The 288,358-nt window shown below is 37.4% G+C and overlaps 1 protein-coding gene across 1 annotated transcript; it reads right to left on the minus strand.

Annotated features, from left to right (window-relative positions):
* Positions 1-44,301: 44,301 nt before the first annotated feature.
* Positions 44,302-174,079, minus strand: QRFPR (pyroglutamylated RFamide peptide receptor). Its single transcript, XM_082461953.1, is given in 8 exon segments — positions 44,302-55,535; positions 56,295-56,379; positions 56,383-56,392; positions 57,871-57,997; positions 58,000-58,105; positions 68,762-68,951; positions 79,111-80,618; positions 172,962-174,079. Coding segments are annotated over 7 exon segments (1,410 nt in total). The 5' UTR covers positions 79,596-80,618; positions 172,962-174,079; the 3' UTR covers positions 44,302-55,128.
* Positions 174,080-288,358: the final 114,279 nt, after the last annotated feature.

A 288,358-nucleotide genomic window follows, 5' to 3' on the forward strand; every position in this document is an offset into this window, starting at 1 on the left:
TTCCAATTAGATTTATAAAATTTATATTAGAGGATTCCAATCCTGTTGAGAGCTATTCAAAGTGACATAGGAATATAGTCAGTAAGGCAGCAAATACCAATATGAATGTGCCATATGCCTTTTGCTAAATATCATTCAAAAAAGATATTTTGATAAATATCATTCAACATAGATATTTCCAGAATTCCCATGTCTGTAGGACACAAACCAATAGTAGCAGTATTAATACAGAAAGCAATTATATCTGTAACAAATATTAAAAAATTTGATAGGGCTTTTCCCAAATTTTACAACCATCTTAAAAAGTTATATTACCAAGATCAATTTTCAGGTTAATAAATAATGGCATTATCAATAATGAGTTATGAAGTTGAAAGAAGCTTTTCTAAGTAAGCAATAGTTTAAAAAAGAAAAACTTTGACAAACCCTGCTAGAGAAAATTTTCTATTCTCTTTGTGTCTGTTATCTATTGACTGGAAAACGCTGTGTGCCAACTGCAAAATCTCAGTGGCATTCATGGATAAGCATTATTGTTCATGAGACTGGAGGAAGATGGGGGTTGACCAGATGGCTCTCTTGATCTTGGCTTCGTTTCTTCATACGTTTGGGGACCAGCTAACTGTAGGCTGATCTAGGCTCGCTTTTGGCTATGACAACCATGGTGACGGGGCTCTGCTTCACGTCTCTCATCCTCCAGCAGGCTGGTCTCATTGCAAAGGTAGAGGTGCAAGACAGAGGAAGCCCAATTATGCAAGTGCTTTTCAAGTCTTTTCCTGCTTCCAATTTGTTAACATCCCACTGACCAAATCAAGTTACATGGTTAAGCCCAAAGTCAAAGTGGTAGGGCACTACAAAGTTATGTGACAAAGGTGTGAATATAGGCAGTAGTGAAAATGGAGGCCATTTTAAAAATTGATTCATTTAAATATCAACATTATAAATATGCTTCAAAGGTACGGTGCAATCACTTCTGACATTCCCAGATTTATTTTGCAAAGTACTAATTACATAGAGTCACAGTAGAAAATGATTATAGATATGAGATTTTAAAATTAGGATTTAGAAATAATATACATTGACTTTTAAACATTAGATATTACACAAATTGTCTGCTTCCTGATAAAAATTTACCATCAAAATTTACCATTCTGTTTTATTTATTGTGTTACTTACAGTCTTACCTTTAAACTGAAGAGATAGTACCTGTGTAGAGGCATTTGAGGGATGTACAGATTTCATCAGTGTTATTAACAGAAGTTTATTATTATTTATTATTAGTTGTTAGCATTATTGTGGTAATTATTTTTCATTCCTTACTATGTAATAGCAGAAAGTAGAATGAGCTAAAAGGTGGAAGGGGGAAGATGAATAGTTGAGCTGATATGTTAGGGCTGGGATGTTGAGAAAGGTGCTTGCCTCAACAAGCAGCCAAAGTGTAGCATGATGTTACTAGACTGATCACAGAAGCCACCATCACCCTTTACTCCAGGACCTGAGGGGGAGCTAGTTGCACTGAGGGAATTACCAGAGGAAGCTCTCTTTCTCGGCGGCATGTAACCAATAGCTCTCCATTTGAATCCAGCCCCTTCTAACCTGATCTCCAAGGTGCAAAAAGAGTGTATTTTTCCTAAGGCACAAATATGATTATATTACTCCCTAGTTTTTATGGTTATTGCAGTGGCCTCCACACTGAAACTCTTTAGTGCTCCCTGATCAGACAGGGACTCACATCTCTAGTCTCAACTCTTAGCACACCTCTTTATTCTATTTTTAAAACAAACAAAAGCCAACAGAACAAACAAGGAGAGAAAAGGGGTTTTCCAACCCCTAATGGTCCTGCAGTGTCTTGCTTGTGATCACTTGGGCATACCATGCCCTCTGCATGAAACAGATTCCCTCCGAACCCCCCTACCCTGCCCTGCACCCAACATAAGCATATATTTTCTTCCCTCTCCTGCCTTTCCTATTCTTCCTTCAGGGCTGAACTCAGATCATACTTTCTCCAGAAAGTCTTCCTGGAAAGCAGCCTTCCTCAAACTGGCTTAGTGTCTGTCCTCTGGGAGCTCATAGACCTGTGCATTTAACCCATCGTAGCCTTTATCACTCTGCACTGAAATTGTCTCTATATGTGCGTGTTTCTCTTCTAGTTGCAAGACTCTTATGGCCAGGGATTGTGCCCTGCTCAGGATGGTAACCCAAACGCCTAACATAGTGCCTGACACAGGAGAGGGACCAAATATTTGTTGTTTTAAACTAAGCATCAGTGGAGAAAACTAGGGATAATTACATTTTTGTATTATTGTAACCAGAGATCTTCTGAATGTAGTCGAAAGAATCAGTGCTACTCTCAACCCTTCTTGCTTAGTCATCTGTTCTTTCAGTTTTGTCACATAAGGACAAAATGCCTCCAATATTCTAAAGATAAGGGAACAGACATTGTGCCTTTTTCATGCCTGAGGACACAGTGACTCATAACAGAATGCTAATGTATGCTGGAAACAGCATCTCTCTGTACTGTTAAACCCACTGTCCTTTACAATCAGCTGTGTTTATCACTCGATGTGTTCTTTTGCTATAAGTCATCAATGTATAGCCTGAACTGGGAAGCACATTTACTCTCTCAGGCTACCTGTTTCTGGAATAGATCATGTTCAGGGAATTCTTCTGTAGCTGATCTCATTATTTGTCTAGATCTAGGCTTTAAGTAATTACAAAAATTAGAACGTGTGTGTGTGTGTGTGTGTGTGTGTGTGTGTAGGAAAAAGAGTGTGTGTGTGTGAGTGAGAAAGAGAGACATGTAAAGAGGAAAAAAATATATATATATGCCTTCTATCATAGCAATAGGAAAAAATCTATTATCTTGGATTTAGGGTTAGGTAGTGTGTTCCCATTTTCCATTGCTGGGTAAGGAATCACCTCAAAACAAGTATCTCCTTGATTGCAAATGGGGTTGTACATTTTTCTATTGTTATGCTAACCAACTGTATTTCTTACAGTACTCAACTTTTGGTTTCAGGACCCATTTACACTTTTAAAAATATTGAGGACCTCAAAGCTTTTGTTTATGTGGATCATATCTTTTGATATTTTTACCATATTACAAATTAAAACTAAGAAGTTTTAAAATATGCACTTATTAATTAATTGAAAAAACCTATTACATGTTTTCATATATAAAATTTTAATGAAAAATAATTGCTTCTAAAACCAAAAATAATTTGAGAGGACTGGCATTGTTTCATATTTTTACATCTCTAACGTGAAACTTGTTAGAAGACAACTGAATTCTCGTATTTGCTTTGGTATGCAATCCATTACAATGTGTTGTTTTGGTTGAATTATAAGAAGAAAATTCAGTATCTCACAGATGTGTAGTTGGAAAAGGAAGAATATTTTAATAGCCTTTTCTGGAAAATGTAGGGTTTTTTTTGATACTGCACAAAACTCACCAAGTGGCTATTTCTTAAAGGTTACTTTCAAAACAGAATCTGAAACCATAGTAATGAAATTTTGGTGTTCTTTTCAGTAAAATCCATTGGCACTAGGACTTTGAATACATTTTTTTACCCATGCATGATTTTAAAATATCATGCCTAAGACACTTAGAAAATATTTACTCATTGAGTTATTGAAAATTCCAAACATTATCACATTTCATTACAAAGTATCGAAAACTCAAATTTGTTAATATTATCACCAACCTCATCAGAAAAGTGTTGAAGAACTGGCAAGTGGTCAAGTTTACCATAGTAGTTACACATTTTCCAATATTCTGATTTTCACTTGAAAACTCAGATTTTTGTCACTGGCAACAAATATGTTTTCCTTAAAGTGAGAGCTTACTCAGTTCAGTTTCAAGAAAATGTCTTCCAAATACCTAAGTTCGAATAACCATAATTTGTCTGCCAATTCCTTCAAGTATAAATGTTGTTCCATGAAAAAAAATGGCGAGTTCTTCTTTCAGTTTAAACAATCACAAAGTGCTTTCTCGAGACACTATTATACTTCAGTATTCAGCAAAAGTGCTTTGTTCATACTTCTCATTTTGTCACACAGAAAACTAACAATATGTGTCCTCAAGGACTGAGATTTAGTAAAATTCATAATATAATGTTACTGCTTCATTGAGGACATTCTTCAGTAAAATTGGCCTTTTTGTTTTGCTTTGTTTTATTTTGTTTTGTTTACCACGAGTGCACAGTGGTGAAAAACACAGTGACCACAAGTTTGGTGCTGCTGTCTTGGTTTACGCTAAGGCACCAATAGCTTGCCCACCATTGCTTTTGTACAATGTCAACACAGAGGGGTTAGTATCCAAAAATATAAATAACTCATACAACTCAATAGCGAAAAAGCAATACAATTAAAAAATGGGCAGAAAATCTGAATAGACATTTTTACAAAGAAGACATACAGATGGCCAATGGGCACATGAAAGATGCTCACCATCACTAATCATCAGAGAAATGCAAATCAAAACCACAAAAAGATATTACCTTATACCTGTCAGAATGGCTATCATTAAGAAGACAGGAACTAACAAGTGTTGGCAAGGACTGGAGGACATTATGCACTGTTGGTGGGAAGGTAAGTTAGTACAGCCACTATGGAAAACAGTATGGAAGTTCCTCAAAAAATTAAAAGTAGAACTATCATATGATCCAGCAATTACACTTCTGGGTATTTCATTCAAAAAAATGGAAACACTAATTGGAAAAGATATATGTACTCCCATGTTTATTGCAGCATTATTTACAATAGCCAATATATGGAAACAACCTAAGTGTCCATTGATGAATGAATGGATAAAGACGTGATAGATACAGACACACACACACACACACACACACACACACATACACACACACAGGAATATTATTCAACCATAAAAAAAGAATGAAGTCTTGCCATTTGTGCCAACTTAGATGGATCTCAAGGGCATTATGCTAAGTGCAATAAGTCAGGCACAGAAAGACAAATACTGTATGATCTCTCTTGTATGTGGAGTCTAAAAAATATATTAAAATTTTTACATAAAACAAGTTTGTAGATACAGAGTAGAGAACAGATTGGTGGTTGCCATCGTCAGGGGATGGGAGGTGGGAGAAATGGGTGAAGAGGGAGAAAAAAGGATTTGATTCTAGAGACATTGCTTTATTAAACTTTGTCTACCTTCTCCATACTTCTAAATAGAAAAAAAATATGAGTTAATGCCTGACCCTAAGATTCCATCACAACTCTCACTGAAAATATCATCTTAGAGTTTGGCACTTGTGTAGTTTTATTTATTACTTCCGATTTGGATTCCTTGCTAAAAATTTATTTTAACAATATGTTATTTTACCAATATGTTTCACCATATAATAATTAAAATACGCTTCCTAATGATGGAGAGTACATTTTTTAAATCCTAAAAAGTGAAAATGAAAACTCACTGCCAGTGTTTATAAAGAACAGAGTAGTTTTCTTTTTTTTTTATAAATTTATTTATTTATTTTTGGCTGTGTTGGGTCTTCGTTTCTGTGCGAGGGCTTTCTCTAGTTGCGGCGAGCGGAGGCCACTCTTCATCACTGTGCGCGGACCTCTCACTGTCGCGGCCTCTCTTGTTGTGGAGCACAGGCTCCAGACGCGCAGGCTCAGTAGTTGTGGCTCACGGGCCTAGTTGCTCCGCGGCATGTGGGATCTTCCCAGACCAGGGCTCGAACCCGTGTCCCCTGCATTAGGCAGATTCTCAACCACTGCGCCACCAGGGAAGCCCCAAGAACAGAATAGTTTTAAGTGCATTATTGCCATACTACACATGAGAGAGGAATATGTCGATGATACAATTGTAAGTAATGAGATCTTCAACTGTCAACCAGTCTGACCTAGCAAGGTACTTCTATTTGTCATAACTAAAAATTCCTGACGGTAGAGCTTGATCTTTGGTCTGCAGTGGTATTCAAGTTCTGTTTATAGTCACCCAGATGCAAAAAGAAAAAGCTCTCTTGGCTGTTATGGCTTGGGATGAAAGTCAAATGACACTTGTAGTTCTCTCTGCTAACCTTACCTGGGACTATACAGTCAGGGAAGAAATATGAGCCTGCAGAATTGAAGCACTTATCCAGGGTAGTGGCACTGTGCTGGTCTGTGGGAATGAGGAAGAAAGAGACGAAGCACAAGACTTTTGATAGGTTACCACCACCCACCTGAGGAACATGGACCAATGGCTGTTAACAATCAACCAGGTAACTTTCTCAGAGGTTTGAGGGCTAAGTGCTTCCTGAATGGCAATGATAATTGCTGCTGTTATTATTAATAGTAGCAATAAAGTATTTAAATAGTAGTAATAAGCTATTTAAATAAACTATTTAGATAAAGTTAGAATTCATATTGGCATATTGTGTAAGGTGAGGATATGACTAGATTTTTCTTCCAAATAGCTAGTCAACTATACCAATTCACAAATTATTCTCCTTTTCCTGACAGATATCTTATCATTCCCATTAAAAAAAAATACAGTCGGTTTTAAGGCTTAGTTATCAATTTTGTGACTCTATCTCCAATTATGTTGTTAATACCGTACTCTTTACCTTTAGTGTTTTAGTAGCTTGTAAAACTAGTTTCTCCCGCTTTGACCTCTTGACCCATCAAATGTATTTGGGACGTGAAAGGGTACTGGTTTTGTTAGAAGGAGGCTGAAGTTCAATCCCACTTGTCTCGTTGTTAAAAGCTGCTTTTAAAACTTTAACATACTTGCATGGGCATTTTCATTTAGAATGGGAACTCATTCACCACTTTCTTACGTTTTAAAGAACCCTCAGTTTTCTCTCCTGCTGCCAAGTTGGAGATCATTCTGCCATACAGAAAATCAAAGCTACTGTGACAATTCAGATACAGCTACCATTTGCAAGTACTACACAGTTGGGACCATGATAAACACAAGCAATACAAACCCTTGCAACAATTGTGTTAGATAAGTATGTTACTGAAGAGGAAACTGACTCTCAGAAAGATTAATTTATTTGTAACGTAAGGATTTCTGGCTAGTATTCCAGTGAAGTGATAATAATATGGACTATTCATTGTGCACCTCAGTTAAACTTGAATTCCTACTATCAGTTTAACTATCAGTGTCAAAATGTCACCGTGATAAGCAGAACTCTAATCTTACCCTCAATAAGCTTTGCCCTTGTACAATTCCGTCCCTTTGAACGTGGGTGGACTCTGAGAATGTGATAAGATATCACTCCTGTGATCCTGTGATTATCATGGTTTTTCTTCCAGGAGTCCCACCAAGTCTTAACAGTGAAAAGTTAGAAAAAAATCCCCTTGTGGCTCTGGCCAGGAGAAGGGAAAGTAACTATTTTGAAATATGCTTAAAGCATTCTCCATAAGACAGAGCTATTCTCCAGGGGAAGATACATTGCCAAAGCCTTATTCAGACTTGGGAGAAGTGCATTTACCCCACTCCAGCTGTGGTTAGCTTTCCTGTCTCACTTAAAAAGGTAAAAAAAAAAAAAAAATTGAAGAAGCCCTTGTGAAGGTCACAGCCTGAAACATTGGCTCACTAAAAAACTGAGATTTAATCATAAGATTATAGAACACTTCCCCTTACCAATATCTTATCATCACATCAACAGGGCTCCAGAATAATAACAACTGGAAGAGCTGCAAAGCTCAGACTTGATTTAAGAAGGAATTTCTAGGAGAGCCCAAAGACGACAGGGGACAAAAACAAATACACTAGAGGAATTTAAACCTTCTGGTACTTACAGTTACAGAAAACATTAAATATAGCCCAAGTCCTAACTGTATTATGAAAGCACACAATAAAGGCCTTTAGCTCAGTTCTTATTGCCCAGTGCATCACTACTCTAAGCATGCCTTTCAACAAAAAATAAAAAGGCAAGTTAAAAGGCACAGTCTAAAGAGACAAAGGAATCATCAGAACCAGACTCAGATATGACACAGATGTTAGAATTATCAGACAGAAAATTTAACTAATTATTAATATGTTAAGCATTCTAATGGAAAATGTAGACAACATTCAAGAAGAGATGGCTAATGTAAGTAAAGAGGCAGAAACTCTAAGAAAGAATCGAAAGGATATGCTAGAAAAAAAACTGTAACAGAAATAAAGAATGGATTTGATGGGTTCATCATTAGACTGGACCTGGCCACGGGAAGAATCAGTGAGTTTCAAGATACATCAATTGAAACTTGCTAAACTGAAATTCAGAGAAAAAAGATTGGGGAAAAAAAACCAAACAAACAAACCCTGGAACATTCAAGAACAGTAGGACAATTTTTAAAGATGTAATACATTTATAATTGGAATACCAAAAAGAAAAGAGGGAACAGAAGAAATATTTGAAATAAAAATGGTCAATAATTTTCCAAGATGAATGACAGACACCAAACCATAGACCCAGGAAGCTCAGAGAATATCAAGCAGGATAAATACCAAAAAGAAACAAAACCCAAAACAAACCTCACATAAGCATATCATATTCAAATAGCAGACAGCCAAAGCCAAAGAGAAAGCCTTGAAAAAACCAGAGAGGTAGAAAACACTTTACATATAAAGCAACAAAGATAAGAATTACAGTGGCTGTCTCATCAGAAACCATGCAAGCAAGAACTACACGAGTGAAATATTTAAAGTGTTGGAAAAAAATTCCTGCCAACCTAGAATTCTGTATCCAGGGAAATTACTCTCCAAAAGTAAAGGAGAAATAAAAACTTCCTCAGGCAAACAATGAGGATTTCACCACCATCAGACCTGCCTTAAATGAAATGTTAAAAAGGAGTTATTTAGGGAAAAGGAAAATTATGTAGGCCAGAAACTCTAACTGCATAAAGGAAGAGTGTTAGATGAGAGTAAATAAAGGTAAATAAAATCTTTAATTTTTTATTCTTAATTGAGCTAGAAGATTACTATTTAAGGTAATAACATTAACAAAGTATTTGGTGATTATAACATATAGATAAGAAAATTAATGACACCAATGTCATAAGCGATGGAAGGTAAGAATTGGGAATAACCTGTTATAAGTTACCTTCCCTACCTGTGAAGTGGTATAGTGTTTTTACACTGAGAATATTTGCAAATGCATATTGCAAACTCCAAGGCAACCACTAAAATTTTTAGAAAGAACTATAATTGATATACCGTGACATTAAATACAATGGAATTATGTAAAATGCTCAGTTAAAACCAGAAAAGGCAGAAAAAGGAGGGAAGGAAAAAAACAAAGAACAAGTACAATGAAATAAAAAATAATTACAAACGTGATAGGTATTTATCCAACTATATCAATACTCACTTTAAATGTGAATGGTCTAAATTTACCAATTAAAAGTCAGAGATTGTCATAATGGATAAAAAAATAAAACCCAATTATATGTTGTCTACAAGAAACTCACTTAATATAAGGACTCAGGTAGGTTAAGAGTAAAAGCATGGAAAAGCTTATTCAGACTAAATCAAGACATTAGTCTTACATTTAATTAATTAATTAATTAATTAATTAATTTTGAAAAGTTTCTCTTCCTCCTTCCCCTCTCCATTTCAGGATCATGAGGGAAAAGGAATACGGTCATGTCTTTTATTTCCTGGTGCTCTGTCTGCTTTTCTCTTCCATCATCTGAGTCTTCCAGAGTTGGTACAGGAGAAGAGAGGCTTAAAGGAAAAAGGCCAAGATGCGGATATTCAAATACTGGCTGTTTCCCAGGCATAGATGTGGATTCCTTGGGAACCTCTGAACTGCAGTTTCTCAACACGGGCAATACACTCCCTGGCTGATCTCTTATGACCCCTACTCAGCTCCTGTCTCTAGTGGTTTACCCCTGTAGTCACCTTGTCCTTGCAGGAGACCCCCACTGGGAGGAGTGGTTTCAAGAAGCTTGAGACTCTCTACCTTCGGAGGTACCTACTTGGCCAACAGGAGCTATGTTCTTGCCATAAAATTTTCTGTAAATGGGGCTGCTCTCACCACTGCCCTGGCTCATTGCCTTGCTATTACAAGCTATTCCCACTAGCCCCCTGCCTTTAGAGTTCTTCAGGTAGAAGAAGGGACCAGTTCTATGCCCACATTTCCTATCCCTGGGGAACACGCATCATGTTCTCCTCAGAGCTGTTCAACTGAGTTCACTCCTCACCTGGTGGTTGAATAGAGATGGTCTGCAAATTTCCAGAGTTTAGGTGATTCTTCTTTAGGAGGTCCCCAAAAGCTTAAGGTGGGAAAGGGAGAAAAATGTTAAGTGTTCTCCACTCCCATGTAAGCTCTTTACTGAATTCTCTCAAAGAATCTCCAGTCTTCTCTTACAAAGGCTGGAGGTATACATTGCAGTAGAGAGGCAAAGGACGGTTTAGCTACTTCTCAGTGGGTCCATAGCAATAAAGTCTTGCAGTTTTCTTTAGAAACTGAGGATAATTGTCACCCATTCTCCATAGCTTTAGAGATGTAGAAGTATTCTAGGACAACAGAATAAATTTCATTTCCACTGAGTTTTCTCTCCCTGAGTAATGCCTACAACTGCTAAATAAGTAACTACATATAATCTATATTGCTAGGCAATATTCTAAGACCTTAACATCTGTGAACCTATTTAATCTTCACTATAACTCTATGAAGTACGGCTGTTTGCCATTTTACAAATGCATACAATAAGATACAAATGGATTAAGCAAGTTGCTCAGCGTTAACCAGGTAGTAGTTGCCAGAGCTGGAACCCAAAGCCCTCTAGTCTGCCTCAAAATTCACGCTCTTAACCCATAAGCCATCCTGCCACATCAGCATATCACTGTAGTTCCCAGGATTTCTTAGTCCATAAATAATTATGGAATTTTTGCACTGCTGACAGGAAGTGTGAATTGATAGAAAAGATCACAAGAGAGCTGAAGAGTTACTTAATAAACAGCAACAATGTATTGAGTGCTACTGTGAACTGCAAAGTTATAGGACTATAGGGGAAGACCAAAATAGACATGGGCTCTACCCTGATGGAAGTTATATTTTGAGGCAGTCTTTCTCAAACTGTTGGTTATAACCATTACTAGGTAGTAAAATCAGTTTTGTGCAACAAGACCTACATTAGTTTTTTGGGGTTTTTTTTATTTATTTATTTATTTATTTATTTATTTATTTATTTAAGGCTGTGTTGGGTCTTTGTTTCTGTGCGAAGGCTTTCTCTAGTTGTGGCGAGCGGGGGCCACTCTTCATCGCGGTGCGCAGGCCTCTCACTATCGCGGCCTCTCTTGTTGCAGGGCACAGGCTCCAGACGCGCAGGCTCAGTAGTTGTGGCTCACGGGCCTAGTTGCTCTGCGGCATGTGGTATCTTCCCAGACCAGGGCCCGAACCTGTGTCCCCTGCATTGGCAGGCAGATTCTCAACCACTGCGCCACCAGGGAAGCCCCTAGTTTTTTTTTTTTAAACTAATATAGAATGGAATAGAAATTATTAGAGGGTATCACATGTAGTAAGGGTGAGTTTTGTTTCAGTCATATATTTGTGTATGTGTACTGGATAATAATATTGGAAAACTATATGTTATTTCTCATTGTAATTGTGTGTCAGAAAAAGGCATTGGACTTCACAGGGCAGTCTTGAAGATTAAATGAGATCATTATATATATATATATATATATATATATATATATACATACATACATATATACTATGTATATATATATATATATACATACAAACACATATATATATACACACACACACATGAAGTTGATGCCTTATTCTTCCAGAATATAAGGATTCAGGTCATTTTATGGAGAGATATAAAAAACAGAAAGATAACATCAATTCAAAAATGATGTAAAGAGACAAGAAAATAGTGACATGTATCAGAGCCAGAAATGTCTTCCTCAAATGCATTCCATGAAGTTCTAAATATTTGTAAACTGGGGAACTCAATTTTGGCTTTAATTTTTGTAGTGAAAATAAAAAAAAGAACAAGAAAGGGAACGATGATCAGCTCCATCATATCAGCTACCTAAAAGATCAATGCTCAGGGTTGCTTGTAGTACCCACAGGAAGGCCAGAGAGAAGTTTTTCTCCAGGGTTCTCATTAGGAAGAGACTACAATGCAATACACAGTTTCAGTACAAGAAGTAAACACTTAGCTCCATGACAAACTACAGGTAATTAATTAAGGCTATTCGTTTCCTTCCTGTCCTATAATACTCTCTAGGCTCAGATACACAAAGGAGAGAACTGGCATATAAGTCTTAAGAAAAGCCAGGGAGAATGCCATTTGAACATAAATTAAAATCGACACAGAACCTACACTCCGGAACTGTCAAGGCTAAATAAACTTTCTTAGGAATATGTTCTTCAGGCAATAACAATTACACAAACTTTGACAGGAATTCATACAATTTTAATATGTAAATACAACTTTGCTTCTTAAACTTAGCAAAATTTATACTCATAAGAAATAAAACTTCCTTAAAACACATTCACCATAAATCACGTAGAAACAAAAACTTACTGCTTAATAAGTATGCAAAAATGTGGCATTCTTCAAGTAGCAGAAAATGAGATATTTTTATCTCTTGTTATGAGTATTTCTTAAACCCAGTTCCACAGATAAAATGTCAAATTACTAACCTAGGTTACTCATAATCATAATTAAATAATGATGAAAACAAATTTCCCTAGAGGAGAAAATGTTTGAAAGTTTTACAGGATGCAGAACCAATCTATTGGAACGGGCTGCTCTGGGGCTGGTTGGTAGGTTGTCATGATCTAGAGAAAGGATTTGGCAGGATTTTCACTTTCAAATCTTTACCCTATTGCCTACAAATATACCAGCTTCCTGAGAAGTAGTACATGGTTAGAATATATGCTAAACAAATGCCCTTGCTTGATTACTAGCTGGCACGGGTCCTTAATCACTATCTTCATGCCAGTCCTAGTGACATGTTCCTGTGTGAGCATGGGGACAACACCAGGTTACTCATTCCGTGGCTGCATTTCCCTGATTCCATCTTAGTCCCCTCTTGGTCTTCCAAAGACCAAGCCAGCAACATAGTGGAGCTATCTGAAGGAGCAGAAGTCCCTGTGCATGGAAGGGATTTCCAAAGGAGTGGGGTTTGTCCTAGTCTAGTTTCATCAAACAAACAAACAAACAAACAAAACAACAAGTTCTGTCTCCTTATGTGGTTATCTAATTGAGAGTCCCTGAAAATTCTACTTTCTTTCACTTGGTTTTAGAGAGCATCCCCCTGCATGATGTGGACGGGTTTGGAAGGCTAAAGTGTGCCTCACACATGCTGCCAGAAGAACCTGGTTACAGCATCTGCCAGCTCATCTGTTTACAGCATGACCCTGATAAGGGTAAGTAACAATAATGTTTAGATTCCTTATGCAGCCGGTGAATTGAATGGGTTTATCTTGGGGAACAGTTGGGAACTGACTGCATTTTCCTCTCATCATGGCCTGTAGGCATCTCCATTTTCAGACATTCCCTCGAAATCATCTTAGGTCCTGTAGCTTTTAGTTATGCCTCTTTCCAGTAATTAGGACCTGCTTTCAGGCTTTAATCCAGCCCAGTCCAAAGCAAAACTTCAATCTTATACTCTTATAGTCAATATAATAATCTTACAATGGCTTGGGAACTTCAGTGGAGAGGAGGGATGGCCTGTTTTTCCTACTGCCTTTCCATCTCTGCTATTTGCTTGTCGTGCTTCCTTCTCTGGTGTGATGCAGTCAGAAGGTAGGAGTAGGGGAAAGACAGAAACCTGAGTTTCTTCTGACTGGTGCAGTCATGGTCTGACGGCAGGTGCCTATGTGAGGCAGGAGAGCTAGATGCCCCTTGAGCACATTGTGAGTTTCTACGGGAGGCTCCCTGTGTAGTTTTCTGAAATGGTGAATGACTCTTGGTTAATTTCCAAACATGGCAAAGCATTGGGTTGGCCAGAAACTTCTTTCAGGTTTTTCCATAAGATGTTACGGAAAAACCCGAGTGAACGTTCTGACCAATCCAATACAATCTGCCCTTTATTTATTCAGTAGCTGCATTCCTGAAATATCAGAGTATGTTAAAAAGGCGCCAAAAATACTGGGTGTTTACCTGTGCAATGGAGTTAATTTCTGGGTTCAGAGAAGTATAAAGAGGCTTTTCCCCAGTGGGACATTTGAAGGTTATGGGGGAAGTGGGACAATTCTCTGCTGTGTGGGACAGTCCGATGCATTGCAGAATGTCAGGCGTCCCTACCTCCGCCCACTAAATATCAGAGGCAGCACCCACCCCCCCCCCCACCCCCAGCATTGTGACAGAAAAAACTACCTCTTCAAATTTCCAGAAACACCCCAACGGGGAATCGCATTGCCCTCATTGAGACCTCTAGCAGCTACTTTTTGAGCATGGGGACACATTACTGCCTGTTCTCAACTCTGAGCCTTTAGCTGAATCTTGAAGACAAAGGTCCTGATCCAGGAAACCAGTACTAGGAGTTTGAGATTAAACTACACTTAACTGTTCTATGCACTAAGAATACTGATTCTCACAAAATTGTGATAGGTTAAACTTTTGCAAGTGAGGAAACTGAGGGGAGTTCAATAATTTATCTGAGGTCGTTCAGCTAACAAATGGCAACATCAGAATTTGAATCACAGTCTTCTTTTTTCTTTTAACAGCTTTATTGGAGTATAATTGCTTTACGATGGTGTGTTAGTTTCTGCTGTATAGCAAAGTGAATCAGCTATTCATATACATCTATGAATCACAGTCTTCTGACTCCAATGTATTAAAATAACTAAATTGGACTTATGTGAGAAAGAGCAAAGAAAAAACAAAAATCACACTATAAAATGGAGCCAGGGATAAAGTTTATATTCACAAAAAGTCTGCCATAAAGTTCAATAGACTGCCTAAGGCTGGACCACAAATTTTGCCCTGAAATAAAAAGAGGGAAACATTTTCAGCTACGTGATTCACAAAATCTAAAAGATAAACTAAAGAGAATCAGTATCCTTCATTTTCCCCTTACCTTTCTTTCTAACTTCTGTGGTCCTAATTATCTACTGCCCTCACTTAGCATTTAGTATGTTGTAGTTTGTACAGTTATTTACCTCTCTATGCATGTTTTCTTTCCCCACCTAATAATTGTAGACTCCTCAGAGCAGAGACTATTCCTTATTGCTTTGTGTATTTTAGTGCACACATCATACAAGGTCTGTAATCCAATGAGTCTTCTTTTTTCATTTTGTTGTTGTTATTATAAGAAACTCTAATATAGAGCATAGAAAATAGAGCTGTCCTAATTGAAGCAGAGGTAGAGGTCCAAGCCCCTTTTTCTTACCTTCCCCCCCACCTACCTGCACACACACACACACGCAGGCACACACACGTCCCTTCCCCAGCCCACCCCTGCTGCAAACGCACCAAGCTCCATGGAGCACACTTTTAGGAGCGGAGCGCTGACAGTTTTAGCAGGATCATGAGCAGCGGCATTCCTTGGGCAGCCTCTCTTCCCGAACACCAGGAATTCCTCCCTCCCCTGTCTTTTCTGGCTACGGTGGAAAAGCATTGTTCTTGCCTCTTGCTGTTTCATCAGACCTTGTTGGTTTGAACTCAGCCAGCTCCTCTCTAAATTGTCCCTTCATTAAATTCCCAACAGTCCCACCCCACGAGTGTGCTATTTGCTTCCTGAGGGGCTCCACCTGACAAACAGCGATTCACCAAAAATCAATGAAAACCCATTTGCCAAAAGCTAATCTGCTGACTTAGAGAGGTTGTTTTCCTCAAGATTTTCTCTTTGCTGTAGCTCCCCTACCTCTCCTCCCCAATCCCCACTCCAGCCCCTGCATCTGCCCAGCCTCTCTCTCTTCTGCATCTTCACACTGTCTTAGACTCACTTTACATTATCATCTGGTAGTTTGGGAGAAAACTAACTTTTAGTCAGCTGGCTTTAAATTTGCCTTTGGCTAATTGATTTTCAGCGAACTGGTAATTCGGAGCCTTGCTCTTTCTGAAAATTAGCTGTCAGTAAATTTGACTTTTTGAGAACTTCGCCTGAGCTCGTTTTGAAAAGTACTGTAGAAGGTTGATTTTGTGAAAAATGACGACGCTGTGGATGACAGTTTCAACTTCCTCACTTCTCTAGAGCCTGCACTCCCCTCTCCATCCTCAGCGTTGCTCGCTGGTACCCTGACCCATCTCTTGCCGGGCTCCAAACCATCTGCCACATGCTGCTAACTTCCTCTTTCTAAATGCAGATCTAACTATATCTCCTATCCGCTTAAACTATTCCGATGGGTTCTTAATACCTAGAGGACAGATGCTAAATGCTCATATTTGGCAATAAACTCTTTTTTGACACTCTGCTTCCTGCTTATTCCAGTCTAATCCCATGCCGCACTCACACCCTGCCTTACCATCTATTGAACAACTTGCAGTGCATAGCAACCTTTCTAGACTTGGAGGAACTTGTTCATGCTGTTCCTTCTGCTTGGAATACCCTTTATACCCCATCCTCCTGTTACGTATGTCTTCCTTGTTTTGATCAGGGAGCATTGTATTAGCGAGGTTTCAGTTGCTATAGGCTAGGTGATAAATAATCCCCAAGTTTTGATTGATAACAACCGTAATCACTTATCTCATGCTCTCAAGTCTGCAGGTCAGCTGGGGCAGCTCTGTTTCAGGCTGTGGCTTAAGTTTACATCCACTCCTCCTGTCTCTCGTTATGGGACCTATGGCTACCCGGGGCCTATTTTTCTCCTGGTGGATCACAGGTCAAGAGAAGCAGTCAATCACTAAAGTACATTTAAAGGTCTTTAACGTTCCATTTTTCAGTGTGAGGCATATTGCCAAGCACAAAGTCAATGGAATGGAAAAGTTTACTTTGCCTGTTTGACAGTCAGAGTCACAGTTATGTCTCATGGAACATGGTGTAGATGCATAATTCTGTTATAGAGAGGTAGTGAAGACCTGGGAACTATAATTCAATTGGTCCTAATCATCTTCTCCATGGAGCTTTCCCTAACTACCCCAGGCCCTCAGCGGAAGAGCTGCTTCTTCTCTGTGGTTCCACTCCACAACAGACATAATTCTATGATAGCATCTTAACAGTAAATATCCGTCTTCTTCTATCGGATGGTAAATTCTTGCTTTATTCATCTTTGTGTTTTTAAGGTTTATCACAAACACTGGCAGACATTAATAAATCGTTGTTGAATCAGTTATTTAATTTTGTCACTAAGTACATTGAGTAAAAGAGCACAAATGAGTGTAAAGACTCTAAATGGATCATGTAAACCTTTGACCACAGAGAGAAAAACAAGCTGTAGGTCATTTAATCAAGTTCATAAAGAGAGGAGGGCCTTTTTTTACCCATCTGTCTTTGAGTACATGCAATGAAGATAGCCAAAGCAAAGAGGAGACTTTTGGGACAATGTGCTTGGTTTCTTGTGAGTACGTGGGGCAAATGCTCAAGACTGGTTTAATCCAGACATGGGTGGACATGGTGGGAGGGAGGGACATGGAAAGTGTGGTGAGGGGCTGTCAGGAGGAGGAAACCTCAGCTGAGAAAATAGTCTTGAGACCGTATTTATGAGAACATTTTGTGGAGCTCTTTAAATGGGGAAGTAGCTACTTTATGAGCAAAAATCAGTCCTCTGAAAAATGAAAAAGGTTCATTGGTTATACGTTTTTTGTAGTTACTGCAACAAACAAAAATATCTCAGAAATATTGTATAGTGTTTATTTGTAAGATGAGATTAAATAAATTTGTGAAACCTCATTTTAATTAATATAATTTATTATGTTTTAGAGAGGCCATAACATATCTTCACATGAATGCAATTTCCAGTGTTTACTCAAGCTCTTTTCTATGACTATTGATTATAATTTCTGGTTTTTTACCAAGTAATCACTTATTATGTTTCATTTAGTTAAAGTGGATTGTGCAAGATGGGGGAAAGATGACTGAATAAAAAAGAAACTAAAAATTTTAAAATTAAAATATCAAACTCTTTTAATTACTTTATTCTCCACAAGATTATTTTTTCACTATCTGCCCCCCAGGTCCAGGAAAGGAGGCATAAGAGTGGGGAGAAATAACTTACTGTAATTCTCTGGATTTGGAGGTTTTTTTTTTCATCACTTTTAAACTTGCAAAGTTTTCTCTGTGGAGTTAGGTTGCCTAGAGGCCAAGAAAGACCTCAAAGTAAGAGTTCAGATTGCCTAACAAAAATCTATTTTCCTTTGGGCATTAGTTTTTAATCTTTTCTATTGGAAGACAAAAGCTATCTTAACTTGCCCTAAATTCCCAAACTTGTAGGAAGAGTTTGCTTGCTTTTAGAATCTTTTCTTCCTGGCCTCAACCCATCTGGATCCAATTTCTACCACCTTCACTTGGCTGAATCTGCTTCCATCAGAATCACCAAACACCTCCTTGTCACTCTCCGGGGTCAGCACTTAAAAATCAGTGTTCCTCATCCACCTGGCTTAGCGTTGTTTTCTCCTCTACAGACTATTTTTTCCATGACTTATCTGGACTCCCAACCCTACCGGCATGGCTTCAGTTTCCATTAAGACACCCTCACCCCTGGCTGCCCAGTCTCCCAGCCCCCCAGCTCCAGGTCAGTGTAGTCCCAGGCAACCAGTCATATTCACGTAGTGGTTTTCAATGAGACTCAAATTCAGTTTGTTCCACACATAGTGATATCACCATCCACACATCTGACCAAGTCTGAAATGTGGAAATCTTTCTTGACTCCTTTTTCTCCTTTGCCCATTACTTCCAATCAGTGATTAATGGATTTTCTTTCCTTAACATCTCTTGAATCAACCTGTATCTTTTTGTCTTAACTGCCTTTGCCTAAGGTCAGGCTCTCATTATGTCTCACCTGACTTACTGCTACAGGCTTGTAACTGATCAGCTCACCCCCAGTCTCAGCAACCCCCAGACCATGGTCTATGCTGCAACTAGGATTTTTTTCTTTAATACAAACATGATTTTATTACATCCCTGCTTTAAGCCTTTCCATAGTTCCCTACGGTCCTCATAATAATTCTTAACTTCATATAAAAGACCCTCATGATAACAACTCAAATATGTCCCTGGTCCCATCAGGTATTATGCCCTCCAAGCCATTTCCTACAAAAAAATTAACTTCTCCAGACATACTGAATGGCTTCCATTTCCTAAAATGCATCATACTTTCTCTTGCCAGGCGTGAAATGCGCTGCTTCCTTTGTCCTCCACACACAGCCCTCCCTGCATCAACCCAAACATCGCCTCCTTAGGCTCGCCTTCCTGACTCCCACCCCCGAGGACAGCCCACCCTGAGCACCCTGCTTGATTATTTGTTATCATTCCTGTTAGTCTGTAATTTCGGACGAGACAAGGAGGGCATCTGATTCATCATTGACTCTCTGGTGCTTGTTAAATATCTGCTGAGTGAACATAAACATGAGGATAGAAGAACAAGTTCGATATGAAGCTAGATGTATGAGGATGAAGTTAAGGTATTTTGATTATCCTCCGAGAAGGAGAACATAGTGTTCCACACCTTGATGGCTTCTATAAAAGCTGTTTACCTTACCACTTCCAGAAGGTCGCTTAAAGAAGTCAATCTACCATTGCTTAAACAACACACATGGTAAGTTGCTCTTTTTTTTTGAATCTTTTAAAAAAAAATTTTTTTTTAATTAACTTATGGCTGTGTTGGGTCTTCGTTTCTGTGCGAGGGCTTTCTCTAGTTATGGCAAGCGGGGGCCACTCTTCATCGCGGTGCGCGGGCCTCTCATTATCGCGGCCTCTCTTGTTGCGGAGCACAGGCTCCAGACGCTCAGGCTCAGTAATTGCCGGCGCAGTTGCTCCGTGGCATGTGGGATCTTCTCAGACCAGGGCTCGAACCCGTGTCCCCTGCATTGGCAGGCAGATTCTCAACCACTGCGCCACCAGGGAAGCCCCGGTAAGCTGCTCTTAATGCATCCCTTTACTTTGTCTGGTTCTCTGTAAAAATTTTGCCTTCATTCCATAAGTTAGATTAATCTTGTGCATTTATCTACAGTACCTAAGTTTTGCTATTGTCCACTCTGAACTCCTGTGGTCCTCATGCATAATGGCTGTACGATGTAGTTAGTTAGGAGCACAGACCCTGGAATGGGGGTCTTGCCTTCTCCACTTATCGCTGTGTGACTTTTAACAAGTTACTGAAATTCCTGTGCTTAGTGTCCTCACCTGTGAAATGGAGAAAATAGGATTGTTTGAGAGCTTTAAGTGAGTTACTAGATGTAAAGTACTAAGAACAGGATCTGGTACCTAGTAACACTATACACGCATTATTATTATTTATGCACAATTAATGCTGTCAATACAGTCTCTTATTCTTTAACTGTATTGCCTCTCTAATATTCAGCAGTAACTCCTTGTGGACAGGTACCATAGTTTAAACTCCTTTATACTCTTAAAAGCACCTAGACTAGGATGAGGTGCATAGTAGTTCACTAAATTTTGATTATGCTTTGACTTGTAATCTGGGTATACTCATTCACTAACTCAGGATACAAGTATATTCACAACTCTTAGTTGCGTGCAGTTAATCCAGGCTCCTTCTGTTTGCCCTCCGGGACTTATGTTATCCAGAAAGAGTCAGTTCCACTTCTGAACACCAGGCAGTGGCTGCATGTGGCTACTCAGATCCTGAACACTCTGGTGGCTGGAATTGCATTAGCACAGGATGTCCTTGCTGGCCCAGATCCCTATCCAAGCCTTGGTGGAGCCCATGCTGTGCCCCAAGGTCAGGCCTACATGCTCAGTTATTGTTCCCAAGGACTACACTCTGGATGAGTCCACAGGGACTTCCTATGTTGAACAAGCCTTGTTCAAGAATCAGGCCCAGGCCATGACCTTTGGTCCTCAGCTTAAATCATTCCTCTTTCCCTTAAGGACTCATAGATTTTTTTTTTTTTTTTTCTGCCCTCAGGTTCTGGTTAGGGCCACCTTGTTCCATCGTGGCCTATTTCCCTAACTTCAGATTTTAAGGGAGTCAGGGTGGTGGGACGGGGGAGGGAAGTTGACGCTGTCCTTTCCTTCCCAAAAGATTTTTGGGCTCATTATGCAAATTCATTCACCCCTTCCCCAAGCTTTGCACACAGAAGGTCAGGGCCACATTAAAAAATCAAATAAACAAAAAATCAAAACCTCCAAAAAACCAAAATTACTCAAAAGTTGAAAGACTCTGAATCTGAATCATACACTCCAGGGGCAAGGCATGTCTCTTGGCCATTCAGAATCTTCTCAACTCTCCCTCCCAGCAACCCTCCATCAGAGAAGTTCTGGTCAAGATGACTTGGTAGATTCTGGAGTCAGTGAATGAATAGGTGGCTGCTAGACCTCCATTCAAGGTTATTTTTAACAGCCACCTTTCGAAAGACATAATGGTTCTGATTCTTTCCTTCTTTTTCCTCACTTAGTCTTTAATGCAACACAAAAGCAAGAGAATTAGAAGACTTTATAAAATGCCAAAAAGCAAAATGTAAAATCCTGTTAGGACAAGTTGGACCTGGCAGGGACCGTTCTAGTTTTAACAGTGAGAAATTAAAATGTAATCTTATTTCATTTCTGGGTTTTGAATTAGTCATGATGTAGACAAATGAGTATTGTGGGGAAAATATGCAAAGCAAGGATGCTTCCTCAAGCAGCTTTTCATCCGGGAGAGTCAGTGCCATCTTTCACCGAGAAAAGGTACTGAACTACATTCCCTCTATTAGGAGAATTGTAATTATTATCAGTATTATTATTATTATTTGTATATCACTCACCTCTGTCAAACTGCACAGAAAACACTGGAATGTCTGAATATCAGTAAGAAGTGAGTTTACAATATCAAGTTCCAGATTTGATGACAGAGGTAAGAAAAGTATGGAAAGGCTCTGTTTCCTGTTTCCACTTGCATGCAAGATAAAGCAGGAAGTTTTCTGCTAGAGAAAGAAGGGCTTATAAGACAGTGCTGTGTGTGTATGCCTTTCTCCCTGTTAGTCACAGTTAGGATGTTTCTGGGGTTGTCTCTGGAAAACCACATCATCATTTATTCTTCCCACTCATGTCCTCACTCCTGGAATTATTTATTCTTCCCACTCATCTCCTCACTCCTGGAATTAACGTTGAGGCCAGGTTTTATGGGGGGCTTGTAAGTCCCCTGAGGAAGCCAGGGAAAGAGGAGGGGGGTTGTCTACGGACTCTGAGAGGGCCTGACTGAGCCTGGAGAGAGTGAAGGAGGGCACAGAGGAGATATCAGCAGTTACTTCCCACTCTTCGAACAGGGATAGTATTTTTAGAAAAAGAGAATGATGTATTTCATTTCCTCCTTTGAATCCTGTTCCCTTGAAGTCCCTAAACTGAGTTCTGAAGCTCTGTAGGAAAGGAGAGGACAGATCCCTCCAAGAGCAGGAGGTCTGCCATCAAACCTTGCCTCTTAAAGGTGGATTCCTTCTGGCTAGAGCAAGACAATAGCGCTGAAGCACAGCCTTTATGAAAATGCAAAAGGATATTTTAACTTACTCTAAGTTATTTATTAAACATTTCAAAATCTTGGCCTGGTAGATCTGATCCTCCAGTTTTGGGGAAGGGAATTCTTCACCTGACAGGAAGAGTGGGAACGTCTGTCCCTTCCAGGGAAAGTCTGGCTTGTGGGAGAAAGATGAACAGAGAAGACTAGAAACGGGTAAAGTGACACCGTTTCCAGGTGTCCTGTCTCTGAGCAAAAGTCCTGGATGTAGAAAGAATGCTGAATAATTTAAAGGCAGTGCAACACACATGCGTGTGCACGCACACACACACACCACCACCACCACCACCAACAACAACAATAAATAGAGACTTTTGCACCTCTCTTCTTTGAGGAGCCACAAACTGGGTGACCATATGGTCGGAGTGGAGGGTCTGAGTCCAACTTGCCAGAGTCCGCATCAAACTCATGGCATGGATGTATTCAAATCACCTTGAGTTCCCTGGGAGGGATGGGAAGGTAGGCAGTGGTCCTGGTCGACAGGAGGGGTGTCACTGCAGGACAGGCAAAATGCTGCTGGATCCAAGGCCACAAACTTCACTCAAGTGGGAGTTACTGCCCGACCTCAGGAATAGAAATGGAACGAGTAAGAATTGAGATAGGACCAAGTGAGCAGGGAGAGGCGCTGAGGAAGCTGAGTTCATTACCTGAAGAATTTAGCTTCATATTCCAGTAGGTTGTACAGTAATCAGGCGGAAGGGACATCATGTGGAAACCAGAAGAGCTGAGGGCCTTGCTAGTGTCTGTGCAGAGACCCCCCATAACCCCCTTATCTGTTGCTGTAATGTTATGCAAGCTTTCCATTGCCCACTGTACGGGGTGGGGAGTCTGTCTGTCTGTCTGGTGGGGTCCGTCTGTCTAGAGCCCTGGAGTGGGGGAGGAGGCCATTCATGAAAGACAGTTATGTAAGAAAATATTGGTATTGTTAGATCAAGTCTGGCTTTCCAAGTGGGGCTCAATGTTTTTCCCTACAGCTCCGATAAGTAGGAGCTCACGAGAAAGATCCGATGAGTTCTAGAAAAGGAAGAGATTATATTTTGCTTGACTATCTGAATTAATCTGCACCTCAGTTACACGTCTCTGAAATACCCAGAAGGCAGTTTCTACGCTCTCTTAAAGTGATTGACTCTCCGCAGGTAACGGAATTTGCCTCCAAAAATGTCAGCTGGTGGATTGGTGTGTGCAGTTTCCCCGAGGGAAGGTAACTTCCTGATTGGCTGCTTTTCACTTCATATGCTCTAAATGTCTCTCCCTCTCAGATGCATCCTGTTTACAAAAGGAGCTAGCTGTACCAGGGAGAAAAGGATTGCTACTAGTTCCACTGTTTCTTCAGTCAAAACAATGCAAATGTCTTTAAAAAATAGTCTTTGGCCACTTCTCTGGCGGGAAGTGATATTACAATTCTCCTTTGTGAGCTGATCGTGCTGGCGGGGAGATAGCCCGGGTGGGGCTGAGGAGCCAGCGGCCCAGGCTCGGGCAGTCCGTGCTGGCTGTGGCCCGCCTGCAGCTCGGCTACTTGGGGAACTTTAGGGCTGTGGCTCGATTCCTCCTTAGTGACACCTGCTTCCTGCTGCTGTGACTTTTAACTTCTGCAGTTTAGTTACATTGCCCGTGTGTGCTTTCCTTTTAGATTTTTATCTAAGATTTTGTTTTGTTAAGATTCAGCTCCTCCAGGCCGTTTTCATTTGACTTTGGTTAGTTGAGGAGTGAAACAAGGTCAAGGGAATAGATTAAATACAGACCTATATGGTCTTCATTTCTGTATTTGGTTTTTACAAAGTGTAGAGGAGGTGGGTCATGAAAAAAGCCCACGTTTGGAAAATTATTTTGGGGTAGGACATGCCCCAATAATTGCCTGCTTATCACACTTTATCGGGGCTTGTTGTATGTGTAAAATTGTGTGTATAAACTTTAACATGTCACTTTCTTTCCCTTCCTCGTCCCAATAATAAATAACAAGTTCTCCTTTGAATAAGATGCTCTAAGCGATTCAGCGTCCTAAGTCATGTATTAGTGATTGCTATTCACTCACCCATCCCTCATGGACTCAAAAAGCATTTACTGATCACCCACTATGTTCCAGGTATGTCATAGGTAACGGACCTGCAGAGGCCAGCAAAATCTAGTTCTAGGCTTCAAAGAGTTCACAGTCTCATTAAGGAGAAAAGTGTTCCAGGAAAGATAATGAACATCGTGACTATCTCATTACAGCCAAATGGTAAGACACATGGAAGCAATACAGCAGCCTACGTTAAGTGCCATCTGCATCTGTGAGCTGGAAATTTTCATTCTGGACAACTTGTACATAAAGTACAGAGGCCAGATCTGGATCCATGTCATAATGTCACTCCCCAACTTACGGATACCAAGACAAACCTTTTTGACTAATCTACAAGACGTTTTTAGATTACACAAAAGAAAAAGTTGTAGGTGCCGGGGAACAAAGACTATCAGGGAAGTTCCTGTAAAATATCATTGTCCAGTAAACAATCCAGGTGACCATGATGCATGGCAAGAATGACCCTAGTTGGTGACAAGTGTCATGTGTTTGTTGCCTTTAGAGCTTCTTCTCAATTTTGTCCCCCTAATCCTCACTGTCGTCTGCCCCTTCCTTCCTATCTGTCTTTACTTTCTAATGACATGCTTTCTTCTTCCACTTCTAAGCTTTCATCTAACTCCATTTTCCAAATGTGAAAGTACATTTTTTTATCTACCTCACTATCTCCCACTTTTTAAATACCAGATTAATTTTCCCCCTAAACACTTCCCCCTCACCCTCCCTCCACTGCCTTGAACAGGGAGTCAGGAGAACTGAGTTTTCCTATCTGTTCTGCTGCTGCCTAGCAATGCGACAGCTTTGGATAACTTCCTAACCTCGTGTGGTCTCATTAGCCCCATCTGTCAAGGGAGGGGACCTACATCACTGGTCTCCAGGCTCTTTTCTGGGTCTATGATCTCATGGTTTCATGAGTTTTCCTACAAAAGTCCCAGAAGCTTTGTTAATGTTTTTTCAGTCATTCTTCGAAGTCCCTAAGCACATTTTCCTCTCTTTCTTTGGGTAAAACTTGCAAACACAGAACCACATGGATCTCTATGACCCTTAATCTTTTGGGGATGTTGGCGCCCCAGAGCTGAAAAAGAGGAATGAGGGGTTTCCTAGATATTTTCAGACACACGGAAATATTCAGTACTGAAGTCTATGCTTTTTTTCGCGGTCATACTTACTGCCATTCTCTCCAGCATTTTCATCTTTTCGGAAATACAGGTCCCAATACATGCCAGGAACCACTTACAGATGCAGCCACGCTCTCTCACAGTACCTTTGAGGGAAGGTCTTAAATGTCTACAACTGCCTGAGATTCCTTTCTTCCCAGATTACTGTCTTGGCTTTATTTCATGCCTCTTGGTCTCATTAAACCAAAGCACCACCTAGGCTGGGGCTCCTCTGAGGCTCAAGCTGTCCCCTTAGATGTACATAGTAATCTGAGTCAGAGTCTTTCAGTTTGAAAACTTTTTCTGCATACTTGCATGTTGAGTCTGTTAACGCAGGGTCTCCTGAGGTTTTTCCTGCCGTCTGATTGCTCTGCTACAACTTCTGCACCCATTTCTGTTTCACTTTCAGGCCACTATTCTCCATTTTTCTCCATGGCCCTGCCAGACCTAGTTCATACTCTGGTGATGGTGAATACTCAGATGGACCTGTAACTGAGGGCAGAACCCCAGACTATCTGGGAAATGTGAGCCAGGCCCTGTCATGGAAACATCTGACAGAAACAGGGCCCCAGGCAGGCTCAGACTTTCCATTATAGAGCCTGAAGAATGTGCTCAGGGATCACTCCCTGTTCCTAGTCCTGCTGGTAAATTCATTCATCTCCTCTGGAAAGTTTATTATCTATAATAGACTGTATTTGTCCAACTAACGTCAAATGTCACCACCTAACTATTAAAGCTATGGTTTGGCCAGGTCTAGTATAGATCTTTGGGATAGTTTACAATGAAACAAAAGACATCCCATATCTTCCAATATTTTTCCAAGCTTTTAGGAGGGTTATAGCTAAAGTGATTATATATCCCAGTTAACTGGGGTTGACACCAAGGATAGTCATCAGTTAGATCCATTCAATTGTAACTTGCTTAATAAATAATGATCCTTGATCAAGCTCATTTCAACTGTTTTTACAGAAACTTGCATATCCTCCAAGTATCAGCTAGCCTAAACAATAAGATGTTTGCCCGAGTTGTTTTCCAGGAACTTGGAGTCACCTGAGTCTAGTTTGAGCTCCAGCCCTTTAAGACCGGTTGGGACCACCAACCCTCCAACTGGGCGTGCGTGGGTGTCCTCAGTGACCTTTTGATGTCAAGGGGCCAAAAACTCCACCTTCAGGACATGCTAAGGCTGCCATTTTCTGAACACGGGTCTGATGAAGAAGCCTGTAGCTTAGTTGCACTTGCCCAGAACAACAATTACTTCCGCTTTTTCTTGTTTCCAATCACCTTTCCCCACATTCCCCACACCTCAGCTTTATCCCATGAATATCCCGAGCCCCTCGCCTTCCTCTGGGGAGGCGGATTTGAGATTTGTTCTCCTGTCTCCTTGCTTGGCTACCTCATGAATAAACCCTTTCTCTGCCGCAAACCTCGGCATCTCAGAGTTTGGCTTGTTGTGCGACTGGCAAGCAAACCTGGTTTGGTAGTAGGGACAGTCCCTGTTTGTGCCTGTTCTCACTTTGTCTTCATGAATAGAGCCCCGTTTCAATCTCTAAAGCGTCCCAATTTAGATAATACATGTTACAATCTACCTAGTTTGGGCACCGAGTGGGTGTTCTGTACAGGAGTGGCTAAAATCTTACCTCCTCACCTCTCCATGCTGCTGTCGAGTGGCCCACTTAATTACATGTCGAAGCTAAAGAATAACATGGTCACTTGTGTTTCTAAAGCACATCTGACCTGTAACAGAAAGAAAATCAACGAAATGAGCCTTGCTAAATTGCTTTGATTCTTTATAGAAAAAAAAAAAGGTAGAACTTCTAACAGTACAGAGTTAGCTAAAGATAATAGACCATTCAGTTGAATCTGCTCATGAGGAAATTAGAAAGAAATCTTTCTAAAGGAAAGCAAATGTGACCTGCTGTGTTCCCCAGCCTCTCCATCACTACCTCATACTCACCCTCACACATGCCTGGGCAGGCTCTCTGTGGATGTGTATGCAGGCTGATAGATAACTCTTCATGGATTCATGTTCCATCAGGGAGCTGCACATCCATCCAAATCTTGGCATATTTCCACCTCATGATGAAATTAGTAGCCAGTTCCACCTTTGTCAACAAAGAAAATCATTCAGTTGAAAAGACCAATTTAAAAATTTTGTTTCAACAAACGATGAATCAAATATTCAGGAGAGGAGAGATTTTGCTTAACTGGTATAATCGAGTTATTGTGTGCAATTTACTTACCCTTTGGAGAAAAATGGCTTTTAATTAATGGCTCATGTTTTATTTGCAAAAGAACACATCGATGTCATGAAAGATGTGGCCATGTATTGTATTGGAAAAAGCACTGCCATCATATTGATAATGATAATAATAAAGCTAAAATTGATTAAGTTTCCTGAATGTAGGGCATCACACTAAGCAGTTTATGTGTGGTACGTCAATTAATCCCACAGCAACCCTGCATCAGATGTGCTAGAGGGACATTGTAGGATCATATTTGTGGGAGGTCTCAATCTATCTACCAATGATACATTCTAATGATTTTTTCATGAATTTTCCAGTGATATACTTGAATGAGTCTCTGTTTCAGTGCTAGAAAATATTCTCATGAGTGTGGATTACTGTATGTGGAGATTATAAATTATTGGTATCAGTCAGAAGGTAGATAGATGGAGTGATAATAGGTAGGATATATTAAAGACTCTCTCTATAAACCCTGAAAGATAAAGAGGAAAGGTTGCTAATTAAAAATTTCGTGAATCTTAATCTGAAGACTGAAATATCAATCAGAGGAAAACTGTGTATAGTGTTAAATGAGAATTGTATGTAAAGGCAGGGAACCAGAGTTTAAGAAGGTGGGTGGGTATTCCTGGAAACCGTTGACAAAATCTCTTACACGGGTCTGAGGCCCTCTTGACATTGCCATGTCCAATTTTTCCTTCTAAAGTAACAGGTTGGTTTCAAAAGGCTATGATTTTATCTATTATTAAACAAGATGTGCCAAAGGTATCCATATTTTTTCAAGAGCAAAGCTAAACCAAACCAACCTTCTTTTATTACATATAATTTTTATATTTATATAATATATACATATATTATATTTTTCCCTGTGTAGTCCAAATATGACAGAAAAAAAATTGCTTGACTATCACTATGGGTTCACAACATGGCAAAGGTAATCAAGAGGGTTGAAAGACTACCATCTCCAACCGTTTGTAAGAACAGATCCCCAGTTATCCCACAGTGGATTGGCCTCAGTCTGTATTAGGGTGAAGGACCCATCTAGGTTCACACCTACTGACAAGTGAGTGATGCCACCTGAGGGCCTAGAAATGTTAGCATCAAAAAAGAATCCTCTCCATTTGTATAACATTACATACAAAGGAATAATGTAGGAATAAAAGGAGAATGAAACCTTTTTTTTTTTTTAAAGATTTTTTTGGATGTAGACTATTTTTAAAATCTTTATTGAATTTGTTACAATATTGCTTCTGTTTTACGTTTTGGTTTCTTGGCTGTGAGGCGTGTGGGATCTTAGCTCCCCGACCAGGGATTGAACCCTCATCCCCTGCATTGGAAGGCGAAGTCTTAACCACTGGACCACCAGGGAAGTCCCAAGAATCAAACCTTTTAACCTTATAAGCTACCACTATTCGACAATCTGACTGCACCCAATTGCGAGGCTAAATGTTTTGTACAACGCTTCACAATGGAAGAGTCCAATTACAACTTTTATCCTGAAATCCCAAGAATTTTCTCTGTCATCTACTTATTCATGGAGCTCAGAGATGGCCATAGACTCATTTCTCATCAAAGCATAAAGGAGTATAGCCCTCTCCCTCCTCTATACCTTTTGTTCTCTGGGTTCAAGTGGACACCGAAGGAAAAGGAGGAGGATATAATCAAGTCACTTAGAAATGAAAAACCCCAGTCCATTTTTCTTTTAGGTTTTCACCTTGAATAAGTTCTAGGTAAAAATCAAAATTAAGGAAGAATTCTAGGGAAATGTAATAAATAGTGGTAGCTTAAAGTATCTACCTTGTATCCCAGGTGTTAAGACTCAGGCTAGGATGGGTCCTACCTTCTGTCAGGGCTGTGGAGCTGCCCCACTGTTTTAGAGACAGCCAAAATTAAGGATGCTTCCACCCTATGGGCTGTATTGGCTGTTGATCTTTAGTTGACTAAAGCTCTATTCAAATTCAATGTAAAAAAAGATTATCACTCCTATTTTAGATATGAGGAATCTGAAGCTTATAATTAAATTAATTTGCTAATCCAGACTTTAACCAAGGGTCTGTATTTATTCTAAAGTGAGTCCTCCAAACCACCCAGATTTTTGGCTCTCTTAGGGTGTATTTATTGCTTCAGCCTTGATGGTGATTTTGGCACAGAGGAAACATGGCAAATCGCTCTTTCATTGTCTCATCTACAGATCCGGGATAACACTCCACGTACAAGCTAAAGACTGGGAATTGGCAAGTCCTTTTCTTGAGCATAAAGGCTAATATCACGAAGGATACCTTTTCCAGTACTTAGCTCCTAGTTGCTAATAATCTAAAAGGCTCATAATCTAAAGCAAATTTATATTAGTACATATAACCTAAAAGGGCTATAAAGAATAAATAAATCTGGGGTTATCATCTCCTGGAAGTTGAAAAGAATACTTATCGAAGAGAGGGTGCCTGTATAGTGAAGGCATATTCCTTTATGAGTCATTCCTAATAGTAAAGGTTTCATAAAATATGATGGAAACAAAGAAAATGAACTGATTTTAAAATGTATGAGGCTGGTTTAAAATGGGTTCAAGTATTGCACTCTCTTGAATACTTTAGATTTACCTCCCTTTCTGCCCTAGAATTAAGATCACCTCAATGTTTGATTGAGGCTCTTCAAGTACAAAGCACATGTAACATATTCATGTTTCCGAAGGAAACTCAGCTCATAGCTAAATAACCGTTCTGGCATCAGTCTATAAATAAATAATATTGGTGTATCTCATATGCCCATGAAGTAGTTAAATAATAAAAAGTTATACTTGCAACAGAAGAAGTGGAGTTGATAAATTTGGGAAGGAAAAGTATTCTATGTGAGCTATAATTTTTGAGAGAAAATGAGAATCTTTTTCATGTTGGAACAAATCTAGAAGCTTTTCTTCCCTTTTTTGAAAGTACACAGTAAAATAAATACTCTTCTTGCCACTAGTAATAATAATGTCACAGAGAGAAATGTAGGCATGGATAAATGAAGCCACTCTTGACTAATAAGCTGCAGACAGCATTTGCAGGATATATTAAGCAAGAACAATCCTTAGATTCCAGCATTTCATCTTCCATGTAGTGGCCAGACACAGAAATATAGTGTCTTAAAACACTATTCTTAAGGTGTGACTTTTCATCAACTTTCTAATACAAAGAACGTAGAATTCTCTGCAATTGGTATTGAAAGCTATGTTACAAAAAAAGTTTTCTTCCAACATAGACCTCATAAGAAACAAATGGTATAGGAAGCAAAAGAGAACCCAAAATACTATAAAAACACAAAATAAAGTGGTAGATCCAAAAGAGACATGAGATAAAGTAGCCAGTAGACACAAGCTTTAAAATAATCCAGAGGTAGTTAGCAGGTAAAACTTTAAGTAAATATGATTAATAAGTTAAGAAACAGAATGTAGAGGAAAATATGAACAAAATGGATGAAAAGATGGAGGGTTACAATAGAGAATTAGAATCCATGAAAAACAATAAAAAAAATTCTAGAAATGCAAAATACAGAGCAGGCTGAACATAGAAGACAGTATTTATACTGTCAAAATGGGTCAACAGAAAATATTAAAGAAGCACAGACAGAAGAAAGAAGGAAGGAACAAAATAAGACATATAGGAGATATGAGACATGACTAAAATGCCTAACCTATATATAACTGGAGTCTCCAAAGGAGAGGAGAGAGATTGGGACAAAAGAACTAATTGAAGAAATTTTGGCTGAAAGCTTTTCAGATCTGATAAAAAATTACCCACAGATTCAAGAAATTCAGTGGACTCCAAGCAAGATAAATACAAAGAAAACTTCAGCTCTTATTATTTTAAAAAATAATAATGAGAAAATCTTTAAAACATAGAAAAAAACACACCACCATCAGAAAAATAACAGTAAGAAATACCACTGATCAAATCTAAATACTAGAAGATTTTATTAAAGAACTGAAAACCTAAACAAAATAATGCCTTCTAACGCAGGATTCTACACAGAGTGAAAACATCCTTCAAAAAAATGAAGAAGAAACTTTTTCAGATAACCAAAACTGAAAGAATTGTTGCTAGTAGATCTGCAATAGAAGAAATACTGAAGAACATTTTTTTTTAAGTTACTTTATAGCCATATTTTGTCTTGTCCTACTTCTCTGTTAACTATTGTACACTGAAATCATAAGTAACTGCATTTTTTTTTTAAAGAAATTCACATTCTTTTATTTATTTATTTATTTATTTATGACTGTGTTGGGTCTTCGTTTCTCTGCGAGGGCTTTCTCTAATTGTGGCAAGTGGGGACCACTCTTCATCGCGGTGCGTGGGCCTCTCACCATCACGGCCTCTCTTGTTGCAGAGCACAGGCTCCAGACGCGCAGGCTCAGTAATTGTGGCTCACGGGCCCAGTTGCTCCGTGGCATGTGGGATCTTCCCAGACCAGGGCTCGAACCTGTGTCCCCTGCATTGGCAGGCAGATTCTCAACCACTGCGCCACCAGGGAAGCCCTGAAGAACATTTTTGATGTCAAAGGATAATGGTCCCAGATAATGGAATAGATGCTCAAGTGTTTATGACTTAGGTAGAAGAAAAAAATGTGACAGCAATAGCAAAAAATGATAGTAAGGGGATAAAAGGAGTTAAACTATTATAATCTCCTTGCAGTATTTAGGAAATAGTAAAAGTAGCCTGCAGTCATGGTTACATTTTGTAATTGCAGGGTAATCTCTAAAATAGTGTTACAAAAATATATAACAAAGAAAGCTAATAAAGAAGATAAAATTCAATAATAAAATGTAATTTATTAGGGCTTCCCTGGTGGCGCAGTGGTTATGAATCTGCCTGCCAATGCAGGGGACACGGGTTCGAGCCCTGGTCTGGGAAGATCCCACATGCCGCAGAGCAACTAGGCCCGTGCACCACAACTACTGAGCCTGCGCATCTGGAGCCTGTGCTCCGCAACGGGAGAGGCCGCGACAGCGAGAGGCCCGCGCACCGCGATGAAGAGTGGCCCCCGCTCGCCGCAACTAGAGAAAGCCCTCGCACAGAAACGAAGACCCAACACAGCCATAAATAAATAAATAAATAAATAAAATTAAAAAAAAAAAAAAAAGATCCTGGAGCATCCAAACACACACACACACACAAATGTAATTTATTAATGCAGAAAGAAGTAGTATCCTTAGTCAGTAAAGAATAAAAGAATCGTATGACTGACTTTTTTTAAAGTACAAGATTGAACTATTTGAACTAAGAGCTTCCGCTTTGGATGTTTTTATGTTATTTTAATACGCTGTTAGAAACAACACTTACTTATTGCAGTGTTTATTTTCTGTCCCACTCCATATCAGCATGCACACAACCTGGGACTATTGTTCTCTTTCAGTCAGTTTAAATTATACACTCATGTGCATTTAGCTTCCACCACCTTCTCAATTCACTTGACACTTTATGTATTACCTAGTTTACAACACCAAGATGCATAAGATAAGTACGCAGCACCTCCAATAGCCAAAGAGACAAGCTTATAAAGAATCTGGCCAGCACATAGTTTACTATTTGTTTTACCAAAATTATATCCTATTCCTCTACTAGATATCATCAGAAGGTGAGTACTATTCCTCTCTTAATATATTAAAAAGAACTTGAGAGAGAAAGCAATGTTGATCAAGGGGCCATCGGAAGGCAGTAAAAGGATTTAAATTCCAGAGTTTTGAAATCCAAATCTCTACTTCTCACCCTCAGCTCTTCCTTTGATTCATTTCCAATTTTGTAAATGCAGAGGTTTTTAAATTGTATCATAAGTACTGGGAGTGTAGCCATGCTCTTTCTGCTTTCCAGCATCAATTTTCTTATTCCTTTCGTACAGGCCAAGACTTACCAAATTCTTGGAGGGATTTATAGAGCATTTATGAATATAGATTTTCAAGTCTTATCTCAGAGCTAACTGCATCATAATCTTTGTGGGTGTGTTCAGTAATTTTTGTTTTGAGATACAGAAATCACTCTTTCAGGCTATGCTGTTTTTAAAAAAAGAACACAAACAAACAAATGTTTCTACCTCCGGAAAATGTACTTGTGCTGTACAAACAATTTTCTTTGAAGCACATAGCAGATCATACTGTTGAAAAGACAATAGACTTCCCTCAAAAGAGCTGGCCCATAGAGTCTTCATTGGGTGAATCTCTACTAAGCGTGTCTGTTTGATAGGCCTAGTTATCTATCTGAGTATGTTATTAATGTGACTGCATACTTTTACAAATATGTGACTCAAACTGATTTCTAAGTTACTGGGGTTTTCTGGGAATTACTATTCTTGCACCTATTTTCAAATTTGCTGGAGGATTTCAAGAGTTGAAAGGAATGCAGTTACATTGTCTGGCTTTCTGAATAGGTCAACGAGTCTCAGAATTTATCTTTATTTGGGCTTTATTGCTCACATTCATAATCTAAGTTTTCTTCCAAAAATAAAGTTTGGAGGGAATAATTTATTCCATGAAGCAAAGGTCAGAAAGAGACACGATGTTTTGTTACTAAGGTAAGAAAGGTCATCTGGAAAAGAGGAGGAAAGACGATGGGTTTTTACGAAAATGAAAAACGTCTCCTTCACTGTCAAGTCTTCCTTTCTCAGGCAGCTGTCCTCGCCCACCTTCCCACAGGTGAAGATAGACTCTTGCGTAGGGGGACATGTTTTTATACCAGCCCAGGTGAGCCCTGAAAGGAGCGAAACAAGACATGAACTGGGCTGTCCAGAGCAACCCACTGAACTGCACCTCCTCTCTTGCTAACAAATCCACTTGTGGATTGTGACCTCCAAGCTTGTTTTAACCTTTACTTCCCAGACAGTAGAGGCAACTTGCCAACATCTAAGCACAGACCAAACTTGAAAATACTTAGCTCTGTCCCAACCATAAGCCAGAGTTCCAGAGAGATCCTCAAAATTAACCTGTTCCCAATCCTCTTAAAGGCCAATTCTTATACAACTGACCTGGCGCTGTGAAGCAATGGCGCCATCTACAGAGAAATGTGTGAAAAAAACCCCACAGAGCTGGAAGTCTGATTTGGGGGGGAGGGAGAGGTATAATATAATTTTTTTTAAGTGTAACACTTTACAGTATATTTTATATGTGCACTTGGTAAGCCAATGTTACCATTACATTTAAAGGGCAGCTGTGTATTTTTCATCATTGGTAGCGTATTTTAAAATGTGAAAAAGAGGTGGACAAAAATAAAAGAGAGAAGATAATGAAGTTGGAATGAACACATCACCATCCGTGTAGCACATGGATCATGATAAATGAAGTGGGGTCCTGAAGCCAACAATGGTGGTGTTGGTCTCCTGATTCCTCATCTTCTAGATTGTAGCAGAGGAAGCAGCTTCTAGTCAGGCCATTTATATCTTATGAGAGTAATCCCTGCAAATTCAGGCTAGAGCCTTTTCCTCCAGCCCTTCCAAAATTGTTGGGAGTTACCCCAGAACTTCTAATTGACCTCTTTTTTACATAAACTGACTAGAGGTGTTTTGTTGCCTTCAACCTTAGCCTAACTCTGTGCGATGACACACAGAGGTGAAATAGGTTACTGATGGAGTGAGGCCCGGGTCAAGGGGGCCTCTGCTGCGGCTGCCACAGAAAACCAAATGCTCCCATGGCCCAGCATCCCTGAAGAGGCAGAAGCACTTTCCTGCAGAGGCAGCACAAGCAGCAGAAGTAGGGCCTCCTCTTAGGTTTCATTTATGCTCTTAGATGATTATAAAGTGACAGGTAGGAAGGTAGATAAATAGGTGTGATAGATGTGTCTCCCACATCCCAGGCTGATGCGAGGTCATGATGGGGCCTGACCTCAAAGGCGTGTGGGAAATGTAGTCTTTAGCTTCCAGACTACAGTGTGCAGTAGGGTCTATTCCCTGCCCGTGGGAATGCAGGTAGTGAGCTAGTCTTCAGTACTGGCCTCATGTGGTTTCAGCCTAAAACTTCTCTTTAGGCTTCACCAAACTCTTCTTTGTTCTCATTTCAGAGGCAATTTTGTTTAGTAAGGGCAGCTGGTGATGTACCATGTTTTCCAAGCTTCACTCATTCTTGCACCACAGTCGAGCCTAATACTTGTTTAATATTTTTTAAAGTCTCTGAATATTTTAACTTAAGCATTTTCCTACGCAAGTATATCTGAGAAATCACGAGCTTGATGTAACCATTATATTTTTTCTAGGACCCATTGAGATAAACCACCCCAAATTCATCTTGTGTGCCATTGCTGAGCACTCTGGTGCATGGAAAGAGTGCGGGCTTTGGAGTTAGGGCTTATCCTGCTCTACCTCTGTTAACCTCTCTAAGCTTTGGCGTCCACCTTCCCAGGAGGATCCAGTCAGAACACTTGTAAATGCTTGCCAGACCAGTCAGCCAGTGGCTCTAAAAATGACACTGTTAGGTATTTTCTAATTTTTCAAAGGCTCTAATATAGTAATTGATCTCTCTGGAAATGCAAAAAATAATCAAGTTTTGAGGTATTTAAATATATGCTATTTGACAGTTCTTTTCTGTACGATATAGTAGGATTTCACTCAGTAAGGAAACATGGGGCGTAGTTTATAATAAAGCCAACATGGCGTCAGGATAAAACATGCTAAGGGCTTCTCTTGTGGTGCAGTGGTTAAGAATCTGCCTGCCAACGTAGGGGAGACAGGTTCAAGCCCTGGTCCGGGAAGATCCCACATGCCGAGGAGCAGCTAAGTCCACGTGCCACAACTACTGAGCCTGTGCTCTAGGGCACACGAGCCACAACTACTGAAGCCCACGCACTGCAACTACTGGAGCCCGTGCTCTGCAACAACAGAAGCCACTGCAATGAGAAGTTCGTGCACCACAATGAAGAGTAACCCCCGCTCGCCGCATCTAGAGAAAGCCCGCGTGCAGCAATGAAGACCCAATGCAGCCAAAAATAAATAAATTAAAAACAAACAAACAAAAAACACACTGAAATCGCTTTCATTCATCTAGCTTCATGCTTACAGCTGTGTACATTTCTCTATGTACCTTGGACACCGAAAAGAGTTTATAATAAAAGGAGAGAACTGACATTTCATACTTGGACATAGGTGGATTAAGCTAGAGAAATGACATTTTTTACTGAAAGAATGCACAACAAATGCAGAGTAGATATCTAGGTAGAATGAAGAGAGCAAGAAAAAGATTTATACAATACTGTGTTCTGTGAATCTCCTTACAGAATATTATCTTTCAAATCCAAGAGTCTTTTATTTTGTACCATAACACAAACAGAAAATTACCCTTCATTCAAGGTTCTCAGTTGGCAATTTTCCCCACTGATTTAAGTAAAGATTATAGTTTTTTATTATAGATTTTTCCCCTTGTCATATGATTTTTTTTTTCCTTTTCTTTTGGCTTCATGTAAATATTTGCTTCTCTAACATTATATCATCATAGACACAGACATTTGAAATGTAGACATTCTTCTTTCAAATACTTGGAAAATATAAGTACTTTTCATCTCAGAAATATGTAATGATGATGTAGAGAGGGAATTGAAGTAAACTTTAAATCAAGGAAGAAAATATGCAAACATTAGCAGTTATGTAAACAAGAGTTATATGAAAAGGAGTACAATAGAAAGTCTCTAAAAATATATAAAAGCTGAAAGAAACAAAGGACACATTTAAAAAGGTACCACTGGAGACAGATCTTTCCATTTAAAGAGAAACTTACTCTTAAAGTTTGTTTACATTTCTAAGTGGCTCAAAGTGGTGACTAAAGAAATTATAATAAAAACAGTAAGAAACCTGAGTGTGTCCCAAGCAGTATCGCCTTGAGAATGAATTAAGGTAGGGTGGGCAAAAACCTGGATCCTGCTGGTAAAGATAGTCACAGAGGCATTTGGCTTTTCTGTGGCAGCTATTACAGGGGTCCCACAGCTGAGTTCCTCATTCTCCAGTGTTAAACACAGGACATCCATTTTCATGGAATGGATCATGGTGGAAGTGGTGTGGTCCTGGAGCCAGCAGTGGGGGTTGGCTTCCCAATTTCCTACCCATCAATGTTAGGTGCCAAATATCTGGCTTTAAAAAAAAAAAAGACTTATTTTGCTTAAACATACTAGGCTAGAGTCTATGTGTTCTGTATCTGGTAACTGAATCCCAACTGATACAGGATGACAGTGCAATAAATCAGATTAATAACAGAAAATGTGAGTAATTGTAAAAAAAATTTCTTGAGGAAGAATTGTGGTTCATTTCCAGAAAATTTAGAATAAAATCAACAACGATGTGCTTTTATGTTTTAGTGGATTCCTGCCTAGCACTGGGAAACTGAAGAAAATATTACTGTATTTAGTTCTAAAGGTCTATGTAGTAGAATAGACGGTGGAATATTACTGTGAATTTGCAGAAATAAAAAGAATCATAAGGGAATACCATAAAAAGGGTATGCCCCAACATTAGCTAACTTGGTCAGAATTTAAAAATTCCTAGAAAGACACAAACTACTGAAACTGATTTAAGAAGAAATAGAAAATCTGAATAGACCTATAATAAGTGAACAGATTGAACTAATAATCAAAGAAAAGTCCAGGCCCAGATGACTTCATTGGTGAGTTCTACTAAACGTTTAAAGAGAAATTAATGTATTTGCAAATGCTCCTCAAAACAAAACAAAACAAAAACATAAGAGGAGGCACAACTTCCCAATGCATTCGTGAGGCCAGTATTACCCTGATACCAAAACCAGACAAAGACATCACAGGAAAACAATGTTCATAGCAGCATCATTCATAATAGAAGAAAACCCAAATGTGCATCAACAGATGAATTGAAAAACAAGATGTGGTATATCCAGTCAATGGAATATTGTTTATCCATAAAAAGGGGTGAACTAACATGTGACAACATGATGATACTTATAAACATTATGCTATGTGAAAGAAGCCAGACACAAAGGCCACATATTGTATGGCTTCATTTTTATGAAATGTCCAGAAAAGGCAAACTTATGGAGACAGAATGTAGATTAGGGGTTTCCAGAGGCTGGAAGAAGGTCACAGTGGAGAATGACTGCTAATAAGTACAGTATTTTTAACTCAGGGCCATGAAAATATTCTGAAATTAGTTTGTGGCAATAATTGCATAACTTTGTGGATATATTGGAGACTACTAAATTTCGTACTTTTAAGTGGTAAATTTTATGGTATGTGAAATACATTGCAATAAAAAAAAAAATCCAGGTCTCCTTTAAAAGCAAAGGCAAAACCTTTTGCTAAGCATTAAGAAAAAATAGTTTTTCCTTACTGTTATAAAAAATGAACAAAATCTAACTCTTTACATGCCCCTTAGAGATTTTCCTCTCTTTCTCAGCCAGAATGGAGTTAAGTATTTCAAATTTTTCAGTTCCCAGAAATAATCTTTTGGAATAACTGAGTTCTCAGAAAAATCCAGAGGTAGAATTCTGAAGGGAAGAAACTACTATCAATGGAATAACTAAGTGCTTTCATGTGAATCATGGCTTTTGTGTATTTACATAAATGTTTTCTTTATCCTCACAACAGCATGATAGAAGTTTTATTACTTGCACTTATTTATTTACATATTATATTACCATAATTATATTATATATTATAATTATTTATATTTATTTATTATATTCACAGAGAATATAAAAAAAGTCTACATAGTAAGATGCAAGCAGGAGAGTTTAACCAAGAGGTCCCAATTGGGAAAGTCTCAGTCTTAATTTGAAGACTGAATAATCATTCTTATGCATAAAACATAAAGAAAAAATATTTCAGAAAAATCATGAGACAGAAAAATAGGAAAATAAGAGAAATTGCTAGAAGACAGAAAAAAACACATCTACAGAAATTTTTAGGGCATAGAAACTCAATATATCATAAATCAGCTTCTGACTAAAAGTATTAAGTACTTCTAAAAAATACATCTAGTCATTTAAGGCCTTTTTCTTTCCATTTATGGTCATTTCTATCACTGCCTTATTCCTGATTGCTTTGCACCACCATCTCCAGCATAGCCTTCTCCTCTGATTCCAAACCAGCTGATTTCTTGTAGCTCTGTAGTGTTATCTTAACTTGCCCATTTTACCTGAGGTTTTTCTCCCTTCCTTATACCAATACAGACTATAAGTTCTCAGGGTGAGTGTGTATTTTGTGTTGCATGCCCTGTGTATTAACCACTGTAGGCACTTAATAAACACATATTAAATTAATGGCCACAGAAAGGACAACTTCACTGTTTTGGTAAACTAATAACAATCCCAATATTAAACACAATCACAACATCAAGTACAATTGTAATTTAAATATACTTGCATTCTAACACCGAATATAAATGGGTTTATCTATTTACTATCCTTTCTATCATATCTTTCCAAATGTGAAGAAATAAAGATTTATAATCTGAGAAAAATAGCACTTCCATTTCAGTGGCCAAAATAAGAATATCTGGGAATTCCAGTGGTTAGGACTTCGCCCTCTCACTGCCGAGGACCCGAGTTCAATCCCTGGTCAGGGAACTAAAATCCCACAAGCCACGCAGCGCGGCCAAAAAAAAAAGAATGTCTGCTTTATTTTTAGGTCTTGACTTTTATATTCTCAATGATCTGTAAAAGTAAGGCAATCATCAGATAAATGACTCCAAACAGCTACTGGCGATTCCTCATATCTCTATTATTTTTACTAAAAGAAAGTTTATAGTCTGCTTCCTTTATCTTTGTTTAATTATGTGTATACTCTGTCCTTTTTTGAGAAAATCATGTTCCTGGAAAAACTTAGTTCAAACTGAGTAGGCATTTAAATTAAACCTATACAGTAAGGTACAACTTTCCATGACAACAAAATATAAATAAATTAATATTTGCAGAACGGGTTACCAGTGACTCAGTGTTTAAATTTCTCACCAACCTAGTAAAATGGAGACTGTAGTGAGATTTAATTTTATTAAATTTTACATTTATTTAATTTTATTTAAAGCAAATAAATTAATGTGGTATACTTTACATTTCTAAGTTTTAGATTTTAAACTTTTAGCCATACAATCTCATTGAATCATTATACTCTAACCTCATTCTATAAATAAGAAATGTGAGGGTCAAAGACATCAGGTGACTGACCCATACCAATTCAGCAAATAAGTGGCAAAAGTGGAATTTAAACCCAAGAATATGACCTTAGCCCCTGTTCTTTCACTGTTCCACAGGTGGACTAACTAGAAAAGGAGTGGGGATGGGACATAGGGAAGGTATTTCAGGCCATCATAAATGTCCCTCTTCTCAGATTCAAAAGTTCTTTCCTCTTCTTGGAATAAGCAGAAGAGCCCAGGTATTATATCCCTGCGTTAAAGTCTTGGTGATGACCAGTGAATTAACCAGGGCTTCTCCATCCTCCAGTTCTTCCCACACACCACCTTGGCTAATAGTATCTACACTCTGACTCAGACCTTTTGTTCATCCTCTACCCCAGCTTCCTACTCTGACTAGCACAAATGTTTCATTAATGGAAGATCTGAGACGTCCCATCAAAATTTTCAAGAATTTCATAATCGAGAGACATAAAATGTTAGATAAGAGAGCTTATTATGAAGTTCTCAAAAGCAGTGATTCAATATCAAAGGTTATGTATTTTCAATTTTGTTCTCCTACGCGGCTTTCCTATCTTTAGTAGGGCTTTAATAAGTATCACATGCATTTTATAATAGAACTGCTGCATTTCCTCTATGTTATATGACTCAAGTTGTTTATAAATATAGAATGAGAATAAACTCATGTGACCCTTGGGGAAAAAAAGGATATATATCAATTCAAATCAACAAATAAATATTTCACCACTATGAAGTACAAAGCACTGTGCTTTGTACATCATATATATGTCTGTGCATGTATGTGTATATATATAATATATACACCTACATACATATATATCTTTTATATATGTATAAAATGTATATACATATATGTGTGTGTGTGTGTGTGTGTGTGTGTGTGTGTGTGTGTGTATATATATATATATATATATATATTCCCTTGAAGGAGCCTACAAGATAAGGCATAAATCCAACTCATACAATATTGAGCATGAAATAATGAAATGCCTAAGCCATTTGGCAAAGAAATTATTTAATAATTTTACCAATATATTCAACTGGCTTTTTAGAATCTCTTGGAGGTTTCAAAAACAAAACAACTCAACATGTCTTAGAGAAGATTTCCATGCTCTTCTCCAGGGTCTTCCATCTCATCAAATGATACCACCATCTACCCTTATATTACATGGGAACCTGGGACCCATCCTTCTATACCCACTCCCCATAGCCAATGCACCAGCAAATCCTGCCCACTCAACCTGCTAAGTCTCTCTTCAATCACTTTAATTCTTCCCATCTTGATTTTGATGTGTGTCTCTCTTTAATAATGTCTAGCCTCCCCAGTAGACATTAAGCTCCTCGGTCAGGAACAATATTTCCTTTTGCTCACCACCTTATTCTCAGAATCTAACAAAATTTCTGATACAGAATATGCCCTCACTAAATGTGTTGAATAAATGAATGAGTAAACACATGGAAAATATCAAGGCATTAGTAAGTCAGGGATTCATTTTCATTTGAACTCCAAGCAGTCAGTATATTCATTCAGTGGTTTTTGAAAACGTGTATCTACACAAAGACCTCCACACAGATGTTTAAAGCAGCTTTATCCATCCAATGGCTTTTATTTTTTCAGTTGCAAGTGACCAAAAAAAATGCAAGTAGCTTAAGTAAAATTGAATTTATTGACACATGTATCTGAGCATTCCAGGAGCTGATTTCCTTTAGTGACTCTTGATCCAGGCCTGGTTTCTCTTTTTCTGTTTTGTGTCTTTACTTCCTCAGTGGAGGCCTTATTCTTAAGTCACCATTTGGCTTATTCACAAGATGGCTGCACCAGCACTTGTCCTGAGTCCCATAAGAAAGTAAGAACTTTTCTATTTCAAAGTCAGCAAAACTTCCTGTCCCGGGCCTGCCTCTTATTGGCCAGAACTGGGCCATATGCCCATCCCTAAACCCATCACTGTGGATTACACTAGTCATGGAACATTCCTGGAATTGTGAGCAGGGACAATTCCAGTCCAAGGCCATAGTCTAAGTTGGGGAAAGAGTGATTTACCAAAGAAAACTTTTACCATAAAAAAGGATGAATGTTTTTAATATGGCAAAAACCACAAATAACAAATGCCCACTACAGGGTTTTTACACCTTTCAATTACTGCTGTCACCAGGAAAGAAAAATACTGATATCTACAGAAAGCTTATAGAAATAGTGTGCTCAGATAAGAGAGAAAGAACTACAGCACACACCACAGCCCTTCAGTGGTACAGGTGGCAAGGTTAAGGCAGGGGTATTAAAATATGGAACTCGATATTTAGAAAAAATGAAATAAAACAAAGCCCCTAACCTACAAATGCGGGCCTCAAAACAAGACTGGGAAGCCTCAGATCACAGATACGACCATGAGAATACAGCAGCATGTCACAGCATAGAATGTGTTTCTTTATGCCCCATGGATAGGGTTACTATTGACTGACTGAAAATTTACTGGCTTGCTGAAAAATATTGCCCTATTTATTTATATATTCAGATTCTGGTATCTAGAGTGGGCAAAACCAGGTAAGCAACCCACTCGCCCCTCACTTTTACAGAAATCTGTCTGTATGTATATGTGTTACATGAAGATGCAAAAACTAACAAGATCTAAGTCAACAACAGAAGGCAGAGCAGGACAAATGACAGAGACATGTGCTATGGGCAAAAATGCTTTAAGAGTTGGGGGAGAAATCAGTTCAGGCTGAGCTCTTCAGGAAGAAATGCAGACAACAATAGTTTGTCCTTCCCATAGGAAGATGACATAAGAAAAATAAAAATATGTGATTTTACTTCCTTCCTCCCCCCAGTAAATAGTTACATCTTGGAAGTGATTCAACCATATATTTTTACTCTGTCTCTCTTGTGACATAGGCATGTATTGATGAAAGGATAAGTATGTTATCTCTAACCATGGAAACAAAAAGCTTTAATCAACTCTTTGACAATCTTAAGAGATAACATTTCTTCTATCCAATTTTGAAAGCCTCAGTGAGATTTCATCTCAGAAGACCTTATTACCAGCAAGGCCAGAGCCCAAAGGGGAGAAACACCCTCCCTCCTCTTCCCTCAAGGGGGTGGTGAGAGAAAGAGGAGGTCTAGAAGCTCAGCCACATCCAACTTTCAACTGGAGCAATGCTATCAGACAACCCACAATCTCACCTATTCACAAAAATCTGCCCTACCAATGTTTTCTGGGCCACATCTAACACCTCCTAACCTCTAACCTCCTCCTGTATCCACTCCTATTATCTGTGCCTAATGACAGAGGGGTAACCTTTCATATCTACTCATTCCTTTACAAATCCATATCAGTTCTCCTCCTCCTTACTATCTATTTTCTTCTGCTTTCTCATCATTCTTTCCATTATTAAAAATTGAACAGCTGTTGCATATTCAGGAAAACCCCTCTTAATTTATTGTTCTTTTTGTGTTCATCTTCTCTGCTGATCTGAATTTCCCAGACAACCCGGTTTACTCTTTGGCATTGTTAGGAAAAGTTACAAGACCGTGCTGCCTCTGTTGACCACTAAAGCTTGTGAGATCTTGCTTTAGTCTGGCCCACTTTGTCACTCAGAAACCCTTTTGATCACCTCTTATTGACACATTTCCCATTGCTGACTATTCTGGACAGTTTCTACACAATCTAACTGTCCAAGCACTATTCCCTACTCATAGTAGAGATCTTTCCATTAAAACCATCTTATTAGAATTTCTACAGAATTCTCCCTCACCACCTCCAGGTCATTCCAACCCCACATCTGGTCTAAATACTTCAAATTTCATCTACTGTTTCTTTACTGTCTCCTTGACTACTCCCGGACTTTCTCTAAATTTCTGTATTGATATTATATCTCTCATTTGACACATCCTTGGCTGTCTCTTGTTAATTGTCTTTTTATATACGTATTCTGCCTTCTCGAGTAATGATAAACATCAAGACAGGAATCATGAGATAACTCCTATTGCAGTGTCTTAGAGTTTGCACTTAATCAGGCTGCATTGTAAAGTATAAATTATTATTTTACAGTAAAAATATTCTAGTTTTTGCACATTTTATAAATTCTTGCTTTATCACGTTCTTGAAAGTTTAGAAAATGGCTATTAGTAAAGTTATGTGCATGTATTGATACTTGTATTCAAGATGATCAGTTAGTTTTGTTCAAAGATATTGCCTATTCTATGAACAGAGTCAACAGTAACGAGAGCTAACTATCTTGCAAATGCAAATTTGGCATATAGAAGTCATTTAACAAATATATATTGGATGGATACATAAATGGTTAGGGTAAAAATGTGCATGGCTTCATCCTCACTGGAAAAAGGAATTCAGCTGACATCATAGAAAGATGACCAGGTTTGCCTGAGGGGGAAAGGAACAAACCAGGATGGCATAGTCTAAACTGGGGCACTGGCAGCTCTGCCCCTTGAGCACATCCTTTCTGTAAACTCACTAAGAGGACAATATTCAGGCGCCCTGCATATTACTAGCCAAGATCTCTAAAACTTTAAGAGGGAAATAAACTCACAGAGTAAATTAAGGAGACATCTGAAAATCACAGCTGCTATTAAAGGAAGATAATAGACTAAACAATCTATGTAGTCATGCGAAATGAATGAAGAGATCAAGAATTTAAAATAAAACATCATAAATATCCTTCAAGAAATGTTAAGGAGGACTCTGGTGACATGAAAAAGAAACTAACAGTTACAATGAAAAATCAAGTGGATACACTGCATACGAAAAATATAAAATTTGAAATAAAAATATTGTAAGGCAGAGTGGATTTAGAACAAGAACAAATTATTGAGCAAGAATATCAGATTAAGAAACTCTCCCAGCAGGACATCAAGGAAGTTTTAAAGGATGAAAAAAATCATTAATTAAAACTTGAATGAAATGGAGAATGAAAGTAGAAGTGTCAAGTCCATAGAATAGAAATCCCAGATGGAAAAATAAAGATAAATAGAGGGAAGGAAATATCTGAAGAAATAATAACTAGAACTTTTCAAAAATAAAAATTTGAAACCTCAGACTGAAAGTACTCAAAGAGTACCAAAGAAAAAAAATACACATCTAAACACATGACAGTAAAATTTTATAGGCTCAAAGGACAAAGAACAAGTCTTAAAAGATACCAAAGAGAAAGAGGGTATCTCAGGCTGACATCAGGATTCTAAACAGCCAGACTGGTATCAAAGAGACAAAACATTATAGATTTAGGTGCATTGAAGGAAATGAACTTAGAGCTTATGACTTTTATATCCAGCTAAACCATCATTTAAATATGAACACATGACTATCATATGTTCAGGGATACATGTACTGGATATTTTGTTTGCCCACTCCAAACCATCTACCCTGCATCACTCTGCTCCATGCCTGGATCAAGGGACTCCCTTGGCATTTCATTTTTTGGGGGAATAGAGACCCCTTGTAGATCAAAGAGAGGAAGGAATCAGGTCAGCGTATTTGTATCCATGGCACCCTCCATGAGGGGCAGCATGGGCTGGCTTCTTGCTTCTACCCAAGGTCATAACTCCTATTCAGTCACTGTCTTCACACAGCTCTCTCCCTCTCTATCTCTCAGTTTCTTCTTTTTCTTCTCCTGCTCCTCCTCTTTTTCCTCCTCTTCCTCCTCTTCTTCTTCCTCTTCCTCCTCCATCTTGTCATCCCTTCAGGCCCAGGGATGGGAGGAATGCCTTGCTTTTAGCAGCTGGTACTGCACTAACCTCTTTGTTTTTCTGTACCCTGTTCACTCCTTTGTAAGTGGCCGTTAATCTCGCCTCAAAGTACTCGGTGTGAATGTGCCATCTGTCTCCAAACAGCACCCTGAATGATAAACATAGCCTCAAGAGGTTTGCCATACAAACATACTTTAGAAAACATTTTTGAAGAAAGTTTTGCGGAGGCTCTTATTAAATATATGGGGAATAAGGATGAGTAAATTATCTATTTTTAGTTTCAGCAATCTATTTTTTAATTTACCAAGGTTTTATTAATTCAATTGTTCTTTTCTGTAGCATGCTTATTTTTGGTTTTATAAAAGCAATATCTTCTTAAATCTCTATGAGAATAGTAATTAAATTTATCTCTAAGTTCTCTTTTGTTACCTTGGGTTTATTTGATTATTCTAGAGTTAGTTTTCTATCTCTTTATCTTAATCTTGTTCCTTCACTTTTCAGGTTTTTCGAAAATGTCTAACAATCCTTTAAGAATGCAGAAATGTGAACTGACTAAGAGCTCTGTGCACATGGGCTGATGGTGGCAAGTGGCTGGCTCTGATGTAAGGAGATTGGGTATGGACCCGGTCATCACACTTGGGCACTCTAACATTCCAGAACACTGCAGCTTCTGTCAGTATTCACACTAAATGCTGTGGTTCTCCTCCAAGTGGTTTTCCCCTTGAGAGGAAACCTGTGTGTGTGTGTTTGGAGGAAGTGTTGAGGACTGAGGGGCAAATACCTTCCTGACGGCCATTCTGTTCATGGTGGGTGATGGAGTGGACTGGGGTGGCTAACTGTTCCGTAGACAAACCGTCAATGAAGTCTGCCATTTTCACACATCTCTTTCTCTCACTCTCAAATGCAGATACTATCTAAAAGAGCCTGAGTCTCTCTAGGATTCTGCTGAAGAGAATAATTCTCTCTTGCTCTTGTGGTCTTCTCCGGGTATATTCTAACCTCTGACTTCCACAGTTTTTTTTTTTTTTTTTTTTCTCATAATTACGTTATTGAACCGGGCTCATTTGCCCGATGTGCAGCAAGCCAAATTCTGAGATACTGAGGTTTGCAGCAGAGAAAGGGTTTGTTCACGAGGCAGCCAAGCAAGGAGACAGGAGAACAAATCTCAAATCCACCTCCCCAAAGGCGAGGGGCCCGGGATATTCGCTGGATAAAGCTGAGGCATGGGGAGTGTGGGGAAACATGATTGGAAACAAGAAAAAGGTGAAGTAATTGTCCTGTGCAGGAACAATTAAGTTACATGCTTCTCCATGGGGCGCATGTTCAGAAAATGTTGGGGTTAGCATGTCCTGAAGGTGGAGTTTTTGGCCCTCTGATGTCACCGAGGACACTTATGCATGCCCAGTCGGAGGGTTGGTGTTCTAACCAGTCTTAACTGGTTGGAGCTCAAACTAGATACAGCTGACTCCAAGTTCTGGGAAAACAACTCAGGCAAACATCTTATTGTTTAGGTTAGGTGACGCTTGGAGGATATGCAAGTTTTTGTAAAAACAATTGAAATGAGCTTGATCAGGGAAGGCGGGCTACAGTTCGTTAATTGAGCAAGTTAGGATCTAACTGATGACTACCCTCGGTTTCAATATGACGTTCATAATCTACAGCCAGTTTTTGTTTTCCAGAAATTTACTGAAAATTCTCATCCACTGTGACTACCCTCTCTTTTGCTTTATTGTTGTGAGTTTATACACTTTGTTTTCTTTCATTGTCATTCTGATAGGATCTCGGGAGAAAAAAATACGTTTAGATAGTCTGCTATCTTAAGCAAGAAATCATTCCTTAATTATTTTTTAAACCATTCAGGTTGGTGGAGTGTAGAGAAATACTGGAATGCCTACTTTCTACAGAGAAGAGATATAATTGTAGGTTTCTTGGATGCTCTTTTTCCTTGCCTTCTCCCTTTTTAAAAAAAATAAATTTATTTATTTTATTTATTTATTATTTTTGGTTGTGTTGGGTCTTCATTGCTGCATGTGGGCTTTCTCTAGTTGCAGCGAGCGGGGGCTACTCTTTGTTGCAGTGCGTGGGCTTCTCATTGCGGTGGCTTCTCTTGTTGCAGAGCATGGGCTGTAGGCACACGGGCTTCAGTAGTTGTGGCGCACGGGCTTCAGTAGTTGTGACACACGGGTTTAGTAGTTGTGGCTCGCAGGCTCTAGAGCACAGGCTCAGTAGTTGTGGTGCACGGGCTTAGTTGCTCCGTGGTATGTGGGATCTTCCCAGACTAGGGCACGAACCTGTGTCCCCTGCATTGGCAGGCAGATTCTTAACCACTGAGCCACCAGGGAAGCCCCTGTCTCCCTTTTTTAAAATGCCTTTGCCAATTCATTAAAAATTAATCTTAAAAATAGTTTCTTTGTATCTATTTTTCTAGGTTTTCCTGAGTTAACACAGTTTTGTAAGCATATCAGCAGCTAAGGAATCTAGCATAGTGACCAGAAACCAAAGCAGTCAGACTGGTAGCATTTACTCATATTGTCTTATAATTCTAATGATTCAAATAGGAGCATTTTAATGTTATTTTATCTCATTTCTTTCTGATTTCTTTCTTTTATAGAGACATCATAATCACAGTTCTGGAAAACAAAAATTTTAGTGAGCAAGAGGAAAAGGAACTTGAGATCTAAGCCAGTAAAGCTCTGTATGTTTTTAAAACTTATAGTTTCACCTGATTTTTATGACTCTTTCCCCTATTCTCTCATTTGCCAGCCAACTCTTTTCAGCTTCATCTGGTTCAGAATAGAAAGGATCTTCCTGGCCATGAAATGGAAGAAAGGTGTCTAGGTCTGGCACACAGTAGGAGCTCCAAAAATATTTGTTGAATCACTTCACTGGCAGTGAATAACACGTTGCCAGTCTACACCTTTTAATAGGTGGGTCTGTTTTTGTTTCAACATTTCAAGGACTCTTGTACTCCCCATAAGACCTATAAATACTACATTTGAAAAGTAGCTGAACTTCTTTTTTACCTCTACTCATAGTAATAACTTCTCAACATTGTATTTAAAGAGCCTGCTAGCCTTACAGATAATGAAATTAAATGGATCCAGGTTGAATTTTAGAGCAATAAAGCAGAAAAACATCTTAAGGCTACTTTGGTGAGCAGAGAATATAAAAAGAACTCTTTATGGAGTGATAAAGAAAGGAGTTTTATTTTTACAGACTATGTGGGGAGTAGAGAGGGTCAGGTTGAGTATTAGGAGGAAATTCCTGAATGTGTAGTTTTCACATTTTATTAGCATTACTTCGCCTGCCACACATGGCAATAGACTTTCTTTGAAAATGTAGGTCATATGGATGTAACAATTTTTTTGGCCATTCCTATATTGGTAGGAACTCAGGTTTTTTTCTATCTCTGAGTTGTTTCTATTGATAAACACCAGTATGCATCATTTTTAACATTTTATTAAATATATTAAAAGAAGGTCTTTTGATAATGCTTTAAAAAAATTTTTTTTTTGCTTTGAAAACTTCCTTGTTGCTACTGGAGATAAAAAGGACTCTTTCATAATGACAAAATAGCCAGTCATAAAGACATAAGAATCCTAAATATGCATGTACCTGATAACATAACCTTAACAGATTAGCAAAAACGCTGGCTGATGTAAAAGAGGAAATAGACAAATATAAAACTGTAGTGGAAGAATTTAACACACCTCTCTCGGTAACTGATAATCCAAACAAGAGCCCATAGATGTGAGCAAAGGAAGAGACATTGGTGCAAGATTGGTGAGTGATATGGAGTGTGCCACCTGTTTGGGTAGCTTATCTGTGCCCCCTGGCCCTGCTCTAACTGATCTTGGATATACTACTTCCATTTTATTAGAACTGTTTATGCGATTGCCCGATCTATGACTTGGTGGATGTGACAGTGCCCAGCTCATGATAGGCAGTTTTGGTCACATGGTGACTGGATGGTATGACACTTGGTCTGGAGCTACATTTTGACAGTGAACAGATGACACGGGCTTGCTCCAGAAATCCAGGGGTATGCACAGCAACTCTAATTGCAATGTGCCAGAGGGCCACATGACATCTTTATCTAACACACATACTTCTAATACTGTGGGATTTTAAGGGGCATATGATCCAGGTGACCGAATTTCTCATACTGCAACCTAGACTATTGGATCTTTTAGGTCATATGGTCCAAGGGACAGGTCTGCTTGTATGTAACCTAGACCAGTTGCAGAGCCCCTTCTTGTTCTGGGACCCACTCAAAACTAGCAGCCTACCATTTTGCCAATAAATGGGTCAAAACAATATTTGCTAGAGGAGAATATACGCCTCTGAAACCCAAAGAGGTCTACCGAGTACTGTACTTCTTTGTTCGTGGTAGGATGTTCAAGGTACAAAAACCCATACATTACTTGGAAAGCTATGGCCCGAAATTTCCCAGAACATAAGAACCCCTAAAAACTTCACCAATGTGGCAGCCTCTAAATCTTTTTAAGTTTTATCGCTATTACTTCCCACCCTCCGGAGCATATGTGATTATGAAAGCAGAGTTCTTGCCAATTTTTTCTGCCTATCAGATCTAATACAATGTGATAAATATAATGGACCAAAATGATCTTCCGTGGAATATCCAGACTGTTCATGTCCCTTTGGACTATACTGTGAAGTAACAGGCAAGTTAACATAACCTTGGTTAAAGCGGTGGAATGTATACTGTCGTCTATCTCGTGTGAATGTAAACTGCTGCTGATTTTCCTTTTAAGTGGGCATTGAAAACAATGCATTTGCTTGATCCATAGTTGCATGAAGTGGACCAGAGGCTGTGGTAATCTGCTCTAGTAAAGCTACTACACCCAGCACAGCAACAGCACTTGGAGTTATGACCTAATTTGTGTTAGTCCACTGTCATTCATTAAGATCTGACCAGTTTTTGCAGGGGTCTGATTGGTAAATTAAATAGGGATATGATGGGTACCTATGCTGCATCATTTAAATCTTTGGCAGTGGGACTAATCTTTGATGTTCACCCTGGGAAGCAATATAGTTTTTGATTTACTCTCTTGGCTGCTGGGGGTATGGAGAGGGGAGGCAGTTTCAAAAGCTTCCACCAGGCTTTTCCTACTCTAGCAGATCTTGTGCTACTAGTCAAGAAACCAATATAAGGATCTGGCATTTTTGCATTGCAAAATGAAATTCCCTTATGTATTTTTAAAAATTGAAGTATAATTTTCATACAATAAATTAATCCTTTTAAAGTATACAATTCAATAAATTTTGACAAATGTATAAAGTCAAGTAACCGACCAGAATCAAGATATGGAATATTTCTATCATCCAAAAAAGTCACTCAGGTCCTTTGCAGTCAATTGCCTAAGTTTAGCTAGCCCCTAGCAACCACTTGCTTGTTTTCTATCCCTATAGTTTGTCTTTTCTGGAATTTCATGTAAATGGAATCGTAGAATATATATTCTTTCCTCCCTGGCTTCTTTCACTTAGCATAATACTTTTGAAATTGATTCTTGTTATTACATATACTAGTAGGTAATTCCTTTTTATTGATGAGTTATATTCATTGGATAGCTTTACCAAATTTTGTTTATTCATTCACTAGTTGATAAACATTTGGGTTGTTTCCAGTATTTGGTTATTTTGAATTAACCTGCTATGAACATTCATGCACAGGTTTCTGTTTTTGATGGAGTTCATTTTATCACTTCTTTCTCTTAGGCTTCTTCCTTTTTAGTGCCCTGTTTATGAAATCTTTACCTCCCCTAATCTTGGGTACAAAGATTTTCTTCTATGTTTCATTCTAGAAGTTTTATAGATTTAGCTTTTATATTTAAGTCTATGATGCATTATGAGGTAATTTTTATGTGTAGTGTAAAGATCAAGGTCCTATTTTGGTACTTGGATATTCAATTGTTTTGGAACCATTTGAAAGTTTTTCCTCTCCCTTTTGAATTACGTTGCCACATTGGCCAATACATAGAGCTCTTTTTGGCATAATGATCCAAAATGAAACAAAGGACTTAAGGGTTTGAACAGTGATACATATCTTTTCACTGATTTCATAGACATTTTGCCAAAATGCTGATAAATGGAAGGATAGTTTTCTGTACCTTTCTTCAACTGTATCTCCTGGATCCAAAGAGACCTTTTCAGTTCTCACTCCAGGTACCAGATAAGGGGAAACCAGATGGAGTAAAATGAGTGACCTCTTAGGGCAGGGGAAAAAAGGGGAAAAGAGCAGGTCCTTGGATGGAGGACAAAGGGGTTTAAGAGACTCAGGGGACAGTGAAGTCAGGGAAATTAGAAAGAAAAGCCATAACCAGGCCTCCTTTTGCAAATCCAAGGCAAACTCTGGATGGAGTATAAATTATGTTACACCATCATCAGGACCCATGTCAGACTGGACTCAGAGCTTCTCTGGCTAACGGTAGGGCATTTCTCAGTGACGGACTGGATCATATTTCTCTTCCAAACTTTTATGACAGAGCAAAAGGATTATAGGTTTAAAAGACCTATAAAAGACCTATAAAAAAAAGTGAGCTATAACTATTTTTGTTTCTGAAGCAACATTAATGCAATGTGAGGGAAAAAAAGAAAGAAAAGAAAAGCTTTCACAGGATGTCTGGAAATTTTACAGTAAATATTTAAATTATTATCTAATATCTAAATACTTTAGATCAAGCTCTGCAACGTTTAAGATTTTTTTAAAAAACTCTAATCTTATTAATTAAACGGTCAGGTATAGTGTTGATTTATCCATTATTCATTGTCATATTTGGAGCATGTGTACATCAAATTTAGGAAGAGTCATATGAATATTTGACAAATAAGGATAACCAAAAATCAGGGAATGTGATTCATTTTTAATGGTTTAATGATTTAATGATAACTGTTCTGCTACAGGTATAACAGGAGGACAGCATACGTAAATAACCCACGATGAGTCCATTTCAACATAAACCAAATAATCAGTTTTCCTCTCTTGACTTTGTTAATTTTCCTGTGTCATATTGACATTTTCCCCTAGTACCACACACTGTTTCATCTTTTTTTTTTTTTTTCTCATCCATGCTCACATTAACACACATATAAAATTAAATGTCTATATCTTGAAAGATCCCAATGGCCTGAGTTCTCTGGTACACAAACCTGAAAGCTGTACAAGTGAAATACCCTGAGAATTCTTGAGCTTCTCTTCCTTTCTAATACCTGGCTGGAAGAATAAGTGTTGGAAAATTGGAAGCAGAAGAAACACTTTGGCCATGAGGCTGTGACGACGGGACTTTGAGAAGCTCAGATATTGAAGGGGAAGCAACAGGGCACAGTGATGGTGGCCACTGGAACCATGACATTTGGGAGTAAGAGGAAAATACTAAAAGGAGAGGGGTTGAGTTTAAGGGGGAGAAGTAGGTAAGGAATACAGGTGAGGAACTCTATTGTTCTTCCTGACCCAGCGCTCTTGGGGGGTCAGTTTTGGGCATGATAAAATTTCACGGGCTTGGAGTTGATTCTCTCTCACTGACTACACCTAAAAGCCCTTTTACATAACAAAAAGTCTTTCATCCTACCAGTGACAATAAAAGGCTTAAAAATATAAATATTTGATATAGTTAGATTGGCCGAAATATATTATAGTCAACTTATAAATGAGGGTCCCAGAAACATTCCTCTTTTGATTAGAGAAAGCAGTTACAAAATAGGCACAAGTGGAAAGTTGAACAGCGTTGAGGACAAGTCTCAGAAAGGAAAAGGGAACAGAAAGAGGGGGGTGCTGAGACATGAAGAACTACAATAATGCTCCAGAACTTGGGGTGCTTTGGAGTACAGAGTGCTTTCCCACTCCTATCTCATTTTGTTCTGGCAGCAACTTCGTGAAGTAGGAGATACCAACCCAGTTTACACAGGAAGGAAAAGAGGCTTAAAGAGGTTAAGTGACTTGTCAATCATCACAACAATGGTGACGGGTAAGAAGCTGAAACCCAGGCATCTGCCTCTAAATCTCAGCCATCTGTCATTTTGCTGCTTCTCCAATGCCTTTGACTTTATTGAATAGACCTCTTTTGCAAGAGACATACCACCAAGCTTCAGTGGTACACTAAAAATTACATTATAGTGTTCAACTATTAAACTGACTCCAGAAAAATGATGTAATTGTTAAGCTATTTTCTCATCCATCTTGGCAATAAATAGAAAGCCACATTACATTGACTGCGTGGCGGAAAAACTGCTAGATAAATAACAAGTCTTTGACCTTTGCTCAAAATAATTTTCTCTTCAGATTAAGCCATGAATGGCATTAATTATGAAGACATTGTTATAATGAATGCCCACTGCCTAAAGCAGAAATCTCAGAAAGTTCAGAATCAAAGAGGGCAAGATGTCGTTTGAGATGTTTTTTCTCCTCGTGTTGTTCACACAACTTGACTTCAATGTTGCCATCGCTGAATGCTTCTCCTTTGGTCTCCTCTACTGGGTTCTCTTTCTGGGAAAACTTTGCTTTCTTCTGCATCATCGTAATTCCTGAATTTCCGCGCCTTTGTGCTGGGGATAAGGTTTCTTTTACTATGCAATAATAAACTGCAGATAAAAAATTCTTTTTGAAGTTTTCATGCATAAGTGCATAAACAATTGGATTACAGATGGAATTGGAAAATCCAATTTTTTGAACTACAGCAAAAATCATCTTGATTGTAACCTCAACATATTCCTTTTCAAAATTGCCTGAAATAAAAAGTAATGCTTTAGAATGGATATTTTCTTAATGACTATAAAATAACATTTCTGTTTATCTTCTGTCTTTATCAAACACTTACACTTGTACCAGTGGTTAAAGGTGTGAAAAATTCTCAAGACCATTTTGCGGAGAGCCAGCTGATGTCTGAAGAAACACCACCTTTGTGAAGAGTCCTCCTTCTTAGAGAATCTAGCTTACAAGCACAGCCCAGTGCCCAGCACAGATTAGAGGGTTTACTGCATTTCAGTCTGATTTCAAGCTTCATGTAAACTGGAAGCCGCAGTTACCCATCACATGTCCACTTGTGTTATAGAAACACAATCATCTGAGAACCATGTTAAGGCTCAGATTATCAGAGAGAATACATTAAGGGTCTGGCTGAAATCCTAGATGTTATTAAATTCATGTGGTTCAAGTGAGGGTTCTAAATAGAGAACACTCACAGGATGTCACACCTCTCCCAATGTTTAAATGGCTTAAGGAGAACAGAAGGAGTAGCATGGGAGATGAATCTCAAAAGCTGTTCTTTACCTTTTATAATTATTAAAATTATGAAAGCCTCGATGATACTCATACATAATTACCTGCCACATAATGATCTAGTGATCTTGAAAACACGAAAGAAACCTGTTAAATGTTTGATATTTGATTACCCAAGTGAATGGCAACATATTTCAATGATTCATTTTCCATTCTAGCAGGAAATGAACTAGAATTTCCATCAAATGAGAATGACAAACACTCACTGTATTCAGTCATCATGTGAACAATGTGGAAAGGTGCCCAGCACACAGCAAAGAGAGCCACCACTGTCACCATCATAACAACAGCTCACTTCTTCTTCCTGGACCCATGGGGATATATTGCATTAGTTAACTTCTCCTTGGCAGATGTGTCAAGCTGACAGCAAAGCTATTAAAATTAAAGTCTAGACCTCTCAATGATATTTTTCAAATGTTAATGAAGCTCATGACAGATTATGAACTGTTCTTCATCTTTTCCCATTTCTATTACCCACATCCCTGTATTTCTCATAATGTGAACATTCTAAAGATATGTGCTCATTGTGGGTCTAGCACCGTGCTAGATGCTTGGTTATGTCCTCAATCTTCCCAAAAAGTCAGGTGCAGAAACTGAGGCACAGAGAAGGTTAAGTAACTTGCAAAGTCAGATGCCTAGCAGAAGATTTAAACTATAAAGGCAAGTTTGGATTTAAACGTAAGCAGTCTAACTTCAGTGTCAAAGCTCTTATTCATTTTATGTTGAAGAACACTTATGCCTGTGATAGAAAAATATGGGAAGCCCTCAGGACAGAATTAAACAGTAATCCTCCGTTACATAACTAAGTAATATGATTAATCAGGGATTCAAATGGAGTTTTCTCCATTAGTCCTGTAAAGGAGATTAATGTCTGCAAGAGATTTACACATTTTCAAGTTTATAACGAGTCATATTCATTATTTATTATCTCAGCATAGTAGTCCTTTCTTCTGAGGAAGTGAGAGAGCTAAATCAGCAGTAAGTCCCAAGGTGCTGAAGAAGTCCAGCACCCTGTACGTCGAGAGGGAAGAGTTCTTTATATAAACTGGACACTAGAGGTCGCTGTACACTTGTGGAAATGTAAGTTTCATCAAACCACTAGACTTCTAAGATTTTATTTTTAATAGCCATTCAGTGTAGATTATAAAATAAACCATATGGCCCATGAGTATCATAGCAGTAAATTATGCTTTTAAATTTCTATTAATCAATATGATCAGAAAGTAAAGCTTTTAGGTAAAAATAAAATATATCAATAATAATGATTTTAAATAAATAACATTCTCTCATTTCCAAAGGATTTTCATACATATCATCTCACAATTTTTAGCATCATCCTTGGGTGGGAGAAAGTAAGGATGGATATTATCATGCTTCCTGGTACACATGAGGAAAGCAGGGGCCTTGGGAGTAAGGAGACATCCACATATTGACATGCAGAAGAAAATATAACGATTTTAAAAATTCCGAGTAACTATTTATAACAGTGACTTCCCCTTTGATTTGGGAGCTGGTAATCTGACTCTTTCTTCCTGTCATATGGAAAATCTCAAAAGTTTAAAGTCAGTCCATGTGCTAAACGTGAATTACAAATGACGCTTTGACTAAATTACCCAGGAATTCTGAGATCTCTGGCAACGGTCTCTTCCAGCACAACTAATTAAAAAAATATATATTTTTTAATACAGCAGTTTCTTATTAGTTGTCTATTTTATACATATTAGTGTATATAAGTCAACCTAAAAATATTTTAAACAGAGGTGAATATTCCATTCAACAGACCTGGCAGTTTTTGACATTTCTTTTCCATGAATAGTTCGAAGCACTGAGCCATCCCTCACTCTTTTCTTTATCCAAAGTTCATAGCTGGTCTTACTGTATGGGATAAGCATCACCATAAGAGGAAGAGGAAGAGGATGACAAGGATGAAGGTAGTATAGATTTTCTGGTGCCCAGGGCTGGTCCACTCTTCCAAGCAGCAGATGTGCTCTTTTTCATATAAGAAGTTATATTTAATCTTTAAAATAAACATAATTCAGTTAGAAGAGCCAGAGGCAGCATCAAAAGAACACAAAGCAGCCAAGTACTACTGTAATGTAGCATTTTTCAGATCCTTACATATTTACCGTGGGTACATATTTCAAATGAGATACAATTTTGATTTTTGTTGGGAGGTGTGGTTTTTTACCACTCCACTGCTTAAGTTCTTAAGAGTTTCATATTTTCTTTTTTATTTTAAATGGAATTGAGGTCCATAGCCTGTTCACTTTTTTTATCTTTCTCATCTTTTTACACGATAGTTGTTTTTAGTTGGGTGAAAGAAAGAACACTACAATGACCAAAGTATGTATGAAAAGAATACTTTGTACTAGCATGCCAGCTAGTTTACTGTTACATTATTTTGCTCCCTCAGTTGTTGAAGAGACCAATTCTGACACGGCATCAGACTTCTTCCAATTGAATACGTACTGCAAGTCTGTATTTTGTTACCGCTATTTCAGATTGCAATGATCAGGTGGTTTGCAAAGATTTTAGAGAGGCAAGTGGTAGCTTGTAGATTCTGAGATGAATGAGAAACTGGGATTCAAACTATTGCCAATGTATGAATATTCAGACCCAATTATAAGCCTTTGAGCTATATATTTTACAGAAAGGCAATTTCTATTTATTAATACTATTTCTAACAGACTGATCTCATGAGTTCAAAAAATTAATAATAACAATATTAATACAGAAACTAACACACCATTGTAAAGCAATTATACTCCAATAAAGATGTTAAAAAAATATTAATAGTAATAGAAAATGCTAATAAGGGACAAACCAAACATTTAAAGCATATTCAAAAGTCACATATCTGGATAATAGGAATTAAAGTTAGAGAATTTATGGAAACTGTTGTAGTTTGAGTCACTCTGGAGCTTTCCAGATGAAGAATACTTAGGTCTTAAGACATATTTCTGCCTCCATTCCCAGAGGATTTTCACCAATCTTCAAAGTCAATTGAATGGGGGAAACAAGCTTTCTGGTATAGACATCAAAAGTATGAAAATTCAAGTTCTGATCTAGGTGTTATTTTTTCAAATACAACTAAGAATGAAAACACTTATTGAACAATAATTTCAAGGAACCGTCTTTGTTTTGCCCTTTTTAATTTAATTTGGAGGTCACTTTTCAAGGTCTAGAAGACTGAAGCAAAATAGGCATTAAAGAGCTTTGATTTTTCTCTGCCCTTCATTAAATTTCTATTAATGACCTTCCCTTTCTTTTTCACCTCCTTGTTCTGCTGATGAATGTCTCTGATGATTCTACAGTCAGCTTGCTCTACACGTTAGACTTCCCAATGTGAACTGAATAGGTCTCAGTGTTTTGCAAGAATGTGTCCTTTGTGACATTTCTTCCCACAAATGGCAATTTTAAACTAGGATAATAATCTTAGAATTTCCTATGTAGGGCACTGTCTTCTTGGGATGTCCCTCCCTTTTTTCCTTATGGGATTATCTGATACTAATGTAAGAGATGTGTTTCTTAGAGCCTGCTTGGAATGGCTATTTCTCATATTTTTTTAAAAAAAAATGCGAGTTATGATTCTTTCTTTCTTTATTTTGGCCGAGCCACGAAGCTTGTGGGATCTTAGTTCCCCTACCAGGGATCGACCACCAGGTCTCGGCAGTGAAAACGCCGAGTCCTAACCACTGGACCACCAGGGAAGTCCCTATTTCTCATATTTTGGTTGCCAGCATCCACCTTCATTTCCTACTAGAAGCATAATTTCCTCTGGTGCGTGAACTCTCCCCTAGGTGGGCAGGTTAGGGAAGAGGCCCTATTAGGGAAGACAAGGCAAACACAGGATGGATTCTCTCAAAGACTCTATCAGCTCTAAATGTGCCAAACTTACCTCAATTCTTTTCATCTGTTGACAGAGTGCAGTGAAGATGGAAGGGGGAGATTTGAGGTAGTGCGGCCCCGTGCTCACCAGATCATGAGCGTGAACAGACCACTGCTTAGTTACTGCTGCTGACCTCTCCACATCCTTGGTCCCTGCCTCTTGCAGGTCCTTTCCTCCAGCTTCACACTGATCCTTGTGAACCTCCAACATCTTCCCAGTATATCCCCTCCTCTTAAGCTACTTAGCTATCAACTGTTGCTTGTAAACCGAGTAAACTTACTTTACTCCTCCTTTATCACTTTTTCTCTGGAAGGTAGATTTCCTAACATGTAGAATACTCTGGTCAATGTTCTTTCTGTGTGTATTGTTAATGCTGAGATAACACAGTCCAAATCCTACTATTACAGTTTGCCTCCATTGCTGCTTCCATTTCTACTACATCAGACCCTCGCATAAGAAATTACAATAATTCTCCTTTGCCTACTGGGTTAGGGACAAATGCTTTCATTAAATATTTACTGCCTTCTACTTCCCACCATAACTTATTTATATTACTTTATTTTCCAGAACATGAACTCTTTGCTCTGGACATGAATGGTGTCCACTCCCCTATCTACCAAGCCCGTCCTCACCTCCCAACATATGCAGAGCAGGTCTCAATGATTCAGATAGAAACAAGATCTCATTATTTCTAAAAATGATTCTTGGAAATTGCAAACAATTTGGCCAGTATTAGTTTTCACTCTTGGGTAATAGTGACTTTAAAAAGGATCCAAGTGGAAAGGACAGAGTGAAAAGAACAAGTATTCATACTTAGAAAAGATTGAAAAACATTCTTTTATTAATTTAGAAAATGATACAATGAGCTATGATTGCATGAAAATATCTAATGATGATAACTATTCTGTGACTAATTTGTTCCAAGGTTGCTAATAAACAAAGTGAATAGACATTTGCAGTTTTAAAGGAAAGATTACTTTATACGACCATTATTGAAACAATGGTCTAACATATTATAAAACGATCTAGCATATAATTTCCTTAATTTCTTGTACAAAAAAATTAAGCCATATTCAAACAATTGATACACCCTGTCCCAATATGGCCTGTAAGTTTCTAGTTTTTCTAGCACGTTTTCTTTTTTTTTAATTAATTAATTTTTATTTATTTATTTATTTATTTATTTATTTATTTTTGGCTGTGTTGGGTCTTAGTTTCTGTGCGAGGGCTTTCTCCAGTTGTGGCAAATGGGGGCCACTCTTCATCGCGGTGCGCGGGCCTCTCACCATCGAGTCATCTCTTGTTGCGGAGCACAGGCTCCAGACGTGCAGGCTCAGTAGTTGTGGCTCACGGGCCCAGTTGCTCCACGGCATGTGGGATCTTCCCAGACCAGGGCTCGAACCCGTGTCCCCTGCATTGGCAGGTGGACTCTCAACCACTGCGCCACCAGGGAAGCCCCTAATTAATTTTATATTTGGTTGCACGGGCTTTCTCTAGTTGTGGCGAGCGGGGGCTACTCTTCGTTTTAGTGTGCAGGCTTCTCATTGCGGTGGCTTCTCGTTGCAGAGCACAGGCTCTAGGCGTGCGGGCTTCAGTAGTTGTGGCACACGGGCTCAGTAGTTGTGGCACTCAGACTCTAGAGCGCAGGCTCAGTAGTTGTGGTGCATGAGCTTCGTTGCTCCGCAGCATGTGTGATCTTCCTGGACCAGGGCTCGAACCCATGTCCCCTGCATTGGCAGGCAGATTCTTAACCGCTGTACCACCAGGGAAGTCCCTCTAGCAGGTTTCTTAAGCAGCTAGCTGCTAATGAGCAAATTTACCAAATCCTGAATCCTACCTCATTTCCCTCAACCACATCCTACAGTAGGAGAGTGGGGAACAAATTAAATATAGTCAAAGTGAGAATTGTTATACAAGCTGTGGCTGAGAACCACAAAGGAAGAGAACCATGGAACTCCCCAGCAGGAAGGTCCTCCCAGAGATGAATCAGGCTGAGGGTTTCCATCAACGTTCCACGGAGCCCTGTGTTCCTGCAGGGATGCTGTGGGAACTGCCAAGAAGGGAGAGGGGGCTCTAAGCTCCAGCCCTGCTTCAACTGGAGCAGCTCCAACTGCATCTATTTACAGTTTAATTTAATGGGGTTCCAGCGTATAAATCATCCACAGTTTTAAAGGTGAAGTTATAAAATCCCGAAGTGGACTGGAATATTCTGCCAATGTAAACCATGCAGACTGAAGAGGAGAACCAGCGTTGCTAAATATTTTAAAACAGATGTGTGGCCCATCTCTCCTAGAATTTCAGCCCTCCTGATAATGACAGTTGACCCTTGAACAACGTGGGGGGTAGGGGCACCGACTTGGGCACAGTCAAAAATCAGAGTATAATTTCACGGTCAGCCTTCCATATCCAAGGATTCAAACAACCTTGGATCGTACAGTACCATAGTATTTACTATTGAAAAAATTTGCATATAAGTGGACCCTTGCAGTTCAAATCTGTGTTGATCAAGGGTCAACTGTATTCCTATTTAGCATAAGACCTTTGCAAAGCAATCTAGTAATTATCCTATGACTTGTGAACTTTGCAATAGTGCTGCATTTGAGTAGCAGAAAAGAGGGAAGAACTTAGCCCAGGGAAAGGAAACCCTGGCTCAAGGCAAAGGGGAAGGCTAGGAGGAGAAAAGCCAGAAGGAACCTTAACTCCTGCAGAGTGGAGGGACAGGGAGAAGATTCTTACAGTTTCCAAGTGCCAAGAAGAAGACTCAGTAGAGAGACTGTAAGAGGAAACTGACAGCAAAGAAGATGAGCCCTTTCTCTCCAGAATTCTTGTTAGACTTAGGGAAGGAGATGCAAGCCGCTGGCTCTGAGAGGAGGCATGCCCATCTGGGCTGCTATAACAACGTGCCGTGGATGGGGTGACTTATAAACAACAGAGATTTCTTTCTCACGGTTCTGGGAGTTGGAAGCCTGAGGTCAGAGTGCCAGCATGGTTTGGTGAGGGCCCTCTTCCGGGTTGCAGACTTCTCACTGTATCCTCACTTGGCAGAAAGGGCGAGAGAGCTCTGTGGCATCTCTTTTACAAGAAGACAAATCCCATTCACGAGGGCTCTACCCTCCTGACCTCTCATTTTTTCTTTCTCTTTATCAATTGAAAATTTTATGAGATAATTATAGATTCACATGCAGTTGTAAGAAATAATACAGAAAGATCCCTTGTATACTTTGCCCAGTTTCCCCCAATGGTAACATTTTGTAAAACTACAGTAAACTATCACAACCAAGATATTGACGTTAATACAATCCACTGATTTTATTCAGAGTTTCCAACTTTACCTGTACTCATTTCAGTGTGTGTGTGTTCTATAGATTTTATTAATAGGTTCAAGTATCTGGCATCACAGCCAAGATACTGAACACTTCCAACACCACAAAAGTCCCTCCTGTTACTCTTTTATAATCACACCCGTGCCCCTCCCACCTCTGCCCCTCCCTGTCCCTAACCACTGGCAACGTCCCTAACCACTGGCAACCACTAGTCTGTTTTCCATTTCTAAAATTTTCTCATTTCAAAAATGCTATATAAATTGAGCAATATAGTAAATAACTTTTTGGGATAGGCTCTTTTTTAAAATAATTAATTAATTAATTTATTTATTTTAGGCTGCATTGGGACTTCATTGCTGTGTGCGGGCTTTCTCTAGTTGCGGCGAGCCGGGGCTACTCTTCATGTGGTGCGCGGGCTTCTCATTACAGTGGCTTTCCTGGTGGCGCAGCGGTTAAGGATCTGCCTGCCAATTCAGGGAACACGGGCTCCATCTCGAATCTGGGAAGATCCCACATGCCATGGAGCAACTAAGCCCATGCACCACAACTACTGAGCCCGCGTGCCACAACTACTGAAGCCCGTGCGCCTAGAGCCTGGCTCTTTTCTTTTAGCACAGTCCCTTGGACATGCATCCAAGTTGTTGCATTTATCAATAGTTTGTTCCTTTGTATTGCTGACTAATACTCCACAGAATATATGTACCACAGTTTGGTTAATCATTCATCCACTGAAGACCATCTGGGGTATTCCAGTTTTTGACTATTACCAAAAACCAAAAAAGCAGTTATGAATATTCACATATAGGTTTTGGTGTGAACACAACTTTTCATTTTTCTGGGATAAATACGCAAGAATGGAATTCCCTGGCTGCATGGTAATTGCATATTTAGTTTTATAAGAAATTGCCAAATTATTTTCCAGAACGGCTATGTCATTTGATATTCCTGCTGGCAATGTATAAGTGATCCAGTTTCTCCACATCCTTGCCAACATTCAATGTTGTCACTATTTTTTCTTTTAGCCATTCTGATAGGTGTGTATTGATGTCATGGTTTCAGTTTTCATTTCCCTGATTTCTAACAATGCTGAACATCTTTTCATGTGTTCATTTGCCATCTGTATATCCTCTTTGATGAAATTTCTCTTCATGTGATTTGTCCATTTTCTAATTGGACTGTTTGTCTTTGTACTGCTGAGTTTTGAGAGTTTATATATTCTATTGATAGATACTAGTTTTTTGTCAGATATATACTTTGTACATATTTTCTCCCTGTCTGTAGCTTGTCTTTTCATCTCTCCACATGGGCTTTAACAGAGCAAGTGTTTAATTTTGATGAGGTCTGAATTATCAATTTTTCCTTTTATGCATTGAGCTTTTGGTGTCAGTTAAGAACTCTAAGAATTCTGTGCTCAGCCCTGATAATTTTCTATGTTTTTCCCCCAAAGTTTCATAGCTTTACATTTACTTTTAAGTCTACAATCCAGTTTTCATAAATTTTTGTATAAAGTGTGAGATTTAAGTTTTTGTTTGTTTTGTTTGCTTATTTTCACCTATAAATGTCAATTGCTCCAGCACTATTTGTGGAACAGGCAATCCTTCCTCCATTGAATCACACCTTTGTCAAAAATCCTTTGAGCATATTGTGCAGATCTATTTCTAAATTCTCTATTCTGCTTCATTCATCTGTGTTTATCCCTCTGCCAATACCACACTGTTTTGATTACTTTATCTACATAGAAGCTTTGATATCAGGCAGAGGAATCCCTCCCACTTCTTCTTTGTCAAGATTGTTTTAGCTATTTTAGGCCCTGTGTCTATTATAAAGTTTTGAATAAGCTTGTCTATGTCTTCAAAAATCCTTGCTGGGATTTTGATAGGAATTACATTAAACCTATTGATCCATTTCGGGAGAACCGACATCTTTAATATGTTGAGACTTCCAATCCATTAACACAGTATGTCTCACCATTTCTTTATGTAGTCTTTGATTTTCTTCATCTGCATTTTGTAATTTTCAGCACGTAGAACTGAAAACTATGTTTTGTTTACTGTATACCTAAGTATTTCACTTTCTTTGGAGTAATTATAAGTAGTATGGTATTTTTCATTTCATTTTCTGCATGTTACTTGTTAATATAAAAATACCACTGAGTTTTGTGTGCTGATCTTATATACTTTGACATTGCTGAATTCACTTATTCTAGGAGATTTTGTAGATTCTTAGGATTTTCTATGTAGAAAATAATGTCTTCTGCAAATAGAGGTAGTTTTATTTTTCCTTTCCAAACTTTATATCTTTTATTTCTTTTCTTTGCCTCCTTGCAGTGGCTTGAACTTCAAGCACTATGTTACATAAGAGTGGTGAGAGTAGACATCCATGCTCTGTTCCCAATTTGAGAAAAAAAGCACTGTCTTTCACCATTAAATATGATGTTAGCTGTAGGTTTTTGTACATGTTCTTTATAAAGCTGAGGAAGTATCTCTCTATTACTAACTTGCTGAGAACTTTTACCATGAATGGGTGTTGGATTTTGTCAAATGTTATTTGTGTGTCAATTGCTAGGATATGAGTTTTCTTCTTTAGCTTGTTGCTCTGGTGGATTACATTGATTTTTGAATGTTGAGCCAGACTTACATACCTAGGATAAATCCCACTTGATCATGTGTATAATCCTTTTTATACATTGTTGGATTCCGTCTGCTAATATACTGAGAATTTTTATGTCTAAGTTTGCAGTTGAGATACATTGGTTTGCAGTTTTCTTTTTATTGTACTGTCTTTGTCTCCTTTGTCAGAGTAAAAAAGGCCTCATGAAGTGGTTTAGGAAGTGTTCCCTCCTCTTCTATTTTCTGGAAGAGTTTGTGTAAAAGTAGTGTTAATTCTTCTTTAAATGTTTGGTAGCATTCTCCAGTGAAACCATCTGGCTGGGAGATTTTGAGGGGGGGGCAGCTTTTCAGTTACAAATTAAATTTGTCTCTTCCTTTTAAAAAATATCTTTTTAATCAAAGAATTATGAGCAAATAGTTCAAAATCAGAAGGGCTACAATAAAAAAGAATGGGTCTCTGCCCACCCCCGCTCACCTGCTGTCCTACTCCCCGACACCTACTTGTGTTTAATTCTTCTGCCAGGTACCTTCACATCGCTAAACAAGTTGCTTTATATTCTTGATTTATTGATTTTAGATGGTCTATATTGACTTTCTTCTAGGATAGATAGGCTTTTAGTTCACTTTTATTACCTCCCACCTCTGCTTCTCCCCATATCTTTTAGTTTTCTTATAGTTGTAACAATTTCTTCAATTATTTCTTTGAAAAGCTTTTGAGAAGTGTGTTTCCTAAATTCTTGCATGTGGCTCCCTCTATCTTTGACTCATAAAGTAATATACTTAACACCCTTTTCCTTGGTCTATCAGCTTCCAACAGTTTATCTTGTCCCTCACTTTGTAAGATGATGATACCTCACCTCCTCATGTCACCTCTTTCCTCCTTTTCTTCCTCTCTTCTTCCTTCCAACTTCTATCAGCTATACCTTTATATTCACTTTATCAAGACTGATAACTTTGCATTCTGTTCCATTGCCATGTTAAGTCTTCTGTACTCGGCCTACATTTTAATTATAAAAGATTAAAACTATAGGCAGCATTTTCATTATTATGACTATTTAAACATTATAACTACAAAACCAATATATATGTTCCAAATACATTTCTCTTTCTCTGAATTTATAGTCATGATCCTTGTGAATTTACTCATTGCTCTAAAGTGTGCCATATTTTAATGTGCTTTGTATCTGGGCCATGACCTTTTGTAGAGTATTTTCATTTATTTAATTTTTCCTGGAGTTTTAGTTTGCATTTCTTTTTTTCCAGTTTGAAGAAGAAACATGTACCTTCTTCAACACAGTATAGTAGTTTAGAGTATAAGCTCTGGAATTAGACTGCCTGGGTTTGGATCTTGGGCTAACCACTAGTTAATTGTGTGACCTAGAGAAAATTACTTTACTTCACTGTGCCTTGGGTTTTCTTATCTATAAAATGTAAATGATGAAACAATACTTGTCTCATAGGACTCTTGGAGGATTAAATGAAATCATAAATGCAATGTGTTTAGGACAGAGCCTGGCACTATGTGAAAGTGCATTCATGAGTGTTAGCTACATTTATTGCTGCCGTAATCATCATCATCATCGTTATTTTTACTCTTACATCTCAACTTTTCACATAACATATACACAACTTGGAATCAATTCTAGTATTTATTCTTCTAAGGCCTTCTTCTAGAAGACTACTGACTTCTAAGTTTGATGACTGTACTTATTTATTTATTTAAAGATTGTTGTATAGCCATGTTCTTGAAATTCATTTAGAATGGATACCTTCTCCACTGTTCCTTTTATTTCATGGCTTCTTATTTCTTGTATTTCACCCTTGTTTTGCATGAATCCTTTTCAAGTAACTTCTTCAAATTAATGAGTTTAAAGTAAGCTCCTTAAGTTCTTGCTTATCTGAAAGTGGCTATAATTTGACTTTAAATTCAACATTATCTTCCTTTGGAATCTTGAAGATCTTGCCTTATTGACCTCTAGCATCCACTTTTGGTGCGAACACATCTATACCGTCTGACTGATTTTTGCTCTCTTATGAGTATCCTGGTTTACTATTTGGAAGCTTTTATTGATCTCTCTGTAATTGTAATTCTGAAATGTTATGGGGATATGAGTTGAAGCCTAGGCCATTTTTTATTCTTTTGCTCTTTGTGTGCCTTTTGAATTTGGAGATTTCTGACTCTCTTATCTCTGTGTTTTGTGCATTTTTTCGGTGGAACTCTTATTAATCAGATTTTGGAATTCCTGGCTGTATCCCTCATGTTAATATCTTTTGTTTATACCTATTTTTTGCTCTATAAATTCTCTTTGTCTTTTTTGGTCCACATTATAGAGATTTTCTTCTCTTTCTCTTCTAGCTCTTATAATTTATATATAAGTTCACCAATCATATTTTCACTTTTAAGAACTTTTTCTTATTCTCAAAATGTTTCTTTTCAGAGACACTTACTCTTGATTTATGAAGTCAGTATCTTCTTAAATCAAGACATCTCCCACTTACCATTAGTAACTCATTCATGAAAATGAGACATTCTGCGTGAAAATGTGCACTAGTAGCCTATTCCCCGTCATTTAAAATGCCAAATCAAACTCCCAACAGAATTCCTGAAGTGTAACTAAAATATAGTTAAGTCATCATTTAGTATGTAAAATGCTTAAAATATTGCTCCCAATTTCTAAAACAATCAGAATGGTTTTTATCAAATGGTTTGTGTGCATGTTGCTCTGTCTGCAGCATTTTCATGGTGCATCATGAATATTTTTTTCCAACAAAGCATAGCAACCAGCACACAGAAATTAATAAATACGTTAGAAAAATTCAAATATAATTTGCAACAAAAACAGGACAATTACCTTGGATGACCTGATACCCATGAAGAAAGGAACAAACTGGAAACTTGAAGAAAGTTGAAAGGCGAGGAGGGTTGAAATGTAATCATTGTCATTGGCTGTGGAAAGTGATATCATGGGTAAGTTAAGTTGCAAAGGTGCAATTTCAGGTGAACTATAAAACTCAGAAGCTGTCAGGTTTTTGGTTTTTTTTTTATATCACTTTTGTGCTCAGGTAGGGACTCTTGAATGAATCTTCAAGGGATGTAGTTGACACTTTAGGATGAAACACTACAGAATAAAGCTTTACTTACTCTCCTCTAGTATGATTATAGAAGCATTTGCTTGGTGATATAAGAGATATCTGGCGGGGCTTCCCTGGTGGCGCAGTGGTTGAGAATCTGCCTGCCAATGCAGGGGACACGGGTTCGAGCCCTGGTCTGGGAAGATGCCACATACCGCGGAGCAACTGGGCCCGTGAGCCACAACTACTGAGCCTGAGCGTCTGGAGCCTGTGCTCTGCAACAAGAGAGGCCGCGATAGTGAGAGGCCCGCGCACCGCGATGAAGAGTGGCCCCCACTCGCCGCAACTGGAGAAAGCCCTCACACAGAAACGAAGACCCAACACAGCCAAAAATAAAAATAATAAATAAATAATAAATTAAAAATTAAATAAAAAAAGAGATATCTGGCAGTAATATCTCCACCAAGTTCAAAGATAATGATTATCATTGTATCTGCAGAGCCCACAAATAACTTTCAGCAAGCAATGTCTAGTGGTTTAATTGAATACCTTCTGGTTATCACTGTGATTAACTTTTTCAGACTGATATCCTGAACAACTTTAGTACTTGTTAATTTCTCATCATGCATTTAAATAATTCTTCAACATCTTTTTCATTGACCTCTTTGCAAAGCCAGTCTTCTTTTCAAGAGGAACAATTGCAAAGAATGGTTCAGTCGCAAAGAATGTGTAAAATGATGTGATGCTTCTCTTAGTGTCAGCAACATTCAGTACACACATCCCATTGTGAACACTAGGCATGCTTTTCAAAATATCTATTTATGATTTTGATGTTCTACCAAATGTATTTGGAATATAGCTAGATAATTTTTATTTATAGATAAATCATTTTGTTTAAAATGTTTTATTAAGTTTGCGGACATAAATTTTTCTTATGTAAAATCATCTTAAAAAGTGTTGTATTGAATGATACATGTATTGTAGAAGTTTGAGACTTAAAAACCAATAGGAATTCCACTAGGAAAATATCAAATGAGGAGACATTCTTCAGAATATGTCTGTAGGTATGAAAATACCACTTAGAATTTTTTTCTAAAGAAATCTATAAATCACCCATTTATTCTAGTTTCATTTATCTGTTTGTTTGTATTATTCCCTTTTATTCTGCAAACTTTCTTCATCTGCCTAACAATCCTTGATTGCCTTTACATATTTAAGAATAGGGCAACATGAAAGACTTCTGGCTTCTCTGTGTACATGGGCTGGAGCTGTCCTCAGAAAGATTTTGATTTAGGATGAGTGGGCCTCCACAAGGGGCCATACAAATTGCAAAACCCTGAGGTTTTTCTTTGTGGAGCCAAGCTGATACTAACTCTGTAGTTCTGCTCAGAGTGCTTCCTTCAACTACTTTACAAGAAGAACCTTCTGGGTGCATATTTGTGTCAGAAAACAAGTTCACCAAAGTAAAATTATGTCTATTCTGGTATTTCTCTTCTTATTTTCATTACTCAAATAGCTACAAATATCATTATAGAAAAGTAACTGAATTGTTTTTTACTTTCCACTAGTGGCAATAATTAGACTTTCAAATAATAGAGTAAAATAAGCCCAGGTTAAACATTAGGGTAATAAAGCAGAAACAAGGTGGTTTCATTGTGCTAAAAATCTTAAAATAACTCACTGTCAAATAATAAAGGAGGGATGTACTCAGTTGCTCACCAAACATAAAATAACCTCAAATTCGTATAAACTAATGCCAAAAATAGCGGGATGGCTAAATAAAACATATGTCAATATAATGTAAATTATTAAATCATCTTTCAATGGATGTTTTAAAATGAAAACTAACTGAAACAAGCAGTAAACAAGTGATATATACATGTACACACACATATACACACACACATACACTCAAACACTAAAGGGTCTCTATTTTGCTAAAAATATATTCAGGAGAAAACTAACTACTAAATGGTACTAATTTTAGTAACACACTAAAATTCTCATCATAATTACCTCTGGATTTGGAATACATAATTTTTATTTTCTTTGTATTTGTTTGTTCTATACATTAATTAGGATGTTTTGGACTGCAAATAAAAGAAAATTCAGCTCAACTGGCTGAAACAAAAAGGGAAATGTACTATTTCATACAAAAGTGATTCCAGAGGTAGAGCAATAATGGGGCAGTAAATTCTACAGCTGAATGATTTCACCATGGACTGGCATTCTCTCCTTTGGATTACTTCATCCTCCTCAGCATGCTTTTGTTCTTAGGATTGGAAAGGAAAATATACACTTTTCTCAGTTCCTTTATGAAAGTGAGGAAAACCTCAGACTCCATGGCCAAAATAGGCTGCATGCCCGTTTTAAAACTCATCGACAAGGAGAATGAAATTTAAAATATTGACCTACATTAATGAAATCCAACTCCTAGAGCTAAGAAGGATCGTAACCTCCCCTGAAGAACATGTCCACCCAATACGTTAACATACCAGGTTTCTGTTTGGAAGGAATAACACCCAACAAGACCTAATTAAATAGAGTCATTCTATGCGTAAAAGGTGATTGTATTAGTTCTCTACTGCTGCTATAACAAATTACTACAATCTTAGTGGTTCAAAAGAACACACATTTATATCTTATAGTTCTGGAAGTCAGTTGTTTAAAATGGGTCTGCAGAACTGCATTCCTTCTGAAGGCTCTAGAGAATAATCTGTTTCCTGGCCTTTTCCAGTTTCTAGAGACTGCCTGCCTTCCTTGGCTCAAGGCCCTGCATCACTCTGACTTCTGGCACAGTTGCCATATCTCCATCTCTGCTTCTGACACTCCTGACTCCCTTTGTAAGTACGCTTGCGATTAATGGGGTCCAGCCAGATCATACAGGATGATCTCCCCATCTCCAGATCCTTAACTTAGTCATATCAGCAAAATCTCTTTTGCCATGTAAAGCAACATAGTCAGAGGTTGTAAGGATTAGGTTATGGACATCTTTGAAGGACCACTATTCTGTCTTATCACATAGAATTAACATGACAATATTGCACAGTGACTTATCATTAAAATGTCAATTATCTCCAAAACAACATATAAATTGAACACAATACCAATCAAAATTCCAGGGGGACAAACTTATTTTTAAATGCTTATGGAAAACTAAAGGTCCATACATAACTAAATCAACTCTGAAAGAGAAGATCAAAGAAATGGGGGACTTTCCCAATGCAATATTTAGATATGCTAAAAAGCCTTTGCAATAAACACTATAGCAGTGGTGTGGACTTAGACAACTAAACAATGTTTCAAAATAGAAAGAAAAGAAGATGGGAAATGGATTTATAATTAAAATGGCACCACAAATCAATGGAGAAATTATAAGTTGTTTATAGGAAGTGTAAAAAAGACTAGCTCTCTACATGGAGAAAAAATAAACCAGTATGCCTATCTTGCATCACATACAAAGGTGGACTCTAAATACATAAATTATCTGTTAAAAATAAAAGCATTAGATAAACACAGCAACATGGACAGATGTTGGAAACAGCACTGAGCAAAGTAACAATGCATATTTATGCAACATATGTAAGAAGAATACAAACAAATTTAAAGATACATATCAAACACATTATTGTAGCCACCTTTTCAGGGGGAGATGAATTATAGCAGGGAATGGGGATTTAAGGGAAAAAAAGAATATAAACATAATAAAACAAGAGAAGGTTATTGTCCAGAATGATAATAATACCGTATTATTAACTCAATGCTATGAACCTGAGATCCCAAAAGAGAGCACAAAAGCAAGAATGAGAGAGAGTTGTTGGATGGAAGGTGAAAGAGAGAGAAGTCTACAAACGGTTTTTGCAAGATGGAGAAGGTGAAATGGGAATTTTTGTTTGCTTGTTTCAAGCTATAACCAAAACTTTAGACCAGTCATATCTGAAGATGGAAGCAGTAACCATCAGTTACAATTCTCAGCAGTTACTCCTAGGTGGATATTCAGACACCCTTCCCAACAACAGAAATGTGTACACTGGGAATTCCAAGACCTACCCCAGATTCCAAGCCCTAGAAAGCACTGGTTCTCAAACCTGGCTACATGTTGTAATAAGCTGAGGATCTTTAAAAGGAATTGATACCTAGATCTCACTCTGAGAGATTCTGAATTGTGGGGAGTGAGTGGGGCCTTAGGGTTTTAAAAAGTACCCAGGTAATTTTAATATGCAGCAAAGTTTGAGAACCACTGGGTGAGAGAATGGATTTGAGAGTGAGCCTTCTCTTCAGGGTCTACTTTCTAACATTGCTTTCAACTGTGGGGGGTTGGGGAGGGCTTGGGAGGATATCTTAGTCTATCACACTAATTTTTCATTCTATATTCTGTCTTCTCATTCATTCATTTGTCCATTCACTCACCTATGGATCATATACTACTGAAGGCTCTGACTACAGACCAAGACAAAACATAAACACTCCCAGCTGTTCTTCATGGAAGGAGAGCAGGCATTAAACAATATCCCACAAATAAATGTATAATTACAAAGCAGTATTCCAAGAAATTCTGTCTGAATACAGACAAGGATAAAGTTTAAAAAAACAAAAGTAAAATGCTGGATTAAAGTTGATTGAGAAAATGGCAATATACATTAAAGCGATGGTGGTGAGTAATACCTAGAACATTGACGATTGATTATCATGTACATTACAAGGGATACAAGCAGTGGTGTGCTAATAAATGTTAACAACCAGCTCCCCAGGTTAAAAAAAGGGTTTCTGATTGTTAATTATTTGCTAATTTCCCTGGTATAAATATGGTCACCATGGCCAATCCCAAACTACCAAAAGGATATCAATAAGTGTGGAGCCTGGAATAGATGTACACAGTTGGTTATCATGAGTTGGTACAAATTAGCTCTAGCATACCATTGGATATCTAATTATGTTCAAAGAAATAATAACTAAAAAGAATGCCAATCTATATATGTTTTATGACTTCTTTTTTTCTTGGTTTTGTTTTCTTCTTCTCTGTTCTTTCTCTCTGTGTATCTAAAACACTGTTCCTGAACAGACTAGTTGTAAAAGAAAGATTGTGTTTTAGAGATGACTTCTTATGATAGTTAATTTTTTTCTTCTTTTTTCCAGTTTTATTGAGATATAATTGACATATAACCTTGTATTAGTTTAAGGTGTAAAATATGACTTGATACAAGTATATATTACAAAATGATTACCACAATAAATGTAGTTAACGTCCCGTCACCCCACATGGACCTACCGTATAGCACAGGGAACTCTACTCAATACTCTGTGATAGCTAATTTTATGTGTCAACTTGTATTGATAACGGGGTGCCCAGATGTCTGGTTAAACATTAGTTCTGGGTGTGTCTGTGAGGGTGTTTCCAGAGGAGATAAGTATTTGAATCGGTGAACTGAGTAAAGCAGATGGCCCTTCCCAGTGTGGGTGGGCATCACCTAATCTGTTGAGAGCCCAGATAGAACAAAAGGGTGGAGGAAGGTGGGAATTTGCTCTCTGCCTGACTGCTTGAGCTGAGGAACTGATCTTTTCCAGCCCTTGAGGCCCCTAGTTTTCAGGCCTTCAGACTCAGACTGGAATCTACAACGTTGGTTCTTTGACTCTCAGGCTTTCAAACTACCACCGCCACCTGCTTTCCGGGGTCTCCGGTTTGCAGACAACAGATTGTGGGACTTCTCAGCCTCCATAATGTGTGAGCCAATTCTTCACAGCACATCATACATATACACACATACTATTGGTTCTCTTTCCCTGGAGAACCCTGACTAATAAATATGCTTATCTTTCATCTCTTCCCCTGCACTGCTCTCATTGACTTCTGTGGTTCTGCAACATCATGAAAGTCTATCTCTGCTCTCCTCTGCGCTCTCTTTTCTTTTGTCCCTGTTTATGCTTTATACCTGCCAGAAGTGTCCTTTGTCCTGACTGAGCCACAGTGATGGTAATGTTCAAAGTTAAAAGACTAACTTCCAATCTAGAACACTTTTTACCATTTACCGTGTTCTAATCAGCATTAACTCCATAAACTCATAAAATCTGCGTGGCAGCAACACCATAAAATAGGTATTGTTATGACCTCTATCTGTAGAAAGAGATGAGAAATAAAGCAACTTACCCAAGGTTGTTCCTATATCCCATAAAATGATGGCTCCAGAGTCTATGCTCTCAGCCACTGTGAAAAACAGTCCCCAAACCACAGGTTTTCCATAATTAGTGTGGAGAACAGGCCTTACAAAATAAGTAAGTATTTAGGGTATTCAATGGTTTGGAAGCATCAATCCTATTTCTTTTAAATTACGTTTCTACTTGTCAAATTAGTATAACTCTATTCTCTACCTGTCTATATATTTAGACTTAGCAGACAGCTGATTATCACTGTTTTCTTTCTTTTCTACATCTCATCTCTCTATCTTTCACATTTCCCTGCTTCCTTCCCACCCTGTTTTTCTGAACACCACTTTGCAAATCTTGTCGGGATAACATTTTTCTAAAATTTATTTGAGTAGTGGGTCTCCTACAATTTTGTAATCTCTACACTTAACACAGTTTGAGGATTAAAATATATTATTCTGAGAGACTACACCATATATTTTTCAAGAACAGCTCTGATTTTACTGCAATAATAAAAATAGTCAGAGGGCTAGGTGGCCCTAGGCAAAAAACATGTGTATAGCCGTTCTTCCACTCGCCACGACTTGCATCTTTTGGTATAATCTCGTCTAAACAGTCTGCCTTTGTCACAGTCTCATCCACACCCACACATTCCAAGATGAATAGAAACTTCTGCTTTATTAGCAACCAACCACAGGTAAACCAATTTTTTAATTATCTGTGTTCCTTAAAATTGTATCATCAATTCTACCACTTTAGTAATCGAATTCAGAGAGTTGGCTGTAACAAATTACTGTCACAGGGTAGCAGTGGAACATAACCATGGCTGCTGAGTTCTGATGGGTTTAATTTGCTTATGGTCAACCATACTTGGTCTAAATTGACTCCCTTTATACTAGTGGTTTTAACCATGACCCACAATAGGAAATACCTTTACATTACATACACACACACACACGTAATTTAAAGATATTTCTTATTGCATGTGTGGATACATATATGTATATACATATATATACACACACAACCAAACTTTTACTATGTAAATGCTCTTTGAAATTCTCTATTCTAATATATATCATTTTTTTAAAAATTGCTAATCCTGACTCACCCAATGACTTATGACTAATTAATAGGTTGCGACTCCTAGTTTGAAATTCGCTGCTTCAGATTAGTGATGCATCTGCTTCAGAATAAAATTCAAACTCTTTAACATAGCACTAGAAGGCCCTTCATGATTTCTCTTCTTTTCTCTCCAGCTTCATCTCTCATCACTTCCCCTTTGAATGCTAAACTCCAGGCATACAGAACTACTCACATTCTCCAGAAAACTGCTGTCTTTCCTCAAAATTTTTACACGACATATATTGTGTACTATTCACCCTTGTATTTGAGTTCAGCATAACGACTAGCATATATTAGTCATTCAATAAATAGTTGAATCAGTAAATGAATGAATAAATGAACAAATGAAAAAAATTATATCAAAGTCTATGCAAAGAATGTACTTTGTCAATAACATCCCATAGATTTCACTCTGAAAATGCAGGTATAGGCTACAGAAAGGAGAAAAAGCACCCAATAACCTAGAGATTTATTAAGGAAAATTGTAATTTCTGGAAACCGGAGTAAACAGCTTCATAATAGCTTATTTACTTTGAGGAAATTTTTACCCATTTAATTTGGTTCAGCTGGACTTTGGTCATCAACAAATCAGGCAGACAAGTAAAGTTGATTGTGTATTAAATTTCACACCCTCCTTGGCATAATTATGACTTGGAAAAATAAGCTCTAATGGCAAAAGTCCTAGTTACTGTAGTAACGGCCTCTATGGTAAGATAGACAATCAGAGAGAAATATTTAGCCTGTCTATTTGCTAACGAAAAGTGCTCAGTGGTGGTCTATTACCTACCATTGGTCAAAATAACCTGTCCCCAAAGTGGAACACAGCAATGGTGTATTAGAGACCAATGGATCTCAAACTTCCTTGTGAATTTGGACCACATGGGGAATTTTGTTAAAATGCAGATTCTGATTCAGTAGGTCTGGAATGGAGACTGAGACTGCATTTCTAACAAGGTTCCAGGTGATGCTCATGCTGCAGGCCCAAGGCCTAGACTCTAAATAGAATAAAAAGTACACAATTTATTGAAGACGTTCTGTTTTGCACCTAGGAAGCATTATTTCCTAACTCAAATATTTTTGTTACCAAGGTAACTGGGCCACAAGCGGGTCCTATGACCACTTGACCTAATGACTTGTTGTGCTGGAGGAACTGTTTTAGCCAAGCAGCAGCCTCTCCTCCCTCCACAGAATTTCATATAAAAAGGAACAAGTACTATTTGTCCCAGAATAAGATATCTTCTAGTTACCAGTGAAGCAGCCCTTTTTTATTTACCTCTTTACATCAGGAACTTCAGTTGTCAACATTCTACATTGCCACTACCTAGAACTGAAACATGTTGAAAAGATGTATAAAAGCCATGCCGAAACCAAATAGCTCAGTATATTATTTTGGCTCTTATGCCTCTCACTTAACAATTGTTTTTGTTAGATTTCCTTCAGGTTTTCAACGGAAGATGATCAAATCCCATTCTCATATAGTCAGCTTCCCATCTGTCAGTAACATCTGTAAGTCAAGAGTTTCTGACAATAATAGAAAAATGTGGGTGCTTTTTTCCCCCAGTTCTTCCTTTTTAAAAAAATTTTTTTTTTTTTTTTTTTGCTATATACCTTTTTCCAAGAAGAGAAAAAAAGGGGGACACGTATAGAGTTGTTTTAATTAAAGCTCCTGTGCCTTTTTCTCAAAAAATAAGCCATATGTACTGGTCAAAAGTTTTTCCATTAATTCTGTGGCATTAGTTGCACTGGGCAACTTTAAGATGCCCAAGTATAATGATTTCATCAGAGTGCATAAAAAAGTCAATAATCCGTAAGTCAATTTACGACTCTGCATTATGTCACTTTCAAGCTAGTGTGATGTACTCTAATGTTTAGTGTATTGGGGGAAATATATACATCATAGATGGGATGGGAATCAAAGATTTTAGCAACCTGATTCACTAACAATAAACCCGGTGCAAATTAATGAAAAAAAGCAATGCCAGGGACTTAATTGAGGATCTCAAGTTGGTAATGGTAGGATGAAAGAAACACCCGCCATGAGAATAGAAGGAATTAGCTAAGGAAGGGGTAGAAATAGCACAGTTTGAAAGCACAATGATTCATTTCTCTCACATTCTCCCTATATTTCCAATCATTTTCTAAGAATTTTGAGATGGTCACAAGAGTACATACACCCATGAAAACACAGGTACAATCAATGTTTCCTCGTCCCCAAGGCACTCCATAAGCACTGGTGAGAGTACAACCAACTACTCTTTATGGGTTACAAAACACGCTCTCTAGTCATGTCTCTTTGGAAAGACTGCATCATTTGGAGAAGTGCAGTGTCTTATTTTTTCCCACACACTGCTCCCAACAATGGCTCCAAATGATTCTCTGCCATTTCTGCTCCCATTCTAAGGAAGAGAAATTAATCTCTCTTCCTTTATCAGTCAAGAGGACATATGTTTTCTGTGTTCTTTCTCCAAGTGTGACTGTTCATGTATTTTTTAAAAAGAAGGACTAGATTTTTTTTTTTCTGCAAATGCATTATATTTGTTTTAAAGTTTTAAGTCCATATATATACTTGCAGTACAAATACCTGTCTGGAAGCCCCACGGGCAACTGGGGAGTGAGGCTGGAGGTTAGAGGAATGAGGGGATGTTGGGGGTTTTATTATTTGAAATATTTTATCTTACTTTTATTTTAAAAATAGGAAAAAATCTTGGTAATTATGGAAAAGGAAGCTGAAATAACTGGTGCCACTTCCCACCCCACTGCGGTGAGACTCTCCTAAGCATTTCCCTAACTTGTGTCTCTAAGCGACACGGAGAAAAATGCTGGAACGGAATCAAAAGGAGCAAAAACTTATCTCCAAGAGAGCGCAGGTGAGGAAGTTCTAAGAAAGGGCACTGGATTCATCTGGTAGAGAGAAAAGTGGAAGAAAGTCAGAAGAGTAGAGTGTGTGTTGGGGAGGGGGTCCCCTGGCAGGCTGGGTATTAGGGGAGAAGGAAAGGGCGCGGACTCACCCCCCAGCCAGTTGTTGAAGACGTCCTGGAGCATAGTGACCGGCATGCAGAAGAAGGCGATGGGCAGGTCGCTGAGCGCCAAGGAGCAGGTGAAGATGTTGGTGACAGTGCGCATGGCCTCGCTGCGGGTCACCACGTAGACCACCAGCGCGTTGCCAAAGAGCGCCAGGGCGAAGATGAGCACGCCGGTGGGCGCGAAGGCCAGCTTGGCGCGCCCAGGCAGCTGCGGGGTGCAGACCAGCGGCCGCAGCCCGTACAGCGCGATGCACTGCTCCCGTGTCGGGCTGTGGCCCCGCAGCAGCCGCGAGATCTGCTCCGGGGTTATGCTGAACGACTGCATGCTGCGCGCGCCCCGCGTGCCGTCCGCCTCCCGGGGCTCGGACTCCCGCGCGGCCCGCCCGGCGGCCGCCTCCCTCCCCTGCAGGCCGGGACAGCCTCCGCTCTGGACTCGGGCGCACGAGAGGGCTCCCGCCAGCACCTCGGGAGGTTCTGGAGAAGGAAAGCAGTGCAGGGTTTTAACCCACAATCAACAGGCGGGAAGCCAAAGAGCGGGAGACGATCCCGTTGACCAAAAATGTTCGTAGTTCAAAGTTCTGCTCTTCTCCGAGGCCCGGCGCTGTGGCGGTCCCGAATGCCGGAGCCCCAGTGCCCGCGCTTCTCACTCCCCAGCCTTCTGGCCACGCGGTGAAGACACCGCACCGGCTCCGGGGGCGGCGCAGGGTGGGTCTGCAGCTCGGCTGCGCGCCCCTCACTCCCGGCATCAGCAGCGGGGACCCCGCCTCCGCACCCTCTGCGCAAGGGAAACTCCTCCCGGGCTCCCGGTTTCTGCCACCGAGCCCCTTCCTCGTGCCCCAGATCATGCTTATGTGTAAAATTGAGTATTGGGGTTTTCCACAGTCTCACGGTTTCTCCTCTTATGAAATAATGTGGGCCACAGCTAGCCAAGGCAAAATAAGATTTATTTTAAATTATTTTTCTGTATTAAAAAATTAACTACAGCACCTAGGAAATTACACAGGTAGTACAGATAGGTCCAGTGTATCCTTCGCCTGGTTTCTCCAGTTGATTACATCTTATTTAACTATGGTACAATACAAAACCAGGAATTTGCTATGTGTGTGATATGTGTGTGTGTAGGTCTGTGTCATTTTATACAAAGTGTAGATTCCTGTAACCGCCACCAGAATCAAGATAGAAAACTCTTCTATCACCACGAAGGCCTCAGTGCAGCTACCCCTTTACTGTCACACTCAGCCTGTCCTCCCACCTCTAACCCCTGCTGATCACTCATCTATTCTCCATCTCTATATTTTGAGAGGTTGTATAAACAGAATCTTACAGTATATAACCTTTTTTTAAACATCTTTATTGGAGTGTAATTGCTTTACAATGTTGTGTTAGTTTCTGCTTTATAACAAAGTGAATCAGCTATATGTATACATATGTCCCCATATCCCCTCCCTCTTGCATCTCCTCCCACCCTCCCTATCCCATCCCTCTAGGTGGTCACAAAGCACCAAGCTGATCTCCCTGTGCTATGCGGCTGCTTCCCACTAGCTATCTGTTTTACATTTCATAGTGTATATATGTCCATGCCACTCTCTCACTTCGTCCTAGCTTACCCTTCCCCCTCCCCGTGTCCTCAAATCCATTCTCTATGTCTCCATCTTTATTCCTGTCCTGCCCCTAGGTTCATCAGAACCTTTTTTTTTTTTTAGATTCCATATATATGTGTTAACATATGGTATTTCCTTTTCTCTTTCTGACTTACTTCACTCTGTATGACAGACTCTAGGTCCACCCACCTCACTACAAGTAACTCAGTTTCATTTCTTTTTATGGCTGAGTAATATTCCATTGTATATATGTGCCACATCTTCTTTATCCATTCATCTGTCAATGGACACGTAGGTTGCTTCCATGTCCTGGCTATTGTAAATAGAGCTGCAATGAACATTTTGGTACATGACTCTTTTTTTTTTTTAATTTTTATTTATTTATGGCTGTGTTGGCTCTTCATTTCTGTGCGAGGGCTTTCTCTAGTTGTGGCAAGCGGGGGCCACTCTTCATCGCGGTGCGCGGGCCTCTCACTATCGCGGCCTCTCCTCTTGCGGAGCACAGGCTCCAGACGCGCAGGCTCAGTAGTTGTGGCTCACGGGCCCAGTTGCTCCGCGGCATGTGGGATCCTCCCAGACCAGGGCTTGAACCCGTGTCCCCTGCATTGGCAGGCAGACTCTCAACCACTGCGCCACCAGGGAAACCCTACATGACTCTTTTTGAATTATGGTTTTCTCAGGGTATATGCCCAGTAGTGGGATAGCTACATCATATGGTAGGTCTATTTTTAGTTTTTTAAGGAACCTCCATACTGCTCTCAATAGTGGCTGTATCAATTTACATTCGATACTGATTCTTTTTCTACTCAGCATCATGCTCTACAGATTCATCCAAGTTGTTAGGTATATCCGTAGTTCCTTTTTATTGCTGAGGATATATCACAGTTTAACCAGTCACCCATAGTAAGATGTTTTGGTTGTTTCCAGTTTGGGGCTATTACAAATAAAGCTGCTATGAAGAACTAGGTGCAGATTTTTGTGTGGACATGTTTTCATTTCTTTGGGAAATGCCAAGAAGTTTGGTTGTTGAGTCTATGGTCTGTATATTTAGGTTTTTAAGAAATTGCCAAACTATTCTTCAGAGTGGTTGTACCATTTTACATTTCCATCAGCAATACATTAGAGATTCAGTTTCTCCACATCCTTGCCAGCATTCGGTATTTTCATTACTTTTATTTTAGCTGTTTTAATAAGTGTGCAATGCAGTGATACCTTATTGAGTCTTAATTTGCATTTCCCTAATAGCAGATGATGTTGAATATCTTCTCATGTGTTTATTTTCCATCCCAATATCTTCTTCAGTGAAATTTTTAAAAATATATTTTACCCACTTTCTAATTCAACTGTTTGGCCTAACTGCTGTTGAGTTTTTTGTTTTTTGTTTTTTATTTATTTATTTATTTATTTATTTATGGCTGCATTGGGTCTTTGTTGATACGCATGGGCTTTCTCTAGTTGTGGCTAGTGGGGGCTTCTCTTCGTTGTGGTGCGCAGGCTTCTCTTGTTGCAGAGCATGGGCTCTAGGCACATGGGCTTCAGTAGTTGTGGCATGCGGGCTCAGTAGTTGTGGCTCACGGGCTCTAGAGTGCAGGCTCAGTAGTTATGGTGCACGGGCTTAGTTGTTCCGTGGCATGTGGGATCTTCCCGGACCAGGGCTCGAACCCATGTCCCCTGCATTGGCAGGCAGATTCTTAACAACTGCGCCACCAGGGAAGCCCTGCTGTTGAGTTTTGAGGGTACTTTTTATATGCTAGATGTCAGTCCTTTGTCAAATAAGTGGTTTGTAAATATTTTTCTTCTGTCTGTACCTTGTTATTTAACCTCTTAACAGAGTCTCTCACAGATAAAAGTTTTAAATTTTGATGAAGTTCTATTAATTTTTTTATAGGTTATACTTTTGATTTTTTTTATAGGTTATACTTTTTTTTTTTAATTAATTAATTTATTTATTTATGGCTGTGTTGGGTCTTCGTTTCTGTGCGAGGGCTTTCTCTAGTTGCGGCAAGTGGGGGCCACTCTTCGTCGCGGTGCGCAGGCCTCTCACTTTCGCGGCCTCTCTTATTGCGGAGCACAGGCTCCAGACGCACAGGCTCAGTAGTTGTGGCTCACGGGCCTAGTTGCTCCGTGGCATGTGGTATCTTTCCAGACCAGGGCTCGAACCCGTGTCCCCTGCATTGGCAGGCAGATTCTCAACCACTGCGCCACCAGGGAAGCCCCTAGGTTATACTTTTGATGTCCAGTCTAAGAACTTCACCAAATGCTGTGTCCCCAGATTTTTCTCCTATGTCTTTTTCTAAAAGTTCTATGGCTTTACATTTGACATTTTGAGCTCTCTATTTTGTTCTATTGACCTAAGTGTTTCTTTGTCCTCCAGTACCTCACAGGCTTGAATACTGCAGCTATGTAAGTCTTGAAACCAAGTAGAGTGATTTCTGCCACTTTATACTTTTTGTAAAATAAAATAATTTTGTAAAAATTATTTTAGATATTCTAGGGCCTGCACCTATTCAAATAAATTTTAGAATATATTTGTGTATCTCTACAAAAATGCCTTGCTGGGACTTTGATAGGAATTGAAACCTTTACTATGTTGAGTCTTCCAATCTGTGAATAGAGTAGGTCTCACTGTATAGTTAGATCTTCTTTGATTTCTTTCATCAGTGTTTTGCAGCTTTCAGCATATAGGTCAGCATATATATATTTTGTTTCAGCATATATATATTTTGTTAGATTTGCACTTAAGTTTTTTTTAAGTATTTGTGCATGGTATAGTATTTCTAATTTTCAGTTCCACATATTCATTGCTAGTACATAGAAATGTGATTATTTTGTATGTTGATCTTGAAACCTACAATGTTGCTGAATTCACTTATTAGTTTTGGGCAGTTTTTGTTGTTGTTGTTGATTTCTTGGGATTTTCTACGTAGACAATCATGTCATTTGAGAAAAGAGGCAGTTTTATTTCTTCCTTTGTGATCTGTATGCATTGTATATCCTTTTCTTGCCTTGTTGCAATGACTAGAGCTTCCAGTAGTATGATAAACGGCAGTTATGAGAATGGACATCATTGTCTTACCACCAGTCTTAGGGAATTAGGTCCTGTTGGTTGATGGTGAGGTTGAGTTCTATTTCCTTGCTGATTTTTTCTCTACTTACTATTAATTGTTGAGAGAGGATCTCCAACTATAATTGTGGATTTGTCTATTTATCATTTCAGTTTTATTAGTGTTTGTCCCACATATATTGTAGCTCTATTTCTTAATGAATGCACATTTAGGACTGATATGTCTTCTTGATGCATTAACTCTCTTATCATTATACAATGTCCCTTTCTGTACCAGGTAGTTATCTTTGCTCTGAAGTTGATTTTATGCTATAATAATATAACCACTCCTGCTTTCTTTTGATTAATGTTTGTGTGATATTTCTTTGTCCATCCTTGTACTTTAAACCTATCTATATCATTACATTTAAGTTGAGGTTGTTATAGAAATATATCTTTGAGTCAATTAAAAAAATCCACCTTCCAATCTCTTTTAATTTGTATATTTAGACCATTTACATTAAATGCAATTGTTGCTATGTTAGGATTCAAGCCAACCATTTTGTTTATTTATTTGTTTGTTTTCTGTTTGTTCTGTTATTAGTTTCTCTAATTTGTTTTTCCTGCATGTGGGTTATATAAACATCTTTTAGCATCTCATTTAGATTTAACTGTAGTGCTTTTGACTGTACTGCCCATGAACAAAGAATGGTTTTTACATTTTCAAATGGTTGAAAATAATCATAAGGAGAACACATTTCGTGACACATGGACATTGTACGAAATTCAAATTTCAGTGACTATAAAAACAGAAAAATTTGTTTGGAACACAACCATGCTCATTGGTTTACATATTGTCTATGGCTGCTTTCATACTACAATGGCAGAGTTGAATACTTGCAACAGAGACTGTTTGGACCTCAAAGCAGAAAATATTTACTATCTGACCCTTTGCAGAAAATGTTTGCCAACCTCTCATCTTGTTGGAGAGGCAGGATGACACAAGTATTCATAGCCCAGAGCAAGGTGATATGTGCCACATCCACACACAGAAAAGACATGTTCCAAAAATGCAAGCAAATCCACAAATGCTGCATAGAGAAAGTAGAGTGTGACCCAGGCCTAGAAGGAAGGGTAGAGATGAAAGAAAGGCCACTTATTTCACACTGAGGGAACAGCCTCCCTAAAGGCACTGAGGTGGAAATGATTATGCTAGAGATAGGGGAAGCTGGAAAAGGTAAGGCAGGGAAGGTAGGATTGGCTTTTGATACTGTTGCCAATAAAAATGACTAGAAGAGGACTTCTCTGGCTGTCCAGTAGTGAAGACTCTGCACTTCCAGTGCAGGGGGCATGGGTTCAATCCCTGGTTGGGGAACTAAGATCCCACATGCCACATGACATGGCCAAAAAAAAAAAATGACTAGAAGACAGTAGTGAAAGAGGGTTCCTTTTCCAAAAGAAACAAGCTGACCAAGTGAAGGAGAAGCAATGAAGAACTCTCTACTCCTGAGGGTAGAAACATGGGAGAAATTATTTAGATAAATGTAAAAGAAAAGGCAAAAGCAATTATACGCCAATAAAGATGTTAAAATAAATAAATAAATAAAAAATTTTAAAAATAAAAATAAAAGAAAAGGCAAAGGTACTTTATGGGAATGTTCTAGAGTTTATCTTGCCAGTCAGAGGGTGTAATAATCAAGTCTTTCCCAGAAAAGATTACAAAATTGTCCGAGATGGGGGATTAACTAGACACTGACTGAAAGTATAAGTAGTCTAAAAACATAGTATATGGTGAATGTTTTCTTCACTTTGCTGAGAATTTTGTCACTCAAAAGGAAGAAGTAGATTCCATATATACATAGGGGCAGGACAGGAATAAAGACGCTGACGTAGAGAATGGACTTGAGGACATGGGGAGGGGGAAGGGGAAGCTGGGACGAAGTGAGAGAGTTGCACTGACATATATACACCACCAAATGTAAAATAGATAGCTAGTGGGAAGCAGCCACATTGCACAGGGAGATCAGCTTGGTGCTTTGTGACCACCTAGAGGGGTGGGATAGGGAGGGTGGGAGGGAGATGCAAGAGGGAGGGGATATGGGGATATATGTATACATATAGCTGATTCACTTTGTTATACAGCAGAAACTAACACAACATTGTAAAGCAAGTATACTCCAATAAAGATGTTAAAAAAAAAAAAAAAAAGGAAGAAGTATCTGGTAGAACTGGTGTTTTGTTTTTAACTCTGACCAATGTGGAAAGAGTTGATGGTGTGATGGGAGTGACAGAAAGTTTGGGAAGATTTTTGCTGTCAACTCTGAGTGTGAGGTGAGGTAGAACATACATACATATATATATATATATATATATATATATATATATATATATATATATACATATACACAAAACAGACACAAAATCTTCTAAGAAGAGAATAAACTAATGTTTGTGATCATGGTAAAAAAGAAAAAGAAAAAACAGAGACAGAGAGCCAGAGAGAGAGAGAAAGGTTTTTTTTTTCTGTTTGAGAGCAAGAAGTTGAACAAATAAGAGCTAGGTTCCACTAATTTGGGTACAAGATCATGTAATTTTATATATTGGATATTTTATATCCATATTAATTACCATAAAAGAGGATTAGCAATAACTTATATTTTAAAAATTGCACTTAATGATCCCACAAAAAAATTATAACAATAAACAATTTAGCAAAGTTGCAGGATACAAACACAACCCACAAAACCAGTTGTGTTATGTTTTTATACACTAACAATGAACAGTCTGAAAAGGAAATTAAGAAAAACAGTTCTATCTACAGTAGCATCAAAAAGAATAAAATATGTAGGAATATACTTAACCAAGGAGACAGAAGACTTTTGCACTGTAAACTACAAAATGTTGCTAAAAGAACTTAAAGATACAAATAAATGGAAAGATATTTCATGTTCATGGATTGGAAGGTTTAATATTGTTGTTTTATTTTTAAGTGACAGACCAACTTTATTTTTTTTTAACATCTTTATTGGAGTATAATTGTTTTACAATGTTGTGTTAGTTTCTCCTGTATGACAAAGTGAATCAGTTATATGTTAATATTGTTAAGATGTCAACACTACCCAAAGTGATCTACAGATTTAAAGCAATCCCTATCAAAATCCCAAGTGTTTTTTGCAGAAAAAGAAAACTCCATCCTAAAATTCATATGGAATCACAAGGGACCCTGAAAGCCAAAATAATCTTGAAGAAGAAGAACAAAGTGGGATGCCTCACATTTACTGATTTTAATACTTATTACAAAGCTACATTAATCAAAACAGTGTAGTACTTGCATAAAGACAGGCACATAGACCAATGGAATAGAATAGGGAGCCAAGAAATAAACTCTCACATATATGGTCAAACAATTTTCAACATGGGTGCCAAGACCATTCAATGGGGAAAGGACAGTCTTTTCAACAAATGGTGTTGGGGAAACTGGATATCACATGCAAAACACAATGGACCTTACTTAGATACAAAAATTAACTCAAAATGAATCAAAAACTGAAACATCAGAGCTAACACTAAACAACTCTTAGAAGAAAACATAGAGGAAAATCTACAGAACATAGGATTTGGCAATAATTTCTTGGATATGACATGAAAAGCACAGGCAACAAAAGTAAAAATAGATAAACTGAGCTAAATTTAAAACTTCTGAGCATCAAAGGATATAATCAACAGAGTGAAAGCAGCCTATAGAATGGGAGAAAATATTTGCAAGTCATATTTCTGGTAAGTGGTTAATATCCAGAATATATTTAAAACTCCTACAACTCAACAACAACCAAAAAAACCGACCTGATGAAAAAATAGGCAAAATACTTGAATAAACATTTCTACAAAGAAGACATACAAATGGCCAACAAGCACATGAAAAGATGCTCAACATCACTAATCATTAGGGGAATGCAAATCAAAATCACGGTGAGATGCCACCTCACACCCATGAGGATGTCTACTATTTAAAAAACAAAAACAGAAGATAACAAGTGTTGGTGAGAATGCAAATAAATTGGAACCCTTGTGCACTGTTGGTGGGAATGTAAAGTTGCACAGCTACTATAAAAAACAGTATGGTGATTCCTCAAAAAATTAAAAATAGAATTATGTATGATCCAGCAATTCCACTTCTGGGTATATATCCAAAAGAAAGCAAGGTCAGGAAGAGATATTTGTACACCCATGTTTATAGCAGCATTATGCACAACAGCCAAAATGTGGAAACAACCCAAGTGTCCGTCGATGGATAAATGTATAAACAAAATGTGGTCATATGTATATACATGGTCATATATATATATATGGTCATATATATGTATATATACCATGGGATATTATTCAGCCTTAAAAAGGAAGGAAATTCTGATACGTGAGCAACATGAATGAACCTTGAGGACATTATGCTAAGTGATATAATCCAGTCACAAAAAGACAAATACTGTATGGTTCCACTTATCTGAGGTACCTAGAGTAGTCAAATTCATTGAGACAGAAAGTAGAAAGGTGGTTGCCAGGAGTTAGGGGTAGGAGGGGACGGAGAGCTGTTGGGATATACAGCATTTCAGTTTTGCAAGCCGTGAAGAGTTCTGGAGATTTGTTGCACAACAATGTGGATGCACTTAACAATACTAAACTGCACACCTCAAAATGGATAAGATAGTAAATGTTATGCTATGTGTATTTGAACACAGTTTTTAATAAAGGAAAAAAATGCATTAATAATATCATTTGATCTATACTTTACCTGCATTATTTTATTTTCACAACAACTGTATGAGGCAGGTGCTTTTATTATTTTCATTTTATAAATGAAAAAGGGAGGCATAGAGAATATTATGAAACTCAAGTTCACACAGCTAAAAACTGTTAGTCTGTTTCTCAAAATTCCAGTGAGTCAGGCTTTTAAGCTCATACTATCTTTATTACTCAGCCAAAAGCTATAAACTTATCAGGACAAAACAAAAAAAAGGTGAGGCAGGGGCTTGAGGCATGAGGTTGGTAATGAAGGAAGCCAAGCAGGTACTATAATCCTCATTACTCAAAAAAGAAAGGAAGCATTCTGGTACATCAGAAGAGACCAAGCTCTTTCTGGCTCTGAACTCTTGGTGGGGGGTGGGAATAATTTACCACATCAGCCTTTATAGAAGAAACATTAAAGTACATAATGGATGGTGTCTTCAGTACTGGTGGACATTCTGCATGTAGCCATAGCAAACGATGCCAGCTGATGGCATAATTCAAGTCATAGTTCTATAAAATGATGTGTATGGAAAGCCAAAATAATAAAATGCAGGCGTGGTGCTTTCTGGTGATTTGACTCCATAGGAAAAAGCTTAGGGAGTGTGTTACTATTCATGTCTCATAAACTACCAGCCCTGAATATCAATTCTATTTGTCAGGCTTTGGACAGGAGCTGTATAGGAAATGGCTCTAAATTGAGGTAAATGAGGTAATCTCTGCTGTTGATTGAAAAGAGATCCAGTTGCTCTAGACACAGCATATCCACCGTTAGTGGATTTGTTAGGAAAGTTAAGGGGCTCAGCTGCGTTGTCCTACTGTTCAAGTGGACCCCTCCGATTCTGCACGGAGGTTGGCAACAGATGATTGTACAGCCGGAAAGCAAGAGGATGACTAACTTAACCAATGGGGCCGAAGAACCGCTGCTGAGAATCTTTAGAAAATCAGAAAACCAAGAAAAATAGTGTAGACTAGACATGGGTAAATTCTCCATTTCTCCAAGAAGGAAAATGGGGATTTTTTAAACCATAAGTTTGAGGCCAGCTCCAGTAAAACTCTAGAGTAATTTAATAAAGGGAGGGAGATTATAAGCACAGGTTTTTATTAAGAACAAGTTTTGTCAAAGTACTACATTATTTTAAGTGTTGTTAGACTAATGGTAAAACACTGTGGTCAGGGGATACCCTGTTCATGAATGAATCCCAGCTCTGTCACTCACAAACCGCAGAACCCCAGATGACTTTTTTGTTTTGTTTTTTGTCTGCATTGGGTCTTCACTGCTACGCGGGCCTTCTCTAGTTGTGGCGAGCGGGGGCTACTCTTCATTGCGGTGTGCGGGCTTCTCATTGCGGTGACTTCTGTTGCAGAGCACGGGCTCTAGGCGCGCGGGCTCAGTAGTTGCGGCTTGTGGGCTCGAGCGCAGGCTCAGTAGCTGTGGTGCACGGGCTTAGTTGCTCCGCGGCATGTGGGATCTTCCCGGACCAGGGATTAAACCCGTGTCCCCTGCATAGGCAGGCGGATTCTTATCCATTGCGTCACCGATGAAGTTCCAGATGACCTTTTTTAACCTGTCTAAGCCTCAGTTTCCTTTATTATAACCTGGGGATCGTAATATCTACTTAACAGTTCTATTGTGAGCAGTAAGCAAAATAATTCATGTAAAGTGTTTAGCATGGTGCCTAACAAAAAGTGGTTGATAAACATGTTATTGTGATTTTCTTCTGTGAAAATAAAAAAGCAAGCATAGGTTTAAAATAATGAGTTTAAGACTCAGAACCTTCGGGAAATGCTTTCATTTTTATTAAAATGCTTTTCTTTGTGCCTATATGTAGGGTAACTTTCTCTATTTCACAGTCTCCTAAGGTTCATTTTTTTCAAACACAAATGTCATTAAAGGCTTTGACTAACAATAGAACACAAGAAAGATATTGTAGCTGAGTGTTAGAAAGGTCTTAGGGTCCTTCTAGGGGGCTTTTACATTTAAGTTTTAACCTCCCTAATGTTTAGCTGACTTTTCTACAAGTTACTTTTTAATAAGACTAAGATTTTACACACTATATTGCTGAAGGAATAAGGTATGATTGAATTTAATTTATGCAATAATGTGTGGTCATAGTAAATGGAGAGATGATAAAGGGTTAGCAGTGGTGGTATAAGTACAGATGCTTTTTAGTTACTTGTTTTGATTAGAAGTATTTTCTATTTTTTCCTACAATGAGTATATATAAAAATGAGGGAAATATTTTGAATTTTAAGATGTAGAGTGATCAGGAATGTCAAAATATAAAATTTTTATAATAAGATGAGAATATGCTTGGAATGTATTTGTTTAAATTTTCTAGCCAGTTGAGTTTAGTGGATAGAAATCATAGCCTCCAGCCTTAGGAAAAATTTGTAAACACATTTCAGAATGTCCATTTATTTATTCATCAAGCACACATTATCCCCAAGATATGCCACACACTGTGTTATATATTAGGAGTAAAATGGTAAGTTAGATAGAGCATAATTCTGGGTGGCAGAGCCTCTTGCCCTTCCTAGAAAAGAGCAAAGCCTAAATTTTCCTAAGGCAGAAGTTCTCAGGTTTGGAGGCACATTAGAATCACCTGAGGAGCTTTAACATCACCAATGCCCAGGCCCCACCTGAAGAGACTCTAGTTTAATTTAAAAGTGACTCAGGTGACTCTAATATGAAGCCACAGCCTGAAGAATGGGTATTGAAACTAACGGTTGAGGGATATGAGGAGGGGCGTGCAGGGATGGAGGGAAGAAAGAGACTGGGTAGAGGCTGGTCAGTGATGGCAGAAGTGGATGAGGGATGCGGAGGGCATGGGACAGAATGATGCCCAGTGATACCCTAAGAAACTACCGTGCACCTGCTTACAGGTATGCCCAGTGTAAATGTGGTTTTTAAATGTTTTACTAAAAAGGAACTGGCCCCTTTAATAAAGGAAAAATCTGTGCCAGCCATCCTGAGGCAGGCGGGGAAAACTGCTAGAAGCCTGTGACATAGCTCAGTAAAAACAAAATTCCATGTGCATATAAAGAATTTATCGTAAACCCCAGCTCCAGTGGAGAGAAGGCTGTCAAACCTCAGCTCAAATGGCACTTGCGGTGGGTCAGGCTAGAAAAGACCAATAATCAGAAACACATCAAAACCGCAGGCACAGAGAAGATCACTGGGACAAGTCCCAGCAGTTATTGACAATAAAGCAAAGAACATACAGGGAGACTGACAAACGGATTTCAAGAGGCCTGGCCATAGTCCTAAGGCCATGAAAGCAGACTGTGGGTATCAGCAAGATATAGCAGCAGGTGGCCGGCTTAGGCAGGGGCAGATATTTGGAACCTGAACTACAGACCCCAGAGGGATGAAAGGGAATAAGAAAGGGTGATTATCTCAGGTCGGGGCCTGCATCAGAGGCTGGAATGTGAAGGTGAGCGTGGAGAAGAGAAAAACAGAGACACATTCTTAAAACTAAGATATAAAGAAGGATATGATCACAGAAGTAAGTCAACAACCTATTTGAGAGTGGACTAAAAGTCAGACTATATCAACGGCTATGTATGTGCCAACTTTAAGAGTGACTTGGCGCCCTTCATGAAGGAAGAGTTCAGGGCCCCCAGCCAGGCTCAGCTGGCGGCAGCTTCTGTTAAGTGGCTCCAGCTGCAGGACCTCTAGGGCCTCTTATGAGCGAGCCCCGCCGGTTATCGCGAGGCAGACTGGAAATAGATCCAAGGAGAAGGGAGCCATCAGAGGGCCCCCTTCCTAAGGCCTAAGCCTGGAAGAGCCCCTCTCTCCCTCCTGCTGCACATCGGAGAAAGGTGAGTTCTCCTTGGATCTTGCGGGCCCCTGAGCTATTTTTTTCTGTGCTCAACTTGGCTGTCAGAAACGCTGAAAGGGAGTAAACCAGGAATGTTGGGAAGGCGGTTAGCGTGGGGGTAAGAATGCCTGCAACACAGGAGAGGGCTACCAGGGAGGACTTTACACGTTCTGTAATGATGCGACTGCAGACGAGAGCAAAAGAGGTGTGTTTGTTCATTTGTTTGGGGAGGGGAATCACTTTTTTAAGAGAATGAAAGGCAAGACAATTACATTGAAATTTTCATAGTAATGCACATTGTTAATGTTAACAAACGGTTTTAAGCTTAAGTTCCTGGAACATAGTATATGGCTTAATTTCAGTTGTATAACATTGGAAAAGAGGTTTGTCTGAATGCAGAACAATTAAAAATTGGATTAGATTAAGCAGTTACAAATAAGAGCTGGCATTTAGGAAGTTTTGCATTATTATCAATGTATTTCTTTATACAAAGGGCTTAAAAGTGTGCCTCTGCGTGCCTGCTGCCACCGCTGCTACAGCTACTCTATTTAAAAACATAAACATTTAATAGGCAGAATAATGGTTATGAGCCAAACTGATGGAACAAAAATCATGACTTTGCCACTTACAACGAGAGTGACTTTGGATAAGTCACTTAATTTCTGTCCCTTATTTCCATCAGCTGTAACATGGAGATAATAGCGCCATAGGGTCATAGGGAAAATTAGGTGAGTTTATATTCATAAAATGCTTACAGCAGTGCCCGGTACGTAGCAGGTACAATATCACAAGTGTTTGCAATTATTATAAGTCTAATTAAAGAATATAAAAAATGTTAAATCTCCCTGTAGATCAGTAGTTCCCAAACTTAGCTAAATGTTGGAATCTCCTGGGGCACTTTAAAATGTATGACACCTGGATCCCACCCCGAGTTATTATATAATGGAAGCTCCCTAGATGATTGTAATGGATAATTAAGTTTGGGAATCATTAATGTAAATAATGACTCCCTTGCTTTAAGTAATGAGTTTCATTTAATTAAATAGGTCATTTTATAATAAGTGAGTCTAATGACAGCTAACCAAACTGCAGATATAAAACCAGCTGAAAAGAATCAGCTTTGTGACCCAATTTGGGAGGTACTTGCACTGAGTTCATAATACTTGTTTTATGTATTACATAATTCTAGTACTATGAGAAACACCGTAAACACCATGAAAAACAATAAATAATTGCCAAATCAATGGAGCAAGGGATCATTTGAGCAGATGCTTTATCAAGGGATCCACAAGGGGGAAAAGGCCTCTGTCCTCAGGATGGTGTAAGAACTCATGTATATACCCAGAAGCTTTTATTATTCCTGTGGATTTGTTTATGATGAGGGTAACACAGAATTGCTGATGTTCCCAGGATAGTGTAGCCCACATGCTACTGGTTTAAACAGAGATTTTCCCCCAGGGCCACTTCTGGGGCACTTCTACAAAAATAGTAACTGATACTACATTTTCCAGGAAATGCCAGAGTATCATAGAATGGGAAATCAGTTTTTATTTCAGAGTCTGAGTAGCAGATAGTTCTTTGGGCCGAAGGGAGATTAAAGTGTGTGCGTCGCCTGTTAGAAAGGCAGAATCCAGTGACTGCAGAAAGACCATAGCCACAAGATCACTGCAGACATGGGGGTATTCAGATTAGAGAGTTTGGGAGCTGTAAAATTCCTGAGGTTGGTAAGCAAGGCAGGCAGCCAGAATTTTGTGCAATGTTTTGGAAGGAAACAACATTTTCTGAAGAAATTGATTGCATGCTGCTTAAAGACCAAATTTGGAACAATAAACAAAGGCATAAAAGTTCTCTATGATTTGTATCAGGAACTCTGAGCTGCATAGGATGTAAGGGAAGAGTCCTTTAGCTGCACTGGTCAAAGGCAATGGCCAGTTTTTGAGTGAAGACACAGAGGCCATCCACACCTACCATATACCCTTCTTGTATAGCCCATGTATGCTTAAATGTGTATAATTCCCATCACAGAATAAATTTACAGTCAGTCTCAGCAAGCACAGCACAACATGACTGATTCAGACTTCCCAGGTTTGAATCCTGGCTCTGCCATGTACTCACTGGGGAAGCTTGGGCAGTTTTTTCATCTGTAAAATAGAGTCCATAAAAGTACCTTCTCTCAAAAAGCTGTTATGTAGATTAAAAGATTTCATATTTGTAAACCACCTAGAAGAGTGTCTTCACACTGCTATAGAAATGCTTCTGAAATAAGTAAAGCTTCACCAAGCCTCAAATTAGAAATTTCTTTCTGACTTTATTATGTGTAGTCGTGTTCCTGGATCAGGTATCTGTCTGATAATCAAAGTCCCAGCTCTGGCATTCAGACGTGCAGAAAGTAAGATAAGCCATACTTCTTTTGGAAACCTGTTTTGCTGGGATTATCTCTACCTGAATGAGGACTGTGCTATAACACCCACTTAGAGGGTATCAGGATGACAGACAGGATGCAGTTTAAGAATCTGAGGGCATCATTTGTCTATTACTCTCATATCAGGAAATAGGATGTAAATAAACTTCCTTGGATGTCAAGAATACCAAACAGTGCATGAGATTCAACCATTCATCCTCAAAACTCTGCCCAGTATTTGTATTTGTTTGGCTGGTTGGTTGGTTTGCTAGTTTGTTTGTTTGGTTTTTATGTTTATTGTTCAGCTTTTTTACAGTCTGGAGAAGAGACATGAAATCGCAGAAGCCTATGCTTCTCGGATTTTCTGGGGTTGGCAATGCTCAGGGCAGAGGCAGCTCTTTGAATTATGGGTCTCGGCCAGTGTCGACCACAAGGAAAAATGAATGGCCACACAGTCCTAAGGGGCCAATATTTCTTTTTTTTAGTTTTATTTGCATTTATTTTTTTGTGGCATTTATTCCCCAGCCATACATTTTTTGTTTCTTCCGTTTCTTCTGGGTTATCTTTTTCTTCTGTGCAACCCCCTTTTCTGGTTTAGGAACAATCTGTTCTTTTCCAGTAAGGATCATTTCAATGTGGCAGGGAGAGCTCGTGTATGGGTTGATCCGACCACGAGCTCTGTAAGTCCTGCGCTGCATCTTGGGGATTTTGTTCACCTGGGTACGCTCCATGACCAGAGAATCTACATCTAAGCCCTTAAGTCCAGCATTACTCTCTGCATCTTTGAGCATGTGCAGTAAAAATTCAGCAATCTTTTTGGGTCACCTACCCTGCATCCAGCCCCACTGTTTGGCCTGGGCACACCTACCAACTCGACCACCGTAACAAAGGAATGGCACACATTGCTTCTGTTAAGTGACATCCTTCAGATACTTGGTAGCTTTTCTGCTCTGCATACCCTTAATGGCCTGGGCAGTTTCACGAGTGTTCTTAGAGTGAACATGAAGATTTGAACCTCTTGACTTGCATGATTTTGTGGGGTTTTCTGGGTCAAGTGAATAGCAAACCATTTTTAGAGGTCACCTCAGGCCATTTACCAGAAAAGCAAGGGTTAGTATTTCTATATCACATAGAAGCTGAAGCCCAAATTCACCGTATCTGCAGCATGGACTCAAAGAAGCTACCCAGTGACATTATGCCCCCAAAGTGCTCTGGCTAACTGGTTACAAGCCTTATCTTTGATGGGCCAGTGACTCTCTCAGCTGGTTTAGTGGCAAAACATTGTTGACCCTCAGCTAATTTCTACATGGCATCATCATGGTAAAAGGCTGACTCTACGCAGCTCCTCTGGCCATACCTGCCCAGAGCGGTAAAAAAGGAATGTGTGACAGCACCGTGCATTCTGAGTGGCATAAGCAGCTGACACCCTCCCACTTGGGATTTTAAGTTTTCATCCTTTTTAATGTGTGCAAGTGTCATAAGACTTTGACACGTCTCCCAGGATTTCTCGGGATCTTTCCCGAAGAGCATTTGCCCTAGAGCCCTATTGCTCCAGACTGTACCTCCGCTCTCTCCCTCTGCTGTTCTGTTTACAGCTAGACTTGCAAGGTAGATTTGTGTTAAAACACTTAAAAATGAAGATTATATTAATACAGCTCAAAATTTACCTTATTTTGTTCAAAAAAAAAAAAAAAGCACAGAGTGAATTGTCGAGTTTGAGCTATGAATGAAGCTTTGGGTAGATTTCAAGGCAACAATGCCAATTGGCCTACTGAGTTTATCCCAAAGGGGACCGAAAGTTTGAGGAATCTGGCTGTGCTACTTAGATTGCCTAACGCATCCCATTAAATATTATTTTCTAGACCCCAAATTTCCCTTTTAGATCATTATCCATTGTCTGTTTTCTCGCCTCTGGTGGTTACTGGGCTCCTGCACCCCTGGAAGTACAGCAGAAACACGCAACACATTCTTTTTTGAATTATGCTCCTAACCCTGTTTCTAAGTCCCAAGCAAACTCTCATCATCCTAAATTTACACATTCCTATTCTTCCTTAGAGAATGGTATGCATTTCGATTACTAAAATAATATAGTGGAAAAATATTTGCAATAGAACTTGTTTTTTCACTTTATAATTTTTATACAATTTTTAAAGGTTTCACTCCATTTACAGTTATTACAAAATATTGACTATATTCCCCATGTTGTACAATACATCCTTGTAGCCTATCTTACACCCAATAGTTTAAACCTCCCACTCCTCCACTCCTATTTTGCCCACCCCGTTCTCCCCAAGGGTAACCACTAGTTTTTTCTCTATATCTGTGAGTCTGCTTCTTTTTTGCTATATTCACTAGTTTGTTGTATTTTTTAGATTCCACATATAAGCGATATCATACAGTAGTTGTCTTTTCTGTTTGACTTATTTCACTTAGCATAATACCCTCCAAATTCATCCATTTTGCTGCAAATGGCAAAATTTCATTCTTTTTTATGGATGAATAGTATTCCATTGTGTGTGTGTGATATATATCACACACACACACACACCACATCCTCTTTATCCTTTCATCTGTTGATGGGCACTTAGACTGCTTCCACATTTTAACAATTTGTAAATAATGCTGCTATGAACATTGGGGTGCATGTATATTTCTGAATTAGTGTTTTCATTTTTTTGGACATATATACACAGGAGTAGAATTGCTGGGTCATATGGTAGTTTTATTTTTGGGTTTTTTTTTTTTGACACCTTTATTAGAGTATAATTGCTTTACATGGTTGTGTTAGTTTCGGCTGTATAACAAAGTGAATCAGCTATATGTATACATATATCCCCATATCCCCTCCCACTTGTGTCTCCCTCCCACCCTCCCCATCCCACCCCTCCAGGTGGTCACAAAGCACCGAGCTGACCTCCCTGTGCTATGTGGCTTCTTCCCAATAGCTATCTATTTTACATTTGGTAGTGTATATATGTCCATGCTACGCTCTCACTTCTTCCCAGCTTACCCTTCCCCTTCCCCGTGTCCTCAAGTCCATTCTCTAAGTCTGCATCTTTATTCCTGTCCTGCCCTTAGGTTCTTCAGAATATATGTATTTTTTATATTCTGTATATATGTGTTAGCATATGGTATTTGTTTTTCTCTTTCTGACTTACTTCACTCTGTATGACAGACTCTAGGTCCATCCACCTCACTACAAATAACTCAATTTTGTCTCTTTTTATGGCTGAGTAATATTCCATTGTATATATATGCCACATCTTCTTTATCCATTCATCTGTTGATGGACACTTAAGTTGCTTCCATGTCCCAGCTATTGTAAATAGTGCTGCAGTGAACATTGTGATACATGACTCTTTCTGAATTATAGTTTTCTCAGGGTATATGCCCAGCAGTGGGATTGCTGGGTCATATGGTAGTTCTATTTTTAGATTTTTAAGGACCCTCCATACTGTTCTCCATAGTGGCTGTATCAATTTACATTCCTACCAACAGTGCAAGAGGGTTCCCTTTTCTCCACACCCTCTCCAGCATTTATTGTTTCTAGATTTTTTGATGATGGCCATTCTGAGCAGTGTGAGGTGATACCTCATTACAGTTTTGATTTGCATTTCGCTAATGATTAGTGATGTTGAGCATCCTTTCATGTGTTTGTTGGCAATCTGTATATCTTCTTTGGACAAATGTCTATTTAGGCCTTCTACCCATTTTTGGATTGGGTTTTCTGTTTTTTTGATATTGAGCTGCATGTACTCCTTATATATTCTGGAGATTAATCCTTTGACAGTTGCTTTGTTTGCAAATATTTTCTCCCATTCTGAGGGTTGGCTTTTAGTCTTGTTTATGGTTTCCTTTGCTGTGCAAAAGCTTTTAAGTTTCATTAGGTCCCACTTGTTTATTTTTGTTTTTATTTCCATTTCTCTAGAAGGTGGGTCAAAAAAGATTTTGCTGTGATTTTTGTCAAAGAGTGTTCTTCTGTGTTTTACTGTAAGAGTTTTATAGTATCCGGTCTTATATTTAGGTCTTTAATCCATTTTGAGTTTATTTTTCTGTATGGTGTTAGGGAGTGTTCTAATTTCATACTTTTACATGTAGCTGTCGAGTTTTCCAAGCACCACTTATTGAAGAGGCTGTCTTTTCTCCACTGTATATTCTTGCCTCCTTTATCAAAGATAAGGTGACCATATATGCATGGGTTTATCTCTGGGCTTTCTATCCTGTTCCATTGATCTATATTTCTGTTTTTGTGCCAGTACCATACTGTCTTGATTACTGTAGCTTTGTAGTGTAGTCTGAAGTCAGAGAGCCTGATTCCTCCAGCTCCATTTTCCTTTCTCAAGATTGCTTTGGCTATTCGGGGTCTTTTGTGTTTCCATACAAATTGTGCAATTTTTTGTTCTAGTTCTGTGAAAAATGCCAGTGGTAGTTTGATAGGAATTGCATTGAATCTGTAGATTGCTTTGGGTAGTAGAGTCATTTTCACAATATTGATTCCTCCAATCCAAGAACCTGGTATATCTCTCCATCTGTTTGTAACATCTTTAATTTGTTTCATCAGTGTCTTATAGTTTTCTGCATACAGGTCTTTTGTCTCCTTAAGTAGGTTTATTCCTAGATATTTTTTTCTTTTTGTTGCAGTGGTAAATGGGAGTGTATCCTTAATTTCTCTTTCAGATATTTCATCATTAGTGTATAGGAATGCATGAGATTTCTGTGCATTAATTTTGTATCCTGCAACTTTACCAAATTCATTGAGTAGCTCTAGTAGTTTTCTGGTGACATCTTTAGGATTCTCTATGTATAGTATCATGTCATCTGCAAACAGTGACAGTTTTACTTCTCCTTTTCTGATTTGGATTCATTTTACTTCTTTTTCTTCTCTGATTGCTGTGGCTAAAACTTCCAGAACTATGTTGAATAATTGTGGTGAGAGTGGGCAACCTTGTCTTGTTCCTGATCTTAGTGGAAATGGTTTCAGTTTTTCACCATTGAGAACGATGTTGGCTGTGGGTTTGTCATATATGTCATGATTATGTTGAGGTAAGTTCCCCCTATGCCTACTTTATGAAGAGTTTTTTTATCATAAATGGGTGTTGAATTTTGTCAAAAGCTTTTTCTGCATCTATTGAGACTATCATATGGTTTTTATCCTTCAATTTGTTAATATGGTGTATCACATTGGTTGAGTTGCATATACTGAAGAATCCTTGAATTCCTGGGATAAGCCCCACTTGATCATGGTGTATGGTCCTTTTAATGTGCTGCTGGATTCTGTTTGCTAGTATTTTTTTGAGGATTTTCGCATCTATGTTCATTAGTGATATTGGCCTGTAGTTTTCTTTTTGTGACATCTTTGTCTGGTTTTTGTATCAGGATGATGGTGGCCTCATAGAATGACTTTGGGAGTGTTCCTCCCTCTGCTATATTTTGGAAGAGTTTGAGAAGGATAGGTGTCAGCTCTTCTCTAAATGTTTGGTAGAATTCACCTCTGAAGCCATCTGGTCCTGGGCTTTTGTTTCTTGGAAGATTTTTAATCACAGTTTCAATTTCAGTGCTTGTGATTGGTCTGTTTATATTTTCTGTTTCTTCCTGGTTCAGTCTAGGAGGTTGTGCTTTTCTAAGAATTTGTCCATTTCTTCCAGGTTGTCCATTTTATTGGCATATAGTGGCTTGTAGTAATCTCTCATGATCCTTTGTATTTCTGCAGTGTCAGTTGTTAAGTCTCCTTTTTTATTTATAATTCTGTTGATTTGAGTCTTCTCCCTTTTTTTCTTGATGAGTCTGGCTAATGGTTTATCAATTTTGTTTATCTTCTCAAAGAACCAGCTTTTAGTTTTATTCATCTTTGCTATCATTTCCTTCATTTCTTTTTCATTTATTTCTGATCTGATCTTTATGATTTCTTTCCTTCTGTTAACTTTGTGGTTGTTTTGTTCTTCTTTCTCTAATTGTTTTAGGTGTAAGATTAGGTTGTTTATGTGAGATTTTTCTTGTTTCTTGAGGTAGGATTGTATTGCTATAAACTTCCCTCTTAGAACGGCTTTTTCCGCATCCAACAGGTTTTGGGCCCTCGTGTTTTCATTGTCATTTGTTTCTAGGTATTTTTTGATTTCCTCTTTGATTTCTTCAGTGATCTCTTTGTTATTTAGTAGTGTATTGTTTAGCCTCCATGTGTTTGTATTTTCTACAGTTTTTTTTCCTGTAATTGATATCTAGTCTCATAGCATTGTGGTTGGAAATGGTACTTGATATGATTTCAATTTTCTTAAAATTTACCAAGGCTTGATTTGTGACCCAAGATATGATCTAGCCTGGAGAATGTTAATGAGCACTTGAGAAGAAAGTGGATGGAATGTCCTATAAATATCAATTAAGTCCATCTTGTTTAATGTGTCATTTAAAGCTTGTGTTTCCTTATTTATTTTCATTTTGGATGATCTGTCCATTGGTGAACGTGGGGTGTTAAAGTCCCCTACTATGATTGTGTTACTGTCGATTTCCCCTTTTATGGCTGTTAGCATTTGCCTTATGTATTGAGGTGCTCTTATGTTGGGTGCATAAATATTTACAATTGTTATATCTTCTTCTTGGATTGATCCCTTGATCATTATGTAGTGTCCTTCTTTGTCTCTTGTAATAGTCTTTATTTTAAAGTCTATTTTGTCTGATATGAGAATTGCTACTCCAGCTTTCTTTTGATTTCCATTTGCATGGACTGTCTTTCTCCATCCCCTCACTTTCAGTCTGTATGTGTCCCTAGGTCTGAGATGGGTCTCTTGCAGACAGCATATATATGGGTCTTGTTTTTGTATCTATTCAACCAGTCTGTGTCTTTTGATTGGAACATTTAATCCATTTACATTTAAGGTAATTATCGATATGCATGTTCCTATTACCATTTTCTTAATTGTTTTGGGTTTGTTATTGTAGGTCTTTTCCTTCTCTTGTGTTTCCTGCCTAGAGAAGTTCCTTTAGCATTTGTTGTATAGCTGGTTTGGTGGTGCTGAATTCTCTTAAGTTTTGGTTTTAATTTCTCTGTCAAATCTGAATGAGACCCTTGCTGGGTAGAATAATCTTTGTTGTAGGTTTTTCCCTTTCATCATTTTAAATATGTCCTGCCACACCCTTCTGGCCTGCAGAGTTTCTGCTGAAAGATCAGCTGTTAACCTTATGGGGATTCCCTTGTATGTTATTTGTTGCTTTTCCCTTGTTGCTTTCAATGTTTTTTCTTTGTGTTTAACTTTTGATAGTTTGATTAATATGTGTCTTGGCTTTTTCTCCTTGGATTTATCCTGTATGGGACTCTCTGTGCTTCCTGGACTTGATTGACAATTTCCTTTCCCATGTTAGGGAAATTTTCAACTATAATCTCTTCAAATATTTTCTCAGTCCCTTTCTTTTTCTCTTCTTTTCTGGGACCCATGTAATTCGAATGTTGGTGCATTTAATGTTGTCCCAGAAGTCTCTGAGACTGTCCTCAATATTTTTCATTCTTTTTTCTTTATTCTGCTCTGTGGTAGTTATTTCCACTCTTTTAACTTCCAGATCACTTATCTATTCTTCTGCCTCAGTTATTCTGCTATTGATTCCTTCTAGAGAATTTTTAATTTCATTTATTGTGTCGTTCATCATTGTTTGTTTGCTCTTTAGTTCTTCTAGGTCCTTGTTAAACGTTTCTTGTATTTTCTCCATTTATTTCCAAGATATTGGATCATCTTTACTGTCATTACTCTGAATTCTTTTTCAGGTAGACTGCCTACTTCCTCTTCATTTGTTTGGTCTGGTGGGTTTTTCTTGCTCCTTCATCTGCTGCATATTTCTCTGTCTTCCCATTTTGCTTAACTTACTGTGTTTGGGGTCTCCTTTTCGCAGGCTGCAGGTTCATAGTTCCTGTTGTTTTTGGTGTCTGCTCCCAGTGGTTAAGGTTGGTTCAGTGGCTTGTGTAGGTTTCCTGGTGGAGGGGACTGGTGCCTGTGTTCTGGTGGGTGGGGCTGGATCTTGTCTTTCTGGTGGGCAGATCCACGTCCAGTGGTGTGTTTTGGGGTGTCTGTGAACTTATTATGATTTTAGGCAGCCTCTCTGCTAATGGGTGTGGTTGTGTTCCTGTCTTGCTAGTTGTTTTGCATGGGGTGTCCAGCACTGGAGCTTGCTGGTCGTTGAGTGGAGTTGCGTCTTAGCATTGAGACGGAGATCTCTGGGAGAACTCTCGCCGATTGATATTACGTGGGGCCAGGAGATCTCTTGTGATCCAATGTCTGAACTCGGCTCTCCCACCTCTGAGGCTCAGGCCTGACACCCAGCCAGAGCACCGAGACCCTGTCAGCCACACGGTGCAGTGGACTGGTTCTCAGAGATAGAAATATTCAATGGAAGATACTTGATCCGGAGAATTTTTGGGAGAGGATCGTGCAGCTCGTTCAGTCCACCAAGGATTTCCGCCCAATCAACAAGGTCCACTTCGGCAAGTTCAAGTTCAAGAGCCACTCAGGGGAGTTTAGACAGGGCGTGATCTCGTCAGCCCAGTATTACAAGAGCTGCCTGTACCTGCCTGCTGGGGAGAATTTCCAGAACATCTTTGATGAGCTGCCGGAGCTTGCACACCTGGACTTTGGTGGCTTCAAGCAGCCTCCCCACACCACCACCAGGAAGAACAAGAAGAGCGCATGGCAGTCCAGCAGCCAGCAGGTGGCCCAGACTTCAGGGCCCACCAGCCAGCAGGTGTGCTCCAGCAGCAAGGTCAGCAGCCACCAGGTGCTGCATGCAGCCACTGCCAGGAGTCTCAAGTAGCGCTCCCCACCTTGGGCAGAGGCTGCCACACCCGTGAGCCTCCTTCATCCTTCCTCCTTCCTCCTTCTCCTGGGCTGCCAGGCAGCTGGGTGAGGTCCTGGGGAGGCCTCCTGCTCAGTCTCCTTGCCACCGGCCACCCGGGTGTCTTGTGTTTTTTGTTATTGAGTTGTATGAGCTGTTTGTATAATTTGGAAATTAACCCCTTGTCAGTCGCATCATTTGCAGATATTTTCTCCCAGTCTGTAGGTTGTCTTTTCATTTTGTTTGTGGTTTCCTTTGCTGTACAAAAGCTTGTAAGTTTGATGAGATCCCATTTGTTTATTTTTGCTTTTATTTCTATTGCTTTGGGAGACTTAAGAAAACATTGATATGATTTATATGAGAGAATGTTTTGCCTATGTTTTCTTCTAGGAGTTTTATGGTGTCATATCTTACATTTAAGTCTTTGAGTAGTATGGCCATTTTGACAATATTAATTCTTCCAATCCAAGAGCACGGATGTTTTTCCATTTCTATGAATCATCTTCAGTTTCCTTTATTGATGTTTTATAGTTCTCAGCATATGTCTTTTACCTCCTTGGTCAAGATTATTCCTAAGTATTTTACTTTTTTGCATGCAATTTTTAAAGGGATTATTGTTTTTACATTCCCTTTCTGGTATTTTATTGTTAGTGTAAAGAAATGCAACTGATTTCTGTATGTTAATCTTGTATCCTGCTACCTTGCTGAATTCACTTATCAGTTCTAATAGTTTTTGTGTTGAGTCTTTGGAGTTTTCTATATATAGTATCATATCATCGGCATATAAGGACAATTTTACTTCTTCCCTTCCAATTTAGATACCTTTTATTTCTTGTCTGATGACTGTGACTAGGACTTCCAATACCATATTGAATAGAAGTGGTGAGAGTGGGCATCCTTGTCTTGTTCCAGATTTTAGCAGGAAGGCTTTCAGCTTTTCACCTTTGAGTATTATATTGGCTTGTCATAAATAGCTTTTATTATATTGAGTTATGTTCCCTCTCTATCCACTTTGGTAATAGTTTTTATCTTGAAAGGATGTTGAATTTTAGCAAATGCTTTTTCTGCATCTATTGAGATGATCATGTGGATTTTGTCTCTTCTTTTGTTGATATGGTGCATCACATTGATTGATTTGCTTATGTTGAACCATCCTCATGACCCTGGGATGAATCTAACTTGGTCGTGGTGTATCATCTTTTTATGTATTGTTGGATTCAGTTTGCTAATATTTTGTTGAGAATTTTTGCATCTATATTCATCAAAGATATTGGCCTATAATTACGTTTTTGGTAGTATCTTTGTCTGGTTTTGGTATCAGGGTCTTGGTGGCTTCAAAGAATGTCTTTGAGAGTGTTCCCCTCCTCTTCAATCATTTGGAAGAGTTTGAGAAGGATCGGTATAAATTCTTCTTTGTTTGGTAGAATTTCCTGTGAAGCCATTGGGTCCTGGACTTTTCTTTGTAAGGAGTTTTTTAAATTACAGATTCTATTTCACTTCAGGTTATTGGTCTGTTCATATCTATTTCTTCTTGATTCAGTTTTGGTGGGCTGTATGTTTCTAGAAACTTGTTCATTTTTTCCAGGTTGTCAAATTTGTTGAATAGCTGTTCATAGTATTCTCTTATGGATTTTGGTATTTCTGCAGTATCAGTTATTATTTCTCCTTTTGCATTTCTTATTTTGTTTATTTGAGTCCTCTCTCTTTTCTTCTTGGTAAGCCTGGCCAGAGGTTTGTCAATCTTGTTTACCCTTTCAAAGAACCAGTTCTTGAGTATATTGATTTTTACTATTTTTAATCTCTATCTTATTTATTTCCTCTCTGATCTTTATTATCCTCCCTTCTGCTGACTTTAGGTTTTGTGTGTTCTTCTTTTTCTAATTATTTAGGTGGTAGGTTAGGTTGTTTATTTGAGATTTTTCTTATTTTTTGAGGAAGGCCTGTTATTACTATGAACTTCCTTCTAAGAACTTCTTTTGCTGCATCCCTATGTTTTGTATGGTTGTGTTTACATTGTCATTTGTCTCAAGGTATTTTTTAAATTTCCTCTGATTTCTTTGTTGATGCATTGGTTTTTCAGTAATCCCTTTTTTCTTGTTTCTTTTTCTGTGGTTGATTTCTAGTTTCATGCCTTTGTGGTCAGAAAAGATGCTTGAAATAATTTCTATATTCTTAAATTTGTTGAGGCTTGTTCTGTGCCCTAGCATGTGGTCAGTCCTAGAGAATGTTCCATATGCACTTGAAAAGAATGTGTATTCTGGTTTTTTTGGATGTAATGTCCTGAAAATATCAATTAAACCTAACTATCTATTATATCATTTAGGATCCCTATTACCTTACTGATTTTCTGTCTAAAAGATCTGTCCATTGATATGAGTGAAGTGTTAATGTCTTCTAGTATTTTTTTTATTCCCATCCATTTCTCCCTTTATGTCTGTTAGTATTTGTTTTATGCATTTGGGTGCTCCTATATTGGGTGCATATATATTGGCAATTGTAATATCCTCTTCTTGTATTGATTCTTTTATCATTATATAGTGTCCTTCTTTATGTTTCTTTACAGACGTTGTTTTAAAGTCTATTTTGTCTGATGTGAGTACTGTGACCCCCTCTTTCTTTTCATTTCCATTTGCATGAAATACCTTTTTCCATCCACTCACTTTCAGTCTATGTGTGTCCTTTGCCCTAAAGTGGGTCTCTTACGGGCAGCATATTGTAGGCTCTTTTTTTTAATCCAATCTACCACTCTTTGCCTTTGGATTGAAGCATTTAGCCCATTATCATGTAAGGTAATTTTATTGATACATATGTGTGTATTACCATTTTAAACCTTTTTTCCACTTTAAAATGTATTTCTTTCTTGCTCCTTTCTTTTTCTTTTTGTTCTTCCTTTTGTGGTTTGATGATTTTCTTTTTATTATGCCCTTGTTCTCTTCTTTTTGGTTTTTGTGAATCTATTGTATGTTCCTGACTTGCAGTTACCCTGTTTTTCAAGTATGTTAACCCTTTCCTGTATCTATTTGCTTTAGACTGATAGTCATATGGGTTCAAACACATTCTAAAAAAAAAATCTACATTTTCTTACTTCTTCCCCCACAGTTTATGATTTTGATGACCTCTTTTACATCTTCATGTTTATCCTTTTCCTATTCATTGTGGTTATCATCACTTTCACAAAAATTTTTTTTTATTTTTTAAAAAATCTGTATACTGGCTTATTTAAGTGATTTACTTTCCAATTGTGGTTTTCCTCTTTCCTATGGATTCTTCTTTTTCATTTAGAGAAGACCTTTCAATATTTCTTTTAGGATAGGTTTAGTATCGCTGTATTCTTTTAGTTTTTGCTTGCTTCCTGAGAAATCCTTTATCTCTCCTTCTATTCTAAATGATAATGGTGCTGGGTAGAGAATTCTAGGTTGCAGATTTTTCCCTTTCAGGACTTTGAATATATCTTGCAACTCCCTTCTGCCTGCAATATTTCTGTAGAGAAATTAGCTGATAGCCTTATGGGAGTTTCCTTGTAATTAACTTTTTGTTTTCTCTCTTGCTGCCATTAGAATCCTCTCTAACTTCTGTCATTTAAATTATAATATGTCTTGGTGTAGGTCTCTTTGGGTTCATCTTGATTGGGACCCTCTATGTTTTCTGTTCCCTTTTGTAGGTTTGGGAAGTTTTCAGCCATAATTTCTTCAAATACATTTTCATTCTCTTTTTCTCTCTCTTCTCCTTCTGGAATCCCTATTATGCATAGATTGGCACACATTATATTACCCCATATGTCTCTTATATTGCTTTAATTTTTTTTCATTTGTCATTCTGTCTGCTGTTCTGATTGGGTGCTTACCATTATTCTATCTTACAGATTATTATTTGTTCTTCTGCATTATCCAATATGCTATTTATTGCCTTTAGCTCAGCTTTTGTCTTGGCAAATGAGTTTCCTAATTTTTCTTAGTTTCTAATTCCCTTTTACAGTAATCTGCATTTGTTTTTTCTAATTTTTAAAAATTTTTAAATTTTTTTGTTTTTTATTTTTTAAGGCCTAAAAATTTAATTTATGCACTTTCTAGTGGAAAATTTACAGAAAAAGAAATACTTATCAATTCAGCTAAAAGAAGATATCCAAAAATATTAAAAGTGGTTTAGTGTAAAATCTTCAAAAATATTTCAAAACTACAAAAAAATTTCAATAAACCCATAAGCCCATATTTTCTATACTGTTTTCTTGTTGGTTTTTAATTTTTATTTTATATTGGAGTATAGTTGATTAACAATGTTGTGTTAGTTTCAGGTGTACAACAAGGTGATCCAGTTATACATATATCCATTCTTTTTCAAGTTCTTTTCCCATTTAGGTTATTACACGTTATACAGCAGAGTTCCCTGTGCTATACATTAGGTCCTAGATGGTTATATATTTCAAATATAGCAGTGTGTACATGTCAATCCCAAACTCTCATTCAAACACTCCCTCTCCACTCTTCCCCCTGGTAATCATAAGTTCACACTCTAAGTCTGTGAGTCAGTTTCTGTTTTATGTAAGTTCATTTGTATCATTTTTTTTAGATTCTGCATATAAGCAATATGATATGATATTTGTCTTTCTCCATCTGACTTACTTCACTTAGTATGACAATCTCTAGGTCTATCCATGTCACTGCAAATGGCATTATTTCATTCTTTTTAAAGGCTGAGTAATATTCCATGGTATATATGTACCATATCATCTTTATTAATTCATCTGTCGATGGACATTTAGATTACTTCCACATCTTGGCTCTTGTAAACAGAGCTGCAATGAACATTGGGGTGCATGTATCCTTTCAAACTATGTTTTTCTCTAGATGTATGCCCAGGAGTGGGATTGCAGGATCATATGGTAGCTCTGCTTTTGGTTTTTTAAGGAACCTTCATGCTATTCTCCATAGTGGCTGTACCAGTTTGCATTCCCACCAACAGTGTAAGAGGGTTCCGTTTTCTCCACACCCTCTCCAGCATTTATTATTTGTACTTTTTATGATGGCCATTCTGACTGGTATGAGATGATACCTCATTGCAGTTTTGATTTGCATTTCTCTAATAATTAGTGCTGTAGAGCATCTTTTCATGTGCTTTTTGCCATCTGTATGTCTTCTTTGAAGAAATGTCTATTTAGATCTTCTGCCCATTTTTTGATTGGTTTTTTTTTTTTGATATTGAGCTACATGAACAATTTGTATATTTTGGAGATTAATCCCTTGTCAGTCACACAGTTTGCAAATATTTTCTTCCATTCTGTGGGTTGTCTTTTTGGTTTGTTTATGGGTTTCCTTTGCTGTGCAAAAGCTTTTAAGTTTAATTAAGTCCCATTTGTTTAACTTTGTTTTTATTATCATTTCTCCAGGAGGCGGATCCAAAAGGATATTGCTGCAATTTACATCAAAAAGTGTTCTGCATATGTTTTCCTTTAAGAGTTTTATAGTATTCAATCTTACACTTAGGTCTTTAATCCATTTTGAGTTTATTTTTGTGTATGGTGTTAGGGAGTGTTCTAATTTCATTCTTTCACATTTAGCTGTTCCATTTTCCCAGCACCATTTATTGAAGAGACTGTCTTTTCTCCACTGTACATTCTTGCCTTCTTTGTCATACATTAAGTGACCATAGGTGTGTTGGCTTATATTTGGGCTTTCTATCCTGTTCCATTGATCTATATTTCTGTTTTTGTGCCAGTACCATATGGTTTTGATAACTGTAGCTCTGTAGTATAGTTGGAAGTCAGGGAGCCTGATTCCTCCAACTCTTTTTTGTTTTTTCTAAGATTGCTTTGGTTATTCAGGATCTTTTGTGTCTCCATACAAATTTTAAGATTTTTTGTTCTGATTCTGTGGAAAATGCCATTGGTGTTTTGATAGGGACTGCACTGACTCTGTAGATTGCCTTGGGGAATATAGTCATTTTGACAATATCGATTCTTCCAATCCAAGAACACGGAATAGCTTTCCATCTTTTTGTGTCATCTTCCACTTCTTTCATCAGTGTTTTAAAGTTTTTGGAGTACAGGTCTTTTGCCTCCTTAGGTAGGTTTATTCCTAGGTATCCTTTTTGATGTGATGTTAAATGGGGTTGTTTCTTTAATTTCTCTTTTTGATCTTTCCTTGTTAGCGTATAGAAAAGCAACAGATTTCTGTGCATTTATTTTGTATCCTGCAAATTTACCAAATTTTTTATTAACACTAGTAGTTTTCTGGTAGAAATGTTAGGATTTTCTAGGTATAGTATCATATAATCTGCAAATAGTGACAGTTTTACCACTTCTTTTCCAATTTGATTTCCCTTAATTTCTTTTTCTTCTCTGATTGCCCTGGCTAGGACTTCCAAAACTATGTTGAATAAAAGGGGTGACAATAGACATCCTTGCCTTGTTCTGATCCTCGAGGGAATGCTTTAAGCTTTTCACCATTGAGAATGATGTTAGCTGTGGGTTTGTCCTATACAGACTTTATTATGTTGAGGTAAGTTCCCTCTATGCCCACTTCCTGGAGAGGTTTTATCATAAATGGGTGTTGAATTTTTTCAAAAGTTTTTTCTGCATTTATTGAGATGATCGTATGTTCTTTATTTTTCAATTTGTTAATATGGTGTATCATATTGATTGATTTGTGGATATTGAAAAATCCTTGCATCCCTGGGATAAACCCCACTTGATCATGGTGTGTGATCCTTTTAATGTATTGTTGGACTCGGTTTGCTAGTATTTTGTTGAGGATTTTTGTGTACATATTCATCAGTGATATTGGCCTGTAATTTTCTTTTTTTGTGGTATCTTTATCTGGTTTTGGTATCAGGGTGATGGTGGCCTCATAGAATGAGTTTGGGAGTGTTCCTTTCTCATCAATGTTTTGGAAGAGTTTCAGAAGGATAGGTGTTAACTCTTCACTAAATATTTCATAGAATTTGCCTGTGAAGCCATCTGGTCCTGGACTTTTGTTTGTTGGAAGTTTTAAAATCACAGTTTCAATTTCACTACTTGGGATTGGCCTGTTAATATTTTCCCTTTCTTTCTGGTTCAAACTTAGGAGATTGTACCTTTCTAAGAATTTGCCCATTTTTTCTAGGTTGTCCATTTTATTGGCATAAAGTTGCTTGTAGTAGTCTCTTATGATTTTTTGTATTTCTGTGGTGCCCTTTGTAACTTCTCCTTTTTTATTTCTAATTTTATTGATTTGAGCCCTCTCCCTCTTTTTCTTGATGAGTCTGGCTAAATGTTTATCAATTATGTTTATCTTTTCAAAGAACCAGTTTTTAGTTTCATTTATCTCTCAGATTGTTTTTGTAGTCTCTATTTCATTTATTTCTGCTCTGATCTTTACTGTTTCTTTCCTTTTACTAACTTTGGGGTTTTTGTTGTTGTTGTTGTTCTTCTTCTTCTTTCTCTAGTTGCTTTAAGTGTAGGTGTAGGTTGTATGTATGAGATATTTTGTTTCCTGAGGTAAGATTGTATTGCTATAAACTTCCCCCTTAGGACTGCTTTTGCCACAACCTATAGTTTTTGGATCATTGTGCTTTTGTTTTCATTTGTCTCTAGGTGTTTTTTGATTTCCTCTCTGATTTCTTCAGTGATCCACTGATTGTTTAGTAGCATATTGTTTTACCTCCATGTGTTTGTGTTTTTTACAGTTTTTTTTTCTTGTAGTTGATTTCTAATCTCATAACCTTGTGGCCAGAAAAGATGCTTGATATGATTTCGTATTTCTTTAATTTACCAGGGATCACTTTATGGCCCATCATGTGATCAATCCTGGAGAATGTTCCATGTGTACTTGAGAAGAATGTGTATTCTTTTGCTTTTGGATAGAATGCTCTATAAATAACAGTTAAGTCTATCTGGTCTAATGTGTCATTTATGGCCTGTTTTTCCTTGTTGATTTTATGTGGATGATCTGTCCATTGATGAAAGGGGGTTTTTAAAGTCCCCCACAATTACTGTGTTACTGTCAATGTCTCCTTTTATGGGTCTTAGCACTTGCCTTATATATTGGTGTGCTCCTATGCTGGGTACATATATATTTACAGTTGTTGTATCTTCTTCTTGAATTGAGCCTTTGATTATTCTGTAGTGTCCTTCTTTGTTTCTTGTAACAGTCTTTATTTTAATTCTAATTTTGTCTGATATGATTATTGCTACTCCAGCTTTCTTTTGATTTCCATTTGCATGGAATACCATTTTCCATCTCCTCACTTTTAGTCTTTGACCCTAGATTTGAAGTGGGTCTCTTGTAGACAGCATATATATGGGTCTTGTTTTGGTAACCATTCCACCAGTCTAGGTCTTTTGGTTGAAGCATTTAATCCGTTTATGTTTAAGATGCTTATCGATATGTATTTCTTATTGCCATTTTCTTAATTGTTTTGAATTTGTTTTTGTAGGTCTTTTTTCTTCCCTTCCTCTTTTGTTCTCTTCTCTTGTGGTCTGATGAGTAACTTTAGCATTTTGTCTGGACTTTTTCTTTTGTGTGTGTGTTTATCTATTGTAGATTTTCAGTTTAGCCTTACCATGAGGTTTTGATATAGCAGTCTATATATAAACAAGATTGTTTTAAGTTGCTAGTCTTTTAATTTCAAATGCACTTCCAATGTCCTGAATTTGTACTCTCCTCTTCTCACAGTTGCTGGTTTTGATATCATATTTGTGTTCAGATGTTTTCCTACCTTTACTTTATATTTGCCTTTATTGGTGAGCTTTTCCATTCATAATTTTCTTGTTCCTTAGTGACCTTTTCTTTTCTGCTTAGAGAAGTTCCTTTAGCCTTTGTTCTAGATCTGGTCTGGTGGTGCTGAATTCTCTTAGCTTTTACTTGTTGGTAAAGCTTTTAATTTATCTGTCAAATCTGAATGAGAGCCTTGCTGGGTAGAATATTCTTGGTTAAAGGTTCTTCTCTTTCATTACTTTAAATATATCATGCTACTCCCTTCTGGCCTGCAGAGTTTCTGCTGAGGAATCAGCTGATAACCTTATGGGAGTTCCCTTGTATGTTATTTGTTGCTTTTCCCTTATTGCTGTTAATAGTTTGTCTTTCATTTTTGTCAATTTGATTACTATGTGTCTTGGCATGTTCCTCCTTGGATTTATCTTGCCTGGGACTCTCTGCACTTCCTGGACTTGGGTGATTGTTTCCTTTTCCACTTTAGGGAAGCTTTCAACTATTATCTCTTCAAATAGTGTTCTAGGTCTTTCTCTCTCTTCTTCTTCTGGGGCCCATATAATGTGAATGCTGGTGCATTTAATATTTTCCCACAGGTCTCTCAGACTGTCTTCATTTCTTTTGATTCTTTTTCTTTATTCTGTTCCACAGCAGTGATTTCCACCATTCTGTCTTCCAGCTCACTTATTCGTTTTTATGCCTCAGTTATTATCCTATTGAGTCCTTCTGGTGTAATTTTTTCATTTCGGTTGTTTTATTTTTCATTTCTGTTTGTTTGTTCTTTAGTTCTTCTAGGTCTTTGTTAAACATTTCTTGTATGTTCTCGATCTGTGCCTCCATTATTTTTCCCAGATTTGAATCATCTTTACTATCATTATTCTGAATTTTGTTTTGGTTATATTGCCTATCTCCACTTCACTTAGTTGTTCTGGAGTTTTATCTTGTTCCTTCATCTGGGACGTATTCCTCTGCCATCTCATCTTGTCTAACTTTCTGTGATTGCGTTTTCCATTCTGCAGTCTGAAGCATTGTATTTCTTCTTGCTTCTGCTGTCTGCTCCCTGGTGAATGAGGCTAAGAGGCTTGTCCAGCATTCCTGGTGGGATGGACTGGTCCTGCCCACTGGTGGGTGGAGCTGGGTCTTGTCCCTCTGTTGGGCAGGGCCGTGTCAGTGGGTGTGTTTATCAGGCAGCTGTGTGCTCAGGAAGACTTTAAGCATCCTGTCTGCTGATGATGTGGAGCTGTGTTCCCACCCTGTTAGCTGTTTAGCCTGAGGCATCTCAGCACTGGAGCCTACAGGCTGTTGGTTGGGACTAGGTCTTGTTGAGAAACTGGCAGCCTCAAGAGGGCTCACTCCAATTAGTACTTCCCAGAAGTACTGCTGCCAGTGTCCTTATCCCTGCAGTGAGCCACAGCTGCCCCCCTCCTCTGCAGGAGACCCTCTAATACTAGCAGGTAAGTCTGCCCAGTCTCGCATGAGGTCACCACTTTTTCCCTGGGTTCAGTGTGCATGAGACCCTGTGTGTGCCCTATAAGAATGGAGTTTCTGTTCTCCCAGTCCTATGGAATTCCTGCAATCAAATCCCACTGGCCATCAAAGCCAGATCATCTGGGGGCTCTTCCTCCCATTAGCAGACCCCTAGGCCAGGAAGCCTGACGTTGGCCTCAGACCTTTCACTCCTGTGGGAGAACTTCTGTGATATAATTATTTTCCAGTTTGTGGGTCACCCAACTGTTTTGCCGAAAGTCTGCTTTCAGCTTTAAGGTTCATTGGATTCGCTTGCAAAATAACCACTCGTTTCACACAAATAAACAGCTTTAATCAATTCTCTAATGAAAGGTGATTTAGATTAATTTTAATATACAATCATTAGAAGGAAAGAATATTAGAGAAACATAATAGGGTATACATCACCGAACTGGGCCAACACCTACTTTCAGATCCAAACAGCTGCTGGGAAATCCTGAGTGACAGCAATCTGGAGCCCCAATTGGGAAGAGTCCTGGGCAGTGTGTCTACCCCATGTGTGAGACTTCAGATTGGAGTTCTGGGGGCTTCCATTTATAACTCCAGGCCGCAAACTGATATCATCAGTTTACATGCAAAAATGCAGCTCTGGATTCACTTTAACAATATTGTTGGTTTCACCATGTGAGTCACAAGATTTTCTAGATCCTGGGGGACTGGCCTGGTCTGCAGGGCTCAAGAAATTCCAAGACCCACTCCCTTTCTGATTGTAAGCACTGTTTGACTTGCTAACAGCTATTGTTATGTGTGCAAGCAGACATGCAGTCCAGGCAAGGTCAAAGGTCGGTCAGAGGCCTGCTTCTGCCTCTGCAGCCTGAACAAGACTACTTTATTAATTTTCCCAACACCAACTGGCGTGTATGAGATTTGATTTTATTGGAATTGCACCCCTCCTACTGTCTTGTTGTGGCTTCTTCTTTGTCTTTGGGTGTAGGGTATCTTTTTGGTAGGTTCCAGAGTTTACTTGTTGATGATTGTTCAACAGTAGTTGTGATTTTGGTGTTTCCATAAGAAGAGGTGAGCTCACAACCTTCTACTTTGCCATCTTGTCTTGGCCCTCCAACAATCTGCATTTCTATCAATAGCCTTTCTTAATTCCTTCAGTATTTTCATTATCCCCTTTTTGAACTCGGTATCTATTAGACTGAAGAGGTCTCTTTCATTGTTTGTTCTTTTAGGGGATTTCTCTTGATCTTTTAATTGGAAGTCGTTCTTCTGCTCCTTCATTTTACTTATATTTCCCTGACTCTATGAGTTTAGGACAAACAATTACCTACTGTGGCTTTGGATGGCTATTTTTATGTGGGAGCATTTCTTTGTAGCCTGTATGGGTTTAATATTTTTGGTGCAAGGGCTGTTTGTAGTATGGATGCCTGCTTCCTGTTTCCTCAGTGTATGCTGGATGTTATCCTCTTGATGGGGGGTGTTACTGGTGTTGTGGTGACCAGAGCCTGCACTGGATGTTGAGCAGGGTCTCTTCTTTGCTATACGGTTGTCACAGTCCTTTCAGGGGCAGGGTCTGCTCCCTAGTTGTTGGATTAGAAGCCCACAGATCCATTTCTGAGCTGTGATATGAGGTAGGAGGAATTGGAGCTCTCCCACCGGGAGAGGAGCCAGTGTATTCCTCCACTGGAGGTGTCCTCTGGGGATTGCGCTCTGTGGTGTGACCTGTCACCCATAGTGTGGGCTCACAAAGTACACTGTTGTTGGCACTATCCTCAGCCCTGCCTCAACCATGGCAATTCCAGAAATTGGCCCTGGTGTCCCTTAGGTGTTTTTTTCACGAAGACACCAGTGCAGATCCATAGGAGCAGATCCACTGAAGTCAGGTTCCAGGACCGGAGCAGTCATGCACCTGGACCCACCGTGGGAGCTATGGAATCAGCCTAGACCCTGGCCCTGCCTCCATATGTGTATGCCCTCTAGACCTACAGCTGCTAAGGCCAGACCCGTCCCAGCCATGGGAGCACCCATTTTCCACTTGGATGTCCTGCAGATGCTAGGTTAGAAAGCCACTTGTGGTGGCATAAATCCAGAGGTTGCACAGCCACTGGGAGAAGGCTCCGACTTCAACCCTACTTCCTGAGTTGCATGGCCCCTGGGGATGAGCTCTGATTTCAGCCCCACCACCACGTGTGGACAACTCACTGGCACTTGTGCACTCCCAGAGCTCATAGAGGTGGCTCTGAGCAGGCTGAGAGTGTGCTGAGAAAGAGGCTGCTATGGCAGGGTCTGCCCCTGCCTTCTCACACCTCTTAACAATGGTGCTTCGCTTCTATGGTGGGCCCGGGCTTCTTCCGTGTACACCCCCCAGTTGTGGCCATACTACACTCCAGCCCCTTCAGGCTGTCTCCATGCAACCAGCCCCATTCCTTTCCCCAGGTCTGTCATCGAAAACCCGAGTTTCAGTGCCCAGCCCCCGCCTGCACCAGCAGACATGTGTCTCAGGCTGGGGAGTGCGGGAGAGTGGCACGGACCATCTGTGAAGGACTGTTTCTGTTCTGTCTGTCACAAACTGGTTGCTGCACTCTTCTTTGAGCCTCTGAGGCTCTCTTTCTGTCCTGGCTGATCTCCCTGCTGGTGAGGGGGCTTCCCACTGTGAAGGAACCTTTCCTCTTTCACAGGTCCCTCCTAGGAGTGCAGGTTGCATCCTGCTTCCTATTTTTTCTTTTTTCTTTTGTCCTACCCAATTACATGGAGATCTTTCTTGCACTTTTAGGTGTCTGAGATCTTCTGCTAACTCTCAGTAGGTATTCTTTGAGAATTGTTCCACATTTAGATGTATTTTGATGTATTTGTGGGAGGAGTTGAGTTCCACGTCCTTCTATTCTGTCATCTTGATTGGACCCTCCCTCTGCTTTACTTTTGTTTGAATTTGTCTGATATACTTTCCATTCCTTTGCTTTTACTTTTAGCCTTTTTTACTTTAGCCTTTCTGAATCATTCCCTTTTAAGTGCATCTCGTATATATGATATAGAGTTGAATTCCACTTTAAAGCCAACCTTATTTTTTAACAGGTAAATTGATTCCATTTGCATTTATTAATATGACCAACATTTTTTATCTCCATATTTTTAATATTTCAAGTTATATTTACTATGTGTCTTTCATTAAATGTTCTCTTTTGTTTATTTTATTTTGAACTTTTTGGTTTTTAGGAAGGTGTGTATTTTTGTTCTAGTAGTGATCTTTATTCTAATACTTTTATATAATTCCCTAGTCCTTTTTTTCTTTACTTGGGCATTTACTGTTAAGTTTATTATCTTTAAAAAATATTCTTCAACTGTCATCTGTTATTTATGGGCCAATTCATGAGGCAATTACATCTTCTTTTCTTTCCCTTATTCCATTTTTTGGTTGTCAAACATATATTTATATGCTTTTCTTCTACCTTTATTTTAGTGTTAAATGCTCACTGTTTTTTACAGAAGTCTCCCTGATCATCTCTGAAATTCATTTTCTTATTGATTCCTCAGAAAGGATATGTAGATAAAATACATCTTTGAGTTATTTCATGTTTAAAACTATTTTTTCAATGACCTTGATACAGACTTTATTCTTTGCTTAGTATGTTGCTGTTGAAAAGCAGAGTTACACCAACCTGATTTCTTTCCTTGGTAAGTGACCTTGTGTATTTGCCTGGAGGCACAGTGTATCCTTTATTTTTTCTTATCTTTAAAGTCCAATAGTTTTACTAGAATGTGAGTTATAATTGAACTTCTGGGATCAATACTGTCAGGTATTTAGTGGAAACATGGGCCCTTTCAACATGTAGATTTAAGGATATGTGTGTTTAGAAAATTTTTCTTTAAGCATAGTTTAAAATGTTCTCTTTAACTGTATTTTTGCCTATATAAGGACTCAAATTATATATTATATATATAATAGATCTTCTGTCCCTCTCTTTTATTTCTATCACTTACTTTCTTCTACCTTGTTGATAGTTCCTCACTTCTGTATATTTATTTATTTTTAATTCCAATATTATTGGGATATAATTGACATACAGCACTGTATAAGTTTAAGGTGTACAGCGTAATTTTTTTTATACATGTATTTATTTATTTATTTTTGGCTTCATTGGGTCCTCATTGCTGTGCACAGGCTTTCTTTAGTTGCAGTGAGCAGGGGCTACTCTTCATTGTGGTGCGCTGGCTTCTCATTGTGGTGGTTTCTCTTGCTGTGGGCTTTAGGTGCATGGGTTTCAGTAGTTGTGGCATGTGGGCTCAGTAGTTGTGGCACGTGAGCTCTAGAGCACAGGCTCAGCAGCTGTGACATATGGGCTTAGTTGCTCCATGGCATTTAGGATCTTCCCGGACCGGGGCTCGAACCCATGTCCCCTGCATTGGCAGACAGATTCTTAACTACTGTGCCACCAGGGAAGCCCCAGCGTAATGGTTTGACTTACATATATTGCAAAAAGATTGCCACTGTAAGTTTAGTTAATATCCATCATCTAATATAGATACAAAAAAAGAAAAAAGTTTCCCTTGTGATGAGAATTTTTAGGATATTGTCTTAGCAACTTTCATATATATCATGCAGCAGTATTAACTATAGTTATCATCTTGTACATTACATCCCTAGTACCCATTTATTTTTAACTGAAAGCTTGTAACTTTTTATTACCTGAATCAAATTCCCCAGCCCCTTACCCCCACCTCTGGTAACCACAAATTTTTACTTATTTTTTGTTTGTTTGTTTGTTCATTTTTGTTCTTTTAAATTTCACATATGAATGAGATCATTTAGTATTTGTCTTTGACTTATTTCCCTTAGAATAATGCCCTCACAATCCACCCACGTTGTCCCAAACAGAAGGATTTCCTTCTTTTTTAGGGCTGAATACTATTCAATTGTATATATATACACAAACGACATTTTTATCCATTCACCTGTCCATGGACAATTTAGGTTGTTTTCATGTCTTGGCTATTGTGAATAATGCTGCAATAAACATTGGGGTATAGATATTTCTTCAACATAGTGATTTTCTTTAGATATATACCAGAGGTTGAATTGCTGGGTCATACGGTAGTTCTAGTCTTAATTTCTTGAGAGACCTCCATATTGTTTTCCATAATGGTTGCATCAGTTTACACTCCCACCAACAGTGCACAAGGGTTCCCTTTTCTCTACATCCTCACTACGTTAGTTATCTCTTGTCTTTTTGATGATGGCCATTATAACAAGTGTAAGGCGATATCTAATGTGGTTTTAATTTGTATTCTCCTGATGATTACTAATGTTAAGCACCTTTTCATGTAACTGTTGACCATTTGAAAACCTTCTTTGGAAAATGTCTATTCAAGTCCTTTGCCTGTTTTTAAATTGGATTAGTTGTTTTTCTGCTATTGAGTTGTATTAGTTTTTTATATATTTTGGATATTAACCACTTATCACGTATATGATTTTCCAATATTCTCTCCCATTTTTTAGGTTGCCTTTTCATTTTCTGGATTTTTTTTCTTTTGCTGTATAGAAGCTTTTTAGTTTGATATAGTCCTTTTATTTTGTTGCTTATGCTTTAGGTGTCATATCCAAAAACATCATTGTCAATACCCATGTCAAGGGGCTTTTCCTCTGTTTTCTTCTAGGAGATTTATGGTTTCCACTCTAATATTTAAGTATTTATTCTGAATTATTTTTTTTTAGTGGTGTGAGATAGGGGTCTAGTTTCATTCATTTACATGGAATATTTCATTTTCCCAGCACCATTTATGGAAGAGACTGTCTTTTCTCCACTGTGTATTCTTGGCTTCCTTGTCAAATATTAGTTGACTGTGTTTGCTTGGATTTGTTTCTCAGCTCACGATTCTGTTCCATTTGTCTATGTGCCTATTTTTATACCAGTACAATACAGTTTTGATTAGCTTTGTAATATGCTTTGAATTCAGGAAATGAATGCCTCCACCTTTTTTCTTCTTTCTCAGGATGGGTTTTCGCTATTCATAGTCTTTTGTGGTTGCATACAAACTTTAGAATTGTTCTACTTCTGTAAAAAAAAAAAAAAAAAAAGATGTTGAAATCTTGACAGGGATTGCATTAAATCTATAGATGGCTTTGGGTAGTATGGAAATTTTAACAGTGCTAATTATTTCAATTCATGACCATAAGATATCTTTCCATTTATTTGAGTCTTCAATTTCTTTCATCAAATTCCTGTAGTTTTTAGAGTAGGGATCTTTCACCTCCATGGTTAAATTTATTTCTAAATATTTTTATTGTTTTTGATTCTATTGTAAATGAGATCATTTATTTCTTTTTCAGATAATCCCTCATTGGTATATAGAAAAACTACTGATATTTGTATTTTAATTTTGTACCCTGCAACTATACTAAATTTATTCATTAGATCTAACAGGTTTTTGGTGGAGTCTTTAGCATTTTCTATATATAAAATCATGTCATTAACAAACAGAGACAATTTTACTTTTTCCTTTCCAATTTGGGTACATTTTCTTCTTCTTTTTCACCTGATTCTTCTGGCCAGGAATTCCAATTCTATGTTGAATAAAAGTGGTAAGAGTGGTCAACCTTGTCTTGTTTCTGATCTTAAATGAAAAGCTTTCAGCTTTTTACTATTGAGGATGATGTTAACTGTGGGCTTGTCATATATGGCTTTTATTATATGGAGGTTTGTTCCCTTTCTACTCACTTTGTTGAGATATTTTATCATAAATGGATGTTGAATTTTGTGAAATGCTTATTTCTACACCTATTGAGATAATCATATGGTTTTCATTCTTGATTTTGTTAATGTGGTGTATCAAATTGATTTGTAGAGGTTCAACTAAACTTAAACTTGAATACCTGGAATAAATTCTACTTTATCATTGTGTAAAATCCATTTATTGTGATGCTAAATTGGATTCACTAATATTTTGTTAAGGATTTTTACATCTATACACATGATGGAGATTGGTCTGTAATTTTCTTTTCTTGTAGTGTCCTTGTCTGGTGTTGGCATCAGGGTAATTCCAGCCTCATAAAATGATTTTGAAAGTGTTCCTTCCCCATCTATTTTTTTGGAAATGTTTAAAAATAATTGGTATTAATTTCCTTTAATGTTTGGTAGAATTCACCAGTGAAACCATTTGGTCCTGGGCTTAAATTTGTTGGGGGATTTTTGATCCCTAATTCAATATCCTTACTTGAAATTGGCCTGTTCAAATTTATTTATTTATTCATGATTCAATCTTGGTAGGTTGTATGTTTCTAAGAATTTATTCATGTTTTCTAGGTTGTCAAGTTTGTTGGCATATTCACAGTCACCTCTTATAATTCTTTGTATTTCTGTGGTATCACTTGTAATGTCTCCTCTTTCGTTTATAATTTTTTGTACAAATTTTAAGATTTTTTGCTCTATTTCTGTGAAAAATGCCATTGGTAATTTGATAGGGATTGCATTGAATCTGTAGGTTTCCTTAGGTACTATAGTCATTTTGAAAATATTGATTCTTCCAGTCCAAGAACAAGGTATATATTTCCATCTGTTTGTGTCATCTTTGATTTCATTCATCAGCATCTTATAGTTTTAGGAGTATAGGTCTTTTGACTCCTTAGGTAGGTTTATTCCTAGGTATTTTATTCTTTTGGATGCAATGGTAAATGGGGCTGTTTCTTGAATTTCTCTTTCTGATCTTTCATTGTTAGTGTATAGAATGCAACAGATTTCTGTGTATTAATTTTGTATCCTGCAACTTTACCAAATTCATTGATGAGCTCTAGTAGTTTTCTGGTAGCATCTTTAGGATTTTCTATGTATAGTATCATGTCGTCTGCAAACAGTGACAGTTTTACTTCTTCTTTTCCAATTTGGATTCCTTTTATTTTTCATCTCTGATTTTCATGGCTAGGACTTTCAAAACTATGTTGAATAAAAGTGGCAAGACTGGACATCTTTGTCTTGTTCCTGATTTTAGAGGAAATGCTTTCAGTTTTTCACCATTTAGTATGCTGTTAGCTGAGGCTTTGTCATATATGGCCTTTAATATGTTGAGGTAAGTTCTCTCTGCCCACTTTCTGGAGAATTTTTTATCATAAATGGATGTTGAATTTTGTCAAAAGCTTTTTCTGCATCTATTGAGATGATCATATAGTTTTTATTCTTAAATTTGTTACTGTGGTGTATCACACTGATTGATTTGTGGATTGAAAAATCCTTGCATCCCTGGTATAAATCCAACTTGATCCTGGTGTATGATCCTTTTAATGTATTGTTGGATGTGGTGTGCTAGTTTTTTGTTGAGTATTTTTGCATATATATTCATCAGTGACATTGACCTGCAATTTTCCTTTTTTGTGGTATCTTTGTCAGGTGTTGGTATCAGGGTGATTGTGGCCTCATAGAATGAGTTTGGGAGTGTTGCATCCTTGGCAATTTTTTGGAAGAGTTTCAGATGGATAGGTGTTAACTCTTCTCTAAGTGTTTGATATAATTTGCCTGGGAAGCCATATGGTCCTGGGTTTTTGTTTGTTGGGAGTTTTTAAATCATATATTCAATTTCAGTACTTGTGATTGATCTGTTCATATTTTCTATTCCTGGTTCAGTCTTGGAAGATTGTACCTTTCTAAGAATTTGTCATTACTTCTAGGTTGTCCATTTTATTGGCATACAGTTACTTGTAGTAGTCTCTTATTATCCTCTGTATTTCTGTGGTGTCAGTTGTAACTCCTCCTTTTCATTTCTAATTTTATTGATTTGAGCCCTCTCCCTTTTTTTATTGATGAGTCTGACCAAAGGTTTATCAATTTTCTTTATCTTTTCAAAGAACCAACTTTTAGTTTCATTGATCTTTTCTATTGTCTTCCTCATCTCTATTTCATTTATTTCTGCTCTGATGTTTATGATTTCTTTCCTTCTACTAACTTTGTTGTTTGTTTGTTTTTTATTGTTGTTGTTCTTCTTCTTTCTCCAGTTGCTTTAGGTGGAAAGCTAGCTTGTTGATTTGAGATTTTTTGTTTTGTTTCGTTTCTAAGGTAAGATCGTATTACAATAAACTTCCCTCTTAGAATGGGTCTGCCACGTCCCATAGATTTTGGATCTTCGTGCTTTCATTTTCATTTGTCTCTAGGTATTTTTTGCTTTCCTCTTTGATTTCTTTGGTGATTCATTGGTTTCTTAGTAGCATATTGTTTATACTTAATTTCTTCAGTGATCCATTGATTGTTTAGTAGCATATTGTTTAGCCTTCAGGTGCTTGTGTTTTTATAGTTTTTTTCATGTAGTTGATTTCTAATCTCATAGTGTTGTGGTTGGAAAAGATGCTTGATATGATTTCAATTTTCTTAAATCTACTGAGGCTCACTTTGTGGCCCAGCATGTGATCAATCCTGGAGAATGCTGCATGTGCACTTGAGAAGAATGTATATTCTGCTGCTTTTGGATGGAATGCTCTATAAATATCAATTAAATCTATCTGGTCTAATGTGTCATTTAAAGCCTGTGTTTCCTTATTGACTTTCTCTCTGGCTGATCTGTCCATTGGTGAAAGTGGGCCGTTAAAGTCTCCCACTGTTATTGTGTTACTGTCAATTTTACCTTTTATGACTGTTAGTATTTGCCTTATTTATTGAGGTGTTCCTATGTTGGGTGCATATATATTTACAATTGTTATATCTTCTTCTTGGATTGATCCCTTGATTATTCTGTAGTGTCTTTCTTTGTCTCATAACAGTCTTTATTTTAAAATCTATTTTGTCTGATATGAGTATTGCTACTGCAATTTTTGTCTGATTTCCATTTGCATGGATTACCTTTTTTCATCCTCTCATTTTCCATCTGTATGTGTCCCTTGATCTGAAGTGAGTCTCTTGTAGATAGCATATATATATGGGTCTTGTTTTGGTATCCATTCAGCCAGTCTAGCTCTTTTGGTTGGATCATTTAATCCATTTACATTTAAGGTAATTATCAATATGTATGATCCTATTGCCATTTTCTTAATTGTTTTAGATTTGTTTTTTTAGGTCTTTTTTCTTCCCTTCCTTTTTTGTTCTCTTGTGAAATGATTACTAACTTTATGTTGTGTTTGGATTCCGTTTTCTTTTTTGTGTGTGTACCTGTTGTAGATTTTCAGTTTGTTAACATGAGGATTTGATATAGCAGTCTATATATAAACAAGATTATTTTACGTTGCTGATCTTTTAATGTCAAATGCATTTCCAATATCCTGCATTTGTGCTCTCCTCTTCTCACAGTAGCTAGTTTTGATATCATATTTGTGTTCAGATGTTTTCCTACCTTTACTTTATATTTGCCTTTCTGGTAAGCTTTCATTCATAATGTTCTGGTTTCTAGTAATGGCCTTTTCTTTTCTGCTTAGAGAAGTTCTTTAACATTTGTTGCAAATCTGGTCTGGTGGTGCTGAATTCTCTTAGTTTTTGTCTGACTGTAAAGCTGTTTATTTCTCCATCGAATCTGAATGAGAGCCTTGCCAGGTAGAGTATTCTTAGTTGAAGGTTCTTCTCTTTTATCACATTAAATTTATCATGCCTGCAGGTAAGTTTATCATGCCTTCTGGCCTGCAGAGTTTCTGCTGAGAAATCAGCTGATAACCTTATGGGAGTTCCATTGTATGTTATTTGTTGCTTTTCTCTTGTTGTTTTTAATATTTTTTCTTTGTCTTTCATTTTTCTCAGTTTGATTACTATGTGTCTTGGCATGTTCCTCCTTGGGTTTATCCTGCCTGGGACTCTGCACTTCCTGGACTTGGGTGACAGTTTCCTTTCCATGTTAGGGAATTTTTCAGCTACTATCTCTTCAAATATTTTCTCATGTCCTTTCTCTCTCTCTTCTCCTCTGGGGCCCCTATAATGTGAATTTGGTGCATTTAATGTTGTCCCAGAGGTCTCTTAAATTGTCTTCATTTCTTTTCATTCTTTTTCTTTATTCTGTTCCATGGCAGTGATTTCCACTATTCTGTCTTCCATCTCATTTATCCATTCTTCTGCCTCAGTTCCTCTGCTATTAATTCCTTCTAGTGTATTTTTTATTTCCATTATTGTATTTTTCATTTTTGTTTTTTTGTTCTGTAGTTCTTCTAGGTCTTAAACATTTCTTGTATCTCCACAATCTGTGTCTCCATTCTTTTTCTGAGATCTTAGATCATCTTCACCATCATTACTCTGAATTTTTTTTCCAGTAGATTGCCTATCTCCACTTCACTTAGTTCTTCTGGGCTTTTATCTTGTTTCTTCATCTGGGACCTATTCCTATGCCATCTCATTTTGTCTATCATTCTGTGATTGTGTTTTCCATTCTGCAGGCTACAGGGTTGTACTTCTTGCTTCTGCTTTCTGCCCTCTGGTGGATAAAACTGTCTATGAGGTTTGTGCAGGCTTACTGTTGGGAAGGTCTTGCTCTTGCCCACTGGTGGGTGGAGCTGCGTCTTGTCACTCTGGTTGGCAGGGCCGTGTCAAGGGGTGTGTTTATTGGGCAACTATGGGCTCAGGAAGATTTTAAGCAGCCTGTCTGCTTTGGGGTGGGGCTGTGTTCCCACCCTTTTGGTTGTTTGGCCTGAGGCATCCCAGCACTGGAGCCTACAGGCTGTTCTGTGAGGCTGGTTCTTGGGGGGCGGGGGGCCTCCATGGTGTTCGCTCCAATGAGCACTTACCAGCACTCCCACTGCATGTGTCTTTGTCCCTGCAGTGAGCCACAGCCACCCCCCACCTCTGCAGGAGACCCTCCAGTACTAGTAGATATGTCTGGCCCAGTCTCTTATGAAGTCACTGCTTTTTCCCTGGGTCCTTGTGTGCACTAGACCATGAGTGTGCCCTCCAAGAGTGGAGTTTCTGTTTTCCTCAGTCCTGTGGAATTCCTGCAATCCAACCCCACTGGCCTTCAAAACCAGATTCTCTGGGGGCACCTCCTTCCATTGCCAGACCCCAAGGCTAGGAAGCCTGACATGGGGCTCAGGACCTTCACACCTGTGGGAATACTTCTGTGGTATAATTATTTTCCAGTTTGTGGGTTGCCCACCTGGTGGGTATGGGATTTGATTTTATCATGATTGGGCCCCTTCTACTGTCTCATTGTGGCTTCTTCTTTTTCTTTGGGTGTAGGGTCCCTTTTTTGGCAGTTTCCAGTGTTTTTGTTTTGTTTTGCTTTGTTTTATCAATGGTTGTTCAGCAGTTAGTTGTGATTTTGGTGTTTTTGTAAGAAGGGGTAAGCTCACATCCTTCTACTCTGCCATCTTATAATTTTGTTTATTTGGATACTTTGTCTTTTTGTTTGCTTGTTTGTTTAGTCTAGTTAAAGATTTGTCAATTATATCTATCTTTTCAGAGAACAAACTCTTAAGTTTGTAAATTCTATTTCATTTTCTATTCTCAAAGTTATTTATTTCTGCTCTCATCTTTATTATTTCTTTCCTTATGCTAACTTTGTGCATAATTTGTTCTTATTTTCTACTTACTTGAGGTATACATTTAGGCTGTTCATTTGAGAACCTTCCATTTTCTTGTATATACACTTATAGTTATAAACTTCTCTTAGAACTCCTTTTGTAGCATCCCATAAGTTTTGGTATGTTGTGTTTCTGTTTTCCTTTTGCTTAAGATACTTGATTTCTCCCTTAATTTATTTCTTTATCCATTAGTATTCAGGAGACTGTTTTCTAATTTCCTTGTATTTGTAATTTTTACAGTTTTCTTCCTATTCTTTCTTTCCGTATATTGCAGGGTTTTTTTAATTGATGTAGTTGATTTATGATATGTTGTCAGTTTCAGGTATATAGCATAGTGATTCAGACAATTTCTTCTGATTGCATTCCATTATAATTTATTACAAGATAATAAACATAATTCCCAGTGATGTACAGTAAATACTTGTTGTTTATAATTTTATGTGTAATAGTTTGTATCTGTTAATCCTACACTCCCAATTTGTCCCTCTCTCTCTCACCTTTGGTAACCATACTTTGTTTTCTATGTCTGTGAGTCTGTTTCTGTTTTGTACATAAATTCATTTGTATTATTTTTTAGATTCCACATTTAAGTGATATCATATACTATTGTTCTTTTTCTGGAAGACTTACTTCACTAAGTAGAATATCTTCTAGCTCCATCCATGTTGCTGCAAATGTCAATATTTCATTCTTTTTATGGCTGAGTAATATTCAATGGTGTATATATACCACATCTTCTTACATCAATCATCAACTGATGGGCACTTGGGTTGTTTCCATGTCTTGGCTATTTTAAATAGAGCTGCTGTGAACATTGGTGTGCATGTATCTTTTCCAATTAAGATATTTTTTTACAGATATATACTGAGATATGTTACTACTGGATTATACGGTAGTCTATTTTTTAAGTTTTTTTTTTTGAACTCTCCATAATGTTTTCCATAGTGGCTATACAAATTTACATTTCCACCAACAGTATAGGAGGATGCCCTTTTATCCACAGCCTCTCCAGCATTTATTATTTATAGACTTTTTCATGACAGCCATTTTTACCAGTGTGAAGTAATACCTCATTGTGGTTTTGATTTGCATTTCTCTAATAATTAGTGATGTCAAGCATCTTTTCATGTGCCTGTTGGCCATCTGTGTGTCTTTGAAAAATGTTTATTTAGGTCTTCTGCCCATTTTTTTTTTTGATTGGGTTATTTATTTTTTCAATATTGAGTTGCATGAACTGTTTGTATATTGGGTATTAACCCATTGGTCACATCGTTTGCAAATATTTTCTTCCATTCCATAGGTTTTCTTTTCATTTTGATAATGGCTTCCTTTGCTGTGCAAAAGATTTTAAGTTGGTTTAGGTCCCATTTATTTATTTTTGCTTTTATTTATTTTGCCTTGAGAGACTGGTCTAGGAAAATATTGCTACGATTCACGTCAGAGAATGTTTTGCCTATGCTCTCTTCTAGGAATTTTATGGTGTTACTTTTTACACTAATGTCTTTAAAGCATTTTGATTTTATTTGTGTATATTGTATGAGGGAGTGTTCTAATTTCATTGATTTACATGTAACTGTCCAGCTTTTCCAATACCACTTATTGAAGAGACTGTCTTTTCTCCATTGTATATCCTTGCCTCCTTGGTTATAGACTATTTGACCATAGGCGCATGGTTTATTTCTTGGCTCTCCATTCTCTTCCATTGATGTATATGTCTGCTTTTGCACCAGTTCCACACTGTTTTGATTACTGTAGTTTTGTAGTATAGACTGAAGTCTAAAAGGATTATTCTTCCAGCTTTGTTCTTTTGGCTCAGGATTGCTTTGGCATTTTTGGGTCTTTTGTGGTTCCATATAAATTTTAGGATTATTTTTTCTAGTTCTGTGAAGACTGTCATTGGTATTTTGATAGGAATTGCATTAAATCTGTAGATTGTTTGGGACAGTACAGCCATTTTAGCAATATTAACTCTTCCAGTTCAAGAGCTTGGGATATCTTTCTATTTCTTTGAATCATCTTCAATTTCCTTTAGCAGTGTTTGTCTTTCACCTCCTTGGTGAAGTTTATTCCTAGATATTTCATTTTTTGACACAATTTTAAATGTTTTTTTTTTTAACTTTCTCTTTCTGGATATTTCATTATAAGTGTATAGAAATGCAACAGATGTTTGTATACTAATCTTGTATCCTGCTACCTTGCTGAATTGATTTATTAGTCCTAATAGTTTTGTGTGGAGCCTTTAGGGTCTTATTTAGAGTATCATGTCATCTGCAAATAGTGACAGTTTTACCTCTTCCTTCCAATTTGTATACCTTTTATTTCTTTTTCTTTTCTGACTGCTGTGGCTAGGATTTCCAATACTGTATTGAATAAAACCGCTGAGAGTGGGCATCCTTGTCCTGTTGCTGAATTTAGCAGGAAGGCTTTCAGTTTTTCACCAATGAGTATGATGTTAGCTATGGGTTTGTCATAAATGGTCTTCATTATGTTGGTATATGTTCCCTCTATACTCACTTTGGTGAAAGTTTTTATCATAAATGGATTTTAAATTTTGTCAAATGTTTTTTTCTGTACCTGTTGAGATAATCATTTGGTTATTGTCTCTCCTTTTGTTAATGTGGTGTATCACATTGATTGCTTTGCATACATTGAACCATTCTAGTATCCCTGGAATGAGTCCAAAATGATAATGATGTATGATACATTTTATGTATTGTTGGATTCAGTTTGCTAGTATTTTGTTGGGGATTTTAGCATCTATATTCATCAAAGATATGGCTTGTAAATTTTTTTTTTTGTAGTGTCTGACTGATTTTGGTATTAGGGTGATGAAAATGAATTTGGGCATGTTCCCTCCCCTTCAGTTTTTTGGAATAGTTTGGGAAGGATAGATATGTTGTTCTTTGTATACTTGATAGAATTCCCCAGTAGACATTCTGTCCTGGAATTTTGTTTGCAGGGAGTATTTTTATTACAGATAATATTTCATTTCTAGTGAACAGACTGTTCAAACTATCTGTTTCTTCCTGACTCAGTTTTGGCAGGGAACCTCTAGCAACTCATCCATTTCTTCTAGGTTGTCGAATTTGTTGGCATATAACTGTTCATAGTATTCTATTATAATTCTTTTGTATTTCTGTGGTATCAGTTGCTATTTCCCCTCTTTCATTTCTAATTTTGTTTATTTAGGTCCTCTCTCTTTTCTTCTTGGTGGTCTGGTGAAAGGTTTGTTAATTTTGTTTACCTTTTCAAAAAATCAGCTCTTGGTTTTATTCATCTTTTGACTTTGATTATTTATTTCCTCTCAGATCTTTATTATTTCCTTCCTTCTGCTGATTTTGGTTCTTGTTTTTTCTTTTTCTAATTCTTTTAGATGGTAGGTTAGGTTATTTATTTGAGATTTTTCTTGTTTCTTGAGTAAGGTCTGTAGTACTATGAACTTCCCTCTTAGGACTGCTTTTGCAGCACCCCATCGATTTTGTACAGTTGTGTTTTCATTTTCATTTGTCACATGGTATTTTCTGATTTCTTCTTTGATTTCATCATTGAGCCATTGGTTTTTTAGTAGCATCTTGTTTAGTCTCCATGTAATTTTTCCCCCCATTTTTCTTTCTGTGGTTGTTTTCTAGCTTTATACCATTCTGGTCAGAAAATATGCTTGAAATAATTTCTATACTCTTGAATTTGTGAGGCTTGCTTTGTGACCTAGTTTGTGGTCTATCCTAGAGAACATTCTATATTTGCTTGAAAGTATGTGCGTTCTGATTTTAGGGGGCTATAGTGTCCTGCAGATATCAACTAAGTCCAACTGGTCTATTGTGTCATTTAAGACCACAGTTGCCTTATTTATTTTCTGTCTGGATGATCTGTCCATTGATGTCACTGTGGTGTTAAGGTCTCCTACTATTATTGTAGTATTGTCAATTTCTCATTTCATGTCTGCTAGCATTTGTTTTATATATCTAAGCACTCCTATATGGAGTGCATATATGTTAATGTGTGTAATATCCTCTTCCTATATTTATAGCTTTATCATTATATAATGCTCTTTTTTTGTCTTTCTTTATAGTTATTTGTTTTAAAGTTTATTTTGTCTGATATGAGTATTGTTACCCCTGTTTCCTTGTCATTTCTATTTCCATGAAATACCTCTATCCATTCCCTCATTTCCACTCTGTGTGTCTTTTGCCCTTAGGTATAGGCAGCATATTGCAGGTTCTTGTTTCCAATTCAATTTGCCACTCTCTGTCTTGAAGTATTTAGTCCATTGACATTTAAAATAATTATTGATAGGCATGTACCTATTGCCATTTTATTCCTTATTTTTTAGTTGTTTTGTAGTTCCTCTTTCTTCATTTCTTCTTTTTGATTTTCTTTTTGTGGTTTGATGATTTTCTTTTGTAATAATTGAGTTCATTTTTGGTTTCTGTGAACCTAAGATTTGATTTTGATTTGTGGAACATGGAGTTCAAATATGTGAACCCATTACTGTATCTGCTTGCTTTAGACCGGTAGTCATATAAGTTCAAACACATTCTAAAAGATCTACATTTTCTTCCTCCCCTCCCTCCCTTTATGATTTTGATGTCATATTTCACATCTTCATTCTTATCCTTTTGCTGTTTGTTATGTTATAATTGCTTTCACAATTTTTTTTATTGTTTTTAAATCTATACACTTTTTTATTTAAGTAATCTTCAAACCTTTTATATATTTGCCTTTCCTATTGTGATTTCTCCTTTCCTATAACTTCTTGCTTCTTTACTATTTGGAGAAGACCCTTCAATATTTCTTTTAGGGTAGGTTTAGTATTGCTGAACTCTTTTAGTTTCTGCTTATCTGAGAAATTCTTTACCTCTCCTTCTATTCTAAAGGATAGTCTTGCTGCATAGAGTATCTTAGGTTGCAGGTTTTTACGTTTCAGTACTTTGAATAGATCATGCAACTCTCTTCTGGCTTGCAAAGTTTCTGCAGAGAAGTCATCTGATAGCCTTATGGGGGTTCCCTTGTAACTGACTCTGTTTTTCTCTTTCTGCCTTTAGTATTCTCTCTTTATCTTTCACTTTTGCCACTTGAATTATGATATATCTGTGTGGGTCTGTTTGCATTCATTTTGTCTGGGACCCTCTGTGCTTCCTGTACCTTGATATATGTTTCCTTCTTTAGGTTTGGGAAGATTTTAGCCATAATTTCTTCAAATACATTTTGATCCCCTTCTCTTTCTCTTCTCCTTCTGTATCCCCTATTATATATAGGTTCACATGTTTTATATTTTTCTATAGATCTCGTATGTTGTGTTCATTTTTTTTCATTTGTCTTTCTGTCTGCTGTCTGATTGGGGGATTTCCACTAATCTATATTCCAGATCACTTATTCATTCTTCTTTGTCATTTAGTTGGCTATTCATTGCTTCTAGATTTGTTTTTATCTTGGCAATCAAATTGTCAGTTTTTGATTGGTTCATCTGTATAGTTTCTAGTTCCTTGTTACAGTGATCTGCATTTCTATTAATAATCTTTAATTCAGTTAGCATTTGTATTGCCACTTCTTTGAACTCACAATCTAGTAAACTGTTGAACTCTGGTTAATATTTGTTTTAATATATTTCTCTTGTTTTTTTTTTAAACTGGGAATGGTTCTTCTGCGTTTGTGTTTGTTTTTTTTTAACATAACTTTCTCTGTCTCTGTGAATTTAGGAGAAACAGTTATCTACTCTGGTTTTGAAGGGTGTTTTATGTGGAAGCATCCCTCTGTATACTGTGTGTGTCCAATGTTTTTGGTGCAAGGGCTGGTTTTGGTATGGATGCCAGCCACGTCTTTCCTCAGGATGTCCTGGTCATTATCCCCTTGATGTGCTGTGGTTTGTTTTGGAGTATCTAGAGCTGTGCAAGTTGCCATGTGGGGATTCTGCTTAGTGCCTGTTGCTGCCCTGTCAGGGGTGGGGTGTGCTCCCCAGTTGCTGGAGTAGAAACCCTGAAGATTGGGTTTGATCTGGTTCCATTGCCCTTGAATGCATGCTCTGGCTTAAAGGAAATGATTGCTGAAGGAAGTGAGGCTCATGCAGTAACAGAGGACATATTCACTAACTATGTAGTCATCTGTAGTTCTGCTCAGTGGCAGCCCAAGGTCATGCTCTTTTCTGTGTTGTGTTCTTCCCAGATCTAGTGCAAGTCTGTGCCCTTGAGTAGGCTGGAGCTCTGAATTGGGGAGTTGTGCTTGCAGGAATTGAGGTGGCTGCACTGCCATCTAATATCTATGCTGCCTCTGTGGCAGACTTCTCTCAGGACTCGTCTACTGCACTGTGGAGTGGGCAGAGCTAGGGTGCTCTCACTGGAAGACAAACCACTGCATACCTTTGAGCATGCTGGCAATGGTTGCCACAACCCAACCTGGACCACACCCTAGGCCCTCCAGGCTGTCTCTGTGTAGCCAGATTGAGCATTCTCCCAGGTGCTGTCTGCCTGAGATTCATCACTTAATCCTATCATGCTCTTGTTGTACCACTCCTTGCACATGCCGACGATGGCCACATTCACCCCACCTGGATCACACCCCAGGCACCCCAGTCTGTCTCTGCACAGCTAGACCAAGTCTCTGTCCATATCTTGCACCAGGCTGTGATGTGGAGTGAGTGGGGCTGTGGTGTTCATGCCTTCAGATTGGGGAGTGTGACAAAGCAGCAGCCACCAGTGTAAGGCTCTTTCCCACCTGACTGTTGGCAAACCAACATGTAGTGCACTCCTTGCAAGTAAAGCCTAGGCTTCTCCATCCCTTCTGTCTGTCTCAACGAATTTCCCAGCAGAAAAGGGGCTTGTGTCTTCCATGCAGGACACTGGATCTGGGATGCCTAGATTTTTGCTTGACTTGCTCTCTCTCCCCAAGGCAAAGATTCACCTGTGCAGACCTTCTCTTCCTTATAGATTCCTCCTAGGGGCTCAGGTCCTGACCTGATGCGTTTTTGGTTTTTCGTTTTTGTCCTACCCAGTTATGTGGAGATTGTTCTTGCAGCTTTGGTTGTATAGGAGTTCTTCTGCCAGTTTCCACTTCTGCTTAACTTCCCATGAGAATTGTTCCACATGTAGATGTATTTTCAATGTGTTTGTGGGGGGGAGGTGAGCTCTGTGTCATCCTACTCCACCATCTTGATCCCCCTCCTCCTCCTGTTATTGATTTCTAGTTTCATGCTATTGGGGTCAGAGTAGATACTTGGTATGAGTTCAATCTTCTTGAATTTGCCAAGGCTTGTCTGTGGCCTAATATATGGTCTATTCTAGAAAATGTTCCATGTATGCTTGAAAAGAATGAGTGTTCTTCTGTTGTTGGATAGACTGTTCTGTATATGTCTATTAGGTTCATTTGTCAATAGTGTTCAAATCTGTTGTTTCCTAACTGATTCTCTGTCTGGATAGTTTATCTATTGTTGAGAATGGGGTATTAAAATCCCCAACTATTATTGTATTGCTGTTTTTATTTCTCATTTTAGTTTTGTTTGCATTTGGTTTATATATTTATTTAGGTGCTCTGTTGTTGGGTGCATAAATATTTGTAATATTTTTGTTTTACCCCTTTATCATTACATAATGACCTCATCTCTTTTTACCAGTTTTAGTTTAAAGTCTATTTTGTCTGATATGGTTACAGCTACCTTTGCTTTTTTACCATTTGCTTGTAATATCTTTTTCCATTCCTTCACTTTCAATCTATGTGTCTTTAAAGCTAAAGTGAGTATTTGTAGACTGTATATCACTGGATCTTGTTTTTTTCTTTTTATCCATTCAGCTATTCTCTGTCTTTTCATTGGAGAATTTAATCCATTTATGTTCAAAGTAATTATTGATAGGTAAGGGTGTACTATTGTCATTTGTTAATTGTTTTGTTTTTGTTTTTTGTTTTATTGGTAGATTCATTGTTTCTTCTTATCCTGCTGGTTTCTTTCATGATTAGATGACTTTTACTATCTGTACTTTGACTTTTTATCATATTCTTTTTGTATAACTACTACATGTTTTTTCCCCCCCTTGGGGTTATAATGAGGCTTATGTAAAATATCTTAAGATTATAATACCCTATTTTAAACTGATAACAACTTAACTTTGATAGCATTCCTAAACTTTACAATTCTCCTTTCCTCCACATTTTAGGTTATTGATGTTGCAGTTCACATATATTTTATATATCCAATAATAGATTACTGTAGTTATGGTTATTTTCAATATTTTTTAACTTTTAAACTAGAGTTATAAGTGAATTATGCAATATCATTACCACATTAGACAATCTGACTTTGACTATATATTTACCAGTACCAGTAAATTTTACACTACCTTCATATGTTTTTATGATGTTAATTAGTATCCTTTTACTTCCATTCAAAGAACTCCCTTTAGGATTTCTTTCAAGGCTGTTCTAGTGGTGATGAACTCCCTCAGCTTTCATTGGTTTGGGTAAGCCTTTATTTTTCCTTTATTTCTGAAGGACAGCTTGGCTGGGCATAGTGTTCTTGGTTGATAATTTTTAGTGTTTTGAATATATTACCACATACCTTTATTATAGTTTAATTTTTTTAATTTTTTTTTTTTAATTCTCATCCTCTGTCCCTTGTTCTTGTTTTGGGCATATCTATTCTTCCTTGGATACCCTGTAATTCATTGTCCATTCCTGAGATGTCTTTGTTTTTTTCTTCAGTTTTTGTCCTGAGTTTGTTTAGCAGCCATTCATATTTTCCTCTTGTTTTTCCATTTCTATTTTCAGACTTTGAACTTTTGATTTATGCTGTTTTCTCATATCAGTGATTACTTGTTCAATGACATTAAATTCATTTTGGAAAGTCATGTTAGTGCTTATGTGCCTCATATTTTTCTTCTTTCAGGTTTTCATGCACCAAAATATCTTGATAATCATTTTCTGCTTTATAATTATTGGAATTTCTACTAGATGTTGAGTGTCTTTTGTCTTCTGTTCATGTTTATCTGTGTTACATTTTCCTGGAATAGCAATAGCAAAAGGGGAGTTTGGATGACTAACTCAGTTTCTTACTTCATGAGTGCTCTCTAATGTTGCTACAGGGAGTGAAGTTTTTTTAAATAAACAGTTTAAAGTTTTTTTGTTGCTGTTGTTGCTATCCTGTATTTTTCTTAGTTTCAATTCTATGTTGGTTTAGTAGGATATTTTATTTTTACTCACCTTCTTTTTTTCCCTTTACCATCGACCATTCAGGGCTACCTCCTTCTTCCAGGGAAGGAGTGGTACCCTTCTGTAATGGTTATCTATGGATGCATAATAAATCACCCCAAAACTTTTTTTTTTTTTAGTACTTTTTCTTTTTTTTTAAACTTTGGGTTTATTTATTTATTTATTTATTTATTTATGGCTGTGTTGGGTCTTCGTTTCTGTGTGAGGGCTTTCTCTAGTTGCAGCAAGTGGGGGCCACTCTTCATCGCGGTGTGCAGGCCTCTCATTATCGCGGCCTCTCTTGTTGCAGAGCACAGGCTCCAGACGCGCAGGCTCAGTAATTGTGGCTCACGGGCCTAGCTGCTCCGTGGCATGTGGGATCTTCCCAGACCAGGGCTCGAACCTGTGTCTCCTGCATTGGCAGGCAGATTCTTAACCACTGCACCACCAGGGAAGCCCCTCACCCCAAAACTTAATGGCTAAAAATAATATTTGCTTATGATTTTGTGAGTTAGCAGAGAAGAGCTCAGCTGGGACAGCTTCTTTATGCTTCACATGGTATCCACTGGGCTCACTGATGCCAATGCAATTTGAGATTGAAGATCCAAGACGGCTTTGGTAACCTCTGCTAGGATGACTGGAGGGCTGGGGACTTTCTCCTTGTGACACTTTATCCTCCTTATGGCACTTTATCTTCCTAGTGGCACTTTATCTTCCTTGTGGCACTTTATCCTCCAGGAATTATCTCCTCTCAAGACCTTTCAACTTCATGTCCTTTTGCATTCATGTAATTTCCAGTGGGGTAACTTGATTTCTTCACATGGTGGCTCAGAGCTCCAACAGGTCACAAGTGCAAGCTGCAAGGTCTCTTAAGGCCTAGCCTCAGAAGTTACATAGTTTCACTTCTTCCACAATCTATATCTCACAGAAAGCCACAATAGGAACCCGGATTCAAAACTCCATCTCTTAGTGGGAAAAATGCAAAGTCACATTGCAAAAATAAAAAAAGAAGGCACAAGGGATGAAAGAGTTGTTATGGCCACCTCTGGAAATGTTTCTCAAGTGCTGGGAATTACTTCTCAAGACTGCTGCCTCTAGTTCCATATACTTCCTGAGCTCCTTCCTTTTGAGTCTTTAGTAGTTCTTTTTCAGATTTACCAGGGCTTAGATATATTTCCAGTATTTTCTGACTTGAGGTGAACCTTCTACTTCTGGAGGTAAACCCTAATTGACACTATATGTGTGCCACTACCACCATGACCCAATTCCACCTGTATTCACCTCTCTTCTTTGTATTCCCTACTAACTTCACTCTGTTCTGAGTTCCAGAACCAACTGTGCCGCTCTTGGATGATTATTTCCCCTTTAAAAATAAAGTTTGTAGAGTTTTTTCCAGTTATGCTGCAAATGACCTAATTGTGGGGCTATAGGCCAACTTCAGAGAGAGAGAGAGGGAGAGAGAGAGAGAGATTCAAATTTAAGCAGCTACCATTATCCTATCTAATCTTACAGTGAGACTCTCATAATTTCATAATTACAAATCTGAGATTGAAGCATTGTCATTCTGTGTCTTTGAGAACACGTCACATATTGATATCTAAGTGCTACCTTAAACATTCTTATATATTCAAAATATATTTAAAAACTCTTATATTTAAGAACTAGGAAAAACTATATGCAGAATTCTCAGAACATCTTTGGTTTAGATGTCCCCTAAGGAAAAAATTTTAATAAGAGAAAATTAAAATAAAAGTAAGAGATGGAGATATTTCTACTGAATGTTGTCTAGATTTTTGCTCAATGTATTAATATATTATTGCATTCCACTGAGCGGTACAAAATGCTTTCCAAGTCTTGGTCAGTCATTCGCCTGGTAATGCCAAGGAAAAGAAATCTGCCAGATTCCTGAGAAAGGCTATTATTTGCCAGGATAGCTTATCTTAAAAAGAACAGTCTTAAAAGCATTTTAGTATTCAAGTAAACATTTTAAAACTTCACTTATGCTTTTTCCAAGACTAAATTGAGAAACATATAATACTTAGTATCTATCCCTGAACACTATATAAATTTTAAAATTTCAAATCCTTTTTACTCATAAAACTTCGTTAGCAACCTAAATCCAAGATTTTAAGAATTTTCCAAACTGAATTAATTGTTCTTATTCCAAAAATGAAAATACAGTGCACACAGAAATTAGGTGGTGCTAAGTCAGTGGAGAAAGAATTTTTTTCCTTATTAAAGTACCCCAGGTAGCAATTGAACATCTACTTAGTGGATTAAGGATAACCTTCTCTCTTTTCCTTGTCTAGGTATAGGTTTGGAGAATGTGTGGCCTTGGGAATAAAGGGAATTTGGCTAGCCTGTCTGGAATGTAGGGTATTACCTAGTTAGGTAGATGAAACATCCTTAATTGTTGACAATGATTTATTGTGTTTCATTAGGATTGAAATTCTCTCATTACTCAAAAAACGGTTTGTGAGTCAACAGCATTGACATCATCTGGGAGCTTGTTAGAAATACAGAATCTCAAGTCCTACAGAATCAGAATCTTCATTTTTAACAAGATCCACTGTTTATTCCTATGCACAATAAAATTTGAGAGTCATTGGCATAATCTGTTTTTGAAAGAGCTGACCCTATGGTTAAAACCATAAAAAAAGTATCTGTAAAAGCATGATTGCATTTAATCATAACTTATAAAAGTTTCCTATTTTTTCAAAATAATAAAGTCCACAAATTGAGTACCATTTAAAGAAAAGATACTGTTGACAATATGCAAAGATCAGGAAGAGAGCCTTTGCCTCTAAAGAACATTACAGACTAGAACAGAGATAAAAAATATGGACATATAATCTCAGTACAAGGCACTTCGGGATACTTTCTGTAAGAGAACTATGAACTATTAAGGAAGGGCAGCCCTGAGAGAGATCAAGGAAGACTACATGTAGGAGTTAACATTTGAGCTGGTATTTCAAGTATAAACAGAATTAAAACAAAGGGAATGTTGGTGAGCAAAACCTTAACAGGCAGGAAAATGTAAGACATTTATCTAAAACACAGGGTACATATAAGGGAACGTAAACAAAATCTAGAAAGGTAGGATAAGACCAGATACATTATAGGTTCCTTCCCAATTTAGTACTCTCTTCTCATGATAACAACCAATATTCCAATGTGTAGGGTATTTAAGCAGTTTGTGATAAAGGAAATGGATTTTAAAACTAGACCCAAGTGGATTGAAACTTTAGCCCCACCTCTTATTAGATATGGGTCCTTGGCTAAATCACTTAAACACTCCAAGCCTCATTGAGCATTGGGTGTATTAATTCATGCGTGTAAACTGTTTAGCACAATGCCTGATACATAATAATTACTCCATAACATTATTTTCTCCTTTTGGGTTTTGACATCTTGTCAGTTATATCACCTGTCAGGTAGAGAAGTAAAAATTTCAGATGTACCTTGGTCTTCAATGTCTTTGCTCTGGAGTTATAGGAATCCCAAGTGGAAGTGGAAGAGAAGTAAGGAATGTATCACTATCTCTCTACAAAAGATATTGTAACAATTCCCTAAGTAAAAGTAATGGAAAATGCCTTAAGCCTTAGATATGGAATCATTTGATGTTAGAGGTTGTAACTACAATAAGTATTAAGTGCCAAAGCTGATTTCATTTTTTCATCTGTGAAATGGGAATAAAGCCTACTTCTCAAGGTTGATGGAAGGATAAGATTACATGTGTATATTTTTATATCATTCAACACAGGGCCTAGCACATAGTAAACATTCAATAAGTGATAGCTATGGTCATGATGATAATGAGTACTATTATATCAATAAACTAGATAAGTAGCATTTATTCCAGTTCTATCTGAGTACACCCCTTGTCAAGCTGCATAACAAAGCAGAATGGAACCTATAAGATTTGACAACGTTTAAACTTTTCTGTCTCCTTGAGACCTGGAACTCCTTTAGCAGGGTGACCTTGGGAAGTTTCTTAAAATTCTCTGCTGCCTTGCCACTGAAACCATCCTTGACAAGATCATGAACAGTCTCAGCAAATCCAGTGGCCAAGACTTGGTCCTCATCTCACTGAACCTTTTGGCAACATTTGATAAAGTTGGTTGCTCTCTCCCTGACACACTTCCTTAGCTTCAGTGACATCACTCCCTTTCTCTCCTTTATCTACACTGATTCCTGCTGATTGATTTCAGAGCCATGGCCTTCAATGTAATAATATACAGACATGTACATCTCTAGTCCTGGCCTCTTCCTGAGCTACAGACTCATCTCACACACTGTCTCCAATTTACCAGCCTATTTCCTAGGGCTACTCTATCAAATTACCACAAACTTAGTGGCTTAAAATAACAGAAATTAATTGTCTCATAGATCTGGAGGCCAGAAGTCTGAAATCAAGGTGTTGGCAAGGCTGCCTACCCTCCAAATGCCATAGGGGAAAATCCTTACTTGTCTCTTCCAGCTTCTGGAAACTCCAGGCATTCCTTAGCTTGTGGCTGCATAACTCCACTCTCTGCTTCCAACTTCAAATGGCCTTCTCCCTTTCTTTCCTGTGTCTGTGGCTTTTCCTCTTCTGTCTCTTACAAGGACACTTGTCATTAGATTTAGTGCATACCCAAATAATCCAGATCTCTCTTATCTAGAGATCCTTAATTACATCTGCAAATACCCTTTTTCCAAATAAAGTCATATTCACAGGTTCCGGGGGTTAGGATGTAGACATATCATTTTTAGGGGCCACCATTCAACCCCCTACACAACTCCTCTGTGAACTCTACTTACAAATATGTCCCAAATCCAACCATTTTCTACCATCTTCACAGCTTCCAGTCTACTTGAAGCCACCATCATCTCTTGTCTAGACTCGGCACACCTACTTAACTCGTCTCCCTGCTTCTGCTTCTCCACAGTCTATTCTTTCTGCACAGCAACCAAAGTTGTCTTTTAAAATGTAAATAGAATCATATCTTTTCCCTCTTCAAATTTCTCCAGTACTTTCCCATCATACTTAAAACAAAATCCAAAGTCCTCACCAAAGGCCTCCAAGGCCTTGAAGGGTCTGGCCCCTGCCCACCAGTCCAAACTCATCTCCTACCACCAGTCTCCCTGATCACTCTGCTTCAGCCACAGAGAGTTCTTGCTCTTTCTTGACTACACCAAGTGTGATCCCCTGGAATCAGGAACATCCTTCCTCCAGATCTCCACCAGGTTCTCTCCCTTACTTATTTCAGGTTGCTGCTCAAATAGCATGTCTTTATTTTTATGTTTTTTCATTACATTCTCAGGACTTATAACTGGAAGTTTGTACCTTTTGATCAACTTCACCCATTTCATCCACGCCTACCCACCCCTACTGCCTCCGTCACCACCAATCTGTTCCCGTATCTGATATCAACGGTTTCTTTTTTTATATTCCACATTTAAGTGAGATCATACAGTATTTATGCCCTCAAGTTCCATACATGTTGTCATAAATGGCAGAATTTCCTTCTTTTTTATGGCTGAATATATTCCAGTGTTTGTGTATATATTTGTGTGTGTATGTCTATGCCACATTTTCTTTATCCTTTCATTCATCGATGGACACTTAGCTTGTTTGCACGTTTTGCCTGTTCTGAATAACGCTGCAATGAACACAGGTATGCAGATATCTTTTTGAAATAGTGATTTTGTTTTCTTTGAATAAATACCCAGAAGTAGAATTGTTGGATTAAAGTGGTAGTTCTATTTTTAAATCTTTGAGCAACCTCCATACTGTCTTCCATAGTGGCTGTACTATTATACATTTCCACCAACAGTGCACAAGTGTTCCCTTTTCTCCACATCCTCGCAACACTTGTTATTTCTTGTCTTTTTGATGATAGTTATGCTAACAGGTATGAGCTGATATCTCATTATGGTTTTTGGTTTGCATTTCCCTCATGATTAGTGATGTTGAGCACTTTTCATGTACCTATTGGACATCTGTATGTCTTCCTTGGAAAAATGTCTATTCAGATCTTCTGCCCATTTTAAAATCAGATTGTTTGTGGTTTTTTTGTTTGTTTCTGCTATTGAGCTATATGAGTTCTTGATATCTTTTGGATATTAGCCCTTTGTCACATATATGATTTGCAAATATTTTTTCCCATTCCATAGGTTGCCCTTTCATTTCGTCAGTGGTTTCCTTTGCTGTGCAGAAGCTTTTTAGTTTGATGTAGTCCTGTTTCTTTATTTTTACTTTTATTGCCTTTGCTTTTGGTGTCAAGTCCATGAAATCATTGCCAAGACTGATGTCAAGGATAGCATGTCTTAACGAGTCTCTCTCAGAACACTCTTTCTAAATAGTCTTGCCTGGGCCCTCTCTATCACCTTATCCTGCTTTATTTTTCTATGTAGCACTGATCACTACTGGTGTTGTATGTGCCCTTCCAGCTCCTGTATGTCTACTTCTCAAGGGATGGGGCGTCGTCTTGTATACCTGTTTCTCCAGTACCTAACATCAGTCTCTGAAAGATCATAGAAACTTCAAAATTATTTGTTGAAGGAATGAATGAGAGGATAGTTCCCATAAAAGGCCAAAGAAGTGAAAGATTTTGGGGTAGAGATGGAGGCATACTAATCTAAGACATACTTCTCTTTATGTGTCTATTAATTTAATCTTGAACTTGCAAAAGAGATAAATAGGCAGTGTTTCCCCTCATTTCTGCTTCTCATATTTGGAAATAACACAGTGTATCTTAGACATTTGGTGTTGATTTGAACAATGAGAGTAAAATGAAAACTTGAGGCAATTATCTGATTCAAAATACAGGATATTTGTAATTTCAACTATCTGAATATTCAGAATGTTTTCAGGAGGGTTAAAATATTTCAATAGCAGCTTCAGCTGCCTTAAATACTTCCTTGAAAAAGAGCATGTATTAATTAACATACTCTTTCACCTCTCTCTCTCTCTCTCTCTCTTTTGTCTTTTACCAGTTTCCTTTCACCCAGGATTCAGGCATTGCAAAGGAGGGTCTCCTTCCTGTTTAAAAGAATTTACATTATATTTCCATTCCCACTAAAAGCTGCTATCCTGAGGTTATGTGTCACTTAGGAGCTGAGTCAACACATGGATGCAGGCAGCCTAGTGTTTACTATGGACACAAAACCTGGCATTTAACAAAATCTTACTTTTAATTTCCCCTGCTCACAGCAATTAGTCTGTAACAGGGCAACCAGTGTTTTTATTGTAGGTCAACTGAAATTTTCTGTCCTTGCCGTGATGTGTTGATGGTGGTTCTGTGCTAGATAGATAAAAAGAAGTCATGAGCCAAGATGAGGATGGCAAAATGAAGGATGTGCACCCCTACCCCCCACCACCCACAGAGCAGTGGGTCTCAGGAGAGAGTACAGCTATCTGAACTCAGTTCCAACTGTAGGGTTGTTGTTGTTGTTGTTTTTCTGTTGATAAGTAATTTTTTAAATTTTATAAGAAATTGTTTTACATAATTCTCAAAGACAGGATCCAGATTTCAAAGATATCATGTACCTACAATGGGCCTCAAAATACCCAGACTCTGGGGTGCACCTTTGGTCTCCTCTGTGGGAAGGAGTGTTTCCATGGAGACATCGGAGTACCACTGGAAAAAGCACTGTGTTCCAGAAGCTTTGGTCTAGAGTATAATTTGTACCTGAAACAAATTTCCATTTTGAATGGTTATTCCATGTGAGTTAGAGTTTATAGTAAGTTAAAAAAATACCCACCTGGTATCTGCAACTGAAAAACAATTAAAATGAGAAGAAGTAACCTTTTATCAAGAGGTATTTTAGATATCTTAAAGCTTGTAGATACATCCAGAGATTCTTAAACAGTTCTTGTTAAGAATCCTAGTCTTCAGCACATTGGAAAAGGGGTTTAAATCTAATGTTGGACTCTGGCATTTTCTCCAGTATAAAGAAAATATTTAGTCAGTATTTAAAATACTTGGAATTTTAAGTATTTTTTCCTATCAATTTTTTCATAAACTTTTGGTCATTTCATCGTTTCTTCATTTACTATTAAGTGTTATCTTAATTGAATGGGTGCATTAAATACTTTTAGTGGTTGTGATTTATTATTATATAACCTAATTGTAAATTTGTCACCCATTAGTTTGATGGAATTAAATAGATCCATATTCCTCAAAATTATACTGATTTACAGAAACTGCTGTCTGAACAAGTTTGAGAACAATTTATCAAGTCCAGTCAACTTGTTTTATGATTAAGCCCAGATGTTATAAGATGTCAGAAATGATATAAAACCATATGTTAGAAATAAGTTCACAGAAAAAAAGATAAGACTAGAACCTAGGACTTCCACATCATAGTAATCTTTCTTTCATTGCACTTGATATTTTTGTGCACCACAGACATTCTTATTTCTTATGCTAGATGTCAAACTTATAATGCATTATAACCTTTTGTGCATAGAAAAATGGAAAACATATATACACAGCTACATTTGCCCTAAGAAATAGCTGTGCTTTCTCTGGAGAGTTTGTAGGTAAAAAGTAAACACTGTTTAGACCTGGCAGCCCACTACTAAGAATCAAAATAAAGCAAATATAACCATTCATGGCCACAAGAAGAAAAGAACATTCTCACATCCACAGGTGTCCACACGTGCCATGACATTTGGCTAAAAGAATAATCAAGGCAGCCAGGGAAGAAAGAAGGTAAAAACAGACAGCTCTGAAGGAGCAAAAGGAGACCAATGAATTCTTTAGTTTCCCAAATTAGAGAAATTAATTTCTGATTCTCAGAGGTGAAGGATGTTTATGCAGAATTTTGGAGCATATAACAAAGATAGGGATCAGAGATGGCCTAAAGCCTACTCTCATCTTGATCTCTAGGTCACACTTTGGAACTTTCTTCCAGCAACAAAACAGGGGGAAAGAACCAGCTGCAGTAGACACAGTGTTTGCCTGTGGTCAACCCTCCTACTGGGAGCAATCTAAGGAGTCAGATCACCTGGCTTTTCCTGAGAACTGCTAGTTTTGCAAGCGCAGGCAATTCAGCTCCTAAGCCTTCTATTTCTACATCTGGAGCAAAAGTGTGTTTTTTAAAACATCTCTTCCGGCTCTATAATCTAGAAAGAGATCAAAAGAACCTCTTCTCATCTCTCTTCCCAAAAGATACTTTATCAACTTCTGGCTGAAGACAGCAAAATCTATTGTTTACTGAATTCAGATAATCAGTCATTGTTTAAGAAGAGTGAATATACTCATGTCTCTGTTAATGAAAAAGATAATTCCAAAGATACATTTATTGATCAGAAATTTAATTACCAGAGGTAAAATACTACTAGATTATACTACTTTCTAGGGGTTCAGAAAAGTTGCATTAAATACTACTTGAATTAATATCAAGTGTTTTGGGAAACAGAAAATATGAGTTGGCAATCATCGGGTGGGGAGATGGGTTACATTGTGTAAAGGAGTGTCTGTATTATGTGCAGTAACAGCTGACATTTATTCAGTGTCTATAATGTATCAGAGGCTTTACATACATTCCCTCTGTCTCAAGCCAGAAAGTATGTATTGTTTTCTTTTCAGCTGAAAAACCAAGTCTCATAACCCAGCTCAAGCCCAGGTCTGTGTGGCTCCCAAAACTCTTTCCATCTCACCACCCTGCCTCCCTGCTCAGAGGGGAAGTGGGAAAGAGGCTGGGAATAGATCTAAAAAGAAGATAGAAAGAGCTATGGTGGGAAAAGAAGGCTCCAAATTTCAAAACCCAAGGAAAACAGACACTTTTACTCCCTGAATCCCCTGGGAATTGATATCTAAGTGTACAAATGTGATTCAGTGACTCATGTCAGCCCCACCAAAGGTCTACCTGCTTATAGATCTCCAACATAGATTGTATAGAATTAAAAATTAAAGGCATAAAAGGGAAATAAAGGTCAGTGTTTGAATGAAGGATATCAGAATCTTTCCTATTTTAGAAAAATAGAGGAAATCATAAAAAAGGCAATGAATTTTTTAAAAAGTTGATTCAAGAAAATGTACAAATAGAAGATAAAATTTGTAAATCTCAACTTTGTCTAGTTCAAACTTGTGAACCTTCAGCTGGGGGTGGCTACTAGAACCTATACAGGGATTTGACCCTTCAGGCCCGTGGATTGTGTGACTTTGATTAAATAATGTATTGATTTTTGAGTTGAACTATTTTTAAAACTTTTTGATAAATGAATTTCATTCCTAAAAGATCTATTAATCAGGGTCTCACTGTATTCCCAATGTACTTGGAACTGTGGGGAATATTAAAAGAGTGATCAGAAGTTAAATACAGTTCTTTCTTCTGCTCAGTGGGAAGAATTTAACTCCTGTGATTACATAATCTTTGCTTTTCTCACGTAGGGGACTCAGCTCTGATAAAATTCTGATTAACAGTTCAGTATGTTTGAGAATCCAAAGACAATACTAAAATGATGTCTACTTAACCCCCCTCTCCTTGAATTATTATTGGAATAATTAATTTCTATTGAGACTAAAGGCCAAAGGGAATAGCTGGTACAGTTTTGCACACATTGGTGAAAAACTTATTTATTTATGATTCATTGGCATGCATTGCTTAAAGATGTGATAAATAAAAAATAAAAAAGTCAAAGTAAAAACATCTTTAAAGCAACCTTTCATTCCTCGGTTTAGTTTCTTTTTATACTAAAAATAGCAATAATTATATATTCCTACTTCTCTCTCCATCTGATCTGACAAGATGTTTAGAATGTGTTCCATAAAAGTAAGAAGTGTTAAGTTTAATAATTTAAACAGAATGTTTTCAGTAATTTTGCATTTCACAAAAAATAAATAAATAAAAATCTGAAAAAAACCCTCCTTCCTTCTAACTAGCAGCTCGTTACTGTCAGGGATCTATACATCTCTTCATTTTGTTTTTTGTATTTTGTCCATCACAAAATTTACTAACCTAAGAGGCAGGCCTGAGGGGAGTAAAATGAGAGGGGGAGATTCTTGCCAGCCGCTTGGGCTCTCAACACTAGAGCAATGGTAAGATCCTCTTTCACCAGTTAAAATCAGAGATCCCCAAAGGGAAAATATATTATCAGTTATTTTAATACCTTAGTGACTAACAGCATAGTGGGACTGGTCAGCAATCAGCTAAGAGCCGGCCAGGGGTCAAGAGACTGAAACCCAAATGTGTGTGACTTTTAGCTATTCAGAAGGACTGTGATGGAAAATGGCAAAGCTGGAAATTCAGGAAGCATTTGGCCATGTTGTACTCCACTTTGTTTCAAAGAATAGTGTCTTTTGACATGTAAACACTGCTATATTTAAAATAGATAACCAACAAGGACCTACCATATAGCACAGGGAACACTTCAATATTCTGTAAGAACATAAGTGGGAAAAGAATTTGAAAAAGAATTGATACATGTATATGTATGACTGAATCACTTTGCTGTACACCTGAAACTAACACAACATTGTTAATCAACTATGCTCCAATATAAAATGAAAATTAAAAAAAAAGAATAGTGTCTTTGTGGATTTAATAAAAAAGCAAGACTTAGTTTTAAATCCAACAAATTTTATTGAACACTTTCCATATGCCACATCCTGGGTTTGTGCTTTCAAATACATTAGCTCATTTAATTCTTAAAAGAAATATCTGAACATGTATTAAGGTGATAAGGGCTTAATGGTAAAGTAGAATGGGATAAAACTGTAAGACAAGCATGTGAATGGCTATGTAGACAGGGAATGAAAAATTTAGGTTTGGGTGCCTATATGGTCATAAAACAGACAATCCTGTTTAACTCAATATATCCTAACCCTGCATATAGATTTTCCTCTTGTTCCTCTCTCTAATCTATCAGGGTTTGTCAAACTTTAGTATTCACAAGAATTTCCATATAAGTTTGCATATACAAAACCACGTTTACAGGCATACCTTGTTTGATTGTGCTTTGCTTTATTATGTTTTGCAGATTTTTTTTACAAATTGAAGGTTTGTGGCAACCTTGCATTGAACAACTCTGTTGGCACCATTTTTCCAACAAAATTGTTTTTAACGAAGGTATGTACATTATGTTTTTAGACATAATGTTATTGCACACTTAAAAGACTACAATATAGTGTAAATATAACTTTTATATGCACTGGAAAACCAAAAAATTCATGTGACTTGCTTTATTGTGATATTCACTTTATTGAGGTAGTCTGGAACAGAGCCCACAATATATTTGAGGCATGGCTGTAGTGTATTTGCTGCTTGCTCCTCCGTAAAACTGTGAACATCATGGGTGAGAAGAGGAAGGGAATGTATACATACTGAGCTAGGCATCATATAAGCAGCATCTAATACTATGCTCTTCTGACAGTTGTTACTTCCTTGTCAACTGGAGGTCAGAACATGTATTAAGTTGCCCAGTTCACATCACTAATGACATAGCAGGAATTTGAACCAAGGCCAGATTCAAACAAAAGCCCAAACTCTCTGTTTCCCACTTTTCCTAGGCAAATATATACCGGCCTTGGAAACGTGTCTTCAATAAAAGAAAGGAAAAGTGATATGCTTGGGGACAGGAAGTGATCAGTAGGTGTTGCATAAAAACAAGATATGTCAAGTTAAACTTCACCACCTCACGATTTTGCCTTAAATGGTCTTCACTATTAACAGTCACACCACTATTAACATGTGACACCTTTGGATGAGGGTTTGCTCTGGGTAGATTTCCTATGTATAAAATATCAACAGCCAAAGATGGATGTATGGAATCACCTCACTCACTGTATTCCTCAAAAAAACACAATAAGCTATTATAATAATCATGCATTTTTTTCTTTGCTTCTTAGCAGGCCAAATCAGAGTTTTGTTGTGTGTTTATGTGTGTGTGTGCGTATGTGTTTAATCACAGTAGTAATTATGGTGCTATTAAATAGATAGTAGCAACTGTGTTTTCATATTATTTCAGTTTAAGATGGAAAAACACCCACACCAGTAGAAGTCTTTTAAAATATTAAACTTTGATTTTAAATTTCCATACTGTAGAGTTAAAAGAGAAATTTTAAGAGAGGATAGTAAAATCATGACTCTCTTAAAGATATAAAATGAACATATCAAAAGATTTTATTTAACTCATTAAATAAAAAGGGAACCAGATCAATGTTGCAGCTTGTTCAAAGGAGAAGTCAGACCCATTAATTTATATGAAGTAAGGGAATATTGAAATGAACTTACAAATGGACCCAAAGTGGCTTTTTCCACGGATAGAATTAGAAGAATTATTATATGATTATCAGCTATTTACAATTTAGAGAGTTGTAAAATAGTTCAAAAGCAATGAAAGGTGCAGAGTCCTTTACAGAATCAGATAATCTCCTGGAGGCTCCAGCATTCCACTGAAAGGATATCTAGTAGTTTCTTTAGTTTATTCCAAAGTCTTAAATTTTTCCTTACAAAAAGTACCTGATAATTCCTATAAAACCCATTTTCTAAAATAACAATTTTTAAAAAGAAGAGCAATTATTTTAGAAACATCCTGTTTATGCCTAACCATGTTGTCGTGTTGCTTGGTTTCCTCTAGCAGCTGAAAAGTACACTAAATAGTTAGACAGAGTTCATGGAGAGTACTTGTTTAATGCCTATTTAGACATTACTGTGTCAAAATTTGTTTTCAGAGCTCTTCTTGCACTTGCATAGAAATGTACGAGAAGACCTGAACAGGGCAGGTAAGGAGCCAGAAAACAATATTGGGTGCGGTGGTAAAACAACCTGGGTGGGGGTGGTGGTGGGGAGCAAGGTTCCAAGTTCACACCTGTGGCTTAAATTCACTGAAAAGACACAATTTAATAGATGTGTGTGTAAAGAGAATATGGTGGTGTTTCCCAAAGAATTGTTGAGGAACATCTACCTTTCGGGGTGAATGAGATGATTTGCAGGTACACATACTTACAAAGCCTCAAAGCATTAATTCACATAGTGACTCAGTTCTAGGAAAGCTTTAGAAATGAAATGATGTTAGATGTCCTGACAGAAAAAAAAGACCAACTTACAGGGCTGACATTGAGGATCAAGTAGGATTGGTTGGATGGGTGTGGAGATCAAATGATAGAGTGTGTATGTGGGGGGAATGGTGTGAGTGTGTGCATGCATGTTCATGGGAGAGAGAAAGAGGGAGTGTGCACTGCAGAAGGCTTACTGATGCAAATCTGTGGCCTGATTACCCATAATAGAAAAAAAAATTCCTGTTACCTTTGAAGGTGTCTTTCCCTGAATACAAAGAATAGATTATACCCACAAAATAGACTCACAGACATGGAAAACAAACTTATGGTTACCAAAGGGGAAAGGAAGGAGGGAGAGATAAATTAGGAGTTTGGGATTAAAATATACACATTACTATATATAAAATAGATAACCAACAAGGACCTACTGTACAGCACAGGGAACTCTTCTCCATATCTTGTAAAAACTTATAATAGAAAAGAATCTAAAAAGGAATATATATATATATATATATAAAACTGACTCACTTTGCTGTACACCTGTAACACAACATTGCTGTACACCTGTAACACACTTTGCTGTACACCTGTAATACAACATTGTAAATCAACTATATTTCAAGAAAAATTTTAAAAATAAATTCACATTGCTAATATATATAATTTTAATAATTTAATATATAATTTAAATTATATATAATTTTTAATTGTATATAATTTTTAACATATATATATATACACACATAAACACATACCCATAGACCCTACCCGCCAATCAGAACAGTCAAGCATATATATGCAAGAGGCAGGAACATTGTGGTATTATATTTATAGGCTTCTTTTTTATAGAAGTTTCAAAAATCAAAATACATAGCTATTTCAAGATGGCACAGTGGTTATATTTCACAATTGGCTTTTTTGTCTAACAATCTTTCTTTTTTGAACTGTATGCCTTTGAGTAATTCTATTCAAATCTGTAAATTTCTGTAGCAGTTTCTACTCAATCTGTGTAAAATGACACACCTTTGGATTATACTTCTTCCTGAAGAATTATCAAAAACATTGGTATTGAATTTATTGTCACCCACCAAAATAGAGCACCTGCTATGCTGTCCTTCTGCTATTGAGTTGTTTCTGTGAATGCCATGTTTAGTAGACTAATCTTAGTTTCATTTATCGAAAGTAATAAGTGAGAGACAATGGGATTTTTCCCACAATGCCTATTCTAATATAGTAGAAAACTGAAGAATAAACATGTGGGCAAGTGAAATCTAGACTATGTATTGTATTCAGACTAGCAAAAATTGATAAGTTCCCCTAATTAAGGCCTTCTTTAAAAATTAGCATTGGGATGTTTTAATCATGAATTCTAAGACCCTAACCCTAACCCTAACCCTAACCCTAACCCTAAGAAATAGAATGTTGTCTAAGAAATAGAAAACAAAAGGAGCAAATAAGTACTTTTCTAAATGCTAATAGCACAGTCTGCCAGTTTTATCTGGGGTCATTTCCATCAAGCATTTGAATAAATGGCCTAGAAGAAGAAAAACACAATAAAGCATAATTTCTATAGGCTCGAGGATGACATTAAATCCTGGTAAAGAACTAAAAAATGCAAATAGATAGACCATGAAGCTAAAATAATCTTTATGAGAGGAAGTCCATGGATGTCAAATAATTAACAAGTACCTTTTTGGTTTAGGCATTATTCTAAATGCTAGAAATATGGAACAGTAGAAGATGTGCCATCATAATTATCTGTAAATTTCACAGTGACTGTGATAGTCCCAGCTTGACTTCATTTTAGTAAGTGGTAACTATAATAGTGTGCTTTTGATGCTGCAGGTTACATACAGGCTTTTTGGTAGTACAGGAGTTAATACTGTGGTAGCTATGATCCTCTCTAGAAGAAGATACCAAAGACAAAATAGCCATTACTATGAAACAAAAGTAGCAGGTAAATGACATCATTAGAAGAGTCATATTAAAGATTGGAAGGGAAAGTTTCTAAGTTTCTATATTTTTTAAAAAGGCTTTTAACTGATATATACAGTAGCCCAAGTAAGCTCTAAGTAATCTAATGGCAACCTGATGGAGACAAAAATGTAGAGGAATAAGGGGTGCTGTAAGAGGTGAAATAGTTGAAGAGTATGAAAGAAATACACAAGATTGCTAACACCTATGTAACTGTGAGTTGTTTCTATCATGTTGAAAGCAAAGTATATGGTAGTGATAATCTTTTAATTGGTCAGAATAGAGTGAAAACAAGAGGCCAACATATCTTTAGTTGTGCATACTTGCCCAATACCAAAGAAATTTGAGTGAGCTGCTTTTGTGGATGGCTACTGAGCAGTGAGAATATCAAGAAACATGGTTTCCCAAAGCTACAGACTGCCCTGACCCTAAATGGATAAGTGAGCCATGCAGCAGTGAGTTTCCTAGAGCCCATCTTTTCTCAATTCTCTCTTGATAGAACAAGTCTCTTTTCCTATTTCTCTTCTCTAGAAAAAGGGTTCCACAAAGCTGGCTTTATTCTGATTTCTGTGATAAGCCTGTGCCATGTTTTGTCACATATTCACTAGAAACACTAGAGGGTAAAAACAAACAAAAATGCCCTCAGTTTGCCCATTCTGACAACAATGGTAGAAAAATGATTTTTCTTACCGTCCATGGCATGGCCTATGTTAAATCTGTTGCTGATTTCTTTCCTATTGCCGTCCATAACATTACACTTTTTTTCCCCCTTTCTCTTCTCTGTTTACTCCATTTCATTTTTGTGGAGTTCTCTACTCTTATCATGAGTCATAAATTGTTTTCTCTCAGGGTTTGCCCTGAGCAATTTTGTCACTTGGAATTCACTGCAGAAAACAAAGTTTTCTCTAGCTAGTGTAAGCAGTAAGGGATTTGCTACAGGGTATTAAATTACCTACAGAGTCATTGGGAAAGTCTAAGAAACAGACTCAAGTTTGAACTTTCAGGAACATCTTCAAGGACACAAAACAAAAGACTGTCCTTTAAACCAGGACGCCATTTGTTGAATTGTGAAGGTGCCACTGGTTCATCTGCTGACTCCAGAATGGGAAAGATGCCACTTCCAGATGGTTCTTAAAACTGAAGTAGCATACACAGCAGCAGAATTACCCTCACTTTACTTCTTTCTAAGTCTCACATAGGGGCATCCAACTGGTAGAATCCAAATCAAATCCAGAATCCTAAATGCAAAGGAGTATGGAAAATGTAGTTTTGGCCTTCTAGCCTCTGAAGTAAGGATGGCATATTAGAATAGAATGAGTTGGATCTATATTCCATTGGTTACTCAATACCCAGATACATTCTTCCATCCACACTTAAATGCTAGCAACAATTCAATAGCAAACAAACAAACATATAGCCTAAACAGATAATTTTTAAATGGGCAGAGGACCCAAGTAGACATTTCTAAAAGGAAGACATATAAATGGCCAACAGGTATGTGAAAAATGCTCAAATCACTAATTATCAGGGAAATGCAAATCAAAACCACAATGAGATATTACCTCTTGGTAGAATGGTTATTATCAAAAAGACAAAAGATAAAAATTATTGGCAAGGATGCAGAGAAAAAAGAATCCTTGTGCACTGTTGGTACAGCCATTATGGAGAGCAGTACAGAGGGTCCTCAAAAAATTAAAAATACTACCATATGATCCAGTAATATATACCCCTTCTGAGTATATGTCCAAAAGGAATGAAAGCAGTATCTTGAAGTGATATCTGCACTTTCATGTTCATTGCAGCATTATTCACAATAGCAAAGATATGGAATTAACCTAAGTGTCAATTGAAAAATGAATGGATAAAGAAAATGTAGAGAGAGGGGGATCAAGATGGCAGAATAGGAGGATGTGAAATTCATATTCCCCTATAAACACATCAAAAGCACATCTACATGTGTAACGATTCTCACAGGAAACTAACTGGAGACAGGCAGAAGAACTCCTACACAACCAAAGCTGCAAGAAAGATTTCCATATAACCAGGTATGATGGGGGAAAAAAGTCATCAGGCCAGAACTTACACCTCTGGGAGAGATCTGTAAGGAAGAGAAGTTTTACATGGGTGTACCCTTGCCCTGGGAAGTGAGGAGGTTGAACCACAGTCTGGGCATCCCAGTCCTGGAGTCCTGTGTGGAGGAGACAGGCCCCCTTGCCAGCCAGAAAATCCACTAAGACAGACAGAAGTGCTGGAGAAACCTAGAATCTGCTCATGAGAATTGCACATGTGCTGGCTTGCTGACAATCAGGGCAGAAAGAGCCTCGCACTGGGAGTTTCCACTTTGCCACCCTTCACAATCAAAGGGGGCAAACACCCCAGCTCTGCTTATTCCATATCGCAACCTGGCACAAGATCTGGGCAGAGACTTTTTTTAGCTGTGCATAGACAGACCAGGGTGCCTGGGGTGTGACCTGGGCAGGGTCTCAGAGACCATTGTCTGTACCTGCAAAGGGTGGTGGGTGTAGCAACATGAATGTTGTCAAAACGCACGTGGACAGCTTGACAGGAGTGCATGGTGGCTAAGCACTGAATCTCTGGTAGACAGGCCCTGGGAGGGGATTCATCTAGCTACACAGAGACAACATGGAGGGCCTAGGCTGTGGTCCAGGTGGAGTGGTGATGACTATTGTCAGCGCACTGAGGAGTACTCAGGGGTTAGGTCTATTAAGATTATTAATAGAAATGCAGATCACTGTAACAAGGAACTAGAAACTATACAGATGAACTGATCAAAACTAGACAATTAAATTGCTGAGATAAAATCCAATTTAGAAGCAATGAATAACCAATTAAATGACAAGAAGGCATAATGAATAACTGATCTGGAAAACAGAATAATGGAAATCACCCCATCAGAACAGTAGACTGAAAGACAAATTTTAAAAAATGAAAGCAACATATGAGATCTATGGGATAATATAAAATGTGCCAACATATGCATAATAGGGGTTCCAGAAGGAGAAGAGAGAGCAAGAAAGGGATCAAAATGTATTTGAAGATATTATGGATGAAAACTTCCCAAACCTAAAGAAGGAAACAGATATCCAGGTACAGGAAGCACAGAGGGTCCCAAACAAATGAACCCAAACAGACACACACCAAGACATATCATAATTAAAATGGCAAAAGTGAAAGATAAAGAGAGGGTTATAAAGGTAGCAAGAAAAAAACAGTCAACTACAAGGGTACCCCCATAAGTCTATCAGCTGATTTCTCTGCAGAAATGTTGCAGGCCAGAAGGGAGTTGCATGACATATTCAAAGTCCTGAAAGGGGAAAACCTGCAATATTATCCTTTAGAACAGAAGGAGAGACAACGAATTTCTCAGACAAGCAAAAACTAAAAGAATTCAGCAATACTAAACCTACCCTAAAAGAATTATTAAGGGATCTCCTCTAAATAGAAAAGAAGAAGAAAAAAATAGAAAAGAAAAAAGGATTTATGGGAAAGGGAAAATCACAGTAGGAAAGGCAAATATATAAGAGGATTGAAGATCACTTAAATAAGCCAGTACATAGATTTAAAAACAATCAAAAAATGGTAAAAGTGATTATTACCATAACAAACAGCAAAAGGATAAGAATGAAGATGTAAAATAGGACATCAAAATCACAAAACTTGGGGGAGGAGAGTATAAAAATGTAGATCTGTTAGACTGTGTTTGAACTTAATGACTACCAGTGTAAAGCAAGTAGGTATAGTTATGTGTTAACATAATTGAACTCCATGGTCCAGAAATAAAAAATATACATAGATTCACAAAAATCAAAAAGAAGAGAACACAGGGATTACAAAAGAAAATCATCAAACCACAAAAGGAGAAACAAAAATAAGAAATGAACAAAGAAGAACTACAAAAACAGCTGGAAAATGAGGATTAAAATGGCAATAAGTACATATCTATCAATAATTACTTTAAAGGTTAATGGACTAAATGCTTCAATCAAAAGACAGAGTGGCAGATTGGATAAAAAAAAATAATAATAAAACCTGCAATATGTTGCCTATAAGAGACTCACTTCGGGGCAAAAGACCAACACAACTGAAAGTGAGGGGATGGAAAAAGATATTTCATGCAAATGGAAGTGACAAGAAAGCAGGAATATAGCACTACTTATATCAGACAAAATAGACTTTAACACAAAGGCCATGAAGAAAGACAAGGGCATTATATAATGATTTAGGGATCAATATAAGAAGATATTACACTCATTAACATATATGCCCCCAATATAGGAGCACCAAAATATATAAAACAAATACTAACAGACATAAAGGGAGAAACTGACAATAATACAATAGTAGTAGGAGACTTTAATACCCCACTGACATCAATGGATCAATCATCCAAACAGAAAATCGATAAGGCAACATAGGTCCTAAATGACACAATATACCAATTGGACTTAATTGAGATCTACACTACATCCCCCAAAACCAGAATACACATCCTTTTCAAGCACACATGGAACATTACCTATGATAGAACACATACTATGTCACAAAATAAGCCTCAACAAATTCAAGAAGATAGAAATTATTTCAAGCATCATTTCTGACCACATGGTATAAAACTAGAAATCAACCACAGAAAGAAAAATGGGAAAAATAATCACATGAAGACTAAACAATATGCTAATAAAAAACCAATGGTTCAGTGACAAAAACAAAGAAGAAATCAGAAATAACTTGAGATGAACAAAAATGAAAACACAGTGCTACAAAATCTGTGGGCTACAGCAAAAGCAGTCCTAAGGGGGAAGTTTATAGCAGAACAGACCTTACTCAAGAAACAAGAAAAATGGGCTTCCTTGGGGGTGTAGTGGTTGAGAGTCTACCTGCCAATGCAGGGGACATGGGTTCGAGCCCTGGTCCGGGAAGATCCCACATGCCGTGGAGCAGCTGGGCCCGTGAGCCACAACTACTGAGCCTGTGCATCTGGAGCCTGTGCTCCGCAACAAGAGAGGCCGCGATAGTGAGAAGCCCGTGCACCACGATGAGGAAAGGCCCCCGCTTGCTGCAACTGGAGAAAGCCCTCACACAGAAAGGAAGACCCAACACAGCCAAAAAATAAAAAATAAAAATAAATTTTAAAAAAATCTCAAGCAAAAAAAAAAAAAAAAAAGAAACAAGAAAAATTTCAAATAAATAATCTAACCTACCATCCAAAAGAATCAGAAAAAGAAGAACAAACAAAGATCAAAGTCAGCAGAAGGAAGGAAATAATAAAGATCTGAGAAGAAATAAATAATCAAGGTAAAAAAAAAATAGAAAAGATGAATAAAGCCAAGAGCTGGTTTTTTCCTAAGATAAACAAAATTAACAAACATTTCACCAGACCACAAAGAAGAAACAAGAGAGGACCCAAATAAAAAAAATAAGAAATGAAAAAGGAGTAAAAGCAACTGATACCACAGAAATACCCCCCAAAATTATAGTAGAACATGATGAACAGTTATATGTCAACAAATTGGACACCTGAGAAGAAATGAACAAGTTTCTAGAAACATACAGGATGCCAAAATGGAGTCAAAAAGAAACATAATTTGAACAGACTGATCACTAGAAGTGAAATCTCATCTGTAATTTTTAAAAATTCCTGCAAACAAAAGTCCAGGACTGGACGGCTTCACTGAGGAATTCTACCAAACATAAAAAGAAGAACTTATCCTTCTCAAACTATTCCAAAAAATTGAAGAGCAGGAAACACTCCTAAATATATTCTATGAAGATACTATCACTCTGATACCAAAACCAGACAAAGACACTACAAAAAAAGATAATCACAGGTAAATATCTTTTATGAATAAAGATGCAAAAATCCTCAACAAAATACTAGCAAAGCAAATCCAACAAATGTAAAAAGTATCATATACCATAATCAAGTTAGACTCCTTCCTATGTCACAAGGATGGTTCAACATACACAAATCAATATGATACACCACATTAACAAAAAGAAAGACAAAAACCACATGATCATCTCAATAGACGCAGAAAAAGCATTTGACAAAATTTACCATCCATTCATGATAAAAACTCTCACCAAATTGTATAAGGTGAACATATCTGAACCTAATAAATGCCATTCATGACAAACCCACAGCCAACATAGTACTCTATGGTGAACACTGAAAGCCTTCCTGTGAAATTCAGGAACAAGACAAGGATACCCACTTTCACCACTTCTATTCAACATAGTGTTGGAAGTCCTAGACACAGCAGTCAGCCAAGCAAAAGAAATAAAAGGTACCCAAATTGGAAGGGAAGAGGTACTGTCACTACTTGCAGATGACTCTATATAGAGAAACTTAAAGTCTCCACACAAAAACTATTAGAACTAGTAAATAAATTAAGCAAAATAGCAGGATACAAGATTAATATACAGAAATCTTTTGCATTTCTTCACACTAACAATGAAATATACAGAAAGAGAAAGTTAAAAAATAAAAAATCAACCCCATTTAAAATTGCATTCAAAAAAAATACTTAGGAATCAACTTAACCTAGGAGATGTGCTGAAAAAGGAAATTGAAGATTATTCAAAGAAATGGAAAGATATCCCATGCTCTTGGACTGGAAGAATTAATATTGTTAATATGCCTCCACTACCCAAAACAATATACAGATTTAAGGTAATTCTTATCAAAATACCCATGACAGTCTTCACAGAACTAGAATAAATAATCCTAAAATTTATAAGGAACTAAAAAGGGCCCAGAATTACCAAAGCAATCTTGAGTAAAAAGGACAAAGCTGGAGGCATAACACTTCCAGACTTCAGACAATACTACAAAGCTACAGTAATCAAAACAGAGTGATATCAGCACTAAAACAGATATATAGATCAATGGAACAGAATAGAGAACCCAGAAGTAAATCCACACACCTTTAGTCAAGTAATCTACAACAAAGGAGGCAAGAATACACTAAGGAAAAAAGACAGTCTCTTCAACAAGTGTTGTTAGGAAAGCTGGTAAACTACTTGTAAACCAATGACATTAGAACACTCCCGAAGAAGAACTACAATCCTGCATCCTGTGGAACGAAAACCACATTCACAGAAAGATAGACAAAATTAAAAGGCAGAGGACTATGTACCACATGAAGGAACAAGATAAAACCACAGAAAAACAATTAAGTGAAGTGGAGATAGGCAACCTTCCAAAAAAGAATTCAGAATAATAGTGATAGTGAAGATGATCCAGGACCTCGGAAAAAGAATGTAGACAAAGATTGAGAAGATGCAAGAAATGTTTAACAAAGACCTAGAAGAATTACAGAACAAACAAACAGAGATGAACAAAATAATAACTGAAATGAAAACTACACTAAAAGGAATCAATAGCAGAATAACTGAGGCAGAAGAACGGATAAGTGACATGGAAGACAGAATGGTGGAATTCACTGCCACAGAACAGAATAAAGAAAAAAGAATGAAAAGAAATGAAGACAGCCTAAGAGATTTCTGGGACAACATTAAATGCACGAGCATTCACGTTATAGGGGTCCCAGAAGGAGAACAGAGAAAGAACCTGAGAAAATATTTGAAGAGATTATAGTTGAAAACTTCCCTAACATGGGAAAGGAATTAGCCACCCAAGTCCAGGAAGTGCAGAGAGTCCCAGCCAGGATAAACCCAAGGAGAAGCATGCCGAGACACATAGTAATCAAACTGACAAAAATTAAAGACAAAAATTATTAAAAGCAGCAAGGGAAAAACGTCAAATGACATACAAGGGAACTCCCATAAGTTTAACAGCTGATTTCTCAACAACTATTATACAAGCCAGCAGGGAGTGGCATGATATAGTTAAAGCAATGAAAGGGAAGAACCTACAACTAAGATTACTCTACCCGGTAAGGATCTCATTCAGATTTGATGGAGAAATCAAAAGCTTTACAGACAAGCAAATGCTAAGAGAATTCAGCATCACCAAACCAGCTCTACAACAAATGCTAAAGGAACTTCTCTAAGTGGGAAACACAAAAGAAGAAAATGACCTACAAAAACAAACCCAAAATAATTAAGAAAATGGTCATAGGAACATACATATCGATAATTACCTTAAACGTGAATGGATTAAATGCTCCAACCAAAAGACACAGACTTGCTGAATGGATACAAAAATAAGACCCATCTATATGGTGTCTACAAGAGACCCACTTCAGACCTAGGGACTCATACAGACTGAAAGTGAGGGGATGGAAAAAGATATTCCATGCAAATGGAAATCAAAAGAAAGCTGGAATAGCAATACTCATATCAGATAAAATAGACTTTAAAATAAAGAACGTTACAAGAGACAAGGAAGGACACTACATAATGATGAAGGGATCAATACAAGGAGAAGATATAACAATTATAAATATATATGCACCCAACATAGGAGCACCTCAATACATAAGGCAAATGCTAACAGCTATAAAAGAGGAAATCGACAGTAACACAGAAATAGTGGGGGACTTTAACACCTCATTTACACCAATGGACAGATCATCCACACAGAAAATTAATAAGGAAACACAAGCTTTAACTGACACAATAGACCAGATAGATTTAATTGATATTTATAGGACATTCCATCCGAAACAGCAGCTTACACTTTCTTCTCATGTGCACATGGAACATTCTCCAGGATAGATCACATCTTGGGTCACAAATGAAGCCTCAGTAAATTTAAGAAAATTGAAATCATATCAAGCATCTTTTCCAACCACAACACTATGAGATTAGAAATGAATTACAGGGAAAAAACCGTAAAAAACACAAACACATGGAGGCTGAACAATACGTTACTAAATAACCAAGACATCATTGAAGAAATCAAAAAGGAAATCAAAAAATACCTAGAGACAAATGACAATGAAAACATGACGATCCAAACGTATGGGATGCAGCAAAAGCAGTTCTAAGAGGGAAGTTTATAGCAATATAATCCTACCTCAAGAAACAAAACAAATCTCAAATAAACAATCTAAACTTACACCTAAAAGAACTAGAGAAAGAAGAACAAACAAAACCCAAAGTTAGCAGAAGGAAAGAAATCATAAAGATCAGAGCAGAAATAAATGAAATAGAAACACAGAAAATAATAGCAAAGATCAATAAAACTAAAAGCTGCTTCTTTGAGAAGATAAACCTTTGACCACACTCATCAAGAAAAAGAGGGACAGGACTCAATTTACTAAAATTAGAAAGGAAAAAGGAGAAGTTACAACGGACACCACAGAAATATAAAGCAACATAAGAGACTACTACAAGCAACTCTATGCCAATAAAATGGACAACCTGGAAATGGTGGACAAATGGACAAATTCTTAGAAAGGTATAACCTTCCAAGACTGAACCAGGAAGAAACAGAAAATATGAACAGACCAATCAGAAGTAATGAAATTGAAACTATGATTAAAAATCTTCTGACAAACAAAAGTCCAGGACCAGATGGCTTCACAGGTGAATTCTATCAAACATTTAGAGAAGAGCTAACACCCATCCTTCTCAAACTCTTCCAAAATATTGCACAGGAAGGAACACTCCCAAACTCATTCTTCGAGGCCATCATCACTCTGATACCAAAACCAGACAAAGATACTACAATAAAAGAAAATTACAGACCAATATCACTGATGAATATATATGCAAAAATCCTAAACAAAATACTAGCAAACAGAATCCAACAACTCATTAAAAGGCTCATTCACCATGATTAAGTGGGATTTATCCCAGGGATGCAAGGATTCTTCAATATACGCAAAGCAATCAATGTGATACACCATATTAACAAACTGAAGAATAAAAACCATATGATCATCTCAATAGATGCAGAAAAAGCTTTTGACAGAATTCAACACCAATTTATGATAAAAACTCTCCAGAAAGTGGGCATACAGGGAACCTACCTCCATAATAAAGGCCGTATACAGCAAACCTACAGCAAGCATCATTCTCAATGGTGAGAAACTGAAAGCATTTCCTCTAAGATCAGAAACAAGACAAGGATGTCCACTCTCGCCACTATTATTCAACATAGATTTGGAAGCCTTTGCCACAGCAATCAGAGATAAAAAAGAAATAAAAGGAATATAAATTGAGAAAGAAGAAGTAAAACTGTCGTTGTTTGCAGATGACATGATACTATACATAGATAATCCTAAAGATGCCACCAGAAAATTACTAGAGCTGATCAATGAATTTGGTAAAGTAGCCGGATACAAAATTAATGCCCAGAAATCTCTTGTATTCCTATACACTAACAATGAAAGATCAGAAAGAGAAATTAAGGAAACAATCCCATTCACCATTGCAACAACAACAAAAATACCTAGGAGGAAACCTACCTAAGTAGGTAAAAGACCTGTACTCAGAAAACTATAAGACACTGATGAAAGAAATCAAAGATGACACAAACAGATGGAGAGATATACCATGTTCATGGATTGGAAGAATCAATATTGTGAAAATGACTATACTACCCAAAACAATCTACAGATTCAATGCAATCCCTATCAAGTTACCAATGGTATTTTTTACAGAACTGGGACAAAAAATGTTAAAATTTGTATGGAGACAGAAAAGACCACAAATAGCCAAATCAATCTTGAGGGGAAAAAACGGAGCTGGAGGAATCATCCTCCCTGACTTCAGACTATACTACAAAACTACAGTAATCAAGACAATATGGTACTGACACAAAAACCGAAATATAGATCAATGGAACATGATAGAAAGCTCAAAGATAAACCCACACACCTATGGTCAACTAATCTATGACAAAGGAGGCAAGGATATACAATGGAGAAAAGACAGTCTCTTCAATAAGTCGTGCTGGGAAAACTGGACAGCTACATGTAAAAGAATGAAATTAGAACACTCCCTAACACCATACACAAAAATAAACTCAAAATGGATTAAAGATCTAAATGTAAGACCAGACACTATAAAACTTTTAGAGAAAAACATAGGAAGAACACTCTTTGACATAAATCACAGAAAGACCTTTTTTGATCCACCTCCTAGAGTAATGGAAATAAAAACAAAAATAAACAAATGGGACCTACTGAAACTTAAAAGCTTTTGCACAGCAAAGGAAATTACAAACAAGATGAAAAGACAATCCTCAGAGTGGGAGAAAATATTTGCAAATGAATCAATGGACAAAGGATTAATCTCCAAAATATATAAACAGCTCATGCAGCTCAATATTAAAAAAAAACCCAATCCAAAAATGGGCAGAAGACCTAAATAGACATTTCTCCAAAGAAGATATACAGATTGCCAACAAACACATGAAAGGATGCTCAACATTACTAATCATTAGAGAAATGCAAATCAAAACTACAATGAGGTATCACCTCACACCAGTTAGAATGGGCATCATCAGAAAATCTACAAACAATAAATGCTGGAGAGGGTGTGGAGAAAAGGGAACCCTCTTCCACTGTTGGTGGGAATGTAAATTGATACAGCCACTATGGAGAACAGTATGGAGGTTCCTAAAAAAACTAAAAATAGAATTATCATATGACCCAGCAATCCCACTACTGGGCATATACCCAGAGAAAACCATAATTCAAAAAGACACATGCACCCCAATGTTCATTGCAGCACTATTTACAATAGCCAGGACATGGAAGCAACCTAAATGCCCATCAACAGATGAATGGATAGAGATGTGGTACATATATACAGTGGAATATAACTCAGCCATAAAAAGGAATGAAATTGGGTCATTTGTAGAAACATGGATGGACCTAGAGACTGTCATACAGAGTGAAGTAAGTCAGAAAGAGAAAAACAAATATCGTATATTAATGCATATATGTGGAATCTCGAAAAATGGTACAGAGGAACCGGTTTGCAAGGCAGAAATAGAGACACAGATGCAGAGAACAAAAGTATGGACACCAAGGGGGGAAGGCAGTGTGGGGGTGGGGTGGTGGTGGCATGAATTGGGAGATTTGGATTGACATATATACACAATATGTATAAAATAGATAACTAATAAGTACCTGCTGTATAAAAAAATAAAATTTAATTTAAAAATAGAACACTCTCTCATACCATATACAAAAATAAACTCAAAATGATTTAAAGACCTCAATATAAGACACGACACTATCAAACTCCTAGAAGAGAATACAAGCAAAATATTCTCTCACATAATTTGTAGCAATATTTTCTTAATCAGTCTCCCAAGTCAAAAAAATAAAAGCAAAAATAAACAAATGGGACCTAATCAAATTTAAAAGTTTTTTCACAGCAAAAGAAACCATCAACAGAATGAAAAGACAAGCTACAGATTGGGAGAAAATATTTGCAAAGGATGAGACTGACAAGGGGTTAATATCCCAATATACAAACAGTTCACACAGCTCAATATTAAAAAAAAAAAAAAAGAAAACAACCCAATCAAAAAATGTGCAGAAGACCTAAATAGACTTTTTTCCAAAGAAGACATACTGATGGCCAACAGGCACATGAAAAGATGCCCAACATCGCTAATTATTAGAGAAATGCAAATCAAAACCACAATGAGGTATCACCTCACTCTGGTCAGAATGGCTGTAATTCATATAGTCTATAAATAATAGATAATAATAAATGCTGCAGAGGGTGTGGAGAAAAGGGAACACTCATACACTGTTGTCAGGAATGTAAATGTAAACCTCCACCATGGAAAACAATATGGAGGGTCCTAAAAAATGAAAAAATAGAGCTACCATATGATCCAGCAATCTCAGTCCTGGGTGTATATCTGGAAAAAATGAAAACATTAATTCAATAAGATACATGTACTCCAAAGTTCATAGTAACACTATTTACAATAGCCAAGACATGGAAACAACCAAAGTGCCCATCAACTGACGATTGTGTAAGAAGATGTGTTATATATATATACAATGGAATATTACTCAGCCATAGAAAAGAATGAAATATTGCCATTTGCAGCAACATGAATGGACCTAGAGAATATTGTACTTAGTGAAGTAAGTCAGACAGAGAAAGACAAATACTATATGATATCACCTATATGTGGAATCTAAAAAATAAGACAAATAAATATACATACAAAACAGAAACAGACTCACATAGAAAACAAACTTATGGTTATAAAAGAGGAGTGGGGGGAGAGACAAATTAGGAGTATGGGATTAACAGATACAAACTACTATACATAAAATAGATAAGCAAAAATAATTTGCTGTATAACACAGGGAATTATATTCAATATCCTGTAATAACCTATACTGGAATATAATCTGGAAAAATAACCAAATCACTTTGCTGTACACCTGAAACTAACACAATATTATAAATCAACTGTACTTCAATTTTTAAAAATAAGAAATTGTATGTATGTACATATACACACAGTGGAATATTACCCCGCTGTAAAAAGGAAATCCTGTCAATCCCTCACGTTTGCGACAACATTGATGAATCTGGAGGACATTTTGCTAAGTGAAATAAGGCAGGTATAGAAAGATGAATACTGCGTGATCTCACTTGTATGTGGGATCTAAAAAAGTTGAACTCATAGAAACAGAAAGTAGAATGTTGGTTGCCATGGGCTGAGGGATAAGGGAAATGTGGAGATGTTGGTCAAAGTGTACAAAGTTTTAGTTATGCAAGACAAATAAGTTCTGGAGGGCTGATGTACACTATGGTGACCAGAGTTAATGGTATTGTGTTATATACTTGAAGTTTACTAAGAGAGTATATCTTAAATGTTCTCACCACAAAAAAAGGTAACCAGTGAGGTGATGGGTGTGCGAATTAACTTGATTATAGTAATCAGTTCACAATGTATATATATATCAAAACATCATATTGAACACCGTAAATATATACAATTTTAATTTGCCACTTATTCCTCAATAAAGCTGAAAAACAAAACAACACTAGGAACAACATACTCCCACTGAAAATGACGGAACTATGCTTCATACACATTAAAAGAAGCTCATCTCTCATGAAGAAGAGACCCAAAGTCCCATGAGTTACTGCATCCACCCTGGATGAATACTCAATTCTGTTTTAGTTTAGTCAGAGTACTATTTTGATAGGCTATACCTATGGACAAAATTATAAAGTTGGCCATCACCAATACACCATATATTAAATGGGAAGGAAAAAAGAAAGGAGACAAAGGAAAAGCATACACAGAACATGTGCTTTATACATACTTTATAATGCTTAAATATATTATACTAATACATATGAGTAGCTACCACAGGCTCTACTTTACAACTATTCACAAGGTTGTAGTTGATATTTGTAACTTCCTCCATTACCGTAGTCATGAACTCCCATAAAGGGAGAAGAGCACATTCAGGTCGCTACCACCAAGGCCAGACTCTCCCACCCTCTGTGGGCCTGCTCACCAGTAGCACCTCAGGGGACAGTTTCCACCTCACTTTTATCTTCCAAATCTTGCAAAGGTGCATTTGTCTTGTGAAATTACATCCCAAACAGCAGCTTCCAAGGAGAAAATGGAGTTTCTCACTTTCAAGTTTCTGTAAAGCAGAGCAGAGTTTGGAATAGATATGGAGTGACTGTTCACCACATCCATGACAGGATTCATTAGCTCGCATACTCTTTCAGGGATCTTACCCACTCACGGGACTTCAATTATAGTCCACAAACACTTGAGACCAGATAGTTCAAAATTAGATTTTATTTTTAGATTTTAGAAATCGAAGGCACTTGCATATACTATTACCAATACCAACGGCAGGATTTAAACAGTACCCCATAATTGAATCCATTAACATTTCCACGGCAACAGGTATAAATAATCATACTCCTGGGGTTAATAAAGATTTTTTAAAGTTTAAATCAGTTTGTCAGACTTCGCTTACAAAGGCATTTGCAAGAAACTTCTAAACAAAATATTTTCAGTTTTCAGAGCATCTGAGATTTGGAGTTGTGGATCTGTACCAATTACTGTTGATAATTCCCCACCTGTACTTCCAGTTCTGAACTCCGTATCCTTATATGTTTATGTCCACTCCTAACCTTCACACACAGAAAACCACAGTGTTTTTCAAACTGAATTCAAACCCACTCTTCCTCATGTGTTCTCTGACCCAATGAAAGGTGTCAACATCTACCTATTTGTTGAAGCTGGAAACCCATATGTCATCCAAGAAAATCCCTCTCCCTCATCTACGTTCAGAATTATTCCTTAAGTCCTGTCAATCTTACTGCCAAAATATCTCTCCAACGTACTCACTGCTCCCCAACACTGCCGCTACCTTTCAGTGCAGACCACCAGCATATTCTACCTAGATTATGTAAAACAGCTTCCTATCCTCTAGCCTCCCACACCCAATATTTATTCTCAAGGCAATAACACAGTGATCCTGTCACTTCCTTACTTATAACACTTCCTATCTCTCTCCTAGAGACTACTTTCCCTCAGGAAAAAGTCCCTCTTCTGAACATTGTTTAGAAGACCCCTCTTTGCTTACCACTCTACTCTCACACGCTTGAGCCTCACTGCGCTCCTGTTAGAAATTTGAGTTGATCCTGCTTTCCCTCACATCAAATCTTTCTTTCCCGTGGAACAAGCCTTTTGATTTTGCCAAGCTAACTCCCACTCAGCTGTCAGATCTCCACTTGGATGTCAGTCTCACTGAGCAGGCTTCCCAAGGACCAGAGCCTGTCTGAGTTCTTAAAGGAACGTACGTGTCTCTTTCCTTCCCAGTTACTAAATTCTGTTCATTGATCTGCACCTGCCCTCACCCCCACCTCAGGTTGTACCTTATGGTAAAACATACCATATCTTCTTTTTTTTTTTATTTTATTGCAGTATAGTTGTTTTACAATGTTGTGTTAGTTTCTACTGTACTGCAAAGTGAAGTAGAGTTCCCTGTGCTCTACAGCAGGTTCTCCTTAGTTATCTATTTTATACATATTAGACCATATCTTCTTTATGTGACCAGTGCTTGCAAGGTACTAAAAATATTTGAATATGGGTTATAAGGACAAATGAATCTCTCTCCTTTCTCATTCTTTTCTACCCAACTCAACACTCCTCTGTCCTGTAAAGAAACAAGTAATGTGTCTGAGAGACTTGAAATCTCAAGAAAAGCAGAATTGGAACATTACAACAAAATATGAGACAGACAAATCAGTTACCAAAGAAGTCACTTCTCCCTATGAGCCACGAGCATATAGATGAAGGCCGACATAAAAGCTTTCACGAGAGAAACAGAACAAAATCTGAGAGAAGCAGCTGCAGAGAACATGCTGTAATCTCAAAATAGCATGTAATACAGGAAGACAGAGTGAAGGAAGCTACAGCAGGAAATATCCCTTTTTAAATATCACTTATTACACCAAGACCTTTGAACAAACAAGAGGAGCCAGGGGCTCAAAGAAGGTGCTCGGAGGCCAAGAAATAACACGAACGCCACAGCCTTGCTGCCACAAGCAGGTCCTTCGTGAGTCTGCCTGAAGAGCGATGAAGAAAAATATTTATACTTGGGTGGTTAAAAAAAAGAGGAAACATGTCATAAAGCATCTGTATGTTTCATGTCTTTGGGAGCTGGAATTTGAGAGAAAAAAGAAAGTTTTCAAAGAAATTACTCATCCCATTTGAAAACAATCTGCAAATTAATATTATAATCAAAGTACATCTTATTTATTTATTTATTTGGTTGTGCCGGGTCTTAGTTGCGGATCGCCTGCTCCTTAGTTGTGACATGTGAACTTTTAGTTGCAGCATGCATGTGGGATCTAGTTCCCTGACCAGGGATCGAACCCGGGCCCCCTGCATTGGGAGTACAGAGTCCCAACCACTGTGCCACCAGGGAAGTCCCTCAAAGTATATCTTGATCGGACAGAGGGTTTTCCTTCCACACCTCTTTCCATGTTTAAAAATAAGTTACAGACGCACTAAAAGATGCACTGGATGGTAACCTGGGCAAATGAAAACACTGCTTTTAATTCAGCATGGGATATTTGATCATTTTTGTCTTGGATTTCCCTTATTTTGAAAGCATTTTCAATAAAGTAATTTTTAACAAAAAAAAGCTTTAATGTTTCCTACGTAACAGATTTTGTTTAATTCTGACAGTCATGGGTAAAAGTGAGATTAGTTAAATAATAAGCTAAAATAAAATTAAAAACAGGGACCTGTTGGGAAGACATTCCTGCCACCTAGAAGTCACTCAGCATGACCATAAGTTAACAGGCAGTAACAACTCAGTGTAGAAAGGTGGTACCAGCTGAGCCTGATAGCCTGACAGCACCCCATCCCCCCATTACCTATCCACATTAGTTGATGATACTCATGCAGTCAAGATCCATGCTGTTTCCTGGGATGGAGAGACTGGGAAATGGAGAAACCTAATCATTTCTATTCTTCAACCCACAGGACAAGAGAGAGCTTGTAGAAAGAAAGCAGAAGCTAACAGACTTCTAGGGAACTTTATCAAATTGGGGATAACCAAGTGCTTCTTTGGGGACTAAAACAATCAAATGTAATAGGCTTGAGTGTGGGAGGGAAGCTGTCTCCCTTCTGCTCTGAGAGGAGATGACGGTGGAGGAACACAGCTAAGACCCACCCTGGAGAGAGACCAGGGTGGAATGTAGGGGTGGCCTCAGGCATGGGATGGAGGCTAGGCAGCATATGGGCACTAATGAACCAAGGAAATTCGGACCTGTGCAGTTAATGGGGCCGCATTTGTAAACTCTGTCTTAGGAAGCCTGGGGACATTCTGGGTATATAAAGATAAAGTACTTAAAATAATCTCAGATCCCAGAAAGTTGACATTTCTCCCTGAGGGGAATATTAAAGAATTTACGATTTCCCTCAGTAAGCAATAGAATACTGCCCAGTTTTCCTTACAAGTTAAGAGAAGTTTGGATTTTATTTTAACTCAGAAGTACGTAGAACTCCACCAAAAGGAAAACAAAAAAAACCAAAAAATTTATTTGGGTAAAAGAAGCATTATAGAGAACAATAATCGTTTTACCAAATGATTGTAGATGCAATAATAATTGCACTAATAATTGATTCTTATTAGACCTGTGGAATATAAATTTAAGTGTGAAAATATTATATTCCTTTTAGTTTAAACATCATCGGTCCTAAATAAAAGAGAGTCTCTGAATTTCAGAAACTAGCACTAATTCCCATCTATTTATTATGAAAGTAAAACTCTTATATCCAGATTTAGCCACCTGCCATCTTATTTGCAGACAGAAGTCAGAAGTACCCTGGCATAGAAGTTAGAGCCCTGGAGTGGGTGTCAAGTTAGAGCACTGGTTGTAACTCAGATGCTGCCTGCATGACTTTGGGCAGGTTAATTAGCCTCTGTGTGTCTAATCCACAATTGGATTAGAACATGTCTAGAATTCCTCTATCTCTTAAAGTCTAAAGACACAGACTCTACAGTGAGTAGAAAATATTCAGTGAGTTGACATGTTGTGTAATCTACAGGACAACTTTGCTGGCAAGTCAAAAAGCAGGGAAAAAACCCTTCATATACATAAGGGACTTCTGAACTGTAATAAAATGAAGCCACATGCCCCCATGAAATTTAGTCTCTTTTTGTATGCTTTTTGCATACATGTGATGGTTCACCAGATCCCTTGTGATACTTTCTCGGCCCTGGGAAGGGGAAACTTTCATGTGCTGCCTTTGCTGGCCCATTAAGAAAATCTGTTCCATAAACTGTTCTCTTTAGCATCTGTCCTTTATATTAGTGAAACCATGTAGCTTCCAAGAAGGCTGTGCTATATGCATTCCCTCTCCACAACAAGCCAGTCACTAAATGTGTTAATTTGTGCAAACATACATATTTTTGTTGTGTGTAAGTAAAGGTTAATGTCACATTAAATCAGTACCTCCCTGTGGTAGGCAGAATAATGGCCCTCCAAAGAAGTCCACATCCTAATCCCTGAAACCTGTGACTATGCTACTCTACATGGCAAAAGAGACTTTGTAGATGCCATGAAGTTAAGGACCTTCAGATGGGAGATTATCCTGAATTGTTTGAGTATGCCCAGTGAAACCACAAGGGTCCTTACAGGAGGGAAGCTGGGGTGTCAGAGGCAGAATAGGAAAAGGATGACAGAAATCAGATATTTGAAGATGCTACACTGTTGGCCTTGAAGATGGAGGAAGGCGTCACAACATAAATGTGGACTCCAGTAGCCAGGAAAGCTAAGAAAATGGATTCTCCCCTAGAGCCTCCAAAAAGAACACAACTTTGCTTACACCTTGCTTTTAGCCCTTTAAGACCAATATCACTTCCATCCTCCAGAACTGTAAATTAATAAATCTGTGTTGTAAATTAACAAATTTGAGCCACTAAGTTTGTAACAAATTGTTAGAGCAGCAAAAAGAAACTTATATACTCCCCAATAACAGTATCTATAGAAATTAGGCAAATACCATCGACTCTGCCCATTTCACAGACAGAAAACTGAAGGATCAGTGATTTGTATATCTCTTCTATACAGTTTAATTAATGAGTTTTCCCAAAGCTCAATTTAGGATAAATGAAAGTAAGCCTATTTGTATTAAAGCTTCATAGATCAGATCAACTTCATGGAGGTACTGGATGGTTCCATAAAAGAATGATGATCCTACCATAAATCATGTACTTTAATGGATGTTCTGCTAAGAAATATCCCTTTCTAAATTAACATTAGAGAGAGAAAAGGAGCCCCATGAAAGCAAACAAGGGCCATTATTAAAACAAACTGTGTGCCAAATCTTTTTTATAAAACAGACATTTCTCTCTTGTAGACACAAAGAAAAAGGGCTGTGGAGAAAGGATAAATGTTCAGAAAGTGTACATTATTGTTCTGTAAATAGCATTTGTGAGGAATCAGCTCTGAAATACCTGTCTTGGATAACCCAGCAGAAGCAGCACTTACAATAATTACTTCATTCTGACATGATTTGAGGAAGTTTTTCTGACAATTCTTGACCAGATGACTAGAATCCTCCCTGTGAAAACCATTATCAGGTAAACGTTCTACCAAGAGCCTGGGCTAGACCCACCCAGGTCTCGGGTAATTGGCATGAAATAGACTTTCTGAAGATAATTTAAAATAAGAGTTTGATTCTGTTTCTTTAGAAGTAAAAATCAGATATTAAAAAAGAAAACTTTTAAAAATGCTTATTAAGAGGGGATGTTTAGTAAAATACCTGTACAACATATTTAATACATTACTTACAAACTCTACTATGTCCTGCTAACTTTTCTTCAAGGTCACATTTTCTGTTCTTTCCTCAGACAAGGGCATGACTGAATCCCAGATGTCAAAATTTAAAGGATGCACACACAAATATTGCTTTGGTCTAATTAAGGAAACTTTACCATATCATATAGCTTCTAGTCTTAAGGAGCCCACAGTTAAAAGGGCTATTGTATTTCTTCTACATTAATTTTAAAATTTCCATTTTGCCATTACTTGTCTTGTGCCTCTCTCCTTTACCAGGTTCTATGTGCAGAATCTCATAGTATCTGAATAACTTGCAGCACATCACTTTAGCCTCAGTTTCCTTGCCTGGGAAATGGGGATTATATCAATTCCATAAGGCTGTTGTGAAGATTAAAAAGGATAATTACAACAAATTGTTTAGCATGACTTGATTTCACATCAGGATGTTGCTATAAGAAAACAAGCCAAAAGTTCCATGTACACATCCCAGAAAAAAATTAGAAATATCCCATAAATTAGAAGGGACAAAGAAGGACACTGATACTTAAGTTTGACAACTATACGCCAGGCAAGTTATACACATATCTCCCTTAGTCCTTGGATCTAAAGAGGTATACTTATATTTTTCCAGCTTTACTGAGATATAATTGATGTAAAACATTGTGTAAATTTAAGGTGTATAACATGATGATTTGATATGCACATACATATATTCTATTTTAGATTCTTTTCTCATATAGGTTATCACAGAATATTGGGTAGCGTTCCCTGTGCTATACAGTAGGTCCTTGTTGGTTATCTATTTTATATACAGTATGTGTATATGTTAATCCCAAACTCCTAATTTATACCCCCCCCCCACCTTTCCCCTTTGGTAGCCATAAGTTTGTTTTCAAAGTCTGTGAGTCTGTTTCTCTTTTGTGAATAAGTACATGTGTATCATTTTTTTTAGATTCCACATATAAGTGATACCATATGATACTTGTCCTTCTCTGTCTGACTTATCTCATTTAGTATGATAATCTCCAGGTCAATCCATGTTGCTGCAGATGGCATTATTTCATTCTTTTTTTATGGCTGAGTAATATTCCATTGTATACATGTACCACCTTCTCTATATCCATTCCTCTGTCAGTGGACATTTAGGTTGCTTCCATGTCTTGGCTATTGTAAATAGTGCTGCAATGAACATTGGGGTGCATGTATCTTTTTTTTTTAACATCTTTATTGGAATATAATTGCTTTAAAATGTTGTGTTAGTTTCTGCTGTATAACAAAGTGAATCAGCTATATGTATACATACATCCCCATATCACCTCCCTGTTTCATCTCCCTCCCACCCTCCTTATCCTACCCCTCTAAGTGGTCACAAAGCACCGAGCTGATCTCCCTGTGCGATGCAGCTACTTCCCACTAGCTATCAATTTTACATTTGGTAGTGTATATATGTCCGTGCCACTCTCTCACTTCATCAGAGCTTACCCTTCCCCCTCCCCGTGTCCTCAAGTCCATTCTCTAAATCTGAGTCTGTATTCCTGTCCTGCCCCTATGTTCTTCAGAACCGTTTTTTTTTTTTTTTAGATTCCATATATATGTGTTAGCATATGGTATTTGCTTTTCTCTTTCTGACTTAATTCACTCTGTATGACAGACTCTAGGTGCATCCACCTCACTACAAATAACTCAGTTTCATTTCTTTTTATGGCTGAGTAATATTCCATTGTATATATGTGCCACATCTTCTTTATCCATTCATCTGTCGATGGACACTTAGGTTGTTTCCATGTCCTGGCTATTGTAAGTAGTGCTGCAGTGAACATTGTGGTACATGACTCTTTTTGAATTATGGTTTTCTCAGGGTATATGCCCAGTAGTGGGATTGCTGGGTCATATGGTAATTCTATTTTTAGTTTTTTTAGGAACCTCCATACTGTTCTCCATAGTGGCTGTATCAATTTACATTCCCACCAACAGTGCAAGAGGGTTCCCTTTTCTGCACACCCTCTCCAGCATTTATTGTTTGTAGATTTTTTGATGATGGCTATTCTGACTGGTGTGAGGTGATACCTCATTGTAGTTTTGATTTGCATTTCTCTAATAATTAGTGATGTTGAGCATACTTGCATGTGTTTGTTGGCCATCTGTATATCTTCTTTGGAGAAATGTCTATTTAGGTCTTCTGCCCATTTTTGGATTGGGTTGTTTGTTTTTTTGATGTTGAGCTGCATGAGCTGCTTACATATTTTGGAGATTAAGCCTTTATCAGTTGCTTCATTTACAAATATTTTCTCCCACTCTGAGGGTTGTCTTTTCATCTTGTTTATGGTTTCCTTTGCTGTGGAAACGCTTTTAAGTTTCATTAGGTCCTATTTGTTTATTTTTGTTTTTATTTCCATTTCTCTAGGAGCTGGGTCAAAAAGGATCTTGCTGTGATTTATGTCAAAGAGTGTTGTTCCTATGCTTTCCTCTAAGAGTATTATAGTGTCTGGCCTTACATTTAGGTCTTTAATCCATTTTGAGTTTGTTTTTGTGTATTATGTTAGGGAGTATTCTAATTTCATTCTTTTACATGTAGCTTTCCCGTTTTCCCAGCACCACTTATTGAAGAGGCTGTTTTTTCTCCACTGTATATTCTTTCCCCCTTTATCAAAGATAAGGTGACCATATGTGCATGGATTTATCTCTGGGCTTTCTATCCTGTTCCATTGATCTATATTTCTGTTTTGGTGCCAGTACCATACTGTCTTGATTACTGTAGCTTTGTAGTATAGCCTGATTCCTCCAGTTCCGTTTTTCTTTCAAAAGATTGTTTGGCTATTTGGGGTCTTTTGTGTTTCCATACAAATTGTGAAATTTTATGTCTAGTTCTGTGAAAAATGTCATTTGTAGTTTGATATGGATTGCATTGAATCTGTAGATTGCTTTGGGTAGTATAGTCATTTTCACAATGTTGATTGTTCCAATCCAAGAACATGGTATATCTCACCATCTGTTTATATCATCTTTAATTTCTTTCATCAGTGTCTTATAGTTTTCTGCATATAGGTCTTTTGTCGTCTTAGGTAAGTTTATCCCTAGGTATTTTATTCTTTTTGTTGCAATGGTAAATGGGAGTGTTTCCTTAATTTCTCTTTCAGATTTTTCATCATTAGTGTATAGGAATGCAAGAGATTTCTGTGTATTAATTTTGCATCCTGCTACTCTACCAAATTCATTGATTAGCTCTAGTAGTCTTCTTGTAGCCTCTTTAGGATTCTCTATGTAGAGTATCATGTCATCTGCAAACAGTGACAGTTTTACTTCTTCTCTTCTGATTTGGATTCCTTTTATCTCTTTTTCTTCTCTGATTGCTGTGGCTAAAACTTCAAAAACTATGTCGAATAACAGTGGTGAGAGTGGGCAGCCTTGTCTTGTTCCTGATCTTAGAGGAAATGGTTTCAGTTTTTCACCATTGAGAACAATGTTGGCTCTGGGTTTGTCATATATAGCTTTTATTATGTTTGAGGTAGCTTCCCTCTATGCCTATTTTCTGGAGAGTTTTTACCATAAGTGAGTGTTGAATTTTGTCGAAAGCTTTTTCTGCATCTATTGAGATGATCATATGGTTTTTCTCCTTCAGTTTGTTAATATGGTGTATCACATTGATTGATTTGTGTATATTGAAGAATCCTTGCATTCATGGGATAAACCCCACTTGATCATGGTGTACAACCCTTTTAATGTGCTGTTGGATTCTGTTTGCTAGTATTTTGTTGAGAATTTTTACATCTATGTTCATCAGTGATATTGGTCTGTAGTTTTCTTTCTTTGTGACATCTTTGTCTGGTTTTGGTATCAGGGTGATGGTGGCCTTGTAGAATGAGTTTGGGAGTGTTCCTCCCTCTGCTATATTTTGGAAAAGTTTGAGACGGATAGGTGTTAGCTCTTCTGTAAATGTTTGATAGAATTCGCCTCTGAAGCCATCTGGTCCTGGGCTTTTGTTTGTTGGAGGATTTTTAAACACAGTTTCAATTTCAGTGATTGTGATTGGTCTATTTATATTTTCTATTTCTTCCTGGTTCATTCTCGGAACGTTGTGCTTTTCTAAGAATTTGCCCATTTCTTCCAGGTTGTCCATTTTATTGGCATATAGTGGCTTGTAGGAATCACGCATGATCCTTTGTATTTTGTATTTCTGCAGTGTCAGTTGTTACTTCTTTTCCATTTCTAATTCAGTTGATATGAGTGTTCTCCTTTTTTTTCTGGATGAGTCTGACTAATGGTTTATCAATTTTGTTTATCTTCTCAAAGAACCAGCTTTTACTTTTATTGATGTTTGCTGTTGTTCCCTTCATTTCTTTTTCATTTATTTCTGATCTGATCTTTATGATTTCTTTCCTTCTGCTAACGTTGGGGTTTTTTTGTTCTTCTTTCTCTAATTGCTTTAGGTGTAAGCTTAGGTTGTTTATTTGAGATTTTTCTTGTTTCTTGAAGTAGGATTGTATTGCTATAAACTTCCCTCTTAGAACTGCTTTTGCTGCATCCCAAACGTTGTGGGTTGTCGTATTTTCACTGTCAGTTGTTTCTAGGTATTTTTTGATTTCCTCTTTGATTTCTTCAGTGATCTCTTGGTTATTTAGTAGCGTATTGTTTAGCCCTCATGTGTTTGTATTTTTTACAGTTTTTTTCCCTGTAATTGATATCTAGTCTCATTGCATTATGGTCGGAAAAGATACTTGATATGATTTCAATTTTCTAAATTTACCAAGGATTGATTTGTGACCCAAGATATGATCTGGCTTGGAGAATGTTCCATGTGCACTTGAGAAGAACGTGTATTCTGTTGTTTTTGGGTGGAATGTCTTATAAATATCAATTAAGTCCATCTTGTTTAATGTGTCATTTAAAGGTTGTGTTTCCTTATTTATTTTCATTTTGGATGATCTGTCCATTGGTGAAAGTGGGGTGCTCAAATCCCCTACTATAATTGTGTTCCTGTCAATTTCCCCTTTTATGGTTGTTAGTATTTGCCTTATGTATTGAGGTGCTCCTATGTTGGGTGCATAAATATTTACAATTGTTGTATCTTCTTCTTGGATTGATCCCTTGATCATTATGTAGTGTCCTCCTTTGTCTCTTATAATAGTCTCTATTTTAAAGTCTATTTTGTCTGATATGAGAATTGCTACTCCAGCTTTATTTTGATTTCCATTTGCATGGAATATCTTTTTCCATCCCCTCACTTTCAGTCTGTATGTGTCCGTAGGTCTGAGATGGGTCTCTTGTAGACAGCATATATATGGGTCTTCTTTTTGTATCCATTCAGCCAGTCTATGTCTTTTGGTTGGAGCATATAATCCATTTACATTTAAGGTAAATATCGATATGTGTGTTCCTATTACCATTTTCTTAATTGTTTTGGGTTTGTTATTGTAGGTCTTTTCCTTCTCTTGTGTTTCCTGCCTAGAGAAGCTCCTTTAGCATTTGTTGTAAAGCTGGTTTGGTGGTGCTGAATTATCTTAAGTTTTACCTCTGTGTATCTTTTGCTTCTCTGTCAAATCTGAATGTGATCCTTGCTTGGTAGAGTAATTTTGGTTGTAGGTTTTTCCCTGTCATCACTTTAAATATGTCCTGCCACTCCCTTCTGCCTTGCAGAGTTTCTGCTGAAAGATCAGCTGTTAACCTTATGGCGATTCCCTTGTATGTTATTTGTTGCTTTTCTCTTGCTGCTTTTATATTTTTTTCTTTGTATTTAATTTTTGATAGTTTGATTAATATGTGTCTTGTTGTGTTTTTCCTTGGATTTATCCTGTATGGGACTCTGCACTCCTGGACTTGATTGACTATTTCTTTTCCCATGTTAGGGATGTTTTCAACTATAATCTCTTCAAATATTTTCTCAGACCCTTTTTTTTCTCTTCTGGAACCCCTATAATTTGAATGTTGGTGTGTTTAATGTTGTGCCAGAGGTCTCTGAGACTGTCCTCAGTTCTTTTCATTCTTTTTTCTTTATTCTGCTCCACAGTAGTTATTTCCACTATTTTAACTTCCAGGTCACTTATCTGTTCTTCTGCCTCAGTTATTCTGCTATTGATTCCTTCTAGAGAATTTTAAATTTCACTTATTGTGTTGTTCATCATTGTTTGCTCTTTAGTTCTTCTCGGTCCTTTTTAAACGTTTCTTGTATTTTCTCTATTCTATTTCCAAGATTTTGGATATCTTTACTACCATTATTCTGAATTCTTTTTCAGGTAGACTGCCTATTTCCTCATCATTTGTTTGGTCTGGTGGGTTTTTACCTTGATCCTCCATCTGCTGCATATTTTCTGTCTTCTCATTTTGTTTAAGTTACTGTGTTTGGGGTCTCCTTTTTGCAGGCTGCAGGTACATAGTTCCCATTGTTTTTGGTGTCCGCCCCCAGTGGCTAAGGTTGGTTCAGTGGGTTGTGTAGGCTTCCTGGTGAAGGGGACTGGTGCCTGTGTTCTGGTGGGTTGGCCTGGATCTTGTCTTTCTGGTGGGCAGGGCCACGTCCAGTGGTGTGTTTTGGGGTGTCTGTGTACTTAGTGTGATTTTAGGCAGCCTCTCTGCTAATGGGTGGGGTTGTGTTCCTGTCTTGCCAGTTGTTTGGCATTGGGCATAACATTGAGATGGAGGTTTTTGGGAGAGCTCTTTGCCAACTGATATTACGTGGGGCTGGGAGGTCTCTGGTGGTCCAGTGTCCTGAACTTGGCTCTTCCACCTCAGAGGCTCAGGCCTGACACCAGGCCAGAGCACCAAGATCCTGTCAGCCACATGGCTCAGATGAAAAGCGAGGAAAAAAAGAAAGAAAAATATAATAGTAAATAAATAAAATTTTTTAAAAATTATTAAAATAATTTTTTTAACAATTATTAAAATAAAAAATAAAAAGTAATAAGTTTTTAAAAAGAGAGAGCAACCAAACCAATAAACAAATCCACCAATGATAACAAGTGCTAAAAACTATACTAAGATAAACATAAAAATCAGAAACAAGTCAGTTGCAGACAGCAAACCCCATGTCTACAGTTACTCCCAAAGTCCACTGCCTCAATTTTGGGATAAATCATTGTCTATTCAGGTATTCCACAGATGCAGGGTACCTCACGTTGATTGTGGGGATTTAATCCTATGCTCCTGAGCTCCATGGAGAAATTTCCCTCTTTTTTGTTCACACAGCTCCTGGGGTTCAACTTTGGTTTTGGCCCCACCTCTGCTTGTAGGTCGCCCTCAGGCCTCTGTTCCCACCCAGACAGGATGGGGTTAAAGCAGCAGCTGATTACGGGGCTCTGGCTCACTCCTTTTGGGAAGTCTGAGGTCTTCTTCCAGCATTCAGTAGGTGTTCTGTAGGAGTTGTTCTACATGTAGATGTATTTTTGATGTCTTTGTGGAGAGGATGGTGATCTCCACGTCTTACTCCTCCACCATCTTGAAGGTCCCCCCGCACGTTTCTTTTTGAATTGTAGTTTTCTCCTGATATATGCCCAGGAGTGGGACTGAAGGATCATTTGGTAGCTTTATTTTTAGTTTTTAAAGGAGCCTCCATACTGTTCTCTATAGTGGCTGTACCAATATACATTCTTATCAACCGTGTAGGAGGGTTCCCTTTACTCCACACCCTCTCCAGCATTTATTGTTTGTAGACATTTTGATGATGGCCATTCTGACTGGTGTGAGGTAATATCTCATTGTAGTTTTGATTTGTGTTTCTCTAGTAATTAGTAATGTTGAGGATTTTTTCCTGTGATTTTGGCCCTCTGTATGTCTTCTTTGGAGAAATATCTATTTAGGTTTTCTGCCCATTTTTCGATTGGGTTGTTTGTTTTTATGATATTGAGCTTCATGTGGTGTTTTAAATTTTGGAGATTAATCCCTTGTCCGTTGCATTGTTTGCAAATATTTTCTCGCACTCTGTGGGTTGTCTTTTTGTTTTGTTTATGTTTTCCTTTGCTGTGCAAAAGCTTTTTAGTTTCATTAGGTCCCATTTGTTTATTTTTGTTTTTATTTTTATTACTCCAGGAGGTGGATCCAAAAGATATTACTGCAATTTATGTCAAAGAGTGTTCTGCCTATGTTTTCCTCTAAGAGTTTTATAGTATCTAGTCTTACATTTAGGTCTTTAATCTATTTTGAGTTTATTTTGTGTATGGTGTTAGGAAATGTTCTAATTTCATTCTTTTACATGTACCTGTCCAGTTTTTCCCAGCACCACTTGTTGAATAGACTGTCTTTTCTCCATTGTATATTCTTGCCTCCTTTGTTGTAGATTAATTGACCATAGGTGTGTGGGTTTATTTCTAGGCTCTCTATTCTGTTCTATTGGACTATAACTGTCTTTGTGCCAGTACCATACTCTTTTGACTAAAGTAGCTTTGTAGTATAGTCTGAAGTCAGGGAGCCTGATTCCTCCTGCTCCATTTTTCTTTCTCAAGATTGCTTTGGCTATACGAGGTCTTATGTGTTTCCATACAAATTAAAAAAATTTTTTGTTCTAGTTGTGTGAAAAATGCCATAGATAATTTGATAGTGATTGCTTTGAATCTCTAGATTGCCTTGGGGAATGTGGGCATTTTAACAGTATTGATTCTTCCAGTCTGAGAACATGGTATATCTTTCCATCTGTTTATGTTGTCTTCGATTTCTTTCATCAGCGAGTTACAGTTTTTGGAGTACAGTTCTTTTTCCTCCTTAGGTAGGTTTATTCCTAAGTATTTTATTCTATTTAATGCAGTGGTAAATGGGATTTTTTTCTTTAAATTGTCTTTCTTATCTTTTGTTTTTAGTGTATAGAAATGCAAGAGATTTCTGTGTATTAATTTTATATCTTGCAATGTTACCAGATTCATTTGTGAGCTCTAGTAGTTTTCTGGGAGCATCATTAGGATTTTGTATGTATAGTATCATGTCATCTGTAAACAGTGACAGTTTTACTTCTGCTTTTCCAGTTTGGATTCCTTTTATTTTTTTTTTCTTCTCTGCATGCTGTGGCTAGGACTTCCAAAACTATGTTGAATAAAAGTGCTGAGAGTGGACATCCTTGTCTTTTTCCTGATGTTAGAGGAAATACTTTCACCTTTTCACCTGATGTGAGCCTGATGTGGGGCTCATAACTCACACTCCTGTGGGAGAAACTCTGGGATATAATTATTTTACAGTTTGTGGGTCACCCACCCGTCAGGTATGGGATTTGATTTTATTGTGAATGGTCCCTTCCTACTGTATCATGACTTCTTCTTTGTCTTTGGATGTAGAATATCTTTTTTGGTAGGTTCTGGTATTTTTTGTTGATGGTTGTTCAGCAGTTAGTTGTGATTTTGGTGTTTTCATGAGAGAGGTGAGCTCAAGTCCTTCTTCTTAGCCATCTTGTATCCAGACTCTCTCTGCATATTTTTTAATTGGATTTTTTTTTCCTATTGAGTTGTATGAATTCCTTATATTTTTTATTATTAATCCCTTATCTGATATATTGTTTACAAATACTTTCTCCCAGTATGTTGGTTACCTTTTCATTTTGTTGATTGCTTCTTTTGCTATGGAAAACCTTTTTATTTGACGTAGTTCCACAAACATCAAACTAATGCAGTAGTCGGTTAATTTTTGTTTTGTTTCTTGGTTTTTTGGTGTCATATTCAAAACATTGCTCCAAGCCAATGTCAAGCAGATTTTACACTATGTTTTCTCTAGGTGTTTTATGGTTTCAAGTCTTACGTTTAAGTCTTTAATCCATTTTGAGTTTATTTTTGTGAGTGGTGTGAGATAGGGGTCTGCATGTGAATATCCATTTTTCCCAAAACCATTCATTGAAAACTTTATCTTTTGCCATTGAGTATTTTTTGGCTCCCTTGTGAATATTAGTTGACCATATATGCATGGATTTGTTTCTGAGCTCTCTATTCCATGGGGCTATGTGTCTGTTTTTATGACATTAACATACTTATTGATTACTAAATCATTGTAGTATAGTTTGAAGTCAGAAAGTGTGATGCCTCCAGCTTTGTTCTTCTTGTTCAAGATTACTTAGGCTATTCAAGGTCTTTTATGGTTTCTTATGAGTTTTAGGATTGTTATTTCTATTTCTGCAAAATGTGCCATTGGAATTTTGATAGAAATTGCATCCTATAGATGACTTTGGGTGGTATGGGCATTTAACAATATTCTTTTGATCCATGAATAAAAGCTATCTTTTCATTTATTTGTGTCTTTAATTTTTTTCATCAATGTCTAATAGTTTTCAGTGTAGAGATCTTTCACTCCTTGGTTAAATTTATTCCTAAGTATTTTATTGTTTTTCCTCAAGCTTTATTGACATATAACTAACATATAACATTGTGTAAGTTTACAGGTTTACTTGGTACATTTATAGATTGCAAAATGATTACCACCATATTATTAGATACCACTTCCATCCCATCATATAATTACCATTTCTTTTCTGTTGTGAGAACATTTAAGATTTACTCTCTTAGCAACATTCTAGTATATGGTATAGTATTATTAGTTATAATCACCATGCTGTACCTTGGATCCCCAAATTTATTAATCTTATAACTGGAGGTTTGCACACTTTGATGAATATCTCCCCATTTCCACCACATGCTAACTTCATGTAACCACCACTCTACTCTGTTTCTGAGTTTGTCTTTTTTAGAGTCTACATATAAATGATATCATACAGTATTTGTCTTTCTCTAACTTATTTCACTTAACATAATGCCCTCAAGGTGTGTGTGTATGTGTGTATGTGTGTGTGTATCTTCTTTATGTAATCATCTGTTGAAGGACATGTTTCCATGGCTTTTCTACTGTGAATAATGCTTCAACGAACATGGAAGTGCAGATATCTCTACAAGATCTTGATTTCAATTTCTTTGGATATATATGCAGAAGTGGGATTGCTGGGTCATATTGTAGTTCTATTTTTAATTTTTTGAGGACCTCCATATTCTTTTCCATAGTGGCTATACCAATTTACATTTCCACCAACAGTGCAAGAGGGTTCCCTTTTCTGCACACCCTCACCAATACTTGCTATCTCTTGTCTTTTTAATGAGAGGCATTCTAACTGGTGTTAGGTGATATCTCATTGTGTTTTGAGTTGTATTTACCTAATGATTAGTGATGTTGAACACCTATACATGCACCTGTTGGCCATTTTTTACCTCTTCCTTGGAAAACTATCTATTCAGTTCCTCTGCCCATTTTTTTAAACAACTGAATTGTTAGTTTTTTGTTATTCAAGTGTGAGTTCTTTATATATTTTGGATATTACCTTATCATATATATAATTTACAAATATGTTCTCCCATTCTATAGATTGCCTTTTCATTTTGTTGATTGTTTTATGTGTAAAAGCTTTACAGTTTAACATAGTCCCACTTATTGGTTTTTGCTTTGTTGATGGTGTTGTCACATTCAGTAAATCACTGCTGAGACCAATGCCAAGGAGATTTTCTCATTTTCTTCTAGGACTTTCATGGTTTCAAGTCTTAAATTTAAGTATTTATTCCAGTTTGAGTTCATTTGTGTGAGTGGAGAAAGGTAGGGGGCTGATATCATTCTTCTGCATGTGGTTATCCAGTTTTCCCAATACCATTTATTGAAGAGACATTTCTCCACTGAACATCCTTGGCTCCTTTGTCAAATATTAGTTGACTCTATATGAGGGGGTTCATCTCTGGGCTCTCAGCTCTGTTCCAAACAGTACCGTACTGTTTTGACTATAATAGCTTTGTAGTATAGCTTGAAATCAGGAAGTGTGATGCCTCCAACTTCGTTTTCTTTCTTAGGATTGCTTTGGCTATTTGGGGTCTTTTGTGGCCCTATACAAATTTTAGGATTTTTTTTCTATTTCTGTGAAAAATGCCACTGGGAGTACATTGAATCTATAGATGGCTTTGGGTGGTATGGACATGTTAACAACATTAATTCCTCCAGTCCATGAACACAAGATATCTTTCCACTTGTCTGTGTCCTCAGTTTCTTCCATTGAAATCTTGTGGTTTTCAATTCAAAGAATTTCACCTCCTTGGTTAGTTTATTCCTAAGTATTTTATTGTTTTTGATGCTATTGTGGCTGGGAGTATTTCTTTCTTTTTTCATACATTTTATTGATTGTTGAATATACTATTGTTATATATATTCAGGTGTTTTTCTATATGTTGATTTTGTATCCTGAAACCCTACTGAATTTGTTGATTAGTTCTAGCAGTGTTTTGTGCAGACTTTGGGATTTTCTATATGTAAGATCATATCATCTGCAAAAAAAGACAATTTTGCTTCTTCTTCCTCTCCTATTTGGAAGCCTTTTATTTCTTTTTCTTTCCCAATTTATCTGGCTAAGGTTTCCAGTACTGTGTTAAATAGGGGTGGTGAGATTGGGCACCCTTGTCTCGTTCCTGATCTAAGAGGAGAAGTTTTCAACATTTTACCACTGAATATAATCTAGGCTGTGAGTTTGTCATATATGGCCTTTATTTTGTGGAGGTATTTTTTTTCTATACCCACTTTGTTGAGGGTTTTTATAATGAAAGGATTTTGTACTTTGTCAGATGCTTTTTCTGCATCTATTGAGATGATCAAATAATTTTTATCTTTCATTTTGTCAATGTGGTTTATCACACTGATCGATTTTTTGGATGTTACACCATCCTTGCATCCTAGGAATAAAATCCACTTGATTATGGTGAATGATTCTTTTAATGTTCTATTAAATTTGGTTTGTTAATATTTTAGAATTTTAACATTTAAGAATTTTTGCACCTATATGGTTGACCCTTGTACAATGCAGGGGTTAGAGGTACTGACCCACTGTGCAGTTAAAAATCTGCATATAAGTTTATAGCTGGCCCTGTGTATCTGCAATTCCACAAGCTCCTGTGGGGGCCCTGGCTGTTGATGTGTTCATTCATGGCTGCATACTTTCTCCTATGTGCACTCATGCTGCAGTGGAGGCTAATTTTGGGCATCAGGCCAGTGGCATGCAGTGCACAGCTTAAGGGGCTAGCCCCAAGTGTGAACATGCTGATGAGGGTAAGGAATACAGGGAGCACTATGCTGGTTTCTTGCACTCATGCAGCTGTAGGAGGCTGAGTTAGCTGCCAGCATAGCTCCTAGGCTCTGGTGGGGGACAGGGAGGGACCCGGGTATCTGATATTTTATACTTGCACAGGCACAGAGGGCTTGGATGGCTGTCATTGTGAACCTGGGCTCTAGTGGTGGTGTGAAGGCTGAGAGAGAGAGTAGGGGGTGGGGAGGGGGTAGGGAGGCACTGAGGTAAGATTGGCATTAGCAAACATAAATACCTATGGGGCAACTGGTAAGATCTACGTAGCTGACCCTTGACTGCCAGTTGCAGAAGCTGCTAGTTTGCCTGCAGAGCAGGTCTCTGTGAACCATAATCACTCTTGCTATGTGTTTGCTAATGATAGCCTCTGCTTTTCTTTTCTTTTTTTTTTAAATTTTATTTATTTATTTATTTATTTATTTATGGCTGTGTTGGGTCTTCGTTTCTGTGTGAGGGCTTTCTCCAGTTGCGGCAAGTGGGGGCCACTCTTCATCGCGGTGCGCGGGCCTCTCACTATCGCGGCCTCTCTTGTTGCGGAGCACAGGCTCCAGACGCGCAGGCTCAGTAATTGTGGCTCACGGGCCTAGTCGCTCCTTGGCATGTGGGATCTTCCCAGACCAGGGCTCGAACCCGTGTCCCCTGCATTGGCAGGCAGATTCTCAACCACTGCGCCACCAGGGAAGCCCTGCTTTTCTTTCTTGTTCCTGGCCAGCTCTCTTTGTTTATCTGGGTGGGGTAAAACCAAAGCTAGACATTAATGATGTGCTAGGAAAGGCTACAGAAGCTAGTCACTCACCCCACTCTTCCTTTCCTGGTGAAAGGAATTCTTTCTAGCTGGGAAGTTTCTTCTTGGTGCTGCATGATGCCAACTTGGGAGATAGGATGATGCAGGCAAAATGAAGTTTTCTTTCTTTTCTTCTTGTGCAGTTACTCTGTTTTTTTGTTCCATGGTATTGCTAAAACTTCCTAAGTGGAATCTAGGGGTCTCTGGAAGCTGTTTTTCTTTGTGGATAGCTGTCTAATCACTGATCATGGTGGGAGGATGGGGAAGCTGGGATCTTCTACATTGCTATTTTTTCCCAGAATGTAGGAGTACTTACTTTGCTGTTTATGATTCTATTGTAAATGGGATTTTTTCTTTATTTTCACTCAGTTATTTTATTGTTATGTATAGAAAGGCAACTGATTTTGTGTATGTTGATTTTGTATCCTGCAACTTTACTGACTTCATTTAATCTAAAAGTTTTTTGGTGGAGTCTTTAGAGTTTCCTATATATAGGATCATGTCCCTTGCAAACAGATACAATTTTACTTCTTTCTTTCTGATTTGGATGCTTTTTATTTCTTTTCTTGCCTAATTGCTCTGGCTAGGACTTCTGATACTGTGTTTAATACAAGTGGTGACAGTGGGCATCCCTGTCTTGTTCCTGATTTTACAAGAAAACCTTTCAGCTTTTCACCAGTGAGTATGATGTTAGTTATCTTATCTAAATGGCCTTTACTCAGTTACAAGGACCTTTTAGTATCTACAGTCTGACCAAGTTTGGTGGGCTTACCTCCGGGTCTCCCAGACTATAGCCAAGAGGGGCTGGAGTTGGTTCACAGGTCACTTCAGTTTCCACATCTGGGACCAAGGACTGTATGTCTATTACCAGATACAGAGTGGGCATGACTCCTCTTGGGTCCCTTGGTGTATGATGCTGGTGACAGGACCGAGGCACACAGAGCTATAGCCAAGTTTCCCATGGGTGGAGAGCTGTTTCTGTTTCTGTAGCTGGGACCATGGTCAGTGAGTCAGCCACCTTGGTATGAGCCTACGTAACAAAATGGCTCTCTCTGTTCTTGGACTGCACTTGGGTTTCACTATCTCCTACCTGGATCCCAACACTCCCAGGAAGACACTTTTGTCTGTGGTTGTATGATAAATTGTTGTTGGGGAGGGAAACATGCAAAGGACATACTATTTGGCCATTCTGATGACATTTTCCTCTTGATTAGGTAAAATTATTAACACCCTTTTGTATATGAAAGTGGAAAGGATAAATAACTTGTGCAAGGTCCCAGAGGTATTAAATAATAGGAAGAAGCTTCAATCCTTGTCTCTCTGAAAATAAGCCTTCTATTTTTATCATACAGCCTCCTAGTAAAATTAAAGTATATCCTCTCTCAATGATGACAGCACAGAGACTGTTTGATGTGTCTTGTCTCCCCAAGCTGTAGCCTCAAAGCCAGGGTACTAGCAAGAAAAGCAACGTTGTCAGATAAAACAGGATAGCTCGGTCTTCTCAGGAATGGTGGCAGCATCTCAGCAGCGGAGGCTCTTGGTTAAATTCTGCAATAGGCCGAACGAAGTTTTTGGCCAACCCAATATTTAGCATCAAATGTTGTTTTCCCCTGCGTTGCAGTTTTCTCTAGTTATTCTTCAGTAGTTACCTGATAAAGTCTGTTTCTTGTCCAGCCCTGTGTTGGGCATTGGTACTCTGAAAATTAATGGAGGAACAATAAACACTGTGCCTTCTTAAGTAAAGGGTGGTGTGCCCTTCCCTGTACTGTCCCTCAGGGCTCACCAGATACCCCAAACAGCATAATGAGAAGTTCTAGGCAGGGAGAAGCTATACAATGAGCAGATACCTGAGACTGGTAAGAGCAAGGTAAACCCGGAAAAGTGGCCTATAACCCATTCTCACACAGGTGTATGTTAGAAGCAAATCTTTTTTTCCCCATGTAACTAGGAACAGATGATTCTAGAAAGGTCATATAGAAAGAGGTGGAGAGACAGGGAGGAAGTGTCTAGAGGGATGCTAAATTACACATATTCTGTACAAGGATAAACCTTTGGGTCATGATAGGTGCTTAATATGTGAAATTTCTTACTTTTTCAAACAGTGGCCTGGTTTGTATTTAGAGTTTTTCTATAGATCATTTAAGTTCCCACTTACAGTTTATGGGCTCGTCTCCATGGAGTTTGATAGAGAAAATGATTATGCATTTTTTTCTTACTGCAAAGCACTGAGCAGTATGGTGATTAAACATATGGCCTCTGGCATTAGTTTGCCTGGTACTATTTCTAGATTCTTAATTTAATTGCTAGGTGGCTTCAGGCAAGTTACTTGGTCTCTCTAAACCCCAATTTTTTCATCTATTAAGTGGGTAATGGTACCTACCCTATAACATTTGGTAATGAGTAAATGGGAGAATTAATGTAATTTGTAAATTTGTTGGCATATAATAAGTGCTCAGGAAATGTTATTCCTAATTGTAATTATCATTATTTCTAAAGTGCTAGGAAACTCTCTTCTCCTCTATGGATGACAGTAGTTGGTTGAGGACTCTTGTGAGAAAGAATTATAGGGTCAACAATATCTTGGGTGGGGTCAACCATGTCCTTGATGTTATGCCCACTGGAAGGAGCCCAAAGGTTTCTCTCATTGGTTCTTAACTTTGGTTGCACATTCAGATCCCCTGAGGAGCCTCTAAAGCTCCTGATGCGAGGCCACTTCCAGACTAATTAACTCAGAATATCTAGAGATGACATTATCATTTGTACAGCTCTCCAGCTGACTTGAATGTGCAGTCATGGGCGAGAACAATTACACTAGCTCCTAAAAGTGTAGAATGAGGACCAGTAGCCTTGGCATTACTTGGGAGGTTGTTAGAAGTGTTCAATCCTGCCCCACCCCAGCCCAGAGGTACTGAATTAGTCTGTGTTTTAACAAGATTCCCAGGTGATTCACCTGCACATTCAAGTCTGAGAAGCACAGCTCTAGCTTGATGTTTCCAGCAATATCTCTCAGCAGCTTCTCTTAGCACAAGTAATCTCACCAGCAACAGAATCTTCTGGTGGTCATTCTTTTCAATAGTTATGTGGTCAACAGTTCCCAGGAATGCTTCCTGTCCCACCTTTTGTACTGCTTCAGTCTGGAAATAGCCCAGTTCCCTGTTTCTTGTTCGGGGCTCCCTCTAGAGGGCACTGCCATACAGCTCTTCGATGGACCTCTTTCAAAGACCAATTGGATATCATAAAGCACATGATATCATGTTTCTAAGCACAAAAGCAATCGTTTTTGCACTTTAGTTATTAAAGGTAGAGGTTTATTGGCACTCCTTAGCTCGGGGAGGACTCACATACTCTTTGGAAAGGCATCTGAAGTGTTGCTAGGCATAACCCAACAGTCCATTTCTTTTCTCAGATAAGCCCTTAAGGAATAGCAATAAATAAGTGAGAAATGTCTTAGAAATATACCCATACATCTTTGTCAGTGAGCAGAGGCTCAGTTACAATGCCATAACAATCAATTCCAAGACCTCATTTGCTGCATACAGAGTTTATTTGCTACTAACAAGATTAGAGAGTAGGGCTCTGCTCATCATAGGGACTCAGGTTCCCAGGCTTACCAAGACTCCACCTCAACATAGGCTTCATCAGTTACTGAGGCTGGGAAAAGGAAATTGCAGTTTCTCACAGAAATGAAATGTTTTTGTCTGGAAGTGACGCATGTCACTTTCATTCTCATTTCACTGTCCTTGCAAGCTTACCGGACTAACTTAGAAGAATGAGAGGGAACGAAACCTTACTGTGTTTTGTTGCTTTGAGGAGAGAAGCATTAATTAAGAATGGACATATTTCTTTAGTCTTCCATTTTCATTTCTTTTATATCCTTTCTTATATCTAAAAAGAAATGTTGATATATATACTGATAGCATAAGGCGAAAATAATAGTTTAATCTCAGATCCTTTTGTCTCCCCTATTTCCCAATTCTCATTATATTATTTTCTAGACTTTTCATTCTGGCTTATTACAGGTATATTTCTTCTTTTTCTTGGTCTTGGATATTTATTTTATAAATAAAATTTATCAGATAAAATACATTAGGTATAATATGCTTTTTTCTTGTATTCTCCCAGATTTGAATCATTTGTAATTTAAATCCTTCATCAAAAACCATGTTCAATGAAAGTCTTGGTATGGCAAAGATGCTGATTCTTTACAGGGCTTAGAATATTTTTATTACGTTCTGACCTTTGAATGACAGTTTGGTTGGGTATAGAGTTCTAAGTTCAAATTCCTTTTCCTTTAATTCTTTGAAAAGACAACATTTTCTTCATTCATTGTGTTGTTGTTGGAAATCAGATGGAAATTTAATACTCATTCCTTTGTATGTAATCTTCTCTTTCTCTATCAGCTTTTGGAATTTGTCTTTGATGTTCTTAAATTTTACTGCCATTTGCCTACATGTGGCTCTGCCCTTATCATCTTCTTTGTCATTCTGTGATGTCTTCAATCAGAGGTCTTCATCTTTTTTTCTAATACCAAGAAATTTTTTTTTTCATGAGTTCTTCAATTTTATTTCTCCTTCTTTCTAAAGATTCCCATTATCTGAGTATTAGTCTTTCTACATGAAAAAAATCCCTTGTCTTTGTTCTCTCCTTCAGGGATATTTCCTCTATCAGATCTTCCAATTTAATGATTTGTTCCTCAGTCATATCCATTCTGCTATCCAGCCTACCTATTATGTCTTTTACTTCAAGTATTATGTTTTTATACCTAATATTTGTGCTTGAGTCTTTGCTATGTTTCTTTATTCTTGTTTTATATTAGTGATATGTTCTAGTAGGTTTCTTAGTCTAATTTTAAATTATTAAAAAAATTTTTTTATACTGGAGTATAATTGATTTACAATATTGTGTTAGCTTCAGGTGTACCACAAAGTAATTCAATGATTCAGTGGATACATATACATATATCCCTTCTTTTTCAGATTCTTTTCCCAATAGGTTATTACAGAATATAAAGTTCCCTGTGCTATACATTAGGTCCTTGTTGATTATCTATTTTATATACAGTAGTGTGTATATGTTAATCCCAAACTCCTAATTTATCCCTCCCTGCCACCATGTTTCCCCTTTGGTAACCAGAATTTTGTTTTTGAAGTCTGTGAGTCTATTTCTGTTTTGTACATAAGTTCATTTGTATCATATTTTTTAGATTCCACATATAAGTGATATCATATGATATTTGTCTTTCTGAAGGGACATAGCTCAATCCTTTCAAGATTCCATAAACAAGAAACAGCAGAAACAACAACCAGCAGAGATTCCTGTCCCCCACAGTTAGTTTGCAACCTCTTCAAGAGCTTCCCAGGTGAAATGTGAAACTGGTCCCCATACACGGAGGGCAGGGAACTTCCATATGAAGCTTCTCTTGAGCAGCTGCAAGACAAGGAGATCTCTGCATTGACCCACCAAATTTTGAAAGTTTATGTAGAAGGTCAGTCACACATGCCATCCAGAAAGTCTCAATAACACTTTGCTCTCTCAAGGCTGCATCCTTGAAAATGGTTCCCATTGTGGGAACAGGGGACAGTGTACATTCCAAGCACAGGGAAAGAGGTGAGAAGCCTTTGACTGCTGTGTCCAGCTTGAAAGCCAACTGGAGGTCATGTCCTCTTGATTGCCTCCTCCAACACCCACCCAAGACTTCAGATATTAGAATTATTGGCCAGAAAACAAAAAATAATAAAAGTGTTTAAATGTATAAAGAAGTAAAAGAGATACTCAAATGCTCATCAAGAAAATAAATCACCAGCAAAAATGAAGACAAGCTTTGAAAAAAATCAAACTCTTAGGAGTGAAAAAAAGTCAAAAATATAATCTCAGGGGATAAAGAGCAGATTGGGCACAGCTGAAGAAAGAATTATGACACTGGAAACAAAATTATTAGCTCAGAGAAGAAAGGGCTTAGAAAATATTAGAGTTTAAAAGACGTTTAATTTATAATGATAAGTTCTAACATCTTTAAAATTGGAGTGTCATATAATTGGGGTGTCAGAAAGATACAATAGAGAATGAGGAAGAGACAATATTTGAAGAGATTATAGCTGAGAATTATAAAAATAAAGATGTAAAGATATGAATTCATAGGATATGGAAGAAAAACAAACTTTTAAAAAGATAAATAGAAGTAAATCCAAACCTAGACAGCTCATAATGAAATTGAACACTAAGACAAAGAAAAGATCATAAAGGTAACTGAAAAGCAAAAGAAATAATATCTGCAAAGAATAATATAAATATTAGCTAACATTGACTTTTTGGGATATAGTTGACATACATTCTTTTCGTTTCAGGTGTGCAACATACTGATTCAATATTTGTATATATTGCAAATTAATCACCACAATAAGACTAGTTAACCTCTACCACTAGACATAGTGCTTTTTCTTGTGATTAGAACTTTTATGACCTACTCTCTCAGCAATTTTCAAATATACAATAGGATATTATTAACTATAGTCACCACGCTGTATATTATATCCTCATAATTTATTTTATAATAAAAGTTTGTACCTTTGGCTGTTTCACCCATTTTACCCACCTCCCATCCCTCACCTCTGGTAACCAACAACTGTTCTCTGTGTTCATAAGCTCAGATTTGTTTTCATTTGTTTTGGATTCTACACATATAAGTGAGATCATACAGTTTCTGTCTTTCTCTGTCTGACTTATTACACTTGGCATAATACCCTCAAGGTCCACCCCTGTGGCCACAAATTCATGATTTCATTTTTTATGGTGGAATACAACTCCGTTGTATATATGTGTGTGTATGTATTTGATATATATAGTGTGTATATATACTATATATATTTATATTAATTTATATGAGTGAATCTACTCATCCATCAATGGACACTCAGGTTGCTTCCATGTCTTGGCTGCTGTAAATAATACTGTAAAAAATGTAGGGGTCTACTTGATGTAGACGTAGAGAATGGACTTGAGGATGCAGGGGGGGAGGGGGAAGCTGGGGCAAAGTGAGAGTAACGTCGACATATATACACTACCAAATGTAAAATAGATAGCTAGTGGGAAGCAGCCTCACAGCACAGGGAGATCAGCTCGGTGCTTTGTGACCACCTAGAGGGGTGGGATAGGGAGGGTGGAAGGGAGGATCAAGAGGGAGGAGATATGGGGATATATGTATACGTATAGCTGATTCACTTTGTTATACAGCAGAAACGAACACACCATTGTAAAGCAATTATACTCCAATAAAGATGTATTTTTAAATGTGGGAGTGCATATATCTTTTTTGAGATAGCGTTATCATTTTCCTCAGATAAATGACTAGAAGTGGAATTGCTGGATTATATTGTAGTTATGTTTTAATTTTTTTGAGGAACCTTCATACTGTTTTCCACAGGGGCTGCACCAATTTACATTCCCACTAACAGTGCACAAACGTTCCCATTTTACCACATCTTTTCTTATTTCTTTCTGATAATGTCATTCTAACAGGTGTGAGGTAATATTTCATTGTGGTTTTGATTTATATTTCTCTGATGATTAGTGATGTTGAGCATCTTTTCATGTACCAGTTGGTTAGCTGTATGTCATCTTTGGAAAAATGTCTATCCAGAGCCTCTGCCCACTTTTTAATCAGATTGTTTGGAGTTTTTTTGCTATTGAGTTGTATGAGTTTTTAATATTTTGGAATTTAACCCCTTGTGAGACATATGATTTGCAAATATTTCCTCCCATTCAATAGATTGCCTTTTCATTTAGTTGATACTGTGCAGAAGTTTTTTAGTTTGATATAGTCCCACTTGGCAAGAATGATGCCAAGGAGCTTACCACTTATGTTTTCTTCTAGGAGTTTTCTTTTTAAAGTTATTCAGTTATATATATATGAATATATTCTTTTTTCATATTCTTTTCCATTATAGATTACTATAAAATATTGAATATAGTTCCCTGTGCTATACAGTATGTCCTTGTTGGTTATCTATTTTATATGTAGTAGTGTGTATATGTTAATCCCAAATGACTAATTTATCCTTCCCCTCGCCGTCCCTGCTTTCCGCTTTGGTAACCATAAGTTGGTTTTCTATGTTTGTGAGTCTATTTCTGTTTTGTAAATAAGTTCGTTTGTATCATGTTTTTTAGATTCCACATATAAGTGATATCATATTATATTTGTCTTTCTCTGACTTTACTTAGTATGATAGGTCCACCGTGTTATTACAAATAGCATTATTTCATTCTTTTTTATGGTTGAATAATATTCCATTATATAAATATATATGTGTGTGTGTATATATACATACACCACATCTTCTTTATCCATTCATCTGTCAATGGACATTTACGTTGCTTCCATGTCTTGGCTATTGTAAATAGTGTTGCTATGAACATTGGAACGCATATGCTTTTTTGACTTAGAAGTTTTTGTCTTTTCTGGATATATGCCCAGGAATGGGATTGCAGGATCATATGGCAGTTTTCGTTTTAGTTTTTTAAGGAACCTCAATACTGTTCTCCATAGTGGTTACACCAATTTACATTCCTACCAACAGTGTAGGGGGGTTCCCTTTTCTCCACACTCTCTCCAGCGTTTATTATTTGTAGGCTTTTTGATGATGTCCATGCTGACTGGCGTGAGATGATACCTCATTGTGGTTTTGTTTTGCATTTCTCTAAAAATTATCAATGTTGAGCATCTTTTCATGTGCCTGTTGGCTATCTGTATGTCTTCTTTGGAGAAATGTCTATTGAGTCTTCTGCCCATTTTTTCATCTGATTGTTTGGTTTTTTTATATATTAAACTGTTTGACTTGTTTGTATATTTTGGAAATTAATCCCTTGTCAGTCACATCATTTGCAAATATTTTCTCCGATTCCATGGGTTGTCTTTTCATTTTGTTTACGGTTTCTCTTCTAGGAGTTTTATGATTTCAAGCCTTACATTCAATTCTTTAATCCATTTGAGTTAGTTTTTGTGTGTTAGTAGTTAGTTTGTTATTAGTATTATTTTGTAGTTAGTACTTAGTAGTTTGTTAGTTAGTATGGCATAAGGTAGTGGTCCATTTCATTCTTTTGCATGTGGCTGTACAGTTTTCCCTACACCATTTATTGAGGAGACCATTCTTTCCCATTGTATATTCTTGGCTTCTTTGTCATGATCTATTTGACCATATATACATGGGATTATTTCTGGGCTCTTTATTTTGTTCAATTGATCTATATGTCTGTTTTATGCCAATACAACACTACATTGATTACTATAGCTTTGTAATATAGTTTGAAATCAGGGAGCATGATGCATCCAGCTTTGTTCTTTCTCAGGATTGCTTTGGCCATTTGTGGTCCTTTGTGGTCTCATACAAATTGTAGAATTTTTTTGTTCTTTCTGAAAAAGAAATGCCATTGGAATTTTGATAAGGATTGCATTGAATCTGGAGATTGCTTCAGTAATACAGATATTTTTAACAACATTACTTCTTCCAATCCATGAGCACAAAATATATTTCAATTTGTACCTTTTTCAATTACTTTCATAAATGTCATATATTTTTCAGGGTACAGGTCTTTCACCTACCTGGTTAAATTTATTCCTAGGCATTTTATTTTTCTGATTCAATTGTAAACGGATGGTTTTCTTAATTTCTCATTCTAATATTTGTTGTTAGCATAGAAAAATGCAACAATTTTCAGATACTGATTTTGTATCCTGCAACTTTGCTGAATTCATTAATTAGTTCAAACAGTTTTCTGGTGGAGTCTTTTGGATTTTCTATAAATAATATGTCATCTGCAAATAGTGGAATTTTACTTCTTCTCTTCTGATTTGGATACCTTTTATTTCTCTTTCTTGCCTAATTGCTCTAGCTAAAATTTCCAATACCAGGATGAATAAAAGTTGTGAGAATGAGCATCCTTGTCTTGTTCCTGATCTTAGAGGAGGCTTACTTAAAACATCTTATAACAGTGTATTTTAAGTTAATGATAACTTAAATTTAAGTTATTCTAAAGCTCTACATTTTTACTCCTGTCCTCCACATTTTATTTTTTTGATGTCACAGTTTACATCTTCTTCTTTTATGTGTTAACAATTATTCATGTTAGTTATTTTTACTACTATTGTTTATTAACCTTCATACTAGTTCTATAGGTGATTAACTCACCACCTTTACAATATAAGATTATTTTGAATTTTACTATATGATTATCTTCACCAGTGAGATTTATGCTTCCATATGTTTTCCTGTTACTGATCAGCACCCTTTCATTTCAGGTTAAAGAAGTCCTTTTAACCTTTGTGGTATGGATAGTTTATGGTGATAAACTCCTTTAGCTTTGCTTGTCTGGAGAACTCTTTATCTCTACTTCAATTCTGAAGGACAACTTTGCTGCTGAGAGTATTCTTTTTTTTAATTGAAGTATAGTTGATTTACATACGATGTTTGGTTATTTTCAGATGTACTGCCATGTAATTCAGTTACATATATATTTTTCAAATTATTTTCCATTGTATGTTATTATAAGATGTTGAATATAGTTCTCTCTGCTATACAGTAAATCCTTGTTGCTTATCTATTTTACGTATACTAGTTTCTATCTGTAAACCCCACGCCCCTAATTTACCCCTCTCCCCCATCCTTTCCCCTTTGGTAACCATAAGTTTGTTTTCTATGTCTGTGAGTCTGTTTCTGTTTTATATATAAATTTCATTTGTATTTTTTTTAGATTGTACATATTAGTGATATAATATTTCTCTTTTTCTGTTGGACTTACTTCACTAAGTATAGTATTCTCTAGGTCCATCCATGTTCCTGCAAATGGCAATATTTCATTCTTTTTTATGGCTGAGTATGTACCACATCTTCTTTATCCATTCCTCTGTTGATGGACATTTAGGTTGCTTCCATGTCTTGGCTATTGTAAACAGTGCTGCAATGAACATTGGGGTGCATATATCCTTTCAAAGCATCTTTTTCTCTGGATATATGCCCAGGAGTGGCATTGCTGGATTGTATGATAGCTCTTTATTTACTTTTTTAAGGAACTTTCCTTCCTGTTCCCCATAGTGGCTGTACCAATTTGCATTCCCACCAAGTGTGGAAGGGTTCCCTTTTCTTCACACCCTCTCCAGCATTTATTGTTTGAAGATTTTTTGATGATGGCCATTCTGACTGGTGTGAGGTGATATCTCATGGTAGTTTTGATGTGCATTTCTCTAATAATTAGTGATGTTGAGCATCTTTTCAGGTGCTTGTTGGCCATCTGTATGTCTTCTTTGGAGAAATGTCTATTTAGGTCTTCTGCCCATTTTTTGATTGGGTTGTTTGTTTTTTTGATATTGAGTCACATGAGCTGTTTGTAAATTTTGGAGACTAATCCCTTGTCGGTAGCATAGTTTGCAAACATTTTCTCCAATTCTGTGGGTTGTATTTTCATTTTTTTATGGTTTCCTTTGCTGTGCCAAATCTTTTGAGTTTAATTATGTCCCATTTGTTTATTTTTGTTTTTATTTCCATTACTCTAGGAGGTGGCTTGAAAAAGATATTCCTGCAATTTATGTCAAAGAGTGTTGTGCTTATCTCATCCTCTGAGAGTTTTATAGTGTCCAGTCTTACACTCAGGTCTTTAATACATTTTGAGTTTATTTTTGTGTATGGTGTTAAAGAATGTTATAATTTCATTTTACGTGTAGCTGTCCAGTTTTCCCATACCATTTATCAAAGAGACTTCTCTTTCCTCCATTGTATAGTCTTGCATCCTTTGTCATAGATTAATTGAGCATAGGAGTGTGGGTTTATTTCTGGGATTTCTATCCTGTTCCCCTGAAGTATATTTCTCTTTTTATGCCAGTACCATACTGTTTTGATGACTGTGGCTTTGTAGTATAGTCTGAAGTCAGTGAGCCTGATTCCTCCAGCTCTGTTTTTCTTCTTCAAGATTGCTTTGACTATTGGGGGTCTTTTATGTCTTCATACAAATTTTAAGATTGTTTGTTCTAGTTCTGTGGAAAATGTCATTGGTAATTTCATAGGGATGGCATTGAATCTGTAGATTGCCCTAAGTAGTATAGTCATTTTGACAATATTGATTCTTGCAATCCAAGAACATGGTATATCTCCATCTGTTTGTGTCATCTTTGATTTCTTTCATCAGCATCTTATACTTTTCAGTGTACAGGCCTTTCACTTCCTTACCTAGGTTTATTCCTAGACATTTTATTCTTTTTGATGTGATGGTAAATGGAATTGTTTCCTTAATGTCTCATTTTGATTTTTTGTTGTGACTTTGGAAATGCAAGAGATTTCTGTGTGTTAATTTTGTATCCTACAACTTTACAGAATTCATTGATGAGCTCTAGTAGTTTTCTGGTAGCATCTTGAAGATTCTCTATGTATAGTATCATGTCATCTGCAAACAGTGACAGTTTTACATCTTCTCTTCCAATTTGGATTCCTTTTATTTCTTTTTCACCTCTGATTGCCATGGCTAGGACTTCCAAAACTATGTTGAATAAAAGTGGCAAGAGTGAACCTCTTATCTTGTTCCTGATCTTAAAGGAAATGCTTTCAGCTTTTCACCATTGAGTGTGATGTTAGTTGTTGATTCGTCATATATGCCTTTATTATGCTGAGGTAGGTTCACTCTATGCCCACTTTCTGGAGAGTTTTTATTATAATTGGGCATTGAATTTTGTCAAAATCGTTTTCTGCATCTATTGAGATGATCATATGCTTTCTATTCTTCACTTTGTTAATATGGTGTAACACACTGATTGATTTGCTGATATTAACAAATCCTTGCATCCCTGGGATAAATCCCACTTGACCCTTTTAATGTATTGTTGGAGTCAGCTTACTAACATTTTGTTTAGGATTTTTGCATTTGTATTCATCAGTGATATTGACCTGTAATTTTTGTGTGGTATCTTTGTCTGGTTTTGGCATCAGGGTGATGGTTTTGGCATCATGGTGGGCTCACAGAATGAGATTGGGAGTTTTTCAGCCTCTGCAATTTTTTGAAATGGTTTCAGAAGGATAAGTATTAACTCACCTCTAAATGTTTGATAAAATTCACCTGTGTCTGTGTGAAGACATCTGGTCCTGGACTTTTGTTTGTTGGGATGTTTTTAATCACAGGTTCAATTACAGTACTTCTGATTGGCTTGTTCATATTTTCTATTTCTTCCTAGTTCAGTCTTGGGAGATTGTACCTTTCTAAGAATTTGCCCATTTCTTCCAGGTTGTCTATTTTATTGGCATATGGTTGCTTGTAGTAGTCTCTTAAGATCCTTTGTATTTCTGTGGCATCCATTGTAACGTCTCCTTTTTCATTTCTAATTTTATTGATTTGATCCCTCTCCCTTTTTTTTCTTGATGAGTCTGGCTAAAGGTTTACTCATTTTGTTTATCTTTTCAAAGAACCAGCTTTTAGTTTCATTGACATTTTAAATTTCTTTCTTCATTTCTATTTCATTTATTTCTGCTCTGATCTTTTGGATTTCTTTCCTTCTACTGACTTTAGGTTTTATTTGTTTTTCTTTCTCTAGTTCCTTTAGGTCTAAGGCTAGGTTATTTATTTTGGATTTTTCTTGTTTTCTGAGGTAAGATTTTATTACTATAAACTTCTCTCTTAGGACTGTTTTTGCTGCACCCCATAGGTTTTGGATCATTGTTTTTTCATTTTCATTTTTCTGTAGGTATTTTTCATTTCCTCTTTGATTTCTTCAGTGATCCACTGGTTTTTTAGTAGCATATTTTTTAGCCTCCTTGTGTTTGTGATTTTTACAGTTTTTTTCTTGCAGTTGATTTCTAATCTCATAGCATTGTGGTCAGAAAAGATACTTCATATGATTTCAACTATCTTAAATTTACTGAGTCTCACTTTGTGGTCCAGCACGTTGTCAATCCTGGAGAATGTTCTATGTGAGCTTGAGAAGAATGTGTATTCTGCTGCTTTTGGATGGAAGGCTCTATAAATATCAATTAAGTCTATGGTCTAATGTGTCATTTAAGGCCTGTGTTTCCTTACTGATTTTCTATCTCGAAGATCTGTCCATTGATGAAAGTGGGGTATTAAAACCCCCACAATTATTGTGTTACTGTTGATTTCTCCATTTATGGCTGTTAACATGTGCCTTATATATTGGGGTGTTCCTATGTTGGGTGCATATATATTTACAGTTGGTGTATCTTCTTGGATTGATCCCTTGATCATTATGTAATGTCCTTCTTTGACTCTTGTAACAGTCTTTATTTTAAAGTCTATTTTGTCTGATTTGAGTATTGCTACTCCAGTTTTCTTTTAATTTCATTCACATTGAGTACCTTTTTCCATCCCCTCACTTTCAGTCTGTATGTGTCCCTAGATCTGAAGTTGGTCTCTTGTAGACAGCATATATATGCATCTTGTTTTCATATCCATTCAGCCAGTCTATGTCTTTTGGTTGGAGCATTTAATCCATTTACATTTAAGGTAATTATTGATATGTATATTCCTATTGCCATTTTCCCAATTGTTTTGGATTTATTTTTGTAGGTCTTTTTTCTTCCCTTCCTCTTTTGTTCTTTTGTCTTGTGATTTGATGACTAACTTAAGTGTTGTGTTTGGATTCCTTTTTTCTTTTTTGTGTATGTATCTCTTGTAGATTTTCAGTTGTGGTTAACATGAGGATTTGATATAGCACTCTATATATAAGCAAGATTATTTTAAGTTGCTGGTCTTTTAATGTCGAATGAATTTCCAATATCCTGCACTTGTGCTCTCCTCTTCTCACAATTGCTGGTTTTGATACCATATTTGTGTACAGGTGATTTCCTACATTTACTTCATGTTTGCCTTTACCAGTGAGCTTTTCCATTCATAATTTTCTTGTTTCCAGCAGTGGCCTTTTCTTTTCTGCTTAGAGAAGTTCCTTTAGCATTTGTTGCAAAGCTACTGGTGGTGTTAAATTCTCTTAGCTTTTGCTTGTCTGTAAACCTTTTGATTTCTCCATCAAATCTGAATAAGAGCCTTGCTGGGTAGAGTATGCTTGGATGTAGATTCTTCCCTTTCATTACTTTAAATATGCTGTGCCCGTCCCTTTTGGTCAGCAGAGTTTCTTCTGAGAATTCAGCTGATAACCTTACTGGAGTTCCCTTGTGTATTATTTGTTGCTTTTCCCTTGTTGCTTTTAATATTTTTTCTTTGCCTTTAATTTTTGTCAGTTTGAGTACTATGTGTCTCAGTGTGTTCCTCCTTGGGTTTATCCTGCCTGGGATTCTGTGCTTCCTGGACTTGGGTGACTGTTTCCTTTCCCATGTTAGGGAAGTCTTTGGCTATTATCTCTTCAAACATTTTCTGAGGTCCTTTCTCTCTTCTCCTTCTGGGACCACTATAATGTGAATGTTGATGCATTTAATGTTGTCCCAGATATCTCTTACACTCTCTTCATTTCTTTTAATTATTTTTTCTTTATTCTGTTCTGTGGCAGTGATTTCCACCATTCTGTCTTCCAGGTCACTTGTTCATTCTTCTATCTCAGTTACTTCTAGTGTATTTTTTATTTCTGGTATTTTATGTTCATCTCTATTTTTTTGTTCTATAGTTCTTCTAGGTCTTTGTTTAAAACTTCTTGTATCTTCTCAATCTGTACCTGCATTCTTTTTCCAAGATCTTGGATCATCTTAACTGTTATTACTCTGAATTATTTTTTCCAGTAGATTGCCTATCTCCACTTCACTTATTTGTTCTTCTGAGGTTTTATCTTGTTTCTTCTTCTGGGACATATTGCTCTGTTGTGTCATTTTGTCTAACATTCTGTGATTGCAGTTTCCATTCCAAAGGCTGCAGGGTTGTAGTTCTTCTTGCTTCTGCTGTCTGCACTCTGGTGGATGAGACTGTCTACAAGGTTTGTGCAGTCTTACTATTGGGAAAGCCTGGTTCCTGCTTGTTGGTGGGTGGAGCTGGGTCTTGCAACTCTGGTGGGCAGGGCCATGCTCAGAAAGACTTTAAGCAGCCTGTCTGCTGATGGTGAGTCTGTGTTCCTGCCCTGTTGTTTGTCTGGCCTGAGGCATCTCAGTACTGGAGTCTCCAGGCTCTTGGGTGGGACTAGGTCTTGTGGGGGAAATGGTGGCCTCCAGGAGGGCTCACACCAATGAGTACTCACCAGAGCTGCTGCTGCCAGTGTCCTTGTCCCCGCAGTGAGCCACAGCTGCCCCTTGCCTCCACAGGAGACCCTCCAATACTAGTAGCTAAGTCTGGCTCATTCTCTTATGAGATCACTGCTTTTTCCCTGGGTCCTGGTGCACACAAGATCTTGTGTGCACCCTCCAAGAGTGGAGTTTCTGTTTCCCCCAGTCCTGTGGAGTTCCTGTGATCAAACCCCGCTGGTCTTCAAAGCCAGATTCTCTGCGGGCTCCTCCTTTTGCCATACCCCCAGGCTGGGAAACCTCATGTGTGGCTCAAGACTTTCACTCCTGTGGGAGAACTTCTGTGGTATAATTATTCAGTTTGTGGGTCACCCACCTGGTAGGTATGGGATTTGATTTTATAGTGATTGTGCTCTTCCTACCATCTCTTTGTGGCTTCTTCTTTGTCTTTGGGTATAGGGTATCTTTCTTGGTAGGTTCCAGCATTTTTTTCTTGTTTCTTGATGTAAGATTGTATTGCTATAGACTTCCCCCTTATAACTGCTTTTCCTGCATCCCATAGGTTTCTGATTGTTGTGTTTTTGTTTGCATTTGTCTCTGGGTACTTTTTGATTTCCTCTTTGATTTCTTTGGTGATCCATTGATTGTTTAGTAGCATATTGTTTAACCACCAGGTGTTTGTGTTTTTTACAGTTTTTCTTCTCGTAGTTGATTTCTAATTTCACAGCATTGTGGTCGGAAAAGTTGCTTGATATGATTTCAATATTCTTAAATTTACCAAGGGGTTCTTTGTGGTCCAGCATGTCCTCTATCCTGGAGAACTTTCCACGTGCACTTGAGAAGAAAATGTATTCTGCTGCTTTCAGATGGAATGTCCTATAAATATCACTTAAGTCCATCTGGTGTAATGTGTCATTAGGGCCTATGTTTCCTTATTGATTTTCTGTCTGGATGATCTGTCCATTGTTGTAAGTGGGTTGTTAAAAATCCCCCACTATTACTGTGTTACTGCCTATTATTTCTCCTTTTATGGATGTTAGCATTTGCCTTATATATTGAGGTGCTCCTATGTTGGGTGCATATATATTTTACAATTGTTATATCTTCTTCTTGGATTGATCCCTTGATCATTATGTGGTGTTCTTCTTTGTCTCTTGTAACAGTCTTTACTGTAAAGTCTATTTTGTCTGATATGAGTAATGCTACTCCAGCTTTCTTTTGATCTCCATTTGCATGGAGTAACTTTTTTCATTCCCTCACTTTCAGTCTGTATGTGTCCACAGATCTGAAGTGGGTCTCTTGTAGACAATACATACTGGTCTTGTTTTTGTATCCATTCAGCCAGTATATATGTCTTTTGGTTCAAGCATTTAATCCATTTACATTTAAGGTAATTATCAATATGTATGTTCCCATTACCATTTTTTTCTTAATTGTTTTCAGTCTGTGTATGTAAGTCCCTTTTTTTCCCCCCTTCCTCTTTTTTTCTTGTTTCTTGTGTTTCTTGTCTAGAGAAGTTCCTTTAGCATTTGTTGTAAAGCTGGTTTGGTGTTGTTGAATTATTTTAGCTTTTGCTTGTCTTTAAAGCTATTGATTTTTCTGTCGAATCTGAATGAGAGCCTTGTTGGGTAGAGTATTATTGGTTTTAGGTTTTTTCCTTTCATACCCTGCCACTTGTTTCTGGCCTGCAGAATTTCTTCTGAAAAATTAGCTGATAGCCTTACAGGGATTCCCTTGTATGTTATTTGTTGCTTTTCCCTCGTAGACAGCCTCATCCACCAGAGTACAGACAGCAGAAGCAAGAAGAAATACAACCTTGCAGCCTCCGGAATGGAAGCTGAAATCACAGAATGTTAGACAAAATGACACAGCAGAGGACTATGTCCCAGAAGAAGAAACAAGATAAAATGCCAGAAGAGCAAAGAAGTGGAGATAAGCAATCTACTGGAAAAATAATTCAGAGTAATGACAGTTAAGATGATCCAAGATCTTGGAAAAATAATGCAGGTACAGACTGAGAAAATACAAGAAATTTTTAACAAGGACCTAGAAGAACTAAACAAAGAGCAATGAACAACACAATAAGTGAAGTGAAAAATACACTAGAAGGAGTCAACAGCAGAATAACTGGGGCAGAAGAATGGATCAGTGAGCTGGAAAACAGAATGATGGAAATCACTGACATGGAAAAGAATAAAGAAAAAAGAATGAAAAGAAATGAGGACAGTCTCAGAGGACTCTAAGACAACACTAAACACACCAACATTTGAATTATAGTGGTCCCAGAAGAAGAAGAGAAAGAGAAACGGTCTAGGGAAAATATTTGAAGAGAATATAGTTGACAACTTCCCTAACATGGGAAAGGAAATAGTCACCCAAGTCAAGGAAGTGCAGAGTCCCATACAGGATAAACCCAAGGAGAAACACACTGAGACACATATTAATCAAACCAACAACAAAAATTAAATACAAAGAAAAAATATTAAAAGCAGCAAGGGAAAAGCAACAAATAACATATAAGGGAATCCCCATAAGGTTAAGTTAGTTAATCAGCAGAAACTCTGCAAGCCAGAAGGGAGTGGCAGGACATATTTAAAGTGATGGAAGGGAAAAACCTACTGCCAAGATTACTGTACCCAGCAAGGATCTCATTCAGATTCGACAGAGAAATTAAAATCTTTACAGAGAAGCAAAAGTTAAGAGAATTCAGCACCACCAAACCAGCTTTACAACAAATGCTAAAAGACCTTCTCTAAGCAGCAAACACAAGAAAAGGAAAAGACCTACAAAAACAAACCCAAAAAGATTAAGAAAATGGTAATAGGAACATACATATTGATAACTACCTTAAATGCAAATGGATTAAATGGTCCAACCAAAAGACATAGACTGGCTGAATGGCTACAAAAACAAGACCTGTATATATGCTGTCTACAAGAGACCCATCTTGGACCTAGGGATACATACAGACTGAAAATGAGGGGATGGAAAAAGATAGTCCATGCAAATGGAGGTCAAAAGAAAGCTAGAGTAGCAATTCTCATATCAGACAAAATAGACTTTAAAATAAACACCATTACAAGAGACAAGGAAGGATACTACATAATGATCAAGGATCAATCCAAGAAGAAGATATAACAATTATAAATATATATGCACCCAACATAGGAGCACCTCAATATATAAGACAAATGCTAACAGCCATAAAAAGGAAAATCAACAGTAACATAATAATAGTCAGGGACTTTAGCACCCCACTTACACCAATGGATAGATCATCCAGACAGTAAATTAATAAGGAAACACAAGCCTTAAATGACACATTAGACCAGATAGACTTAATTGATATTTATAGGATATTTCCATCCCAAAGCAGCAGAATACACTTTCTTCTCAAGTGCACATGGAACATTCTCCAGGATAGATCACATCTTGGGTCACAAATCAAGCATCAGTAAATTTAAGAAAATTGAAATCATATCAAGCAACCTCTTGAAACACAACCCTATGAGATTAGAAATCACTACAAGAAAAAAAAACTGTACAAAACACAAACACATGGAGGCTAAACAATATGTTACAAAATAACCCATAGATCACTGAAGATATCAAAGAGGAAATCAAAAAATACCTAGAGAAAAATGACAATGGAAACACGATGATCCAAAACCTATGGGACGCAGCAAAAGCTTTTCTATCAGGGAAGTTTATAGCAATAAAATCTTACCTCAAGAAACAAGAAATCTCAAAAAAAACAACCTAACCTTCCACCTAAAGCAACTAGAGAAAGAAGAACAAACAAAACCCAACGTGAGTAGAAGGAATGAAATCATGAAGATTGGAGCAGAAATAAATGAAATAGAGATGAAGAAAACAATAGCAAATAACAATGAAACTAAAAGCTCGTTCTTTAAGATTAAAAAAAAATTGATAAACTAGACAGACTCATCAAGAAAAAAAGGGAGAGGACTCAAATCAATAAAATTAGAAATGAAAAAGGAGAAGTTACAATGGACACCACAGAAATACAAAGGATCAAAAGAGACTACTATAAGCAAACTATATGCCAGTAAAATGGACAACCTAGAAGAAATGGACAAATTCTTAGAAACGTACAATCTTCCAAGACTGAACCGGGAAGAAATAGAAAATGAACAGACCAATCACAAGTACTGAAATTGAAACTGTGATTAAAAATCTTTCAACAGGGCTTCCCTGGTGGCGCAGTGGTTGAGAATCTGCCTGCTAATGCAGGGGACACGGGTTCGAGCCCTGGTCTGGGAAGGTCCCACATGCCGTGGAGCAACTGGGCCCGTGAGCCACAATTACTGAGCCTGCGCGTCTGGAGCCTGTGCTCTGCAACGAGAGACTGCGACAGTGAGAGGCCCACACACTGCGAGGAAAAGTGGCCCCTGCTCACCGCAACTGGCGAAAGCCCTCACACAGAAACGAAGACCCAACACAGCCAAAAATAAATAAATAAATTTAAAAAAAAAAAAAAAGAAAGAAAAGGAGCTGTGGGAACACCGTAGCTGAGAGCAGCATTTAAAAAAAAAAAAAAAAAAAATCTTTCAACAAACAAAAGTACAGGACCAGAAGTCTTCACAGGCAAATTCTACCAAACATTTAGAGAAGAGCTAACACCTATCCTTCTCAAACTCTTACAAAATATAGCAGAGGGAGGAACACTCCCAAACTCACTCTATGAGGCCACCATCACCCTGATACAAAAACCAGACAAAGATATCACAAAAATATTTTTTTATTCACTGATGAATTATTGCTCATTGATGAACACAGATGCAAAAATCCTAAACAAAATACTAGTAAACCAAATCCAACAACCCATTAAATGGATCATACACCATGATCAAGTGGGATTTATTCCAGGGATGCAAGGATTTGACAATAACCACAAATCAATCAATGTGATATATCACATTGACAAATTGAGAGCGATAACAGTATGATCATCTCAATAGATGCAGAAAAAGCTTTTGACAAAATTCAACACCGATTTATGATAAAACCTCTCCAGAAATTGGGCACAGAAGCAACCTACCTCAACATAATAAAGCCCATGTATGACAAATCCACAGCAAACATCATTCTCAATGGTGAAAAATTGAAAGCATTTCCTCTAAGATCAGGAACAAGACAAGGATGTCCACTCTCACCACTGTTATTCAACATAGTTTTGGAAGTCCTAGCTATGGCAACCAGAGAAGAAAAAGAAATAAAAGGAATCCAAATTGGAAAAGAAGTAAAACTGTCACTGTTTGCTGATGACATGATACTATACATAGAAAACTCTAATGATGCTAACAGAAAACTATTAGAGCTCACCAATGAATTTGGTAACGTTGCAGGATACAAGATTAATACACAGAAATTTCTTGCATTCCTATACACTAACAATGAAAGATCAGAAAGAGAAATAAAGGAAATAATCCCATTTACCATCACATCAAAAATAATAAAATACCTAGGAATGAACCTACCTAAGGAGGCAAAAGACCTGTACTTCAAAAACTATAAGATACTGATGAAAGAAACAAAAGATGACACCAACAGTTGGAGAGATATACCATGTTCTTGGATTGGAAGAATCAATATTGTGTAAATTACTATACTACCCAAAGCAATCTACAGATTCAATGCAATCCCTATCAAATAACCAATGGCATTTTTCACAGAATTAGAACAAACAATTTTACAATTTGTATGGAAACACAAAATACCACAAATAGCCAAAGCAATCTTGAGAAAGAAAAAAAGGGCTGGAGGAATCAAGCTCCCTGAGTTAAGAATATACTACAAAGTCACAGTCATCAAAACAGTATGCTACTGACACAAACACAGAAATGTAGATCAATGGAACAGGATAGAAAGTCCAGATCAACTCAAGAGAGAGATCAACTCAAATACCTATGGTCACCTAATCTATGACAATGCAGCAAGAATATACAATGGAAAAAGACAGTCTCTTCAATAAGTGATGCTGGGAAAACTGGACAGATATATGTAAAAGAATGAAATTAGAACACACCCTAACACCATACACAAAAATAAATTCAAAAGGGTTTAAAAACCTAAATGTAAGGCTGGATACTATAAAACTCTTAGATGAAAACTTGGGTAGAACATTGTCTGACATAAATCACAGCAAGATCTTTTTCAATCTACCTCCTAGAGTAATGAAAATAAAAACAAAAATAAACAAATGGGACCTAATTAAAGGTAAAAGCTTTTGCACAGAAAAGGAAACCATCAACAAAACAGAAAGACAACACTCAGAATGGGAGAAAATATTTGCAAATGAAGCAACCAAAAAGGGATTAATCTCCAAAATATACAAACAGCTCATGCAGCTCAATATCAAACAAACAAACAACCCAATCAAAAAATGGGCAGAAGATCTAAATAGACATTTCTCCAAAGAAGACATACAGATGGCTAAAAACACATGAAAAGATGCTCAACATCACTAATTATTAGAGAAATGCAAGTCAAAAATACAATGAGGTATCACCTAATACCAATCAGAATGGCCATCATCAAAAAACCTACAAACAATGGTGTGGAGAAAAGGGAATGCTCCTACATAGTTGGTGGGAATGTAAACTGGTACAGCCACTATGGAGAACAGTATGGAGGTTCCTTATAATACTAAAAACAGAACTACCATATGATCCAGCAATCACAGTCCTGGGCATATATCCAGAGAAAACCATAATTGAAAAATATACATGCCCCCCAATGTTCATAGCAGCACTATTTACAATAGCCAGGATATGGAAGCAACCTAAAAGTCCATCAAGAGATGAATGGATAAAGAAGATGTGGTACATATATAGAAAGGAACATTACTCAGCCATAAAAAGAACGAAATAATGCCATTTGCAGCAACATGTTGGACCTAGAGATGGGAGATTGTCATACTGAGTGAAGTAAGACAGAGTTAAGTAAGCCAGACAGAGAAAGACAAATATCATATGATGTTGCTTATATGAGGAATGTAAAAAAAGGCTACAAATGAACTTATGTACAAAAAAGAAATAGTTACATATGTAGAAAATATAACCTTATGGTTATTGGGGGGTAAGGGAGGGGAGGGATAAATTGCAAGATTGGGATTGACACATACACACTACTATATATAAAATAGATAACTAATAAGGACCTACTGTATAGCACAGGGAACTCTACTCAATACTCTGTAATGGCCTATATGGGAAAAGAATCTAAAAAAGAGTGGATATATGTATATATATAACAGATTCACTTTGCTCTACACCTGAAACTAACACAACATTGTAAATCAACTATATGCTACAAAAAATAAATAAATAAAAAATAAAGGGTAAAGAAAGACTTGTATGGCCATCTAGACAAGAAGGGAAGTCAAGTGCAGGTTGGGTGGGAATTATATTTGCCTCAGTTTTCTCCATAACAGAAGATGGCAGTGCAACCATTACAGAGTTTTAAGGAAGACTATGTGGACTCTGTAATTTAACTCAGCCAATTTGTTCTTCTGAGTTGCCATTGACATTCTCAAGCAATCAAGAATTGTAGACAAAATCCAGCCAAACAAGAGAAATATACAGATCAGAAATTAAGAAATTATGGTAAAGGACTGATGGTAAGCATTTGATGGACTCAAATATAGAACAAAAATTATACAAATGAACAATTATGGATACAATAACAATTATGACAATGACAATTATGGATACAGGACAGACTATAAATGTTATGAGTTTTGATAGTATAAACATAATAATGTAATACGAATCAGACAGATGAGTTAGGGATTAGGAGGAAATATAAAGGTACTAATTTCTTTAACTTTTATAACAGAATCAACAAATACAAACTAAACTGAATAGTATAGTTTAAAAAATTACTCAAGCCTCTAAGTTTTCAATGAATCATTTTTCCTTAACAAGATAACATCTTAGTTTCTGACCATAAGTGATTGTAGTTACTATATAAAGTTTATCAGTTCTTTGAGTTTTATTTTTTCTATTAAGTGCAAGTAAAAGTTAATACTTTTTAGTGGAAATAACTTATAATAGGAATTATAAATTTTTTCTTGAGTTAACTACTGTGTGTGTGTTCATATAAGTCCCCTCATAGTTGTCTACAATAATGATTATTGAATGTTAATAATGGGTATATTAAGTTGGTTAGATATGGAAATTATTATTTTACTTTCATCTCCATACTTCTTCTGTATTGCCTCTTTCTAACCTCCTTTTCTTCTGTATTGATCATTTGTAAAATCATTTTTATAAAATAATAGAATCATGATTGTAAAAAAGGAGGTGGAAGAGCAGCAGCAGCTAAGAGAAGAAGGAATGGAATTTTCAGAAGTATAAAATCCTGTCAAGAAGTAAATGAATTAAAATAATTATCTAAAGGTATTCTCCATATTTAGTAATAAGAAGGTCATGATGATGTGGATGAGAAAATTTTCTATGGAAGGGAGGCTAGAGGGCCAACTAGTAGTGGAGAGAGGAATAAACGGGAGTGAAGAATAGAGGTAGTGGGGAGGTGTGTTAAGCTCTTTATATGTTAGACATTAAAATCTTAAATTATAGTGAAATTATCCACAGTGCTTTTAAAAAATAAATTATTTTAAACATCTAATTTGGGTAAAACTCTATCTGCATTTTTGAACACTTTAATAGTGCTACAATAAATAATACTTTAAACCTACTTATACATGTATTCAATGTATACCATTCAGTGTTTATATAAGTGTTCAATGTATACATGGTATTCAATATAGTCAATAGTAGCAAGGTTACAGCTCTTTCATGACTCTGTAATTCCCCAAGCATTGTATTATGTACATTTACAGTAACATTTGTATTCAGAAGGCAGTTTTATCATAAGCCGAATCTTAGCAATTTTCTCACTACTTGCTAAAGGTTATCTCTATTATAAAACACGTCTTCACATATGCCTATGGTTTTGCCTTTATTTATCAATTTAACAACTGTAAGAAAGATTATTCAAGGTTCATTTGTCATTATGTTTTCTTAAACGTTTTCTTAATAAGTAAAATGTTTACTCATTTGTTTCTAAAAGCCCCAAATATCTATTTAATAATCATTCCTAGAATTTAACATGATGTACATTAAACATTGATCTGTAGCATTCTTCTTTGCCCTTTTTGAAAATTAGAAGAAATATGACATGTTTCCTATTATTTTCACATCTACTTGCATGAATTCTAAAGGGTTTTACCCAAGGACTATGAGATTATATTCAGCAGAATCATCAATCCAATGTTCAAGTCTCTATTAAGACTGATTAAAACTAGGATAATGTTTAGAAAAGTTTCAAATTAATTCCACACATTTAAGAGATTTGTATGCAAATTAGGAGGTATTATATATACATTAAGTCATACAAAATCCTTCTTATTTTCTCTGGCTGTAATTTCCTTCTTATATCAATACATGTTTTCTGCCTTTGTGAATTTGAATTTTTTTGTTTTCCAAAAAAGATAATACCTCATTCAAGCAATAATCATCTGTTCCACTGAGCACTGGGAAAAATTTCTTCATATGTCAGAGCTCTTTGAACTATGTTGAGATCCTATGTTATTAACAGACCATGTGAATTAGGCTTGGAGACAGAAAACCTGGATTTCTGTTCTGCCCTAAGTTACAGTAGGGTGAAGTTGGGCAATTACTGACACTGCCTCATCTACACAATTAATGACTTCTCTTGGTCAGTGTATTTGTGCTTAGTGCAGCAACTAAAAAATCCCAGTAGGTATTTTAAGTAGAAAGAGATTTAATGATGGGAATTAGGTGCTTCCAAAGATCAGAGGCTGCCAGTGGAACATTTGAGAGAAAAGTGTATCACCAAGCTGCAATCCAGTGATAAAGCAGAAGCAGGAAGCTATGGCTGCTCCAACGGCAGCTGTCTCTTGACAACCACAAAACTGCTGTATGGACACTCTAATATTACTGCAGAAAATACCCACATCCTATTTCTGTGCTTGCCAACAGAGAACGGCCAAATAAAAAGTAGCAAAAACGATGGCTTCTGCCTCCCAAATCACACTTAAGCGCATGTTAAAGTCTATATAAAGTGTGGATTCTAGCTTTCCATGCCCTGCAGTAAATGAAGCCACACTGGAAGCTCATGAGAATAGAAACCGAGTTATCAGGTGACACTTTCAAAATCGCTAAGCTGCTGTGGAGCCCGCACTTCAGATTCTCATTTAGGGAAAGCTGAGGAGTCAAGTGGGGCCTCAGAGCAACTCGAGAGCAAAAAGTAAACACAGATTCGCAACCTCAGCCTATTCAGGGAGCAACTTCAGAAACCGACACATTTGGGATATCAATAGCGGTAACAAATACCAGTGCTTTTAATGTCCACCCAACAATTATTCTCGACTCCTCCTCATCTCCACAGGCACCTAATTACGGCTATAAGTTACAGAAATTCCCAGTGCAGTGTTGTGCAAATATATTTTCATTAAGTTATTTTTGTTAACAAATAACAATATGCAAAATAGGTGTTAATTCTGGGGTCCTCTACCTTGCTTTTACTATTTCCTTGAACTCCATCTTCCCTGACTTTCCTCACCTGCTTCGCTTTACTGCTTATCAAAATTACTTCAATGGGAGTGTTAGTACTACTGTTATGTAGGAGACCATCTGTGAATATTGGCACTAAGGCAATAATATAAGGGTAATTTGGGAAGAAATTATATGAAGCCCTGAAGAAAGCCAGCCCCTTGATGTTCTTCTCTGGGATCATGATGTATCATTAACTCGCCTTAGCTCATGATGCAGTTCCATATACCCAAGTTTGGTATTAAACCCATTCTACTAAACCTGTAGAAAACATTTGTAGAATAAGCAGCAACAGCTGGTGCTTCTCCTGTCAGCTATCCTGCCTTGTAATGAGCAAAACTTTCCACATTGTGTGGCTTTTTATAAAGATTCTGCTTTTGTCTGTTTGTATTCTTTGAGCCTACGTGTAGATGGCCATACTTCCCCATGTTGTTTTGGCAGATATTACATATGCTTTCCAAATGCATGGACCTTTCAAAATAGAATCTATTTTTGAAAGGGTTGTTGCATTTTCTTTATAAATTAATATCATCTAGGATCACAATTAGAGTTTATTTTGGGGAGCTGTGAAACAGATATTGACCATTGTAAGTTTTTTCAATATTTAACTATATACTTCATTTAAAATTTTCTGAGGACTAAATGGAACAGTTTTGATGGTGAAATTACACTGATTTTTTCTTTTATCAATTTCTCCCATTTCACTGGAGTTAAATTAGTTTATAAGCAATAATATAGCATTAAATTTTTAAAGAGAGTTAGTAGAATTTACCTGGTATTCCAGAATGCTATGTTCATGGATTCTGAAGCCATAGATGTATGGTAGGGGAAGGAGAGGAATGTTATCCAAGTCAAGTCTGCCAAACCACAATTGCTGCAGTATTCCAAGTCTTGCTATCATCTGTGTTTTTTATATAACAGCTTTATTAAGATATAATTCACATTCCATAAAATTTACCCTTTTAAAGTAATTCAGTGGCTTTTAGTATATTCATAGCTGTACAACCATCACCACTATCTGATTTTGGAACATTTTCATCACTCTAAAGACAAGCCCCCCACCCACTAGCAGTCGCTTTCTGTTTTTCCCTTCCCCATCCCTGGAAAACATTAATCTACTTGCTGTTTCTATGGATTTGCCTATTCTGAACATTTCATTTAAATGGAATCATACAATACATGGCCCTTGTGACTGGCTTCTTTCATTTAGGGCAATGTTTTCAAGGTTCATCATGTTGTAGCACATATCAGTAGTTCATCCCTTTTTATTTGTGAATAATATTCCATCATATGACTATACCACATTTTGTTTATCAATTCACCACTTGGGTTGCTATAAAAAATACAATTTGGGATGCTGTAACAAAAATACCATAGATTGAGTGACTTATAAACAACAGAAATTTATTTCTCACAGTTAAAAGCCTTAGATAGGTTCTCTCTCAACAAAGCAGATACAACAATACCTTCTATTAACTTCAGTAGAGAGGCCATTCTACTGAAAGCTGAATTAAAGGGGATGGTAGAGGGTAACGGTACTCACTCCTTACCTGTAACTTATTTCTTTTCCTTGCTTCCTTTTTAACTTTCTACCTTCTCTTCCTTCGTTAAATATTTTTGAGGATCTGCTCATTTCCTATGGAACTGTGTTGGAGGCTAGAGATACAAAGATGAACAAGCCACAGATCCAATCCCTGCTGTCATGAAGTTTTCATTCTAGTAGGGGCTAAACTAAATAAGTAAACAGTTCCCATGTAATAAGTGCTGTGAGAGTATAGTATTTGGGGGTGCCATAGAAGCATGGATGAGGGCTACATAACCCAGAGTATGATGGTGAGAAACTCATTCTGGGGCAAGTGGCATCAAAGGTGAGACTTTAAAATGAGTAGGAGTTAACCAAGCCAAGACAGAAGGGGAAAGAGTATCCAAAGAGAAGGAATAGCATTCACAAAGGCTAGATGATAAAAGAGAGCCAGGTGTATTCATAGAATTGGAAGAGACTTCTTATGACTGGCTCATATAGTTTGAGGGAGGTAGAAGGAAAGGAGAGTGGTAAGCAGGGTCTCAATTATGCAGACCTGAGGACTTCTTATTATCCCAGTAAAATGGGGAGTCATTGAAGGACTTCCCCAGCTTTGCCATCACTGGTTACCATGTACATTTCTTCTTCCATCTTCTAATGCATCTCCATCACCCCTTGATGTCTCACCAGTTATTCTGCATAGACCCAAGAGTGACTCATGCTCAGAAATAAGTTCAGTCATGTGTCTGGCAATTCTAAGGCTTCTATATATTCCATCCCTACCTTTAGGGTCACTGTGTTTCCCAGGACATTACTCAGCCTCAGTTTGGGGTTGCTTCCAAGTTTAGTCTGGTTTTCAAAGCATTGAACTCAAGCTGTGCTCATTGATGAAACAGGGAGATACTTCCCAATGTCACACTTTGTTCCCTGAGCATCAAACAATGATGTTTCTGTCCCAGTGTCTCACAGAATCTTCCTAAAGCTCCCTGCCCCTCCTCATGCTGCCCTGTGTTCAGATCAAATTTGAAGAGCTGGGTCTGGAGGCCAGTCTCTGAGACCAACACTGTGCTATTCTCCCCACACCCTTTCTCTCTGGGTACATTCTGGCTTCCCCGTGGCTCTCCTGTCCCAAATCCCTTCCTCATACAAATCTATGCCAATATACTCCTGGTGGATCCAACTCCCCAACATTTTCTCCTACACTCTCTCCACCACAGTTCGCCTGACTCAGAATCCAACTAATAAACATGAGTTAGAGGCTAATTTTTTTTTATTACTAACCCTCTGCTCTTTATTCTTTAAATAGCAGTCAGAGTGATTAAAAATGAAACAAACCAACAACAAAAACACACACAAATTGCATCATGCCATTTCCTCCATAAAATCTCCAGTGGTTTTCCACTGTACTTAGAATAATGATCAAACTCATTACAATGGTCTATAAATTCATACATGATCTGACATCTGCCCACTTCCTTAAATTCATCCTGTGTCCAGCAGCTACACTAATCAAGAATGCTCTCTCCTCAGGACTTTGGCATTTGCCATTTCCTCTGCCTACCTCTTTCCAAATCAATGCCTGACAGTATTTCTCGTGTCCTTAAATTCTTTGCTCAAATATGACTACCTTCTCGAGTAGTACCTTTCCCATGCCCCACATGGCCTCCCTCTGAACACTCTCTACCTCCTCTCTTTGCTTTATTTTATACAACACACTCATTATTTTCTGATATTAACCTATTTTTTTTCCTGATTATTGTCTTCCTTCTGCTATAGAGGAAGCTTATGACAGCAGGACCAGTTAGGTCCTACTTAGGTCCATTTAATCCCAAGAACCCAGAAAAGTGCCTGGCACATGCTACCTACTGAATAATTATTTGTTGAATGAATGGTGAAACAATGAATACATTAATAACAGTAGATCTTGTGTAGATGGCATAACTATGCCTTCTAGAAAGGCTGATATGCTTGGAAGATCAATTTTTCAACTTCAGAAACTCAGAACTAACAAAAATTACCAACATTAAATCATAGCATGGCACACCTCTTATGCGTCAACTGTCTCTGGGGTGTGGGCCACTTGTTTCCACCCAGCAACCTCCATGGCAACTTCACTACAGCATAGCTAGATAGCACTCACATCATGTCTATGCCATGAGTCTCGTGCTTTCCACTCTGACACTTCCCTGTTCTTGCTGAAAAAGGATGTGCTTGACTTCCATGCAAGCAGAATGTTGAATGGGGGTTAATTCCTTCCCACTTGGCAAACTGACTCATGGAATATGGGAGCTAGAGACCACATTTTCCTCCCTTCCTCCCTTCCTCCCCTTGGGCAAACTGTCCTAAGATAGTAAGTTGTGTGTGTGTGTGTTTGTGTGTGTGTGTAGCCTCTTAGAAGATGGTCCCTTGAGATCAAGCATTCAACTGTACTTGGTATTAAGCAGTGGCCAGCTCAGTAACACACCATGTGCTTATCTTCCCTCATTTCCCCTTTTCCAACTCTAGTTTCCCTCATATTGCACTCCCTAATGTTGACAAGAATGTGAAGCAACTGACACTTTTATCCACCCTGGTCAGGATGTAAAATAATACAACCACTCTCTGATTGCCTGAACATTTCCCCCCCTGTTTGCCCTTTGCCTACCTTTATCAAAGCCTTATGTGAGCATACCCTGTGGAGTCTTATGAGTCTTTTCAAGTGTCTGATACTGTGCAGTTGATGCAGTGGTGGTACCAGAATTTGAATGCAGGTCATATAGTTCCAGCGTCTATGCTTTTAACCCTACCCTCTGCTGTGTGGGATAGCCCAGAGAGAAAATGAAACAGAAAATATGGGGGATGGAATGACAATGTTTTCAGAAAGAAAGAATAAAGATAATGAGAAAGAGACAACAATCAAAGAAATGAAAAAAATGAGAATTGTCCAGAGTTGAAAAATATATGTCATTTTTCACATTTTAAAATTACACCAGTTCATCTGTTGATGAACACTGAGGTTGCTTCCATGACCTGACTATTGTAAATAGTGCTGCAGTGAACATTGTGGTACATGTCTCTTTTTGAATTATGGTTTTCTCAGGGTATATGCCCAGTAGTGGGGTTGCTGGGTCATATGGGAGTTCTATTTTTAGTTTTTTAAGGAACCTCCATACTGTTCTCCATAGTGGCTGTATCAATTTACATTCCCACCAACAGTGCAAGAGGGTTCCCTTTTCTCCACACCCTCTCCAGCATTTATTGTTTGTAGATTTTTTGATGATGGCCATTCTGACCAGTGTGAGGTGATACCTCATTGTAGTTTTGATTTGCATTTCTCTAATGATTAGTGATGTTGAACATCCTTTCACGTGTTTGTTGGCAATCTGTGTATCTTCTTTGGAGAAATGTCTGTTTAGGTCTTCTGTCCATCGACAGATGAATGGATAAAGAAGATCTGGCACATATATACATTGGAATATTACTCAGCCATAAAAAGAAACAAAATTGAGTTATTTGTAGTGAGGTGGATGGACCTAGAGTCTGTCATACAGAGTGAAGTAAGTCAGAAAGAGAAAAACTAATACTGTATGCTAACACACATATATGGAATCTTAAAAAAATGGTTCTGATGAACCTAGGAGCAAGACAGGAATAAAGTCACAGACATAGAGAATGGACTTGCGGACATGGGGTGGGGGGAAGTGTAAGCTGGGATGGAGGGAGAGATTAGCATCGATACATATACACTACCAAATGTAAAATAGACACCTAGTGGGAAGCAGCTACATAGCACAGGGAGATCAGCTCGGTGCTTTGTGACCACCTAGAGGGGTGGGATAGGGAGGGTGGGAGGGAGGGAAACAAAAGAGGGAGGGAATATGGGGATATATGTATATGTATAGCTGATTCACTTTGTTATACAGCAGAAACTAACACAACATTGTAAAGCAATTAAACTCCAATAAAGATGTTTAAAAAAAAAAAAAAAGTAGAGTGGAGCAGCATCAAAATGGTTGATCTTACAGATAGAACAAACTAGTGGTTACCAGTGGAGAGAAGGAAGGGGGCGAGGGGATTAAGATATACAAACTGCTATCTATAAAGTAAATAAGCAACATGGGTATATTGTACAGCAGAGGGAATATAGCCATTATTCTGTAATAATTTTAAATGGAGTATAATCTATAAAAATATTGAATCACTATTTTGTACACCTGAAACTAATATTGTAAATCAACCATACTTCAATAAAAAAATAAATTATATAATAAATAAATAAAATAAATGCCAAAAAAAAAATACACCAAGTCCTGATCAAAAATAAGGGGTGTACCAGTTGTCAATTTATTTCATCTCAGTCCCAAATTCACCTTTTAATATATGCCTGCAATAATGGATGAAATTCCTTTAAACACTTTTCCACAGTGCACACCATGTTAAGCTTTCTCAGCAAAGGGCACTGGAATGACATGGGAGGAGTAAGGGTCCCTCCTGCTGCACCTTCAGTCAATCCTGTAGGTGTGAGAATATCCCAGTGGTCGTCTGCCAAGTCATATGCCCAGAATATATGATCTCTTGCTGACCTTGCAGCCCCTGTTTCGTCTGATGATAACCTTTCTGTGGTCCTCTTGACAAGGACACCATGTGGTTCTGGCCCCCTGATTGCACCATCACCACCACCCCTCAACACACTTCTTCTATACATCTGTGAGCCCGGTCTCTGGAAATGCCAGTGAATTTCTCTGCTATCCAGTGCACTGCAACTACATGCTTGAACCTCAGCCTTGGAGGCCAGAGCTACCCTTTGAAGTTTTTCCTTCTTTGATGCTCTCTTTCAGCCCTAGGATGCCTATGGACTTTTCTTAGATCTTACAGTTTCTCTTATTGTGGCTTAGTAGTCCTTTATATTAAACTTCCCCTGTTTAATTCATTGGGTGGCTCTATGTCCTCATTGGAAATAGGAGTACAGGACGTGAGTTAATGGATATATAGAGAACAATTTTTGAAAGAAACTTTGCTATTAGAGAAGAGGATAAATGGAACAGTAGCAATGAGGATATTTGAGGTCAAGAGATAAATTTTTAATGATAGATACAAGAGCAAGTTTATAAGTGAATGGAAATATTTAGCAGGGAAGGAGAAACTTATAATGAAGAAATGAGGATGATAATGTATGAGAGAAGTCCATAAGAAGGTAAAGGGGGATGAAAGCTAAAGGAGAAATGAAGGACAGGCTGTGAAAGAAGGAGGGACAGTTATTTTCATTTTCAAAAGAAGAAAATCAGAAAATAAGATATGTGGAGATACACAGATTTAGTGATGGGACAACATGGGCACTCCTATCTGAGTATTTCTATTTTCCTCAAAGAAATAGCAGGAAGAGTCATCAACTGAGAGAGATGGGAGAGTAGAGGTTATTTATAGATGTAAGGATAGAGGAGAAGGGATGGAATGTTCATCTCAGAAAACAGGAAAACAAATGAACTAGGGAAGTGACATAAGACTGACAAATGGTGTTAATTGCCCTCTTAGATTTGCAAATATTATTGAAAATGATAGGAATCAAAAGAGTTGCATGATTTTCTCAAAGAATTTTCAGTTGCTTCAGCACAGCGAAGGCAGATACTCAGGTTTAGCTATGATTGAATTTTTTCCTAGGTATGATATCAATAGAATGAGAATAGAATTAACCATGTTTTTATTAGAGTCATTACATTGCTGGACCATAGAATTTTAAGCTGGGTGAAGCAGGGAGCGAAGACATATTGTTTTTAATTAATAAAATGAGTAAGTGATTGGAAGGACAACAGATTGGAGGCATTGATGGAGTTGAATGCTACAAGAAGTAGTATTGGAGTGGGATCCTAGGAGAGGAGGCTTTAAGGAGAGAAGGTAGTGGTCAGAGAGGATGCCTGAAATCAACACTTTGAAAGAGGTCCAGTTAAAGGTGATGATAAAGTCTGAAGCATACCCTGAAATCTGTTGCCTGGAGGAGATAATTAGAGGCAAAGAGGCCAAGGAATTCAGACACCAGTGTTAGATGAGTCATCCAAAAAATGTTGGTTGACTTCCCATGATTAATGTTTGGTATCAGGGTGGAGGAAAAGATAATGAGCCTAGTTTTATAAAGACTTTAGTGAACATGAAGAGTGGAAAGAAGGTTGACACATAAGAGAAAATAGAAAGGAAAACTAGAAACATAGTCTCAGAGTATATATAAACTCTAAAGGAGATGGGTTTTTGAAAGAGGAAGAGGGATCAGTGGCTTGGAAGCTTTAAGCAGGACACCCCACCTCAGAGGAATAGGGATTGTGAGTATAAAAAACCTGTAGAGTGGGAAGGTAGAACTATAAAGGGTTGTGAGGAAACTTTTGGGGGTAATGGATGCTTATTATTTTATGTGATAGTTTCATGGATATAAACATATAAAATTGGATAATTTAAGCATGAACAATTTGTTATATATCAACTATACCTTGATAAAGCTATGAAAACAACAACTCCACTTACAAAGATTGCAGGGGAAGTTGGGTCCTCAAATGAGAGCAAGAATTTACTGGCAAACAGGAAATAAACATTCACAGAAATAGTTGAGAAAATAAGGAAGTTCGTGTATTACAGATTGTTTAAATTCCACTGAACTCAATGGAAGGATTGGAGGGGGCACACTGAAAGGAGTGGCTCACTTCAGAGGATACACAAAGCAAAATGGGACAAGAACCTGGTGATGACAGGTGACCCAAAAGCCTTGGATGTGTGGTGATAACAGGGCTGTGAGACCTGATAAGATTAGTCTTAATGGCCTCATAGAGAAAGCATGATTACGAAAGCATTTCAAATATCAAATTCCTTTTCATTGCTTGTTAGAAAAGTTTTTACTCCTCAGCTCTTTCTGTCAGAAATCTGTTTGGGTATAGAATTTTTATTATTGTTGTTATTATTTTGAGGCATTATGTATGTCAGTGTGTGTTTATGTGGGTGTGTGTATCTGCAGTGGTAGTTTACTTTTCCATCTATTGATTTTTTTTGCTACATTTTGAACTTAAAAAACAAAATGCACAGTGACTCTGGAGTATAGACCATTAATTCCAGGTAGTTATCAAAGTTAGCACTTGTCCTGCAGGAACAATAAAGAAGAGAGACATCAATCGATAATGTGGTCTTTACTTATTCCCACTCTCTCTGACCCTGATACTTGGTTCTCACCCAGCAATTGTACCAACACTAACTTATAGAAAGATTCATACTGTATAGAAATGCTATTCAAGATATCATGTGCTTTAGTTTAATTGCTTTGATGAGAAACCTAAGAGATTAATGTGTATATCAAAAGAAAACTTGTGAGGTTCTTTGACAGAGCACCCCCAAATTTCCACTATCTACCTTTCTTTAATTCTCAACAAGGTAGAGGTGAAATGACCAAAAACACATTCCCTTTTTCACCCATGACACACAATAAGAACATATCTCAAAGACTTGAACACAGCACCTAATATCATAAAACTAGTAGAAAACACAGTAAGCTTCTTAACATTGGTCTTGATGACGATTTTTTGGCATTAACACCAAAAGCAAAGGCAACAAAATCAGAAATAAACAAGTGGGACAATATCAAACTGAAAAATTTGTGCATATCAAAGGAAACTATCAACAAAATGAAAAGACAATGTACTGAATAGCAGAACATATTTGCAAATAATATACCTGATAAGGGGTTAATATCCAAAATATATGAAGAACTGATAAAACTCAATAGAAAGAAATTTTGATTGAAAAATGGGAAGAGGAACTGAATGCCAATAGGTACATGAAAATGTGTTCATCATCAAGAGCAGCTAAGATGGCAGAGTAGAGGAACCCTAAGCTCACCTCCTCTCATGAGCACACCAAAATCAAAATTAACTGCACAACAAAAATTGATGAAAAAGACTGGAACCTACCAGAAAAGATCTTCTATAACTAAAGACACAAAGAAGGAAACACAATGAGATAGGTAGGAGGGGTGGACTCATGATATAATCAAATCCCATACTCCTTGGTGGGTGACCCAAAAACTGGAGAATAATTATGTTACAGAGATTCTCCCACAGGAGTGAGAATCCTGAGCTCTATGTCAGGCTTCCCCAGCCTAGTGGTCCAGGACCAGGAAGAGGAGACCCCAAAGCATTTGGCTTTGAAGGGCAGCAGGGCTTGATTGCAGGAGGTCCACAGAGTTGGGGGAAATGGAGACTTCACTCTTAAAGGGTACACACAAAATCTCACACACACTAAGACCAAGAGCAAAAGCCATTATTTAACAGAAGCCTGGGCCAGACATACCTCCTGGTTTTGGAATGTCTCCTGGGGAGGCAGGGGCAGCTGTGGCTTAGATAAGATGGACTTGACTGATATTTATAGAGCATTCCATCAGAAAGGAACAAAATACAAATTTTTTCAAGTGCACATGGAACATTCTCCAGGACTGATCACATGCTGGGCCTCAAAACAAACCTTGGTAAATTTAATAAAACTGAAAACGTATCAAGCATCTTTATGACCACAATACTATGAGATTAGAAATCAACTACAAGAAAAAAAACTGTAAAAGGCACAAACACAGGAAAGCTAAACAATATGCTACAAAACTACCAATGGATCACTGAAGAAATCACAGAGGAAGTCAAAAAATACCTAAAGAAAAATGAAAACAAAAACATGGCAATGAAAACCTATGGAATGAAGGGAAAGTAATTCTAAGAGGAAAATTTATAGTGATACAAGGTTACCTCAGAAAATGATAAAAACTTCAAATAAACAACCTAACCTTACACCTAAAGCAACTAGAGAAAGAATTACAAACAAAACCCAAAATTAGTAAAGGGAAAATATCATAAAGATCAGAGAAGAAATAAAAGAATTAGAGATTATAAAACGAATAGAAAAGATCAATGAAACTAAAAGCTGGTTCTTTGAAAAGAAAAACAATATTGAAAACCTTTAACCAGACTCATCAAGAAAAAAGGGAGAGGGCATAAATCAATAAATGCAGAAATGAAAAAGGAGAAATTACAACCAACACCCCAGACACACAAAGGATCATAAGACACTACTACAAGCAACTATATGCCAAAAAACTGGACAACCTTGAAGACATGGACAAATTCTTAGAAAGGTACAACTTTCCAAGACTGAGCCAGGAGAAAATAGAAAATATGGACAGAACAATCAGAACTACTGAAATTGAAACTGGGATTAAAAAATCTTCCAAGAGGATCAGAACCAAGATGGCGGAGTAGAAGGACATGCTCTCAATCCCTCTTGCAAGAACACCAGAATCACAACTAGCTGCTGGACAATCATCGACAGGAAGACACTGGAACTCACCAAAAAAGATACCCCACATCCAAAGACAAAGGAGAAGCCACAATGAGAAGGTAGGAGGGGTGCAATCACAGTACAATCAAATCCCATAACTGCTGGGTGGGTGACTCACAGATTGGAGAACGCTTATACCACAGAAGTCCACCCACTGCAGTGAACGTTCTGAGCCCCACGTCAGGCTTCCCAACCTGGGGGTCCGGCAATGGGAGGAGGAATTCCTAGAGAATCAGACTTTGAAGACTAGTGGGAATTGATTGCAGGACTTTGACAGGACTGGAGGAAACAGAGACTCCACTCTTGGAGGGCACACACAAAGTAATGTGCGCATCGGGACCCGGGGAAGGAGCAGTGACCCCAGGGGAGACTGAACCAGGCCTACCTGCTAGTGTTGGAGGGTCTCCTGCAGAGGTGGGGTGGTGGGGGAGAGCTGTGGCTCACCATGGGGACAAGGAAATGGGCAGCAGAAGTTCTGGGAAGTACTCCTTGGCATGAGCCCTCCCAGAGTCTGTCATCAGCCCCACCAAAGGGCCAAGGTAGGCTACAGTGTTGGGTTGCATCAGGCCAAACAACCAACAGGGAGGGAACCCAGCCCCACCCATCAGCAGTCAAACAGATTAAAGTTTTACTGAGCTCTGCTCACCAGAGAAACAGTCAGCTCTACCCACCACCAGTCCCTTCCATCAGGAAACTTACACAAGCCTCTTAGATAGCCTCATCCACCAGAGGGCAGACAGCAGAAGAAAGAAGAACTATAATCCTGCAGCCTGTGGAACAAAAACCACATTCACAGAAAGACAGACAAGATGAAAAAGAAAAAAAAAAAAAGGTCAGGAAGAACCAAGGGGCAAGACGGGAATAAAGACACAGACCTACTAGAGAATGGACTTGAGGATATGGAGAGGGGGAAGGGTAAGCTGTGACAAAGTGAGAGAGTGGCATGGACATATATACACTACCAAACGTAAAATAGATAGCTAGTGGGAAGCAGCCGCACAGCACAGGGAGATCAGCTCTGTGGTTTGTGACCACTTAGAGGGGTGGGATAGGGAGGGTGGGAGGGAGGGAGACGCAACAGGGAAGAGATATGGGAACATATGTATATGTATAACTGATTCACTTTGTTATGAAGCAGAAACTAACACACCATTGTAAAGCAATTATACTCCAATAAAGATGTTAAAAATAAAAGAAAAAGAAAATGTAATGAAAAACTTTACCTCAATACATTTAAATGTTAAAAAAAAAAAAAAAAAAAAGAACTACAATCCTGCAGCCCCTGGGAAAAAACCCACATTCACAGAGAGATAGAAAAGATGAAAAGGCAGAGGGCTATATACCAGATGAAGGAACAAGATAAAACCCCAGAAAAACAACTAAATGAACTGGAGATAGGCAACCTTCCAGAAAACTAATTCAGAATAATGATAGTGAAGATGATCAAGGACCTCAGAAAAAAAATGGAGGCAAAAATCGAGAAGATGCAAAAAATGTTTAACAAAGACCTAGAAGAATTAAAGAACAAACAAACAGAGATGAACAATACAATAACTGAAATTAAAACTACACTAGAAGGAATCAATAGCAGAATAACTGAGGCAGAAGAATGGATAAGTGAACTGGAAGACAGAATGGTGGCATTCACTGCTGTGGAACAGAATACAGAAAAAATAATGAAAAGAAATGAAGACAGCCTAAGAGACCTCTGGGACAACATTAAATGCAACAACATTCGCATTATAGGGGTCCCAGAAGGAGAAGAGGGAGAGAAAGGACCCAAGAAAATACGTGAAGAGATTATAGTCAAAAACTTCCCTAACATGGGAAAGGAAATAGCCACCCAAGTCCAGGAAGTGCAGTGAGTCCCATACAGGATAAACCCAAGGAGAAACACGCCGAGACACATAGTAATCAAATTGGCAAAAATTAAAGACAAAGAAAAATTATTGAAAGCAGCAAGGAAAAAATGACAAATAACATACAAGGGAACTCCCATAAGGTTAACAGCTGATTTCTCAGCAGAAACTCTACAAGCCAGAAGGGAGTGACATGATATACTAAAAGTGATGAAAAGGGAAGAAATTACAACCAAGATTATTATAACTGGCAAGGATCTCATTCAGATTTGATGGAGAAATCAAAAGCTTTACAGACAAGCACAAGCTAAGAGAATTCAGCACCACCAAACCAGCTCTATAACAAATGCTAAAGGAACTTCTCTAAGTGGGAAGCACAAGAGAAGAAAAAGACCTACAAAAACAAACCCAAAACAATTAAGAAAATGGTCATAGGAACATACATCTTGATAATTACCTTAAACGTGAATGGATTAAATGCTCCAACCAAAAGACACAGGCTTGCTGAATGGATACAAAAACAAGACCCATCTATATGCTGTCTACAAGAGACCCACTTCAGACCTAGGGACACATACAGACTGAAAGTGAGGGGATGGAAAAAGATATTCCATGCAAATGGAAGTCAAAAGAAAGCTGGAGTAGCTATACTCACATCAGATAAAATAGACTTTAAAATAAAGAATGTTACAAGAGACAAGGAAGGACACTACATAATGATCAAGGGATCAATCCAAGAAGAAGATATAACAATTATAAATATATATGCACCCAACATAGGAGTACCTCAATACATAAGGCAACTGCTAACAGCTATAAAAGAGAAAATCGAAAGTAACACAATAATAGTGGGGGACTTTAACACCTCACTTACACCAATGGACAGATCATCCAAAATGAAAATAAATAAAGAAACAAAGCTTTAAATGACACAATAGACCAGATAGATTTAATTGATATTTATAGGACATTCCATCCAAAAACAGCAGATTAAACTTTCTTCTCAAGTGCCCACAAAACATTCTCCAGGATAGATCACATCATGGGTCACAAATCAAGCCTCAGTAAATTTAAGAAAATTGAAATCATATCAAGCATCTTTTCTGACCACAATGCTATGAGATTAGAAATGAATTACAGGGGAAAAAACGTAAAAAACACAAACACATGGAGGCTAAATAATATGTTACTAAACAACCAAGAGATCACTGAAGAAATCAAAGTGGAAATCAAAAAATACCTAGAGACAAATGACAATGAAAACACAATGATCCAAAACCTATGGGATGCAGCAAAAGCAGTTCTAAGAGGGAAGTTTATAGCTATACAAGCCTACCTCAAGGAACAAGAAAAATCTCAAGTAAACAATCTAACCTTACACGTAAAGGAACTTGAGAAAGAAGAACAAAGAAAACCCAAAGTTAGCAGAAGGAAAGAAATCATAAAGATCAGAGCAGAAAAAATTAAATAGAAAGAAAGAAAAAAATAGCAAAGATCAATAAAACTAAAAGCTTCTTTGAGAATATAAACAAAATTGATAAACCATTAGCCAGACTCATCAAGAAAAAGAGGGAGAGGACTCAAATCAATAAAATTAGAAACAAAAAAGGAGAAGTTACAACAGACACGGCAGAAATACAAAGCATCCTAAGAGACTACTACAAGCAACTCTATGCCAATAAAATGGACAACCTGGAAGAAATGGACAAATTCTTAGAAAGGTATAACCTTCCAAGACTGAACCAGGAAGAAACAGAAAATATGAACAGACCAATCACAAGTAATGAAATTGAAACTGTGATTAAAAATCTTCCAACAAGCAAAAGTCCAGGACCAGTTGGCTTCACAGGTGAATTCTATCAAACATTTAGAGAAGATCTAACACCCATCCTTCTCAAACTCTGCAAAAAATTGCAGAGGAAGGAACACTCCCAAACTCATTCTATGAGGCCACCATCACCCTGATACCAAAACCAGACAAAGATACTACAAAAAAAGAAAATTACAGACCAATATCACTGATGAATATAGATGCAAAACTCCTCACCAAAATACTAGCAAACAGAATCCAACAATGCATTAAAAGGATCATACACCACGATCAAGTGGGATTCATCCCAGGGATGCAAGGATTCTTCAATATACACAAATCAATCAATGTGATACACCATATTAACAAATTGAAGAATGAAAACCATATGATCATCTCAATAGATGCAGAAAAAGCTTTTGACAAAATTCAACACCCATTTATGATAAAAACTCTCCAGAAAGTGGGCATGGGGGAACCTACCTCAACATAATAAAGGCCATATATGACAAACCTACAGCAAACATCATTCTCAATGGTGAAAAATTGAAAGCATTTCCTCTAAGATCAGGAACGAGACAAGGATGTCCACTCTCACCACTATTATTCAACATAGTTTTGGAAGTCCTAGCCACGGCAATCAGAGAAGAAAAAGAAATAAAAGGAATCCAAATTGGAAAAGAAGAAGTAAAACTGTCACTGTTTGCAGATGACATGATACTATACATAGAGAATCCTAAAAATGCCACCAGAAAACTAGTATAGCTAATCAATGAATTTGGTAAAGTAGCAGGATACAAAATTAATGCACAGAAATCTCTTACATTCCTATACACTAATGATGAAAAATCTGAAAGAGAAATTATGGAAACACTACCATTTACCATTGCAAAAAAAGAATAAAATACCTAGGAATAAACCTACCTAGGGAGACGAAAGACCTGTATGCAGAAAACTATAAGACACTGATAAAAGAAATTAAAGATGATACCAACAGATGGAGAGATATACCATGTTCTTGGATTGGAAGAATCAATATTGTGTAAATTACTATACTACCCAAAGCAATCTACAGATTCAATGCAATCCCTATCAAATAACCAATGGCATTTTTTACGGAACTAGAACAAATCATCTTAAAATTTGTATGGAGACACAAAAGATCCCAAATAGCCAAAGCAGTCTTGAGGGAAAAAAACGGAGCTAGAGGAATCAGACTCCCTGACTTCAGACTATACTACAAAGCTACAGTAATCAAGACAATATGGTACTGGCACAAAAACAGAAACATAGATCAATGGAACAAGATAGAAAGTCTAGAGATAAACCCATGCACCTATGGTCAGCTAATCTATGACAAAGGAGGCAAAGATATACAATGGAGAAAAGACAGTCTCTTCAATTAGTGGTCCTGGGAAAACTGGACAGCTACATGTAGAAGAAAGAAATTAGAACACTCCTTAACACCATACACAAAAGTAAACTCAAAATGGATTAAAGACCGGACACTATAAAATTCTTAGAGGAAAACATAGAAAGAACACTCTTTGACATAAATCACAGCAAGATCTTTTTTGATCCATCTCCTAGACTAATGGAAATAAGAACAAAAATAAATGGGACCTAATGAAACTTCAAAGCTTTTGCACAGCAAAGGAAACCATAAACAAGACGAAAAGACAACCCTCAGAATGGGAGAAAATATTTGCAAATGAATCAACGGACAAAGGATTAATCTCCAAAATATATAAACAGCTCATGCAGCTCAATATTAATGAAACAAACAACCCAATTCAAAAATGGGCAGAAGGCCTAAACAGACATTTCTCTGAAGAAGACATACAGATGGCCAAGAAGCACATGAAAAGCTGCTCAACATCACTAATTATTAGAGAAATGCAAATCAAAACTACCATGAGGTATCACCTCACACCAGTTAGAATGGGCATCATCAGAAAATCTACAAACAACAAATGCTGGAGAGAGTGTGGAGAAAAGGGAACCCTCTTGCACTGTTGGTGGGAATGTAAATTGATACAGCCACTATGAAGAACAGTATGGAGGTTCCTTAAAAAACTAAAAATAGAATTACCATATGATCCAGCAATCACATTACTGGGCATATACCCAGAGAAAACCATAATTCAGAAAGACACATGCACCCGAATGTTCATTGCAGCACTATTTACAATAGCCACGTCATGGAAGCAACCTAAATGCCCATCGACAGACGAATGGATAAAGAAGTTGTGGTACATATATACAATGGAATATTACTCAGCCATAAAAAGGATCGAAATTGGTCATTTTTAGAGATGTGGATGGATCTAGAGACTGTCATACATAGTGAAGTAAGTCAGAAAGAGAAAAACAAATACCATATATTAATGCATGTATGTGGCACCTAGAAAAATGGTATAGATGATCCTGTTTGCAGGGCAGAAATTGAGACACAGATGTAGAGAACAAATGTATGGACACCAAGAGGGGAAAATTGCGGTGGGGTGGGGATGGTGGTGTGCTGAATTGGGCGATTGGGATTGACATGTATACACTGATGTGTATAAAATTGTTGACTAATAAGAACCTGCAGTATAAAAAAACAAAAAAAACAACTAATACTAAACTTTCTTTGGGTTATTTGTATAGAAATATGTTAATATAAATGTTTCAGACATTACATGAAATTTCTAAAAATCTTATATGTTCTGGTATAATGTTATAAGTCATAATTCTAGTTATTACTTTAAAATGTATATCTCAGAAATAACTAAATTTCCTTGTCAATTGCATTATTATGAACTTTCATCAAATCTTTAACTGTGGTCATTTTTAAGTCTTTTGTCATTTACAGACAGTTCTGGGTATACTCTGATGCTTTTGCAAAAATGTTCCTATAAATGGGTTTCATCTTCAAGGAATTCATGGAAAAGACTCTGACAAGTACAGGTTTCTGGTAACTGACTATACTGCTGAACTGAATGAATAAGCATTTTCAGAACTCTAATGGAAAACTGATGAATTCATAAAAGTGCTAAGAAAAGATCAAGATAAAAAAAATTAATTACATGGGACTGAGTGAACTGATGAGGATGATTATAATTTTTGTGACTTTCTGTTTGAATAAAACAAAAAAATCCCACAAGGACTCAGAGGCAAAAAATATACAAATCAATTTTCACTGCAGTGTAAAGGACCTGTTACAGTGGAGGATTACTGGACTGAATGTCAATATTATGACATAGTATAAGTGTGTTTCGTGTTTGGTAATTGCAATCATTGTTGCTTTTGTTGTGGTCATCCATTTACAATGCTTGGTGTCAGTTTATTTATCTCTTGTAAAAATAAAATACTGTGTGTGTGTGTGTGTGTAAAAAAAAAAAATCATGGGATTCCCTGGTGGTCCAGCGGTTTAGACTCCGTGCTTCCATTGCAGGGGACACGGGTTCGATCCCTGGTCGGAGAACTAAGATCCCGCATGATGCATGGCGCAGCCAAATAAATAAATAAATACAATAAAATAAAAAAGAGTGGCTGGCAAAGAAGCAATGTCACCAAGATGGCAGAGTAGGAAGCTCTAGATCTTCCTTCCTCCTACAAACACACTGATTCAGCAACAGTTCATTGGCAAATTTTCTTTTGAGGAGTCCAGGAATTAATCAGAAGATTTCTGCACACTGGGCAAACATGAAACCAGACTGAAGCCAGTAGGGAGATTCAAACTCTGTAGCCAGACTTGTTGGCCCTGGTGCAATCTCATATGATCAGGAAGAGATCTCCTAGGTCCCAACTTCTCCCAGAGGAGGGAAAAGGTTGGTTCATGCAACCAGTACTCCAACTTTATTGAGGGGCCTCCCCTGAGGGCTGGCTTCTGTCTTTCAGACACACCAAAACAGAGAGTCAAAGAAAATAAAGAATCAGGCAAAGATAAAAATCTCCAGAAACGGACCCTAATGAAATGTAGTTATATGATTTACCTGAGAGAGAATTCAGAATTACTGTCATAAAGTTGCTAACTGAGGTCAAGAGAACAAAACATGAACAAAGGGAGAATTTCCACAAAGAGGTAGAAAACATTAAAAAGTACCAAACAGAAATCATGAAGCTGAAGATTACAATGCCAAACTGAAAAAGTCACTAGAACAATTCAACATCAGACTAGGTAAAGCAGAAGAAAGAATCTGAGGGCTCAAAGATGGATAATTGGAAATCTTCGATCAGAGGAACAAAAATTAAAATAGAAGAATGATCAAAGGTAAAGCATAAGGGACTTACAGGAGACCATCATGCATAGCAACATACACATAAGGGATTCCCAGAAGGAGAGAGAGAAAGAACCAGAAAGCTTATTCAAAGAAATAATAGCTGAAAATTTTCTAAATCTGGGAAAGGAAATAGACATCCAGATTCAAGAATCCCAAAACACACAAATAAGACACCAAAGAAATTCACACTGAGACACATTATATTCAAATTGTCAAAAGTCAGATGAAGAGAGAATTTTGAAAACAGTAAGAGAAAAGAGAATTGTCACATACAAAGGAACCCCATCCCCATAAGACTATCATTGGATTTTTCAGCAGAAACTTTGCAGGTTAGAGGAGAGTGGAATGATATATTCAAAGTGCTGAAAGAAAAAAACTGCTAACTAAGAATGCTATAGGCAGCAAAACTGTCCTTCAAAAATGAAAAAGAGATAAAGACTTTCCCAGACAAACAAAAGCTGAGAAAGTTCATCACCACTAGACCTACTCTACAAGAAATGTTAAAGAGAGTTCTTTAAGCTGAAATGAAAGGACACTAAACAGAAATATGATAGCATAAGAAAGTATGAAACTCATTGGTAAAGGTAAAATATACAGACAAATACAAAATACTATATTACTGTAGTGGTAGTGGGTAAGTCACTTTTAACTCTAGTATAGAAGTTAAAAGTCAAAAGTGTTAAAAATTACTATAAAATATGTTAAAGATATACCATAATGAAAAGATGTAAATTGTGATAATAGTAACAAAGTGGGAGGGAGGAGTTATAGTTTTTAATGTAATTAACCTTAATTTATTATCAGCTTAAAATAGAATACAATAACCATGAAATATTTTGTGTAAGTCCCAAGATAACCACAAAAAAAAAATACCTATAGAAATTAAACAAAAGAATCAAAGCATAGCAATACAAAAAATTGACAAAATATAAAGGGATGCAAGAGAGAAAAAGAAAAGTATAAGATTAACAGAAAACAACACAATGGCAATAGTAAATCCTTTCTATCAATAGTTACTTTAAATGTAAATAGATTAAAATCAAAAGGCATAGATTGGATGAATTGATTTAAAAAATAAGACACCCCACAAAAAAATTAAATTAAAAAAAAATTTTTTTAAAGACCCAGCTTATGTCAACAAGAAACTCACTTTAGATTTAAGAACACAGACAGGCTGAAAGTGAAGGGGTAAAAAGAAAAAAAAAAAAAGATATTCTCTGCAAATAGTAACTGAAAGTCAGCAGCTGTAGCTATACTTACATCAGACAAAATAAGTTTGACCTTAAGTTAAGACTGTCAAAAACTGCCACAGTAAACAAAGGAGGACATTATATAATGATAAAAGGGTCAATCCCAGGAAGCTGTAACAGTTACAATTATATATGCATCCAACATCAGAGCACCTAAATATATAAAGCAAATACTGACAGAACTAAAGGGGGAAATATACATCAATACAAAAATAGGAGACTTCAATATCCCACTTTCAATAGTAGATAGACCAACCAGACATAAGATCATAAGGAGGGCTTCCCTGGTGGCACAGTGGTTAAGAATCCGCCTGCCAGTGCAGGGGACACGGGTTCGAGCCCTGGTCTGGGAAGATCCCACATGCCGCAGAGCAACTAAGCCCGTGCGCCACAAGTACTGAGCCTGAGCTCTAGAGTCCACAAGCCACAACTACTGAAGCCCGCGTGCCTAGAGCCTGCACTCTGCAACAAGAGAAGCCACTGCAACCAGAAGCCCACGCACTACAACGAAGAGTAGCCCCCGCTCGCCGCAGCTAGAGAAAGCCCGCATGCAGCAACAAAGACCCAACTCAGCCAAAAATTAAAAAAAAAAAAAAAAAAGATCATAAGGAAACAGAGGACTTAAACAACACTATTGACCAATGGACCCAACAGATATACACAGAACTTTGCACTCAACAGTAGCAGAGTACATATTCTTCTTAAGTGTGTATAGATCTTTCTGTAGGATATATCACAATTTAGGTCCAAAACACATCTTAACAAATTTAAGAAGATTGAAATCACATCAAGTATCTTTTATGACTGCAATAGATGAGACTAGAAATCAATAATTTTCCTTTCCAGAAGGAAAACTGGAAAACTCACAAATAGATGGAAATTAAACAACATATTCTTAAATAACCATAAAGTCAAAGGAGAAATCAACAAGAAAATTAGAAAATATCTCATGACAAACTAAAGGAAAAACACAATATACCAAAACTTATGTGATGCAGCAAATTACAGGCCTACAAACTGTATAACCTAGAAGAAATGGACACATTATTAGAAACATATAACCTGCCCACACTAAATTATGAAGAAACAGAAAATCTGAACAGATCTATTACTAATATAGAGATCAGATCAGTAATCACAAACTTCCAAACAAATTTAAAAACCCAGGACCAGATGACTTTGTTGGCAATTTTAATCATACATTTAAAGATGAATTAATGTCAGTCATTTTCGAACTCTTCTCAAAAATTGAAGAGAACGGAATACTTCCAAAATCATTTTATGAGGCCCACATTATGCTGATACCAAAGCCAGACAAAGACACCAGCAGAAAAGATAAATACATCCCAATACCCCTGATAAACATAGATACAAATATCCTTAACAAAATACTAACAGAGTCCAACAGTATATTAGAAGGATCATATAGCATGACCAAATGAAATTTATCCCTGGGATGCAAGGATGGTTCAACATATGAAAATCAATTAACGTGATATGTTACATTAACAGAATAAAGGATTGAAATCACATGGTCATCTCAATAGATGCAGAAAAAGCATTTGACAAAATTTGACACCCTTTAAAGATAAAAACTCTCAACAAACTAAAAATAGAAGGAAAGTGCCTGAACAAAATAAAGTACATATATGAAAATCCCATAGGTAACATCATATTCAACAGTGAAAACTGAAAGCTTTTCCTCTAAGGTTAGAAACCAGGCTAGTATGCCTACTCTCAGCACTTCTATTCAACATAGTACTGGAAGCCCTAGCCAGATCAAGTAGGCAAGGAAAATCAATAAAAGGCACCCAAATCAGAAAGGAAGAAGTAAAATCATCTCTGTTTGCAGATGAAATAATCTTATATGTAGAAAACCCTAAAGACTACATCAAAAAACTCTTAGAACTAATAAGTGAATTAAGTAACATTGAAGGACACAAAATCAACATACAAAAACCAGTTGCTTTTCTATATACTAGAAACAAACTATCTGAAAAATAAATTAGGAAAACAATCGCACTTACAACGGCACCAAAAAGAATAAAACTCTTAGGAATAAACTTGACTGAGGCAGTGAAAGAACTGTATGCTGAAAACTACAAAATATTGATGAAAGAAGTTAAAGAAGACACAAACAAATGGAACGATATTCTGTGGTCATGGGTTGAAAGATTTAATATTATTAAAATGTCCATACTACCCAAAATGATCTAAATCAAAATCCAAATGGCATGTTTTACAGAAATTTTTTTAAAATTCTAAAATTTGCATGGAACCACAAAAGACCACTAATAGCCAAATCAATCTTGAGAAAGAAGAGCAAAGCTGGAGGCATCACACTTCATGATTTCAAATATATTACTCAGATTCAGTAATCAAAACATTATGGCACTTGTGTAAGACAGACATATAGACCAATGGAACAGAATAGAGAGCTCAGAAATAAATCCACACATATACAGTCAACAGATCTTTGACCAGGGCTCTAACAATACACAGTGGAGAAAGGATAGTCTCTTCAACAAACGGTGTTGGGAAAACTGGATATCCATGTGCAAAACAATGAAATTGGACCTTAAATTATGTCATATGCAAAGCTCAACTCAAAATGGATTAAACACTTAAATATAAGACCTAAAACTATAAAAATTCCTAGAAGAAAACATAGGGGAAAGACTTCATGACATTGGTCTTGGCAATAATTTCTTGGATATGGCACTGAAAGCTCAGGCAACAAAAACAAAAATAAACAAGCTGGACTACATCAAACTAAAAAGCTTCTATACAGCAAAGGAAACAAACAACAGATGGAAAAGTTAACCTATGGAGTGGGAGAAAATATTTGCAAACCGTATATCCAACAATGGATTAATCTTCAAAATGTATAAGGAAGTTCTACAACTCAAAAAGAAAAAATCAATAACCCAATTAAAAAATGGGCCACAGACTTAAATAGACATTTCTCCAAAGAAAACATACAAATGGCCAACAGATATATTAAAAAGTACTCAACATCACTAATCATCAGGGAAATAAAAATCAAACCCACAATGAGATGTCGCTTCACACCTATTTAGATGGCTATTATATGGCATGGACATATATACACTACCAAACGTAAAATAGATAGCTAGTGGGAAGCAACCGCATTGCACAGGGAGATCAGCTCTGTGCTTTGTGACCACCTAGAGGGGTGGGATAGGGAGGGTGGGAGGGAGGGAGATGCAAGAGGGAAGAGATATGGGAACATATGTATATGTATAACCGATTCACTTTGTTATAAAGCAGAAACTAACACAACATTGTAAAGCAATTATACTCCAATAAAGATGCTAAAAAAAAAATAGGCAACAAGTGTTGGCAAGAATGTGGATGAATTGGAACGTTAGCACACTGTTGGTGAGAATGATAAATGGTGTAGCCACTATGAAAACGGTATGGAGGTTCTTCAAAAAATTAAAAATGGAGCTACCATTTGATCCAACAATCCTTTTTCTGGGTATTTAGCCAAAAGAATGAAATCAGGATCTCAAAGATATATTAGCATTTCATGTTCATTGCAGCACTATTCACAATAACCAAGATGTGGAAACAACCTAAATGTCCATCAACAGATGAATATGTAAAGAAAATATGGTATATACCTTCAATGGAATACGATTCAGCCTTAATTCTGAAGGAAAGTCAGAAGGAAATTATGTCATGTGTGAAAACATGGATGAACCTGAGCACACTATACTAAATGAAATAAGCCAATCACATACAGACAAATACTGCATGATTCATCTTATATAAGGAATGTAAAATAGTGAAGTTTACATAATCAAAGAGTGGAATGGTGACTTCCAGGGGGTAGTGGGGAGAAGGAAATGGGAGCTATGGATCAAGGGGCATAAAATTTCATTTAATCAGATGAATAAGCTCTAGAGATATGATGCACAGCATTGTACCTATAGTCTACAATAACATATTGTACATTTAAAAGTTTGCTAAGATCTCTTGTTAAGTGTTCTTATCACAATAAAATACAACTTTTTACAAAGAGTGGCTGGCTAGAGAAAATAATTGTTTTCTCTAACATTTAAGACGGTAAGAGAAGGGCCTCTCTGTAGAGCTGTTTGAGCTGGGTGAGATCTCAATGAGAAGAGTCAGCCAAGTGAATGTTTGGTTGCAGACATTCAAGGCAAAGACCCAAAGATTAAAAGAAAACAAAAACAAAAAAACTCAATATGTTTAAAAATTCAAAAAACAGGAAAAAAAGACAATGTGCCTTTTTCACTGAATATCAGCTGAATTATCCAGGAGCACTGTAATCAAGGAGAGTGACTTTAGGGGATAAAGTCAGAGTGTTAAGTGGGAGCTGAATTGTGGTGCACCTCCTGGGTTGTCTTCAGACTTTAGATCTTGTCCTAATAACAGTGAAAAGCTATTAAGATATTACTGTCATGGACAGGCTGCAGTAGTTCAGAAGCAGTACAGTTGACCCTTGAACAAAGTGGGCGTTAGGGGTGCCAACCCTCCACACAGTCAAAAATTCGCATATAATTTTGTGAATTATACATGGTTCCTCTGCATCTGTGGTTCTGCGTTTTCTGATTCAATCAACAATGAATCATGTAGTACTATAGTATTTTTACTATTGAAAAAAATTTTGTGTTATAAATGGACCCATGCAGTTCAAACCAGCGTTGTTCAAGGATCAACTGTAGTTATAGTCAAGATATATTTTGGAACTAGAACTCACAGGATATGTAGATGGGTTATGTAATAAACTAGCTGCCACAAATTTCTTCCATCCCAACATACATGACCCCTTCAAGGTAAATTTCTTCTCCTCCCATCCAGAGGTGGAATCTATGGGTTATGTGATAAATTAGCTGTCATAAATTTCTTCCATCTCAACATACATGACCTCTTTCAAGGTGAATTTCTTCTCCTCCAATCCAGAGATGGAATCTATCCACCCTCTTGAATCTGGTTGCTTTATGACTTGATTGACCAGTAAGTTAGGGAAGAAGTGACTTTATGCAAATCTTAAAGCTAAGCCTTGAGAGATATTGCAGCTTCAGGTTTTGCTCTCTTGAAATGTTGCCACGAGACCATTTTACAGGAAAGCATATTTAGCTTATTATTGGATGAAGACTCATGTGGAAAAGAGCCAAAGCACTCCAACTAACAGCCAACATCAACTGCCAGACATGTGAATGAAGCCTCCTTACAGTTCAGCCAACTTGGCAGCTGAATGAGCCAAATGGGTGCGGGTGAAACTAGCAGGAGAATCTCCCAACTAACCCATAGAATTGTGAGAAAGAATATCAATAAATTGCTGTTTTTAAGCCACAATGTTTGTGGTAGTTTGTTATGTAGCAGTATGTAGCTGAAATAGATAATATCTGGAGTGTGAGGAATATAGAGGAATTATGGATAGGTCTTAAATGCTCAGCTTCAACAATTGGTTAAAAAATAGTGCTGCTTGCTGAACTGGGGAATGCTGAGGGAGGAAGGGTTTAGAGGTGTAAAATTACAAGTTCTGCTTTGGCTGTGCTGAGTTTGGAAATGTCTGTTATCCATGTATTTGGAGTTAAGTAGAGGAGTCAACCATGGTTATAATTTTGAGGGCCAACAACATATAAATAACATTTAAAGCCAATAAAAATTAAAAGACCCACTTAAAAATAGAATGTAGTTAGTGAAGGATAGAACCAGGACTCTGGGATCCTCTAACTTTCAAAGGTTGAGCAGAAAAAGAAGATCCAAAAAGAACAAAAGAGACAGACAGAGAAGAATCATCTAGTGAGGCAGGAGAAGATGGTTCCATGGAGGCCAAGAGAAGAGAGTGTTTCAAGGTGAGCATGATCAGATGCTGCCAGGAAGCACCCAAGTGACTACTGCAAGTATCAACATGGCAGTCATTGGAAACCATGAGCACCTTCAGTGGAATGGACATTGCCCTACAGACCACTCTTGTTAGAAGCACTGCCGTGGAGGGTAACACAGAAATGCTTCAGGGGTTTCAGGGAGCCAGGGAGCCATTAAGTCAAGGAAATTTGATTTGTTTGTTTTGCTCTATTGTTTCAGTTTTAAACCCTCCTAACTTCAGGTAATGTCATGGAATCATAAGGCCGGAAAGTACCAGACATTCCAGTTAACCCTCTCAATTTACATATTAGGAAACGAGACACAGAGAAAGCAATTACTCTGCCTATAACCACACAGTAAGCTGAACTGTGACTGACTACACACAAGATTTTCTCTTATTTTTAATTTGAAGGTGAACTGGATACTAGATGATATCATGAAACTATTGTTAGTGATTTAAGGGCAGTAACTGTAAGGTAGTTATCTAGGAGAATGTCTTATTCTTTTTAAAAACATTTATTAATAAATTTATACTCTCTTTGCCCATTTCTCCCACCCTTCACCTTCATCTCTGGCAACTACCAATATGTTCACTGCATCTATGACCTTGTTTTTTATTTGTTTACATTCACGTCTTTAATCCATTTTGAGTTAATTTTGGTGTGTGGTGTAAGAAGGTGATCAAGCTTTATTCTTTTGCATTTGGCTGTCCAGTTTTCCCAGCATCACTTAGTGAGGAGACTGTCCTTTCCCCATTGTATATTCTTGGCTTCTTTTTCATAAGCTTATTGACCATGTATGCATGGGTTTATTTCTGGGCACTCTATTCTGTTCTATTGATCTATGTGTCTGCTTTTATGCCAATTCCATACTGTTTTAATTACTGTAGCTTTGTAATATTGTTTAAAATTAGGGTGCATGATGCCTCCAGCTCTGTTCTTCTTTCTCAAGATTGCTTTGGCTACATGGGGTTCTTTTAAATTCCACACACGCTTTACAATTTTTGTTCTATTTCTTAGAAAAATGCCATTGGAATTTTGATAGGGATTGTATTGAATCTATAGATTGCTTTGGGTAGTAGAGACATTTTAACAATATTGATTCTTCCAATCCATGATCACAGAATGTTCTTCCATTTATTTGTGTCTTCTTCAATTTCTTTCATTAATGTCTTGTATTTTTCAATATATGGGTTTTTCACCTCCTTGGTTAAAATTATTCCTATATGTTTTATTCCTTTTGATGCAATTATAAATGGGATTCTTTTCTTAATTTTTCTTTTTGATAGTTTGTTATCAGTGTACAGAAATGCAACAGATTTTTGTGTACAGTAGTCTCCTACATACAAACCTCCAAGTTGCCGACTTTCAAAGATGCGAACATGCGTTTGCATGTCCAGTCACATAAGTTAGTTCACATGTCTGGCATACATTGTCACATGCATGCATCCTCTACAAGGGGTTGTGCTTTTGTGTACTTTACTGTACAGTACTGTACATAGTACAATAATATATTATCTTTATTTCAAGCCCAGGATGTCCAGAAGCAAGCATAAAAGCAGCAGTGATGTAGATGCTACTACTGTACTTTTCAAGGTACTATACTGTAAGATTAAAAACGTTTATTTTTGTTTTCTATGTATTATTTGTGTGAAAAGTATTATAAACCTATTACAGTACAGTACTATATAGCTGATTGTGTTAGTTGGGTACCTAGGTTAACTTTATTGGGCTTATTTTTGAATAAATGAATGTGCTCTCCGAACAGAACTCGTTCATATGTTGGGGACTTACTGTATTGATTTCTTTTTTATCCTGCAACTTTAGTAAATTCATGTATTAGTTCTAATAGTTTTTTGATGAAGTCTTTAGAGTTTTCTATATATAATATGTCATCTGAAAATAGTGACAGTTCTACTTCTTCCTTTCTAATACGGATGCCTTTTTTTTTTTTTTTGTCTAATTGCTCTGGCTAGAACTTCTGAAATTATGTTTAATACAAGTGGTGAAAGTTGGCATTCTTGTCTTGTTCCTGATCTCAGAAAAAAAGGCTTTCTCTTTTTCACCATTGAGTGTGCTTTTAGCTACAGGCTTGTCATACATGACCTTTATTAGTTAAGGTACTAATTGTTTGTTGGGAACTTTTTGATTACTGATTTAATCTCCTTACCTGTAACTGGTCTGCTCAAATTTTCTATTTCATCACGATTCGGTCTTGGTAGGTTGTATGTTTCAGGAAATTTATTCATTTCTTCAACATCGTCCAATTTGTTGAAATATAATTGTTCATAGTAGTCTCTTATGATCCTTTGTGTTCTGTAATCAGTAACACAGAACATCTCCACTTTCATTTTTTATTTAATCAGAGTTCTGTCTCTTTTTTTCTTGGTGAGTCTAGCTAACAGCTTAACAATTTTGTTATCTTTTCGAAGACTAGCCCCTACTTTCATTGATCTTCTCTATTGTCTTTTTAGTCTTTATTTTATTTCTGCTCTAATTTTTGTTATTTTCTGACTAGATTTACAATTTTCTGGTTAGATTTTCTAACAACTGTTCATTAAAGAATCATTGATTGTGTATGGAATCTTTTCTGACAATTCAATTTTAATAATTATCTACAGTCAAAGGGTTAGACATTTAAAGAAGCACAATGCTGCCCATTCACCACATAACAGGATCCTACAAATGCCTCTATAATCCCGTCTATGTCATTTGCCCCTTTCCACTAAAAGAACAGTTGACCCTTGAACAACGCAGGGGTTGGGGCACCAACCCCACGTGCAATCGAAAATCCAAATGTAACTTTACAGTTGGCCCTCTGTGTCAGTGGTTCCACATCTACAATTTAACCAACTGCCAATTTTGTAGTGCTATAGTACATATTTTTTAAAATCTGCATAAAAGTGGACCCACACTGTTCAAACCTGTGTTATTCAAGGGTCAACTGTATTACCTCATAAAACCCTGTTAGAAGAAACAGCTGGCTCTCTCTGGGTAGACATATTTAAAAGAGGCTTGGAATCCAAATGACAATTACATACTTCTACTTTCCTTCCAAATCTCTGATTATTGTTAATCCCTGGTGGAAGCATAATGTAAGGATTTTAAACTTCTGTCTACAAAGAAACACTAAACATAATTATTTAAGATAAAAGATAGATTTGTTACAATAGAACAATGCTTCATTCTCTTCTTTATCCACAGCCTGACAAACCAATGTGCTACATATCACTATAAGACATACATAACCTAGATATCTAGATAAATGAGATAATAAATATTCTTATAGCACCCAGTGCTGACAGTGTCTTCAGAAAATGGCTCCACCTTTGATAATATATTTGGGGCTGCCATTCTAGAGAGCCCTGGAAGCAGCCATGATATGCCTCTGGGGCTGCTATACTCCAGGGTGCTCTGCTCTCGTTCCATCACATCTCCACAACAGGTCAGATACAGCCAGTATCTTTCAGAGCTGAAAGACCAGGATGTTCAGCTATGCCTGACACAAAGAATAGACAAGTCAAAATCTTCCAAGTCTTCCTTACAAGCCTGGGGTGCAAGGCTCTAATAAAGGAGACGATCTCTAATCTTGTCACACTTAATTCATGAATTCAAAAAGCATTTACTAAGAATCTACTCTGTGATAGATGCTGAGGAACACAAAAGTTAGTAAAGTAGGAAACCATCAGAATAAGCCCTCACATCTTCTGTGTTGTTCATCCTCAGGTGACATTCCTCCAGTGCTTGCACCCAGCATCCTATGCGTTCTCACCTCCATCCTATATGTTCTTCACCCCAACAGATAGCTTCTCTTAAGTTCATTCTCAGCCACCCAAACATTTGTTTCCATACAGGCTATTTTTAAAAATAAATTTTTATTTTAAATATTCTACCTTTTACATTTCTGTTTTGCATCATCTACCATAGAGCAAAGAAAAACTTACTAAAGTTATTTAAAATGTCAGTTCTTTTTTCAGGAGTCAACATGGTGTAGAAAGACTGTGGGTTTTAGAAATTAATAAACTGGAGAGTGTAATGCCAGCTCTCCCTTTCTGACTGACTTAAAGCAAGTAATTTAACTTCCCTGAGCCTCAATGTCCTCCTCTGAATAATAGAGTAATAATACCTGTCTTGTGGGACTTATGTGATTAAATTAAATAATACATGTAAAGAATCCTGTATGTTGCAAGTGTTCAATAAAGATTAGTTTCATTCCAATCTATGTTTTAGATATGGTGTTCTCACAGTTTGGGCAGGTAAACACTGACTACAACAATTATTATACAACTTAAATTAGCTTCCTAGAAATGACTTCCAATGCTTCTTTTATATGAAAAAGTTGTTTGCTATTAGACTTTCTTGGTGGATCTCTTGGTAGCTGTGGACTGGAGAGAGTTCTTGAGCCTACTGAGTTTGCCCTGCAGCCATTATTTTCCTAGGGAAACCCAGACAAAGATTGAGATGGTAATTCTGAGATGCTTGATCATCTACCATGTGCCTGCAATCACTAATGTGTTTGGCCCATGTCTTGCCCCTTGGTTTGTGCCTTAAAGTAGGGAGGAGAGTCCCTTGTTACCAGAAGCTTAAAATACTTTAACTACTTTAAGCCTTTAAACTATAAGTTAAATATTCTGATATTTATATAAATCCCTGTGCAGAGGAGTAGCCAGTTCAAAGTCCCAGCAATAAAGATAGCTTTATTTGTATTGATAGTATCCCAGATAAGGCAGGCAGTCCGGCGAGAAACAGGTGGCATTAATTCCAGTGAGATCTGTCATAAGTCCAATTTAAGGCTCTTGTTATGAGGAGGAGACATAGTGCAGTTGCAATCACAACAGAGTTTAATAACAGATTAAATGCATTGACCAAGGAGCATCAATCACTAGGTATATTTCTTGATTCAAGAAGTCACTTATTTGTTGGCCTTACCCTTCAGATGATATAGCTGTGGAAGAAAGAGGAGCAGAAATCCCTTCCCATTGCTTATTTTTATTTTTAATGGTGCTGACACATTTGGTTTAATATCTTATTAAATATGTTAGGTGGGTCAGGACAAGAGGAAAAATGCAGGAGTAGATAGATATATTTGTGTGTCCCCTGTTCATAGAATGTGGTTTGATTCATCAAGCAGATATTGCAGTTCAGGATTGTATAATAAAGAAAAAGATCTGGAGACAGTGATGGAGCCCTCAAAGTGGAGGTAAGATACCCAATTCTGAAGGAGACACAGTAAGAGAGGCCAGGAGAGGAGTGTGCACTCAACGCCAAGGTTGGAAAGGCTCTTTCATGGAGTAATTACGGTTTTCAAGCTCTCCAGCTGGGAAGAAAAGATTCTCCATTTGCTCCCTTCTGCTTAACGGACCCATGGAAGGGGAAGAAAAGTGGCCTTCGCTAAGCTGTGGCTCTTGTGAGGAAACACTGTGTCTTCCTTACTGTGTTTCCCTCTTTTTTGCGTATTTATCTTGGTTTTTTAACATGATGCTTCTATATGATATGAAACAAACAAATCATCTTCATAATTACTTATTCATCATCCTGAACAATTTTCCACCAGAGTATTGTTTTAAAAACAAAAAGTAGTCTCACACTCCTAGGAAAAGATTGATTGTTCTATAGCCATGGCAATAACCAGCGAAGCTAGTTAAACCTGTATAATAGATCAATGACAACTTGCTTCAATGAACATGGCTCTGAAAGCCAGCCAACCTGGGACACCCTTGCAACTTTGAAAGTCAGCCAGTCAGCAGACAACTTACTCTAGAAAACATGCTTCTAAGGCTGAGGTCAACACACTATCAACACATTCTCCTGTGGAAGCAACACAACCGTTTCTCTCAGACTGATATCTACCCACTCCTGCCCCTGAAACAAATACACACTTGAACAAATTCTTCCCCCAAACCCTATATAAAATCAGCACTTCGCTTAATGAGCCTTTGCCTATTCAGTCTAGTTCTTCCTTACTTAAGCAAGCAATAAATTCAGCTTTAGTTTTCATTTCAGATTTTTTTTAGTATCTTTATTAGAGTATAATTGCTTTACATTGTTAAGTTAGTTGCTGCTGTATAACAAAGTGAATCAGCTATACGTATACATATATCTCCATATCTCCTCCCTCTATTCGTGCTTCTCTTCATAATTGAATGAATCTCTTATCTTTTACTTTCATTTCATATTTTGAGTGGTGGCCTCACCCATTCAGTCTTCATTTGAAATATTCCACAGTGACACTTCTGTTATGACACCTAGAGCCTTGGAAAAAGTCTTAAATTTGGTTCTAGATTTTACCGTGCCAGTAGTTTGGTGTATGATATTAGATGAAGCTCTTTCTGTCACAAGTATCTGTTTCTTTATCTGTAAAAATAAGGGGATCAACTAGATGACCCTTATCTTCCTTTAACTTAAATATTGCATGTTCTATTTCTTGTAAAGCCCAACATGACTTCATTATTCTTCTCTACTCCTACATGTTTATAAAGGCCGATTTCAGATATCTTAACATCAACGTATATCAATAATTGACATCTCAAAGCAGCAGCAATAGCTTACATATATTGAGTATTTACATGTCAAGCACTGTTCTAATTAAATACTTTATATGTATTTACTCATTTGATTATCATAAAAAACCTCAACAAGGAACTATTATTATTATTCCTACCTTGTTTATAAAGAAATGGAGGCATAGATAAGTTAAGAAACTTGCCCCAAAAGCACACAGGTAATAACTACTGAAACCAGGATTTAAGCCAGACTGTCCTGATTCAGAGCCAGATTTGGGTTTAAACAAACTATAGAAATAGAGAATGGTGCTTAACTATTCTCTATTCCCTACAACAATATAGACTTTTATTTTAGAATTTCTTCCTGTTGAGTCTTTTCACTGGTTGTTCCCAGCTATCTTCCAGAAAAATCAGTATCGTTATTGTCCATTACTATTATACATTCATGAGGTTTGTTATTTTGTATATTTTCAACCTTTAAATATCTGAATAATTTAACAAATGTATACTTCAATTAAAACTCACTTTGTGTGTGTCATATATATATGGATATACACATGGCTGTACATATGTAGAGTCACATGGCCTCTATGTCTAATTGCAAAAAGGAACTAACCAAAGAAAACATTAGTATCTCTAAATTCCTATTTACAATCCCTCAAGCAACAGTTTAACATGTAATGCAATTCATTTTGAAATAGTTTCACTTTACTTTGTAGCTGTTCTGTGTTGCAGGAAAGTAAAGTGTATTTATTTTGCTTTTAATAAATGGCACTGGTAACTCAGAGAAAAAAGTCATCTCTGTCAATAAAATTTCAAATCATGTTTAGAGTACTCATCTCCTAGCCTGCACCATTTTTCAATCAAAAGAGATCTTTGAAAGTAGCACTAGAAGTTTAATAAGACCAGAACATTCTGGCCCCACTTCCACCCTAGTCTTCTAAATTTAGCTTACTGCTTCCACTGTTTCAGATAAATCTTTTAGTAAACTTACTAACAAATTTCTTCAAATAAATCATATAATAGTGTAGTGCCATTCACAGAAAAATTACTGTTTATTCATCTCTAGAGAGGGAAATTAAACACTCTGGTACAATAACTGAAACTTTGTTTATCTCTTCATAACTACTCTCAATTACCTGCATGTATTCTTTTAAATTCCAAACAAGGCTGCTACCCAGTACTGTTCCAGACAGTTCTGTGGCCTTCGAAATACCAAATAAATTTAATATTATCCTAAGCAAATGGTGAGCACAGATAAATACATATTATGCATTCAGAGACCAAATAGACATTATAGTCTAGGGAACTTTGTGAAACTTAAATTTAACATGACATGCCTTTGAAGAATGTATATCAGATGATTTCCTTGGCTTAATTAAACATTTTTAAACACTGAGGCTTGCACATAATGAAAGACCAGGTTTGTACATAACAAAACACTTCCTGGGTATTTGAGTGAAACAGTTCAAATGAAATAGCATACTTCGTGAACATAAAATCCCATTGATTGTGAGATACAGTCCAACTTCAAGGATGTTAAAATATATATTTTTTAAAGTCTATGTTAAAATCGATAAAACATAGTATTTAAAAATCTAGAAAGCAATGTAGGTCTTTCAAAGAACTGGGACAGGTGCCAAACTTAGAAGATATTTTTATTAGGTGGGTCACCATAGAGATAATTTCTTGATCTATTAGGAAATTATTCCATGGCTGTCCACATTTAGAAGAGCTGTAATTTTCACTGCGAAGGGCCATAGTGATTATTACTATTATTTTATGGACATCATGAATTATATAGCTCATATTTCTCTCTTTAAAAAGAATAAATATAAGGCAAGAAACAAGAACCACGCATGTGCCCCGGCCTGTTGAATCCCTCTTAGTAACTTACCATGTGCCTTTGGAACTGTACTCACTTATGGCCTCTTCCTTTAAGCTTGTACCCCCATTTCACTATATTTTCTTGGTAGCATTTTATGTCTTTGATAAGCCTTCTTAAATCTTGTTTTGTTACATCATGAGATATAAACAGACATACACACTGAGAATGTATTATACTCATAATGAGTTGTAAATTTTATGAAGAAGCCTCCAGGTTCAGTACATCAGAAATGAATGGAATAACTTTTTTTTAGAAAATATATTGATAGAAGCCATTATGAAAATAGAAACAGATGTTCTCTTTCATTTTCTATTCTGCCACTTTCTACCTGTTTGCCTGCCCCTACCACCAAAACCTAATATACGCATTTTGAAAGAATAACAAAATTCAATTAGAAAATTCTATTAGTTAAGATGGTGACAGATGTTGTAAGAGAATTTTTAAAATTTCCTTCTGTAATTAGAGAATTAAAAGCAGTTTAAATTCCTTAAAATGTTTCTCACAGGAATCAAATTCCTTAAAACACTGATTCCCAGGCTTCCCTGGTGGCACAGTGGTTGAGAATCTGCCTGCCAATGCAGGGCACACGGGTTCGAGCCCTGGACTGGGAAGATCCCACATGCCGCGGAGCAGCTAAGCCCGGGCGCCACAACTACCGAGCCTGCGCTCTAGAGCCCGTGAGCCACAACTACTGAAGCCTGTGCTCCTAGAGCCCGTGCTCCGCAGCAAGAGAAGCCACCACAATGAGAAGCCCATGCACCACAACGAAGAGTAGCCCCCGCTCGCCGCAGCTAGAGAAAGCCCGCGTGCAGCAACAAAGACCCAACGTAGCCAAAAATAAATAAATTAAATAAATAAATTTATTTTAAAAAAAAACCAACAACACTGATTCCCTGAATGTAAACAACTTTCCTAGCAAGCACCTCATGAAGCTGTAGAAATTATTTCTTTATAAAGAGTCATAAGCTAATCTTTATAATAATTTCTACATTTCATGTTGATCTGAAAAAAACTGGAGAATCAAATAGTATAACATATGACCAACAATTATTAGATATCTATATTGTACTAGGTACTCTACATGCATAATTTAATCTTCACTGCACACCTATAAACTTGTTACCGTTTTCCTCATTTCACATAAAAGAAAACAGAAGTTTTGAGGGATTAAGCAAAATGTGCAAGATCACATAGCGTGTAGTGATTTAACAAAATTTCAAGCCCATATCTGTTTGACCCAAAATCTACATTCTTTGTTCTTCAGCACATGGATGGCCAATATAATAATGGTGTTATGACTTCCAGAAGGCATCTCTACTTTGCCCTAGTTTTCTTAGGAAATATACATTAAGGCACAAACTATTAGATGGCTGGCAGATCTTAGGAGAATCTCTTGATGATATGGTACCCATACACTAAGAAAATTCCTGAGCCAGATTCTCAAGCCCAATTCAGAAGGACAAAAATTCTCAACAGTTCTATAAACTGAATTTTGCTAGTTTTATTTCAATCACATCCACATGGACTAATGGCAGGTAGGCACAAGAGATGGGGATAAGGGAAGGAAAATTATCAGGAGAGACTGAGCACCTTAGATTTCAACAGAACTTTCACTTCTATCCTAAGTGACTGCCTCCCCACAATATGATCATGTGGGGCAAAGAAAGAGAATATTATTTCTCCTTAAATTTTTTATTTTGAAATATATATATATATATATAAAAGTATAAAAATAATATAATAAATTACTAATGTATTCACCTCACAGGTAAAGAAATAAAATGTGACAAATACAATCACAGGTAGAGTTGGAGTCCCTTTTTACCTTTTACAAAGCCATCACCCTTCCTTCCTCCTCAAAAGTAATGACTATCCTGAATTTTGTGCCTACCTTCATAGTTTCATCAAGTAACTTAATAAGCCTTAATACATAGTTTACTTTCGGATTTTGCATACAATTTTGTAAAATTTTGTATGAAATTCTGTATAAATTTTGTATAGACACTTGCAGTAGGCAACTTCCAACGTGACTCCCAGTGATCCCCACGTGTTGATACTCACATCCTTGTGAAACACCTTCCCTGTGAAACTGGGCTGAACCTAGTGACTTACCTCTAAACGGAATATAGCAATAGTGATGGGACGTCACTTCCATGATAAGGATACAAAAGACTGTGACTTACAACTGGCTAATGCTCTCTCATGCTCACATTTTCTGTTGCCTTCTTTCTCGCTTGGTCTAATAAAACAAGCTGCCACATAGATGCACTATGGAGAGAACCACTTGGCAACAAAAGCTCAATGGAATTTAAAGGTTCCAGATACTTGAGCCACCTGAACCCAACTAAATGTCTCCATTCCAGTTGCCATTTTCCCTCTTTTTCTGTATCAATGTTCTAACTCTTACATAAGAGTCCTGACAAGCCTGTAATTTAGCAGCACTCAAGATCAGATTCATGTCTGTTTTTTGGCCATACCAGCCCTAGAGCTACAAAAAATAAAGACTTTTTTGAGGTCAATCATTGTACGCTGGTCCTCTGCCTATCTCATCGGCAAAGAATTTAAAACTCTTAGCCTATCTTAAGTGCTGTCAGAAATATCCAGCCCATCTCACAGTTTTGTATTCTTTATTCCTATTAAAATACAACAGCCACTGGATAATAATGTATAGTACAGTTACTGTATAACACAGGGAACTCTACTCAATATTCTGTGATAACCTATATGAGAAAAGAATCTAAAAAGAATGAATATATGTATATATATAACTGAATCACTTTGCTGTAGACCTAAAACTAACACAACATTGTAAATCAACTATACATCAATAAAATTAACACACATCACACACCAGCCAGCTGGTTTGTCAAAGACCTGCATTCCAGGTGACCACACATAATGAGTAAAGTAAATGTTTGCCACTGTATGTCATTATTACTGGTATCCTATTTCCGAGGCTATAGGGTCATCACAGCTTTCAAGCCATTCAGGCCAGAGAAGCAACCCGACCTGCTAGCACCCTGATCTCAGACTTCCAGCCTCCAGAACTGTGAGGAATAAATGTCTGTTGTTTATTAGCCACCCAGTCTACTTTGTTATAACAGCCCAAACCTACTAAGAAAGGAAAGAACAAAACTCTCATTACTTTCAGATGATAACATTATCTACACATCAGTGCTTCTCAAATTTTCCATGGTAAGAATCAGCTTTTTTTCCCTGATCTCTCACAGACTGAGCTTTGTAAAATACAATAGAAATGAATCTTGAGACAAAGAAAAATAAAGACACATAAAATACAAACCAAAATTTTTATTGTTAGATTCTGCAGATCTATAATTACCCTATCAAAGTACTATGAAAGTTTCTTACCTCTTACTCTCAATTTCTTATCTCATTGCAGACCAGTAACAAACAGTTCAGGAACTAGCACTGGCTCATGAAACACACATTACATTGAGTAACACACACAAAAAATTTAAATCTATGTCAGATTCTTAGAATTAATAAGAGGATTTAGCAACATAGCTGCATTTAAAATCAACATACAAAATCAATTATATTTATACACATCAGCAACAAACAAAAACAAAATCTACAAATAATATAATAAAGATATCTAGAGAAAATTTGGAATGTTTACTGAGATATATTAAAGAACTAAATAAAGCCACATTTATTGATACAAAGAATATATGTTTTAGTGTTAATTCTTCACCAACTGGTTTATAAATTCAAATGTGAAGCTCCTCTTTCATCCAGGTATTGATAATTTGGGGTCTTTCTCCCATCCTCCTTACCCCCCTCCCTTCTACTTTCTCTCTCAATCAGTCTACTAGGGGTTTCTCAATTTTACTGAAGTTTTAAAAGAACAAGATTTTGGCTTTTGAAGTTTTTTCTGTTGCTTGTTTTCTATTGATATTTCAATGACTTCTGCATTTATTATTATTTCTTTTGTTTTTACTTCTCTGGGTTTACTTTGCTCTTCTTTTCCTAGCTTCTTAAGGTGGAAGTTTAGGTCATTGGATTTTAGGGCTTTTTTTTTTTTTTCATCTCTACTATAAGCATTTAGAGATGTGAATTTTCTTCTAAGCACTGCTATAGCCACATCCCATAAATTTTGATATTTTGTATTATCTATATTCATAGATTATCTAAAGTATCAATATTTTCAATTTTCCTTTGATTTCTTCTTTGATTCATAGATTATTTAGAAGCGTGTTATTTAATTTCCAAGTATTGGGTGGTGTTTCCCAAGGTATTTTAATGTTATTGATATTTTATCTGATTTCAAAATGGTCAGCAAACATTCTCTGTACAATTTCAATTCTTTTAAATTGAGACTTACTTTGTTGCCTAGAATATAGTGTTTCTTGGGTAATGTACCACGTGCACTTGAAAAGAATGTGCATTTTGCAGTTATTGACTACAGTGTTTTATAAATATTATTAAGGTCAAGGTGGCTGATAGTGTGGTTCATATGCACTATGTCTTTACTGATTTTTTTTTCCCTCTGCAGAGGGGAACATCTGGTGAACATTCATATGGGACACAAATGTTCTTCCACACTGAGCCTATTCTGAGAGGTTCATCCACATCATACTCTTCCCCAGTTCTCTTTGTTATGAAGTTTCCAATTTTATTCTTTCCACCAGAGCATAATTCCTAGCTCCCAAACTGGTGTGCATTCATGCTTCTGCACAGCTCTCCCTCCAGGCATAACAAATAATCATAGGTACTCCTTGAAGTTCAACCCAATGAGAGCTAAGATTTTCTTTTCTCTAGTATTTTTCAGAGCTACTCCTGAGTGGGGCTGTAACATTGCAACAGCTCACTTTTGGATAGTGTGTGAAACCGTCCAAAAACCATGCTCAGATTGTTCTCCCTCAGCCAACTGTTCATATGGAACTCCACATGAGGCTATAGGTATAGGCTGAGGATGAGTTAGAAATACAGCAGAAATTGGTGCCCTGAGAGTGTGCACCACATGATCATGCACCTAACTTGAGTGAGTCCTGCTCAGATCCCATCTTGATGCATCCACTTGATGATAGAGCACTGCCAGGCACACCAAATCCAAGGCTTTATGAATAAAATAATTCCCATTTTGTTATTTTTGTGATGGGCAGTTTAGTTCTCACGGTTATTTGAGCATTCAGGATGGGAGGTTCTGGTTTCTCAAAAAGAAGCTGTTTCTTAGAGGTTATCTTGTCTACAGTGTTAGGTACAGTTTTCTCGGGCACTGTATGAAAATCGTTAGTGCATGACTCAGAACTTCAAGTGATGGCCAGAAGGCTTGAATCCTAGTGCTGACCCTACCCTTATAGTTCGGTTTTCTTTTCATCCCATGGGTTAAAAATTTGCACTGAAGTCCATAGCTACTGAAAAACGTGAATGAATCTACGAGACAAAGTGTTTATTTTTTCTAATATATGTCACCTATTATAAACTTACTTATTCACTGAATATCATTTTGTGCATAACAAAAATAAATAATAAAATAAAAAATTTTAAAAAGAAGCTGTTTCTTAAAAAGAAAATCATTCTTTGACTAATATGGCATATATTTGCTCCAAAACCCTAGGGCCTTCACTGTGAGTCTTCTTTTAGGGTATGCTCAGACCCAAGAAAGCAATGTGAGCTACCACAAAGATGCCAAACCATGGAATCTACTACATCATCAAGATTAAGCAGTGAGCCTCTTCCACAGCAACATAAACAACCCGAAGAGCCTTCTCTTATTCTAAGTGCCATTCAAATTGGAAACCTCAGAGATTATGTCATTGCTAATCCAGCAGTACACCCAAACATGTCAGACTTTGCTTAAAATATCCATAGAGAACCAAAAAGCTTTGGACTTCTTTCTTAGTGATGGGGGACTTGAGATGCAGCAATTTCTCTTTTACTTTGGAGAAGATATCACAGCTTGCTCTGGACTACTGGATTCCAGAACGTTTCCTGATGTGGAAGGCTGATAAACTTTCAAGAATCTATCCCCACTCTGGCAAGTGTCTTATTGAAGCATAGAATATTCTTGCTACTTCCCAATCATCAAGTCTAATCAGCATGATTTCATCGAGCTTGTGGATGAGCATTATGTTCTTTGAGATACTGAGATAACAAGGCTCTTGCAAACCAAATAGTAACTGAGAATTGAGAATTGACATATCCCTGAGGAAGACTGTGAAGATATGCCTCAGCCCTTGCCAAGGAAAAACAAAATGCCTCTGGTGTTCTCTACTTATTAAAATAGACGGAAAAGAGAAAAAGAGTTCTGTCAGATTAATAGTTGTCTATAAGTGTCAGGAGTCATACTGATTTGTTCTGGTAAGAGATCTCAACTGAAATAATGGACACCATCATAGTCACCACAAGATTAAATTTATAATAATCTACTATATTTTTCCAGGATCCAAACTTATTCTTCACAAGGCAAAAAGACAAACTAAATGTAGATGTTATAGAAATAACCATTTCTGTAGCCTTTACGGTGACACTAATTTTCTGTGAATCTCCCTGGGTTGGGGGATTGTTTTATTTTACTATTTTGGTAGGTGAGGGTAATTTCAGAGGCTTTCAATGGGTTCTATCAAAATAACCCTTACCCCATGGGTCAGGAAGTAAATGGGAGGAATTCTGTGGTGGTTGCATCTGTCTAAAACAGTGATACATCCTGGAAATGGGAAATTGCGATAGCATCACAAATCTACTCAGTCTTTCATGAAAAACAACCAAGCCAAAATGTTTTAATCACCTGACCCACTGAAGTCCCAACCACCAATGGACCACAGTGGTATTCTGGGTCCCCAATAAGCCCCCAAAAGTTGTAGCTATTTTCCTTTCCCCAGTGTGTAGTTATATAAATCAGTGGCTTCGGGTCTCTTGGAGAAAGGCTAAGAGTACATTATGTACCTGAAGTATCATCACAGAACCTTTTTATCCCACTTTCCCTTTATTCAAGGATCCCTGAATACATGAATCACTCAATGAGAGGTCATGACTTTTATATACTGGTGACTCAAGCAGACTTCGGTTCAACAAAATGGATCTAGTGCTTTTAGAATACATGCTTATGCATACCATCCAGGTTTCTGCCCACATACATTAATAAAAAGAATTTATATATATATGTATATAATGGAGTCTAAGCCTCTACTCATACGGCTTACTCTGTCCTTGCCCCCTGAGGCACGCTAGGCCTGGACTCCAGTTACAGGTCAGTTGGCAATGACTAGTGGTGGGCTATGACGTAGAACTGCATCTCGCTGGGAGGCAGCTGGCTCAGGCGAGGTCCTTAAAGGTCTTCAGGAAGAAGAATAACTTAGCCAACAAAGGATGATTTGCTTGAGCTCCTAAGGGAGACTCGGTGGGTTGGAAAGTTTAGGGCCACTGAAGTACATCTGAATTTCCAAAACATTCATCTTCCGATTCTTGGGCTCTCACTTTCCCAACTGATATCTTAACTTTCCCTTAAAAAAACTGGCAAATTATGAATTCAATCTATATCTTAATTCAACAAACTAAGATTAGATTCTGCATCTGACTTATGGATATGTTGGCTCTGGATCTAAAAGGGACAAGAGATGCCTTCAGTGCACCAGTGGAGGCTCTCTAGCACTTGAGATCATGTCTTGAATTTAAAACCTTAGTCTTGCTATTTGTTAAGCTCTCTAGTGCAGTTAGATATATGCAGCCCACCTACAGTCCTTGTAGGTGGGCTGCATATATCCTCCTTCTTGTCATAGTGGTTCATTCTAGAAACAATTTAGTCTGACGAAACCAATTTTTTTCCAATACACACTTCATTCTAGGTGTTCAAGTACATGTTTTACCACAATATACTACAGTTTTGGTGTTCCATCCTCTGGTCCTAGTGAGATCTTTAAAGTCTTCAAACACAACCAGTTATATATTCACAATTCCTTGAGAGTTTGTGGCCTGCACCATTCTTGGTATTGATTTTTGCATTGTGAGGGTCCCAATAGAAAGAATTAAGTTCACACTGAAATTGCTTAAGCACAAAGAATTGATTACTGACTAATAATTGGCTTATATAATCACTGAGCTAACAGAAAAATCAGACTATTGGCTCAGCTTCCAGGAATGGAAAGTGATAACACAAAACTGAACAGACACAGCAGGAAACCATTTTGCAAGTACATCAGGAGGCTTTCCTTAGAGCTGCCAGCTCCAAGAACCATGCCACCTCTCTACCACAAGAAACCCACATGCCAAGGTGAGAAGCTGCCACCTCCAGAAGAACTGTGTGACCTCTGCTAAGAGCCATCAGTAAAATAGATCTCTCCACTGACTTCAGTTCTCATTGAAGTCTCCTGTGAGTATATCTGACTGAGAAACCCATCCCAGAACTCTGGCTGCAAGGAAATCTAGGAAATAACAGTTGTTTGCTTTCTAAGCTCTGCTAAATAAGAAGGCAGATGAATAAATGTAAATAAAAGAAAGATGAATGAAAAACAAACCAATCCATATGATCTGCCCCAACACCTTAGGGGGGAAAACTGTACTAGGCTATATGTCCAAAAAGTTCATAGCATTGTTGTTAGCAATTTCAAAAAAATGTGGAAACAGAAGAATTGTACCTAGGTCTATGTCCAGTTATATACATAGACAGGAAAAACAAACTCTCACACAGTAGTAAATGAGTGAATTATAGCTACATGGATGATTCTTAGCAACATAATGTTGAGAGAATAAAGCAAGTCAAAACTACTATATACAGCATGATATGATCTTCATAAAGCTCCAAAGCAAACAAACTATATTGTTTAAGGATACATGTATATGTAGTATAACTATACTTGGAAAAGCAATGAAATTATAACCATCAAATTCATGAGGGAAGAAAGAGATTAGAATTGAGAAGAAATATTTCACTTCAATGGAGCTGGTAATAGTCTAGTTGATAGGTTGGCTGTGGGTACTCATTTTATCACTATACTTCAAAACATGTTACATTCCATGTTTATGTATTATACAGTTATATGCTAAAAATTTTTAAAACCTATGCGATCTTAGGTCACATTAAAAAAAAGCACGAGGAGATTAACCAAGATGGCAGAGTAGAAGGACGTGCTCTCACTCCCTCTTGTGAGAACATCAGAATCACAACTGGCTGTTGCACAATCATCGACAGGAAGACACTGGACTTCACCAAGGAGGATACCCCACGTCCAAGGACAGAGGAGAAACCACAGTGAGACGGTAGGAGGGGCGCAGTCAGAGTAAAATCAAATCCCATAACTGCTGGGTGGGTGACTCACAGACTGGAGAACACTTACACCACAGAAGTCCACCCACTGGAGTGAAGGTTCTGAGCCCCACGTCAGGCTTCCCAAACTGGGGGTCCGGCAACAGGAGGAGGAATTCATAGAGAATCAGACTTTGAAGCCTAGTGGGAATTGATTGCAGGACTTTGACAGGACTGGGGGAAACAGAGACCCCACTCTTGGAGGGCGCACATGGAATAGTGTGCGTATCAGGACCCGGGGGAAAGAACAGTGACCCTGGGGGTGACTGAACCAGACCTACCTGCTGGTGTTGGAGAGTCTCCTGCAGAGGCGGGGGCTGGCTCTGTTTCACCATGGGGACAAGGACACTGGCAGTGGAGGTTTCGGGAAGTGCTCCCTGGCGTGAGCCCTCCCAGAGTCTGCCATTAGCCCCACCAAAGAGCCCAGGTAGGCTCCAGTGTTGGGTTGCCTCAGGCAAAACAACCAACAGGGAGGGAACCCAGCCCCACCCATCAACAGTCAAGTGGATTAAAGTTTTACGGAGCTCTGCCCACCAGAGCAACAGTCAGCTCTACCCACCACCAGAGCCTCCCATCAAGCCTCTTAGATAGACTCAACCACCAGAGGGCAGACAGCAGAAGAAAAGAAAAACTACAATCCTGCAGCCTGTGGAACAAAAACCACATTTACAGAAAGACAGACAAGATGAAAAGGCAGAGGGCTATATACCAGATGAAGGAACAAGAAAAAAACCCAGAAAAACAACTAAATGAAGTGGAGATAGGCAACCTTCCAGAAAAAGAATTCAGAATAATAATAGTGAACATGATCCAGGACCTCAGAATAAGAATGGAGGCAAAGATTGAGAAGATGCAAGAAATGATTAACAAACACCTAGAAGAATTAAAGAACAAACAAACAGAGATGACCAATACAATAACTGAAATGAAAACTACACTAGAAGGAATCAATAGCAGAATAACTGAAGCAGAAAAACAGATAAGTGACCTGGAAGACAGAATGGTGGAATTCACTGCTGCAGAACAGACTAAAGAAAAAAGAATGAAAAGAAATAAAGACAACCGAAGAGACCTCTGGGACAACATTAAATGCAACAACATTCGCATTATAGGGGTCCCAGAAGGAGAAGAGAGAGAGAAAGGCCCAGAGGAAATATTTGAAGAGATTATAGTCGAAAACTTCCCTAACATGGGAAAGGAAATAGCCACCCAAGCCAGGAAGCGCAGAGAGTTCCATACAGGATAAACCCAAGGAAAAACAGGCCGAGACACATAATAATTAAAGTGGCAAAAATTAAAGACAAAGAAAAATTATTGAAAGCAGCAAGGGAAAAACAACAAATAACATACAAGGGAACTCCCATAAGGTTAACAGTTGATTTCTCAGCAGAAATTCTACAAGCCAGAAGGGAGTGACATGATATACTTAAAGTGATGAAAGGGAAGAACCTACAACCAAATTACTCTACCCAGCAAGGATCTCATTTAGATTTGATGGAGAAATCAAAAACTTCACAGACAAGCAAAAGCTAAGAAAATTCAGCACCACCAAACCAGCTCTACAACAAATGCTAAAGGAACTTCTCTAAGTGAGAAACACAAGAGAAGAAAAGGACCTACAAAAACGAACCCAAAACAATTAAGAAAATGGTCATAGGAACATACATATCGATAATTACCTTAGACGTGAATGGATTAAATGCTCCAACCAAAAGACACAGGCTTGCTGAATGGATACAAAAACAAGACCCATATATATGCTCTCTACAAGAGACCCACTTTAGACCTAGGGACACATACAGACTGAAAGTGAGGGGATGGAAAAAGATATTCCATGCAAATGGAAGTCAAAAGAAAGCTGGAGTACCTATACTCATATCAGATAAAATAGACTTTAAAATAAAGAATGTTACAAGAGACAAGGAAGGACACTACATAATGATCAAGGGATCAATCCAAGAAGAAGATATAACAATTATAAATATATATGCACCCAACATAGGATCACCTCAATACATAAGGCAACTGCTAATAGCTATAAAAGAGGAAATTGACAGTAACACAATCATAGTGGGGGACTTTAACACCTCACTTATACCAATGGACAGATCATCCAAAATGAAAATAAATAAGGAAACAGAAGCTTTAAATGACACAATAGACCAGATAGATTTAATTGATATTTATAGGACATTCTATACAAAAACAGCAGATTACATGTTCTTCTCAAGTGTGCACGGAACATTCTCCAGGATAGATCACATCTTGGGTCACAAATCAAGCCTCAGTAAATTTAAGAAAATTGAAATCATATCAAGCATCTTTTCAGACCACAACACTATGAGATTAGAAATCAATTACAGGGGAAAAAAACGTAAAAAACACAAACACATGGAGGCTAAACAATACGTTACTAAATAACCAAGAGATCACTGAAGAAATCAAAGAGGAAATCAAAAAATACCTACAGGCAAATGACAATGAAAACACGACGACCCAAAACCTATGGGATGCAGCAAAAGCATTTCTAAGAGGGAAGTTTATAGCTATACAAGCCTACCTCAACAAACAAGAAAAATCTCAAGTAAACAATCTAAACTTACACCTAAAGAAACTAGAGAAAGAAGAACAAACAAAACACAAAGTTGGCAGAAGGAAAGAAATCATAAAGATCAGAGCAGAAATAAATGAAATAGAAACAAAGAAAACAATAGCAAAGATCAATAAAACTAAAAGCTGGTGTTTTGAGAAGATAAACAAAATTGATAAACCATTAGCCAGACTCATCAAGAAAAAGAGGGAGAGGACTCAAATCAATAAAATCAGAAATGAAAAAGGAGAAGTTACAACAGACACCGCAGAAATACAAAGCATCCTAAGAGACTACTACAAGCAACTCTATGCCAATAAAAAGGACAACCTGGAAGAAATGGACAAATTCTTAGAAAGGCATAAGCTTCCAAGACTGAACCAGGAAGAAATAGAAAATATGAACAGACCAATCACAAGTAATGAAATTGAAACTGTGATTTAAAATCTTCCAACAAACAAAAGTCCAGGACCAGATGGCTTCACAGGGGAATTCTATCAAACTTTTAGAGAAGAGCTAACACCTATCCTTCTCAAACTCTTCCAAAAAATTGCAGAGGAAGGAACACTCCCAAACTCATTCTATGAGGCCACCATCACCCTGATACCAAAACCACACAAAGACACTACAAAAAAAGAAAATTACAGACCAATATCACGGATGAATATAGATGCAATAATCCTCAACAAAATACTAGCAAACAGAATCCAACAACACATTAAAAGGATCATACACCACGATCAAGTGGGATTTATCCCAGGGATGCAAGGATTCTTCAATATACGCAAATCAATCAATGTGATACACCATATTAACAAATTGACGAATAAAAACCATATGATCATCTCAATAGATGCAGAAAAGGCTTTTGACAAAGTTCAACACCCATTTATGATAAAAACTCTCCAAAAAGTGGGCATAGAGGGAACCTACCTCAACATAATAAAGGCCATATACGACAAACCCACAGCAAACATCATTCTCAATGGTGAAAAACTGAAAGCATTTCCTCTAAGATCAGGAACGAGACAAGGATGTCCACTCTCACCACTATTATTCAACATAGTTCTGGAAGTCCTAGCCACGGCAATCAGAGAAGAAAAAGAAATAAAAGGAATACAAATTGGAAAAGAAGAAGTAAAACTATCACTGTTTGCAGATGACATGATACTATACATAGAGAATCCTAAAACTGCCACCAGAAAACTGCTAGAGCTAATTAATGAATTTGGTAAAGTTACAGGATACAAAGTTAATGCACAGAAATCTCTTGCATTCCTATACACTAATGATGAAAAATCTGAAAGAGAAATTATGGAAACACTCCCATTTACCATTGCAACAAAAAGAATAAAATACCTAGGAATAAACCAACCTAGGGAGACAAAAGACCTGTATGCAGAAAACTATAAGGCACTGATGAAAGAAATTAAAGATGATACCAACAGATGGAGAGATATACCATGTTCTTGGATTGGAAGAATCAACATTGTGAAAATGACTATACTACCCAAAGCAATCTACAGATTCAATACAATCCCTATCAAATTACCAATGGCATTTTTTACGGAACTAAAACAAATCATCTTAAAATTTGTATGGAGACACAAAAGACCCCGAATAGCCAAAGCAGTCTTGAGGGAAAAAAACGGAGCTGCAGGAATCAGACTCCCTGACTTCAGACTATACTACAAAGCTACAGTAATCAAGACAATATGGTACTGGCACAAAAACAGAAATATAGATCAATGGAACAAGATAGAAAGCCCAGAGATAAACCCACGCACCTATGGTCAACTAATCTATGACAAAGGAGGCAAAGATATACAATGGAGAAAAGACAGTCTCTTCAATAAGTGGTGCTGGGAAAACTGGACAGCTACATGTAAAAGAGTGAAATTAGAATACTCCCTAACACCATACACAAAAATAAACTCCAAATGGATTAGAGACCTAAATGGAAGACTGGACACTATAAAACTCTTAGAGGAAACCATAGGAAGAACACTCTTTGACATAAATCACAGCAAGATCTTTTTTGATCCACCTCCTAGAGTAATGGAAACAAAAACAAAAATAAACAAATGGGACCTAGTGAAACTTCAAAGCTTTTGCACAGCATAGGAAACCATAAACAAGACGAAAAGACAACCCTCAGAATGGGAGAAAATATTTGCAAACGAATCAATGGACAAAGGATTAATCTCCAAAATATATAAACAGCTCAGTCAGCTCAATATTAAAGAAACAAACACCCCAATCCAAAAATGGGCAGAAGACCTAAATAGACATTTCTCCAAAGAAGACATACAGATGGCCAAGAAGCACATGAAATGCTGCTCCACATCACTAATTATTAGAGAAATGCAAATCAAAACTACAGTGAGGTATCACCTCACACCAGTTAGAATGGGCATCATCAGAAAATCTACAAACAACAAATGCTGGAGAGGGTGTGGAGAAAAGGGAACCCTCTTGCACTGTTGGTGGGAATGTAAATTGATACAGCCATTATGGAGAACAATATGGAGGTTCCTTAAAAAACTAAAAATAGAATTACCATATGACCCAGCAATCCCACTACTGGGCATATACCCAGAGAAAACCGTAATTCAAAAAGACACATGCACCCCAATGTTCATTGCAGCACTGTTTACAATAGCCAGGTCATGGAAGCAAGCTAAATGCCCATCAACAGACGAATGGATAAAGAAGTTGTGGCACATATATGCAATGGAATATTACTCAGCCATATAAAGGAACGAAATTGAGTCATTTGTTGAGACGTGGATGGATCTACAGACTGTCATACAGAGTGAAGTAAGTCAGAAAGAGAAAAACAAATATCGTATATTAGTGCATATATGTGGAATCTAGAAAAATGGTATAGATGAACCGGGTTGCAGGGCAGAAGTTGAGACACAGATGTAGAGAACAAATGTATGGACACCAAGGGGGGAAAACTGCGATGGGGTGGGGATGGTGGTGTGCTGAATTGGGCGATTGGGATTGACATGTATAAAGTGATGTGTATAAAATTGATGACTGATTGAAAAAAAAAAAAAGCACGAGATTCAAATAAAAGAAAATAAAATATTAATAGCTTTTCTACTTTATGTATGATCAACATATGTGCTGTACCCACTTCAGGTAATAAAGTTTAAGGAGAATACTGTCAAGCTATAGGGTCTTTATAGAAGTGCTTCTCAACCTTGATTGTACATTGAAATCATCTGGGAGCTTTAAAAAACACTGATGTCAGCTTCCCACCACTGGGAAGATGATGTAGTGGGTCTGAGGCGTAGCCTGGGTACCAGAAGTTCATAAAGCTCTCCAGGTGATAACATTTATATACAAGGTTGCAAACTACTGCTTTAGAGGAATACAACCGAGATTCGATGATTCCACAAGAGAGGCATCAAATGAGTACTGATCCCTAGAGAAAGAAATGGCTAAACTGAGGAACAACGTTGGCAGAGCTGTCACGTTAAAGGGGGAGTAGATTTCTTCTGTCTACTTCAGACAGTCTGCAACGCTAGCATCCCATATCTGGTGTTTCTCTCAGAATGTAAGTCTTATGTCTAAGAAATTTGGGGGTTCCTACAGGTCATGCTTTCATGTTTCCGGGGTCTTAAAGTAGCCAGAGATGCTCAGCATACTGAGTTACACATCGCTAGAATTTTATACATGGATTTAAGGAATTTAGGATTCCTTTTCGGTGAAGGTAACTGTTTATCAATCAGGACAGCAGACATATGGAGAAAGACTGTTACAACTGCACTCCAGAGACAGGCAGGCAGAGATCAGGGACCCAGTGCAGGGTGAATTTTCTCAAACAATGAGGACAGTTTACCAACTTAACCTAAAGGTCTGCAAATGTGTGTGTGCATACTGGTTAGGCAAAGGTTTAGGAGACATGACAGTGTACCTACAGAAGATAAGCCAACCTATGATATTCTGTTCCCATAAGTACATTTACTAAAAAACACTTTTGTTGTTTTAACAGCCAAAATAACCTGATAGGGTAAGCTGATGGCTAAGTGATCCTCCCCTTCCCCAGGACACCCACTTTGCACATAGTTACTTGTATCCAGATCATCTATAACTAGTTAACTCACTCAGAAGATAATATAGTCCCAGTTCTGTCTTCCAGCCCCTTGCGGGTGTGTTAGCTTCATTCTGCTCTACAGAATTCACCTCAAATCTAGCAAATGTGTGCTTCAGGCAATAAATAAGGAGAAGTAAATAGAAAATGTGGATGATTATTGGAACCTATCCTCCTTGCTAAGAAAGCACAGTAAAGTGTATACTTAGTAGAAATTGTGGTGGGAGAAGCATATGACCAACTTACAAAGTCTTAGAAAGTGCAACTTAGAAAGATGCACAGATGAAGCAAAGAAGTTCCCAGTTACCCAATTGGGGGCTTTTGTCCCAAAGCCCAGTGCACAAGCCCAATAAACTAGACTGGACTACATGGAGATCTCTGCTACCCAAGCAAAGATGGCTGGCATGGATGAAAATGAACAGTGGGAAGCCATGCTTTGTCGAATTCCCCTGCTGACTCCAACTAAGCCTGTGATCTTATACATGGTGTGGTATCACATGGAAAATCTACCTCCAAGCCAGAAAATAGCAGATGGGAAAAAAGACTAAAAGAGAGAGTAATGTCATTCATAACCCCACCTATTCCAGGTCTTCTCAGGTCAAAGTAAGAGGTGGAGCAGGGAGTTTAGGCAGAGAGAAGGAGAAACCCCCTCCCATTTGTTCCTTATTCTTCCAGACTGAAGGACCGGAAGAGAAGAGCGACATTATACCCACACATGACTTTCAGCCCCTTTGACATCTCTGCCTTAGAAAATGTGGCTCCATCAGAGTTCCTGAACTTGAATAACTCCTCTCCTCCTTGTGGAATGAAGCTTATTTCCTTTCTTTGCTTCTGACCTTTTTTTGTGGAAATGATAAGAGCCGGGGAAAGGGAGGTCCTTGAGTTCCATCAAGAGATGAACATATCCTTTCAGGAACGAAGCACTAATGCAATTTTCAGGTACAAACAGAAGCATATTGTGGGTGTTTTAAGGCTCAGCCTTTAAAATAACCTTCAAAGATTCTGCACCAAACATGTCACAGCCAATACCAATTCTTGGTGGGTAGGGAGGAAAAACTACCATTTGTTGAGAATCTACCTATGAAGTGACAGGCACTGTGCTTGGAGGTAAATATAACCCTGTTGGGCTCAAGGTTGTTATACCCCATGTTACAGACAGAAATAGAGGCTTGGGAAAATTTGCTTTCCTGCCCATTAGATAATAGCAGAGCCAGGATTCAACCGAACCACGTCTCCAACACCCATGTTCTTTCTACTATAGCACAGGCTTTATTTCAAAGGTGAGATCCTAGACATAGGGGAGAATATGTGAAAATGCCTAAGGGGAAGTAGTGATCTCTTCCATCTAAAGGAAAGAGTCAAAAATAACCACAGCCAGAACCAAATCAGAATGCTGCTCTCCCTAGCCTGGCAATCTTACTTGAAGAAGGGAATGGCAGGAATAGTAGAAAGGAAGTTCACTGTCAAATGTTCTCAACCAGAAGTAATTGATCTGAAACATGCATACCAGACAGGAAAAGTAATTTAGAAAACTATAAAATCAGTGATTGGGGGATAATATATTTAGTTTAAAAAGAAATGGATTTAATATGGAAACATGCATGGATGCCCTTTCTCATTTGGGTCACCTGCATCTCATATAGTCACACCCAGGGGCATGTTGCCTAGAAAACGACTTTTATCAAAACCCAAACCTTATGAGGACGAGCTATGTTTCACATTCTAAAACTTGCATATCAAAAAAAAAAAAAAACTTGCATATCTAAACACCTTTAGAACTAGACAAGCCTGCCAGGACTTCTGATAGTCACGATTCATTCAACATAATGCATTGTACATCTTCTAGCAGACATGGAAGCCCTCAGCTGCCCATTTTCTTTTCAAAGCTCTACCTTTATCAAAGCTGTTATTAAATTCCTCTAATTACATTAGAAGGGAAGCTTCAGGCAACTATTATTTGCCTTTAACAGCTACCTCTAGCATTTGATAATCTCTTTTTTTTTTTTTTTTTAATGAGAACACTATGCCTTAGGCCCAGACCAAACTGCAGGCAATTACAGAAGCAGCCAGCTACAGGCAAAAAGAAGGGCTGAAGGACACTCATGGGATGGGAGGAAGGGAATAAACAAAGCTATGGAACCATAAATTAAAATGTTTCCTGTAAATAAAGGAACTCATTTAAAGAAAGAAGAGAGGATAACTAAATAATTCAGGGTCTGAGCTCTCACGGGCTCCTCCACATGTGTGATCTCAAGAGCAGAGAACAATCCTTTATATGCCAAACTAATGAAGTTTCGTTACGGATTGAAAATTCATGGTAATGATATTTTTAGAAAAGTGTGCAGATCAAATCTCATGTGAAGTGTTGTTGTACTATTGTATGTCGCTTAGGAAATTCTTAAGCAGGTCCCTTGCCTTATCACTCCCACCGGGGTGGTTCCTCAATATTTCTATAATCAAGGGTGTATAACAAAGGCCCAGGAATTTTTTTTGACAAAACATCCTTCATAAGTTACAGAAGCCAAAGTCAGATTCTCCACTGAGTTCTAGGGCCACTGGTGACCCCACATTTTAAAACTGCATTTGGTTCCATAGAAGACACTTGGTAAGTATGTGCCAACTTTATAAACCAATTACTGCCTTCTCACTTCCATTAGCAAAATTTGCACCCAGGCAAAACATCAGATGGGAAAGCTAGAAGGAATCCTATAGACATCATGCATTTCCCCTAGACAGACAGGCCCAAGGTCTTCAACACCAATTTAATCCCCTCAGGACAATTCACAATTATTTCCAGACTAAGAGCTCCAGACCCTGATACTGATACAAATTCATACCTGACAACTCCACCTGGATGTCCACCTACCCCTCAAAGTCAACATGATCAAAACTGACCCATCGTCTTTTCACCAAAATCCCTTCTTTCCCTGCTTCAGTCATAGGTAGTGATCTCACCATCTACTCAGTTTCCTAATCTAGAAAATCCAGCAAATTACTCCTTCCTCATTAAGTCTCATCAACTCTGCCTCCAAAGTCTCCCTCATTTCTGCCCTCTTCCTTGTCCACATCCTTAGCCTCTGCCCTCATCCCCTCTTACTAGGACTATTACAATAGCCCTGAAACCGAGTGAGCTCCCTAAACTTCTTCCTGCCTCCTGCCATCATCCTCAAAGCAGCACAAAGACATCTTTCTAAAGCACAAATCTGATTGCACCCCTTCCCTGCATTGAAGCCTAGGCAGATTCCCATTTTCTTTAAGATGAAGACCAATTCCTGGGCAAGCCTGTACGAGACCTTTAAAAGCTGGTGTCAACCTGCATGTCCAGTCTCTTTCCCCAAAGCTCTGACACTACATGCCTCATGCTTCACTACACAAAACTTGTCATTCCCATAATGTGCCTGTGTTTTAGCATATGCTGTGATATCTGTCTAAAATGACCTCCCCTTGCTTTTTATGTGGCAAATACCTACGTATCTTTCAAGATCTGGCTCCTGCATCACTTTCCCTGAAAGATCTTCCCTCCTTCCCCAGGCTACTAGTTGCTCCTTTTTCTGTACCACCATCATGCCCTCTACCTGCCTCTTGTGGGCTGAATTGGGTCCCCAAAAAATATATGTTCAAGTCCTAACCCCCAATACCTGTGACCTTATTTGGAACTAGGGTCTTTGTAGATGTAATCAAGTGGAGATAAGGTGATACTGGATTAAGGTGAGCCCTCATCCTTCTAAGTGTCCTTATAAGAAAAGGGAAATTTAGACACAGACAGACACACAGGGGTGAATGTTGTGTGAAGACAGAGAAGATATAAGTATGAGGGTGTACATTAAGATAAATTCCTAGTGCTGTTGTCCAGGAGAATCTCATTAATGAAACTATCAGCTTGCCATCTGTAACCCAGAGGATGTGATCTTTCAGCTTTCTTCTCTCACTCTTCAGAACAGCTGTCTAACACTTTGTGGTAAAGGAAAGGGCACAGAGAGTAACTTTGCTCTTTTCATAACCTAAATGGCTGCAAATTTGGGTTCACAATAAATGCCCTTGTGTATTTATTTTATCGTTTTGAAAATAAGTTCAATAAGAAAAATGGATAACTCTAAAATGCCCTTTATAAAGATATAGACATAGAGAATGGACTTGAGGACACAGCGAGGGAGGGGAAAGTCGGGGCGAAGTGAGAGGAACATTGACATATATACACTACCGAGTGTAAAACAGTTAGCTAGTGGGAAATGGCAGCATAGCACAGGGAGATCAGCTCGGTGCTTTGCGATGACCCAGAGACATGGGATAGGGAGGGTGGGAGGGAGGCTCATGAGGGATGGGGATATATGTATGCATATGACTGATTCACTTTGTTGTACAACAGAAACTAACACAGTATTGTGAAGCAATTATACACCAATAAAGATCTATTAAAAATAATAATAAAATAAAATAAAATGCCCTTTACATCACTGCATTAACTCACAGACACCCACAGAATACATCTCAGTTAAAATTTACATGCTCTTTACTTGATTCTTCCTTTTCTTCATCATTTCCTTTTCCCCTGAGAAATTAGAAACGGAACTAAAGGCTCAGGTCAAAAATTAAGGGAAAGAGAAACCTTCAGATAGAAAAAAAAAAAAAAAACACCTCTGTTTTTAGTTCCTGAAAGTTATAATATCTTTGAGGTATTGAACAGCACTGGTTTTGTCAATTGAAGATTCTCTGTATTGAAACACTGCTCTCCACAAATGTGCACCACTGATTAATGGGATTTCCTCTTCACTTATCCCTTTTAAAATGAGCCTCTTTGGAAGAAAAGTTCCCCTGAAAAATCATCTTGTGGCTAACCTGCTCCTGAGGGAACCACCTTGGGAATCAGGATCTCAAAATCCCTTCATAGCAGGTGTGGCTGCTAAAGAGAGTACCCCCCAAGTTCATTAGAAATAACTTTCACTAGGATGTTAGCCCAGGAATCTCAACTTATTCATACTGAATTGTTAATATTACTTTATGGCTACCTTTGAGATTTCCACGCCTTCAGAAAAAAAATAGAGTGATAAGGAAAGGGATGAATCATAAGAAGGAGCAGATAGAGATTTTCAGTTTGCTTCTCAAATGTTTTGACAAATGATCATCTACATGTGCCGTTCTTGACCTAAGTCCTTCCTAATTTATCCAGTTCTGGTCCTTTCTACGTATTACTTACAATGGTGTGCTGATAGACTAAATCAAAGCCAAGGAGTGACTGCTTTATAAGACTTTTAAAGATTACTCTCCCAAGGGGAGAGGGAAGGAGGGAGGGGCAATATAGGAGTAGGGGATTAAGAGGAACAAACTATTATGTATAAAATAAACTGCAAGAATATATTGTACAACATGGGGAATATAGCCAATATTTTATAATAACTATAAATGGAGTATAACCTTTAAAAATTGTGACTCACTATACTGTACACCTGTAGTTTATATAATAATGTAATCAACTATACTTCAATAAAAATTTTTTGAAAAATAAAATAAATTCCATAAAATAAAAAATAAAGATTACTTTCCCATTAGATATGGCATTGCACTAAAAACAGTCTCCATTTATCGAGTTCCCAAAACTGAAATACTTCGGAAGGGTTAAGTCTACAATTCTTTTTCAATTATATAAAGAAAAAAGAAACAAACAGAAAAACAAAGAAAAGCCCCAACCCAAATTATTTAAATTCTTCCTGTGGCAAAAGAATAACTGAATGTCAAGATATGGAACAGTTACATGAAAAGAGATCAATTAAACCATGTGTGCCAAGGCCCGACTGACATACTTGGAAAATAGGCCACAAGTGGTGTGTGTGCAGAAACGAGTGCTTGCGGTTACCTTCAGTTTGTATAAACAACAAAGAATTTAGGCTATCTATGTGACAATTCTTATCACACAGATTGTTTAGTCTGGAGGAGGTAGGTTGAAGATGACTAGAGTAATTTCCCATTCTCAAGGACCTTATTCCACAGATTAGTCCACGTCATGCCCCCTTTGCAACCAGCCTGGACAGAACGGGATCATGGCCTGGGAATGAGCCAGAGAAATACGTTGGGGCACAGGGGTGGGAGGGGTGGTGTTGAAAGATGTAGTCTGTTATCTAAGATAGAGTAAGGAGGACTGGGCAAGGCCACAAGGGTTCTTCTAAAAGACCTGGCAAGCTGGGGAAGCAGGCGTCAGACACATGGCTAAGACTGGGCAGTAAGGATCTCTAGTCACCAGAGGGAACAGGTTGTGTAAGAAGAGAAGCAGAGACTTAAAAAAACACCAAAAAATCCCACAAAGGGCAGAGGCCAGAGGCCCCACCAGCTGAAGAGTAGAAAAACTCCAAAAACAGCACCACCTGCTAAGAAACTGTAAGACTTCTTTGACAATTTGCAGGATCTGTCATTTTGATAAGCCACTGGCCTTGATTATTTTCAGAGTGCCTGTGGTGAAAAGATGTATGTGCTCAAGGAATTCAACAACAGGGCAAATTCTATATAAATATATTGATTCATCTGTCAATACTAATGCCAGCACCAAACTATTTCATTATTATAGGCTTATAGGACATCTTATTATTAATAGTCTCTCTCTTATTATTCTTCTATTTCTTGAATTTCTTGGGTATTTTTATTCATCTTTTCAATGATGTTTAGACTAAATGAAGGCTGGGGAGAGACCCCTTTTTAAGCCTTTTAAAGATTCCTCTCCCAATAGAAATGGGACTCTGCATCCATTTTCCCCAAAAAATTTCTACTGGGATTTTACTTGGAATAGCATTCAACTTACCAGCTTGGGAGAAACTGATATGTTCAAATAATCTTTCCTTTAATTTAAATCTTATCTCATGTCTTTCACTGAAGTGTTGCTTTTTTTCATAATTCTCACTAAAGTCGTTTCTTGATATTTAATTCCTATTGATTTTTGAGTAGAATCAAATTTTTCATTTTGCTTTCTAATTGGTTTTAGCAAATTTAAATAAAAACAATTAATTTTTAAAAATTTATTTTTTTCTTTTTAACTTTTGACCCTCTTCACCCATTTCTCCCACCCTCCAACCCATGCCTCTGGCAACCTCCCATCTGTTCTCTGTAACTATGCCCTTGTTTTGGGGGGTTTTTTTAGATTTCACTTATAAGAAAGATCATTCATACAGTATTTGTCTTTCTTTGTCTGACTTACTTCGCTTAGTATAATGAACCCTCAATGTCCATTGATGTTGTCACAAATGGCAGTATTTCATTCTTTTTATTGCTGAATAACATTCCATTGTGTGTGTGTGTGTGTGTGTGTATCTACATAAACACCACATCCTTTTTATCCATTCACCCATCAATGGACACTCAAGATTATTTCCATAGTTTAGCTATTGTAAATAATGCTGTAATAAACATGGGGGTACATGTATCTTTTCAAGTTAGTGTTTTTGTTTTCTTTGGATAAATATCCAGAAGTGGAATTGCTGGATCATATGGTGGTTATATTTCTAAATTTTTTTGTGTGTAAACTTCATACTGTTTTTCATAGTGGATGTACCAATTTACAACCCCACCAATAGTGTACAAAGGTCCCCTTTTCTCTGTATCTTCACCAAAATGTGTCATTTCTTGTCTTTTTGATAATAGCCATTCTAAAAGGTATGAGATTATATCTCATTGTGGTTTTGATTTACATTTCCACGATGATTAATAACATTGAGCATTTTTTCATGTACTTCTTGGCCATGTATTATGTCTTCTTTGGAAAAAGGTCTGTTTAGATCTTCTACTCACTTTTGAATTAGATTGTTGGAGTTTTCTCATTTGTTTGCTTGTTTGTTTGTTTTTGCTATTGAGTTGTATGAGTTCTTTATATTTTTTGAATATTAGTCCCTTATCAGATATGTGATTTGCAAAGATTTTCTCTCATTCAATAGGTTGTCTTCTCATTTTCTTTTTTGTCTTCTAGGAGTTTTATGGTTTCAGGTCTTACATTCAAGTCTTTGATTCATTTTAAGTTAATTCTTGAATATGATGTAAGATAGTGCTTGAATTCCATTCTTTTGCAAGCGGCTGTCCATTTTTTCCAACACCATTGATTGAAGAGACTATCCTTTCCCCATTGTATATTCTTGGCTCCTTTGCTCTAATTAAACATATAGGCATGGGCTTATTTCTGGACTCTCTATTCTGTTCCATTGATCTATGTGTCTGTTTTTATGCCAACACCATAATGTTTTGATTACTATAGCTTTGTAATATAGTTTGAAATCAGGGAGTGTGATGCCTCCACAGCTTTGTTCTTCTCTCTCAAGACTGCTATAGCTATTTGGGGGGTTTTTTGGTGGCTACATACAAATTTTAGCATTATTTGTTGTATTTCCTTGAAAAATGCCATTTGAAATGTGAGAGGAATTACACTGAATCTGCAGGTTGCTATCAGTAGTATGGGTATTTTAACAATATTAATTATTAATTCATCTAATCTATGAGCATGGACCATCTTTCCATTTATTTGTGTCTTCTTATTTTTTTCTTATTTTTTCTTTAATGTATTGTAGTTTTCAATGTATGAGTCTTCCACCTCATTGGTTAAATTTTTAAAAAATTTTTATTGGTGTATAATTGATTTACAATGTTTGTTAGTTTCAGGTGTACAGCAAAAGTGAATCTGTTATACAGATACGTATATCCACTCTTTTTTAGATTATTTTCCCATATAGGCTATTACAGAGTATTGAGTAGAGTTCCCTGTGCTATATGGTAGGTCCTTATTAGTTATCTATTTTATATATAGTAGTGTGTATGTGTCAACCCCAATCTTCCAATTTATCCTTCCCCCACCCCTTACTCCCTGGCAACCATAAGTTTATTTTCTACATCTGTAACTCTATTTCGGTTTTGTAGATAAGTTCATTTGTAGCCTTTTTTTAGATTCCACATATAAGCAATATCATATGATATTTGTCTTTCTCTGTTTCACTCAGTATGACAACCTCTAGTTCCATCCATGCTGCTGCAAATGGCATTATTTTGTTCTTTTTTATGGCTGAGTAATATTCCATTGCATATATGCACCACATCTTCTTTATCCATTCCTCTGTTGATGGACATTTAGGCTGCTTCTATGTCCTGGCTATTGTAAATAGTGCTGCAATGAACATTGGGGTGCATGTATCTTTTCGAATTATGGTCTTCTCTGGATATATGTCCAGGAGTGGGATTGCTAGATCATATGGTAGCTCTATTTTCAGTTTTTTAAGGAACCTCCATGCTATTCTCCATAGTGGCTCTACCAGTTTGCATTCCCAGCAACAGTGTAGGAGGGTTACCTTTTCTCCACACCCTCTCCAGCATTTATTATTTGTAGTTTTTGATGATGGCCATTCTGACCAGAGTGAGGTGATACCTCATTGTAGTTTTGATTTGTGTTTCTCTAATAATTAGTGACATTGAGCATCTTTTCATGTGCTTTCTAACCATCTGTATGTCTTCTTTGGAGAAATGGCTATTTAGAACTTCTGCCCATTTTTTGATTGGGTTGTTTGTTTGTTTTTTTGACGTAGAGCTGCATGAGCTGTTTGTATATTTTGGAGATTAATCCCTTGTTGGTTACTTCATTTACAAATATTTTCTCCATTCTGTGGGTTGTCTTTTCATTTTGTTTATGGTTTCCTTTGCTGTGCAAAAGCATTTAAGTTTAATTAGGTCCCATTTGTTTATTTTTGTTTTTATTTTCATTACTCTAGGAGGTGGATTGAAAAAGATCTTGCTGTGATTTATGTCAAAGAGTGTCCTCCCTATGTTTTCCTCTAAAGGTTTATGGTATCTGGCCTTACATTTAGGTCTTTAATCCATTTTGAGCTTATTTTTGTGTATGGTATTAGGGTGTGCTCTAATTTCATTCTTTTACATGTAGCTTCCACTCCTTTGTTAAATTTTATTCCTAGGTATTTTATTCTTTTTATGCAATTGTAAATAGATTGTTTTCTTTATTCTCTCTATTAAATCATTATTGGTATATAAAAATGCAACAGATTTTTTTGTGTATTGGTTTGTATCCTGAAACTTTCCTGAATTTGTTTATTCTAACAGTTTTTTGATGGAGTCTTTAGGGGTTTTTATGTATAATATCATGTCATTTGCAAATAGTGACAGTTTCACATATTCCTTTTCAATTTGAATGCCTTTTATTTATTTTTCTTGCCTAAGTGCTCTGGCTAGGATTTCCAATACTATATTGAATAAAAGTGGCAAAAGTGGGCATCCTTGTCTTGTTCCTGATCTTAAAGGATTTCAGCTTTTCACAGTTGAGTATGATGTTAGTTGTGGGATTGTCATATATGGCCTTTATTATGTTGAGGTATGTTTCCTCTATGCCCACTTTGTCACGAGTTTTTATCATAAATGGATGGTGAATTTTGTCATATGCTTTCTCTGTATCTGTTTGTGATAATATGATTTTTATCCTTCATTTTGTTAATGTGGTGTATCACACTGACTGATCTTTAGATGTGGAATAAATCCTATTTGATCATGGTGTATGACCCTTTTAATGTATTGTTGAATTTGATTTGCTAATATTTTGTTGTGGATTTTTACATCTATGTTCATCAGGTTTATTGGCCTGTCATTTTCTTTTCTCTTGGTATCCTTGTCTGGTTTTGGTATCAGGGTAATCCTGGCCTCATAAAAGAAGCTTGGAAGATTTCTCTCCTCTTTAATCTTTTGGAACAATGTAGGAAGGATTGGTAATCTTTGAGTATTTGCTAGAATTCACCAGTGAAGGCTTCTGGTCCTGGGCTTCTGTTCATTGAGAGGTTTTGATTACTGATTTAATCTCTTTATCTGTAATAAGTCTGTTAATATTTTCTATTTCATCATGATTTAGTCTTGGGAGTTTGTATGTTTCTAGGAATTTATCCATTTCTTCTAGATTGTTCAATATGTTGGTGCATAATTGTTCATAGTTCATAGTCTTTTATGATCCTTTGTAATTAGGTGGTATCAGTTGTAACATCCACTCTTTCATTTCTGATTTTATTTTTTAAGTTCTGTCTCTTTTTTTCTTGGTCTTGGTGAGTCTAGCTAACAGCCTGTCAATTTAGTTTATCTTTTCAACAAGCCAACTCTTAGTATTATTGATCTTCTCTATTGTCTTTTTAGTCCCTGTTTCATTTATTTCTCCTCTAGTCTTCATTATTTCCTTTCTTCTACTAACTTTGGGCTTTGTTTGTTTCTCTTTTTCTAGTTCCTTGAGGTTAAATTTAGGTTGTTTATTTGAGACTTTTCTAGTTTCTTGAGGTTGGCATTTATCAGTATGATAAACAGTAGACTGTTTTTGCTGCATCCCACAATTTTTGACATATTGTATTTCCATTTTTGTTTATCTCAAGGTTTTTTTTTTTTTTTCTCTTTTTCTTATTTGACCCACTGGTTGTTTAGTAGCATGTTGTTTAATCTCCACATTTTTGTAAGTTTTCCAGTTTTCTTCTTGTAATTAATTTCTAATTTTATACCATTGTGGTTTAAAAAGATGCTTGATGTAACTTCAATACTCTTAAATTTCTTAAGACTTGTTTTGTGGCCTAACATAGTATCTATCCTGAAAAATGTTCCTTGTGCACTTGAGAAGAATGTGTATTCTGCTGCTTTTTGGATAGATGTTCTGTATATATCTAGTAAGTCTATCTGGTCTAATGTGTCATTTAAGGCAGTCTCCTGATTGATTTTCTGTCTGGTTGATCTATCCATTGACATAGTAGGATATTAAAGTCCCCACTATTGGGACTTTCCTGGCAGTCCAGTGGTTAAGACTCCATGCTTCCAATGCAGGGGGTGTGGGTTCGATCCCTGGTTGAGAAACTAAGATCCCACATGCTGCACAGTGTGGCCAAAAAAATTTTTTTAATTAAAATATAATAAAATCTGCCTTATTACTATATTACTGCCATCTTCTACCTTTAAGTCTGTTAATATTTGCTTTATATATTTAGGTACTCCTATGTTGGGTGCATAAGTATTTATAAATATTATATCCTCTTGTTGGATTGACCCTTTCATCATTATGTGACACCTACTTTTATCTCTTATTATGGTCTTTGTTTTAAAGTCTATTTATGTTTGATATATTATAGCTACTCCAGCTTTCTTTTGTTTTCCATTTGCATGGAATATATTTTTCAATCCCTTTACTTCTAGTCTGTGGGTATACTTACTTCTAAAGTGTGTCTCTTGTAGGCAACATGTAAATGAGTCTTGTTTTTTAATCCATTTAGTCACTCTATGTCTTTTGATAGGAGCATTTAGTACATTTACATTTAAAGTAATTATTGATAGGTATTTGTTTATTGTCATTTTGTTCATTGTTTACTGTCTGTTTTGTAGGTCTTCTCTGTTCCTTTCTTCTTCTTGTGCTCTCTTCCTCTGTGGTTTGATGCCTTTTTTTAGTGGTATACTTATATTCCTTTCTCTTTATCTTTTGTGTATTCGCTATAGGTTTTTACTTTGTGGTTACCATGAGGCTTACTTATAACAACTCATATTTATAACAGTCTATTTTAAGTTGGTAACAACTTAAGTTTGGTTCCATTCTAAAGCTCAAATTTTATCCTCCCCATGTCCCATTTTCTGTTTTTGATACCACATTTTACATCTTTTTACCTTGTGTATCCCATAATTATTTTAAACATAGTTATTTTCAGTACTTTTTTTTTCAGTACTTTTGACTTCCAACCTTCATACTAGCTTTATAAGTGATTAATCTACTATCTTTACTATATATTTACCTTTCCAGTGAGGTTTATTCTTTCATATGTTTTCATTTTACTAATTGGTGACCTTTCTTTTCAGCTTAAAGAATTCCCTTTAACATTTCTTGTAAGGCTGTGTAGAGGCAGCCGATTGTGCTCAGACTTAAAGTAAAGGAGATTAACCTACTTATATTAAAGCATTGGCCTCAGGGCCAAGCATCTAACTTAACACACACATCTAGGAGCCTGCTGGAACACTCTCAGGGGATAGAAACTGGCAGGAACCAAATTCATGCTTTCCCTTTCCTGTTCTCCAGAGCACCAATATCTCCTATACAGGAGCTTTTGCACGTGTCTGGTGCCCTGATATTGTGGTTGCCACCCATGGGACATCTCTTGGCTGCCTGATTCTAGGGGCCAGGTGAGCTAGCGTTCCTGGTCCTATGGGACTGTAATAATCTGTGTCATCCAGAAAGGATCTCATTCCCTGTCTAGAACCCCAATTTTTGTGGCGGCTGCCAGAGAACACTTCTACATTGCCTGGCTCTGGTGGCTAGTGGGGCTTATGCTCATGGGTCCCACAGGATCCTGTCACTAATGGATAAAGAGTTCTTAAAGAGCTATCACCCCCAGGACACAGCAAAAGACACAGAGCTAGGAGCTTGATCTTTCTGTGAAGGAGGCCTATTAGCCAATTGTCATGGCTGCATCTGGAGGGGCTAAATATAATTCTTTCCAGAGTCCCTGAAGAGCAAGCACTATCTTTGTATTTTCCCACTGCCATGCTCCAGAGTTCCAGTATCTACTGGAGAGGAGCTTTGCACATGGCTGGTGCCTGCTTTTTATGTCTGGTGCCCTGGTTTTTGCAGCTGCTGCCCAGGGGACACCCTTTGATCCCCTGGCTCAGGTGGTCAGTGGGGTTTGAATTCTGGGGACCATGGAACTGTGGCAATTGGAGAGACAGTTTTGGGTCAGGCTGCCATCCCCAGCACACTACACAGACAGAAGACAGAGGTACACCACCCAGTATTTCTGTGAAGGAGATCTCTTTGCTTGTCCTGGACCTTCGGCCTGAGGGACAGGCTTCAGGTTTAGCATGCATCTAACGGACTAAGGAGCTTCTTTTAAGAAACAGAGGCTGTGGACACCATTTGGTGCTCTCCCTCTGTCTTGCTCCAGCTCACTGGTATCTCTCAGTAGAGAGCTTATACCGTTGTCTGGAGACCCCAGGTTTTGTGACTGCCACCCAGAGAACACGGCCAGATCCTCTGGCCAGTGAGGCTTACTCTTGCAGTCCCACAAGACTGTATATATTTTCATACTTTTAAAAGCCACTGCCTGAGGGTCTGGCTTCCAAATACCCTAAATCTAGGTGCTAGGATACTCCCCTTAGGGACACTGACATGTCTTGGCACATCCTCAAATACCAGGAGCTATTAAAAATATAATAGGCTGCTTGGATGAGCACAAAGGTTTGAGAGACAACAAAGAGCTAGGGCAGGGTTGAATGACAAGTTTCACCTCCTGCACAAGGCCATTCCTTGTGCAGGACTGGGAGATGTGGTTGTTTCACCTACTGTGTAGAAACCAACAAAGAGAGTCAAGTTAAATGAAGAAACAAATGAATATGTTCAATTAAAAGAACAGATAAAAGCTCAGAAAAAAAAAAAACCCTTAATGAAACAAAGATACACAATTTATCTGATAAAGATTTCCAAGTAATGGTCATTTAGATGTTCACCAAACTGGGGAAAAGAATGGATGAACACAGTGAGAACTTCAACAAAGAGATAAGAAATATAAGAAAGTACCAAATAGAAGTCACAGAGCCAAAAATACAATAACTGAACTGAAAAATACAATAGAGGGGTTCAACAGTTAACTAGATTAAACAGAAGAAAGGATCAGTCTACTGAAAGACAAGGCAGATGATTTTACCCAATCAGAGCAGCAAAAAGAGAAGAATGGAAAAAACACAGATAACATAAGAGGCTTATGGGACAACATCAAACAAACTAACATTCACATTACAGAGGTCCTAGAAGGAGAAGAGAGAGAGAAAAAGGCAAAAATCTAGTGTGAAGACATAATGGCTAAAAACTTCCCTAACGTGAAGAAAGAAATCCAAGCTCCAGGAAGCCCAGAGAGTTCCAAATAAGAGGAACCCAAAGAGGCCCACACCAAGACATATTATAATTAAAAAGACAAAAGTTAAAGGCATGGAGATAATCTTAAAAACAGCAAGAGAGAAACAACTCTTGTGCACAAGGGAACCTCCATAACACAAAGGATTTTTCAGCAGAAAATTTGCAAGCAAGAAGGGAGTGGCACTATATATTCAAAGTGCTGAAGGAAAAACTTCCAACCAGGGATAGTCTACCTAGCAAGGTTATCATTCAGAATTGAAGGAGCAATAAAGAGTACAAGTATACAGGCCCTTTAAGAACTATCTCTCAGATCACCACATTCTTGTGGGTCTTGGGATGCAAGCCCTGATGGCTTTCAAGGTTAGATATTTTGGAGGCTCAACTTCAGGTGCAGGCCCAAAAAGTTTAGGTGTCCTATCTGGGGCTCAAGCCCTTCTCTCCTCAAAGAGAAGCTCTGGGTTTTGAGTTTTCGCCCAGTTTTGGGTCACCATGCTGGGGGTAGGATTTATGAGGAGATTGTGTCCTTGCCTCTCCTACCCACTTCAATGTGGTTTTCATCTCATTGGTCAGATGTGCAGTCATTGCTCATCCAGATTTTAGGGTCTTTTAAGAAGAAATTCTTCCATATGTAGCTGTAGATTCAGTGTGTCCATGGAAGGAGGTAAGTTCAAGATCTTCCTACATTGTCCTTAAGCCAGAAAAAAAAAATAATTGTGATATATTCTCTTTATATATAACTAGTTTACTGGTGCCTCTATTAGTCCTATGAGATTTTCAGTTGAGTCTCTTGGGTTTCCCACATAAACTTTTTACTGATTATGATAATGAAAACTCCCTTGTCTTCAACAGCTGTACCTCTTACTACAGCCATAATGCATTGAAATCTCCCTCTCTATATTTTGGTAACTGCTCCATCTGGTCTGTTTCTCTTTTCTTTGTTGCTCCTCTTTATCACCTTTCCTTCAACTGGGTAAATCGTAAGCCCATGCTAGCTTTACTGTTGTGAGTCTCTCCATTCTCATGGTAAATATTTTCTAAATCTTTATTTCTAGCCCAAATCTCTCACCTATGCCACAGATGCATATTTCCAAATTTTTTAAAGATATTGTTAAGTGAGTGTCCCACCAGTTTCTCAAAACTAACACATTCAGTATGGACTTCCTTTTCCAATCAAATTTGTTATTTTTATTGTTGGCAACATCAGTTCCTTTCTTCTCCAACATTATCTTAAATTAGTCACTACTCTTCATCTACTATGTCCAGCCTCACATAAGGCCTAGCTCTTATTCATTGAAGCCTTCAATGTAGAGCCTGGGCTGTCTTTCCTCCTTTCTCCTTTTTAAAAAAGACCTTATTTTATTTTTAAAATTGAGATATAATTGAAATATAACATTGGTTAAGTTTAGGGTGTACAATGTATTGATTTGATATATTTATATCTTGCAATATGATTACCACTGTAGCATTAGCTAACATCTCTATCATGTCACATAATTGTTTCTTTTTTGTGGTGAGAACAATTAAGATCCAGTCTCTTAGCAACTTTGAAGTCTACAATACAGTATCATTGACTATAATCACTATGCTGTGCATTAGGTCTCCAGAACTGATTTACCTACTAGTTACAAGTTTGTACCCTTAAATATCTCCCCAATTCCCCCACCACCCAATCTCCTGGTAACCACCATTCTACTCTGTTTCTACAAATTCAGCATTTTTAGATTCCACATATAAGTGACATTGTACAGTGTCTTTCTCTGTCTGACTTATCTCACTTAGCATCATGCCTTCAAGATCCATGCATGTAGTTGCAAATGGCAGGATATCCTTCTTTCTTGTGGTTGAATAACATTCCATTGTGTATATATACCACATCTTCTTTATCCACTCATCTAGCAATGGACACTTAGGTGGTTTCTAAGTTTTGACTATTATGAATAATGCTGCAATAAACATGGAGTATATATACATATTTTTGACATCCCAGTTTCATTTCCGTTGAATATGTATATCCTGAAATGGGATTTCTGGATCATATGGTAGTTCTATTTTTAATATTTGAAGAACTTTATACTATTTCCGTACTGATCAATTTACATTTCCACCAACAGTGTGCAAGGGTTCCCCTTCCTGCACATTCTTACCAATACTTGTTATTTCTTGTATTTTTGATGACAGTCATTCTAGCAGGTGTGAGGTAATATCTCATAGTGGTTTTGACTTGCATTTCTCTGATGATTAGTGAGGTTGAGCACCTTTTCATGTACCTGTTGGCCATATGTGTCTTCTTTGGAAAAATGTCTCTTCAGATCTTCTGCTCATTTTTAACTGGATTGTTTTGTTTATTGCCACTGAGTTTTATGAGTTCTTTATATATTATGGATATTAACCTCTTAGTCAATATATAGTTTGCAAATATTTTCTCCCATTCCGTAGGTTGCTTTTTCATTTTGTTGATTATTTTATGGAGCAGAAGATTTTTAGTCAACAAAATATTAGCAAACTGAATCCAACAGCACATTAAAAGTATCATACACCATAATCAAGTGGAGTTTATTCCTGGGATGCAAGGATTTTTCCACATACATGAATCAATAAATGTGATATACAACAATAATAGAATGAAAGATAAAACTCACATGATCATCTCAATAGATGAAGAAAAAAGCATTTGACAAAATACAACACCATGTCATGATAAAAACCCTCAACAAATTGGGTATAGAATATACATCCTATACATCAATATAAGGTCATATGCAATAAACCCACAGCTAACATCACACTCAATGGTGAAAGACTGAAAGTTTTTCCTCTAAGATCAGGAACAAGACAAGGATTCCCACTCTCACCATTCTTATTCAACATAGTACCAGAAGTCCTAGCTAGAACAATTAGGCAAGACAAAAAAATAAAAGGCATCCAAGTCAGAAGGGAAGAAGGTTATCATTATTTGCAGAGATATGATCTTATATACAGAAAATTAAAGATTCAGTGAAAAAAACTGTTGGAACTAATCAACAAATTCAGTAAAGTTGCAAGATACACAATCAAAATATAGAAATCAGTTGCATTTCTATACACTAACAATGAAATAACTGAAAAAGAAATAATCCCATTAGCAAAAGCATCAAAAACAATGAAATACTTAGGAATAAATCATAATTTATTGATCATTTACTATATGCCATGGATGTGAATAAGTGTTTGTATATGCATAAACTCTTTTAATCTGTAATCTTATGAATTGCTATTATTATCTTTTCCATTTAATAAGTTAGAGGACTGAAGATCAGAGAGGTAAAGTAATTTGCTCAAGGTCACAGAGCTAGTTAATGATAGCACTGGAACCCAGATCTGTTGGCAAAGCTCTTAATCACTCTTCCATTCTGCTTTAGTGTAAGAACTTGCAGGTATAATCTAAGTTTATTTTAAAGCAGTACTTCAATAGAACATCATAAGCCTTTTTAAAAGAGAGATATAAAATGGCTTCTCCATGAATCCTGCTATGTTGTAAATTTTTTTTTAATGCAGAAGTTGTATTTAAAAAAATAAGATACCATAAGATAGAGTAGAAAAGATTATATGGTGTGAGGTATTTGATTAATAAAAATTAGTTCACATTTATTAAATTCATTTGTTTGCCACTATGAAGAGTTTGATAAATAGTAATTAACTTTACAAAGGTACAAAAGTTCCTCTTCCACTGTTCTTGATGAAGGCACTCTTTACTGAGTCCCTTCTCTTTATTCACTCATTACCATGGTACCTTGCCTGGAGGTTGCACTTATTGCTCTTAATATGAATGTGCTAATTTCTCCTCCTCTGTACAAAAGAAAAAAAATATTTACAAAGAAAAAAAAAGTGGAGACATTCCTTCATTCCTCATTCCAAATTATGAATACAGTATTAATGGAGCTATGTGTCCCAACTCAAGGTCTGATCAGAGAGAAGAACAGCTAAACACAAACTACCTCTGATACCCAGCTTGGGAGAAGCTACCAAGGGTTTTGATGCATTCAACAATTATATTCTGAGGGGCTACTCATTCCAAACACTGTGCTAAGGTCCAGGGATGCAAAAATGAGTAAACATGCTGCTGCTCCCAAGAAAGTCTCCTCTACTGAGCAATCTTTGACCTACAGGCCAGAGAAGGGGACAGAATATGTTTAAAATTTCCTTTTCAGGGCTTCCCTGGTGGCGCAGTGGTTGAGAATCTGCCTTCCAATGCAGAGGACGCGGGTTCGAGCCCTGGTCTGGGAAGATCCCACATGCCGCGGAGCAACTCGGCCCGTGAGCCACAATTACTGAGCCTGCGCGTCTGGAGCCTGTGCTCCGCAACAGGAGAGGCCGCGATAGTGAGAGGCCCACGCACCGCGATGAAGAGTGGCCCCCGCTTGCCACAACTAGAGAAAGCCCTCGCACAGAAACGAAGACCCAACACAGACATACATACATACATACATAAAAAGAATGTAAGCAGACAAGAATATCATTAAAAAAAAAAAAAAATTAAAAAAAAAAAAAAAAAAAATTTCCTTTTCAGGCTTTATTTTTAACGTTGTATTGTGTTTCTATGGGTTTTGCACATTGTAACTGTTCTCAATCTTGAAAATAAAGGTGTTGATTGTAAACACATATCCATACTGTGGCCAAATGCAGAAAGTAAATTACTATTTTTAAAGTTGTTGATGAGCTCTAGCTTAAAAATGCATATAAATGCATATATACATGCATACATTACACATACCAAGCACAAGGTTTTTATTTTAAATTGAAGAAAAAAGGAATAAAGCAAACAGTGAGTCTTGGAAAATATACTGACAACATGTGGAAAAATACAAGATATACAAATGGAAAGTACATCTAAATCATTTTCCATCTCCTCTAACTGTATTACCTTCTCCCACATTCCAAATTTCCTTTTCTATTTAGTTTTTGAAATTGAAAATTTTTCAAACTAAAAGCTTGCAATTCACTTACATTTAAGTCATCAAATATTGTTTCATGAAAGCTTTTTAATGTCGAGAATTTTTTTGTCATAAATGTTTTAAGAACTTCCTCACCTCATTTCCTTTCCCTAGAGAAAGAGTGACAAACTTCAAAAGGTTCAAATTTCATCTGAAGTAAAAAAAAATCAAGGTTCAGAAGTTGTCTCTCTTTGGTGAAAGGATATTCTTCGTTCCTCAGTGGAATCGACAGAATGTTTGAACATTCACCTGTGGATAGTTTTTTTTTTTAAGACTTATCACACTGGACAGGACACCTCCTTTTCTGTCTTGAAAGGTGGTCTGTGATCTCCTGAAGGAGCTCAGACTTATGGTCTCTGCTTTGCACTGGTGGCCTGTGGTTCTCTCTACTATGCCAACAGCCCTGGTGATTCCAGAGAGGAACAGGGAAGGAGGAAGGCTACATCCTGTGGCGTCCCTGCAAGATGACTAAAGAAGTCCCTGCACACCTCCTGCTTTTAGTCTCCCCCAGAGCAGGACACCCAGGACTATGAAGGAGGCACACAAAGCACTTTACCAAAGGACTTGTGCATCTCAGAAAAGCAAAATCACACAAAGTTAGGATGAAGAGAAGCTATACTTTTATCTAACTTAGCATTTCTGTTATAGCACACAAAGACTCAGAGGGGGTGTCCCAGGTGGCTATTTCCTCTCTTTCCAACCCCTGTCTCTTCCCCCTTCTATCTTTAATTTCTTCTTCTTTCCACATAGCCTAGTTTTTCAAGTCCTTTGACCAATCCCCTCTCTCTATCCAGGGAAACCCTCACCTTACCACAGGAAGAAAATTTTCTGTTCCCATCCTTTACCTCAGTTCCTCCCTGAACCTTGAAGACATTATTCTGTCCGGTAGTAAGACACAATGCATGTTCTCCTCTTTTCATTGATGACCTATTTCCTTAGCTGAAAGTGAAATAGTTCTTCAACCAGCAAAGACAACTTCAACTGGTTTCCTCACTAGCAAGTTCACCTGCTGTTATAGGTTGAATTATTTGGAGAATTATTTGGACTATATTTAGAGACAGTGTCTTCACAGAAGTAACCAAGTTAGCATGAGGTCACGAGGGTGCCCCTAATCCAATTTGACTGGTGTCTTCATTAAAAAAAGGGGGGGACATTTAGACACAAGGACACACATACAGGGAGAATGCCACATGAAGGTGGAGGCAGAGATCAGGGAGATGTATCCAGAAGGCAAGGAATGCCAAAGATTGCCAGCTAAACACCCAAAGCTGAGAGAGAGGCACAAAAGAGACTTCTTCCCCACCCTCAGAAGGAACCAACCTTGGGAATACTTTGATCTCAGACCCTTATCCTCCAGAACTATAAGACAAAGTTATGTTGCTTAAACCACCCAGCTAGTGGTTCTCTACTACAGCAGCCCTAGCATAATACACCTGCCAAGAAAAGCATTCGTTCTTTCTTGGAGGCAGCACAGTCTGACCTGTAGTTAGCATGGTCCTGCCAATGAGGCTTTAAATCCTCCGTGGTCCTGGCTTATAAGAGAGGAACCTCCATACCAGCTGCAGAGAGTTGTTTTGCAGTCTGAGAAGGGTGGTTCCAGCTCTCAACTTTTTATGCCAAAGCTCCTTTCATATCATCAGCCCCTGGACTCACAATCTGGCCATTCCACCCAGGGTTTTCCCCTCCAGGGCTCTGCCAGGGGAGCAGGGCACATATCCTGGCCCCTCCAGACCCACAGTTCCCACCGTTGCCTTCATCTTCCTCCTCCCAGCTGGAAGGGAGTATTTTCTAAACTCTGAGAAAGCCTTCCTTTTGTGTTCTCAGCCAAGAGATTTTGTCTGCACCTGAGATTCTTCTTCCACAGTGGGATTTAAGCTTTGGGAGAAAGTCATGGAAGATTATGCTTTACCCCTGGTTTTCTCTCTGGCACAACCCTCCTCTCACCCTGAACACAGAGCCAGGTGAAATTTGAACACAAAAATTAAAAAGAATAGGAGCACACAGAAGATGGCAGTGTGGGAAGATGCCAAGTTAGCATCTCCCCACAACTAGGGTGCCTGCCGGCTGCAGGTGGGGGACCCTGATGCCCAGGGAGATGGGAGGAAGCCCCAAGTGAACCGGTAGGATGTGGGAGGACTGAGGGAGGAGGAGAAGTGGAGGCCAGACAGGATTGGTGCCCCTGAGGCCGGGGAGATCAGGAGAGGCAGGCAGGAGTGGCACACCGGGAGGAGCGGGAGAAGAGAAGAGGGCATTTGCCCTGCCCACTCGAGCCCAGGAAGCCTGCTGGGCTCCCAGGCCAGTTCCCTGCCCTCTAAGGCCACCCCAGCCACATTGGTCCTGGGGACATAGGAGGGAGGTCAGAGAGATCAGGAGACACAGGCAGGAGGGGCCCTCTGGAAAGTGTGGGAGAAGAGTGGAGGGCAACTGCCCCACACACTTGGGCCTGGGGAGTCTGCTGAGTTCCCAGCCTGGTCCCCTGCCCTCCAAAGCCCCCTCCAGGCCACATGGGTCCTTGGGGGCATAGGAGGGAGGCCAGGGAAATCAAGAGAGGCAGGTGGGAGGAGACAATAGGGAAGAGAGGGAGAGGAGCGGAGGGCATTTGCCCCACCCACTCGAGCCCAGGAAGCCTGCTGGGCTCCCAGGTGAGGTCCCCCCCTCTGAGACCAGGCGTGGGGGGCATGCCTGGGCCCCTTCTGTTTCTTGAGCCTAAGCCTCACCCTTCACAGCCCCAACGGCCTTTTCCAGCCCTCTGGGTCTTAAGCATAGGTCCCACCCACCACCCAAACCTCACCCTTGCTTAGGTCCCACCTGCCATAACCAAGGCCTCTCCTCCACCTTTTTTTTTTTTCTTTTCCCTCCTCTTTTTTTTACTATTGTGGTACTGTTTTACCTTCTGGTTGTTGATTCATCTATATTTTTATTTTTATATTCTTTCTAACATATCTGTTAGTTTCCTAGTCTAATTTTATTTTTTACTTTGTTATTGTTCTCTCTTTTCTTTTTTTCTGTCCCACGTGGCTTGCAGGATCTTGGTTCATGAGCTGGAGGTCGGGGCAAAGCTCCTGTGGTGGGAGCCCCAAGCTCAAACCACTGGACTAACAGAGAACCTCAGACCCCAGGGAATATTCATCAGAGTGAGGTCTCATGGAGGTCCTCATCTCAGCACCAAGACCCAGGTCTACCCAACAGCCTACAAAACTCCAGTGTTGAAAGTCTCAGGCTAAACAACCAGTAAGACAGGAACATAATCCCACCCATCAAAAAAAAAAAAAATGAGATGACAAAAAATTATGTGAAAGTTGAAGTAGCAAGGTAAAAACCTACAAGGCCAAATAAATGAAGAGGAAATAGGCAACCTACCTGTAAAAGAATTTAGAGTAATGAAAGATGATCCAGAATCTCAGATAGAATGGAGGCACGGATTGAGAAAATACAAGAAATGTTTAACAAAGATCTAGAAGAACTAAAGAACAAACAAAAAGAGATGAACAACACAATAACTGGAAAGAAAAATACGCTAGAAGGAATCAATAACAGAATAAATGAGGCAGAAAAACGAATAAGTGAGCTAGAAGACAGAATGGTGGAAATAACTGCGGAGGAGCAGAATAATGAAAAAAGAATGAAAAGAAGTGAAGACAATCCCAGAGACATCTGAGACAACACTAAACTCACCAACATTCCAATTATAGAGGTCCCAGAAGAAGAGAAAAAGAAAGGGTCTGAGAAAATATTTGAAGAGATTATAGACAAAAACTACCCTAACATGGGAAAGGAAATAGTGACCCAAGTCCATGAAGCACAGAGAGTCCCATACAAGATAAACCCTAGGAGAAACACATCAAGACACATATTAATCATACTAACAAAAATGAAATACAAAGAGAAAATATTAAAAGCAGCAAGGAAAAAGCAAAAACCAACATACAAAGGAATCACCATAAGGTCATCAGCTGATTTTTCAGCAGAAACTCTGCAGGTCAGAAGGGAGTGGCAGGATATACTTAAAGTGATGAAAAAGAAAAACCTACAACCAAGGTTACTCTACCTAGCAAGGATCTCATTCAGATTCGATGGAGAAAGCAAAAGCTTATCAGACAAGCGAAAGCTAAGAGAATTCAGCACCACCAAACCAGCCTTACAGCAAATGCCAGAGGAACTTCTCTAGGGGGAAAACACAAGAGAAGAAAAAGACCCACAAAAACAGACCCAAAACAATTAAGAAAATGGGAACAGAAACATGCATATCAATAATAACCTTGAATGTAAATGGAATAAATGTTCCAACCAAAAGACATAGACTGGCTGAATGCATACAAAAACAAGACCCATATTTATGTTGTCTACAAGAGATCCACTTCAGACCTAGGGACACATACAGACTGAAAGTGAAGGAACGGAAAAATATATTCCATGCAAATGGAAATCAAAAGAAAGCTGGAATAACAATACTCATATCAGATAAAATAGACTTTAAAATAAAGACTGTTACAAGAGGTAAGGAAGGACATTACATAATGATCAAGGAATCAATCCAAGAAGAAGATATAACAATTATAAATATTTATGCACCCAACATAGGAGCACCTCAATACATAAGGCAAAGGCTAACAACCATAAAAGGGGAAATCAACAGTAACACAATAATAATAGGGGACTTTAACACCCCACTTACACTAATGAACAGATTATTCAAACAGAAAATAAATAAAGAAACACAAGCTTTAAATGCCAAAGTAAACCAGATAGATTTAATTGATATTTAAAGGACATTCCACCCAAAAGTGGCAGAATACACTTTCTTCTCAAGTGCACATGGAACATTCTCCAGGATAGATCAAATCTTGGGTCACAAATCAATCCTCAGAAAATTGAAATCGTGTCAAGCATCTTTTCTGACCACAACGTTATGAGGTTGGAAATCAATTACAGGAAAAAAAAAAACTGTAAAAAACACAAATACATGAGGTTAAACAGTGTGCTACTAAATAACCAAGGGATCACTGAAGAAATCAAAGAAGAAATAAAAAAATACATAGAAACAAATGACAACGAAAACACAATGACCTAAAACCTATGGGACGCAGCAGAAGCAGTTCTAAGAGGGAACTTTATAGCAATTAAATGTCACCTCAAGAAACAAGAAAAATCTCAAATAAACAATTTAACCTTACACCTAAAGCAACTAGAGAAAGAAAAACAAAGAAAACCAAAACTCAGTAGAAGGAAAGAAATCATACGTATCAGAGCAGAAATAAATGAAATAGAAACAAAGAAAACAATAGCAAAGATCAATAAAACTAAAAGCTGGTTCTCTGAGATGATAAACAAAACTGATAAACCTTTAGCCAGACTCATCATGAAAAAAAAGGGAGAGAACACAAATTAATAATATTAGAAGTGAAAAAAGTGAAATCACAAATGAAACCACAGAAATACAAAGGATTATAAGAGACTACTCCAAACAACTATATGCCAATAAAATGGACAACCATGAAGAAATGCACAAATTCTTGGAAAGGTAAAATTTTCCCAGACTGAACCAGGAAGAATTAGAAAATATAAACAGACATATCACAAGTAATGAAACTGAAACTGTGATTAAAAAGCTTCCAACAAACAAAAGTCCAGGACCAGATGGCTTCACAGGTGAATTCTATCAAACATTTAGAGGAGAGCTAACACCAATCCTTCTCAAACTCCTCCAAAAAACTGCAGAGGGAGGAACACTCCCAAATAGGTTCTACAAAGCGGCCTGATACCAAAACCAGACAAAGATATGCCCAAAAAAGAAAATTACAGACCAATATCACTGATGAACATAGATGCAAAAATCCTGAACAAAATACTAGCAAACAGAATCCAACAGCACATTAAAAGGATCATACACCACGATCAAGGGACATTTATCCCAGGAATACAAGAATTATG

Source organism: Balaenoptera physalus (genome assembly GCF_965194825.1).
Source record: "Balaenoptera physalus genome assembly, chromosome: 5".
NCBI lineage: Eukaryota > Metazoa > Chordata > Mammalia > Artiodactyla > Balaenopteridae > Balaenoptera > Balaenoptera physalus.